The 252,922-nt window shown below is 47.5% G+C and overlaps 30 protein-coding genes and 1 pseudogene across 62 annotated transcripts; 14 read left to right on the top strand and 17 right to left on the bottom strand.

Moving 5' to 3' along the window:
* Nucleotides 1-3,406: 3,406 nt before the first annotated feature.
* Nucleotides 3,407-7,169, top strand: LOC120653806 (F-box protein FBW2-like). 3 transcript variants are annotated; one of them, XM_039931475.1, is made up of 4 exons: nucleotides 3,407-3,977; nucleotides 4,083-4,178; nucleotides 4,601-4,942; nucleotides 6,222-7,169. In XM_039931475.1, the coding sequence occupies exons 3-4, from the start codon at nucleotides 4,623-4,625 to the stop codon at nucleotides 6,883-6,885; spliced, it is 984 nt and encodes a 327-aa protein (XP_039787409.1). In that variant the 5' UTR covers nucleotides 3,407-3,977; nucleotides 4,083-4,178; nucleotides 4,601-4,622; the 3' UTR covers nucleotides 6,886-7,169. The 3 variants fall into 3 exon arrangements, with proteins under 3 accessions (XP_039787409.1, XP_039787410.1, XP_039787411.1); XM_039931476.1 differs by having other exon boundaries at nucleotides 3,407-3,678; XM_039931477.1 differs by lacking the exon at nucleotides 4,083-4,178 and having other exon boundaries at nucleotides 3,407-3,678.
* Nucleotides 7,170-10,024: 2,855 nt separating this feature from the next.
* Nucleotides 10,025-14,572, bottom strand: LOC120653808 (polyadenylate-binding protein 2-like). Its single transcript, XM_039931480.1, has 6 exons — nucleotides 14,312-14,572; nucleotides 14,128-14,227; nucleotides 12,807-12,877; nucleotides 10,673-10,864; nucleotides 10,447-10,568; nucleotides 10,025-10,374 (listed from the first exon to the last, which is right to left on the bottom strand). The coding sequence occupies exons 1-6, from the start codon at nucleotides 14,414-14,416 to the stop codon at nucleotides 10,326-10,328; spliced, it is 639 nt and encodes a 212-aa protein (XP_039787414.1). The 5' UTR covers nucleotides 14,417-14,572; the 3' UTR covers nucleotides 10,025-10,325.
* Nucleotides 14,573-15,869: 1,297 nt separating this feature from the next.
* LOC120653807 (24.1 kDa heat shock protein, mitochondrial-like) lies at nucleotides 15,870-16,964 on the top strand. 2 transcript variants are annotated; one of them, XM_039931478.1, is made up of 2 exons: nucleotides 15,870-16,223; nucleotides 16,328-16,964. In XM_039931478.1, the coding sequence occupies exons 1-2, from the start codon at nucleotides 15,983-15,985 to the stop codon at nucleotides 16,738-16,740; spliced, it is 654 nt and encodes a 217-aa protein (XP_039787412.1). In that variant the 5' UTR covers nucleotides 15,870-15,982; the 3' UTR covers nucleotides 16,741-16,964. The 2 variants fall into 2 exon arrangements, with proteins under 2 accessions (XP_039787412.1, XP_039787413.1); XM_039931479.1 differs by having other exon boundaries at nucleotides 15,882-16,220.
* A 410-nt stretch (nucleotides 16,965-17,374) lies between these two features.
* LOC120653810 lies at nucleotides 17,375-21,694 on the top strand. Of its 13 annotated transcripts, XM_039931482.1 has the most exons (7): nucleotides 17,375-18,523; nucleotides 18,618-18,672; nucleotides 19,305-19,424; nucleotides 19,532-19,579; nucleotides 20,221-20,538; nucleotides 20,712-20,816; nucleotides 21,041-21,498. In XM_039931482.1, exons 3-7 carry the CDS (start codon nucleotides 19,394-19,396, stop codon nucleotides 21,274-21,276), a joined length of 738 nt encoding a protein of 245 aa, XP_039787416.1. In that variant the 5' UTR covers nucleotides 17,375-18,523; nucleotides 18,618-18,672; nucleotides 19,305-19,393; the 3' UTR covers nucleotides 21,277-21,498. The 13 variants fall into 13 exon arrangements, 2 of the variants coding, with proteins under 2 accessions (XP_039787416.1, XP_039787415.1); XM_039931481.1 differs by having other exon boundaries at nucleotides 17,379-18,523; nucleotides 18,618-19,424; XR_005666857.1 differs by having other exon boundaries at nucleotides 17,384-18,523; nucleotides 18,618-19,579; nucleotides 20,221-20,336; nucleotides 20,450-20,816.
* A 4,939-nt stretch (nucleotides 21,695-26,633) lies between these two features.
* LOC120653811 lies at nucleotides 26,634-28,987 on the bottom strand. Of its 4 annotated transcripts, none has more exons than XM_039931487.1 (2): nucleotides 27,304-28,987; nucleotides 26,634-26,840 (listed from the first exon to the last, which is right to left on the bottom strand). In XM_039931487.1, exon 1 carries the CDS (start codon nucleotides 28,902-28,904, stop codon nucleotides 27,783-27,785), a length of 1,122 nt encoding a protein of 373 aa, XP_039787421.1. In that variant the 5' UTR covers nucleotides 28,905-28,987; the 3' UTR covers nucleotides 26,634-26,840; nucleotides 27,304-27,782. The 4 variants fall into 4 exon arrangements, with proteins under 4 accessions (XP_039787421.1, XP_039787420.1, XP_039787419.1 ...); XM_039931486.1 differs by having other exon boundaries at nucleotides 26,634-26,882; XM_039931485.1 differs by having other exon boundaries at nucleotides 26,634-26,888.
* A 1,589-nt stretch (nucleotides 28,988-30,576) lies between these two features.
* LOC120653812 (LMBR1 domain-containing protein 2 homolog A-like) lies at nucleotides 30,577-37,912 on the top strand. The gene is made up of 14 exons (XM_039931488.1): nucleotides 30,577-31,004; nucleotides 31,770-31,846; nucleotides 32,348-32,506; nucleotides 32,893-33,106; nucleotides 33,183-33,269; nucleotides 33,351-33,490; nucleotides 33,670-33,750; nucleotides 34,351-34,415; nucleotides 34,558-34,730; nucleotides 35,093-35,223; nucleotides 35,319-35,406; nucleotides 35,600-35,813; nucleotides 36,145-36,251; nucleotides 36,951-37,912. The coding sequence occupies exons 1-14, from the start codon at nucleotides 30,837-30,839 to the stop codon at nucleotides 37,431-37,433; spliced, it is 2,187 nt and encodes a 728-aa protein (XP_039787422.1). The 5' UTR covers nucleotides 30,577-30,836; the 3' UTR covers nucleotides 37,434-37,912.
* A 1,291-nt stretch (nucleotides 37,913-39,203) lies between these two features.
* LOC120653815 lies at nucleotides 39,204-40,156 on the bottom strand. The gene has a single exon (XM_039931490.1). It carries the CDS (start codon nucleotides 40,080-40,082, stop codon nucleotides 39,555-39,557), a length of 528 nt encoding a protein of 175 aa, XP_039787424.1. The 5' UTR covers nucleotides 40,083-40,156; the 3' UTR covers nucleotides 39,204-39,554.
* Nucleotides 40,157-52,441: 12,285 nt separating this feature from the next.
* LOC120653813 (blue copper protein-like) lies at nucleotides 52,442-53,525 on the bottom strand. Its single transcript, XM_039931489.1, has 2 exons — nucleotides 53,209-53,525; nucleotides 52,442-53,110 (listed from the first exon to the last, which is right to left on the bottom strand). Exons 1-2 carry the CDS (start codon nucleotides 53,375-53,377, stop codon nucleotides 52,620-52,622), a joined length of 660 nt encoding a protein of 219 aa, XP_039787423.1. The 5' UTR covers nucleotides 53,378-53,525; the 3' UTR covers nucleotides 52,442-52,619.
* Nucleotides 53,526-61,293: 7,768 nt separating this feature from the next.
* Nucleotides 61,294-63,270, bottom strand: LOC120653816 (transcription factor bHLH94-like). Its single transcript, XM_039931491.1, has 3 exons — nucleotides 62,508-63,270; nucleotides 61,681-62,115; nucleotides 61,294-61,598 (listed from the first exon to the last, which is right to left on the bottom strand). The coding sequence occupies exons 1-3, from the start codon at nucleotides 63,000-63,002 to the stop codon at nucleotides 61,491-61,493; spliced, it is 1,038 nt and encodes a 345-aa protein (XP_039787425.1). The 5' UTR covers nucleotides 63,003-63,270; the 3' UTR covers nucleotides 61,294-61,490.
* Nucleotides 63,271-70,142: 6,872 nt separating this feature from the next.
* LOC120653817 (E3 ubiquitin-protein ligase ATL31-like) lies at nucleotides 70,143-71,912 on the top strand. The gene has a single exon (XM_039931492.1). The coding sequence runs from the start codon at nucleotides 70,302-70,304 to the stop codon at nucleotides 71,580-71,582; it is 1,281 nt and encodes a 426-aa protein (XP_039787426.1). The 5' UTR covers nucleotides 70,143-70,301; the 3' UTR covers nucleotides 71,583-71,912.
* Nucleotides 71,913-73,493: 1,581 nt separating this feature from the next.
* LOC120653818 (pentatricopeptide repeat-containing protein At1g73400, mitochondrial-like) lies at nucleotides 73,494-78,650 on the top strand. Of its 5 annotated transcripts, none has more exons than XM_039931495.1 (4): nucleotides 73,494-75,425; nucleotides 76,289-76,423; nucleotides 76,507-78,042; nucleotides 78,127-78,650. In XM_039931495.1, the coding sequence occupies exon 1, from the start codon at nucleotides 73,711-73,713 to the stop codon at nucleotides 75,361-75,363; it is 1,653 nt and encodes a 550-aa protein (XP_039787429.1). In that variant the 5' UTR covers nucleotides 73,494-73,710; the 3' UTR covers nucleotides 75,364-75,425; nucleotides 76,289-76,423; nucleotides 76,507-78,042; nucleotides 78,127-78,650. The 5 variants fall into 5 exon arrangements, with proteins under 5 accessions (XP_039787429.1, XP_039787431.1, XP_039787428.1 ...); XM_039931497.1 differs by having other exon boundaries at nucleotides 77,942-78,042; XM_039931494.1 differs by having other exon boundaries at nucleotides 76,507-78,650.
* Nucleotides 78,651-81,087: 2,437 nt separating this feature from the next.
* LOC120653819 (transport inhibitor response 1-like protein) lies at nucleotides 81,088-84,569 on the top strand. Its single transcript, XM_039931499.1, has 3 exons — nucleotides 81,088-81,896; nucleotides 82,535-83,045; nucleotides 83,143-84,569. Exons 1-3 carry the CDS (start codon nucleotides 81,181-81,183, stop codon nucleotides 83,902-83,904), a joined length of 1,989 nt encoding a protein of 662 aa, XP_039787433.1. The 5' UTR covers nucleotides 81,088-81,180; the 3' UTR covers nucleotides 83,905-84,569.
* A 9,399-nt stretch (nucleotides 84,570-93,968) lies between these two features.
* On the bottom strand, nucleotides 93,969-97,327 carry LOC120653820 (SNW/SKI-interacting protein A-like). 6 transcript variants are annotated; one of them, XR_005666860.1, is made up of 4 exons: nucleotides 95,233-97,327; nucleotides 94,992-95,119; nucleotides 94,358-94,585; nucleotides 93,969-94,264 (listed from the first exon to the last, which is right to left on the bottom strand). XR_005666860.1 is itself a non-coding variant. In XM_039931500.1 (2 exons), the coding sequence occupies exon 1, from the start codon at nucleotides 97,199-97,201 to the stop codon at nucleotides 95,381-95,383; it is 1,821 nt and encodes a 606-aa protein (XP_039787434.1). In that variant the 5' UTR covers nucleotides 97,202-97,327; the 3' UTR covers nucleotides 94,293-94,585; nucleotide 95,380. The 6 variants fall into 6 exon arrangements, 1 of the variants encoding a protein (XP_039787434.1); XR_005666863.1 differs by lacking the exon at nucleotides 93,969-94,264 and having other exon boundaries at nucleotides 94,293-94,585; nucleotides 95,380-97,327; XR_005666862.1 differs by lacking the exon at nucleotides 93,969-94,264 and having other exon boundaries at nucleotides 94,293-94,585; nucleotides 95,259-97,327.
* A 3,227-nt stretch (nucleotides 97,328-100,554) lies between these two features.
* LOC120653822 (cyclin-D3-1-like) lies at nucleotides 100,555-103,057 on the bottom strand. Its single transcript, XM_039931501.1, has 6 exons — nucleotides 102,389-103,057; nucleotides 102,107-102,193; nucleotides 101,923-102,021; nucleotides 101,626-101,827; nucleotides 101,391-101,512; nucleotides 100,555-101,266 (listed from the first exon to the last, which is right to left on the bottom strand). Exons 1-6 carry the CDS (start codon nucleotides 102,716-102,718, stop codon nucleotides 101,033-101,035), a joined length of 1,074 nt encoding a protein of 357 aa, XP_039787435.1. The 5' UTR covers nucleotides 102,719-103,057; the 3' UTR covers nucleotides 100,555-101,032.
* Nucleotides 103,058-119,843: 16,786 nt separating this feature from the next.
* Nucleotides 119,844-122,208, top strand: LOC120653823 (protein CURVATURE THYLAKOID 1A, chloroplastic-like). Its single transcript, XM_039931502.1, has 5 exons — nucleotides 119,844-120,147; nucleotides 120,270-120,502; nucleotides 121,506-121,610; nucleotides 121,696-121,767; nucleotides 121,875-122,208. Exons 1-5 carry the CDS (start codon nucleotides 120,039-120,041, stop codon nucleotides 121,929-121,931), a joined length of 576 nt encoding a protein of 191 aa, XP_039787436.1. The 5' UTR covers nucleotides 119,844-120,038; the 3' UTR covers nucleotides 121,932-122,208.
* A 206-nt stretch (nucleotides 122,209-122,414) lies between these two features.
* Nucleotides 122,415-125,120, bottom strand: LOC120653824 (chaperone protein DnaJ-like). The gene is made up of 5 exons (XM_039931503.1): nucleotides 124,792-125,120; nucleotides 124,501-124,578; nucleotides 124,210-124,285; nucleotides 123,112-123,185; nucleotides 122,415-122,772 (listed from the first exon to the last, which is right to left on the bottom strand). The coding sequence occupies exons 1-5, from the start codon at nucleotides 124,888-124,890 to the stop codon at nucleotides 122,701-122,703; spliced, it is 399 nt and encodes a 132-aa protein (XP_039787437.1). The 5' UTR covers nucleotides 124,891-125,120; the 3' UTR covers nucleotides 122,415-122,700.
* Nucleotides 125,121-127,381: 2,261 nt separating this feature from the next.
* Nucleotides 127,382-144,185, top strand: LOC120653825. Its single transcript, XM_039931504.1, has 23 exons — nucleotides 127,382-127,576; nucleotides 127,755-127,824; nucleotides 127,939-128,664; nucleotides 129,517-129,698; nucleotides 129,803-129,877; nucleotides 129,960-130,094; nucleotides 130,687-130,805; nucleotides 131,001-131,297; nucleotides 131,370-131,457; nucleotides 131,610-131,715; nucleotides 132,178-132,288; nucleotides 138,560-138,723; nucleotides 139,005-139,125; nucleotides 139,293-139,517; nucleotides 139,602-139,792; nucleotides 139,987-140,154; nucleotides 140,240-140,345; nucleotides 140,737-140,874; nucleotides 140,980-141,144; nucleotides 141,216-141,419; nucleotides 143,077-143,271; nucleotides 143,341-143,412; nucleotides 143,535-144,185. The coding sequence occupies exons 2-23, from the start codon at nucleotides 127,777-127,779 to the stop codon at nucleotides 143,685-143,687; spliced, it is 3,789 nt and encodes a 1,262-aa protein (XP_039787438.1). The 5' UTR covers nucleotides 127,382-127,576; nucleotides 127,755-127,776; the 3' UTR covers nucleotides 143,688-144,185.
* A 258-nt stretch (nucleotides 144,186-144,443) lies between these two features.
* LOC120653826 (peptidyl-prolyl cis-trans isomerase FKBP12-like) lies at nucleotides 144,444-148,286 on the bottom strand. Its single transcript, XM_039931505.1, has 5 exons — nucleotides 148,045-148,286; nucleotides 147,663-147,696; nucleotides 147,410-147,471; nucleotides 145,034-145,086; nucleotides 144,444-144,750 (listed from the first exon to the last, which is right to left on the bottom strand). Exons 1-5 carry the CDS (start codon nucleotides 148,130-148,132, stop codon nucleotides 144,649-144,651), a joined length of 339 nt encoding a protein of 112 aa, XP_039787439.1. The 5' UTR covers nucleotides 148,133-148,286; the 3' UTR covers nucleotides 144,444-144,648.
* Nucleotides 148,287-155,111: 6,825 nt separating this feature from the next.
* Nucleotides 155,112-156,622, top strand: LOC120653827. The gene has a single exon (XM_039931506.1). The coding sequence runs from the start codon at nucleotides 155,523-155,525 to the stop codon at nucleotides 156,276-156,278; it is 756 nt and encodes a 251-aa protein (XP_039787440.1). The 5' UTR covers nucleotides 155,112-155,522; the 3' UTR covers nucleotides 156,279-156,622.
* Nucleotides 156,623-159,705: 3,083 nt separating this feature from the next.
* LOC120653830 (universal stress protein PHOS34-like) lies at nucleotides 159,706-162,017 on the bottom strand. Its single transcript, XM_039931507.1, has 4 exons — nucleotides 161,491-162,017; nucleotides 161,273-161,376; nucleotides 161,077-161,195; nucleotides 159,706-160,091 (listed from the first exon to the last, which is right to left on the bottom strand). Exons 1-4 carry the CDS (start codon nucleotides 161,684-161,686, stop codon nucleotides 160,016-160,018), a joined length of 495 nt encoding a protein of 164 aa, XP_039787441.1. The 5' UTR covers nucleotides 161,687-162,017; the 3' UTR covers nucleotides 159,706-160,015.
* Nucleotides 162,018-170,429: 8,412 nt separating this feature from the next.
* On the top strand, nucleotides 170,430-176,220 carry LOC120653833 (MADS-box transcription factor 22). Its single transcript, XM_039931511.1, has 8 exons — nucleotides 170,430-170,830; nucleotides 172,890-172,968; nucleotides 173,686-173,747; nucleotides 173,834-173,933; nucleotides 174,015-174,056; nucleotides 175,071-175,112; nucleotides 175,199-175,353; nucleotides 175,898-176,220. Exons 1-8 carry the CDS (start codon nucleotides 170,649-170,651, stop codon nucleotides 175,920-175,922), a joined length of 687 nt encoding a protein of 228 aa, XP_039787445.1. The 5' UTR covers nucleotides 170,430-170,648; the 3' UTR covers nucleotides 175,923-176,220.
* Nucleotides 176,221-177,278: 1,058 nt separating this feature from the next.
* On the top strand, nucleotides 177,279-182,108 carry LOC120653832 (peptidyl-prolyl cis-trans isomerase CYP40-like). 3 transcript variants are annotated; one of them, XM_039931508.1, is made up of 10 exons: nucleotides 177,312-177,671; nucleotides 179,449-179,949; nucleotides 180,277-180,364; nucleotides 180,475-180,527; nucleotides 180,718-180,822; nucleotides 181,186-181,261; nucleotides 181,344-181,381; nucleotides 181,465-181,545; nucleotides 181,677-181,742; nucleotides 181,839-182,108. In XM_039931508.1, exons 1-9 carry the CDS (start codon nucleotides 177,447-177,449, stop codon nucleotides 181,686-181,688), a joined length of 1,179 nt encoding a protein of 392 aa, XP_039787442.1. In that variant the 5' UTR covers nucleotides 177,312-177,446; the 3' UTR covers nucleotides 181,689-181,742; nucleotides 181,839-182,108. The 3 variants fall into 3 exon arrangements, with proteins under 3 accessions (XP_039787444.1, XP_039787442.1, XP_039787443.1); XM_039931509.1 differs by having other exon boundaries at nucleotides 177,447-177,671; nucleotides 181,836-182,108; XM_039931510.1 differs by lacking the exon at nucleotides 181,839-182,108 and having other exon boundaries at nucleotides 177,279-177,671; nucleotides 181,453-181,545; nucleotides 181,677-181,695.
* Nucleotides 182,109-182,296: 188 nt separating this feature from the next.
* LOC120653831 lies at nucleotides 182,297-192,396 on the bottom strand (annotated as a pseudogene). The gene is made up of 8 exons (XR_005666865.1): nucleotides 192,187-192,396; nucleotides 191,806-192,107; nucleotides 190,874-191,158; nucleotides 183,749-183,877; nucleotides 183,345-183,467; nucleotides 183,142-183,249; nucleotides 182,881-183,056; nucleotides 182,297-182,690 (listed from the first exon to the last, which is right to left on the bottom strand). The product of XR_005666865.1 is annotated as an armadillo repeat-containing protein 6-like (transcript).
* Nucleotides 192,397-196,274: 3,878 nt separating this feature from the next.
* LOC120653747 lies at nucleotides 196,275-196,964 on the bottom strand. Its single transcript, XM_039931425.1, has one exon. The coding sequence runs from the start codon at nucleotides 196,962-196,964 to the stop codon at nucleotides 196,275-196,277; it is 690 nt and encodes a 229-aa protein (XP_039787359.1).
* An 11,145-nt stretch (nucleotides 196,965-208,109) lies between these two features.
* LOC120653834 (presequence protease 1, chloroplastic/mitochondrial-like) lies at nucleotides 208,110-216,837 on the top strand. Its single transcript, XM_039931512.1, has 19 exons — nucleotides 208,110-208,513; nucleotides 208,900-209,080; nucleotides 209,259-209,433; nucleotides 209,525-209,657; nucleotides 209,765-209,835; nucleotides 210,346-210,429; nucleotides 210,774-210,864; nucleotides 210,999-211,519; nucleotides 211,612-211,776; nucleotides 211,863-212,081; nucleotides 213,443-213,570; nucleotides 213,671-213,860; nucleotides 214,029-214,112; nucleotides 214,192-214,289; nucleotides 214,956-215,220; nucleotides 215,325-215,487; nucleotides 215,666-215,846; nucleotides 216,150-216,221; nucleotides 216,337-216,837. The coding sequence occupies exons 1-19, from the start codon at nucleotides 208,264-208,266 to the stop codon at nucleotides 216,476-216,478; spliced, it is 3,213 nt and encodes a 1,070-aa protein (XP_039787446.1). The 5' UTR covers nucleotides 208,110-208,263; the 3' UTR covers nucleotides 216,479-216,837.
* Nucleotides 216,838-218,125: 1,288 nt separating this feature from the next.
* On the bottom strand, nucleotides 218,126-219,007 carry LOC120653835. Its single transcript, XM_039931513.1, has one exon. The coding sequence runs from the start codon at nucleotides 218,876-218,878 to the stop codon at nucleotides 218,450-218,452; it is 429 nt and encodes a 142-aa protein (XP_039787447.1). The 5' UTR covers nucleotides 218,879-219,007; the 3' UTR covers nucleotides 218,126-218,449.
* Nucleotides 219,008-220,684: 1,677 nt separating this feature from the next.
* LOC120653748 (translation initiation factor IF-2-like) lies at nucleotides 220,685-221,380 on the bottom strand. The gene has a single exon (XM_039931426.1). The coding sequence runs from the start codon at nucleotides 221,378-221,380 to the stop codon at nucleotides 220,685-220,687; it is 696 nt and encodes a 231-aa protein (XP_039787360.1).
* A 798-nt stretch (nucleotides 221,381-222,178) lies between these two features.
* Nucleotides 222,179-225,832, bottom strand: LOC120653838. 2 transcript variants are annotated; one of them, XM_039931517.1, is made up of 7 exons: nucleotides 225,425-225,832; nucleotides 225,244-225,338; nucleotides 225,006-225,147; nucleotides 224,540-224,632; nucleotides 224,337-224,456; nucleotides 223,917-224,179; nucleotides 222,179-222,543 (listed from the first exon to the last, which is right to left on the bottom strand). In XM_039931517.1, the coding sequence occupies exons 1-7, from the start codon at nucleotides 225,591-225,593 to the stop codon at nucleotides 222,433-222,435; spliced, it is 993 nt and encodes a 330-aa protein (XP_039787451.1). In that variant the 5' UTR covers nucleotides 225,594-225,832; the 3' UTR covers nucleotides 222,179-222,432. The 2 variants fall into 2 exon arrangements, with proteins under 2 accessions (XP_039787451.1, XP_039787450.1); XM_039931516.1 differs by having other exon boundaries at nucleotides 224,540-224,635; nucleotides 225,425-225,829.
* Nucleotides 225,833-227,042: 1,210 nt separating this feature from the next.
* On the bottom strand, nucleotides 227,043-231,227 carry LOC120653837 (methionine aminopeptidase 1D, chloroplastic/mitochondrial-like). Its single transcript, XM_039931515.1, has 10 exons — nucleotides 231,048-231,227; nucleotides 230,873-230,942; nucleotides 229,972-230,200; nucleotides 229,468-229,629; nucleotides 229,350-229,391; nucleotides 228,972-229,043; nucleotides 228,642-228,721; nucleotides 227,918-228,015; nucleotides 227,738-227,785; nucleotides 227,043-227,359 (listed from the first exon to the last, which is right to left on the bottom strand). The coding sequence occupies exons 1-10, from the start codon at nucleotides 231,142-231,144 to the stop codon at nucleotides 227,214-227,216; spliced, it is 1,044 nt and encodes a 347-aa protein (XP_039787449.1). The 5' UTR covers nucleotides 231,145-231,227; the 3' UTR covers nucleotides 227,043-227,213.
* Nucleotides 231,228-231,436: 209 nt separating this feature from the next.
* Nucleotides 231,437-235,544, top strand: LOC120653836 (phenylalanine--tRNA ligase alpha subunit, cytoplasmic-like). Its single transcript, XM_039931514.1, has 18 exons — nucleotides 231,437-231,689; nucleotides 231,780-231,902; nucleotides 231,993-232,091; nucleotides 232,523-232,579; nucleotides 232,832-232,887; nucleotides 232,981-233,073; nucleotides 233,288-233,378; nucleotides 233,462-233,499; nucleotides 233,582-233,620; nucleotides 233,780-233,856; nucleotides 233,929-234,013; nucleotides 234,084-234,183; nucleotides 234,315-234,411; nucleotides 234,559-234,630; nucleotides 234,716-234,782; nucleotides 234,864-234,989; nucleotides 235,151-235,205; nucleotides 235,276-235,544. Exons 1-18 carry the CDS (start codon nucleotides 231,519-231,521, stop codon nucleotides 235,324-235,326), a joined length of 1,497 nt encoding a protein of 498 aa, XP_039787448.1. The 5' UTR covers nucleotides 231,437-231,518; the 3' UTR covers nucleotides 235,327-235,544.
* Nucleotides 235,545-236,359: 815 nt separating this feature from the next.
* On the bottom strand, nucleotides 236,360-239,705 carry LOC120653840 (cytoplasmic tRNA 2-thiolation protein 1-like). 2 transcript variants are annotated; one of them, XM_039931518.1, is made up of 10 exons: nucleotides 239,493-239,705; nucleotides 239,012-239,126; nucleotides 238,402-238,544; nucleotides 238,161-238,280; nucleotides 237,960-238,072; nucleotides 237,782-237,874; nucleotides 237,654-237,694; nucleotides 237,302-237,368; nucleotides 237,111-237,222; nucleotides 236,360-236,744 (listed from the first exon to the last, which is right to left on the bottom strand). In XM_039931518.1, exons 1-10 carry the CDS (start codon nucleotides 239,607-239,609, stop codon nucleotides 236,574-236,576), a joined length of 1,092 nt encoding a protein of 363 aa, XP_039787452.1. In that variant the 5' UTR covers nucleotides 239,610-239,705; the 3' UTR covers nucleotides 236,360-236,573. The 2 variants fall into 2 exon arrangements, with proteins under 2 accessions (XP_039787452.1, XP_039787453.1); XM_039931519.1 differs by having other exon boundaries at nucleotides 239,012-239,118; nucleotides 239,493-239,652.
* Nucleotides 239,706-252,922: the final 13,217 nt, after the last annotated feature.

The raw sequence follows: 252,922 nt of genomic DNA on the forward strand, positions 1-252,922 counted from the left end.
TGAACAAGGTCTGAACAAAACAAAACCGAGAGAAAAAAGATACAAAAAAAAAATCCCTAGCTGGTAGCTACAAGAAATGTTAAAGAACAGTACTAGTACTATCTATTATCTAAGATGTCCCGAATGAAGCTGCCCAATTTGTTATTTAGGTGTTCAGACTCAATGGCCCGTTTGGTTCCGTTCTAGGAATCTTAGAACGGGTATTCTAGTGCACGCATAACGGATTAAATAAAGTCCATTTGCAAAATCTTTTCAAAAATGAGTGTAACTTTTCGCGATAAATCTAATGACTATAATTAATTGATGATTAGCTACAGAGACGCTACAATAATCATCCTCTAATCGCGCGGTCAAAGGTCTCATTAGATTCTTCAAGGTTCCTAGTGCGGGGTTCAGGATTTGGTTTTGTAAACTTGCTTTATTTTACACCATAATTTACTGTCAAAATCTGTTCTAGGGACTTCTAGAGAGGAATCAAAATCCGTTCTGCAAGTAGAGTAGGTCAAAGTCAGTCTTGCGTTTAGTGTTTGCTTAAAAAAAAGTCTTGCGTTTAGGCTCTGTTTAGATTACAATCCGTAAACCTCGTAAACGGAAAAAAACATCACATCAAATATTTCGACACATGCATGGAGTATTAAATGAAGTATATTTATAAAACTTTTTGCATAGATGAGTTGTAAATCGCGAGACGAATCTAATGAGCCTACTTAATCCATTATTTACAACAGTGATGCTACAGTAACCATCCGAGAATTATGGATTAATCATGAATTAGTTAGCATCATTAGATTCATCGCGTGATTTACAACCCATCTGTCCAAAAAAAATTTATAAATAGACTTCATTTAGTATTTCAAATTAACAAGATTCTATCGTAAAATTTTTTTGCGTTCAATCTAAACACGGCCTTAGTGTGATGGCAGCAAGCTGCTTGCTCTCCACGGGAGGAGGAGGAAATCATCAGCATTGGCCGCACGTTGCGTCGCCGGCGTCGCGTCGCCGGAGGTGCCAACTCTCCACGGACAGAGGCATCAACTGTTGGGACACAGTGCTCGCCACGCAACGAAACGCCTGAAATGGGAATCCGGCGGATGCCAAGGCATTGGTTGGCCCATTGCACACTGACGTGACCTTGCCCCCCGGTGTCTTTCAGAGTCGTAGGATTGTTTGGTTTTGTTATTGTTTAATTCCCATGGACTCGCAGATCCTAATGATCAGCACTTCCAGCCGGTTCCATGTCCCAGTTTTTACTGCGAGTAGTATCAATAATCTACCTAACGCTATCGCCTACTTCAACAAGGGTGGGTTTAGTTAGTGAAAAAGTTTGAGTTTTGGTACTATAGCATATTTCATTATTACTTAATAAATAATGTCTAATTATAAACTAATTAGTCTTAAAAAATTCAGCTCGTGGTAATCAATTAGACTTTGTAATTACTTATTTTTTTCAACTGCATTTAATATTCCATACATGTGTCTGCAGATTCGATGTGATGGATAGTGTGAGAAACTTTTTAGGGACTAAACGGGGCCTAATTTCTTCAACTTCGCCATGCTGAAGCGTCGAATCAGGGATAAAATCAGATGATGGATGGACAGAAAACGACTTCAGCAAGCATCTACCCTTCCGTCTCTGATGAAGTCAACATGTCACACCCTTTTGATTCTTCTCGTTTTTACTTTTACCTCCTATTATTAATTCCACTCTCGCCATTACGTCTCGGACTGAAGGAATAGTAATTAACTAGGCGTATCGTCCTTACTAGGCATATCGCCCGTGCATTTGCGCGGTTAGTATTGAAAATTAAAAAAATTGCATGTCATTTTATCCTTACTTAAATATTATACTATTTTTTTATCATACATCACCCTGTTCATTATCGTAAATTATGTCTTATTGTTGATTAAAACAATTCAAATATGATCTACTTATAATAACAATTCGATTTGTTGAGCTTTAATAATATTATGCATATTATTATTATTTTTGTTTTATTTTGATGGATTGTTGTTATCCTTACTCAAAAATTATAATATTTTTTTACCATACATCATCACCATATTCATTATTATAAATTATGTCTTATTGTTGGTTAAAACAATTCAAATATGATCTATCTATAATAACAATTTGATTTATTGAGCTTTAATAATATTATGTATATAATTATTCTTATTTTTGTTTTATTTTGATTGATTGTTGTTAGCTTTAGTTTTTATTAACAGTATATATATATATATTTAATTTTTCAAAATGGCATTGGTTGGTGATTTTTATTAGAGAAAATTGGATCTTTACCATTAAAAGATTTCAAAGTTAGATATATACCATCGTTATCTCACTAACATGTGGGGTTCACATGGGTCAATAACACATGGGTCAGGATGATATATATCAAATTTTGGGATCTTTTAATGGTACAGATCCAATTTTTCCCTTTTTAATTAGACACAGGGGTATTTTAGGCTAATTTTTATCATAATGGCAGTGGTGGATAATTTTTAATTAGGCACATGTGTATTTTAGGCTAATTTTTATCATAATGACAGTGGTGGGTAATTTTTATTTTTCTATTTTTCTCCGATTAACGTAAGAATTTCTAAGTCTTGACATGTCATTTTATCCTTACTTAAAGATTATACTATTTTTTTACCATACATCACCATGTTCATTATCTTAAATTATATCTTATTGTTGATTAAAACAATTTAAATATGATCTACCTATAATAACAATTCGATTTGTTGAGCTTTAATAATATTATGCATATTATTATTATTATTTGTTTTATTTTGATGGATTATTGTTTTTCTTACTCAAAGATTATACTATGTTTTATCATACATCATCACCATGTTCATTATCATAAATTATGTCTTATTGTTGGTTAAAACAATTCAAATATGATCTATCCATAAATGAGAATTTGATTTGTTGAGCTTTAATAATATTATGCATATAATTATTTTTATTTTTATTTTATTTTGATTGATTGTTGTTAGCTTTAGTTTTTATTAACAGTATATATATATTTAATTTTTCATAATGGCATTGGTGGGTAATTTTTAATTAGGCATAGGAGTATTTTAGGTTAATTTTTATCATAATAACAGTGGTGGGTAATTTTTAATTAGGCACATGGGTATTTTAGGCTAATTTTTATCATAATAGCAGTGATGAGTAATTTTTATTTTTCTATTTTCCTTCGATTAACTTGGGAATTTCTAGACCTTGAGAGCGAACGTGGAGCCTCCGTTTGTTGGTCAAATAATAAGATAATAGATTACCACTTCACATTTGTTACTGTCATTACTATCGGCTCGTGAATTCTCTTTCTGATTTCTGTGGAAACAAAAAAAAAGGACAACACGGGCAAGATAAAGAAATTCCACATGCTGTGCAATATCGGCAGGGGGCAGCTGCATCCACAGTGCGCCGCGCGGGCCTCGTTTTTTCTCCTTCTCGAGAACACACGCACACACGGAGGAAGCTAGCTCCCAGTCCCCAGCCTTCTTCAGTCTCCTCCTTGTACCGGCGGCCATTCTCCCTTGCAGTGTCGCCCTCTCTCTCTCTCGATTCTCTCTCCAGTCCAGCCGGGGCAGTCCCCCCTCCATCAGGTGTTGCCTCCTGCAGATCCAAATTGGAATTTGGGCCTTCGTCTCCACATCACCAATCCGGTAAATACGGGCAATAAATCGCTTCCCCCCCCGGATCCTGACGCTGTTTCTTGCTGTTTTCTCTCGCAAATTATTATGGGAAGGGAAAGATTATATTCTTCTTCCCCTTTTGCTTTGCTGAGCCCAAAAGGCTAAAGCTTTTGCGTTCTTCCCCACAAATATCTGGAGCCATGCCTTTTGTTCGGTTTGGCCATGGGGTGAAATAGTATGTGGGATGGCCACCAATTGGCATGCTGCCCTTTTTTCATCCCTGCAACTGCAAGAGGCCTTCTTTTTAGATCTGTGCCTTCCTCTTCCTGGTACGCAGTGATTGGAGTCAGGTTTAGTGTTTAATGAAGCTCTTTTTCTTGCCAACTTTTGGATGACGCTTACATCTTATCACCCCTCGCTTGCTTCATGGATAGGCTGCCTTCTTTGGGTTTGCCCGCAGCAAACACAAGCCATTTTACTGCTTGGAGGCTGCCACTTTTAGTATCTCTGGCTCTTGAGTGATCTCCAAGGTAAGCAGCCCCCACTCCCTAGGAAGAAATGGAAATAAAAAAGTTTTGGTTCTTGGTTGGACCGTTGGAGCAAGGAATTATGTCCTCTGCACTCCTCCATGGTTTCCCAAGTTCTGATTAGCAAATATATGAGATTGCTGGGCAAATGAAAATCGTCCTTCCTTCTATCTGGTCTTTCAAATTGTTTGGTTCTCTCTGGTTGGTTCAGTCTGCTTGCAAGATCTGTCTTCAGTTGACTTGGTTGGTTCTTCTCAGTTTCTTCTTTGATGGGAGATGGCGTACGAAATGAAGTAGTTTTGCCAGCTCTGTTCCCCGACTTCCATTTTTAATCTTAGCTGCGGCAGTTCATCTTGGTAGTTGAAGCATTCATTCGTCAATCATAATGGGATAACTTGTAAAGCCGGTCCTTTCACTTGCTGCAGGGGAGGGAGGGGGAGGGGAGTGATGGGGGAGTGCGAGGACGCAGAGGAGTACAGGTGCTGGGAGGAGCTTCTCCCGGACGCGCTGGGTCTCATCTTCCGCAACCTACCGCTCCAGGAGGTGCTCACCGTCCTGCCGCGGGTGTGCAAGTCCTGGGGCCGGGTGGTCGCCGGCCCCTACTGCTGGCAGGAGATCGACATCGAGGAGTGGAGCCAGCAGCAGAGCAAGCCGGAGCAGATCGGCCGCATGGTCGAGCTGCTCGTCAGCCGCAGCGGCGGCTCGTGCCGCCGCATCAGCGTCTCCGGGCTGCCCTGCGACCCGCTCCTCTCGTTCATAGGAGACCAGTAAGTGCGAATTCTGGCGATGCTGTCTGCTACTTTCCGTTTCCATTTTCTTCTCATATTGGTTCTGTCGCGATTACCGTGGGTAGTGAACATTTCTGCAAAATTATTGTGAAATTACTGCTTTCCCCAACGGACCATTTAGATTAGAAATCCGTGCTCTTCGTAATGCAACCCGAATTTTAGAATGTACATTTGAGATAGATTCAGCTCAGTAGGTATCCGTATCTCCATTGGTCAGTTATCAGCCGCGTGAGCTGCGATTGGACGCTTGATTGGCCCTGTTTGGTTTTTTCTAGAATGGGCTAGAACGTAATTTGACTGCTAATTACGGTGTCAAATAAAATCAGTTTACAAAACCAACTTCAGAACCCCGCACTGGGAACCCTGAAGATTCTAATGTGGCCTTTGACCGCCGCGTGATTTGAGGATGGTTACTATAGCATCACTATAGCTAATCATCGATTAATTACCGTCATTAGATTCGTCACGAAAAGTTACATCCATCTCTGAAAAAGTTTTGTAAATAGACTTCATTTAGTATTTCATACACGTGAGATTCTTCTCTTGGGAAACATGCGCGCTAGGAACTCTAGAATGGCCACGCCGAACCAAACACAGGGCCATTGCAGAGAATAGGCAGATCACTCTGTCAAATACTCAAATTTAAATTTCTGGTCTGCAATTCAGGTCTTATTTATAAAAGTCTAGGCTGGCTTGATCAATGTAGTTAGTTGATTACTACATCGGGCGAGTAGTTCACCTTGTCGAACTTTGCCATCCCTTTGAAATATAGGAGCAAATAAAGGGTCCCCAGATAAAGTCAGCTCTCAGTCACAGAGAGTATGTATAGTAACAGTGTAGCATCTAATTCAAACCACTGTTTTCAGTTCGCTTCATGGATGGGTTTTGTACATGAAAATGTTGATACAGAGTTTGCAGCACCTGATGTGTAGTGTTCTGAAATGCCTGCACGGCGAACTAGGATTAGATCTGTTGTTCTGAATTGAGCTAAAATGTTCGTGGGCAATACAAATTATTGGATTCTCAAGTACACACACAACTACTGGCATGCACATGCGTACAGTCATACACTGAGGCTCTCACCATTACGCGTCCTATTGCCTGCCTAGTGGCTGGTCACAAGCTTGGGTTCATCAGTTGGTCCACATACTGTAACTGTCATAGTTGTTTGTCATCAGAGTTACAGTGTAGACTTTCAGAAAAAGGATTACTCTGACCCTGCTTGCATTGCATTTCCCTCAATCTTTTGGTTCACTAGCGCACGAGCTCTTCGCGCCCTGGAGATTCCGCGGAGTGAGATCAGCGACTCCATCGTGGAAACTGTGGCTCCCCGGCTATCCAACGTCACTTTCCTAGACATCAGCAGCTGCACCAAGATCGGGGCTCGCGCCCTGGAGGCTTTCGGCAAGCACTGCAAGTCCCTGGTCGGGCTCCGGCGGGTGATGCACCCGATCGACCTGGCGGACAAGGAGTGCCAGCACGACGAGGCCCACGCCATCGCGTGCAGCATGCCCAAGCTCCGGCACCTGGAGATGGGGTACATGCTGATCACGACGGAGGCAGTGGCGGAGATCCTGGGGCAGTGCCGCGAGCTCAAGTTCCTGGACCTGCGCGGCTGCTGGGCCGTGGACGACAAGTCCCTGCGGGAGCGCCACCCGGGGCTGCGCGTGCTGGGCCCGCGCGTGGAGGACTGCTACGAGAACAGCTACTGGGAGGAGTGCTCCGACTACTCGGACGACGTCTCGTCCATCTACTCGTGGGAGTTCATGGACGACGTCGACGGCTACTACGCCGTCGGCAGCGACGACGAGGCCATCTGGGACGACGGGCAGGGCCTCGACCTCGAGAACCTCGAGGTCAGGTTCTACGGCGGCGGCTTCAGCGAGAGCTTCGCCGGCTTCGACTGGCCACCGTCGCCGTGAGATCACTGCAGCAGTTAGTTCTTGCTTGCTTTCTTTCTACTCTGTGTGCGGCTGTGCGCGTGTGCGTGTGTTGTTCCTGAGCTGAGCTTGCAGACATGTTGCTGTACCGAGTCTGCGACATCACTACTCCCTCTCCCTCTAGCTTGCAGATATGTTAAGTGGACTGCTAATAGTAGTACAATCTAGATGTAAACTCTGGTGTTTACATGAAGCAAATCAACATGCGACGGTGAGATTTCACCGTGCCATTCTAGAGAGGAAAAAAAAAACTCAACTCTGTCTCATGACGATCCTTGTATTGTATCTCCTGGGTCAATCCATGTGAGCCAGTACATCACGATTGCAAAGATTGCGTGGCCTCTGCAACTGGACAGGATCGATGTGCAGTGCCGCAGTCGTGGCCCGCCACGCAAGCGACGCAGCACGGCAGCAGCGGAGGAAGAGTTGTGAGATGCCGCAGCACATGCCATGCCAATGCAGTGGCAGCGGCAGGCCAGGCCAGGCCAGGCAGCCGGGCGCACGCAAGCAGCTAAAAGCTACTCCGCTTTTAGGCCGGGCCGGAGCCGGCCGGACCACGGCTCCTGGCCGCCTGATTGATCCATCCCAAAGATTTCGCCCCGAAACCATGTGAGGAAGCGGGGATCTTTCCTCAGGATCGGTGGGGGGTGGGCGCCCTGCCCAGCCGATTGTCTCTTGCAAGGCAAGCTAGCCCCGGCCTCTGCCTATCGCTGGAGAGAGCGCCTGCCGCCGCCTGCGAGGCTCTTGGCGCTGCGCGCTAGATTCTGACGGGGTTTTCCCAATTCCCATGCGAGCAGGAGGCAGGTGCGGCCTATTTTATCTAACTTGAGGTAAGGGTGGGAACGTGCAAATAGTTATCCGAATTTTTTGCATTTATATTCGTATCCGCACCTAATATGAATATCCGTATCTGTATTTGATTGTAATGTGGTATTAAAGTGGATATATCCGAATTCGTTTTTCCTCATTTTTCTCTATCCGATTCTATATCCGTATTCGACAATATCCGCAACATCCGTATTCGAATAAGAATAAACACATAGGAAACTATTAATAAAAAATTATATATATAACTAATGACTAGTGATATATTAATTTTAGTATTAATAATAATGTATTTAGTGGAACTATTTAAGAGTGATCATGAATAAATGACATGTGCTACTAGGTTTAATATTACTAATGATATATAGAGATTAAGTTTAATTAATTTCAATTTAATTAACTATATCTTGATATGGATAATCGTATTGATTTTAATTTACTTTGGTTTACCACTTATTGATAAAATTATAAATATACTTTATTCCATTTATTCTTTATAACTATTGATATTTCTATTAATATATTTATTCATTTGCATTTTATATCTTTATATTATTAACTATTTAAATATTTATGGATAAATATGTTTTGATGAGATGTTTTTTTAACTACAACGGTTACATACTTTAATCTTTATTGTATAATGACTTAGCCATACATTCGAAATATGTTTATAATGAATAAAACAAACGAATATAACTATGTTCCAAATCAAGTAAATATCCGAATCCCGTATCTAAATTCGAGACATCCGTTTTGCATCGTATCCGACAATATCCGAATCCGTATCTATATCCGAGTTAAAATGTGGTAAAAAGTGCTATCCGAATCCGATTCCATGCGTATCCGATCCGATTCATGTTTATAATGAATAAAACAAACGAATATAACAAACGGATGGATGCCTGTGGCAAAGATGTTTTGATGCGTTGTGGGCATGATCTGTGCTAGTAGCACTAATCTTTGGGAGAGATCATTGGGCCAGGATTTGCCTACTTGACATCACGCTGCTGCTGCTATGCATGTGTCCTGTGCCGAGGAACAAGTGTATCAGCAATGATTCTTCTGAATTTTGGCTATAGTGCGTTGTGTTTTTTTTTCTTGCCCTTGATATTATCACTCTAATATCCAGACAAACAAATGGTGAAAAGGGGTTATCTATACTAAACTTGAGCTGGAGACTTTCTTTCTTTTTAGTGTTTGGGTTGAAGAGCTAGAGCAAGGAAAACAGAAAAACAAAGGACTAAGGGCTGAGATAAAAAAGTACACATGGCTCTGGGCCTACTGTACTGTTCTGTCCTACTCCAGCGTACACATTTTTGGCAAATACTCGTACGGCACTACACTTTGCTGCATGCCAGTGGCTCAGATCTTTCTTGATCAGTGTGGTCTCAAAAGGATAGGGAAAGGATTAAATTTTTTGGAAATCCGCAATTGACACCGGCATCAGGATTGTTAATGGGGGATTTCTGAATAGGATGTCTGTACTCTTTGCGACCCCAAGCCTCGCCCTTTTCACTTTTGTTTTTATGTTTTCCATGCGCCCTCACCTCACCTGCCACGCCTTTGTCCCCTAGCTTTATTAACTTTGCAAGATTCCCTGTTGGAACTTGTGGTTGACAATAGCATGGAGGAGTAGGGCTGCCGGCTAAGCCTTATCAGGTTGTTGCTGTTCATGTAACCATCGCTGCGCTGTGCTATGATCCTGTGAGGCTGTGACCCTCTCTTTGGCATCAGCAGCATCATGAGAGCAATCAGAGGCAGTCTGCAATATTCTTTCTGTGTTGGAATGATGGGCAAAAGAGGGAGGAAAAGTGATACTAGTAGTATGTTACAGAGACTTTATGTCGGCGCTGCGGTAACCACGGATCAGCTTTGCCCGCGGTAAACAGCCTGGTATATGGGAGGCTGATTATTAGTTGAGGCTTTCGATTTGCAGGTTTACTGTCTGGTAAAAGGGCACTGGTTAGTTAAGGCTTGAGGCCCAGCAGCACTAGTCGATGTGCTGGGAACTTGGAATCGGAGATGACAGTGGATGCTCCATAGAGTAATCAGAGCATTGGACGCTGACACTGTTGTAGTGTTACAGCAATTGCGTGAGAAACACCAATGAAACCGAACTTAGATAGCCACCTGCAAACAAGTACGATATAGAAAGCAAACAACTATAACAGATGTGATACAATCACACAAACAGGCCTGAGAGATGATAGTTGTGAACTGGTGATAGTGACTACGGCTGCTTGGCTTCATTTGGATTTAACTCACCATTTTTTGGTTTCAGTTGGATTTGTACTGACGGCTCATGCTCAGCTGTATCCATATCACTGTTAATTCTTCAAATGTGCATACTGAAATGACTCCGGGAAAAGCGCACGAATCAGTATCACAGTGCTGTTTGTTACTACGTCTTGTATCACAGCAGGCCGATATTACAAGTCGCACATGGCGGCACTTAAACAGAGGTCACAAAAGACAACTGGGGCAGGAGCATTCAGGCCGCAACAGTGACTACTATGAAACAGTGCAAATGAAATAGCAGCAGGTAGAGTGGAGTAGAATTATTCCCGGGACTGTCTATGGATGACCACCGTACTTCAGAAGTAAGGCCTGTAGCGCATTGGCCGGCGGAATCTTGGAGCCCTCCTGCAAAGGCATAAATGAATATGTTAGAAATGAAAACTAGAAATCCACATAATAAAAGACCACAAAACTTACCCATAACCATATGGGGGGAAGTATGGTGCTCCGTATGATCTATATGGGTAGCCATGGTACGGGTTATACCCGCGTGGTGGACGCTGCTTCATCCCAGGGACATTAGTCCTCTTCGGTGCAACCTGTTGAGCACAAAGCAAAGAGTGTATGATAGAGCATCGTTCATAAACGGTTTTGAACTTGACTTCTTGAGATCACATTGAACCTCCACCAAATATTTTTGTACCTTAATTTGGCGACCATGCAACTCTGATTCATTCAAATTAAGAGCCTCCTGGACAGCTTCTTGTTCCAGAAATTCAACATAAGCAAAACCTTTTGGCTGCCCAAACTTGTCGGTCAAGATTGTCACCCGATTGACAGTTCCACAAGCTTGGAAGTGCTGCTGTACTTCTTCTGGTGTACACGCATAATCAACCTACGGTATATGATTGTATCAGTAAAAATGATGATAACTGAGTGCCGAGTCAAATGGAGATGTAAGACCACAGAATATGAGTTAAGTATAATAACTCACAGTACTAAACAAAGCACGAAACAGGTGAAACGGTCCACAATAAAAAAAAATACTGAGTGGAGCGGTCCATATTTGATGCCATAGCCATATAAAAATAAAGAAAACCATCACTTAAGCAGTGTGCAAAACAGTTGATAGTTGATGTTAAACCTTACAGTGCTTAACTCCCTAAAAAGATAACCCTTTCATTATCAAAATAAGCTTGGTAGAATCCTAGAACGTTTCATTTTAAAGGTACACTTAGTATTCTTTGAAGGCATATGTATGGCAAATATGTGAATATGTTGAGGTGACAAACAATATGTGAATATTTTAATTGGTAATGAAGCTTAGGTCAGGGTGCCACTTTAGAAGAAAACTGAGATAACAATTTTTACAGGTAAATACAATGTACTATGACAAACATCAGCCCAAGGGATATATTGAAGAAAACTGATATGTCAAGTTAACTAATATGTAAGACACACAAGATAAAAGGGGATATATTGGAGATATCTGAGTCGATAGTAAATAGGAAAAAGAAGTAATACCTTACCAAGATCCTAAGACTTAACATTGCAAGAAAACAATTTCAAACCATTTGTTTTCAATTACCAGCTAACACAAGAATGCAAAGGAAAGAAGTATGCACAGTCAGAATTTTTTTTCCTTGTAGCACCTGGAACTGCTATCATCTAAATTGAACATGCCAGTATGCCACACCATCGAGAAGGTGCAACTCCATTTTCTTCAACACTGTTGTTAATTTCTAAATTGAGAATATGCCTTCTGCATGTCACTTATATACACCTAAATATCAGCAAGCATTTGTTCTCATGTTAGTAAGAAAAGAAGTCCTCACTCACCACAATATGATCCAATAAAATACAATTGTTAGGTGAGACGAGGATTAAAAGGGAAAAGGTGGGAAGATAGGTAGAGCACAAGTTCACAAACAGCAAAGAATAGTGTCAATATTAAGGTGTCCTATTGTTACACTTACATGCCATACCTATGCACCACTCAGGTGATATAATTGGACCAGCAGCTACGATCGTCACTGCATCAGATGCCGGCTCCAGTCAAAAAGGCCATCCCAAGTGTACACATCAGCTCTGTGGTGACTTCCTTTGCTTCGTCAGGGAGGTCTTCTAACCTATAATATCTATAGTATACTTTTTTACTCTTTCTTTTTTTTTTCTTTTCCTTTTTCCATGCACTTCTTTTATATTTTTTCAGAGATCTTTCTATCTTTTCTTTTCTTTTTTCACACTAAGCTAACTCTAAATATGGGCCAGGTGCCCATTAGTCAATTTGAAAGGCTTGTCAAGCACACAACCCTGCGACCATCACTGTTACTTAATTAATGCACAAAAAGCAGCAAAATAAGTCACCATAAAGACAAAACAAAGGACTATTGATGTGTACTGATAGCAAAAGATGATGATAAAGCGCAAATAAGACACTTCACAACAGCAGCACATTGCATTCTAAATAACGGAATAAGGCATCAGGGCAAGGAGGCAATACTGAAATGTGAAACAAGCTATCCAGCACTGAATCGTTATTTCAGTAGGCAACCATTGAATTTCAGAACGAGGGAATTAGGCTGTGGGGTTTTTTGCGGGAAACATTTCTTAATTATGTGAGAACTGCCAATTAAATTTCCAGTTAGCAACTACGCAATATGTGTGTACTATTTCATAACACAGACATCCATATTTTCTCCTCTATCTTTAATATCACGTAGAAAACTATATAGAAATTTAACAGCAAGAAAACATACTCATGCAAATATGCAACAAAACACAGGCACATACACCAAGAGTAGGGAAAGAGAGAAAGAGAGCTTATAAAATCTTACATTTCCAACATACACAGAGCGGGCATCCACCTGCTCCTTCGCCTCAGCTGTAGATGCACTAGGGTCACCTCCTGCAAAACAAAGAGTGATTCTGTAAGGAGAACTTGCACCCTGTACTGGACTAGCAAGCGAAAATTAAAGTAAACCCACGATCACACTAAAACATGATAGACCAGCATGTCCATGAGAAGACACACAAAAAAAATTTTGAAGGCTCATCAAGACAGACATTTAAATTTTCTTTTGATATATGGCACGTTGAAACATGGGACATGGACCATATGCACACAAATAATTGATACCTATTTAAAACATCGACCATCAATAACTTTTAAAATATTTGTTTAGAAGCATGAAACTCCTACATGTAGATTAGCCTTAGTATATATTCATAATCTCGTAGTCTTAAAAAAATCAAACATGGCAGAAAACAAAGACCCAAGGTACCAATTTGGATTAACATAATTATACCAGAAGGAATCCCAATTCACAAGAGGTAGCAACCTATATTCTGTCCAGAATAAGTTTTCATTTGAAAACCATCAAACAGTGAGGCACAACAAAGTGAACCCATGGAATCAAGTATGCCACTACACAGAAGAATGAATTCGCCACTTCAGTGAAAGAACTACTTCCATAGCATATACATAAATCCATGATTACTGGTATGGTTTAGAGTATGCAGTAAGCAATAGATGAAACATATAGATTGCCGATTTGCATAATTAGGGACCTGTGAATACGATATATTTGATAATAGGCAGAGGAACACAGAAGATTAAAGGATCTAAAAAGTGGTAGAAGAATGGTAGAAAACAGAGATCAAGGGACAAGTATCACGAGGGGGAGGTGTGTGTGGCAAATATAACTTTCGACACGGAAGCTTTTCAGCGCGTTCACGGTCATAAGTGACCAAGGAAATAATCTGAAAGGATAGCTAGACTCCATGTCAGATTGGATTCTAACCACCGTGAGATCATAACACAGAAATACAAGTTACACGCACAACATGTAAGCAATGGAAATCTGGAATCCAATTGTGTAGAAAATATCAATGGCATGATTGCATACTTCAGGTTAAAAAGCATGCAAACTAAAATGATGCAGGATTAGTCACTAGCTCATAATTTTACGGAGTACCAAATCCGGTCATATTTACAGGCACTGATCTTAACTGGATCGAACAGCCTTATAGCTCCATCTATGCACAGATCGTCAAAACTATTTAGCGAAGAATATCTAATAGTTTTTGTAGCCTAAATACACCGCAAAAGTACAAGCATCGAAAAGGCGAGGTTGGCGAGCACATTGGGAAGACAACCTTGCATCTCCTTGGCGACCTTGGCCTGCATATCGCGGAGGGCGGCAGCCTCCTCCTCCATCTCCTTCAGCCTGCGCTTCATCTCGTCGAGCTCCTGCAGCTGGAAGAACCCCAACGGAGTCAGCTATCCCTACGGGCCTAGGGTTAGGGTTTAGCGTAAGAGACACGGATCCAGGGATGGCACCTTCGCCGCGTCGTCCCCGCCGGCGGCCATATCGACGTCGGCGCCGTCCATGTCGCCGTCCTCCGGGATCTCCTGGCCGTACACCTCGTGCTCCTCCTCGTCCATCGCGGCGTGAGCTCCTTCGGCCTTCGACTCCCAGAGTCCCCCCGATGGCCCGATCTGACCCGATTCGGCAGGTGCTACCGTGCTTTTTTTTTTTTTTGATAAGAGGTGCTACCGTGCTGGTTCGGTGAGCAAAGAGATCCGTCGCCTCGGACGGGACGGTCCAGGTGGGTGGGCTTGGGCTGTGAGTTTAAGGATGGGCCTTGTGGTGGCGGTTTTTTATTTTTTTATTTTCATTTTTTACAAAAATATTTTTTCGTTTTCGAAATTTACAAAAATATACCCCGGCCGCCCAGCTGCCGAGCGGCCGGCACCTGGTCGCCCCGCTGCCGGGCGGCAGAGGCTTATCTGTAAAAAATTTTGTAAAAAAATTGCGTTCCGGTCCCTAAAGGACCGGTCGCCCGGCAGCGGGGCGGCCGGCCCCTCAGGCCGCCCGGCAGCTGGGCGGCCGGTCCAGGCTAGCTGGTTCTTCAATATTTTTAGAGGACGGAAATAGCTCGTGTTTCATCTGCCTTCTGGTCTGATCGTGACAGGCTCACTGCTCTCTCTCCACCGAGTAAATCAGCACATGCTCTCCTTTTTCCACGCCAAGCACAGCAGAGCAATCAATTAGCAGCAGCTCTCTCTCTTCTCTCTCATACATGCACACTCAGCAGCTCTCTCTCTCTTCTCTCTCATACATGCACACTCACGCACTGGCAAAAACTCTCTCTTCTCTCTCACACATGCACACTCTCTCTTCTCTCCCGTCCAGGAAGAGGTCGTGTTTCATCTGCCTGCTGGTCTGATCGTGACAATGAGGAACAGAGGTGGAGGCGGCTTGAGAGGAGGCACATGGCGCGAGGAGCAAGAGCCCAGGCTGCTGGCGGTGGTGTGGTTGGGGGAAAAGAAATAACTAGGACATTAAAGAGGAGCTCTGGCTGCTGCTTGAGAGAGCAGTGAGCCTGTCACAATCAGACCAGCAGGCAGATGAAACACGAGCTCTTTCCATCCTCTGAAAATATTGAAGAATCAGCTAGCCTGGACCGGCCGCCCGGCTGCCGGGCGACCGGTCCTTCAGGGACCGGAACGCAATTTTTTTACGAAAATTTTATAGATAAGTCCCTGCCACCCGACAGCGGGGCGACCAGGTGCCGGCCGCCCGGCAGCTGGGCGGCCGGGATATATTTCTGTAAATTTCGAAAATGAAAATATATTTTTGTAAAAAACGAAAATAAAAAAATAAAAAAACCGCCCTTGTGGTGTTCAGGTCATGATGGATTCGGCCTGTTGTTTGTGGCCCAGTTCGTCTTGTTAACGTGTCTCCCGCCTGGTAGGTGGGTCCGCTCGAACGAGCGGACCAACGCGCGGCGGGCGGGTGCGGCACTCCCGCCTTTTCTGGAATGTTCCGCCGCCGCAGGTTCCTCCGGAACCTTCTGAATTCTTCTTCTTCTTCCTCCCCAAGCTGCGCCGCTATATAAAGTTCCTCCACTTTCCTACGGAATTTACACCGCAAGGCAAGAAGGAATTCACGAACATAGCCGCGAGAGAGCAAGCAGATCAATCTAGTAGAGAGGAAGAGGGAGTGTCATGGCTTCCACTGTGGCTTCCAGGAGGGTCGTTCCGCTGGAGAAGCTCCTGGCCGCGTCGCCCGCACCCTGCGCTGGCTCCTCTCTCAGGCCGGTGGCAGTCGCCGGCGGCCTCCGCGGGTACAACACCGGCGCTCCGCTCCGGCGTTACGAGGGGACCGAGTCGGAGGACGACAGCGTCCGCGAGTACGAGGGCCGTCGCGGCGGCCGGGACTACGCTATGCCCAGCCTGTTCTCAGGTAGTCGTCATCCTCGCGCCATGCCCGCCTCATTTGCTTCGTTCTCTCGACTGGGACAATAGAGTTCGATGATGGCCGGTGCTGACTCTATTTTTATCCCCACCCAGATGTTTTCCGTGATCCGTTCAGTGCGCCGCAGAGCCTCGGCCGCCTGCTGAGCCTGATGGACGACATCGCGACGGCGGCGCCGGGCCGCGCCGGTGGGGTGCGCCGTGGCTGGAACGCGAGGGAGGACGATGAGGCGCTGCACCTGCGGGTGGACATGCCGGGCCTGGGCAAGGAGCACGTCAAGGTGTGGGCGGAGCAGAACAGCCTGGTGATCAAGGGCGAGGGCGAGAAGGAGGCCGGCGAGGACGAGGCCGCCCCGCCGCCGAGGTACACCGGCCGCATCGAGCTGTCGCCGGAGGTTTACAGGATGGACAAGATCAAGGCCGAGATGATGAACGGCGTGCTCAGGGTGGTCGTGCCCAAGGTGAAGGAGGAGCAGCGCAAGGACGTCTTCCAAGTCAACGTTGAGTGAAGTCAAAATTCCGAGTCGGAGCGGCTACTTTAGCTAGAATTTCTCTCTTTTTTAATCTTGATCTTAATAGGCTCTCTTTCGTCATCTTGTGCAATAAGCAAATGTTTTCAGGAACGGTTTTGCTTTTCGGTGTCAGATCCAGCGGGTTTGCAGTGTGTATGGTGTATTGGTGTCCATGCTTTGCCCTCTTCTAATCGAAGGTGTTTTGTGTTCTTTTCCAAGCATCAAATGCGTAAGCGCCCGAATCAAACGTGAACAGTTTGGTCATATGAGTACAGGAACGGAGAGGACCCGACACGACAGATACAGTTTGTGCAAACTTTTGACAGCTAATTATATGTATACATGTAAAACTAATTTCGTTACTTCGCGAGACGAATCTAATGAGATGTTTAATTATATAATTAAAAGATTGTTACTGTATGATTAAAGGATTTCATCAGCATTCATCTGTAAAAAAAAATTAGCAAATAAATTTCGTTTAGTTCTCCGTACATGCAAAAAAAAAATTTACAATGCGAGTAGCGTTGTCAAAGTCCCAGCTGATCTTACCTAACGAATCCTAGCCAATTCCCTGGCCTGGGAGCAGGCCACGTCGCCGGCAAATCCCGGCCGTCGGATCGGCCGAGCGAACGGCCTAAATCTTTATTTTCCGGTCATTTTGCACAAAAGTACTCAAACTTTCTATAAATACAACCCGTCGTCCACTCTCCTCTCTCAAAAACATTTTTGAATAAACCCCTAAAGTTTTCTGAAATCAACCTGCAGTCCACCACACCTCCTCGCATCGCCCCGCCCCGCGCCGCCGCTGCCCCACAGGCGCGCGCCCTGGGCCGGGGAACGGCAGGGGCGACTCCTCCGTGAAGGTGAGTAGGTGACCGTGCGGGCAAGGACGAGGCAGCTGCTGCCGACCGCGACGATGGGGTGAGCAATGGAGCCGGCGAACCGGCGAATGTGGCAGAGGGGCGCGCGCCACCGTCCGCCACGCCGGGCAACCACGCCGAGCCGCTGCGCCGCAGGGCGTCCCGCCAGGCCACCGCCCGCCGCCGCGCCGCCACGAGCACCGCGCCGAGATGGCCGCCGAGCCGCGGAGGAGGAGAACGGAAGAGGAGAAGGCGCCACGGAAGAACCGCCGCGTCTAGCTGGCCTCTGCGTAGCCGCGTCGAGCCGGCGGGCCTCTCTCGGCCGCGCGACCCGGCGTGGCGCCTCCGCCTCGCGTGGCCTGGGTCGCGCAAGAGCGCCGCCGGCGACTGCCGCGCCTGGCCGCGGCTCACCCTCCACCTGCCCGCCGGCCAAGCCCTGGCCTGGCACCACGGCCGCAAGGGGCGCAGCGCTGCGCAGCTCTACGCGGCTAGCCGGCCGGCTCCCACGCGGCTGAGGCTTTCACATTTCATTTTTGAATCCATCATTTTAATTAGGCACATGTCGGTATTAAAAAAAGAGGAAAGAACACCTTAAATTAGCCAATTGATCCAAATGTGCAACAATCATATCCTTGCTTATGAGTTGTTATCCTTGTTAGTAATAATTTGTTACTGGTGCTCCCATGTCCTAAGAAATAAGGATATCTGAATTGTTTCAGTTGTGCAAGGGAATCTATAGAATGCATTTCCATCTCCCTTTCCTCAGTTCTATCTAATTTTGGTTATGTACTGACACATATCTCCACTAGAAAGCACGGAAGGCCCTTTGGCTTCTTTTCCTGGAACTGAACAGTTTTCAGGTCTACAGATCAGTTGAAGGAGATGGCCTGGCAAGGGAAAGATCCATCTACAGATTTCAGGTCTTTCCTCCGTTCATAACAATGTGTGCACTTTACCAAGCCATTCATTTGTTAAATTTCAAATGTGTGACCATATGTTCTGTTGAATTTACAGAGGTGGTGGTTTTATATCTTTGGAGAATTTACTGTACTTCTCTAAGAACTTTCCAGTGAGTAAAAAATCACTTTTACTGTTACATTTGTATAGGGATGAAATCTTACAGAGCTGATGTAGTTTAGGCTTTTATCCCGAAAGGCCTTTCAGGCTGATAGTCTGACTGAACCGAATAGTTGGTGGTTGTCAACATAGCTATATTCTTACAAATTTAGAGGACTTCAGTGAGCCCAACTGACTTGCATGTTTTCTTAGAAACTCACTGCAGCTAGCTAGGGCCAGTTAATTTTTTTGCAATTACCTTCAGTAAGGGTACAACACATTCATCTCAACATTTCTGCAATGTCAGGCTATGCGTCCCGTGGCTTTAAATGTTATTTATTGAGCTTGAGCTCAAAAGGATCTAAAGGATTCGCATAGTTTACATGTTTCTTGGAATTTCACTGAAACTCTGCCTTCTTCCTACTGTGGCAATTGAACAGGCAATGATCCATTCATGATTTCATTAAATGAAGAAAGGATCGATAATTTATCTTTTAGATGCTGTAAAGATGTTATATTTGTCCAGCTATGCTGCATTATGTAATTAGAAAAGAACAACAGGAAATCCAGTTACCACCACTATGTTGAACTACGTCCTTTTAAATTGGGCCCCAAATTCAACACAGTGAGTCCCTTTCTCTGCAGAAATCCTTCCAGGAACTCTTTGTAAGAAGAATGGTGATAGAGAGTTGTGGGAATATCCCTTTGCTGTAGCTGGTGTAAATATTACATTCATGCTAATTCAGTTGCTTGATCTTGAAGCAGGTTTGTTTGTCAAACTTTTCAGCATTTCTTATTATGTTGATCCGAACTGTGAAAGTAGTTTGGCAATCTTCATGAACAACTGTAATCTGAAGTTGGTGTTGCTACAGCTAAGCCAAAGTCATTGATTGGAGCAGTGTTCCTAAATCTACTTAAAGGTATGTCATTCTTTTACTGTTACATTTGTGTAGGGATGAAATCTTACAGGGCTGATGTAGTTTAGGCTTTTATCCCGAAAGGCCTTTCAGGCTGACAGTCTGACTGAATCGAATAGTTGGTGGTTGTCAACATAGCTATATTCTTACAAATTTGGAGGAATTCAGTGAGCCCAACAGACTTGCATGTTTTCTTAGAAACGCACTGCAGCTAGCTAGGGCCAGTTAATTATTTTGCAATTACTTTCATTAAGGGTACAGAAATCCATACAGCATTATAGGCGTAATGTTTAACACCTGTGTGAGGCCCTCTAGAGATATACATATATTATTAGCTTTTAATAGAAGCTGGGTAAGAGCAATCATGTTTTCACAATTACCTCCAGGTAGGACCATCTGACCTTTTTTCCAGAAAATGATCGAGCATTTGACATTTTTTACTGCATAACTTTCAAATTATAAATGATCAGAAATGGCTGGACATGCACGCCAGTTACATGGATTTACTATAATAGATGCTTTGCAATTTACACAATGTCAAATTATTTCTGAACCGCCCCAAACCAAAAAATTAGTTATACTTGTGGTCAAAACAAGACATAGCAAGTTAACACTCTTAGGTACATATAATATCATGGTAGCAGGCAAATTCTCCATGGATGGCAACAAGGAACACACAGGCAAGTGCCTGCATATAGGCAAGGAAGGGGTTGGCGTCCACACTCGTGAGCATTATCCATATGGTGCCAAGTGTTCTTCTGTAATAACTAAATCAAAAAGCTTCTTTAAACTACTGTCAGCTGTGTATTGTTTGCTTCTAATTGTCATGTATTCTCATGCATACCATTTGCTTATTGAAATGGATTACTGCAGGTTACATTGGCAGATGAACTATACATCTACAAAAAGTACCATTATTCATAATATGATGATGAGTAAATTGCATGGAATGGCTGACGACGGTAGTTTTACATGCAATTATTTTCAATCACCTCATTTTCTCAGTTATACAGCCTTTTAAATTTGCAAAACACAGACTCACAAACTTTTAATCCTAATTCTATGGCCTGCCCACTGGCCATACGCGGCAACGCCGCGTCCATTTCTAGTGATTCTTATTTCCCTATTCTCTTAGTAGGAGAAGAGCGAAATAAACGAGGCCGGAAACGACCACGGTCCGGCGCCGGTGGTGGAGCAGAACAGAGCAAGCAGCCAGAGGCGGGCCCAAGTGAAAGCAAGGGTATTCACTTGAATACTCATTATTTTTTTCCAATTTTTTTGTAGATATTGTATTTCTCAAGTGTATAAATAAAAAATGAAAAACAATCACCACAACAGCATGATAGGCTCGGAAATTAGTGTTAATTGGTGCATGACAGTCAACGCCGTGACGGCATAAAACGGGGATATGTGCGGAAGATATGACTTCAAGTGATCTTTATATCACGTCGTCTGCCTTTCCAGGTGCTGTCGTCTGGCTGTCGCGCGACGTCGTGATGGTTGTCTGCCACCTGTTGTCGTCGCTTACCGCTGCTGCCGCTTTGCCGACTTCGAGCGCGAGTCGTGATTGTGTGAAGATGAATAGGCAACAGCTAACACTCAAACTCAAGGACAACAGGGAAAACAACTTACATTTGGATCGGCTAAGAGCAACTCCGGCAGTAGCAGCCCTTAAATCAAACCCTCCAAGTGCCAAATGAGGATGCCTCTATTTTTTAGAGGCCTCTAAATTTACTCAACTCCAACAATAGCTCTCAATTCTAACTTGTGATAGAGGGCTCCTTAGAGACCCACTAGGAATGGATGAAGGATGAGGAAATTTGGAGGCATTCTTGAAATAGAGGGTCTAGTAGAGAGTCTGCTAGAGTATATCTTTTTAGTTTTATTTTCTAAATTTGAGATATGAGTCTGTTTAAAAGATCTGCTGGAATTGTTTTTAAAAACAAGACATAACCTAGTTAATAATTATTAAGCTAATAAGATTAATTGTGGTGGATTGCAGACAAATTTTGGAGCCCTCAGAAAATAGGGCCCTGTGCGACCGCACGACCTTTCCACCCAGCCCTGATGACAATATTTCCTTACTTTCACGGTCGCCGGCGGCTGCCCAGCGATGAGGCTCTCCGCACTCGTCGTTCTCTAAATTCACTCTCTAAACAGAATATTTTTGTCTGGTCATCGAGATTCTCTTCTCTATATCCAGTTTCGCTGCATCCGTTCACTCTCTATATCTCTACTCTATAACAACTACCAGCACGGGACCCACTTGGCAGGATTATTTTTTTTCCTTTCCCCTTCTTCCTCCCTCTCTCTCCCCTTCCGTCCCTCCACTCCCCGTCTCTCTCTCTCCCGCAGCCTCTCTCTCTCCCTGCTCCCTCCCCGCGCCACGGCCATGGGTGCGCCCCTCCTCCCTCCCCCTGCTCCCTCCCCACGCCGGCCATGGGCGCCCCCTCCTCCCTCGTACGGTCGCGCCGGGCGCGGCGGAGCTCGAACTCCCTCGCGCTGCCGCGGCGGAGCTCGCGAGTGGGGGCCAGCCCGGCGCATCCCCTGCTCCCCGGCCCCTCCACCGCAGTGGCGGTCCTCCCCTGCTCCCCTGCTCTGCCGGGCGGAGGCCGCGGCGGCCGGGCGCGCCGTGCACCGGGGGCGGCGTCGAGGCCGGCCCCCGGCGTCGGGTCGGGGCGCGCACGGCGGCCACCGCCCCGGCTCCCTCCGCTCACGTCGGCACCTCCTCCCGGCCACTCCTCCCCGACCTCCTCATTCCCCCTCCTCCCAGATCCCAGCGGCGGCGGCGGAGGCCGTGGCCGCGAGCACCGCAGGGGCGCATGGCCCTACCCCCCGGCGAGCGGCCCGGCCTCCCTCGCCGAGCGGCCACGGCGAGGCGGGGCCATCGCCGGCGCTCCTCCTCCCCCTCCCGCTCCGGCGACCAGATCCAGGCGCCGCCGGTGGAGGGGCCGCGGCGGGCGGAATGGCCGCGGCGTGCACGAGCTGCGGCGGCCGGCGAGCCGAGCGAGACGGCTGCGCGCGCGGCAAGGCGGGCCTGCTCGAGCTCGTAGGCCATGGCGGGCCTTGAGCTCGGGCCGCGGCGGCGCCCTCGAGCTGCGGCGGCGCGCGCGAGGAACGGCCCTGGCGGGGACCAGGGGCACGACGCCGTGGAGGAGCAGCTGGGGTGGTTGGAAGGAATGGCGCGAGGTGCCGGGGCCCACGCCACGTCGGTGCGTTGCGAACGAGCGCTACCTGCGCTCGATTTGGCGAGCGGAGTCTCGCCCGCAACGACACAGAGTGTTTTAGCGCGCCCCACTGCAGCTCCTTTCTCTGTAAATTGGTACTTCACAGTGGTGGAGTACCGCATACAGAGCCCCGCTACGGGCAGCCTGAGCGCACCAGCATGTGTGCTGGCACGCGATAACAGAGGCATCAGGGTTTGCCCTTCTTCCTTCTTTTCAAATTTGTCGGTGTTCTGAAATTTAATTATGGGCTTGTTTAGTTGTTTACATGTAAAATTTTTGCGATAGAATCTTGCTAATTTGAAGTACTAAATGAAATCTATTTATAAAAATTTTAACACATATGGGTTGTAAATCGCGAGACGAATCTAATGATGCTAATTAATCCATATTCAGCGGATGGTTACTGTAGTATTACTGTTGCAAATCATGGATTAAGTAAGTTCATTAGATTCGTCTCGCAATTTACAGTCCATCCATGCAAAAAGTTTTGTAAATAGACTTCATTTAATACTCTATGCATGTGTCAAAATATTCGATGTGACGTTTTTTTTACGTTTACGGGTTTACAGACAAAGATCTAAACAGGGGCTATGCTTTTCACTTGTATGTCCATCTAATTGCATAAAATTTGTTAAATATAATTGGCAGTACTGCTGCATAGTATATGATTAGTGTTAATTGATGCTATAATCAATTAGACATGTTAAAAATTAAATTTTTGGTGCAAAAAAATTATTCTTTAAAATTTTGAATACCCACTATTGAAATTCTGAGCCCACCCCTGCAAGCAGCCATGGCGCATCAGCCGGAGTGGTACCCAGTGGGAGACATCCATGACCGTTCGGCGTATGATTGTCAGCAGAGGAGCGTCGTTTAGCCTCCTCGCTGACTTCGGCGACGGTGCAATCACCGACGCCCAGCACGGCAGCACGGCATGGCCGGTGCGGAAGAGCTCCTCCAGGGCCACCCTCGCCTCGTCGCCGTGTTCTACGGCTTGGTCGACCCTGCACATCAAGCTGTGCAGGGCTCCCATGGAGGAGCTCCCACCCCAGGCCCGAGCAGGGTTTTTTTTTTCCCGACCGGTTGACCCAAACCGCCGGCCACCGGTTCCGGTTTACCGGACCGGTTGGACCGGTAACTGGTTTATACCGGTCAAACGCAAATTCGAATTCAAAATTCCCCGTTGAAACCGTTCTAACCGGTATACCGGCCGGTTAGACCGGTTTATCGGCCGGTTTTGCCGATATACCGGTGACATGGACGGTCCGGTTAATAATCGGCATACCGGCCGATTATTCCGGTTTACCGACCGTTTTGGCCGGCGAGCAGTTTTCCGACCCTTAAAAAATGAATCCTCGGTGTGAAATAAAAGAAAATTTCGGCATTACCTATGCACGTTTTAATGTAAATGACCTTACCAAAGCAATAATTTATAATCATGCATACAAATACAATAGTAATAAGCGTGCATACAAATACGGAGTCATACACATATACACATGAAATAAAAGTTCAACGTAGGAATGGGAAGACCCCCATTTGGGACGCGGTTTGGTATTCGGCGGTGGACATCAAAGCGATACCTCGCACTCTAAGCAGCTCAGCCTTGTAGTGTTGCCAAGTTTGGCCCGTCCACGCCGATGTTGTCTGCCATTCCTGAACTAACATAGTATAAAAATGGGGGTCTTCCCATTCGTACACCCATCTCGTCGGTGGCTGCATGCTGATGTCAGGAATGGGGTAGTGAAAAGATTGCCTGGAATCCACCTGTTCTCATCTGCGAGTGCAGTACTCCATGGTCGGTGTCCTGAGTAGCATGTGTGAACTGAGTCTCCTCTGCAATCAACCAAATGTCATAATTAGTAGTCAATACTCATAGTCAGAAATATGTGTTTATTTATATGTGCAATGTATACCTGTGAAACGAACACCACGAGCACGACCACTACCAGCAGCAGCAGCATGAGCACCACTACCACCACCTCCAGCATCAGGATCAGCACCGTCACCATCATCACCATCATCGGCCGAGCTGCTATCCTCGGACTCCTGATACGGAGGACTACGCTCACATTCGCCATCATCAGTCTCGGTGTCGCTGCTCACTGGTTTTGCTGTTTCTTTGCCTTTTCGACGCTTCGGATCACCCTTCTTAGGCCCCTTCTGCAACTTTCTCTTCACTAGGTGAGTGTCACCTATATTTTGACGTGCCCAATCGCTGATGGAATCATTCCCCGTAGCCTCACGTAGATCTGACACGTTTATTTGATCTCTGACAATATGAGACGGGAGAGGGATGTCGCCGTCATCATCATCCTCGTCCAGAACTGGAGCCCGGTTAGATCTACCATATTCCATCCATTCCCGCACCAGATTTTTCTCATCATAGAAAAAAAGATGGGCTAGCTGGTCAATGAAATCACCTTCTTCACGCATCAGTGGGCCGGAGACCTCCTCAAGTCGGAGACGACAGTTGTAGTTGACATAGACAAGCTTATTAAGTTTCTTGTGCGACAACCGATTGCGAACCTTTGTATGCAGCAAGGCAAAAGTACTCCAGTTCCGCTCGCATCCACTGGACGAACAACATTGTGAAACAAGCCTCATGGCGACACCGACCGGTAAACCGCTCCGCCCGGCCACCGACCGGTAAACCGCTCCGCCCGGCCGGTAAGCCGGCCACGCGCACCGGTATGCTCCGGATCCGGGGGGCGCCGGTAAGCCGGCCAAACCGGGCGGCCAACCGAGCGCGGAGCACGGCTAACCATTCGCCGGCGCGCGGCCGCCTCCTGGGGGACGGTGGGGTGGCAGACAGATAGCGGCTTCGGGCAGATAGGGAGCGAGTGTGCTGCGCGACCCCCCGTGACACCGAACCCTATCTAAGCATACAGACCACAATGGGCCTTAATGGGCCTTCGTGTTTTTTCTTTTTCTTTTTTGAATTTACTTCAAAATTCCTCAAACTAGGCTAAATGAACGAATTTTTGAGAAAGTTTTACATCATTAGATTTTTTGCACCATGTAGTATTTTTAGGAATTTTCTGAGATTTTTTTTTTCATTTTTTTGAATTCAAATTTGAATTTTGAATTATGGCCGGTTTGATACCGGCCGGTTCACAAACCGAGCCGGTCCGGTTTGACCGGTAACCGGTCAAACCGGACCGGTTCCCGACGGTTTCGCAAACCCTGGGCCCGAGAGCCGGGGCCGCCGTGAACCGCGCACGTCGCGGGCGGGGGACTTCCTAAAATTCACCGACCACATGATCAACACTTGAACCATCGACGCTGACCCGAGCAACCACGGCGGTTCTGATCTGCCTCACGCCGGAGTGATCGGGGACAAGATTACAGATCAACCGGCAGAGACTAGCGACTGCGCAAAGTAATCTGGCACGCATGAACTTTTCATGGCCTGATTAGATCAGTATCCGTATCCCGTTGATTTCAACCAAGGGATTTGTAACAAGATCACAATGTTACAACTTTTAACCAATTTCAATATATATATCTCCATTGTAAAATGACAGTTTGAAATGATTGTTTGACACCCAAAATGGTATACAACTACGATAAATGCGGTTTTGTGAGCCTTGGTGGTTGGATTGTTGGATATTCTCATGATTCATGTTTTTCATTCAACAAAGCCAGACATGAGTATACCAAAGGAGGGTAGCAAAAAGACAGATGCACACAGTCAAATTCTTCATGTTTCTCATTCGGCACTCAGTTCTTGTTTATTCTAAGTGACCAGAAATTAAATTCGACACCCAAGCAAGGAAAATGTTTCTAGCTTTTATACAATAATAATAGCACTGCAGAAATTATTGTACTTAGTAATGGAGAATCAGTTCGTAGATCAAGCAGCAAATCCATTACATGTGATCTGATGATAAAGTTGAGTCTTTGGTACGCTTTCATATCATCAAGCAAACTAAAAGAAGACATAAAAAAAACAAGTCCTCTAAGGATAAATTGCATCTTCCACTTGAAGGAGTGGAATAAGGGACTTCATCAAGCAGGAACTCAAAGGGCGTAAGCTGACATAAAAGGTGTCCCCAGGTTATATGCCAAACTGAGAGCTGTATCTACCAAAACAGCAAACGAAACTCGAGCTGACAGAAGTGGAGCATTGGAATCAATAAGCTAAAATGCTACTGAATTTATGTTACACTTTTTTAAAAAAAAAAAGGAATCAGCTAACAGCATCCTCGGATAACTTTAGCTGGCAAACAAGATAGTAGATAACTCCAGAAACATAGCACAACAAGAGTGATGTTCAGTGCTGGTAGCAAATTTTAAGCAACTCTTGAACAATTAAAAGTCAGGAATATCGTTTATAATATTGAGCTGAGAGTTATACTGTAGATTGAAATATTTGATAAATCGAGAAATTAGCACATGAAACTATGAAAGTAAAACTTAAGTACTTCTAGACCTGAAACAAATAGTGAACAGAGCAAAGGATAACATATCAATCTGTGAGAATGATGGAAAGCTCACCTAAAATGATGGGTCACATAAATGGTCTTGAAGCAGAAGTAAATTCACTTCAGCACACAAAGGTGGACATTACTACATCAGTCGTACACATTAGTGTTCTCCAAGGAACCTAGATCCATTAGTTCATCAAAAGGTAGCTCAGAGTACAGGCAGAGCACCATTACCATCGATTCACCTTTCATTGTTTCTCATGCACCAGCAACATGTCTAGTTGTCTTCATTATTCATTGACAAATTAGACTTGACAATGGCATTGCAGTCTAGCAGCCAAAATTGTTTCAGGTAGCAAACCATAATAATCAACTTCATTTTACCGCCAGCTGGCATAGATAGATGCATAAAGAACGCAGGGAGATTAACAGTAGTCAAGTGGAAAATTGATTCTCTCTCTGTAGATGAAAATCAATTGCCTATGCCTTAACATCCATATGCTGGGTCCTGGGAGGCAGGATGGACTTCAGTATCTCTACTTGTAGCTATTACATTTTGATGTAATGAGGTATTTTCCCTGCACAAGCACTAGCATAAGCATCTGCAAGCCCTGGAATTGTCTCCCTGTGAGCATCAATAAACTTCTGGAAAAAATTATTCTCGGACATACAAACAGCACTGTAAAAGTCGATGTTTTCCTTCGCAAGCCCCTTCGCCTTCAGAATGTTGATGAAATAATGCCGGGGAATAAGCCGCCTCTGCATGCTATAGCCTAGTATTGGTGGCCTAAGCAAGATGTACTGAAGGTTCAACCCAACATCCACCTTCAGGAACTTCAATGTGCGACTTAGCTTACCTTCAGACATCCTCAGAAGTTGTGGTGCCCTGCGCACTGCAAGGGCTAGCTCTGCCTCTGAGCATCCAAGGGTCGCCTTCAGGAGATCCATTTTTGCACCGATGGAATCATGACCCACGCAATAGACAGCCCACAGGGCGCCCTTGAACGTCCCTGTATTGGGCGCCACACCAAGCTTCTCAGCACATGCCACTATTTCCTTGACACGCTCTGGCTTCGACGTTAGCAGCTTTGAGAATAAAGCAAGATCAGAGGCTGTTAGGCCGCACTGCAGCAGAAGCGCCATGTTGGGCTTGAACACCTCAAGTTTCTGACCGAGGAGGTACGGGGCCCTCTTAAGGGCGGAGTGCAGGACGTCGAAGGTGCCAAGCAAGGAGAGATAGATCTGGAGGCGGGAAATCATGGATGGTGCGACGAAGATGTTGGGAACGATGCTAATGATGCGGGAGATTTGGGCAGGGGATAGCCCGATGCTGAGGATCTGGGCGAAGCGCGGGGTTAGGGTTTTGTCCACCTTACAGCAGAGGAGCTGCGGGTGCCTGGCGATTCCGGCTGCAATGTCCTCTTTGGCGAGGCCGGCGCCCGCGAGGAAGGAGAGGACGGCGTCGGGCTTGGCGGGGGACTTGAGGTGGGCGAGCCCCTTGGAGGCCTTCGCCGCTTGCGCTGGGGTGAGCCCGCAGGTGGCGACGAGGTATTCCTCTGCGGCGAATCGGGCGGGAGAAGTGGCGGGGGTGGTGGTGGAGAAGGGATGGTGGTGGGGAGGAGGGAAGGCTGCGCGGACGCCGGAGAAGAGATGGTTCCGGAGGCGCAGCATTGCGACGGGGAAACGCCGCACAGGGGGGATGCGGCGATGTGCGCGGACGGCTCTGAATTTTGGCCTTTTGCGGCTTTGCCCTGCAGTTGGCCGCCGGCGGTTTGGGCTTCCACTCCGTAAATATGTAAACACGAAAAAAACGTCACATCGAATATTGCGAGTACTAAATGAAGTCTATTTATAAATTTTTTTATAAATAAATTGTAAATCGCGAGACGAATCTAATGAACCTACTTAATCTATGATTTGGAACAGTGATGCTACAGTAATCATCCGCTAATTATTAATTAATCCATAGCATCATTAGATTCGTCTCGCGATTTACAACTCATCTGTGCAAAAAGTTTTATAAATAGATTTCATTTAGTACTTTAAATTAGCAAAATTCCATCGCAAAATTTTTTTGCAAAACATTTAAACACGACCTTGGTAAGGTTGGCAACGGGATGGGTTGGGCTCTGAATTTGTTCGGTGGAATAAGAGTAAATGGAACCATACTTTGGCAAACTCTCCTCGATACCCACTATTGAAATTCTGAGCCCACCCCTGCAAGCAGCCATGGCGCATCAGCCGGAGTGGTACCCAGTGGGAGACATCCATGACCGTTCGGCGTATGATTGTCAGCAGAGGAGTGTCGTTTAGCCTCCTCACTGACTTCGGCGACGGTGCAATCACCGACGCCCAGCACGGCAGCACGGCATGGCCGGCGCGGAAGAGCTCCTCCAGGGCCACCCTCGCCTCGTCGCCGTGTTCTACGGCTTGGTCGACCCTGCACATCAAGCTGTGCAGGGCTCCCATGGAGGAGCTCCCCCCAGGCCCGAGAGCCGGGGCCGCCGTGAACCGCGCGCGTCGCGGGCGGGGAACTTCCTAAAATTCATCGACCACATGATCAACACTTGAACCATCGACGCTGACCCGAGCAACCACGGCGGTTCTGATCTGCCTCACGCCGGAGTGATCGGGGACAAGATTACAGATCAACCGGCAGAGGCCTTCGCCGCTTGCGCTGGGGTGAGCCCGCAGGTGGCGACGAGGTATTCCTCTGCGGCGAATCGGGCGGGAGAAGTGGCGGGGGTGGTGGTGGAGAAGGGATGGTGGTGGGGAGGAGGGAAGGCTGCGCGGACGCCGGAGAAGAGATGGTTCCGGAGGCGCAGCATTGCAACGGGAAACGCCGCACAGGGGGGATGCGGCGATGTGCGCGGACGGCTCTGAATTTTGCCCCTTTTGCGGCTTTGCCCTGCAGGTGGCTGCCGGCGGTTTGGTAAGGTTGGCAACGGAATGGGTTGGGCTCTGAATTTGTTCGGTGGGATAAGAGTAAATGGAACCATACTTTGGCAAACTCTCCTTGATACATTCACATAAAAACATATAATTGCTATAAGAAAATTAAAACTAATTGCATCTAATCGCTGCTTGTACGTAAGATTGAGCCAGATGAATTAAACCTAGACTAGATGCAAGACGACGAGGAATCTATCTAAAGTAAGTGGAATATCTTTTTGTAAACAAATAGTATCATACGAATTTCACAAATCTTCTTTCAAACGTGAAATAGCAGAATTTAGAAAGAGATTACGCATCCTGGCCTAATTTCTAATGAAGTTCAAATGACCCACCAAACTTGATTCTTTTTTGTCCAGTATATTTGACGAATGAATCGTATCTTTGCGTGCGTGCGAGTACTCCCCTCGGATCGACATTTCCATACTCCACCGAACGCTCCCTGTTCGGCCCACCATCACCTTCCTCGTCTTCGTTCCCCCGCCGTGCGCCCACTCCCCGGAGACAAAAGAGCCCCGCGATCTCCCGGGCCCCACCTCACCACCCGCGCGCCTCGATACGAAGAAGCTTCTGGTCCACCGCCACCGTCTTCTCCTCTTCCCCCTCCTCCGGCCGTCGGCGCGGCGGGGCGGACGGCGCCCGGGCGGCGCGATGTGGGTGTTCTACCTGATATCGCTGCCCCTGACGCTGGGCATGGTCGTCGTCACGCTCCGCTACTTCGCCGGCCCCGCCGTGCCGCGCTACGTCGTCGCCACCGTCGGATACGCATGGTTCTGCTCCCTCTCCATCATCATCCTCGTCCCCGCCGACATCTGGACGGTCAGATCCCTCACCGCATCTCTCCCCCACTGGCCACCTCCTCATCCACTGCCCCCGGTTCCGTTCATCGCTCAGCTCCGGCTCCGCTGGTTTGGCTGTTAATGCTGTTAGATCCACCGGGTTGAGCTCGTTGCGTGTTTTAGCTTTGTGGCAATTAGGACATATGTACGAATTGAAACAGCAATTTACCTGGGAAGCGCGTCAGGCCTTGGAGCACGCTTTTGAATTGACGCGTATTGCTGCGGAATGAGATCTGCGAAGCTAGCTTTACCCCTGTTGCCTATCGGAGAGGCTACAGATCATTGCATAGCTCTTACAAAATGCAGTGGAAACCTTGTACCCGCTACCTGGAGCAAAGTGATTGGTACCCTAGGAGAATTGCATAGCCTGACAGCAAGTTACTCTTAGAGAATTCTGGTTCCACACTATTATAGTCTTCACAGCTGATTGCCATTCGACCCTCTATAGTCCTACTCCTGATGGTACTTTTTGAAAACATCTTCTATTATTTGTTGGGATTCACCATTTTGTTAGGTTCAGGCAATTTGACACTCTTGAGTAGTTCCACTTGCCATACAGACCAGATGCAGTGGAATTGTTTGGCTAATGATAGTCCCAAGTAGCTAAGGTAGCATGTCTTTGGTATCCATTTAACTGGTGTACTTAGTAACTTAGGTCTGATGAAGTGTCAATTGTTGATATACTGGGCTGGAAAATTCTATTTTTGTACTCCTTGGTTTAAACCCTTGTAGCATCTCCTTGCAGACATTAACTGGCAGTGCAAAGGGTGGCATTGGATTCTTTTGGAGCTGGTCTTATTGGAGCACATTTATCCTAACATGGTATGCTATAAACATGTCTTCCATAGTTTCCCCTCCACTGTTGAAAGTTCCTGATTCTTAGTGGCAGCTACAAAGAAAAAGGAAGAAAACAAATCTATTTGATGAGAATTATAACCAAGGTTTCAATAATATTTTCAAATGTGAAATTTCTTTCTTTTGTACTGCTTCATCATTTGGGCACCAATGCAGCTCCTTTTGCTTTATCAAAACTATGCTGGTACTTGGGAAAACACTGGGCATGCATTGTATCATTTGTAGAAGGATAGGTTAGAATTTGAAGGTATATAATCATAATTTTGTGCTGGATGGATGGTTGCTAGCTTTCTCATTTTCTAGTAGGACTGGTTCATGTAATCTTTGGGTATCAATTCTGGTGTACAATCATAGTTATGATTTACTTGGATCTTTAGTCTTAATTTTTATTGGATGTACTAGTTCTTCATATCATCTGCATTGGTGTTGATATTTCTAAATGAAGCTTGTGTTTATATATTCAAACAGGGCTGTAGTTCCTACTATCCAGGGCTATGAAGATGCAGGAGACTTCACCGTTAAAGAAAGGCTGAAAACTAGCATTCATATGAACCTGCTTTTTTATTCAATTGTGGGAGCCATTGGCCTTATTGGCCTCATCCTACTCCTAATCATGCATAGAGCTTGGTATGTTTCAATCTTCACTTGAGCTAAATTATGCACTACAAAACTGATGTCTGAACATCACCTTGCATTGTCACTACAATTCTTCACACCGTTTTTCCCTTGTCATTTTCATGGTATTTGTGATGTTGCCAAGTGAGTGGTGAAACGTTGCTGAAATATCTATATGAGACTCAACACTAAGGCAATTCGAACATTATGTTTAGTGCGAATGTTAGAGTCGCATAGTAACTTTTGATTCATAAGAGGAATAATATATAATCAATGGTACCATCACAGTACTGCTGTCATTCCGAATGAATGATGCTCTTGCTGTGATCCATTGAGAACATAGTTCTTCCAAAACTAGCTGTAATAGAATGTTGACCTGGAATAAATTTTCTTGACAGGGACGGTGGTATTGTAGGATTTGCAATGGCATGCTCAAATACCTTTGGATTGGTGACTGGTGCTTTTCTTCTTGGTTTTGGATTGAGCGAAATCCCAAGAAACATTTGGAAAAATGCAGACTGGTCTCACCGCCAAAAAGTACTTTCTCATAGAGTTGCCAAGATGGCTGTAAAGCTTGACGGTGCTCATCAAGAATATTCAAATGCAATTGTCGTAAGTGCATTTCATAAATTTTTAAGCAATAATATGCAGCTTCTTGCATATTGTTGAAGTTACTGTTCCATTTCAGGTTGCTCAAGCCACTTCAAATCAAATGTCAAAGCGTGACCTTTTGAGGCCTTACATGGATATTATTGACAACATGGTAGCTCAAATGGTACTTGCTGTACTCTGCGAATGACTTGAATTTCACTATTGCTATTATTCAAAATATCTTATGATTTTATGTCCATTGCAGCTGCGGGAGGATCCTTCCTTTAAACCTTCTGGTGGTAGATTTGGTGAGAATGATATGGACTATGATACTGATGATAAATCGATGGCCACACTTCGGCGGCAACTCAGGAGGGCTCATGAGGAGTATTATAGGTGCAAAAGGTATTATAGGATAAGCCACTAGATATATTTCATTTAGTAATATGGAGTTGTGGATTGTCATATGACACATGCAAGTTTATGAAAAGCTAGTAAGTAGTAAATAAGTATAGAACAAATTAAAATGTGACTGCATTTGCACTGTTTAGCCACTAAGTTTCAAGTGTGCTGCCATTTTGCAGTGAGTATATGACTTGTGTCATGGAAGCCCTCAAACTAGAAGACACAATAAAAAATTATGAATGCCGTGATGCGAATGGATGGTGAGTTTATTGATTTTATATTTGCAGAAACTTCTTGTAGTCTCGTTGATGTAATTATTGTGTAGGAGCATTTCAATTTTATAGGAATTGAGATGTGTCCTTTTGTCCCATTCGATTATATTTACATGATAATGTATTTTGGTGGATTCTCCCCCTTCTGTATCCTAATAAGTAATAATGCTGCACAGTGTGGGTGCAACTTGATAATTCCACTAAGCAAGTTATGCCTAGTGATATATGATAAGCATGACGAATGATTTAATGTGTAAATTTCTGAAAGTAACAAACTGTGTACTGCTAGTATTCTTAACAGTTTCAGAGAAAGTTTTAGCTGGAGCAGTCCATTGGCTGTAACATATAGAAAGTAACAATACTGACCAAGAATACTTGATTAGTGATCTGAATATTCCAATTGCTAACAAATATAGATGCTTGTTCTTTTTAATATGAGGATCATTGAAGACTTGATCATTGTTTTTCCCCCTATTCATATTAATTGCTTGGAAAACTTTGGGCAATATGTACTGCAAACCAGTTGTGCTCATTTGTTTCTGAAAGATGTAACTACTAATATTGATCTCTTTTTTATGAAAAAAACAGGAAATATGTGTCGAGTTTTAGAGAAAGTCGTTCTGGCACACTTGGATCACTTTTGGACACTATTGGTATTCTGCTTACCTATACTGCAGCTTTTTTTGGTTTTCATAATTTCGTACAACTAACATCTCAATTAGGTTAGGTTCTTACTTAGTGAACTCGTATTATTCTTACAACTGGTTACTCTTTTTTTTTTTTTTGCCTTTCCAGAGTTCATTTGGCGCTGTATACTGAGAAAGCAGCTTCAAAAAGCATTTGCTGTTGTCCTTGGCTGCATGTCAGCTGCTATACTGTTGGCTGAAGCTACTTTGCTTCCAAGTGTCGATTTATCTCTTTTTTCCATTCTTATTAAAGCTGTAGGAAAGCAAGAGGTTTTAGTTCAGGTAAGGAACTGGACACTTCATTTAAATTACTTACAATCAGTTTTCTACCCTGTGTCCATGTTACCAGAAAGTTCTGTTACTTGTGGGACTCACTATTCTCTGCACATTTACGATCTTATCTTATTATTAGTGATAAGTTAGGTAGTTTATTTGCATAGGCTGCAACAATTATGTACATTTGTCACCTACTCGTTATCTAAATTTTCAACACATGTAGCAGGGGACACTCGGGACATGCTGACTATATTTTAGAATTGTTATATTAGAAATGAAAAACTCGCTCTTTTGTTTCACTCTGTTGTGACATCATAAAACTTCAGTTTTTTTCTTTGCCATATTTACAAACTTCTGTTTATACACAGGTTGCTGCATTTGTCCCCTTGATGTATATGTGCATTTGCACATATTATTCATTATTCAAGATTGGTATGTTGATGTTTTACTCCCTGACACCAAGACAAACCAGCTCTGTCAGCTTGCTTATGATCTGTTCGTAAGTTTTCAATGCTTTATGTTTTATGCTAGGATGTTTCCATTTCCAAAGCCACTCAACTCATTTTAGGCTGAGCAAGAAATTCGGTTTTGCAGAATGGTTGCAAGATATGCACCTCCTATTTCATATAACTTTCTGAATCTCATCCGCCTTGGTGGTAATGCTAAAACTACTTTTGAGAAGGTAAAATAATTGTGATTTTTATTCTTCTGGGTTGTTTGTTGTACATATATATCAATTGTGTACATGAAAATGTATTAATACTTGGCACCTGGAAGGAAAATTTTTATAGCTTGTCCCTTTCATTTATTGAGTATATTTGCTGTTTGCCCAATAGAATATTCATACCTAACGCCGAACAAACTATCTGTTGTAGAGAATGGGGAACATTGATGATGCAGTTCCTTTCTTTGGGAGAGGCTTCAACAGGATCTACCCACTGATTATGGTTGTTTATACGCTATTGGTTGCTAGTAATTTCTTTGGCCGTGTGATTGACTTTTTTGGAAGCTGGAAAAGGTTCAAGTTACAGCGTGAGGAAGAGAATATAGATGGTTTAGATCCGTCTGGAATGATTATTCTCCAAAAAGGTGACGACTCAACAGATTGTGTGTCTGAGTTTTTTTTTTGGGGGGTCCGGGGGGGGGGGGGGGTCTTGTAATTATTTACGTTTCAATAGGGATTCCAGTTTCCTTGTTTTTCTTTGCAAATGAAATTAAAATAGGACCTTGAATTATGATTGCCAATGACTTTGCTGGCTTTAATTGGGAATGATGCTTTATCTGACCAGTCAATGCAATTAAAATATTTGTGTAACTGCTGTGGAATTGTTGCTGCAAACAGGGGCATTTTGTTCTTCCAAGTGCAAACACATCATTTGTTGTACTAATTGATTGCCTTTATTTTCTTTTTTTTCTACAGAGAGATCTTGGATTGAACAAGGATACAAAGTGGGTGAGCAGGTTATTCCATTGGCAAGGAATTTCAATGGTGTGAGCACAGATATTGAATCACAAAATGTGCCATTGGTGCGTTTCCATTTACATTGAGTCTACAGTCTTATATGTCTGCCATTCTCTTTTAATATGTTTGGAACAAGTACTCTTCGAACACCTCGCCCCCTTTTCTGGAACTCCTTTTTGGGTTCAGAATCCCCTGAAATCGTGTGTCTGATCATTTTACATCTACTGGAAACTGGTAAGGTACAAATCACAAGCCTTGGCCCAAAACCAGTTGGAGGATGTGCCTTCTTGAGCACAAGTTCACATTATGAGGTTGCATCCTGCTCAGACGTTTAAAAATATATATAAGAATCTTATACCCTTATGTCCGACAGTGGGGGCTTACTCTGCCTCTTTTAGGGTTACTTGCTAATTTATGTAATACTGCTCTGACTAGGTCAGTTTTCATAGTTGCAGTTTGTTGGATTCGATTTCTTCGTTAGGCTTTGGTTGTCTCCAGCAGAGGCGGAGCTTCGTGAGGGCCAAAGGGGGCCATGGCCCCCCTTGGCTTTTTCAATTTTACGCTAGACGAACAGTGCTTTTGACACTGTTCATCACTGTAGCAAGGGTGGCCCCCCTCATTCTTCCGATTTCTTCGATCAAGCTCCGCCAGTGGTCTCCAGCCTTTGGTCTTTTCTTTGGGTTTTGGTTGTCTCCAGCTGAATTTGAGCTTATTTGGTTACTTAGTACTTCTGGTTTCTGTTTTCTTTCTCAACTGTGTTACAGGTTGAAAATACAGTGGAGATGAAAGCAGGAGCAACTTCTTCCAGAATTGACGGGAGGGCTGGTCATTCGAAATATGCTAACAACAGGGAAAATATTGCCAGCAAGTACACTTCTGTTAGAGAACAGAATCGGCAGGCAGGGAAGGCAGTGAAAAAGGAGATTTCATCGAACTCTGTGTCTTTGCTTGAAGAAAGAAATTCTGAGCAGCGGCCCGACACTGGTGTTCCACCAACTGGAGTGTCCGCAACATGGGCATCAATGAAGATTGGTTTTCAGAACTTCAAAGCAAACATGGGTTCCAAAAAGTTCATTCCTTTGCGCCAAGATCCAGGATTTGTTCCAAATTCGAATGTCTCTTCACCTGAATCTCTTGATGACATATTCCAAAGGTTGAAACGGCGGCCTGCAAACATGCCTGTTGATTACCTTGACGACGATGACGACAACACAGGAGACATGGATCTGCATTTCCAGGATCAATGAGATAGGCTGTTACATTCTTTTAGGATTAGAATATGCATACCCAAATGTTAAAAGAATTTGTAGAATTAGATGGAGAAAAGAAGATATAGGGTGTATAGATTTGATGATGGTTCCGTGTGCTTCCAGGAAGCTCATGACGCCTGCCCATCTGGAAAACTGCAAAATGAAAGGGCGATATGTTGACAGGCTTAGCAGAAAGGCAAGGGATTTTCCCACAATGGACTTTGGGACTCTGCTTTACTATGCAGGTGACGTTGTTGACTTGCTGATTCTCTTACCTTGTTGAATCTGTATTGGAGATGCTGATTTGTTATCAAAGCGAAAGAATGTAAAGGTGTACCTACGATTCTATGTGAAGGGTAACGTGCTTTTGAGAGTTGTAACAAGTGTACAATCAAATGCATACATGATCGGGGAAATGCCCCCGAACTGTTTTCGTGTGGCAAATCATCATATTTGATGCTGTAACTTGTCGGCAATTTCTGTCTGCTGGTTGACTGAAAAAACCGCCCATTTCTACTGAACATTACTAACTGGTTCTTTTTTTATTGGATACGCTGCATATCTTTGTGTTAATAGGTACTCCGTAGAAGAAAAAGCTTCACATCTTTGTATTAATTGGTACTCCGTAAAAGAATAAGCTTTACAACGTGGGACCGTGAGGGAAAGGTGAAAAGAACCCCAGTGGGAGTATTAGAATGTGCGCTGATTTGAGTGCTTAACTTCCTATTACCGAAAGGAAGCAACCCAAAAGAAAAGGACACTGCTAAAAGCTATTACTCGCTGAACAAACAAATTTGCTTCTTTGCCCTTGCTATGGATGCAAGTAATATATATTTTGGATCACCCAAAAAGTTGATAAAATGAACTAAGATAACATTCTGCATAAATAATTTGGAAGAAGAAATTAACTAAAGTGTCAGCTATTGTAATTAATTAGTTGATCTAAAAACACACTTGCATCCTTACCTAGTAATACATAGAGCTCAGCTTCGAACTACAACAGCTCACATTTTGTTGAAAGGGTATGTAGCCTAGTGTTTACAAGAGCCTCGTTAGCATCTCCAGTCCAGAGTTCGACTTCCAGCGGTAGTGAATATTCTAGAATTCAATGTCGTCGTGCTTTCAGTGGTAGGCAACGTTTCCGTCGACAATGAGACGCTTGTGGTGACTTCGCCAATCTCGAGAATTTGCCGGTCCAGTCTTTGAAGATGTTTATAGAAATAGGGTTTGCATATGTACGTCGTAGAGGCGTGAGTGTGCGTACGTTGTGAGTATGAGTTGTACTTTGTAATAAAAAAACAGCTCACATGGTACGCTAGGGGCAGAATGGTAGATACAATCAGAGGGCACCTCACGATTGCACGAATAAGAATCACTGCGGGCATATTGGTAAATATAACTTGATAATTTTAGAGTGTGGGATGATATCACATGGAGAAGACTCGCCTTATAAATAATCAGCGCAAATTAATCGTGTATTAAAAAAGAAATGGTGATAGAATGAACATTTCCCTGTTACCTGTCAAAAACCGTTCTAAATACCTTGATTTTTTTTCCCCAAACCTTAATTTGTCGAAAATCTATATGCGAAATTCTGCGCCCTAAATGATGCCTAAATTTGTATTCCAAGTTAGTAGTATAACTGGAAGAATGGGTCGTAGTCTTAGCGTGCTGAAGGATGCCTTGTTCAGCTCTTGAAGTTTGAATCCAAGCAAAAGTCAGTGACTCAGGTTGAACAACTCAAGTCAACACAGAGGGAATTATGAATGCCAATATGCCACACAGGTGCTGCCGTTCAGTTGCATATACTCGATCCGTATATATAGTTAGATTAACAACAACAAAAAACTGAGATGGCTGAAAGTTAAAACCAATCAAAGAATATCGATCAACGGATCACGTACAGGTTGTGTGCTTTAGATCTGTACAAAGCATGGAATCATGGATCATCATGGCTAGGCTAAGCTGCATGCCCCTTCGACACCCAGGCGAAAACCATCAACAAAATGCACCCAAAGAATAGGAAAAAAAAATGTCCACCAAGCCACTAGAAGCATTCATCGACGAACTAAAGAGCACCGGAATTAATGCATGCATGGCCAGATCAGACGGGCCCGATCAGAAGAGGACCCACTTAGCCGTGGCGCCCCTCTCCTGGAGCGTCTCGGCGCGCGCCGCCAGCGAGCACGCCGCCTCCTTCTTCCCTCCTCCTCCGCCCCGCGTGGCGTGCAGCAGCTTGGCCCAGAAGCTGGTGGCCGTCCTCCTCCTCTGCTCCCTCCTCGCCTGCAGGAACGCGGCGACGGCGTCGGCGTCCCCGACGACGCGCTCGTGGCGCATGAGCAGCGACACCCGCGGCGCGCGCCTCATCTCGTCGTGGAACGCCGGCTCGGCCGCCGGGCTGGCGCGCCCGGACGACGCGGCGCTGGAGCCCTCGGAGGAGTAGGCCGTGGACGCCTCCGAGCAGGACGACGCCCCTTCCTCGTAGAACCCATCGTCCTCCGCGTCGCCGCGCACGACGGAGGGCAGCGACGCCGAGAGGGACAGGTGGGCGAGGCGGTCCCGCAGGCAGGACGCGCAGACGCCCGCCCCCTGCTGCCGGCACCGCGCCCCCTCCGCCTTGCCCGACCTCGCCTTGCCCATCGCCATGCCGATCAAGAAATCAAACCGCCGGGCAACCCGCCGAACGATCACCTGTCTCGTTTAAGAAGAAGAAAGCAAGCAGCCATCGTGTGTGGGTGTTGTGCGCGTATAAATACGGAGCGGGCGGGACGGGGGGAGCTTCGCGGATGGTGGGAGGGGGAGCTGCGAAGCGGTTGGACTTTTGCCTGGCTGGCCATGCGTAGGCAGCGGAGCCTGGCTGGGTCCGGGTTGGCGGCGTGTGCGCGTCGCGTGCGGTACGGACCACGGAGCGGCGGAGTACTTGGCACGCACGGCGTCTGATGAGCAAGTAGGTCATTAAATTCGTCTCGTGATTTACAGCCTATTCAAATAAAAAAATTTATAAAAAAATTCCATTTAGTACTCTATATATGTGTCTAAATATTCGATGTGACGTTTTTTAATGTTTACGGGATTTAGGGGCTGTTTAGTTCCCAAAAAATTTCACCTCCTCTTTAAACACATGTATGAAACACTAAATATAATTAAATAACAAAACTAATTACACAGTTTGGATGTACATGACGAGACGAATCTTTTAAACCTAATTATTACATAATTAGCCATAAGTGCTACAGTAACCCACATGTGCTAATGACGCGGTCAAAGGCCTCAAAAGATTCGTCTCGTGGTTTCCAAGTGAGTTCTGAAATTAGTCTTTTTAATTAGTGCCCGAAAAACCCTCCCGACATCTGGTCAAACAATCGATGTGACCTTTGATCCAAAAATTTTCACTAACTAAACACCCCCTTATAATTGGGATCTAAACAGGTGTTGGTGCGCCTGCCGGCAGGAAGCCTAGCCGGGGACTGTTGATGAGGTGACGGAGACAGAGCTTTGCTGATGGGACACACACTCCTTTCGAAGAAATGGACAAAAATGATGGTGGCCAACCCTATTTTTTCTATTTTCTCCTAATTTGTTTATGTATATATATAGTAGCTGGGAGCTCTCTTGCTGGATCGCTAAACAAAGAAAGCGAGGGTAATCAACAAAGATATATATGTTAATGGCCATTTTTGCCCCTTTTAAAGTAAGCTATACATTCTCTCTTTTAACATTCATCTTTTTTGAAAAACCTCTAACCTACACTTTTTATCTCGCTCTTTGGCGGTAAGAAACCAGTCGTTGTATACAGAGCACAAGCGGCCACGCATCTAACGTCAGTGCAAACACACAGAGATCCCATCTCCGTCAGGCACGGCCGCACAGGCTGACAGCGGAGGAGGTCGCGAAGCAGCCGCGAAGACGGCAGGAATGAGTCCGGTCGTGCTCACGTGAGTGAAGGCCCAAGAGGGGGCTCTGATGTTTTCTGTGAAATCCTTCTGAACCAGGTCAGTGGAACCACTTGGCTCCGTTTGGTTTGAAGTAGCACAAAAATTTTAACCAATAATTAGGGGTACTAAATAAAAGCAATTTATAAAACTAACTCCACAACCCTGCGCTACTTCGCGAGACGAACCTAATGAGGCCTTTGACCGCGCGTTTGGAGGATGGTTACTGTAGCATCACTGTAGCCAATCGTTGATTAATTACTGTCATTAGATTCGTCGTGAAAAATTACACTCATCCGTAAAAAGATTTTACAAATAAACTTCATTTATTACTCCATGCATGTGAGATTTTTTTTCTCAGAAATTGTGTGTGATAGTTGTACCGAGATGTACTGATGAGTTGTTGACGGCTTCCTGGTTCCACGGCGGTGGAAAATGAGGCCCTCGGCTCGGTCTGCGCCAGACCGAGTCCGAGAGCTCCGCGGCCGGTCTGAATATTCTCTGTCTCTGTTTTTAAAACCTCCCGGCTAATGTCAGGGAAAGTTCATAGACTATAGACCAAGGCTGGTCCGATGCCGGAGAGATGGATGAAACTTCCTGGCATGGTTTCGCCGGCGAGCAAGCATGCGCGGTGGACAATGCTACCTTCGCCACGATTTCCATGAAACTTTGTTCGAACTTTCAGATCGAGCAGGGCAGATACAATTTCGACACTAGGCGCGGGCGCGCCGTTCCGCGCCACGAACCTGGCAGTTCGCGCGGAGGTCGGCGCCAGCCGACGCGATTTCGAATAGTTTTGGGGTTCCGGCCAGCGGGATCCGCGAGAACAAGCCGCGCACGCGACGCGCGCAACCGGCCGCCGCCCGCGCGCGGGGCGCGCCCGAGACCGAGAGGAGCTCAGGAGCAGCGCGGGGTGCGAGGGCGGGGCACGTGCCCGGTGCGCGGTCCCCGAGCCCTGGGGCGCGGCTGGCGTACGGCGCTTCACTCCGCCCGTCGTGCTTGCGCGCATCGGCACCGCACATGGGTGACGCCGCCGCCTCGTCGGTCGAGACGTGTGGACGCGCCTCAAGTCCGAGACCGCCACCGCCGGCCGGGGTCCCCTCTCGACGGTGGCGGGTTTTGCTTTGCTCTGCTCTGCTTTTTATCTCGGGTGACGGCGAAGCCGCGTCGGTGCGGCCGTGGCCGCGGCGCGATCTGATTTGGCACCGCGCTGGTGATTCTCGTACGGCGTCGCGAACGCGCTGCCAGAATCTAGTTGGTTGTTTACATGGGACTCTCGCAAACAATGCGCCCGACTCGCACCGCCGGGCTGCGTAGGTTTGAGACTTTCAGTCGAGCGACTCGAGCGTTCAGATAGAAAAGCGGGCCTTCCGACAGAACACGGAGTCACCGCCAAGAAATCAGATGCAGCTGCAACTTGGCAAATGGCAAAGCTCCTGTCTGAGGGCTTGTTTGGTTTGTAGCGTGCTAGCGAATAGTGATATTTTGACCGTTAATTACAGTGTCAAATAAAGCCAGTTTACAAAACCAACTTTAGAACCCCGCGCTAGTGACCCTGAAGAATCTAATGAAGTCTTTGCCCGTGCGATTAGAAAATGGTTACGGTAGTATCACTGTAGCAAATCATCAATTAATTACCGTCATTAGATTCGTCGCGAAAAATTACACTCATCTCTAAAAAAAAGTTTTACAAATTGACTTCATTTACTACTTCATAGAAGATTCTCTTGTAGAAATCTGAGAGCAGGGCAGGTAACTCCGTAACTGGTTGGTGCGAACAGGGAAGGAAGGACATGCGAACAGAAAGCAGTTGCTGCCCAGTTTGCTGTTCACCAATGGAATGAGTTGACCGACTGAGAGCGCATCCTTGCGAATTGGAAGCCTGATTGGTAGGCTACCAATTTTTGCCGTGCCAAAATCAAAGCAAACTAATATGTTGGCTTGCCAAAATTATAGCATGCCAAATTGTTGGCAAGGAATTTAGGTATTCATTTGGTTTAGTGCTAACTAATATTTTTTTCTCTTGTAAAACTTGCCATGATTTTGGTTAAAGTGGCTAAATTTTAGACACAAACTAATTGATAGCCAAATCTTATTGGCATACTTTTGATTTTGGTATTGCAAAATTTAGTCGCAAACCAATCAGGCTCTGGGAAAAAAAATGAAAAGAACACTGACGCAGACTTGAAAAGGAAGACTAACATCACGAAAGAGCCCAGATGGCCAGATAGGCTCAAATAAGCAGGCGACATTCTACAAGGTTTGGCCCATTTATGCCCATTGCAAATCCAACATTGTGGTTTTGCTGGCTCTGTGGAGGTGAGCTTATGTTGTGTGTCTTGTGTGCTGTTCACATTGTAGATCATGGGAGTGTGCACAACGGGCGCCGGTGATTGATTGCCTCTAGACGGTGTCAAGATCATTGAGCTCGTGTATCTTCACCTGCCTGTTCTGGAAGCAACACGTTCAGCAACCTCAGTAGTATCTTTGGAGGGTCAGATGATTTTCTCCTAGCATCAGTTGGTCTCGCACCATGAATCATCTCCCTAGCGTCTTCATCATCCCAGAAGATGCTCTTCCTTGGAGCTGAGGGACCTCTCCACCAGTGTCTCCGTTACACTGCTGTTCGATTTGGGCCGATAGGTGATAGCTCACCTACTTGGCGGTTTTTGTATTTTTATATTTTTTATTTTCGTTTTTTTACAAAAATATATTTTCGACTTGGAAATTTACAGAAATATACCCCGGCCGCCCCGCTGCCGGACGGCTGGGACCTGGCCGCCCGGCAGCCGGGCGGCAGGGGCTTATCCGCAAAAAAAAAGACGATAAAAAATTGCAGACAGGTCCCTAGGGACCGGTCGCCCGGCAGCTGGGCGGCCGGCCCCCAGGCCGCCCGGCTGCGGGGCGGCCGGCCCCCCACCCCTATATAAGGTGTTGGCTGCCCCTCACCCCCTCATTTGCCTTACTAAAAATCCAGAAAAAAAAAGAAAAGAGAGGGAGGGAGGGAGAGGAGGGGTGAGGGAGAGGCAAAGTGGCGAAGCCCTGTCGATTTTTCAAGCCAGTGACTTTAGGTAACTAAAATTTTCTACATTTTATAAATAGATTATGTTGCAATTATTTTTTTGAAACAGTAGATTAGCAATCAATTCAATTATTGTTAGGAGTGATTAGTGGTATATTTAGATGCAGTTACTTGTAGTGATTAGCGTTGATATAGTACATTTAGTGTTAGATTTAGTATTAGAAAATACTAGAAAATTGTTAGAGAAGTATTAGAAAATAAAAAAAATGCAAGATAATATTAGAAAATTGTAGAAAATATTAGAAAATTGTAGAAAATTATAGAAAAATTGTAGAGAATGTTAGAAAATTGTAGAAAATGTTAGAAAATTGTAGAAAATTATAGGACTGATTAGTGGTACATTTAGGTGTAGTTACTTGTAGTGATTAGCGTTGATATAGTACATTAGCAATCTAATTAATTAATCTTAAAAATTGCAAGATAATATTAGAAAATTTATAAAATGTTAGAAAATATTAGAAATTATTATTAATGGTTAGAAAATCTTAGAAATTTTTTAGGAAATATAAGGAAGTATTAGAAATATTTAGATGTGTGTGATTGTATTATATTGTTTTGATCTTACGTGGTAGGTATGGCCGGGGTTACTCCTACGTTGCTGGATCCAACAATAGACTCGGGTCACCGGTCCTTCCTTGCGAAGGTTCAGCACCAAGAACTAAACGTGTTGCATCCACGTCCACCTACAGAGTTGGTTGCTGTAGACCTAAACCAATTGATTCAATTCAGGAGTTCATCGAGTACCTCCAGATAAAGATCTTTGATCTGGAATGCAAGGTAAACCATTACGAGGAATTGAGCGAGGGTAACAAAGACGACGAAGATGATGATACCAGCAATGCTGCCGCTTCACAGGATGAACCATGCATTATTCCTTACTGCAACTGCCCTTGTCACAAGAAGAAGGGCCCTGCCCCTCTGGCACCACCGCCTGCACCACCTGCAATGGGTGGATACTGCGGAGAAGGCTCAACGCAGTTTGCTACGTGGGGGTACGGCTACTAGGACTATCTAGTGCTAGTCACATGCTGCATCGTTGTGTTTGTTGTGTTTTTCTAAATTACCTAAGGCATGTTAGCTTAGTTCAGAATCTATTTACCGTAGTTGCAACGGGTTCTGTCATGCCACTGCATGTCTGATGTGTGTTTCATTAACATTGTATTATGATGTAATTCCTATGGTTTATATTGTGTAATGCAATTTTTAGTTCTTAATTATTACCGTTATATTTGATGTGTGATTCACATTATTCTAGTCTCCTGAAAATGTCCGAAAATATTAAAGGCAAGTTCGAATATTCACTAGATTGCTTGTGCGTGCGTGGCACCCCGGCGCCGTGATCTGTGACGCCAAGACGTGTTATCTCAGCGCCATATATTACAGCGCCGACCCCTAGGGTCTATTTCTACAAAAAGTTATAAAAAAGTACATATCTGAAATTATTTTGCGAAAAGGGCTAAATTACAAAAAATAAGGCCGGCCACCCCACTGCTGGGAGGCCTGGGGGCCGGCCGCCCAGCTGCCGGGCGACCGGTCCCTAGGGACCTGTCTATAATTTTTTGTCGTCTTTTTTTTGCGGATAAGCCCCTGCTGCCGGGCGGCCAGGTCCCGGCCGCCCGGCAGCGGGGCGTCCGGGGTATATTTCTGTAAATTTCCAAATCGAAATATATTTTTTGTAAAAAACGGAAATAAAAAATAAAAAAACCGCCACCTACTTGGGGTCGATATGGGCTATTCAACATCACGACACGTTTTTTTTCTTTGGCAAAGCCTTTTGGCCCAACTAAATAGCAAGCTGGGTCGTCTCCATTCTGAAGTATTTCTAAAAAAAAGTTTCCATTCTGAAGTATTTCTCAAAAAATAAAGAGTTAAATACGCTAGCAGCCCTTGAACTTGTCTCCAGGTGCCACTTGGGTCCATGAACTTGCAAAATCGAAATTTGACACCCTGAACTTGTTAAGTTGTGCCACTTAGGTCCATACCCCTTCAAGGGGCATGGATATTTGCAAAACAATACTTACGTTTTATTATCTTCTACCTTGCATCCTCGAGAGAGATAGTGAGGAGGCAGGGCTGCCACACACGCCGCGCGCCGACCTCCACGGCCGCCCCAGCAGCGCACAACACGGCGCGGCGGCGAGGGTGGTCAGGGCACGGCGCGGAGGGCAGGGCACGGCACGGCGACCCCTGCGGCACGAGGACGAGGCACGGTGCCGCAGCCACCGTCGCGGTTCGGAGCCGCGGAGGCGGGGCCCGCATAGCGGCACGGAGCTGCGGAGCTCGAGGTGTTGAGGGACGGCATGGAGCTCGAGCAGGGAGGAGCCTCGGCGGCAGGGTCCATCTCCGCGACGCCTACGAGCACGTGGACAAGGCCCGCCCGCGGTACCGCACCATCTACGTCGACGGCGTGGTGGCGGAGTCCATCTCCGTGAAGACGGCGGCGCCGGCCGAGGACTGGCGGCGCCCGTTCAGGGCGCGCACTGGGGCCGCGGCGTGGTGACGCGCGCGGTGCCGGCAGCGGCCGGGGCGCGACCGCAGCCTGCGGAGCTGCGGGGCTGCGGCGGGGCCCGACCATCGCCGGCGGAGCTCGACGAGGGCGACCGCAGCGGCGAGCTCGTGGGCGTGGCGGGGCGCGACCGTGGCTGGCGGAGCTCAACGAGGCTGACGGAACCATGCGCGGCGGCAGGGCGCGGCCGCGGCATGCGGAGCCGCGCACGACGGCGACGCGGCGGTCGTGCGTGCGCGGCAGCTCGCCTGCAACACGGCGGTCGTGCATGTGACCGCTCGCCGGGGACGCGTGTCGCTGCCCGGCCACCGCCGCAGAGCATAGCAGAGCCGAGCCGCGAGGTCTAGCCTCGTGCTGGCCGCCGAGACGGAGCGCGTGAGCGAGACGAGCCCGTACGCGCCCAAGTTGCACTCGGCGCTCACCTGGTGGAGCAGCTTGCGGACGGAGACCTTCCACGTCCAGTAGGCCTTCTTGAACAGGAAGAGCGACGCCTCCGCGAGCGCCACGGCGTAGAAGAGCAGGAGCGCCGCCCCTTCCCGAGCTGCCGTGCCCGCAGTCGCTGCCCGGCGTCTGCTCGCACCACGGCTCGAAGAAGGACGCCGACCCGCCGCCTCCAGTGCCGAGCCCGCCGGCGCCAGGGTGCTCCACGATGTCTAGCTGGATGCGCCGCCGCCACAAGTTATTCCCGCTGCGCCGACGGGGCGGGGCCCTGCTCCGTCGTGCCACCGGCTCGAGACCGAGCAGAGGAAGCGGCTAGCCAGGGGCGGCGGCCACGAGCTCCAGGGGGCGGCGGCGGCCGCGGCGGCCGCGAGCTCCAGTGGAAGGCGACGAGGCAGGGGGCGGCGGCGAGCTCCACACACTGGCGGAGGAAGCAGGGGAGGTGTCGGGAGAGAGGATGAGACAGAACGGGAGAAAGGGGGTGAAGGTAGAAGATAGCAATTTTGGAGGTTTTTTTTTGCATATATTCATGCCACGTGGCGTCATGTCAAGAGGTATGGACCTAAGTGGCACAACTTAACAAGTTCAAGGTCCCAGATTTCGATTTTGCAAGTTTGTGGACCTAAGTGGCACCTCAGGACAAGTTCGAGGGCCGCCGGTGTATTTAACTCAAAAATAAAAGTCTCCATTCTGAAGTACTGCTGGCTCTGAGCTTTGTCTTCTTCTTCTCCTCTTCTTCTTCTTTGCTTTGACCTGAATTTTTCTGAAGATGGCTGGTACGCACATTTCTGCTGTGTGGTATTCACGTTTTGCACTTCGAAATACAGCTATCAAGGCCCCAAAAGCTGAATCGTGATTAGTACCATGCCATTTCCCTTACCAAGCTGAATCGTGATTAGGCCTCAAAATGCATTAATGATTAATCCTATCCAGAACACGTACTGAGTTTTTTTTAACGAAACAGGAGGGTAGACCCCTACTGGTTATATATTAAAAAAAACACATAATACAGTTAAGGCCGTGCTTCCCACTCCGATCGATTCCAGCTTTCCTGCAACTGTTTTCTGCAGCAAAACAGTTGTGGGCTTCGTTGCTTTCTCTTCGTTTCCGAGCACTACAAATTTCACCCCTCGCCACCCTCGAACCCTGCAGTGAAGGCGGCAAGCAAAGCTCAAGGCACAAAACAGCGGCGCCAACTCTGCCAGCCGCTCCTCCGCTCGTCGCAGAGACCGGCACCTCTCGCGGCGACAATGTCAACCTCACGCTCCGCTCTCTCTGCCATCCTCTTCGCCGTCCTGGCAGTGGTCGCCTTCGCCGCCACGGCGCCGGCGTCCAGCCCCCACGGCGCCCCCGCCCCGGCGCCAGCGAACCCGCTACCCAAGGCTGCCCCGGCCATGGCTCCCACCCCCGCCAAGGCGCCCGCGCCCGCGCCGGCCAAGGTGGCCCCGGCCCCCGCGCCGGCGAAGCATGCTGCCGCCCCCAAGGCCAGCGCCCCGTCTCCGCACCACCACGCCAGCTCGCCGGCGTCAGGGTCCCCGGTCGGCGAGCCTGCTACCGCGCCCAGACCGAGCGTGCCGCCAAAGAGCGCCGCGGCACCTGCTGCCGGCTCCGCAGGCCTCGTGGCCCTGGCAGCGGCTTTCGCTGCCGTCGCGGTGCGCGCCTTCTAATTTGAGAGGGTGACGGACAGGCGGAGCATTTGGATCGGTGTTGCTGCTATTTGATGCGCTCTTGATTTGTTTGTTGTTTGCAATAAGAGTGTCCATCTTTGTTTTGGACGTCTCGTTTGATTTTGGTGAGTCTGATCACGTTGTAAGCAGATTTGTTCCGTGTTCATGCGTGCAGCGTGCGTGCATGTTCCTTTTTTTCTGATGGAGCATTGAAAAATTTCAGGTTGTAAGCAGATTTCTGTTGTCCCCGGCTTTATCTCTTCTGGTCGGTACCGCTACCAGTTAGACCGAGTCTACCATGGACTGATGGACCGCTGGCTGTTAGTTGCGACAGCCATCAGCTCGGCTTGTCTACTCGGCTCGCCCGCGGCGCCGTGGCCGACTGGCCGTGCCCGGTGCCCCTTCGTTCGGTTTAGTTAAATCTTGGCTCAACGAGCAGCTGAAACTCAGCTCATCTTGGCTCTGTTCGAGCTCGGCTTCAGCTACAAAACAAGCCGAGCTCGAATAGCTAGCACAAGAGTTAGCTCTATTTGTGTCACGGCCCATCAGAGCTAGCCCTAGACCAAGAGTCTTTTTTGAAAAGACTAGCCGAAGAGTCCTTTGAAACGTAGCCCGAGAGTCTTGAATTGAGTGGACATACAGCAGTTTAAAGCGTTTACATCCTCCTTGACTTCTGCGTTTACTAGTTTTCTGCTAAGGGCCTGTTTAGTTCGTTTTACCTGTAAACGTAAAAAAAATTTGCGTGGGAATCTTACTAATTTGAAGTACTAAATGAAGTCTATTTACAAAACTTTTTGCACAGATGGATTGTAAATCGCGAGACGAATCTAATAATGCTAATTAATCTATGATTAAGCAATAATTAGCGAATGGTTAGTGTAGCATCACTGTTGCAAATCATGGATTGAGTAGGCTCATTAGATTCGTCTCGCGATTTACAGCCCAACCATGCAAAAAGTTTTGTAAATAGACTTCATTTAGTACTTCAAATTAGCAAGATTCCTTTTTACTTTAATGCGTTTACGACTTTTTTGCATTTACGGGGTGGGAACTAAACAGGGCCTAAGACTGGTGCCGCATACGGTACTTTAATTGCAAGGTAGAGCGCCACTGCAAATTAGCACCAAGCTTTTTAACGACAGGAACAGAAGAACCTTTTTGGACCTAGGACTTCAGAATTGGGATTATGGAGAAGAAGAGGAAGCTGAAGGAAGAAGGATGGAGTTTTACGAGATCTTAAATTGGAACGAGGGGAAAAAAAGAGGAAAACTGGACGACAAACTGAACCTGCAGAGCTCAGGCTGGTTATGCGCGCTTGTTGTTTTTTCTTTGATGGAGCATGAGAAATGCAGATTGTAAGTAGGCTGCAGGCAGTAGCTGAGGGTTAAGCTCTCACTATTTCTTTTGTCACCAACTTCTCTTTTAATCAGCACTGTCTTGTAACTTTAGGTCAATCTCAGTGCACAGTTTCATGGTACAGTTAGCTAGACTGAAAACTAGATAACTATCAGCCTGTTCGGATGCCTATTTTTGGCTGGGCTGGAGCAAGATTGGCTGATCAGCCCAGCCGTTCAGCTGCACAGGCTCCAGTCCAGCTAGTTACAAGCAACAGGCTGCATGCTATCACCAACAACCTCACTGTCAGTCTAGCCTGCCACATTCAGCGGCTGCACCAGCGGCTGATCAGCCTAGCTAGTTACAAGCAACCGAACAGGCTGTATGGATTTTATGGTGATAAAACTCTCATCACATCTCATGAAACTCCATCATTCTCTCTCCTTGACATGACAATAAAATTAATTATATTTAATACCATAAAACCTCCAGCGGGACTAGCCTTAGTCACCATTTAAACAAACCGGCAAGCACCGTCTTCTAGCCTAGTCGCCGTTTAAATAAATATCGGCCTGCGGCACTAGCGCTAGTGCACTACGAGCTCACAACGCTGCCAACACGTGCGCGCAGGCGCGCTCGCGCTTGATCGGAGCACACCTCCAATCAGATCAAGCGCGAGAGGTCCATCCAAACAGTATTTATTGAATCTGTTCGGTGATTCCAGTTGCTAATTGTTGCTTTTGGCTTTTGCTTTCTCATTCGATTGCCACAGCAGCAGACGAATCGAAGATTGTCTATCTTGTAATCAAAGAGATGATTTTTTTATGTGTCTTCGAATTTTGGATTATTGCTATGTTTCGCAAAAAAAAAAAGATTGCTAAGACTAAATTTCTTGTTTCCTGATACTTGTTCCCCATGAATAAATAAGCTTATGTCCTATATTGTCAAACCAGGCGAGTTCCAAGCATGGTGAAGGGACCACCCCCGAGGTATCCCTATCCAAACGCCACTACATAGGAAACGGCGGGGGCTCAGACGGCTGCCTAACGGAAGCAGCTGGCCCTGCGGCGGGAAGTGACGGAGGCTCGGAGCCGTCGTCGGCTCGGCTCGATTACAGGTCTCGGCTGCGCGCGCCCTGCCGTGAGGCTCGGTCGAAGCGTATGTGGGCCTCCACCTGTGTGTTATGCGATGGGCTACATGTATCGGCCTAGTGCTATATGTGGGCCTTAATCGGCCTTTTTATTCATATGCAGATCGAGTATTTTTTTTGGAGATTTGGACCCCACAGAAATCGGGCCCAAATATTTCGATGGGTTAGTTAAGTCCTCATTTACATTTGCTCAAAATAAAAGTCCTCAATTACAATGGGCTAAATTGTCCTCACATGTGGGCTTCTCTGTTCCAAATACAACTTCGAATAAAATGCACTTTCGGGCTCTCAAACTTTCAAAATGCATATTAGATTCTCAAACTTACTAATTGTGTCATGTAAAATTTAAATCACCATTTTTATATTATAAAGTGAGTATTTCTGCTGATGTGGTACTTGTGGATCCAACTTTTATGTTTGAATTTTTATGCTAAACTCTTATATTTTCGAAATTTTCTCCAAAATATTTCAAAAATTTATGGCCGAATAATTTTTTCAATGTTTCTTATTTATGATATAATATTTTTAATTTTTAATATTTTTGTGTCAGATGAGTTTTATTTTCCTACAATTTTTTTATACTGATCTATCTATTGTATTTAAACATATTTGTAGAAGTAATTTTGTTGTGATCTTTTTGTGTATATATTTTGTATATAATTTTGCATCGACCAAATCATATAATTTCCTATTTAACCGGAACAACTATAATTTTGATCTTATGTGATACATTAGCAAGTTTAAGAATATGAATGTGTATTTTAAAAGTTTTGGAATTTGGATGACATCCCGAACCATGTTTGAAGTCCGGTAGTATATTACTCTTCGTTCTTCTCCACCGCTGGCCTTTTCCAACGGCCGTAGACACGCTGTTCGTTTTGCAGGACAATTCGACTGGCTAAGGAAAGTGACACGCAGCGATTCAGAGCAGAGCCGAAACATCAGTTTCCCAGGGAACACCAGCTCGATGCGTAACAAAGAACAAACACATCAGTAGCACGTTGCAGGAGACATGACCCAGGTATATAAGAGCACTGCCTCCATCCTGGTCGATCAATCAATGGCCCTTGTGTCTAGAGCAGCACTAGCTGGACGATCAGAAACCAAACCAGGCCTAAGCCGGCCAGCGCCGCCGGCCCGAGGCCGGCTGCGCTGGGGTACGCCATGAACGGCGTCGTGCCGGGGGTTGTCGTGGTGCCTCCACCTCCGGAGCACGTCGGGGTCGTCGGCGTCGTGTACGGCGTGGTGGTGGTCGGCGTCGTGTACGGCGTGGTGGTCGGAGTCGCCGGCGTCGTGTAGGGCGTGGTGGGGGTTGGGGACGTCCTTGGAGTCGTCGGCGTCGGCGTGGCGGGGGAGGAGGAGCCGCCGACGGTCACGGCGAGCTTCATCCCGGCGGCGCAGTGGCCCGTGATGCTGCAGACGAAGTAGTGGGTGCCGGGCGTCTTGAGGGGCACCGTGGTCGCGCCGCTGCTGTCGGAGCCCAGCGGGCTGGCCGCCGTGCATGCCATGTACTCGGCCGCGCTCACCTCCACCACCGTGTGCAGACCTTTCGCGTAGTTGAACACTGCGACGACGGTCGACGACCAATAATCAAACAGACTCGTGAGTCTGAAGCCTCTCTCTGATGCGTGCAAGTGCGAGAGAGCTAGCGCGTACACATACCGAGATTGTCGCCGACCTTGAAGTTTTTTGAGGCGGCCCACGAGGTGTAGTCGACGCCGGTGGTCCAGCCGGAGCCGTCGCCGACGGTGTAGGTGCTGGCGGCAGCCGTGGAGGAGCAGGCCACGAGCAGCAGCACTGCCAGAGGCAAGCGAGACGCCAAGGAAGCCATTGAATTGAGCACCACTGATCAAGATTTTCCGGAAGCGGGGTAGCTTTACTCCGGATGGCGTTGCGCCGCACTATGAGCAATTGGGAACTGACGCAGCGAGACGCCGGGAATATGACCCCTATATAACGGCGCCTATCGCCACGCGGAGTTGGTGGCCAATGGGCTTTCACCGCCTGTGTGGGAAGGAATAATATTTCGAGCCGCTTTACCTATGAGGAAATGATACGTACGCTTTCGATGCATGAACAGAGAACGGCGATTATTGTTCAGGCCCTGCCGCTCTGTCGGCTCTACTATCTTGTTGCCACCAACCAATGACAAGATTTCATCATGATTGAGTTTTGAGGACAAGTTTTCCATCATAAGCAACAGGACTTTGCATTGGGTCAGCATGACATCTTGTCATCTGTTCATCGAGCAGGGAGTTCAAGTTCGTAGATTTCGTTGTATGATCTCCGACATCCATTTCTCTGCTGCTTGACTGAATGCTTTGAGTAAATCTTACTCCACTAGGTCTGGAACATCGGATCTTAAACGGGTGGCTCAGATGAAACTCCACCTATTTTATTTACAGATTCCCGGGCTGAGGGAGATATGCATCAAAGACACCTTTATTGCTTTGAGGCTATTTGGTTGGTCTTTTAGGTGCGATATCTTTTCATATGATAATCGGCCAAAGCGAAGTGAATCTGATTGTGTCCGGTGCCGGCGGTGTGGCATCTGATTTTCCCCTTCACATGGAGATCGGCCGGGTTAAGCTACCTAACCTTTTCAAAATGACTCCACACTTGCATTGCATGTCGATCGAGGACGTTTCAGCCTTCAGGATGGCAGGACAATACATATTTTCCATGTTCATGCCAAGGACGTGCATGAGGAATGCTTGAATTTAAACCTACACCAATCAATGAGCGGTTAACATCAGATACTAGGAAGCAGTGTGTGTATATGCTTTCCATCATTGATCAGAGTGACCTGACCTAAACATCGCTTGATCGTTAGGTGAAGGGCAACGAGATTAGACCCTGATTAGGCCACGTGCAGTCGGCGGTTCCGAACGGGAATTCTTCCCGTTCCCGCAACGTTGGATTGCTGAAGCACTCTCCTGGAGTTGATTCAAGCAGATGCTGGGTGTTGGTGGGCGCTGCCTCGACAGCTGCTGCGGCTGAGGCTATCTGCTTCGAACTATTACGGTGCAGGGAGGAGCAGGTCACCCGGCTACAGGATCCGATGCAGCTGGAAGCCACCTTGTCTCCGCCAAGTTACTCCGGTGCCGCGCTCCAACCTGACCCGGGCCTAGGTGCTGGGCCGACGGTGTCTGCGCCTCCTACCGAGGGAGCACCAGTTAGGCCGCAAACGCTGGAGCCTTGCCCAGTCTACGACTTGGAGGACGACACAATAGTGGCAGTGAACCCAACACAGGGCATTGCCCAACCCTGTGCTGATCTTCAGATGGAGACCATGCCATGCGCCTAGGAACCGTGGACGCCCATCGCGTCTAGCTGCGTCGCAGCGGAGGAAGCTGCGAGCCATGAGCGTCGGCTCAAGACTTTCACCGAGGAGGTTAGGCGTCCTATCCGCTCACCTCTCGCACAGAGGCCGGTCAAGACCCGGAAGGATCCCTTCCCTCCTCCACATGGCCATCCCGGGTTGCCGAAGCGCAGCGAGCGCTTGGCAAACCATCCTTTGGCCAGCGTACCTTCCTCCAAGTGTGCGGGGGTGATGCTGATGCGCCACTTCAATGTCATCTCGGAGGTGGCTGCGCCAAACTCAGACTCCAAGAAGGCCTACTCAGAGCTGTACAAGGAGAAGTTCGATGACGACCATTTCGAGGCTGTGAGAGACCTCCTACCGGCGCTTCGCAACTCCTCGACCATGGGCTTCACTCTTGAGTGATGTGCCCGTGATCACCACTTGGGTTGTATTAAGCGTGAGTAGTTTGTTGAGAGTTGGCCCTATAGGGCTTTGTTTGCTTCTTAGCACTAGGTTAGTGCCTAATGTGTTCTGTGAGCTTTTTGCTTCCCGGGTTGTAAATCAACTTTTATTCTCTTCTTAATACAATGATATGCAGTTCTCCTACGTATTCGAGAAAAAAAAAGAACGGAAAATTTGCTGCAGCCGCAGTGATGGGTCGTTCCAGGGTTTTTATTTTTTAAACGTCTATCAAACAGGGTAATGATGCAATCTCGTCTGGTTGCCGGACATGGACTGATTAGTTTGGTTGTACTATGGTCGCCAAAGAAGATAAACCATGACAGCACCTCGTACTCTTTAAAATAGCAACAAATTCTATGTTATATTCCGGATCACACGATCGATCTAGCTACCGGCGTGTTACAGGCCCAGAAACAAACAAAAAAAAGATTTTGCATTTCAGCACACAACTCGTAAGTTCTGTTTCTTCAGTTCAAACTTTCCGTTCTCACTTTCTTTTCTATCGCTTTTTGAGTGGTTTCATCTGTTCAGAATGGAGAGAGCTAGAACGGGGAGCAGCTGAATTTAAGGGTTCTGCTTCCTTCGTTGGATCAGTCAACCCCCAAAGGTGCGTAAAGTTTGTTCCTGATTTTCTGTCGGTTGCTTTTGTGCGGCGGCGCGCCGAATTACTATTAGATATTCAGAACGAATCGCTCGGTTCAGCTTATAGCTCTGAATTGACTATTGCATGTTCGTGTAAGCTATGCTCACTCTTGTTTGGCTTCCCTGCTTTCCGCTGCGGAAAGCATACCTCGCGAGTACTCCTCGGCTCCACGAAGAGTGCTCGATTTTCTAGTCACTGCGATTCCTTTCTGGTTTTATGGTTAAAGGAAGGCACCGAAGCCCAAACTTTGGCCACTACTGCCAAGCAACTTTGAAAACTGAATCCGGGTAAGCTGTGACCCTGTTGGTCTAATGCCTACTATAGAGTACTACTCTCTCTCTACTAGTGTGGTGATCTCACTAGCCAAACGACCTGTGCCCGTGGCCCGTGGGCTGTGCCCGCGTGTCCCCCGCGTCGATGAGCGGCCCATGGCCGGCCCTGCGGCGGCAGGACTCCTGGGTCCGTCTAGTCAAGTCTGACCCACCTAGAGGTTTTCAGTCCGGCCCGGCTGGTTCGCTGTTCGCCTGTTCCGTTCTCTTGTCTTCAGATAAATACAAGATTTGAACTCTTCATTCTGAATGCACATGAGTTAATTGTGGCAGTGCAAAAAGTCCAGCAGTACCAGTTAAAGCATCGAGTTCATTTCCTCACTTCCTTCTACTCTGCCATGATTTTTTGCATGCCATTCAGTCACTGTCCGTTCTAGCTAGAACGAGCCGCGGTTACTGCGTCCTCAGAGATTCAGAGTTACGCATCCGCTCCATCCAACAATTCCATCCGGAGGCTCCGATCCCAGTGCCGCACCGCTTCAGTGAGCAACAGTTGCTCGTCACTTTACGAGCTGAATTTGCTCTCACTTTCTCGTCGCCACTGTTCGCACGAGCCTGCCGCCCACACACTGAGAATGCGATGATATTCTCCCTCGCGCAGGCTGACAGGCGCAGTCGCGCAGTACACACCAACGCTTTGTTCGTTGCAGAATTCAGAGCAGGCAGGCATGCCCTCTCACCCTGAATGGTCCTCCTCTAACCTCTTAAGACTGTTGCCGGGGAACCCATGCACAAGCGCCAACTGCTTTCTTCGCGCTCGAACCCTTTTGCTGTTTTGCAGCCACAGTCCCTCCCCACTGTCGTTAGTTAATTCTGCAATGATTTTTCATAAGATGGGGCGACGCAGTGAAGCACAGGAATCGGTTGAAGGGACCAGTGTAGCTTTATCCCTGGCAATCCCCTGACAAAGTCTTTGATGCCGCGCGCAGCAGCATCAGATGGACTGTTTGCCTTGCCCTACCTGTCGATCGACGATGCATCGCCGTCCAGTAGCACACTACAGACAGGCGATAGCACGCTAGACTGACAGGCCTGTTGAGCAAAATAATACATGTAGCTGGATGCCTGGATGATCCATCTCTTGGTATCGGATGGTATGGTAGGTAAGGCGTAGTATCTGAAGTGTGTTTAACTGTTTATAGTATACTTTTTTTTTAAAGATTTGCAGGAGCACTGCTATGTCATTTAAGATAGGAGAAAAAGTTTGGAATCCTTAAAGTTGCGATATTACATAAAGAGTAAATTACACCCACCATACAACAACTTGTCAGGTGGGTGCAAATTGGTCCAACAACTTGTAAAATACTCAATTTAGTGCAATAACTTGTAATGTGAGTGCAGATCGGTCCAACAACTTGCAAAATGCCCAACTTAATGCAATAACTTGGCAAATAGGTGCATTCACACTCCAAATATTACACAGCAATGTAACTAACGCAAAGTCTCAATAAAGAGTATATTCATGTTAGGACAAATTATTAAGTATTATTTGACCATTGATTTTTGTGCTGTGCCGGCGTGGCAATGTATTTGGCCAGGATAAAAACCCTCACTGTTTAGAAATTAATGTTATGTCTTTACATTAATTATTTTTGTATAGTGATTTAATTTTAATTAAATCTATTTAATTTGATATTCAATACTGAAAAATTCACACTCACTGTTTCCGATATGTTTGATTATATGCACTCTTAAACTAAAAAAGTCAATATGTCGATACAAACTATTAATAACTTTTAGGAGGTTGGTTCATATATTTTTAAAGCCTCATATATTCATTAGAAAGGAAAAATGAGCTAAATCAACAAAAACAAACATGAGCATTGTTGAATACATGAGCAGAATCGCAGAAGAAACCTAAGGTTTCAGAGTCTCTCTTATCGACTTCAGTGTTTGAGTGATGCTAATAGTGTAATTCTAAAATTTGTTTGCATTTGAACTAATAAAAAATTGTGCATAGTTGAAAAGCAACAACCGGATCACTATAAATAATTTCCATTTATAAAATTTAAGAATTTTTTGACGTTCATCTACTTTGCTTAATATGTTGTTGTTGTAATGGTGGTTAAATAATATAATATTTTTAATAAAACAATAATTAATTTATTTTGAGAATAAAACTATTGGTGTCCATTGCGACCCAAAAATCTACCGTCAATAATACGTTCCGACGTGAATATACTCTTTATTGTGACTTGACGTTAGCAAATATATTGTCATGTAATGTTTGGACTGTGAATGCATCAATTTACCAAGTTATTACACTAAAATAAGCATTTTCTAAGTTGTTGGATCAATCTGCACCCAGCTATCAAGTTATTGTACTAAATTGAGCACTTTACAAGTTGTTGGACCAATTTGCACCCACCCGCCAAGTTGTTGTATGATGGGTGCAATTTACTCTTACATAAATAAGATAGAACTCGTACTCTGAACAAAGAAACTTAGACATTTAAACTAAAAGGTAACTCCGGCTTGCCACAGGCCATCCTTCGTTCATTGATCTCTGCTTTGATATCTTGCAAGACATCAGTTGGCGACCCCGCTTTGTGCTCAAAGACACGTCGATTTCGTTCCTTCCAGATGTTCCACGTAGTGTAGATCATTAGCGCTGTTTTAGTCTTCCTTGTTTTCTTCGGCAGTCTGCATACTTGTATGATGTACCAGTCTGCATATGCATTATAGTTTTCCAAAAGAAAAAAAAATCGTTTACTAAAACTGGTTGTGATACATGCTGCCAGCAGCATGAAGATAAGCCTGTATAGTGTTTGGCCACTATTCTGCTTAATACGTGAAACTGAGCCTGATGAGTGCTCAGATTGCTTAATTTCCTAAGCTCAATTATTGTGGCATACGTATCTAACAGCAAAGGCTGCCCACCGGGACACGTACGCTGCCCCCGTCTGAATTTTTATACGGTGTCTTCCAGCCCCAGCCACCGTGGACCTGATGCCGGAAATCCTTGTCATGGTAGCGTGCCATTGGCATGTTCCTCGACTGGAAACGCCATGGCCCATGGGCCACTTAAGAACTAACGATCCCTTTCAGGCGTCGCAAGTGTGCTAATCCTGGGGAACCTAATCTCTGATGTTACTGAGTTCAGCCACGCCCAGAATTCCAGCACGCAGCGGCATGCATGGGCTTCCTCCTATTCTTTACCATCTTGCCTGCCCCTATGCAAGGAGGGAATGTATAATGGAGTAGCCGGTTCAGGACAAGATCCAGGAGTGCAGACCTTGTCTTGCTCTGCGACTTTCTTCAGGCCGGTCCATATCGTTAGGGCCAGGGCCTAGAATTTTCTGCGAGCGAATGATTCCTTGCCCTACTGGGAATATACAGCAGGACTTTATGCGGTAGCTTCGGGGAATCGTTAATGACTTTCAGCGAAGATTTTTTTCTTCTTCTTCCCTTCGAAGGCGACGCATCTCGATGTCTGATTTTAGAAGTAAGAAGATGGAAAATGCCTTGATTGGGTGGCCTGGAAAAAGCCTAATTCTAAAATCTGTGGGGGCCGGTCACATGACCCTTTTGTGGATTTGCGTTGGTAGCCGAGTTCTCAGTGGTCATGCCCTATGTCATACTACAGTTGCTTGATGTGCATGCTAGCTTGTCACTAGTCATCAGTCGTCACTCTAGAATTATTAGCAAGAAAGATAGTAGCTGGACAGAACAGTAATGTAAAGATCATAGCATTTCAAGAACTCAATAATAATCAAGTTTCAGTGAGGGCATAGACATGCAGTTTTCTTTGCCACTCTAATTCCCAACAAAATTCCACTAAAATAAAAAGAAAAGTGTAGTTCAAGGACATGCACAGCACAGACTTTCCACAGTTGCATACTGTTCTTCTGCTTCTAAGGGTGTGTTTAGTTGGTGAAAAAGTTTGAATTTTGGTATTGTAGCACATTTCGTTGTTATTTGACAAATAATATACAATTATAGATTAATTAGGTTTAAAAGATTCAGCTCGTGATAATCAGTTAGACTATGTAATTAGTTATTTTTCAACTACATTTAATGCTTTATGTATGTGTCCAAAAATTCGATGTGACGGATACTGTAGAAATTTTTTTGGGAACTAAACACCCCCTGATCTGAATATATATGTAGCCAGGTTTTGTTTGCCCCGCAAGTGTCAGGCTACAAATCGAAGGAACAGGGGGGTAGGGTAGGACGTGAAACAAAGCTACGCCCTGTAGCAGGGAGAGGTAGCTGGTGCAGCAAAACGCAAAGGCTGGCATATGCATGCTTGAAAGACTTTGGTGTCAGGTGCACCAGTTCGTAGGCATGCACGTCCTAGTAACATTCTTTTCAGTCACAGTAGCCACACTACCACAGTACCGTCGCCCATTGGCTTGTTTGTTTTTACCTCCACTCTTTTAACGGATTCCTTGTCCCTACATGGAAAACAATAGCTTAAATTGTTGTTATACAATTCACCTGTCAGATCCTTGCAACAAGGGCTGTTCATACTTCATCTCCCAATGGCATGATTCCGAAACTGATGCTCTTAACACCAATCAGGGAATTAAAGACCCTATCTCTTGATCATTCACGTCCAAGAAACGACACTTACGGCTGGGAAAAGGACTCTAATCCTACGTGTTCTTGCCCCGATCAGTGCCGGCAGAATGATGTGAGCGAAGGCTCTACTACAGGTTCATCCACACACCAACTTGCATTGCAGACTTCTCTAGAGTAAACGAACCTGACACACGTACGCAAGATCCTTGCGATGATCGATCGTAACATGAGATGATTGCAGCCGGCCACTTTCTATCACCAGAAAAGATTGGAGCTGGCGTGGCCAACTAGTCTGAATAATCCATGCTAACTCTTATCCGGTGAAAGCTAGCATGCTGACCCGTCAGAGGAAAACATTTTTCAGAAGCAAAACTCGTCAGACAAAAGATGGTCCACCAGTTCATCGATCGATCTGAATCTGATCCCCCGTGTGCACACGCAGGAGTCTCGACTGATTGGTGCTGCGAGATGACTGGTTCTGGATACACACAACTTGAGATGCAAAAATATAACTAATAAGCTGGTCCAATCGATACATGTTTACTTGCACGCAAACATGGAACCCGACTAGTACATGCCTGACAACGGCGCGAATTGCCACTTGCCTCAGTTATCCATGTACTAGGACTAGGATCAAATTGTTGTTACAATACATGACACTAGCAGCTTAATACTGCTCCAGCTACTCAGCTAACTGACTGATGATGACCTCGTCGGAGACCGTCGCGACGATCTCGTTCACCGCGGCGGCGATGTTGTCGACCGACGATAGCCGGCATTCATCCTCCATCTGCAACAGAAGCGACGAGATGTTCAAGAATGGCATGGCCGATCGGCTCATCATTTTGCAGCGGCGATGTATAGTTTGCTACCTTGAGGCTGAAGGAGTAGAAGGCCAGGTGGTCGGCGGTGGTGGTCACGTTGAGGTGGAGCACGGTGAGGCCGAGGCACTGCAGCGCCACCACCATCCTCAGCAGCTGCCTGGGCCGCCGCGGCGCGAGCACCTTCACGTTGGCGTGGCTGTCCGCCACGGCCACCTCGATGTCGGCCACGCCGCGGCGCGCCCCCGCGCAGCCGCCGCCGCCCTGATCGCCGCCCGCAGAGCAGTCAGAACTATCGCTCGCGCCGACAGCACCGGTCGCGCCGGTCGAGTACTGAGGGAACGTGAAGAAGCCGGCGAACGGCGGCGCCGGCGGCGTTCGCTCGGTGCAGCCCGCGCGCCGCTTCTGCGCCTCCAGCGACTGCAGCAGCTGCTCCAGCTCCTTGACGAAGTTGATGGCGCCCGCCACGATCGACGCCTGGTCACCCTGCACGCCGTGGCGACTCATCAACAAACGTTACGTTGCAAAGGGTACGTGCCATCCGGTCGCGACCAAGAGCTTGGCGCACAAGAAGGTGCGGCTTTTGATGCGGGGGAGCAGTAGCGCGGTACGCGATCGCTAGAGATTCCGTGACAGATGCAACCAAAGCGGCATGGCGCGGCGAGGCTGCAGCAGATGGCCAGGGGGCAACAAGATTTGACGTCCGTTACAGTAAAAGTTGGGGGGGACAGCAGCAATCAACAATGCGGGGAATGCCAAGCCGTTCGTGCACATGCATGGTGACATGACCCGCAAAGCTCGTGCAGCTAGGACGATGCTTGCCGGAGCCCGGAGAGAGCGCGCATGGCTGGAGCCATGGGGATCGTAGTAGTACGTACCCGCTGCGCGTAGGAAGGCGGCATGACGGAGCGGAGCACGGCGAGGTACTCGTTCATCTGCCGCCGCCGGTTGCGCTCCACGGCAATGTGGTTGCGGCGCTGGCTCTCCATCTCCTCCGTGTTCTTCACCGCCTTCGGGCGCCGTCGCCGCCTCCGCGCCGCCGACGCGACCGCCTTGCCGCGCCCCCCCTGCGCCGCTACCGCGGGCACCGGCGGCGGCGACACGGAGAGGTGGCGCTGCACGTCCCAGCAGCACTCCTCCCCGCCAGCGCTAGGAGCGACGGAGCACGGGCAGAGCGCCGCGTCCCATGCGGTGACCGCACCGGCACCGAGCGGCAGCGCGCCGGCGGCCTCTACCTGCAGAACCACGCCGCCCTTCTCCTCGAGGTCATCAATGTCGAAACCGCATCCCAGCGACGCCGAGTGCGCGGCCACGCCCACCTTGCCCGTGCACGCGAGGTGCTCCTTCGGGAACACCACGGCTTCGAGCGCCATGGCCTGGCCTTCCTCCTACCTAGCAAAGAGTGCAAGACCAGCCTCCTATCTACCTAGTAGGCACGAGCTACGACGAGCGCTCAGCTGGGCTGCCGCCCTCGCCGCCATGACCACGCCACGGACATGGAGCAAGGAGGAGGAGGGGCGACGAGGTGGTCCCTATAAAGGGGGGCGTGGTGGAATAACATGGATGTGCAATGGCGACAACGACCCGGTCTGCCACGGGGCACGGGGCATGGGCCATGGAATGCCGAGGACGGGGAGGAGAGCGTGAGGGTCAGGGCAGAGCCAAAGCCGAGAGGGGACACGTCTCCGCGCATGTCCGCCCTGGCGCTCTGGAAGCACTCACGTTTAGTATGGTTGGTGGCGTGCCCAGGCTCGAGATTAACAAAAGTGTGTCGGCCTCTGCCGTGTCCTCCCCTTGATTATCTGGTGTACGGATGGGGCATTTTTCAAGTAGTGCTAGCTTGATTCTTTTTCGCTTAGGGGTTGATGATGCAACGGTGGAACATTACCATACTCCAGTCTGACTATTCAGTCGATTTTTGTTTTTTTATTTAAATGATGTGATTGCCGATGGGGTGTAAAGAACCAACAGTTAGGCCGCGGCGTGCAGCTGCAAGTCTGCAAGGGAACTGAACAAGAACAGGGGCAGGCGCCCCATCCATCCGTAGCCCCCGTTGCGTGCCCCGCGACGCTGAAAGCTGCACGCGTTTGCACAGACAGAGCACAGTGACATGCTCACAGAGAGAGCGCTGGCGTCGCAGCCGGCAACCACGAGCGCGAGGCGTCTTGCCTCTGCCCCCTGCAAGAGTTCTCCGGTTGAGAAAGCCCGGCACGCGCACCTGCCATCGGCGACGAGCAACCGAAAGCTCGCAAGGAACTGAGCCGGTCTCGTGGCAATCCCGGTCTCCAAGGCTTTTCGGCCCTGAGTTCAGGAGACGATCGACGGGATTCCATGCTCGCTTAGCAGCCGATTGACGCCAATGACGAGCTCCTCCGCTCTCTTGGACGGACACTCATCAAGTCATCAACTTGGCCGAGTACAAACAGTCGCCCTGTTGACTAACTGCCCGTTGCCATGCCATCGTCGCCACCGCGAAAGGAACCGGTCGGCAGGAGCCTCCGTTCGCCTCGAGGGCTCTCGAACGCCCAAGTCTGCCGCGCCTGCCGTAACCGACGGCGCCCAGCCTTGTCCGGACACACCACTCGAGGAACGCGCCGCCGTCACATCGCGAAGCCCCCGGGCCCGGGGGACAGCGACGGCACCGCCGACGGGAGAGAACGAGCGCGGGGCTGGGCGCTGGGCGGCTGGCTCGTGGCTCCGTTCCGTGCAAAGGGAGCCGCGCGAGGAGGTCGCCGGGGTGGCCCCTGCCCGCCCTCCTGGAGGCAAAGGGAGCCGGCGAGCGGGCGTGGGCGGCGTGCCGGCCGGCCCACGCCGGGGCCGGGGGCGTGGCGGAATCTGGAAAGCCCCCTGGTGCCCCGCGGGGGTCGCTCGCGGCTGTTGGATGGCACTGTTGGCGGATGGCCCGACGGTGCATCGGCGCGGGGCTGGTGGCAGCGGCACTGCCGGGAAGCCATGGTGCCTTGGTGGCGCGGGCGCAGTCGGGATCTCACAGGACGCGCGGCCACTGTGCGTGGTGGTGCAGTGCAGGTGGTTACCAGTTACCAGTAGCAGGACTTGCCCGCTGCTTGCTGGTACACGTACACACGTACGTATCGAGTTGCCGGGAGTAGCTGACTGGAGATAGGAATTGACGACGGTAGGGGATCAAAACAAATCGCGACCGCGGGCGGGCTCAATCTTGATCGTGGTTCCTAGAGGCCCACTTTACGGCCCAAATGGACCGGCCCATCCTGCTCCTATCATGGGGAACCACGGCGTTGGAGATGGCGAACGTTTTTTTTTTTGACACAGCGAAACATACCTGTATTAACGATTAAGAACCGTACAAGACATGTAGAAATACAGGTACAAACCAACAGGAATCAGAGGACAGCTGTTTCGACCAAATTGCACAAAAGCCCTTCAAAAACAAAAAAGTTACAGCTAGACCTCTGGACTCAGTGCCAGCCGAATCCTCCAGAAATCGAAGCCGCCGACCACCGCCGGAAGCCGTCACCGCCGTCCGTGGATCAAACGAAACCCCACCGCCAAAGCTTTGAAGAGAGCCGCATGAGACACTCGCCCCAATGGACGAGATGATGCCACCGCTGTTCGCCCATCGGCCGGGGACGCACCCCGAACTTCGAAGATCCTGGAAACAAGCTCGTCGCCGGTGACAACAGCCACCACAGGACAGTCGAGCTTGCTCCACTCTCCCACCATCCACGAAATCCCAAGCTGCACCTCCTTCCTTAAGACTAAAAGCCAGTAGACTCACCTCTCATCCGGGCCGATGAGCCGCCGGCAGGCTACTCCTAAATAGAGCCTCCACACCGGGAGGACCACCTCCACGGGCTCGCCGTTGATGCCGGAGAGAAACACCAACGGGGCGAGGAAGAGTCCGAGAGGACTTATTCCGACGCGCCGCCGCCGCCGTCGCCTCGCCGACGCCGCCTGGACACCGAACCCTAGACGAGCTAGGACCTAAGCTACGCTGTACACCACCCGCCGGCAAGAACCCGTTGATCTCCGCCACCTCCCGACAGCCCCGGGGCCATCGGAGGCGGAGAAGACCGGCGGCCCTGCCGGCGGCGACCTTTTCCGCCCCTCTCAACTGTAGCAGGCGCGAGAGCTTTCGAGAGAGGGCCAAATGCTCCTTTGGAGATGGCGAACGTTGCCGGACAAAGGAACGATGATGCCTCTCCCTTTTGGGCTGTTGGGCTCATTGGTTTTCGGCTTGTCTCGGGTTATTTCTTCTCATATAATACTATTTATTCTATCAGCCGAATACTATTTATTCTACCAACCAAACAGTTTTTTTTGTCTCTGAACAACAATGATGGATGCCTAATTCATGGACGCGATGGCGATGGCAGCGACGCGCTGCCAAATTCAGGGAGAGACCAAACACTGGCAGTGCTGGAGGAAACCAGAAGTCCAGAACATGAAATGGAAGATGAGCACTAACCATGCAAGACTGAAGAGTGAAGAATGAGTCCCGCTGGGCACCTTTTCTTCCCCTCTTCCCCGGTGGTTTTGGCACGATCACCCACCCAATCCAGCCGCGCGACGACGGAAACTAACTTGCAAAATAACGCGCCGAACGACGCTGGACTTCCAGAGTTACGTGCCCGCGAAGCTCGCCGTCCTCGTCCTGCCTGTTTTTTTTTTTGGAAATAAACTGCCTGCCTGTTGTACCCTGCCGTGCAGTACTGCAACGGAACAGCCTGGCCGGCCCTGTGGTTGGTCGTCGTCAACCCTAGCCCTAGGTTCATTTAATCATGCCATCAGTCACAGCCAACCCGCTCATGGCTGAGTTAGCATAGGCTAAGGCCATGTTTGGATGGCTTTGAAAAAAATTTCATGAAAATTTTCCGACCCTTTGACTACTAATTAGAGATATTAAATAAAATTTAATTCCGAAACTACCTTCACAGCTATGGTACTGTAGCAGTTGTTGTAGCTAATGAGGAATTTGACCGTACGATCCGAGGATGATTAGGCACAGTTACGGTAGCATCACTGTAGCCAATTATAATGGAACTTGTCTCATTAGATTTGTCTTGAAAAATTACACCCATCCGTAAAAAGATTTCGCAAATAAATTTCGTTTAGTACTTGATGCATGCATTCGTCTTTTTTGAAAAATTTTACAGGATATGAACCAAACACGGCCTAAACTTCAACGAGAGAACGGCGTCGGAGAGTTCGTCGCGATCCGTTAACCAAGAACCGCCCAAAAACTCTCCGCCGATCGAGCAGGTAAGCTGAGCCTCCCGTATCCTCTGGAACTCTCCAGAAACGCAGAATCTGACGAGGAAACCAGGACACGGGACACGGGACACGGGACACGGGAGTGTGTTTGATTCGCACCAGAAGTGCAGGACACGATCGCGACGATCCTCCATACAGTAAGTCACTGATCTCCAAGCCAGGGTCCCTCGACACGTAGGCCTCGTCGCTCTTCCGGGGACTGTTCGCCTGTTTGTCGCTTGCGCCGCCCGGTGCCGGAGCCTTGCACTCCTCAAACTGTCCAACAGGCGCGCGCCTGTCACCGGCCGCGTGTTGATGGGGGCGCGCCACGGCGTCCCCGGATGAAGCCGCCGGTCGGAGAGCCGCCGCGCGCCTCTCATCCCCGGTCCCGTCGTGCGTCCCTCTCGCTCCGTGGCCCCGACGTGTCGACGACGACCAGGTCGCGCGCGGAAGTGCGTGGTCCTTGCTTGCCGTCTCGGTCGGTGTCGGCCGGGCACGCGCGCGGCCGCGTGTTGATGGGGGCGCCCCACTAGCGAGCGAGCGAGCGGCGGCAGGCTGGCATGCGCAGCTGGACAGCGCGTAGGGCTGGGACGTCGTTACACGGCCGGGCCGACGCCGGGCCCCTGTCTGTACGTGCGTCTCCTTCGTCTCTGTTGCAAGGGGGCCGGCCTGGTGAGATGGGATCTGAGCCCTAGTTCGTGTGATCGGCGGTTCGTTCCTGCCGAGCCTGTCGCGTCAATTGGTTTGGAGCTTGACGTCCACGCCGGGATCCAAAAACTTCGCCCGGTTGATCCATCGCCGGGTTGTATTGGTTTTACACGCGGTTAATTTCACCGCTATAGCTGGGTCTTCAGTCCAGAGCTCACGCGCTACCTATTGCTGCCCACAGCGCACTGGAAAGTGGAAACTCAATTTTCTGCATCTACTCCATTTCTTACAATCGTATCCGTTGATGTTGAGCGTCATAACGAGAAAAATGTATGCAAGGATTGACCTCATAAGAGTTCGGGGCACAGCAATTTTCTTCACTTTTCGGTTGGAATTGGCATGTGATTGAGAAAAAAAACTGTCATTAATTGTTCTTGTTGGACTACATGCTCGATATTCTTACACGGATGATCCTGAGTATGGGTCAGCCAACTCATTGACGAGGATGCAAGATGCTGGAAGGAGGACGTCCTGCATCATTACTGCCATACTCATCACGTGGAGGAAAAAAGAAGATCAGGATCCCCTGGAGATCCTCGGATGACGTTGTGGCATGGCATTGGGAGAAGTCCGGCTGCTTCTCAGTCCGGAGTGCTTATAAGCTGGCTGTGGATACCCGGGATTTAAACTCGCTTCAGGGTGCATCGAGCAGTCACCCGGATGGCCACCGCCTAGTATGGAAGAAATTTTGGGCACTACCAATCCCACACAAGGTACGCGTCTTTGGCAGATCAAATAAGAAGCGAAGGAATCTGGAACGGGAGGATACCCGTGCTATTTGTGGTGCAGGCCCGGAGACAGCGTTTAATTTCATGCTGCTGTGGGTTGTAGGCATGCAAAAACTTTACGTGAAAATATGAGGAAGGCCTGGACACTACCTGCAGAAAGTTTGCTCTATGATTCCGGCCCGGAGTGGCTCCTGCACATCGTAGGCACGGCAGACGTGGAGGAGGTAGCCAGACTTATGCTCATCCTATGGAGGGCTTGCATTGGTTTGTTCGTAACGAATGGGTTCATGCAGAACGTTGGATTCGGGGTGACGTCTCGGTAAACTTCCTAGTTGCCTACTGGGAGTCCCTGTCCTTGAACTCCCCTCCTGGGATGGCTGAGGACAAGGGCAAACAAGCAGTGTCACCGCAAAGCTTGCTGAGGGTTGGCGCAGGCACTCGGGCCATGAAACCATGGGAACCCCCAGAGGAAGATTGGATTAAGGTGAATGTAGATGGTGCATTTGTGGAACAGACAGGAAAGACGGGTGTTGGTGTGGCCATTAGATATCATAAAGGGACGGTGCTCCTTTCGGCATGGATGGTGGTTCATGATGCTAGATTGGCGGAGGAGGTTGAAGCACAAGCGTGCAGCGAGGGGTAGATGTTGGCTGCGGAATGGAACTCTTGCCCGACGATCCTAGAATCGGACTGCTCCACGGTCATCAAGTATCTGGACAGGCCAACGTCCCAGGGAACGGCCTACGGCTTCATCGTCAGTGAAGCGGTGGAGGCGTCTCGGAGGCTACCTAGGGTCATTTTTCAGCATGTAGGGAGAGAGTCTAATGTTTTAGCACATGAACTTGCTCAGCTCGCTGTGCGATTGAATCATAGCGCGGTCTGGAGCGGTCGCTTTCCTGTTTGTGTCGAGCGCTGTGTCGCTCAGGATGTAAACGCTCAAGTCATTGAATTAATCTCCCCCTTTTCGCAAAAAAAAAAAAAGATTACTATGGTTCAAAGGCACGAGTTACCTTTAGCTTCATCCTGTGCGTCCATTCCACATCCAACATACCATAGCGATTCAAAGGAAAAACAGCTATGACTTCATCGTTTCCCAGCCCAGGCAAGCAATATCCTTCGGAGCCCAGGTGCCACGCCGACGCGCCGTGAGGGTCCGCTGTCCACACAGCTCGGATGAGAGAGAAAGAGGAGGGCCGGGCTACCGCTGGAATCCCATGGAGGAGGGGGCCGGCATCATCTTCGTCGCATTGCTCGCGAGCACATAAACCCCATTAATGGCGTGCTGCGGGAGCTCGCGGACCAATCATGCCTCATCAGGCCTATAAACGGCGATGTCGAGGAGCTTCGTTCTCTATGCTTGCGTCAATCCAGCAAGATCGCCAAGACAACCCATTGCTCTAGCAAGCAATCCAATTTCTTCATTTTTATCCCCAAAATCTGCCCTATCCAGTCCTTGCGTTGCTGGCTTGAGCTCAATTGTGCGGCCATGGCGGATGGGAGCGGTTCGGTTACTTATGCTAGACTGAACGATGAAGTCCTAGCTATTTTTCATTGGATTGCCATGGGTCGTTGGATGTAGGATGAATGCATGGGATGAAGCTAAAGGTAAGGCCTGGGAGGAATCTAGGTCCTGCTGATATGAGCAGTCTCACTCTTGGTTGGTTCCTGATAAGCAGAGTTCTACACGCGGTTGAATTCAGATTCAAGCTGGCAGCTGCAACGGCCGTGCAGTCGCGGCTTCTCAACACCCGGGTGGACGGCCAGTCAAAAGTCAAAACTGCCGAACAAAGCGCACACCTGACCGGCGGGCGGGCGGGCGGCGGCTTCCTCCCGCCATACCCGCCGCGCGCCGCGGGATGGCGACCTTTTTGGCGGCTCAACTCCGTCCGTGTCCGTCGCCTCTATATAGCCCGGCTCCACACTGCATGCTGCGCAGACACGCTAGTCAACCCGCCCACGTCTCCCGGTCCCCACCGCCTCTGCCGCGGCGCGCGCAGGGAAAGGATGCCCACGCCTCGCCACGGCCGCGCGCTGCTCGCCGCGCTGCTCGCGTCAGCGCTCGCCGCGGCCAGCCCGCAACCCTCGCCGCCCGGCATCTACGATGACTACATGTCCGGCCAGGTGCACGTCAGCAAGGCCATGATCGCGCTCCTCGCCGCCGTCGTCGCGGTGTTCGTCTTCATCGCCTTCTTCACCGTCTACCTCCGCCACTGCTCCGGCGGCTACGCGCTCAGGCGCGACGACGACCGCGGCGCCGCCCCCAATTTCGACGCCTTCATCTCGCGCTCGCGGAGGCAGCGGCGCCCCCACGGGCTCGACGCCGAGGTGGTCGAGGCGTTCCCCACCATGAAGTACGCCGAGGCCAGGGCGCTGCAGGTCGGGAAGGGCGGCGCGCTCGAGTGCGCTGTCTGCCTCAGCGAGTTCGAGGACGAGGAGCGGCTCAGGCTGCTGCCCAAGTGCAGCCACGCCTTCCACCCGGAGTGCATCGGCGAGTGGCTCGCCAGCCACGTGACCTGCCCCGTCTGCCGCTGCAACCTCGACCCTAACAAGGATACGAGTAGCGACGAAGACGCGAGCTTCCCGTCGATTCCTGTAGCGAGCAGCATCTCCAGCGAAACAGCGGTTGAACGGATGGGTGATGGTCCGCTACCAGTGGCCGGGGTGATCGATGTGGTAACCGAGGAGGAGGAAGAGGAGCGGAGGCAGGAGGCGCTGGAGCTGCAGCAGATAGGGACCCAGCGGCGAGCCATGCGGTCGCGGTCGGGCCGCCGGCCGGCGCCGACGCAGCTCGCCCGATCGCACTCTACGGGCCACTCCCTCGCCGTCCGGCTCGACCGCGACATGGAGCGGTTCACGCTGCGGCTGCCGGAGCACGTGCGCAGGGAGATCGTCGCCGCCGGCGAGCACAGCTCGCAGTTGCGACGCGGGCGAAGAGCCGGGGAAGGAAGCAGCCGCGGCGGCCGCAGCGCCCCCCTCGGCCGGGCGGGCAGATGGCAATCGCTTCTTGCGAGGACGTTCTCCGGGAAGCTCTCGTTCTTTTCGGCGTCCAGGATGACGGTTAGCTCCGACAGGGGAGAAGTGTCTTCCACGTCGTCCACGAGGCTTAGAGGGAAGCGCGTAGCCGCCGTCGATGCCGCCGACGTTCCTACTAAGGCGAGCGTCCGCCTTGACCGCATTGGAGGCAGCGTGTCCGGTGCAAAAGCTGGCGCTGCGTCCGGCGAGGCGGCGGCGAAGGCGGCGGAGGCGGACAAGGAGAAGGCGGTTACGCAGCAGCTTCCGACGTAGAACGGGAACAGCAGATTTGAACGTAGAAACTTGAAAGTTAGTCTTCTTTCACACGCGAAAGAAAATGGGGTTCTTTCGGTCTTATGGGCAACAGGGTGCTGATTTCCTGCTGTAATCGTCCTACTGCTCGAAATGAACTTGAGAATTGAGATGTTCAAAATGTAATTATAATTTTGTACAGCAGCAGAACCATAAGGCAAAAGCCTTAGACATGGCTGAACAAATGTTTGGATTTTCTTCTCTGTTTATGTGTCGTCTGAGTTCTGAAGTTGTGTACTTGTGCTTTACTTTGTACCCCGGATCCGTTCCGTTGCTATGCACTTAAGCAGACTTCTCATGCGTTTTTGTTCATAAGTAGGTACTATGGTATAAGTTCAGATAGGACTCGACATCGCAGTTATCTTTATCTTGCTCTGAATCTTAGTAGTATGGTGTGTATCCGATGAAGTGAATTCACAGACTTCACCTCAAACTATTTGCAATCAATCGAAATAGGTACTATGGTATAAGTTCAGATAGCATTTCGTACCATCGTAAGAAAGAGCTGCTACAACCATTGTATACCAGAAATTGGGAGCGAAATGGTTCAATGGCTAAACAATGTGTAAGTGAAGAAATGCTACAACTGTTGTATTCCAGAAATTGTGTGCTCATGGTTCAGAACCAAGCTGCTGCAGCTTTGTTCACACTTCTTTTCTTTTCTTTTATGGGAGCGTTGCTCACTATTTAAACTTTTGCCTGAAATTTAACACTGTAAAAATCAGTTAATGCTTAAAATATGCATTCCTATCTTTAATTTGTTCCTCTTTTTTCGCGAAGTTGCCTGGGCAAGCATCTTTAATCTGTCCATCAAAACAATTCAACGTACCCCTAAGCAGCAGAGAAGTCAAATGTGAAAACTTAATATCAATTAATCAATTATCTTGTTATCAATCATCGATCTGACTTCCTTCTAGATGGAAAGCGACGGAGGCCGGACAAAATGACAGCAGTTTCATCGATGCGACTCGAGAGGTCGGCTGGAGGAAACGATGACGTTTTTACTTGACTTTTTACGTGCACGCCGTGAAGAAAAAGGGAATCAACAATCAACTACGCAGACTCGGAAGTGCACGCACTCTAGATGGAAAACAGAAAGGCAGCGATTTGGTTAAGCTGTTTGTAACAACAGAGATTTCTTCAGTTTGATCACTAATTTCCGCGCAACTGTGATATTTCACAATATTCATTGGAAGTTTATACACAAATTTGATTCTCTGCCCAGTCGTTCTGAATTTTGAAAACATTTTATATTTACGAATGTTGTCGACAAAAACATGTCTTTGCAAAGCGAGCGGCGGCAAAAACATGAGGCTCAAACAAACCCATGGGCCGTGCGCGCGCTCGTGGGCTGCGTGGCCGAGTGGGCTTCGGTTTTGTCCCAAGCGACCGCAAATGGGCTGTGCACTCGAGCGAGCAAGCTGTCGGCCCACCCGCTCAGGGATGGCCCCCGCGAATTCGGGTGCGTTTGCGGCGAAAATCCACCCGCAGCGAAACCCACGGGCCAGGAGAAACTCGCCCGCGACAAATTCGCGAGTGGATTTTTACACCCGCATCCGCACCTGCTAGGTTTTGGGCGGGTTTTGGGTGCCCACTAATTTGGCAAGATATACTATAAAAATAGACAGCTTCATAATTTGAATAGACAAACAATTGATTTCAGCTAGCAACAAAGCAATAATCTATAAGTTCGAAAGTCTCTGCTACAACAAATCATAATTCAACAACACAACAATTAGAATGAACTAGAGTTTCCATATATTTATATGATAAATAGTGTTGAATTGAATTATATTTATAGATATGGTGCAGATGTAATTTAGACCCGCATCCGCACCCGTCAGGTCTAAAATCCGCGAGTGCAATTGCCATCCCTACCACTCTCCTGCGCTTCGGCTTTGTCGCTGGTGAAATCCCCATCCCCATTTTGCCACCAGCGAGCGCAGACATCGCCGGGCGCACCTCCGGCCGCCGCGCAGCGGTGGTAATCGCAATTCCCAATTCTCCAGACGCTCCTACGCAAGCCATCATCCACTCCGACCTCCAAATCCACCACCATCCTGCCTGGCCCCCGCTCCCAGACCCCGTGATGAACCTTCCTTCCCGGGTCCGCCATCTCCGCCGCTTACTCGCGGCCGCGCCCTTGCCAACCCTTGGCGCCACACACTCCTCCAATCCATCCTCCTTCCGACCGCCGCACCCCACCAGAATCCTGCCGCTGCGGTTCCGTCCACCAATCCTCCCAACGCGCCGGCTCTTCTCCGAGCACGCCATCCTCCCCACTCACCTCCAGGACGAGCGCTTCGCCGCGCTTTCGGATAGGATCTATGATGCCGTCATTAAGACGGAGGCGGAATCCAGCGAGGGCACGGAGGCCGCTCTCGACGCGTTGGGCGCCGAGCTGACTACCCCGCTCGTCGCCGACGTGCTGCACCGCCTCCGCTACGAGGAGAAGCTGGCGTTCCGGTTCTTCGCCTGGGCGTCCCACCAGGATGGGTACAGCCACGAACCGGCCACTTACAACGACATCATCGACATCCTCTCCGGCACGCGGTACAAGAGCCGACAGTTCGGTGTCCTCTGCGACGTGCTCGACCACATGAAGCGCCACGGCACGAGGTCGGTGCCGGTTGAGGAACTGCTGGCGATCCTGCGCGCCTATACGGAGAAGCACCTCACGCACATGAGGAAGCTGGCCAAGAAGCGGCGGGTTCGGATGCGTACGCCGCCAGAGACCGACGCGCTCAACGCGCTGCTGGACGCGTTCTGCAAGTGTGGGATGGTCAAGGAGGCAGAGGCGGTGTTCGGCCGCGTGAAGAGGAGGTTGCTGGGTAATGCCGAGACATACAGTATCCTGTTCTTTGGGTGGTGCCGAGCGAGGGACCCCAAGAAGGCCATGAAGGTGCTCGAGGAAATGATTCAAATGAAGTACACCCCGGAGAGTTTCACCTACATTGCAGCCATCGATTCATTTTGCAGCGCTGGATTGGTGTCAGAGGCAAGGGAGTTGTTTGAGTTCATGAGGACTGAGGGATCGACGATATCATCACCCACAGCCAAGGCGTATTCGATTATGATTGTTGCGCTAGCAAAGGCTGATCGGATGGAGGAGTGTTTTGAGCTGATTTCAGATATGAGAAGTAGTGGGTGTATGCCTGATGTATTGACTTACAAAGATTTGATTGAAGGGATGTGCTTGGTGCATAAACTGGATGCTGCCTATCGTGTGTTGGAGGAGATGGGAAAGGCTGGATTTCCTCCTGACATTGTCACCTACAATTGCTTTCTTAAGGTTCTCTGCAGTCTTCGAAAGGCTGATGATGCACTTGAACTTTGTGAGACAATGATAGAGGCGCATTGCGAGCCCAGTGTTCATAGCTATAACATGCTGATGGTGATGTTCTTTGAGATGGGAGAGGCGCATAGAGCTTTAGATATCTGGCATGAGATGGACAGAAGGGGATGTAGACGTGCTATTGATACCTACGAAATAATGATTGATGGTCTGTTTGACTGCGGAAGAACAGAAGATGCAAGTGCTCTTCTAGATGAGGTTATAAAGCGTGACATGAAACTTTCATACAAGAAGTTTGATGCTATAATGCTGCGTTTATCAGCTGTAGGCAACCTTGGCGCGATACATCGATTGTCTGAGCATATGAGGAGATTTTACAATGTTGCGATGTCAAGACGATTTGCAATCACTCAGAAGAAGAAGAGCATAGGCCTGAGAAGGAAATGAGTGCCATTACTATTGATGCTGTGGTTTTTTGTTACTGTGGATAATCAGGAACTTATTCAAAGGTAAGTGATGCTGTGGTTTCTCTGATTCTATTATCAGCTATTGGTGGTCAATATAATAAAAATGTCTGTGGCTTGTTGTTTATACATGGTGTTTAAGTTTGTTCATGCAATCAGCAGTACATCTAAAGTGGCAAAAAAAAAAGCGAATTTCAATCAAGTTCTTTTCTTATGGTATATATATCCCACACTTGATGCCATACTGGTGAACTTGTTTGGTACCACGACCTCTCCTCACCCCAAAAATTAGTGCAAGGCCTGTTAGAACTGTAATGAAATCTATGTATATATAGAAATTTAATATGAAGTAGGATATTTGTCTTTCGTTACGCGGAATACTAATCTGGATATGCCATTATGTGATATCCTTATCCAATTGCCCAATATTTGCATGCTGAATATGAATATTCCTTTGTTTTTTCAATGTACTAAGGATCATTTAGGGTTAATTTACTGGATGAATTATATTGGCTTAGTATATTCTTTTTTCAAGACCCAGACACCCAGTGTTTTGAAAATGTGTTTACTTGACTAATCGCAAGTAGTTGGGGACTCAATGAGTTCCTGTCACTGATTTTAAGACCTAATCTTTACTGAAAGATAGGTAGGAAACTGAGCTTATTTACTTTGTCATTCTAGAGCCAACATTACCAACTGAACTGTCATTCTGGAGCTAACACCACCAATTGAGCACAACTACTTGTCATTGCTCCATGATAGTTCAGTTGGTGATGTTAGCAACTACTATGCACAATAGAAAAAATTGACCATCCAGATCATTAGTAGCTTGGCTACCTAAGACATTCCAAGCACGCTATAAGCCAGATAGGAGTTATCTTTATCCTAAACATGATTCTATTGTGCAGGATGGTTGATGTATGCCAGCACATATTGTTATAGTAATCTGGAGTTCAAGAAGCACACTGCATGGACTCATTCATTTGTTGAACTGAACCAGGACTGTGAATATCATTGCATTTAATTTACATAACATGTACAAGGTACACCCCCCCCCCCCCAAACCCCACCATTGCCTCAAGAAGTATTATCTGCAGCCTTATTTTCTTTTAATCCTGTGAAGCAGGTCTCTTTTATGGCGTCCTTGTTCATGTGTGAAAGCAGATATGGCTTGGGAAATTTGTGATTGATTAACCATGGTACAAGGGTGTACAATATATAGGCAAGGAGATCCTAGGGTTTATGGAAATGGCACCCAATCAAGGAGATCCTTGCCTAATACAGATATACAACAACAACAACAACAGTAGCATAGCCTTTTATCCCAAGCGTGTTGGGGTAGGCTAGAGTTGAAACCCAAAAGACACAAAGGTCACGGTTCAGGCACGTTGATAGCTAGTCTACAAGTGCTCTTATCCAAAGCTACCTCCTCAGGGATATCTTAATCTTTAAGGTCTCTTTTAACCGACTCGTCCCAAGTCAGTTTAGGTCTACCTCTACCCCTCTTTACCTTATCGACACGCTTTAGCACCCTACTACACACCGGCGCCTCAAGAGGCCTCCGTTGGACATGTCCAAACCATCTCAACCGATGTTGGGTAAGTTTCTCCACAATTGGTGCCACCCCTACCCTTTCCCGAATAATTTCGTTCCGGACTCTATTCCTCCTTGTGTGCCCGCAAAACCACCGCGACATCCGCATCTCTGCTGCACTCAGTTGCTGGACATGTCGCCTTTTTTAGGCCAACATTCAGCACCGTATAACATCGCTGGGCGAATCGCTGTCATATAGAATTTACCTTTTTAGTTTTTGTGGCACTCTCCTGACACAGAGGACACCAGAAGATTGACGTCATTTCAACCAGCCATATGAGATTCTATACCTAACATCTTCATCAATGTCGCCATCCTTTTGTAGCATCGAACCTAAATACCGAAAAGTGACCTTCTGGGCCACCATTGCCTAATACAGATATCACCTACCATGAACCCAAGAGGCTGCTGGGCTGCTAAGCCCATGCGCCTGGCCCTACTAGGCCTGCTGCAAATACTGTCTAACAATGTGGGTTCCTTATGCTCAAACAAAACATGTACTCCTGTGTAAGCCTAAAACTAAATTTCCTTCCGTTAAACATGCGACCTACACCACATTCGTCAACTCTCTACATATTTCTGAATATCGATTTATGGGTTATTTCAAAACTCAGCTGCTCAAGGAAACATTTTACTGATAGCTTGTTACAAGTTCGTTTTCCCTAAAATGGGATGGAGTTGCACCCTTACCTTTATTGCTACTGTGTTTGTATGTAGTGGGTGACAATGACTGGAATTTGGTTGTTTTGTCTAGTGTCCAAAGTTGAAACCTAACTTCAGTATATTTAGTGTGTGCACCACAGCTGCACCAAACTTGTGGTGCTAATTGTGGCTACAGATGCTAACTAGTGAATAGAAATATGCACTCTAGCAATCACAAAAGATTAGAGTGAAACAAACAGATGACTTGCTAGTGAGTGGTGACCAAGAAATTTGGTAGACCTCTAATTTGGTATAACTGAACCAAGATTCGATCACTGGAGCGAGTAGATAGATGGACATGGACATGGACTATAGTCGTTTGGTACTTGCCCGCTTGCTGCATGGACGTAGGAGTATCAGCTATCGGGTAACTTTCAGGTCTTCAATGATCCTAGCATTAAGCTTCATCAGGCTTTAACTAATGTTCAGTCTTGTACCTCCGTACTTGCAGGTAACGGCTACTGGTTATCAACAACATGACCAGCGTGTCACTCTGGATCTTGTGCAGTTGCTGTACCAAGCAATCAACAGCAATGAACTAAAGGCTCCTGCGAGCTAGACTTAGGACGGCCATAGCTGCACGGCCTTTCTCCAGCTGAGCCTGAGAACCTGGAACACACCGTGACAATAAACCCTTGAATTGATAACTGTCCATTCGGGTTTTTTCACAGAAGAACCGTCCATCCATCGGATTCCTTCAACAAGCGAGCGCTGAGCGCAGATGAAGTTCTCTGAAGTCGAGACCTTGCGGGGGCCCGGCCGCCCGGGCGAGTGCTTCGGGTGTCGCGATGTTCAGGAGTCCCGAGGTAAAATATGGCTGTGGCCTGTGGGCTGTGGCTCTGACAAAAAATATCAGCCCTGTTTAGATTTTTACCCGAAAATCCGTAAACATGAAAAAAAAGTCACATCTAATGTTGGGATTCATGCATGAGTATTAAATGAAGTCTATTTATAAATTTTTTTGCATGGATGAGCTGTAAATCGCGAGACGAATCTAATGAGCCTATTTAATCTATGATTTATAATAATAATGCTATAGTAACTATCCGTTAATTATGGATTAATCATAAATTAATTAGCATTATTAGATTCGTATCGCAATTTACAACACATCTATGAAAAAACTTTGTAAATAGATTTTATTTAGTACTTCAAATTAGTAAGATTCTAACGCAAAATTTTTACATGTAAAGAACTAAACAAACACAGCCAATGGCTATGCGTGATTTCTCCGGGTTCCCATCGGTGCGTGATTCTTCGAGGCAAGCAGCTGTCGGACGCTTCAGTCTGTGAAATCTGCATCTCTTTTATTTTTCTTTTTGGCTACTCTATTCTCGCGGAGGAATCTGTATGCAGTAACCACATGTGGAAAGAAAAGGAATCAAAACATGCCGTGTGTGTTTTTCCTGGAACGTTAAAATTCCCTATCCTTCATGTACCACGTTTTAGACCAAGGGAGCGTTTAATTTCCAAAAAAGTTTGCCCAGTATCTGTCACATCGAATTTTCGGACACATGTATAGAATATTAAATGCAGTTAAAAAATAACTAATTTACACAATGTAACTGATTATGATGAATTTTTAAGTCTAATTAATTTATGATTTGACATTAATTATCAAATAACAACGAAATGTGCTACAGTATCCAAATCCAAATTTTTCACCAACTAAACACCCCCAACTTCAAGAGATTTTCTATATCTCTACTTATTGTTAGAAATAGAAATTTTGATGAAAAATTAACCTCCAACGGATTCTCTAAGAGCATCTTCAAGAACTCTTATATCTTGGGTAAGTTTTCAAAAAAAGGAAGACAAAAAATTCAATCTAACAGAAAACTCTATATGTCTCGTCTTCTATCCTCGTTTTCTATCCAAGGGTGCCGCTGGGCATCTTTGCCTAGTGCTGAGCGCTAGCCATTTTTTTTTTGGATTTTGGAGAAGCTGTTGGATTTCATTCCTTTTTCGCTAGCTATTTCGTTTTACATAATAGCTATATCAGAATTTTAGCTATTCATAAATACAAGAGCTCTTGGAGATGCTTTAAGTGGTTATCCAAATGTGATCATTTTCCATTTCACGTTTCTAGCAAGCTAAAGATAGATAATAAAAATGAATAAAAATGAGTGTACAAAGGATATAGAAAAATTGTTGGAGCGTGAAAACATATAGAAAACAATTTTTATGCCTGAAGCTCTTCAAATAATAATTTAAAGAGTCAAATTTAGAAAAAAAAACTCCTCTTATGATTTACTTCACTCTACTATGCTGCAAACATTCATCACCAGCCTGAACTGAAGAGATTCATCATTTGGGAGAACATGAACACATGCCGCCCGACCGTGCGATTTAAGCGGTGCTGAAGTTGAACCACAAAAGTGAGAGAACAAGAACTGAACTCGACCAGAATCCTATCTTCCCTTTCGGTAGCAGTGTGGTGTCTGTCGACGTGGTGCGGCGAGCACCTGCTCCGCTCTGCTCTGCTCTCAATCAGACGCCGAGCCGCCCCGGGCGGAGAGCACGGCGAGGCGACCGGGCTCGGCCGGCTCGTGGGCTGCACGGACACATCACACATCGGTGCGCGCGGCACAGGAGTAAAGCGAGCAAAGACCTCGCCTTGTAGCCGAACAGTGGGCGGCCCGGGCCCCGGGTGTTGTGCATGATTGAGCACTCAACAGTATCGCCCTGCGTGACAGGAGGAGCAGCCATGCCTCGCAGCAGTGCCTCACCTGTCACTGTAGCTTTCAACAGCTCGCGTACGAGTCAAGGCTCGAGACCCAGCTCGAATACGTAGCTGGTCCGGTCTGTACTGTATTGAACTACCTCATGATTCTCTGAACTCCCAAACGCCCTGAAAGTTGGGTGCTAAGACATTCCTTGCCATTTCTAGTGCCGAAACACAGTAGTACATGAGAGAAGCAGAAGCAGGAGTGGAGGTTTGAGTGTTCTAGATGAGGTAAGTGAGGTGGTTAGTGCTAGTTAAAGCGGGACCTAACTAAACCTGTGCGTGCGTGTTACCATCATTGAGGATTCGAGGTACTAGTAGTAGAGTAGCGAGGAAAAGGCTAGCAGTCCTCTACGGTTGCTGCCGAGACGGCCGCATGGGCGTAGTAAGTGACAAGAGCACTGGAAGCCTACGACTACGAGCTTTCGCCGAGAGGAGAAATGAAGGAACAAGCCCCATGCTTGCTAATGCTATGCTCCCGGTGCGTAGCGAGTAGCGGAATGGTGTATGTGTATCGCCCTGTTGCTTTCTCCGTCGTCGCCGGCCGCCGTTGGCATCCGATCTGATCTCCTTCTCCGTTGGCTTGGCTTGGCTTTCCGAACCCAAACCGGAAGCAGCCAAACGGAGGGGAGGGCGAGCCGGCGAGGGAGGGAATAAAAAGGCTTTGGCTTGGCTTTGGATCGCTGCCTGCGCTGCGCTGCGTCCTCCCAGTCCCAGTCCACCTCGCTCGCTCTCCGCTCTCAGATCTAATCATTATTTAATCCTTTTTTCCAGTCTCCCATGAGCACTCCCCACTCGTCCTCCACCTCCTCCGCACCCCACCGCGCCACCCCTCCCCAGATCCCCCAATCCCTAACCCTAGCAGCGCCCACGGCGTCCTCCGCCTCGCCCTCGTCCTCCTCCGCGTCCGGCATGCGCGATGCGGCGGAGGACGGCTCCGACTCGCCGCCCTCGCAGATGTCGGAGGACGACCCCGGCGGGGGAGGGGGAGGCGGCGACAGGTGGGAGCCGGATCTGAGGGGCGGCAACGGCCGGTGGGCGCCGCCGGACCAGGTGCTGGAGAACGTGCTCGAGAGCGTGCTCGAGTTCCTCACCGCCGCGCGGGACCGCAACGCCGCCTCGCTCGTCTGCCGCTCCTGGTACCGCGCCGAGGCGCAGACGCGCCGCGAGCTCTTCATCGGCAACTGCTACGCCGTCTCGCCGCTCCGCGCCGTCGAGCGCTTCGGGGGCCTGCGCTCCGTCGTGCTCAAGGGCAAGCCGCGCTTCGCGGACTTCAGCCTCGTGCCCTACGGCTGGGGCGCCTACGTCTCGCCCTGGGTGGCTGCGCTCGGGCCCGCGTACCCGCGACTCGAGCGCATCTGCCTCAAGCGGATGACAGTCTCCGACGACGACCTCGCGCTCGTCGCCAAGTCCTTCCCGCTCTTCAGGGAGCTCGCGCTCGTGTGCTGCGACGGCTTCAGCACGCTCGGCCTCGCCGTCATCGCCGAGCGCTGCCGGTACGTCGCGCTAGCACTCAACTTTTCTATTCTTCCACACGAGCTGAATCTAGGCGGGCTTGCGGTATCCGGAGGAGTATTTTACCAGCTTTCCTCGCTTTGGGAAGGTATCATACTATGCCATTCGTGCATTTGTTCAATCCTAGCAGCACCACGCAATTCCGCCTTATTTAATGTGAACGCCTAGCCCTTTACGCTTTTCAGTTTTATTGGTCCGACCGCGCCATGGATCAGAATCTGATCTCGCCGAGCTTTTATGGCCGTATTGGTTTCTGATCGCTACTCGTCTTCCTGTCAAAATTACCAGCAATTCTTTATTTATTTTTCTTGATGTTCTATTCCCCGAGCTTGTGACATCGGGTACTGTCACAGCAGAATCTTGCCGTGGAAAGCCTTCTGATTTCTACTGGTGAAGTTTAAAATTGATCTTTTCCATTTACCCCTAGGTCCATTGGCAAAAATACTCCCTAGGTCCATTGCCAAAATACTCCCGCTAATTAAATTGGTTACACCCAGAGTTGGGGTACTTCCAGTTGCAGCTGTCTGCTTTCCATTATTGGGGAATAGGAGCACTAATAGCAGCATTTAAGCGTAGCACGGGTATCTCACAGTCACTGTTGGTGCTTTTGATTTTGTAGGCATCTTCGAATGCTGGATCTCATTGAAGATTACGTCGAGGATGAGGACGACGAGCTGGTGGATTGGATCTCCAAGTTCCCAGAGTCCAACACCTCTCTGGAGTCACTTGTCTTCGATTGTGTTAGCGTCCCATTCAACTTTGAGGCCCTGGAGGCACTGGTCGCACGGTCACCAGCTCTGCGTCGGTTGCGTGTGAATCACCATGTGTCAGTAGAGCAGCTGCGACGTCTGATGGCAAGAGCGCCCCAGCTCACGCACTTTGGAACTGGTGCATTCCGATCTGAGGCTGCCCCTGGTGGGGGTTTGTCTGTGACTGAGCTTGCTACATCTTTTGCTGCATCCAAGTCTATCATTTGTCTATCAGGCTTCCGGGATGTTAATCCAGAATACCTCCCAGCAATCTACCCAGTTTGTGCCAAGCTCACTTCTCTGAACTTCAGCTTTGCAAGCCTAACCACTGAGGAACTCAAACCAGTTATTCGCAACTGCATCAATCTTCGCACTCTCTGGGTAAGCTGCCTTCCAAATTCACATTGATGCATATACTGGTGTTTATGTTAACTGGCAGTTGAGAGTTAGGCACTGATGTTTCGATTTCTTACTCTAGGTTCTTGATACGGTGGGCGATGAAGGCCTTCGGGCTGTGGCTGATACATGCTCAGATCTCCGTGAGCTGCGAGTTTTTCCTTTGGATGCCTCTGAAGATTCTGAGGGCTCAGTCTCAGATGTTGGTCTTCAGGCAATCTCAGAAGGCTGCCGGAAGCTAGAATCGATCCTCTACTTTTGCCAGCGGATGACTAATGCAGCAGTAATTGCTATGTCCAAGAACTGTCCTGATCTTGTGGTGTTCCGCCTCTGCATTATGGGCCGCCACCGCCCTGATTGGATCACCGGGGAGCCCATGGATGATGGTTTTGGTGCAATTGTGATGAATTGCAAGAAGCTCACCAGACTTTCAGTCTCTGGCCTGCTTACTGATAAAGCTTTCGCATACATTGGGAAATATGGGAAGCTAATAAAGACTCTGTCTGTTGCCTTTGCTGGGAATAGTGACATGTCCCTCCAATATATATTTGAGGGATGCACCAAGTTGCAGAAGCTTGAGGTCAGAGATAGCCCTTTTAGTGACAAGGGATTGCTCTCAGGAATGAACTACTTCTACAACATGAGGTTCTTATGGATGAACTCATGCAGGTTGACTATGCGTGGCTGTAAAGATGTAGCTCAGCAAATGCAAAATTTGGTGGTTGAAGTAATCAAGGACCACTCTGATGATGAAGGAGAGGCTGAGATTGTTGACAAGTTGTACTTGTATCGGTCACTGGCAGGACCGAGGAATGATGCTCCGCCATTTGTTACCCTCCTGTAGTAGTCCTATTGGAAGAACAGTTCTGCTGTACCCACAACATGTTTGTTCAATTATTCCTCATCAAGTTTTTCAGAGCCAGCTAGGGAATGCGGATGATCTTCAAGTTGCCGCAGGAAAACTCATGTAAATCAAGTAAGAAGCTGCTGGCTGTTCTTTTCACTCGATCTTCATTGATCGTTGGACTGGCAGGGTGGCATTCCAAGCTGGGGGCAGTTGAAGAGTACATACAGAGCAAGGCATCGGAGCGCTGGTGCTGGTCTTACAGTATAGCAATGATGAGTAGGGACTGATTGCACAGGGACTGACTGCACACTGACTCCAGTCAGCAGGCTTCGGATGGTTCTTCGGCACTCAAGTCTTCGAGCTACTTGTATGATTGTATCTTGCCATCTTCCATTTCATTTTCTGCTCAGACCATGGAATGGCACTGCTGGCTATGTCCGAAGCATCTATATGTTCCATCAGCCCATTATGTTTTAGATGATCCAAAACTCGGCTACCCTATTTTTTGCTCCCCCTTTTTTCTACGTTTTTAGAACTCATGAGTTATTTTTGTAGACCTGTAGACCATTATCCCTTTTCTTGGTCTCCACCATCTGCTATTTTTAATCAAGAAGCTATTGGAGGAATTTGAAATTTCACTGGCATTGTTTGGTTTGCCTTTACGCTCGATGCTTGTAGTTGTCATCACTGTTCCATTGCTTGCGATGATCATGTATATATTACTACCTCGACTGTGACAGCTCTTTCGCTATAATAAACGCCCGTAGCCTGTGTATTGAACTGTCATCATAACAATAGGCCCTACCAATGATTTGCTCTGATAGTCGTCGTCCTTGCTTCATGTAGAGTCTCATGACATCAACTGCCCTGATGGCCGTCTGTTTTTATTCTGCTGCTTTTTCCTCTGCGCCTTTCAGGATCCTGGAGGGGTCGTCATGGCAGCTCGGCTCTGCCTCCAACTGGCAAAAGTAACATCAGTTTTCTAACTGCTGCTGGTGGTGGTGGAGTTGCATTGGCTGCGTATTGAACGCCCTGTTGTGCGTGCTAACCACCATACTCCGAAACCCTAACTCCGCGAATAGTTAACTGGATGTGTTGTCTCTTTATCATGGATCAACGCATTCTTTAGGCCCCTGCTGTGCCATCCCGGCTGAGAGGCTGGCAAGCATGTGGTTTGTTTCCTGGGGTCACTGCACCTCGCAATTTTTTCTCTCTCCAGGATCCAGTTTGATCTGCCCGTTTCTTTATATCATGAGCTGCTGCGCCTGGGGGCGATCGGCCGCCTCGATCTGGATGGTTTTTCCTCTGAGGATTTGAGATCCCTGGGCTTTTTAGATCTCAGGTTCTTTTAGGGTTTTCTGGTATGATACCACGCCTTGTTTATGGCGCTCCTCGTGTCCGTCATTAAGAGATTGTCGGGTTGTTTAGGACCCCGATTAGCCTGGTTTGGTTTCGCTTGTGGGTGCTCGAGGAGAGGCATCTGGCTTGGGAGAATCAGGCTGCCGGAGATACCCTTTCTGCTTGCCGTGCTGGTACACGAACTTGCCTAGAAACGCTGTTGCCTAACCGGAAGGTGGCGGGCCAGGGCAAGTTTGGTACTTTGGATACTGTTAGCCTGTTGCAGAAAAAGAAAATAAAGCCGGTTTGGTAGTTTCTTGCCACGAGCAAACTCCTCCTGAGATGTTTTGCTTTTGGCAGCTTGGCCGGCCGGCTAGATCGCCAAAGTGGTGCAACGTGCTCTGGCAGGCCAGCTTCGGTGCCATTTTGTCGCTGCCGCCGTGCTTCGGCCTCGGATTTCCATTGACGTCGGCGAAAGCAGCTTGGGCAAATGCCCAGCATCATCATATTTGACTTGAGCACGCCAGGATTTTACAGCCTTAAACTGGATTATTCAAACAGGACCTGAAACTTAACTTTTCAGTCATTGAGCTAGTGCAGGAATTTTATTAATGAACTTAAAAATTAGGTCTTTTAGACCGGTACGGCGTTAGTGCATGAAATCTTCGAGTCAGTGTTGCCATGGGTTGGTGTAAAGAGCTCATGTGTGTATGACTCACCAGGTCAGTCAAGACCGACGGCTCCCAGTTCCGACGAAGAAGAACACTAGCGGTTGGTTGGGCCTTGTTGTAATTTCGTGTTTCATCAGGATCCTTTCCACAAGAAAGAGGTGTACGATGCTTACTTTCATATAATACATGGATGCATCCTTTTTCGCCAAAAAAAAAAGATTACCCACAGGACATGGTTGGTTGTGTACGAACAACGGGGGAATCGGAGGGGAGGGACCCCAACGCTGGTGATCGCAACGCACGACGTCACCGATTCACCGCAGGAGCCACCGCGCACCAGTGCCTGCCGTCCCGCGGGCTTGGTTTCCTGTGCCACGGTAGCAATCAGCAGTGCTCCGGTCTCCACCCCTCTCACGAGATGCCAATCGGCGCGATTATCTCGTAGTGAGGACCAATTGGATTTCAGATAGAGATGGAATATATCTCTTTAAAAAAAGAAATAAAACTCTCCCATCTCCTTGCGAGAGTAAAATTCTAGGGAAGCCCGTGATCCTTTGGAAGAAGAATTCAAATGTTCAATTTGCTTGGCTCTGGAGCAGCAGCAGAAGAAGTATACTCCATTCTCCAACACTCTACTACGCTAGAATTTGATGCAGATCTGTGCCAATCCATACAAGTCATCTAGAGACCTTCAACTTTTCCAAGCATCGGTTCGTCTGAACTCAGCGGTCATCTCGTTGGTCCTGTCAACTGCTCAACTATATCCTATCTCAGATATATAAAATCGTCTTACAGTCAGCCCTGCGATGTAACCTGAAGATTACATAAACACAAACAACCTTTTTCTCGTCCATGTGAAATGAAACCCTCATCCAATATTCTCTCCCAGCTACTTTTCACTCTCAAATCAATCCCTGATGAGCCGGTCAATCAGACAGCAGGGAAAACAGTGTAGCCGCGATCATTTTGCTGGTAAACCCTTTCAGGTCTACCTCGTTCCGAGCCAAAAAATCACCTCGGCTGCGCCCTTGTTCGGCGCCTTATCTCTGTCAAATCCGCACCCCGTTGGCTCGTAAACTCGACACCTCGCAAGAGAGGCCGTGACTCACACGCTGCGCCGCTGAGTTCTTGAAGCCTGAAAAACATGGCGGGTCGCTGTCCTCCGTTAGCATCTACCGAGAAAGATGACGGGGAAAAATGATCTTGGAATGGGACAAGCAGCCTAACCATGACAGAGGCCCACGCCACAAGCGACCTGAATTAAGAAGCTGCCCAGATATCGATCATAATTGCTCGCCAACGACAAAAAAAACCTGCGCCCAGGTCTCGCAAGATCTCAGTGGCTTCTGACGACCCAATCGGGACAGCTCCGCGGTGCCTGAGGTTGATTTGTGGCTTTCAGAATCGCGCGGCCGGCTACAGATCCTTTGATATCTCCGGCGATCGCAGCGTCGGATCCCGCCAGCGAGGCGACGGGCTTAACGTTGGATCGGCGCTTGTCGTCTTCGGATCAGGACCACGATTTCGGCAGGAGAAAAATGTCCTTTTTTTTGGCTGTTCATGTAGTTAAGTGGTGATGCTGTAACCGGTCAGCGTCTGCTGCTGTTGGCGATCCTATGCAAATTCCCTGTCCACTCCTTCGGAAAAGGTAGCTTGAAAGTGGCAGCATGAGCATGAACGGTGAGTCGGTGAGATACGTAGCTGGGCTCTGATTGGTGCCACCTTTAGAGGTCGGGATCAGGGGATCCCTGGAATGGACCATGTGATGGATTTTGCTAAATATCTCGTCGTGCCATGGGAAACCGGAGATGGACAACTCTTGTTGGAAGGGGAAAAAAACAGGTTCATTGTGTAATTATTACAAAGAAAAATCACGGTGGATGATGTACTCACATGCTCTTGAAGAATTTGCATCGGTGGTTGTTGGGCAACATGTAAATGAAGAGAAGCTTCCTTCCTTGGTCGCAAAAGGTAGGGATGGAAACTGGCGGTGGAATTAGGTACCTCCCCGTCCTAATTCCTCACATGGGCGGTAGAACTTGTAACATGCCGGATCGACCACGTCCACGGGCAGATCAGGACAAAACGAAGCAGCAGTGGCGTTTGATGGCACGAGGCCGACGGGCAGCTGTCTGTCTTTTGACCCTTGGGAAAGCGGCAGGCAGGCATGGAGGCAATCGGTCGCGCGCACCGATCCCTCTCCCCCTCCCCCTCCGCCACGGCACGTTCCACACGTACGCCCGCGCCGCAGCGGGGCGCGGCGCCGCGCACGTTGCGCTTGCGCGATCGTGACCGAGGCCACCGGCCCGCCGCGAAACCGAGCGGTTCGCTGCTCGGGCCTGTGTCCTCGTGCGCGCGCGAGCCGGCGGCCGGGATGCTGGGGTTGCGGCGGCGGCCAAGCGATCGCCGAATCGGGGCACGATCTCCGGACGTGCCCGGCGCCTGGTTCGTCCGTCCGTGCCGTCCTTTTTTTTTCTGCACCGCCCTTCTTTAATGTCCACGGCACTTTGCTTGCTTGACCGACCTCCCGCAATAACGTAGTAGATCCTCGCGCAGTCTCATCGATGGGGACCCGGCAGGATACGAGCGTACGAGTAGCTTTCGACCAGTCTCATCTCATGATACACACACACACCCCACAAAATTGACGACAAGGACAGCGTACGGCGGAACCGGCGTACGCACGCAATCCGTAACGGAATCGTACACTTGTATGCACGTAGTAGGATTTCATTGTACAGCGAAGCCTGAATTTTTTTCCCACTTCGACAATGAAGTTCGAAAGCGAAGGAGCTGGGGCGACTGACTGACTGATCGGCCGTGCTGAACTCGGCTGTCCTCAGATCACAAACAGTGCCGCACAGTTTAAAGATAGCGTTTCGCATTAACGGATCAATGCGGCCAAAAGCGACGGGGCGGTGGGGGATCGAAGGCGTCGTCCCTCGTGATCGGTGGCGAGATCGTTGGCATCAGAATCGTCGCGAGATGGACGGCGCGGGGGCCGAGCGGAGGAAACTGGCGCCGGACAAGGTGGCGGAGCTCTGTGGCCGCCCTGCTTCCATACAAAATCCTTGCCGATTATACGCTGGAAACCAACTTGCTCGTGAGATCGTAATGCTATAGCGAAACAAAATATTCTTTGTGTGTGTGTGTGTGAAATGAAACAAAATATTCGCCCCACTCTTTTCCGTTTCTTTTGGGTGGTGGCCGCAACTGAGATGTCACGCTCGGTTCACAGGAAACTAGATTCCTGTGCAAAATAAATGTTCCTGTGCAAGGAGAAACAACGGATTCCACCCACCTGTGCAACAAACAGAATTACAGACACCAAGTGGCAGGAAAATCTTTAATGGGCCTCGAACTACGTTTTTTGAGCATAGCAGGCCAGAATTTCTGGCCTATGCGAGTCGTAATTGATGCTGGCCCATCCCAGCATCGCGGTTTTTTCTTTTTTATATTTAAAAAAAATTAAAATTTCAAAAGTATATGTCGGTTTTGGAAAATTTCAAAAATATATCCCGGTCGCCCTATGGGGGGCGACAGGGCTCAAATATAATTTTTTTTTCTTCAAATTTGCAACGAAGTCCCTGGAGAAAAAAAAGAGGGGGGCCTGTCGTGCGTTGGGGGGGCGACAGGCCCCTGTCGCCCGTTGGGGGGGCGACAGGGTCCTGTGTGGCCAACAAAGCCTATTGAATTTCATAAAATTCCTCCAGCGTCCGAAGATTTATTGTGATATATTTGCAGAAGGATTTGGAAATCGAGTTCGAATTATCATGAAATTTACGGAAGGTGTCGATGTCAATTTTGGTGGGCGATGCGGCCTCTAAAGGATGACACTAGAGAAACTACTTTTCATGTGATTTTGAACTATAAACTTTTTTGTCAGCGCAGATGTCTGGTAGATGCAGATTTCACAAACCTATAATGATTAGAAACTAAAAACGAGATCTCGAAGCAATTCGGACGATTTCGATTATCATTTATTTGTACTTATTAGTTACTTCTACCAATAGAGCTTAGAAGTTCGAAGTAATAATTTCTTGGTTGATTTTATCCTTAATCATTTCTTTTTTTTTTGACACGAGGAACTCAACATGAATCCACTAATTGCTGCTACTTCCGTTATTGCTTAAACCCTGGCCACCATTCGCCGCCATTCCCTTTGTCATTTGAGACTAAAAATTCAGAAAAAAAAAGAGGGGTGACGAGAAGTAATAATGTGAACCACCAAATTTTACATCATAATACAACGATAATGAAACACACATCACACATGCAGTGGCATGTCAGAACCCGTTGCAAACTACGGTAAACAGATTCCGGACTAACCTAACATGCCTTAGGTAATTTAAAAAAAAACAGAATAAACACAATGATGCAGCATGTCACTAGCACTAGGGTAGTCCTAGTAGCCGTACCCCCACGTAGCAAACTGTGTTGATCCTTCTCCGCAGTATCCACCCATTGCAGGTGGTGCAGGCGGTGGTGCCGGAGGCGCATGGCCCTTCTTCTTGTGACAAGGGCAGTTGCAGTAAGGAATAGTGCATGGTTCATCCTGTGAACCGGCTGCATTGCTGGTATCATCAACTTCGTCGTCTTTGTTAACCTCGCTCACTTCCTCATAATGGTTCACCTTACATTCCAGATCAAAGATCTTTATCTGGAGGTACTCGATGAACTCCTGAACAGAATCAATTCCAGGTAAGGTGTCTCCTTGAAGATAAAGAAATGAAACAACCAAGTATTACCCATGCGTGTGGACATTTAAAGAAACGCCGACCGCCATCCATCCCGTCGGTGCACATCTGCACTAAGCAGTCCTCACCATATCTGCATTTTGGCCACGGTTCTCTACGGTTATCGTATTGTCGAAGAGGAGTTTCATTGGTAAATTCACTCTTGTGCTGTGGCGGAAACTCAAACACTGGTTCCGGAAAGGAATCAGGTCCAAGAGGCCCCTCCCATATTATGGGGTCTCCCTTTCTTCCCCCTTTTTCTTTCCCAAAACCATAGTAATTCTTCCCGCTATACCCACCTCCAGACATTGGGTATACAATAAGCTTTGGTGTTTGAGTGGTGCTGGGAGTTCACAAACTGGTGAGTATTTATAGGCGCACAAAGGTCTGATAACCGGAGTGTGGAGTGTAAATGAACATGAAAAGCCTATAGTATTCGCACGCTCCACAGCGCTCACTCGTACCACTTTAAACACGGACACGACCTCTCGTTGCTCTTGATTTGTACCCTCGCACGCTCAACACCGCTCACTCCTCCCACTTTAAACAACGACACGACGTCTCACTGCTCATGACTTCAGCACTTGCACGCTCTACAGCGCTCACTCGTGATTATTGCACTGCCCCGACATATCCCATCGCCCGGAACACTGTAGGGCACCGGCCTAATCGTCATAATTTCACTACTCGATGCATCTCTGTGCATGCAGACTCACAGCACTGCATTACTGCCGCTCGGTCGATCGCGCCTAGATGCCGCCTTCCCCACTACACGCCACAGACCTTCGCTGTAGAATGACAGGTCCGTCGTCCTCGCCAGAGAGAATGCTTTGAAGGTGAGCTGGTGTGGTTGCCGTGTTGTCACATCTTTTTGAAATATTGGAAGAGCACTGCTATTAGGTTGTCGTCTTTTGTCACGTATGTCTAGGCAAACAATGCGACATTTGGGAAACCTGTGATCGCCGTGCTGAGCTTTTTAGCAGCAGACCCTGATGTATTTCTTAGTTCTTAATTTTTATCGTTATATTAATGTGTGTTTTTTAGTATTCTAGTGACATGAAAAGCTCCGAAAATATTAAGGAAAAGTTCAAAGATTTCATAGACTCCCGGCTACAACTGCAAATTAATGGTAAAGGCTACAACACACAGAGTTAAGCTCTTAACTTAAAACATAAACAACTAATTGCAGTGGCATGTGCACGCGACAAGATAATTTCTTGTTGCATCTAAACCTACCATGCCTTATGGAATGTAAAATGCCGGGATTACATGGTACTACTCTACTGAGTGCACCTAGGATATTTGCCCTTCCTAATTGCTTCGGGCCCGGGTTCCTTCGCACGGCATGCCCTCTCTCGCTTTCTATCCCTGTCAGCTTCACGTTCGGCCGCCGCCTTACGATCCACCTCCTCCATCCTCTTGCGGATCTCTTCTTGCTCTTTGTTGCGCTTCTCCTCTTGCTGCTCCTCGTGCTTCATTCGACGCCAACGTTCTGCAGCCCATCTTGCTTTTTGTTCCACAATGTCCTTTGCCTGCTGCGACTGCACGGTGTCGAACCACTGCATAAAATCACAAAGAGGCGGAGGAGACTTTGTCCAACACAAGTTAGAATCATAATTCAATGTTAGGTCATATAGAAAAATAGCGTATGTTATCCTGCTACCTTGGCCCGGTCTTTGCCATATCGCTTAGGTGGATCATATTCGTAGTTCTCACACATAAAGAACCTCATGCCGTAGTCATCTCCTAAAACCTCAGATTGCATGAACTTGCATAACGAACCGCAGAAGCACATTGGCACATTAATTCCTTTGGGTACGGTGGCTTTACACTTGCTCCACGGAATGTAGGTTGATCCTGACGAAGACATTGGCGCTATAGTGTGGTGCGCCAAATAACAAACCATAATTTAAGCAATGCACATATCGTATACCAAATCGATGCGTGAAAATATAGGTACTGTTATAATTCTATTGTCTTATACTGCAATATCAATAAGGTACTATCATAATTCTATTCTAATGTATAATTATTTTATTTGAAAAAGTCTGTAATAGTACTCAAATTGTAATACTAAACCAGTGTTCTAAAGCACCAAATCTAATTCAGCTAATCTGCTAATTAAATTAAATTGTTATACAATATCAACGAATTTATACGAAAGTTACCGGTAGATCACAAGTGCGGAATTCGGCAGAGCTTCGCCGCTTCCCTTCTTCTCACCCCTCTCTTTTTTCTGGATTTTTTTGGATTTTTTGAGGTCAAATGAGAGGAGGGAATGAGGGGAGGGAATGAGGGGGCCTTATATGGGAGGCTGACCCGGTCGCCCGTGGGGGGGGGGGGCGACAGGCCCCCCTGTCGCCCGCAGGAGGGGCGACCGGCCCCCCTGGCGGGCCCACTGGCCTGTCGCCCCTGGGGTGGGCGACAGGGGCCTGTCGCCCCCCCAACGGGCGACAGGCCCCCCTCTTTTTTTTTCTCCAGGGACTTTGTTGCAAATTTGAAGAAAAAAAAATTACATTTGAGCCCTGTCGCCCCCCCATAGGGCGACCGGGGTATATTTTTGAAATTTTCCAAAACCGACATATATTTTTGAAATTTTAAATTTTTTTTAAATATAAAAAAGAAAAAACCGCCCCAGCATCAGCGTTTCTATTACTCTGTATTTGTAAAGAAAGTCGTTTAAAACAGTGACACGGTCTTCAAAACACAATTTTGACTTTTTATTTTAAAAAAAATATTTATAGAAAAGTGATATACGTAAACCTTTATGCAAGTATTTTCCAAAACAAATCTATTTATATAATTTTCGCATTTATAAACTCAATCACTTAAGAATTATTGATAATTTATATTCCTAATGTTTGACCCAAACCTTGTCCAAAACGATTTTCTTTACCAATACGGAAGAAGTACTCCCGAACAATCGACTGATTTCTCATTTTGTCTCCCTTAATTTTCAATCCAGTGAAGTGAAGCCACGTATAATTGACCCGGATAAAAAGTTGGGTGACTAAACAACCCAAAATCAGTCGATTTTGTAACATAGGGGGTGTTTAGTTGGTGAAAAAATTTAGATTTGGTACTGTAGCACATGTCGTTGTTATTTGACAATTAATATTCAATCATGAATTAATTAGCATCATTAGATTCATCTCGTAGGAATCAATTAGACTATATAATTAGTTAATTTTTTTCAACTACATTTAATACTCCATACATGTGTCCGAAAATTCGGGTACTGCACAAACTTTTTTTGGAAACTAAACGCACTCATAGACTCATAGAGGCAATACAAAAACTCAAGTGAAAACTGTCGTCGAATCAACCCAAAAACCACATGCAAACAATGTCGTCGAATCAACCCAAAAACCACATGCAAACTGGCACAAGTGACACTTGGATTGCAATGGGAATCCACATAGGATTTAGATTTACAAGAGAAGTTTCCAGGTATTCCAACTAGCAAGATCCTTTTGAAAGTCAGCTGTAGCAATCACCAAATCAGCAAGGGGTGCAGGACCAGCAGGAGGGCAAGCAACAAGAAAAGCACGTAGTCAATTTGACTGCTCCACACTATGTATGGCGGCAGCTAAATTTGGGAGGTCAACAGAACTGTGGAACCAAGTCAACAGAACTGTGGAACCAAAGAAACAGAAAGATAGGTACTGAAGAGCTTAGAAGGTGTACAACAGGCTATAACATTACAGCTGATTGGTACTGAAGCTTGGATGAGATCACGTATCTTGGAAGTATGTGCTGATTATGAATATCAATATCAGTAAAAATTTCATTGCGCAGATTGCTGCATAATGATTTCATCTTCTGGTAAGGCGTGGTAACCACTACCAAATCCACCCAGATGGCTTCTGAATTTCCTGTTACATACTCATCAGTCTCAAGCATGTGCTGCCTCGATCGCTTTCTGGCAGCTGCCTGGACATGAATTAAAACATAAGTTCGAAGTAGAGAGCATAATGTACAGTTTATTTATTGAACATTTGACTAATGACCTGGAAGTAACCACACAATCTTAGTTGTTCTCACTAACGGTACATTAACAAACGGGCTCAACCAAGAACCGATTTTTGCAGAAACAGGTACAAATGTGTTGTTCTCTACTTAGAACTTATGTCCCAGTACATTTGCAGAAACTGGTACATTAACAAACGGGTACATTTGTGTTGTTCTTATTAACGGTACATTTGTCAACAAATGACTCAATGATTGCAGATGACCAAAAGATCCCAGGATGAAATCCTATTCAGTACATTTATGAACCATTCTATCACCCTCAAACTAACGTTAAGACAGTCTTTTCACAGCATCAGACGGAACTCACCGAGCCAGAGCAACAAATCTGTACTTTGAGTTCATCCATATCCCAGGGGCCACAGGCAGTGTAATTCATGTATTAAAATTCTTACAGTTTGGCAGGATTCATGTATTTAAAATTCTTGCCGCTCAAAACTGCAAGTAGAAGACCACATAACATGTATAAATAAAGATGATAGATTCCATCATTAACTGATACACAGATACAGGGGCATAGGATCTAAATAGTACACTTTTTAAACACAAACCATTGCAAGTAGGGCAGGGACATGACCTGCTGTAGCTTAGACATCAAGCCCTTTCTTATCAAAGAGTTTGCTTCTTATATGGCACCATGCTAGATAAAATTTGATACAGCATCGAAAACCAGCAAAGATATCTTGAAGAGCAAATACCTCAACGCCCCCTTTCAAAATTAATGCGGGACCTCCCAGATCCTCCATCATAATCATCCCTCATTGAGGACCCACCACTCGCCTTCATGGTGCCTCCGCCTCCGATCTTCTCCACAGCTTTCTTTCCCTTCTTCACCTCAGTCAAGAACTGATCCAGACCGAAGGGATCGTTCTCCTCCTGCTTATCAAACTCCACAGGCCGGTCGCGCTTGCCAGTCCTCTCGGAAGCACCAGTAAAAGCCTTGTCAGGCTTGAACCTCTCAGTCTTCATAACCTTCTCCAACTGTTCATCCGCATCACCATACACATCAGAATCACCATCCTTCTTAGGTCTATACAACGTAGACATCGTAGACTGCGCTGTGAAGAGCCCCTTGGAGTAGATGTTGTACTGATCATCCGTGGCAAACCCAGAGTCCATCCCCTTGTCCTGGTTGAATAGACGCTGGTCATACATGACCTCGCCACCTTTGGCACCACCAGTGCTTGCCATACCCAGAGCAATCTTCTCACTGATGTCACGATCCCTGTCTCTCGTGATCTTACTCTTCTTGCCCATTGCAGCATCCTTGGCTTCCAGCCTCCTCTCTCTCTCCCTCTCCCGTCTGCGCTCCTCACGGATTCTATCACGCTCAATCCTTGCTTCCCTCTCTTCTCTACTCTCCCTGCGCTGCTCACGCGGTTCACGTGGTTGCTCCATATCCATGTCTTTATCGATAGCATCAACTGTTCCCCTGCCACCACCAGCAGGCAAAGCTGATGGTGCGGGTGGGCCACCAGTCCTCTCCATGCGAGCCTTCTGTGCAAGAGCCCTCAGCTCTTGCTCCTTTCTCTCCTTCTCCTTAAGCATCAGTTCCCTCTGCACCTTGGAGCGCATTTGTACTGCCTCCCTCGCCTTCTGTTCTGCCACATACAATGCTTCAGAAAGCTTTGCAAAGTTGTCATTAATTTGCACCTCCTGTAGCCCTCTTCCATCAGCCGCCAGCCTCTTATCAAGTGGAATCGTGTAACCCTTCGGATTTTTCCAGTTAGAAATGCATGGTGGGATCTTCCAATCCTGCTGATCCTTCACTGTAACTGGCCGCGGTGGCGAGTGCATCACCGGCACAGGTGGTGACCCAGACGCCCGGGGCACACGCTTGTGCTTGAACTTTGGCGGCTCAAGAGGATCCACCGCCATCTCCGACATCCGAATGATCCTCTCCTTGGCACCTGAATTGAAGGCCGCTGATTGCTGAGACGGCTTATACTTGATAAACTTGGACTCAGAATCATGTGTCGGCACATTCTTGGGCTGAGCAGCTGAGAGGCGGACGTTGACAACCTTCTCCAAGGCAGCCTTCGTCCGCTCTGTGGTCTCCTCGATCTGCTTCTGCTCCTCCTCCTCCTCGTCCGGCGCCTGCGAATCGGACGTGGCGATCTTCGGCACGAGGTCGCTGTGCTTGGAGTAGACGATCTTGCCGGCGTTCTCGCCCTGCTTGACGACGGCGTCGAAGGCGACGCTCCCGTGCGCGTCGACGGTGAGCGCGAGGATCTTGGACCCGCCCTTGTCGTCGCGGCGGCCCATGCCGAGTGGATACTGCGCGACATGGATCTCCGGGAAGGCGCCGCCATCCCCAAAGTCCTCCGGCCGGCGCGGCACGAACCCCGCCCGCTTCCCGTACGGAGGGATGGTTCTGGCGGCGCCCGCGGGCCTCGCCGCGGCCGACGCCTGCGCCGAGTCCCCGCCGTACCGCTCCTTGAACCAGGGGTCGCTGCTGTGGTCGTAGAAGGTGGACGCCGACGTCTTGGGCGCCGGGAGGAGATCCTTGAGGGTCGCCATGGCGGTGGCGCGGTGTATCTAGGGCTAGCTAGGGTTCCGGCGGTCGCCTGCTGGGGATCGGGGGGAATCGAAGAGGGAGGAGGACGAACTAGGGTTCGATTCTAATTTTGGGGAAAGTGATAAGGTTGACTAGGACGGAGAAGGTCGGTTGTGGCGTGGCGGCGGCGACTGGGTGGGCTGGGCCTTTTGCGAAGACGGAAAGGCCCAGCTCAGAAGAAGATACAGATATAGATAGGTAGGGCCTGAGGCCCTGAGACGATTCGGGAAGGCCTGGGTGTGCCATCGCGGAGTCCGAAACGAAGGCGATTTTCCTAGTCCGTGAACAGGACGCAGCCACGCAGGTGAGCTGAGCTAATTCCCTAAAAAAACAGGTGAGCTGAGCTAGTATGCTCAAGATCAACAGTCAACAGGTTATGAGTAAAAAAACAGTCAGCAGGTTAAACTTTGCATGAACGCGATCAGCCAATGGCAGAAAACTAAGCCCGAAAAGAAAATGCAACAGAACCTAGAATTTCCAGAGGCTTGTATTCGATTTGTGCTACGGAGAACAAACAAACCACCAGGCCCTGTAGCTGCCTGATCCCAGCCTTCCCGCCAACGCCAAGTCGCCCGCTGTTTCCCTCGCAGAAACCCGCGCGAATCCGCCGGCGCAGATCCCAGATTTCAAACGGAGCAGCAGCACGGGCACGGCGGATCAGATCGTCGTGGCCACGCCGGGTCCGCGGCGATAGCGCGCGCGCGCATCATCTCGTCACGCGGACACGTACGGGCACGGGGAAGGAAATGGGCGACCTTTCCAGCCCGGTTTCTAGCTCGGTACGGTGGTGTACAGGACTACTGGTGCGTGGTGGGCTGGGGCCGTGGCTGCGCTCCGTCGTCTGCCTCCTCCTCCCCGAACACGAGCTCCAGATCTGTCTCTTCCGATGATTGATCGGCAGCTGCAGAGATCTAGCTAGGCCTTCCCTTCCCTTCCTGTTCCGCTCGTCGCTGGCTCGCCCGCCTCTTCCCCGTGGAGCCTTATCGTTGGAGGCTCCTTTTGCATCTTACCAGGAGCAAGGCAACCCGTGCTGAGAAAACACGGGCCAATCCTACCGTATCATACTAGTCCATGGATTGTAGCTGCACGTGCTGACCTGCAGAACTTTACCTAATTACCCTCGCAGGTGAAGTTGAAAAAGTCACTGCATGGCCGGAGTTGCAGCCATGGGGAGGACCAGCGCACGGAGATCACATCTGCTGAACCCGTGAGACCTGGCAGCATTTCAGAAGGGCGCGGACACCGGCACCGGCAGCCTACGCGGCCGCTTGTGAGGCAGCGCAGAGTTTGTGCCCGGAAGAAGCTGGGGCCATGCCCGTGCATACGCCGGCCAAAAGCGCCATTGAATTCCCGCTGGCCTCATGTATGGGTCATGGGTGTCGCCCTGCAGCCTGGACCTGGCAATGGCTGTGGTCACCACTGGCACTGACCAGCAGCAAGCTCACTCCGTAGACAAACCGTCCGCGGCGACCCACGATTCACGCACGCTGCGGGGAGACAGGAGAGACGCCAGAACGGCAGGACGTAACGTCTACACCGAACTGAACTCGCTGCTCATCCGACGATGCCAAGAGCGCCACTAGCACAGTGAATCAGCAGCACATGCCTCTGCAGCTGGAGCTCTGCTCCTCCTCTCTGCAGGTCTTGCCCACACATAGTTTATTCCACGCACGCACTGCGTCGCCATTTAAATCCACGCTTCACCTCTGAACTTGCTGCCTGGAATCGATCTCTGAAGGTGCCGTTTTGCCTCTAAATCAATCTCTGAAGGTTGCCTTTAAACCGATCTCTGAAATTCGATGTCTGAAGGGTCTGTTAACGAGTCAAAAGCCGCACTAGGGCCGAGCGGTGCATGACAACGAGGAGCGGGGGCAGCATGATCAAGCTGCTGGGCAGGCAGGGTGCGAGGCGATCGATCGATCGAGATCCAGGGCGACAGGTTAATGTGCAGCGCTCGATTGGTAGGTGCGATGCGACAAGGGAATGCAGGTGGTAGGAACCAGGCATGGAGAGCGCCCAATGAGGAGGCCCAGGCACGGAGGCACTGCCCTCCCTGGGACGCAAGGTCCACGACCACGAGCCGGGCACGAGGCTGGGGAGCCATGATGCGCTCCATTGAGTCGATGACGGAATCATGATGAGCTACTCCAGTCAAGTCGTGGAGCAGATCTCATCAGAATGTGCCTTCGATTGATAAATGATCATGGCTCGCAGCTCCTAGTGAATGGAGGCAGGAGGACTGGCATGGACTCTCAGCGAGTATTTTTCCTTCTTTTTTCCTCTTTGATGCATAATTGCAAAGATCATGTGGAGAGCTTCTGAATTTCGTTGGGTTTTGCCATTGTCCAGCAAGCGTCAAGCAGGAGCTTGTCGGCGTGGCCGGGCCAGAGTGTTGGGTGATTGGATCTATGGCGATAGCTGTAAGCTGGTCCGGACATTTGGTTGGGACTGTCGCTGAGATCACAAACCCGCAGGCAGTAGTCAGTGCTGGGGCACGAATAGTGCTCAGCACCAGCAAACTGTACACGGCAACACACGGTATCTCTGAAGCAAGCAATGAATGGAGCTATCAAGTGTAGAAAGATGAAAAGAAAAGCGTATGCTAATTCTTGACAACAGGTAGCATCCACGCAAATGCTGAGGAACATTTTGTACGACACAAAGAATTCCCTTTTGGCGCATTAGCTCATCGAACATGCCGATTTATTACCGCTGTTTAAACTGATAGTAGATCAAAAGACAGATCCATTTGACCAATGCCAGAGGCACGCCATACAGTACACTACACTGTACACTAGTAGAATGTAACTACAGCCCATTGTAGTGCGGGTAGAGCTTCAAGCAACAATTGTACTTGGCACCATTGCTACGTAATGGTGGCCAACCACGACCTGGCTATGCTAATGGTGCAACAGTGATAAGGTCGAATGCATATGCAGTTGCTAGAGAAAGAAATTGAAGTGGCAATAAAAGAAAAGAGATTCTGAGCCATGAGGATTCTTCTAGGGGTTTTGCAAGCTGATCTAAGGTTTATTGGCACTACTAGTGTTAGCTTTCACCAGCATCAATTGAACAAAATATTCCCAACCAGATGTCATTTTGAAGTAACAAGATCCCTTTATTTAAGCTCCCCAATTCGATTAGATAAATTAGTGACCTAGCCAATTAATGTGTCTTTTAAACCCATGAATTTTTTGAAGGTCCTTATATGTTCCAGATTAATAAATTGAATGGAGAGGACAGGCAGGGTAGCAATCAAAGTACAGACTTACAGTGGGCATGATCAACCAAGGAAACAAAACAGAACACCTACTACTGTCAACAAACTGATAACTCATGATTAACAAAAGAAAACATATCTTTAGTTTCATGAAATATATCAAATTGTTCTATTCCGCTGCTGATCCCTTTTTGGATTCTTCTCGCTCATCACAAGTTCAATGCCCAAGGCAAACCTTGCCTAAAGTTCAATGCAAATTGAAGGAGCATAAGTACAAAATGGTAAGAGGGAGCTCTCATCTCTACAACACATGCGAATTCCTTGTTCCCTCTATACCTACACCAGCATCCCAGGACCCCCAAGGGTTTTGTATCCCCCTTGCGGATGCCAATTGCATTAACTGGCTCACGGCACGCAGCTTGTTATTTGTTCTATATGGATCAAGTAGTGTGCCTGCTTTGTTGTTCCTTTCAGCAACTACTTGGCTATACCATAATTCTTGAGTGACCAAACAAAATTAAGATGATTGAACCAACCAAAAACTCCTAAGCGGTGAGGAGCACACCTGAAGCAATCAGAGTAGTCTTCTAGTAATCCTTCTCCTCTTGCTTGTGGAAGAACTATGGTAACATGTTGCAGGAGATCCAACAGTAGCATCATCGCTTTGTTGACTCAGACAGGCAGCAGCATCCAATACACCAATGGGACTTTGTGGCACAGAGGAAATTGATGATCCAGCAGATTTTAGGATAATGCTTCCCATAGTAATCTTCTCTTGAATCATTTCATGGCATCTTAAAACTCGCTCCTAAAAAACATTAATGATGTTTAGACTAATTTGGAAAGAATTTGAGCAAGCATTGCATTCAGAGGCTACCATCCAAAGATAAGTGCCAAATGGTTTAGCAGGAGATTGAGATGTGAAATATTACCTTGTCCAAATACTTGCAACTAGTAGCAGCTCTTTCAATTACAGAACTTCTGCATTCACCAATCGCAGCAAGAGCAACACTGACAGCAATCTCTGAGGGTCTGAACATCACGAATTCAGCATCTGCAGACCCAATTGTCAAACTTAACGAATTGATTTCTGTCGAATTGACAAATTATATATGCTGCGATCAAAGAAGACCAGGAATCACATCTGATTAAGTCCTAAAATTGTACCTTTCACAGTGCTCAAGATAAGGTCAGCAGAGCGAGAGCGTGCGAGCAAGGAGGGTGCACCAAGATCACTCAATTTGTGAAGAAAGTATTCGATATATGAGCAAGCAGTAACAGCATGAATCCTCCAGTTTAAGGTGCTAAACACCAGAAGCTCCATCCTTTTTATGGTCCTTCCCTCAAAAGCAAACTTTGACTCAACAACCTACCAGGCAAAGAGTCATCAAATACTCTCTGGAGAAATAAAAACTTTCACAATGTATCTGCAGGCCAGTTATGAGATGCATTGTACTGACTCACCTGCAAGTCCAAGGGGAGTGGCGCAAAAGTCTCCTCTATTTTCATAGCCAGTGACAAGCATGCCACTGTCAAGAGCTGCGGCATCCAAGGTTTGCCTTCCTGCCATGATTAGGATCTTCCTCCAATCAACACTATGTAATTTGAGTACGATTGCTTGCAGTGATACTAAAATTGCAAGACTTACAGGAAACTCATACGTGGAGAGGAATCTATCGAGGTAGTTCACAGATAAAACTGTAGTCAACGGTGCGAAATGGTAATGCTCAGTGACCTATCCAGCAAAAAGATGCGGATTCAGTGAGCTGTGAAGGCAATATACGTCGAGGACGACACCGGTGAGCAGCAATCAAGTCAAGAACCGCGATGAACTCTATAAAGGAGACACCTTTACGCAAATCCGGCGAGTCACATCTCAGCATCTCACTAATAACGCAAAGAAAGGATCCCATCGATTCGCACAACTCACCTTCCAAATCCAATCGACGGCGCCCCTCCGGATGGCGGCCAAATCCAGGCCCCCATGCCGGCGTTGCAGCTTCTGGGGGTACCCCTCCGCGGGCATGTGCCCCGTCTCCCTCTCCACGAGCGCCGCAACGTACTCATCTGACTGCAGGGGGAGCTCCGTCGAGAATTCCTCCACGGCGATCCCGCTGCCGCCGCCGCCGGCGACGGTATCGCGTGGCGGCGTAGCGCCCGCCCAAGAGGACTCCTCCCCCTCCTCATCAAGGCCGAGAATAGCGGCGTTGTCCTCCGCGCAGAGCAGCACGGAGGCGGCGCAGTCATAGCCCGGCACCATGCTTGCCACGCCACCTACTTGCCAAAAACTGCTGCCGCAGGAATGCAGGACTGGAACAGCGAGCAATCAATTCACCAACGCAGCTCTCACTATCCTCTCCTCGCGAGCTGATTGCTAGCCTCTCTGAATCTGGATTGCTACTCTTCTCCCCCTCCCTGCCCTCTCTCCCTCTTCCTCTTCTTGATTTTATTCGGATAGATATAAAAAGGTAAATGTTTTTTTTTTGCCTTTTTTCTATTGTGTTCTTCTCAAGTGGAGAGGACAGAGGGGCGAGAGGGAGGGAGGGGGAGGGGGAGGGGGAGGAGGACGCTGGACACTGTAGTGTGGAAACAGGAGGAGAGCGCAGGGAGAGAGCAGGGTTTATAACTTTATATAGGGCGGCCGGGCGCTGAGTCTAGTGAAGGTGGAAGGGGAGAAGCTTGAGATTTCGGAGCGGAGCGAGGGGTTCGGCGTAAAACATGCCAACGACTTCTTTGTGGGTTGTTTTGTTTTGGCATTTTCCAATGCGAGTTTTTGGAGCGCGGATCCTTTGCGCGCACGACAGTGGGGTCGTGTTTTGCGTGAAGCCTGTCGCGGGCAGGTTTCATTTCCCAACCGGTCGGACCTAACCGCCGGCGTCCGATTCCGGTTTACCGGCCGGTTTGATCGGTTACCGGTAGAAACCGGTCAAATTCAAATTTAAATTCAAAAAACTCAGTTCAACCGGTTCGCACCGGTATACCGACCGGTTAGACCGGTTTACCGATCGGTTTGACCGGTTTCCCGGCCGGTTTGACCAGTTTGCATTCAAATCTAAATTTAAAATTGCATGTGTAACCGGTATACCGGCCGGTTAGACCGATTTACCGGCCGGTTTATCAAGTGGGCTTTAATGGGCCGTCTCATTTTTTCTTTTTCTTTTTCTTTTTTATTTTAACTTTAAATGCCCGAAAAGTATGTTAAACGAACGAATTTTTGAGAAAATTTGGCACCATTAGATTCGTCGCAACTTGAAGTATTTTTAGGATTTTTTTGGGAATTTTTCATTTTTTGAATTCAAATTTAAATTTTGAATTTGGACCGGTTTCATACCGGACCAAACCGGACCGGTTACCGACGGTTTGGTGAACCTTCGTCGCGGGAGGAGTTTCCGTTAACTCTATATTGATGTAGGTTAGCGAAATCGATGCACGACGCTTGAATGGCCTGGTCTTTCTAGTGAAGTCCTCCATTTTTACCGTTAACGAACGAATTAGATGAAGGGATTCACCAAGAAAAATCCAATTTGACACTCCAATTAGATGTTGGAGCAGTAGTTCATTAACTGTTGCAATCACAGTTATTGACATTTTCACATTTAAGAAGTGTACTTTTATTGGTGGTAGTTCAGGATGTTCCGCTGCATAAATGAGGATTGCCATCGCATCTGGTTTTGGTGAATTTTAATTATGTTCCGTCAAGTTATGCTGTGTAGCTATTTTCCTTTGAAAGATTTTTTTTTGAATTTATGGTACAGTTTGAAAGATTTTTTTTGAATTTATGGCACAGTACTTATATATTGTGGATAAATTTTGCCGCCAATTCATCGCACTGTTATCCATACCGAACCTTCAAAACGACATCAACCACAAGATAATGGTGATTCCTGCCGAATCCTATTTATCATGAATTGTTTTAGAATTTTCCTGCAACAGGATGCGCGTAAGAGCATGTACAATAACGGGCGTTAAGCCGGTTGTGCTCTGATTTGTCAGACGAAAAGGATGAGAGAGAGGGTTGGTAGTCGTTGGGTTCGGCGCCCGGCGCTTGGACTGTTTGTCATCCCGCAGAGTCTCTCTCTCATCTCTGCATGTGTACCGAGGGAAGATCAGCTACTGTGGATAAATAAAGAACTAAGAGAGAGGAATCGGTTATTGTTCTAGCTTAGCTATATGACAAGTTTTATTGGGCTTGCTCTAAGTTAGCAAGTGGCTGCGGTAGCAGTGCAAATCTACGCACCACAACGGAAACAAGAAACTTGCATAACCTGGATCCACAATTCCAAAAACTGGTAAGCCCATCCGCGCAAGAACGTCGGAGCACACGTAAAAACCCGCTACGGTGGGACATCTCGTCCCATCCCCATCCTGGATCCACAATTTTGAATAACTAATCCGTGTATAAGAAAAGTTGCAGAAACCTAAATGTAATTTTGAAGAACCGTAAGCGCATCTTGCAAAAATGCCATTAACCAGTACACGTAGGAACGGGCCTCGGTGGCACCATTCGTCCAGCCGCCAGGTGGCAACCACTCACCAGATGGCACGTGGGAATGACCAAACTACCCTTCTATATAAAAAGTGTTTCTCAAAGGGACTAAAATGAGAAAGCGCCACGCCGCACGTCCGTATCAAGCTGTGCACCCGGTCCACAACGAAGACACGTGTGGTGTGGGCTCAGGATATGGGTCCGAATGGGTAGCCCGGACCCGTGTACCCAACCAATTCTGGCCCAACAAGCCGGGTTTTATCGAGCCGATGAGGTCATTCGCTTCCGGCTCCTGCGAAGCGAGACTGGGGCCCTGTTCTGTTTTTGGTTGTGAGTCACACAAGTAGCACAAAAATTTTGACTAATAATTAGGAGTATTAAATAAAGTTAATTTATAAAACTAAATCCACAGCCTTGCGCTATTTCGCGAGACGAACATAATGAGGTCTTTGACCGCACGATTAGAGGTCGGTTACTGTAGTATTACTGTAGTCAATCATCGATTAATTACCGTTATTAGATTCGTCTCGAAAAATTACACACATCCGTGAAAATTTTTTGCAAATAAATTTCGTTTAGTAATTAAATTTTTTTTCTCGAAAAACGTGCGTTGTAGCTGTGCTGCACAACCAAACAGGGCCGGGAGGTCACCGAGCACGCTGCTTTCTGGCAGTCAAAGCAGCGAGTAACTTCACACCGATATGTGTGAAAAGACGGTTGTGAAAGGAACGTTCCTTTCTTCGAGGGGCGCTGCCGGTGAAAGCTCAGTCGTTTCATCGTTGGCTGGCCGGGACCAGGCTAGCATGGTGTGGTTTGCTCTTCGTGGAGAACTGTGAACGGCACCTTCTTTTTCACCTTTCGTTTGTGTGTGGTTGGCTGATTGGCTCTCCTCATGTTTAACCATGCAAATTGTTGTCTATATTAATGCGACTTTTCGTTCAAGGTGTAGAATTATAGAAAGGATTATCTATTCAGATGAAATGGCATGTCACCAATCTCAATAGGAGTTTTATAACACAGTTACGTAAACTGAAAAACTCCTCCTCATATATGATGAAACTCCTCTTTATCTCTTCTCATAAATACCGTATCAAGTCATCAAAATTGGTGATACGGCATAGAAATTAATGCTTACAAAACTCTTCATAAAACTCCCATTGACATTGACCTAAGTTTGAAAGGTTCAATTTATGCATATACTAGTACTTGATCTAGGTTCAATTTATCATTTATGCATATACTATTACTTGATCTCATGGGAAAATCGTACTCACGTTCTATACCCTTAAAAATTCTAAGCAAATAGGCATGACGACAAACATAGTTACAAAAAAATGATTTCGTGAAGGTAAATAAAAGTATATAATTTCATTCATCTAATAAAAAACATCATCATATATGAGTGTTTTTCTTTGTTTGTTTCACCTCATGAACTGTTGTTCAAGTTTGATTTTGTGGAATGATCGAGGGTAATGTAATCTTTTTTCAGAATTTTCCATCATTATCTGCATTGAAGTTTATGACTCAGGGAGCATATAAGCAGTGAATGTTTTCCCAAATACTCCATAATCCGAAGGGCCATTTATGATGTACTGATATTTTTTATACTTTTTCTCACTCTTTTTCTTATGTACAGTTTGTAGTAGGTTTCACCATTTGATAAAAAGACAGTTGTAAAATTATCTTAACATCGTAATTGTCATTGACCAAGCATATGTGCTGGTAAGGAGTCAATAGGCCTTGTTGTTTCCCCCTGTAAAATAATTTTGTTTTGGAGGTGATTTTTTGTGGTATAATAGCATAGTATATGCCATCCATTATCTTGGGGAAATTTTTTGTCATTGTTTATGTGGTATTGGCTCGTCACATGGGAGCATGCAAGCAATTGATTTCCCCCACTTTGATCTCAACTTCTCAAGTGTCTTTTAGGCAATACATTCCTATTCCTTTTACTGTTAACACTTTTAGGCAGGTTCGAGAAAATGCTGCAAATAAAAAAAGGCTACAAAATAAGGTTAGTGTGAGACCGACTCCCAGACAAAAAGCCAAATAAATCTCTCAAATGCGCCACAACAGCTTAAGTGCGATTAAACCAAACAACTAACAAGAGCCACTAGGCCTATAAATCTTGACAAATTTCCAGATGAATTTCTCAGAAAAGGACACCCAAAAGGTGCTAGCAGGTGCATCGCAGTGGGGAATCAGATGCCCGCAAAAGGCAGGTGGTAGACAAAGCTTCTCGCACTGGCGTCGATCAAAAACAGTGACTTTCAAAGTGTTGGACAAAAAAAGAAGAAGGAGAAATCGTTTTCCCCCTCCCTTCCTCGTGTTATTCTGTAAATAGCCCTGGACCATAGGGGAGTGACACATTGGCACTGCCAGCCTTGCCTGCGAGGAGAGCACGACGGCAGCACAGCAATTTCGCCGCTGGAGAAAACTGGACGACCCATGAATGTTTTCGCACGTAGCCCTTGCTAGGACGCCGAATTCTCCTTTTTTTTTTGAGAAGGAACGAACCCCGATCCACGATGATCCTGCCCGATCTTTTGTCCCGGGTACACTCTGTCTACACTGCTCTGACGCGGCAAAGGATGAAATGGGGAGGATCCGTTTACCTTTCCATTTAACAGATGCGTAGTACACGCGGCCAAGGATGAAAGGGATCAAGGAAGGTCACGGAGGCACCCATTTAACCCTTTTATTTTCCATTGAAAAATCGTTCAGAGCCCATCCCTGCCATCCCATCATGGCATCATCTCCCCCTGCTCCACGACTAATCAATTGTTTTTTCGGCTAATTTCTTCCCTGATTGGTACGTTCCCTTCGATCGTGACCAGCTGCGTGCCCCTTATATAAATATATATATATAATTTGGCAGCGGCAGTAGCAGTAGCAGCAGCAGGCCACGCCAGTGCTGGCCGTGTCGCCCATGGCGTGCGAAATCCGGCGCGGAGAGCCCTCGCGGCGATCCAAGAAAAGAAAAATCGGTGCGGCGCGCCGCGGAGACGGAGCCCTCGCAGGCGATCCAAGAAAAATCCCGCGGGTTTCCAGCGCCGCGGCCACGAAAGCCTCGCGGCCCGGCGGGTGCCTCGGAGCGGGGCTCGTGTCGATCTCGATCACGACGGGCGGAGGAGATGGTCCGATGGATGGCCCTCGTCGTCGTCGAGACAGCGGCACGGGGAGTTGCAGCTCTGCCCGCGCAGTTCTGGAAAGGCCTTCCTCTGGAGGAGTCGGTGACGATCAGGCACCGTCCGATCGGCTCACCTCCGTCGGATCATGCGGCTAAAAAGGAGAGGACACGCCTGGTCACCCTGCTCGCTCGATTCGTAGATGGCAAATGTGAGCTCCGACAAGAGTTTGATGGGCGGGTGGCTGGCTGCTAGCTTTGATCGATCCATCGTCCCGTTCGAGGCAACAGTGTGCCTGGCAACTTGGCGACCTCGCGCCGCGCGGGGCTCTTCGATCCGCGACGTTCCCTCCCGCGCGGCTGCAAAGTGGAGGGCATGCACGCCTCCGCCCTGTTCGTGCCGTGGCGTGCCGTGCGGTGCGAGCCGAGGAGAGCGCTGCTCGGCGGCACTAGGCTGTAGCATGATAGCGTCGGCCATGGCCGCTGGATCATTGAACGCCACGGAATGGAGGGAGCTCTTGCGACCGGCGCTGATGGCCACTCCCGTCATTGCTCACCCCGCCCCGGTTTGGTGGACGTCTCTCTCTGCCCCGCTGTGCGCCCTGCCTGGCTGTAAGCCTGTAAACATCCGAGTACCAGTGCCTGCAAGCCTCCGTGTACTAAAGAACAAGATGCGGCACAACTGCGCTCGGCTCCACTCTAGTGACCGGTGGCATGCATGATGATCATTCGTGGCCTGCTGATCTAGTTTATCCTTAATACCTTTCACGGCCTGTACGTCTAGAAGATTTAGATTTTTTTTCTTTCCAGGGTGATGAAAAAAAGGGCGCCAAGGCGGGGAGCTGGTGTAATTCCCTTGGCGCCAAACCGACACATGATTATTCCAGCAGAGTGGAATTCCAGGGCATGAGTCAATTCCCATGAGGATCGTGGTGTCGCGTGATACCGACGGCGTTTTCCAGAATTCCAGTTCGCCAACGCTGCGATCGATCCGTCTATTCCCCTGAAGGATCGCTATCAACAGGATTCTTAGTTTCTCGTTGGGTTTTTTAGGAACATTTCCATTAAGTAATTTATATGATCTGGAAAAAAAAAACTCCGATCCCTGGATCGCGCGCGGATTCTCGCAGCGTTTTTCATCCCAGGTGGTGTGGTGTGCCCCCACCCGGATCTCACCGATCCATCCGTGTGTTCTTGACCTCCCTGCCCTCCCTCGGATCCCACCCATCCGGTTGACTAGCTAGCGCGCGCCGAGTATCCCATGTTGTTGTCCCCGTCCGCCACCGAACGTTCCGATCGGGCTCCCTGCCCGATCCTATCATATCCAATAATGGATCGAGGGACACGCACCACGCGCGCTCGAGCAGAAGTAATCATCGATCCACCTCAGCATCCGATCCAGTCCAACGGCGATCCCCGGCCTGCACGTACGGCCACGTCGGCCGGCCGGAGCAGAGCACGTAGGGGTATGGTATAGGGTGATCCGTCCGGCTCGCAGTAGTATTCTGCGGGGCGGCGGCTTGGCGATCGCTCTCGGCACGGCCGGCCACTGGCCTCCTGCTCCGTACGATCACGAGCCACGTAAAAAGGCTTTTTCACTCCCTGGAGTGGAATCAAAGCAAGATTTAGGGGCGGCACATTGGATCGAGTTCAAAGGCTACTAGCGTGCAGAGGAGATGGTCCTTATCATAACTCTTCGTGCTTCTTCTTTTTTTTCCTCTCTCTCTCTCTCTCTTTTCTGAGATGGGAGTAAAGATCGATCGATCGATCGATCGATCTAGTACTCCGTAAGCACTATCATTTCCCCCACACTGCCGGTTCAGTAGATCTGCATCTACCACGATGCAGCAAGACGATCGCCTCAACGGCCAATGGCAATGGGATCAGGGGTCGTCTACAGTGCAGATCGATCGATCCGACATCCGAGTACAATAAGTTGTGGAGCGTCGGTGTCGATCTTCTTCTTCTTCCCCGAACAAAAATAGAAACTTGGGATCTCCTGGCAGTAGGGCAGCAGTCCCTGCGCGCAGATCTGAAGCTGGCAGGGCCTTGAACATGCCGCGCGCCGCGTGCCGCCCTGACCGACCGATCTGCCTCCTCCCCCTCCCTGTCCACGCCGCGCACACATGCGCGCCTTTTGTTTTGTTATCGCCGGCATCCGGAGAAGCGGACGCATGCAGCAGCAGCAGCGGATGCTTCGAATCTGATCCACCCCCTCAGAACGTGCCGCCACAGTAACTTCGATCATGCGCCGGGGGGCCGCGAGCTGTTTGCTTGCTTACAGGTTAAGAACCGATCGAAAACCTTGTCCCTGTCAAAAGGGGGTTGAAATCCAGGCCAGGCCAGGCCTTCAAAAGCTCTGGATGAGTAAACTATGGCCGGGGAGAGGACAGCGGCAACATGCATGGTGTCCCCCCGGCCCCCCCAGATTTGCAGAGTCAGATCTCCACTCCGCCACCACCAGCCCAGGCGATCGATCGGCCAGGCCGGACGCATGATGAGGACGGCGTCGTTGTGCTGGTGGTGGTGGTGGAGGACTGGTGGTAGGAGGAGTATATAAAGAAGCGTATCCCACCGACGAACGAATGGTGGCGAGCAGGAGAGGCCACGGAGGAATCGGCCGCCGCGCCGGGCCGGGACCTGCGTCTCTCTGCTGGGTTCCTGCTCCTCTTGCTGCAGCCTGCAGGGTCCATGCGTCCTTCCCCGGCGCCCAGGTTGTTCCGAGTCAGACTGCCTGAACGCTTGGAGACGAGGACCACACGGCCTGCCGTTGCCGTGCCCGTGCGTCGGCGGCGTACGTGCGTGGCTGGCTCCGGTGCTGAGCCCGGCGCGAGAATACATTAGCTTATCCGCCATCCCATGCCATTGTTGGGAGGTCGGTAACAAACGAGCCTTATTTTACGTGTAAATTGACAGCGGTGGAGTAACTTTTGTGGCTAGGAGATCGAGCAAGGCGCGACAAACCGAGGCTCGTGTTCGCGCGAACCACGGCGAGCGGTCGCGCGCCCTGCTAGCTGCCGCGAGCGCCGGTTATCCGGCAGCCCGGCTTTGAATGCGCGCGGGCGCGGCCATGGCGCGGACCGACGGCGCCGCCGCCTTGATTGCCACCGCCTCGCCGCGCCCCGATGGGTTCGGTACACACGCCTCGCTCTCCATGCATGCGCGCGCGGTGGCGCGGACGCGCGTTGCCACGCTCCCGGGGCCGGACCATCCTACGACCCATTCCTCTTGCCTCGACACGCCTACTCGCCCTCCGCCGCCGCGACGACGCGTGCGCCGCAGGGGCGCGTCGTACGTGCGCCCACGATCGGCGAGGGAAATACGCGGCGGCTACGGAGAGAAAAAGAATGTGCCGCACGGGGGATGCCACGTGTTGAACTCGTGATCCAATCAAGGGAGGCAGCCGTCTCCGGAGGCCGTGTTGCGCCCGTCGCGAACGACCTCCGCGAGGCACAAAGCAACTCCAGCATCACCAGGCGAGAAACATTGCTGTTAACCTTGGACTTGGACATACATCCACGGTGAATTGTAGATTACAGTATTATCTACTCGATCAACCCACCAGGCTGGTGTGACGGGTATGAGCGTCGGCGTCGCCGTTAATCGGTCAGGCGGCAGGTCCGCCTCGGGGCGCGAGTAAACAAAGGTTTCGACCGCCCCACGCCGGACCAGGCCGATCGCAGCAGCCATGGGCTAGAGAACAGCCAGTACCGTCGCGGCCGGCCCAGGCAGGCGTGCCCTGCCGTCGCGCGCGAGAGAGAAAGGAAATATAGATGTACATGTACCAGCGGGGGTGGCCATTTGTGGGGAGAAAAATGGAGTCGTGCACGGGCATGCCGTGATCGTGAGCTCGTGGCTGGCTGGATAATGCATAAATGGGAATCTGGACTTAAGGGGGGCGTCTATTCATACCTCTCTGCGATTAGAACCCATCTATCGCAGAATCGAGCGCCCCCGCCTGCCCCTAGCTCCAGCGCCTCCGTTCCTGCCCAGCTTATCGGATGTCAAGCCGCTTGCCTAGACCGGTGGCGGCTCCGCATCTCGCCACCGCCGCCGGTATTCACTTCCACACCCTTCCCCGGCCGCCGGTGACCACCGGCATCCCGACAACCCCTCTTCCCTAACTCGGCAGCCATCATCATCGTGATGCCGAGAGGAAGAAGAAGAATAGTGTGGCATGAGGTCACCTGCAGCGACTGTATCCCTCTTCTGCAACACCCCGGCCTCCACTCACATAAGCAAAAATAGATTTTCCAGGACTTGAATGCTTATGTGGACTCTGACACATGATTTCATCGGTCTCTCTGTTTTCTTACAACTTTTGCTCACGCGCGCCTTCCCCAACTCCATCGAGCTTCATAGAGACTAGAGTTCAAGGAAAACAGAGTTCTTCGGAAGTTTAGGGTGTGGGAATTTGGAACTAGGGTTTCACATGTATCCGAGCATAGAAGAAGATTTGGAACAGAACGGGTTGTTTTGTTCTAGCCATGGAGCTAACCAAAGTAGAAAAATGGTCATGATTATTTGATTAATTCAAATAAAGTATTTTGACCCCTCAAACCCCTCTAGCGTCATGCAGACAGCCCCAACTTAACATTTCAAACGGAATGTGTGGTGTCATCTTCGGTACCTGGCCAACTAAACGGAAGAAGATCGAGGCAGTGCAAACGTAATTCACCCAATTTGGACGGCGCCACTCAACTGGGCCATTTTTTCACGTGGACTGTGAGCTTACTTGTTTTTAGGAAGCCCAGTGCTCAGGAAGAAGCTGGGCTCAATACATGGGCCTAGAATTCGCCAAGTCATCTGGGCCTATGAAATCAAAAGAAGTGCTCCAACAAGATGTTGCCGACTGTGTGTCAAAAAACGAGTGTGTGGTTCACGATCCCCCCCCCCCTGAGGAACTGGTTCACGATCTTCGATGTTTGAATCGCGAAAATGCTGGTAAAGGAACATAAATTTGTGGGGGTGGAACTGGACAAATGGCCATCATTTCATTCTTTTATACCTTGTGTTTGTTAGAAATCTAGGCAATTTTCGGTATATTTAAATTCCAAAATTAAATGTATAAACTAGTAATATTTCTATGACTTTAAGGAGTAAAATAAAACATGTGAACATGTTTATACTTATCACACATATAAGCATAAACAATATAAATAACCAAAGTTTCAGGGAGTACCCTAAAGCGGGGCCGTTGCCGGAGGCATTGGCTGTGCTGTTACCAACTGGAGTAGACATCTACTCGGTTGGCCTCAGTCGAAGTAGTCGAACTAAATCGGTGCAGGAAGAAGTTCGCAGTGCAGTCCCACGAACGGTCACCAAGATGTAGTCGACGTAGTCGTTCGGCCACCAGAATGTAGTCGACGTAGTCGTTCGGCTCATCCACCAGGAAGTAGTCGTACAATCGGGCAAAGCCTTAGTATTTTTGAGCAGTCACGCTAAAGCGTTACCCAAAAACCTGATTGCCCGCCTATCCCGTGCAGGATCTCAAGGCGAGCAAGGTTTCGGAGGCATGCTCACGCTAATTCTGTGCGCGCAGAAATTAGCGTTGGGGAACTCAGTTGTTGCAACTGGAGAGGGAGAAGAGAGGAGCCGAGTTGCCTCAGTGCTCTGGTGCAGGATGGATGAGGGGAATGTCACTCCTTATATAGTGACTCAGGTGCTCAGGATCGTTGAACCTGGACACCATCAGAGTCATTTAGGTGATGCGGTTATGGCCATTAATTACAGATTTAATTGCACGTTTAATCGCACGATTAATTGCTGTCAACGGCAAAATAGCCATCACATCGCGGCGGCCACGGCCACGGCCACGGCCACGGCCACGGCCACGGCCACGGCCACGGCCCGGCCCGGCCCGGCCCGGCGAGGCGAGCGAGCGCGCGCGCGCGTGTGGTTCACCGTCCTCCTCTTACCGGCTTCACAAGTGGTGTACAAGAAGTCCACCTTTTAAGTCGGTTGAGATCCTCCTCAATTCCCGGTACGGAATTAAACATTGATTCCCTAGCATTAATAGTGGGCTTTAAATTCTTTTAATGCTTTAGAATAAATGGGCCAAGCCCATTACTCCAACAATCCTCACCAAGAAATTCAAGCCACACTAGAAATACCCTCATTCTCTCATTGATATACCAGTATTCGACAGAGACTGTTAAGTTGAACTTCCATCTAGGACAAAGGCTACACTTATTCACAACTGTGCAATGGACTATGCCTTGAATTGCCAGTTTTGTACAAACAAGTTTGACCAGAGCCCTACACTGGTACTAGGCTGCAAAAGCATCCCCGCGGTTTGGAGCTTATAAGTCATACTCCAGGCCCTTCATGAGTTTCTAGAGAATACCCAATTCTCATAGACCATGACCAGTGGTCAAACTCATATAGGTGTGTTCCTTTCAGATGTTCTGTAGGACAACATCTTTGTTTCAAGAAAACAACTCATTTGTTTAAAAGAAACCACCTGGCACACATTAAGGTATAGACCAACCTGCCATACAGATTAGAAGAGAAATGCACCTTATACACGGAATGAGCCCTTTTCACAAAGGTTCTCTTCTCACAGTCAGACTTTAGTTTGTTTCACCATCCTAATTCACGGGATCTCCGATCACATAGGACAGGTTTCCACTATAGAATGACTCACGTGGGTCTCAAGCCCAATTCCATAGATGCATTGTCTATCACATTTCGTGAAAGACCCTTTGTAAACTGATCTGCCAGATTTTTAGCCGTCTGAACATAGTCCAGGGCTATAACTCCGGAGTTTCTCAATTTTCTGACAGATTTCAACCGCCTTTTCACATGTCTAGATGACTTCATGTTATCCTTTGAACTATTCACCTTGACAATTACCGTTTGATTGTCACAGTTCATTAGGATTGCCGGTAACGGTTTTTCAACTATCGGCAAGTCCATAAGGAGCTCACGAAGCCACTCAGCCTCAACAGTGGCGGTATCTAATGCTGTGAGTTCTGCTTCCATAGTTGACCTCGTTAAGATGGTCTGCTTGCAAGACTTCCAGGAAACAGCTCCACCACCAAGTGTAAACACATATCCACTTGTGGCCTTTATCTCATCAGCATCAGAAATCCAATTTGAATCACTATACCCTTCTAGTACCCTTGGGTACCCGGTGTAGTGAATTCCATAGTTCATTGTCCCCTTCAGATAGCGCATTACTCTTTCAAGACCCTTCCAATGATCATCTCCCGGGTTTGAAACAAACCGGCTCAGTTTGCTTACAGCAAACGAGATGTCAGGTCTTGTAGCGCTCGCTAAATACATTAATGAACAAATGATCTGAGAATATCTCAGCTGATCTCGCATTATCCTTTTGTTCTTTCTAAGAATTTAAACTGGCATCATATGGTGTTGAGACAGGTTTATAGTCGCTATAACCAAAGCGACTTAACACCTTCTCCACATAGTGAGACTGTGTAAGAATCACCCCACCATTGATCTCTTTTACCAGCTTTATATTAAGGATAACATCAGCTTCTCCCAGATCCTTCATCTCAAAATTTTGAGATAAAAACTCTTTGACTTCCTTAATCACATTAAGGCTAGTGCCAAAGATCAGTATGTCATCCACATACAAGCACAAAATCACTCCTTCAGCCCCACCATAGCGATAATACACACATCTGTCAGCTTCGTTCACAACAAAGCCGGCAGAGGTCAAAGTTCTATCAAACTTTTCATGCCACTGCTTAGGCGCTTGCTTGAGACCATATAAAGATTTTAATAACTTACAAACCATTCCTTCTTGACCCTTTGATACAAACCCATCCGGCTGATCCATATAGATCTCCTCTTCTAACTCTCCATTGAGGAAAGCCGTCTTAACGTCCATCTGATGAACGAGAAGACCATAAGAGGCTGCCAAGGAAAGTAACACTCGAATTGTGGTCAATCGGGCAACTGGTGAATAAGTGTCAAAGAAATCTTCTCCTTCTTTTTGTGTATAACCCTTGGCCACAAGTCTAGCCTTGTACTTTTCAATAGTACCATCTGGCCTAAGCTTTTTCTTGAACACCCACTTGCATCCAACCGGTTTACATCCATAAGGACGTTCAACGACCTCCCAGGTTCCATTAGACATAATAGAATCCATCTCACTCCTTACTGCTTCCTTCCAATAGTCAGCATCAGGAGATGAATATGCCTCTTCAATGGTTCTGGGTGTATCATCTATGAGGTATACAATGAAATCATCACCAAAAGACTTTACAGTCCTTTGTCTCTTGCTCTTTCTCGGAGCATCATTGTTATCCTCCTCAGGATTTTCTACAAGTGTATGTTCATTGTGTTCTATCGGCTCAGCAGAGCCATCATCCTTGATGAACTCTTGCCTAGATGAACTTGTTTCATCTCTCATGGGAAAAATGTTTTCAAAAAATGTAGCATCTCTGGACTCCATTATAGTACCAACATGCATGTCAGGTACTCCAGATTTCACTATTAAAAATTTATATCCAACGCTGTGAATAGCATAACCTAGAAAGATACAATCCACAGTTTTAGGTCCAAGCTTACGTTTCTTGGTTATTGGCACACTCACTTTTGCCAAACAACCCCATGTACGTAAGTATGACAGTGTTGGCCTTTTCTTCTCCCATTCCTCGAAAGGAGTTATCTCTTTATTCTTTGTAGGAACACGGTTTAGGACATGACATGCAGTCAATATAGCCTCACCCCACCATTTCTTGGAAAGTCCCGCTGTATCTAACATGGCGTTAACCAAATCCGTTAGAGTGCGGTTCTTTCTTTCGGCAACCCCATTTGACTGAGGTGAATAGGGAGGCGTCCTCTCATGAATAATACCATGTTCCTCGCAGAATAAAATAAATAAATTTGAGAAATACTCGCCACCACGATCTGACCTAGCTCTTTTGATCTTTCTCTCAAGTTGGTTTTCTACTTCCGCTTTATAGATTTTAAAGTAGTGTAAAGCTTCATCTTTTGACTTCAACAAATAGATGTAACAAAATCTAGTACTATCATCAATCAAAGTCATGAAATATTTTTTACCACCTTTTGTCAACACTCCATTCATTTCGCACAAATCGGAATGAATTAATTCTAAGGGTGCCAAGCTCCTTGCCTCCGCGGACTTATGAGGCTTACGAGTTTGTTTTGATTCAACACATACATGACACTTAGAATTTTTGACAAAAGTGAACTTTGGAATTAAGCTCAAATTAGCTAAGCGCATCATACAACCAAAATTAACGTGACAAAGCCTCGAATGCCAAACATTTGTTTCATCAACGTTAATAACATTGTATGCAATTTTATTACAAACATCTGACAAAGAAAGACGGAACAAACCTCCGCTTTCATAACCTTTTCCAACAAAATTACCAAACTTAGACAAGATACATTTATTGGACTCAAAGACTAATTTGAAACCATCTCTACACAGTAGAGAGCCGCTGACTAAATTCTTCTTGATGGTGGGGACATGCTGCACGTTCTTCAGCTGCACGGTCTTCCCCGAAGTAAACTTCAGATTTACCGTACCAACACCAAGAACACGCGCATGTGATCCGTTCCCCATCAGCAAGGAGGAAGTCCCGCCGGTCTGGTAAGAAGAGAACAAAGAAGCATCAGCACAAACATGAATATTAGCACCAGTGTCAACCCACCACTCGGGTGAACCAAAGACTGAAAGAACAGTAGGTAATAAATTACCGTACCCCGAAGTTCCTCCAGGCTCGCTAATAACCATGTTGGCGGAGTCGTTGCCTTTGCGGTTCGGACACTTTGCAGCAAAGTGATCCGTACTGGCACACACATAGCAAGCTCCCGTCTTCTTCTTCTTAAAAGTGGTTGTCTTCTTAGTCTTTGGTTGGTTCTGCGGTGGCTTTTTCTTGTTCTTATGGGAGTTGTTCTTCTGAACAAGATTGGCACTTGAAGCACCAACAACTCCTTTCCCACGTATGTCCTTTGCTCTCGCCTTCTCCTCAACATCAAGAGTCCCTATGAGTCCATCTATTGTGAACTCCTGTCTCTTATGTTTTAGAGAAGTAGCAAAGTCCCTCCAAGAAGGTGGCAGCTTAGAGATTATACCTCCAGCCACAAACTTATTGGGTAACACACATGGGGACTCTTTGCTGCAATTTTTGAGATCTTTTGCCAGAGTATGTATTTCATGAGCCTGTTCCACTACAGAACGGTCTTCGACCATCCTGTACTCAAGAAACTGCTCCATGATATACAACTCACTCCCGGCGTCAGATACTCCATATTGAGCCTCAAGAGCATCCCACAAAGCTTTGCCAGTTGGCAGCCGGATATAAGAATCCACCAGGTTATCACCGAGAACACTAATGATCAAGCCTCGAAAGAGGATATCAGCCTCATCGAACGCACTCCCTTCCTCTGGAGAGAATTGTTCAGCCTTACCCTCTTTCACATGGATCACTCTCGATAGTGTTAACCACAGTATAAGCCGCTCTTGCCAACGTTTGTAATTTGAACCATCAAAAGGTGATGGTTTGATTGATGCAGCAAAGCTAGATACCGAAAGCCTATTAACATAATCAGGTTTTTGGATTGTTAGAAATCTAGGCAATTTTCGGTATATTTAAATTCCAAAATTAAATGTATAAACTAGTAATATTTCTATGACTTTAAGGAGTAAAATAAAACATGTGAACATGTTTATACTTATCACACATATAAGCATAAACAATATAAATAACCAAAGTTTCAGGGAGTACCCTAAAGCGGGGCCGTTGCCGGAGGCATTGGCTGCGCTGTTACCAACTGGAGTAGACATCTACTCGGTTGGCCTCAGTCGAAGTAGTCGAACTAAATCGGTGCAGGAAGAAGTTCGCAGTGCAGTCCCACGAACGGTCACCAAGATGTAGTCGACGTAGTCGTTCGGCCACCAGAATGTAGTCGACGTAGTCGTTCGGCTCGTCCACCAGGAAGTAGTCGTACAATCGGGCAAAGCCTTAGTATTTTTGAGCAGTCACGCTAAAGCGTTACCCAAAAACCTGATTGCCCGCCTATCCCGTGCAGGATTCAGTTGTTGCAACTGGAGAGGGAGAAGAGAGGAGCCGAGTTGCCTCAGTGCTCTGGTGCAGGATGGATGAGGGGAATGGCACTCCTTATATAGACTCAGGTGCTCAGGATCGTTGAACCTGGACACCATCAGAGTCATTTAGGTGATGCGGTTATGACCATTAATTACAGATTTAATTGCACGTTTAATCGCACGATTAATTGCTGTCAACGGCAAAATAGCCATCACACCGCGCCGCGGCCCGGCCCGGCCCGGCCCGGCGAGGCGAGCGAGCGCGCGCGCGTGTGGTTCACCGTCCTCCTCCTACCGGCTTCACAAGTGGTGTACAAGAAGTCCACCTTTTAAGTCGGTTGAGATCCTCCTCAATTTCCGGTACGGAATTAAACATTATTCCCTAGCATTAATAGTGGGCTTTAAATTCTTTTAATGCTTTAGAATAAATGGGCCAAGCCCATTACTCCAACAGTGTTGCATATGAGCCGCACAGTTGCTCAGCGGAAAAATAGACAGAGAGTCGCCCACCTTCTCCTTTTTCCTTTTTGCTCTTTTGTAAAATGCAAAAATGCAGGCCACACAGGACATGAGGGCCCTGGAACAAGAGATGAGCAAAAAGCGAAAGCGAAAGCACCACCTGTCCTCCAACCAAAGCACCCACGAAGATTCGGTCCCAGAAAGCACAGCGCAGCGCAGCGAAGGCGCAGCCATCGGCATGTCACAGAAGCCGCCGAGCCGGAGCAGAGGAGCAGCAGGGCGAACACGTCACTCGTTACAGCGCCAGGGAGCCACCAGCCCAGCAGGCAGCAGCATCACCCCCTACCTCTCATCCTCCTCGCCCTCGCGGCTCTCAGAAACCTCAAAACCCAACCAGGTCGACCTCCACAGAAAGAGAGGAGAGGAGAGGAAAAGGAAAACCCCGAAACAGAGGAGAGAGCATGGAGCTCTGCGTCTCCACCACCGCCTCCGCCGCGCCCTTCGCGCCCCTCCGCAGCGGCGCGTGCCCCGTCACCGCCGTCCCGCTCCGCCGGCGCCTCCAAGCTCGAGGTCTCAGCTATCCCCACCTCTCTCTCTTTGTCTGCTTCTCTCTCGCACTCGCTCTGTACCAGTCGCTCGCTCGTATTCGCTTCCTCACAGCGCTTTGTTTGCTGATTTTTTTTTCGCTTCAGGCTGGCGCTGCGCCAGTGCGGCTGTGCCTGATCCAGTGCCGTCCGAAGAGCCCGCCTCCGCCTCCTCCACCGCCGTCGTCGTCACGGACAAGCCCGATTCGCCTGCCGACGAGAAGGTTGAGGAGGTTAGCGCCGCGTCCAGTGGCTCCGCGGAGGCGCCTGTTGGAGAGCTGGTGTCGTCGGAGGCGTCGCCGTCCCCAGATGATATCAACCTGGATGAAATACTGAGCAAGGTATCTTTGCCACTCCGTTGCTGTCTACTAGTAACCGCTATTCCGCTAATGTTCATGCAATGCTTGTTAAAATAACATGAGACGTAATTGAGGGAAATCTCAGTAACAAGCATTAGAACTGAACCACTTTCCGGGTACCACCTTGGCATATCTCAACGCTCCATTTATTGACTCTTAAGTGGGAACTAAACCAAACTGAAATGGAGTTCATGTGAGGTGAAAGGACCGATAACACATAACAGTTGTGCAAACTGCAAAATAGCAACAGGTGTCCTTGCTGCATTCAATACATTGTTCTTAGACAGTCTACAAAACGAAAAGAATCAACTTTGCTCAAAAAAAAAAGAGAGGAAAGAATCAACTAGGACAGTATATCATGCATTTTCTCTCTATTATTGTCCAATGTTGAGCTCTATCGCCATGTTACCTGTAAAACGTATGAATCAGTGACCCGAGGGATTAGGCTCTAGTTTAACATCTGCTGACCCCTGGAGCACCAAATGCTAAACATGTTATGAAATTACAAACCTTTATCTTTATCAGTTGCCCAACCAGACAAATAACTCAAGCCTTGTTGCTCTGAACTGACCCACTATGAATCACCGATACTTCACTAACCCAGCCGTACTCGTATCCGATACTTGCGTATCCGATACTTTGATACTCCGATACTCTCTCTATACTACCTCTATGTCGTTTTTTAAACTCACGTATCGCCGTATCACCGTACCCGTATCGCCATACCCGTATCCGTATCGGCGATACATAGCTGACCCAGCTTTTTCATGTCATCACGTATCAGTCTGTACGTATTTCATTGATTATTCTCAGAATAGAAAAGCTACTGCATGTATTATCTTAATCTCTTGATTCAATATCAGTTGTCATTCGTCAAGATAATTGACTTTTCAGATATAAACTTTGTGTCAATATATGCATTTTTTGGTGTTCTTGGATGCCTTTTGTATCTTGGATGAGTTCTTCATTGCTGTCTATTTTTCAGTTGAACATTGAAGTAACTCCCACTTTAATCCTCACTGGAGCTGGTGCCTTTGTTGCTTTATTGGTTCTATCTTCCATTGTTTCTGCAATTGATTCAGTTCCCCTGGTACGTAGTTCCGGCATCGATAATGAAATCTTTACTTCATTCTAAGAGCAAAAATGCATTAACCTCCTTGGCTTATTCATCACAGCTTCCAAAAATTCTGGAACTCGTCGGAACTGGCTACTCAATATGGTTCATTGCACGGTATCTCATTTACAAGGTACATTTGAACTCTCAATCACCCTACAAAACCAGCCTCGACTGTATCCTGTTGTGTGCTTAGTAACCTGAAGATCGGATTTCCTTTTTAAAATTTTTGATATGCAGGAAAGCAGAGACAACCTGTTTGGGAAGTTTGAAGATCTCAAACAGAGGATTATTTGAGATGCCAATGAATGATCTTCGGGCACACGTTTAGGCTTTACAACCCACTTATCATTAGGTTTTCTACTTCTCTTTTCAAATATTACTGAAATGGCAAAGAAGGTCGTGTATCTAAAGTTATGTTTCTCCTCTTGGGGCATTGGTCAGACTTCTGAAGCTTGGCTGTGTGCTTGTGAAGTCTTTGTTGTTTTCTACTTGATCCCATGTGTATACTGTGAGTAAAGTCTAAAAAAATCACTCATGCAGTTTTAAAGTCCTTTGTGCTCCTATCCAGTAATCATCAATTCCAGTTCAGTAGGGAAAAAAATGTCAAACCCAAATGCTGAGCTCGAAGACAAGGAGTTTTCTGTAACAGCTGATGCTATTTTTATATATATGTTTCCTTTTGAAATCATCTTTATTCTGTACCAAGTTGCATCTCTTTATAAGAGATTATTCCTTTGTACATCGGATCATGTACAGACGCAGAATACCCTTGAAAGATAACGGAAGTATGAACACCGCAAACGTGGGTATCATAAAATGACAGTGTCTTACATACAAGGAGCAACAGGATTACATGAACATATCTGCCCTTGCAAGTTGCAACCAACAACAGCTGATCAACAAATAAAATCAACTTTGTTGTAAGATGAACTCAAGCTGTCCATCTCTAGCTCCCCAAAAATGGTACTGCCGTACCATATTCTTTTTTACTAGACAGTATCTTACAATTAGACACCCATCCAAGATTGCAGGCGGATGCAGACTGTGGCGTCTCTGAACATGCTCACCATACCGAGTACCTTATGCCAAGGCCATTGCAGGTGAGTATTAAACCCTTGTTCCGGTTCAGGTAGTCCTGAAATTGTTGGCAAACAACATAATGTGTGAGAATATCCGGGTAACAAGATAACTACTCCCTCCATACTTGAAAAGAAAGTCATTTTGGACAGCGACACAGTCTCAAAGCTTAACTTTGACTTCTTATTTTTATAAAAATATTTATCACAAAGTGATATATTTATATTTTTATGAAAGTATTTTTCAAGAACAATCTATTCATATGGTTTTTGTATTTTGAAATTCAACAACTTAAAAGGTATTTATGATTTATATTCCCAATGTTTGACCCAAACCTTGTCCAAAACGACTTTCTTTTCGAGTAGGGAGGGAGTATAGAATAAAAATAGTTGCTCACCACTACATTCTGATCTTGAACATATAGAATGCCTTTCTTGTCGTACTCTTGCCTTTTTGCAGGATTACTCAGAACTGTTAAAAGAAATGTTGGGGCATCAGAAACAATAAAACAAGATGTGTCATAATAGCCCAGGATTTGTCTTTCTTGAATGGAAAGTAAAGGACACAGTGAGAGAATATTTCTTTAGGAAAAAAGAGATAGTCTTATCATCACAGTTAGCTTTCTCAAGAGCTAGAGTGGTGATGGATACAGCCTAAAAGTTCAGAATGTTCAACAGATATGGCTCAACTGCTCAAGCATGACATTTGCCTCAAATCTAACACAGTTTTATGCCAGTCAAATATATTATCAAATAATAGTTTGGAAGAAGCAACAAAAAGTTTCTCCTAAACGAACAAAGAAGAGTTTAGAGACTTGCCAAGCTATTCAACGCAGCAAGACATTCCTACAGGCCACTAAAACAATAAAAGTAATAGGGCATCTTTAGAATTGTGGTAGCCATTCCATCATTCTCTTGTACAAGGGCATATTCTTAGTCTTGGATCAGTTAGGTAGCATCTACGACAGGGACAGTAATTGATCAGTAGCTGAGGAACACAGACAAATGTTATGAATGTATGCCAACCTGATTGCCTGCTCCTTAACATCTCGAGCATTCATATCTGAATATTTTGCTACTTCTTAACAAATATGATGGCTTTACTAAGTTTTAGGGTGTATACACACTCCCAGTCTTGTGGAACTGTGGTAACGCTCCCCCTAAAGCTACTAAAAGTTCTGCAAAATTTGTAAGAAATTTAGCATAATCTGTGGCAGGTATGGCTGGGGAAACATAGCCACCATAAGTAGGTATTGTATACACTGATATCCGACTTGGTATGATACCTTCTTCTTAACAGCATTCATGGTTATAGAAGCAAACACAATAGACAAGCAGTAGTACAGCAAAAGATGCTGCTTAGACAACATCATTTAGGAGGCATTAAGCATGAATTATGCAAAAAGTACATGATACAGTTTATGTATGCCACTTTTCTCATGAGGAGAAGCTTCGATGCTGAACAAGTGAGCAACCAATGAACCAATCAAGCTGACCTTGATATGCCTCGTTAATCTCCTGAAATCTGGAGGTTGCATTTTCTTCACCCTGCTTCTTATCAGGGTGCCATTTCTGCAGCCAAAATGTAATGGAAAGGATATACATTACCATCATGGCATCAACTATCAGAGAGCAATGGAAAGGATGTCAATTAATTTAGCAAGCAAAGAGTATCCTCAATGAGATTATTTTAGGGAATATGCCCCTTGAAGCAACCATTTTGCTCAAGAAAACTGAACTATATGATTAAATTACAAGACTTCATTGGTAGTGGGATAGATACCAACCAGCGCAAGCCGGATATAGCTGGACCTGATTGTCTCCTCCGACGCATGGTAATCAACTTCCAATATCTTGTAGTAATCCTGCAGGCACCACACAGTTCCGCCGTTCAGCACGAGCCAGTAAGCTTCGTAGAAATGCGAAGCACGCGAAAGGGGCAAACTAGCAAAGGGAATAAAATTCAACACGATCTGGCCTCTAAATTCCAAAGGGCCCAATTGGCCCTACCGCCGCAACCCAAAATCGGGCGGCAGAATCGGAAGAAGAACAGGGGAGGGGTAACGTTTGCGCCTCACCTTGGGCTTGGCGAGGAGGGAAATGAAGTCGAAGTCGACGGGTGTCTCCTCCCGCGCCCGCGCCGTCTCCTCCCCGCCGTCCTCCCATTCCCACCACATCTCGCACCCTCCCCTCGACGTGGGATTGGCTCCCTCGCTCCGCCGCCGCCGGCTGCCGCAGCGCCGATTCCTTTCCCAGGGGTTCCTTCCCGGAGATGGCAGTGGCGCGTGGGGTGCCGCCGGGACACTGGGACTGGGCTAGTCTCCAGTATGCCAGCGGCGTCGACAGAAAAACAATGCATGTTTGCACGTCATGATTCGCAAATTGCCGTCATGACAATACACGATCGTGGTCGGAGGGAGCATCCGAGTTCGAATTAAAGCTATGTTAGCGCTACACTCGCCCCAGGCACCACCGTGCATTTCACTAAAATATTATACTAGTACTCACTAAAAGTACCACGGCAAAAGGACTCGTGATCTTGAACACCGGCTTTCCCACTAATCTAAAAGTAGGCACACTATAACTAGCCAAGTCCACTGGATGCAGGATGCTATGCTCTGCCAAATTGGTTCCAGGAGACGCTCCACTGGTTCCAGTAATCCTACAGCTTTCCAATCGCCTCTCCGCATTCGGATCATCAAAGGGGGCCCGTCCCCGGAACCTGCCGTGTTACCTGGGCGAGCTCTGCTTTGCATCCCCCACTTGCTACTGCTGTAGTACTAAACAAAACAGTGCAGACGACCACGGTGCCATTAGCGGCATCGACTAGCCAGGGAAGAATCCAAACACAGGCCCCCCAGCCTGACATTCCGTAGTGCCGAAGGAAGCAGATCTTGCGAGGAAAATGCCTCACATGCGCGTGCAAGTTCACACTGCGCAGCGAACGAGGTCAGTCAAGAGAAACCACTGCGCACCACTGTTCTGTTCAGCAGGTCAAAGCACCAGAACCGTTTGCACTTCTGGCTAAAAAAAAAAACGCTTCACAGTTTCCAGCTTTGCCCCCTAGGAGCTGGAGCGAGAGGAGCTCGACCCGGGCGGCAACCTTTCCGTGGGTGCAGGTCGCGCTCGCAAGTGCGTTTCATGTGAGCGCCGAGTACGTGAGATACGATGCGCATGTTGGCGGGCGCCAGCAGTCCAGCACCACCCACCGGAGTACCCCCGCCGGTTTCTCGTCTAATCCGACCAAACCGCGCGCCTTTTTTCCGCCGGAGGAAAAAGCTCAGCTCGCTCCGTGGTTCACTCAAACGAAAATGCGTCTGGTTGTTTTTCGAAAGGAAGAAAAAAAAAGCGCTTAGTGAAACTTGGAAGGCACGACCAAGATGGAAGATGGAACTCTGGACAACCTTGTGGCCTTTATCGCCACAGTAAAAATGTTCATGAAGACTAATCTTCAAAAGAAATGTTCATGAAAACAGGGACGTGCTAACCGATAGTAGGTGTTTTTGATTTACCCTCCAAATGAAATGATATTCCGTGACCAAAAGCATAGGCACAAATGAGAATCCTATAACATGGGCACGCACCGTGGACGGTTAGCACTTTTGGCCTTTTCTCCACACAACCCTTCGCCTCGGGCCCACACACACGCCATTCCAGCACAGTATCATATTACCGAAAGCTCGAAGCGCCGCTCTGTCAGTGGCAGGAGCGCTATGCCACTGCAATTCCCACAAAACACCAGGGGCAGAACGTCTTTCGACTACACGTAAAAGAACAGACTGATTAGAGGCTCATGACTCCGACCACGCCGTTTGAAAAAGGATCCCGACACGCGGGGCCCGCGGCCATGAGACCCTCTCCCACGCAGCTCCCCATGCGCCGCCCCATCTCCCCGACCCGAGAGGCCCCACACGCCGTCCCGTCCTCGATGTCCGGCACGTGTCCCACGGCGGATCCGACGGCAGCCGCTGCGTCGCACGGCGAGCGCAGGCGGCCCAGGCGCGCAGCTGGAGCCTGGAGGGGAGGCCCGGAGGGCGGGGAGCGCGTTCCCACCGGTCGCCGGTCCACACTCCGCACCCCACTACGGGCACGTCCGGCCCCCAGCCCACCACTAACGTTTCGACCGTTACGGGGGGGGGGGCCCGTTCCCCGACGTTGCCGCGCGCGCCCTGACGTCGTCAACGACGCCCGGGTCGGTGAGCGGAGCGCAGGCGCAGCTGCGTCCTCCTCCCGTTGTGGCTTACGGGGAGGATTAACGGAAAGAAAGGAAACGGACGACCAAAGGAGGGCCCAGCAAGAGGATGGCGTTTTCCGCGTGGGTCCTCGCGTTATAAGTGGATAGAAGATGCGACTATTAGTTTGCAGTAACTTAAGGAGCTCACGGCACCGTAATAAGAAAGTTAATTAACGATGCTGCATGCTAAATAGGAAATTTTATTATCGAATCAATTGTTTCCTTTTTGCGCCGATAGTGTGCGTCAGTTTTAGTAGCACCTCATTAAAAAGCTTTATTTCAAGTGTAGGATCGGTCTTTTTTTTCTTTTAAATTTATGGAAGGGTCGACCTCGTTCCAATATTACCGGAATAACCGAGGACTGACCTACAAAATCAGCCGTCCCCTTCCCGTAGGCACTGTGGGTTTAGTAATTTTGCCAGTACGGCCACAGGCTTTGTCCCTTTCCTCCTACTCGGCTCCCCTTTCCTCTTCCGCCCCTCGCCACCGTTTCTCGCTCCCGTCTCTATCCCCCAGCGCGCGGCTCGCAGAATTCCTCGCGTCATTCGTTGGAAGGAATTCAAATCCGGGCGTTCGCGTCACTACACCAGCGGCAAATCCGCGCGCCGACCCGGCTCCTAGGTAACTAGGTGAGCATTGCGCCCCCCTGCACGATTCAGCTCCCATTCCCTCGAATTCGCACTGTGTTTTTTAAAATCTGCGGGTGAGTTTTTTTTCCCGAATTTTCTCAGTGTGGGAATCACTCGCATTTAGTGCGGTCGGCTCGGGATTTTTCTGATTTTTGCTTGATTTGTTCGCCCGTTTCAGTTGGAATCCGCATGCGCTCACCATGTTCACGGAGGGGCTAGATCGCGACGCGCTCAAGTGGGTGCGAGAGGTGAGTGAGCTCGCCGCGCCGCCGAACCCTAGCTGATTTGAGTTGCTGCGGCCTCGGGTCTCTGACGCGTGTTTTCTGTGCCTGTGGTGTTGGATTGTGCCAATGCGGCGGCAGGGCCAGGGAGCGGCGGCGCTACACAGTCACGACCGCATGGACGTGCTCCGCGCCGTGCGCGGCGCGGCCGGCCGCGGGGGCCTCGGCATGCCGCCGCCGGAGAAGTTCCGGAGCGGGCACATGACGCGCGGCACGGCTGTGCCGCTCACACGCTCCTCGCTGCGCAGCGACGACGGCAGCGCCGCCTCGGGATCTGACATGGACGAGTCGTCGGACAACGATGAGATTGAGGTCTGCAGCGGCAGGGACTCGGTGGACTCGTCGCCCCGCCGCGACGACGTGACCCGACGAACTGCCGTGCCGCTCTACCGCTACGCCACCATGCCTGGTCAACAACACTACTACTCCACTGATGATGGTTACTCGGACTTGAGCTCTTCGCGAGACACAGCACTGCCAAGAGCTAAGGCGCAGCCGTTGCGACGGCCGCAGGCCAGTGTTGTTGGGTATGTTAACGAGGAGTACTCAGACTCTGCAGGCAGCTCTGAATTTTCTAGCCAGGTGGAAGGGCAGAGCAATGGTGTGACCTCCAAAGGTGGGTATGCATCAGAGTACTCCCATACTGGCCCAGCCCGAAGAGAGGTGAAGAATGTGGTTCAGAAGACTCGTGCAGCAGCTGCAGAGAATTACAGCCGCAATAAGCCTCTAAATTCGAAAGCCTACCAGCCAGACAGCTATTCTTCTCATGTCCCTGCTCGAGAGGATGTGAAACCAACACATAAATTGGTTAGTTTTCTTTGTTTATCTGCAAGATGGTCCAGATTGGAGTTTCCATAGTTTGCATACGAATGTGGTTTGCATAGCATACGTTGCCTATCTCCAAAGCATTTCCATTCATCTACCTTGTTTCTCTATGTGATGCACCGTCTGTTAGTTCCATTTTGTTTCAAGTCGGGGTTGCATTTAAAAGTGTTTGAACTGGGAATATGTTAATTATCTCAACAAATAATATACCTGTTAAATATGACAATTGACAGAACATCACATAATTAGAATGTAGATTTTTCATATTTACCTAGAAATAGTTTTTCAAGTCAAATTGTTCAGTACATAGTTATTTACATGATTCTGAGAAACTACATATTAAACTTTGAAAATTCTTTATCAAATATTCTAGTTATTGATCAACTGATTCTCTGGACACTACCACTATTTTCTGTAAACGTCACTATAGGTTTCCATGGCTAACTGGCTATGTCGGAGTAATTCCATTCCCATTCCGTGTGTAAGCCATCCCATGGCACTATTGAAGGCTAACAACCTTATGCATTTACTAGAAACCATCCTGTGGCACTATTGAACGCCTTGGGGGCATATCTTGATTCTCAACACTTATTCTTGCTGGGGTTTGATGTCCTCCAAAGTCCAAACAAAAAGGCTAAATCAGCTGGGGCTGGGGTCTGATGTTTCTTGCTTTGTCCTTCACCATTTACATTATCCATCATCTTTGAAAATAAACTTCTAGTTACAGCACTAAATGGTTCTTGGTTCATACAAAATCCTATGTGTTGATGGCACTAATTTCTTGATGTGATTTTCTTAAAGATTTTCAAGTTTGATCATATGTTTTATGTGCAGGATGGGTTGTCTGATGTCCCTAGTGCACCTCCAATACACGATTATGAACAGGATCATCGTCCAGTTACTCGCAATGATACCAGATCTTGTGCTAACGCGAATTCCACTGATGACTTATCTGCCAAAATTGAAGAACACCAAGAAGTTAATGGGGGAGCTAACCTAGCTGACAAAAATGACAGGTAGCCTTAGCCTCTACAACATGTCATAAAAATCATTTTTTTAATGGAATGAAATGTTTCGTTCTGTTTACTCATCCTTCTAATTGTTTTTTCCTGCTATGCAGGGGCACTTTGAATGGAGGACACACAAGCAAGCCATCTAGTTCAATTCCTCTTCGAGTCCCAACATTTCATGCTAGGTATTTTTTTATTAAAGAACAAGTGTTCAAATAAATATGTAGTGGAATCACTTTAACACATTTCTTGAACTTTTTTTTATAGTCTGCAAGGTCCCTGGTATTCTGTACTTGCTTATGATGCTTGTGTCCGCCTGTGCCTTCATGCATGGGCTAGAGGCTGTATGGAAGCTCCAGTTTTTCTGGAAAATGAATGCACACTCTTGAGAAATACATTCAGGTGAGTTAACTGTTCCACATAATTGAAGATGACTCACCAAAACCAAACAGGCTATAATCATCATTAGATATTGTTACTGCCTCTTGCAACTGTCAGTTCTGTGGATGTCCATTGCTGTGTTTTGTATTTTTAGGGACAGCTGTGCGCAAGCACCAAAACATTTTACGGAGAACAATGCATTAGTTTTAAGTTCTATTCTGGAAGCAAAATACTGCCGCCAGAACTAAGTTAGTTCGGTTTGAAAAATGCAACCTCAACTTGCTATTGCAGATTATAAAGAATAGAAGATACCGAATGGCTTGAAGTATCTTCTTTCAGTGTCTGCATTAATCTACATATGCTCTTTAAACCAACATAGTGTGATTATATCAGGAATAGCAAGTTTCAGCTAGGCCCCCAGATATTATATTACTTAAAAATTCTATTTTTGGCTACCACATTGAACATGTATTTCACCAACTTATTAGTTATTCATTGTTCATCTTATCATAGTGCAATATTCTAGCTTATGCCGGTTGTTCTACATGTCTTTTGTTGTACTCCTAAATGTAACACTTGAGGAAGCTCTGACATTCTTGAATGTTTCATTTAGTTTGCAAAATGTTTTGTTACAATCAGAAGAGGAGCTTATGTCGAAGCGTGCATCAGAACTAGTTAGTGAAGGAGCTGCATCAAAGCCCAAGAAAACAATAGGCAAAATGAAGGTTCAAGGTACAAAATCAATATATTCTTTCCATTTGCATACCCTATCTGCTAGGTATTTTTGGTTTATTATTCATGAAGACCTCTAGGAAATTAGCACATCCTATCAATTGTTAATTTGTTAGACTGTTGCTTGTGACCAGTTTAGACTAATACATAAAATGCCGAGGCATTAACGCTAACTTAATATCATTCTTATTGCAGTTCGCAAAGTTCGGATGTCTGTAGATATGCCTTCTGGTTGCAACTTTTCGTCATTGCCAATGCTGAAATTGGATTCTGTCCGGTACCGTTTATCCAATGTACAATCCACGCTTTCATCAGGATGGGAGTCTGTACGAAGAGTTCGAGTTTTACCACAGCTTCCTGCTAATAGTTCGTTCTCGAAACATAGCTTAGCATACATGCAAGCAAGTGCTCAGTATATCAAGCAGGTGTCTGGTCTGTTAAAGGTTGGTGTGACTACTCTGCGGAGCAGTTCATCCTATGAAGTGCCACAAGGTTAATATGCTTTACTTCTCCCGTAGACTTCAGCCTCTTGAATTAGTCTCATGATGTTTTTTCTTGCCTCAGAGACATACTCCTGCCAATTGAGGCTTAAAAGTTCACCTGAAGATGATGTGGTACCTATGCAGCCAGGATCTGGTGAAACTCATGTCTTGTATGTGCAAGAGAAGTTCCTATAATAGCTGTGTCACCATTCATTCATTTGCTCTGCATGCTACTCGGCTTGTTATGTATTTGTCAAAACCTACTCTTGTAGGAACAAAATTAGTCAAGCTGACCAAGTGACCATTTATGTTGATATTTCAGCTTTCCTGATAGCCTTGGAGATGATTTGATCATCGATGTGTCTGATTCAAAGGGAAAGCCCTGTGGTCGTGTTGTTGCTCAAGTTGCTACAATGGCTGAGGATCCTGTAAGACTTTACGAACCATTTTGCTACTTGTTGCCAAAATTGTTTATCAAAAATGGCTCCTGTTAGGACATGAGCGATAGCTAAGTGGAGTGTTAGAAACCCATCGGTCCTGAGTTTGATTGGATTGACACAGGGGCTGGTTCCCTAAAATAAAATTGTTGCCTCTCGCATGTGAATCTACAACGGGAATATGATGTACCCATCACCTTTGGGGCCTTGGATGCTTCTGTAGATTTTACTTAGTGTAGTTGTAGGTCTGGTGTGCACACGGAGTGTCAGGGAGAGGGAGGGAGGGGGGGGGGCACATGTTGCCATGTTCAAATAGTACTACTGTACCCAGTAGATTTATAAAAAAATGTCTCTTGTTTGGGTTCATACCCTGTTGTTCTCAATGCATCATGTAACTTTTGTGCCTCAATAAAACTAATTCTCCTCTAAAACCATCAAAATTTCTTTGTGCAGGCTGACAAGCTGCGATGGTGGCCAATATATCGGGAACCTGAGCATGAACTTGTGGGTCGCATACAACTATATATACACTATACCACTGCTGCTGATGAGAACAACATGAAGGTACAGATGCTGCCAATTCAGCTCTCTGAATATGTTACACATTTATCTAATGTAAAATTTGTTGGCCTTAGTCCATGATAGATTGTAACCAGCTCACATGCCATTACTATATTCGTTTAATTGGTGGTTAATTTACTAGAGATGTAAATGTCACAGTAGTTGAAGGCTCGCAAGCTGTTTTGATTCTCATTAACCTGATAATAACAGTATCTGGATCAGCTTATCTCTGGCTTGATGGTATATGATAGTTTTTTTATCGGAAAGGTTATATCAAGTTTATCTTAGATTTTCTCAAATGGCTTGTTGTCAGACATGTTGCTCATTCCGATCACAAATATAAGCAGTTATGTATATATATATTATAAAAACATTTCTAATGATGAATCTAGTAGCGTCAACCTTATGCTGAAGAACTATTTGTATTTTTAGCTATTGATGGTCAAAGCTAAACAAGTTTGACTTTGGACAAACAGAACTGAATTTGGCACTATCTATAGTTCTGAGTTCTGACATACTAAGAGCACCTTCAATGCGAAATCATATTACTCTATACTATTAATTTATTAAATATCTAGCATAAACAGTGGACCTAGAGAGTCTGCAAACTTTGTTGGATTTAATACAACAGACAAGGTGCCCCTTTTCAAAATATAAATCATTTAAGACGTGAATTAATTATCTTTTCACAACTGTTTGCTAGTTTGGCAATAGCATTTTGAAAGCAGTATGGCTCGGAAAGATTGATTGATTAGGATGTGAGGCATGAGTTACATATATATAGGCAAGGATGACCTAGGGTTTATAGAAACACCCAACAACCAGGAGATCCTTGCCTAATCAGACGCACACCTATCCTAATACCACCAGGGCCGGCGCATGGTGTACAGGCCCATGCGGCCAGACGAGACTAGAGCCCATGAGTACAAAACCCCTTGCTAACACGCCCCCGCAGTCTGATCGTCAGTGGATCGAACGTTCAGACTGGACCTGAATTCCGTGAAGACAGAAGACGGCAGTCCCTTGGTGAAGATGTCGGCGTACTGTGAAGACGTAGGAACGTGGAGCACGAGAAGATCACCAACTGCAACACGCTCCCGCACAAAGTGAAGATCGATCTCGATGTGCTTGGTACGTTGATGCTGAACTAGGTTGGAGGTCATGTAGACTGCGCTGATATTGTCACAATACACCAATGTGGCACGGCGCAGGGGAGAATGTAACTCACTGAGAAGCTGGCGCAGCCAGGAAGCCTCGGCAACAGCATTGGCGACGGCGCGATATTCTGCCTCGGCACTGGAGCGAGAGACCGTGTTTTGACGCTTGGACGACCAGGAGATAAGATTATCCCCGAGGAACACTGCATAGCCTGAGGTAGACTTGCGTGTGTCCGGGCAGCCGGCCCAGTCAGCATCAGAATACACCACCAGATCCTCCTGTTGACAAGGACGCAGAACCAGCCCCAAGTGTAGGGTACCTCGAACGTAGCGAAGAATGCGCTTCAGCGCAGCCAAGTGAGTTTCCCGAGGATCATGCATATGGAGACAGACCTGCTGAACCGCATACGCGATGTCGGGGCGAGTGAACGTCAGGTACTGCAATGCACCAGCCAGACTCCGAAAATCTGATGGATCCTGAACAGGCGCTCCAGTAGCGGCAGACATCTTCGGATTGGTGTCGACGGGGGTGGAACAAGGCTTGCACTGGGCCATGCCAGCCCGATCCAAGATGTCCAGCATGTACTGGTGCTGAGACAGAAGCAGGCAGCCATCACGCCGCTGAACACGCATTCCCAGGAAGTGATGTAACTCGCCAAGGTCCTTCATGGAGAACTCACGCTGAAGGGCAGAGATGGTGCGCTGGAGCACAGCCGTAGATGAAGCCGTGAGAACAATATCATCCACGTACAGAAGCAGGTAGATGGTGTCGCCGCCACGGTGGTACACAAACAGCGAGGTGTCGGTCTTGGCGTTGACGAAGCCAAGAGAAACCAGGTAGGAGGCGAAGCGACTGTACCATGCCTGAGGTGCCTGCTTGAGACCGTAGAGGGACTTGTTGAGGCGGCAAACAAAGTCCGGATGTGCGGAGTCCTCAAACCCGGCAGTGGGAAGCGTAGACGGTCTCGGTCAAGGTGCCGTGGAGGAAGGCGTTCTTCACATCGAGTTGGTGAACAGCCCACCCACGGGACAGTGCAATCGAGAGCACTGTACGGACCGTGGCGGGCTTCACCACCGGGCTGAAGGTCTCGTCGAAGTCGATGCCCGGACGCTGAGTGAAGCCACGAAGCACCCATCGTGCCTTGTAACGCTCGAGAGTTCCATCAGCATGGAACTTGTGCTTGTAAATCCACTTGCCGGAGACGATGTTCGCACGAGGTGGGCGCGGTACGAGTTCCCAGGTGTTGTTCTCCAGAAGGGCCGAGTGTTCCGCTTCCATAGCAGCCCGCCAATTGGGATCGGCGAGGGCGCTACGGAACGTCCGAGGAACTGGAGACAGGGGCGCCGCCTGGTATGCAGACGGGAAGCGAAGCCCGGACTTGGCGCGAGTCTGCATCCCATGGTCGTTGACGACCGGAGGGACGGGAACAGCACCCTTGGGGAGGGCCGGTGCGCTGGTCGGCGCAGGAACCACCTTAGAGGCGCGGCGCGAGTAGACGTGAAGTGGGGCCGCGCGTGGCGCAGGTGTCGAGGATGGCGCCGCGTATGGCGCGGGCGAAGACGGGGCGGCGCGTGGCGCGGGTGAGGACGGTGCCGCGCGTGGCGCTGGCGCGGAGGATGTCGTCGAAGTCGGAGCCGCGCGTGGCGCGGGTGAGGACGGTGCCGTGCGTGGCGCTGGCGCAGGCGACGCCGCGCGTGGCACGACCTGAGCGGCGGGCGGCGATCCAGTCCCCAGCTGGAGGAAGGGACCTGCGCCAGCAGTGGTGCTGGGCGCAGGAACGACGCGGGCCGGCGCGCAAGGGGCGACGGGAAGACCTGCAGGAAACAGAGGTGACGAGCCAATGGGGCTGGGCACCGAGTTAGTGAAATCCTCCAAGAAACCATAGTCCGCTACAGGTTGGGTTTGTTCGGCAAAGGGAAAGGTGAACTCGTCGAAGATGACGTGGCGCGAGATCAAAATCCTGTTGGACTGAAGATCAAGGCAACGGTATCCCTTGTGGTGATCGGAATACCCCAGAAAAACACAACGGGATGAGCGTGGTGCAAGTTTGTGGGGGGCTGTAGCGGAGAGGTTTGGATAGCAAAGACAACCGAAGACGCGCAAATGGGCATATGATGGGTCGGTGCCGAGAAGGGCATGGTGAGGGGTGCCGAAGTGCAGCGTCTTGGTAGGGAGGATGTTGAACAGGAGGGTCGCTGTATGCAGCGCTTCGACCCAGTAGGACGGTTTAAGCGAGGCCTGGATTAACAAGGAGCGAATCACATTGTTAATAGAACGAATGGTGCGCTCGGCTTTACCGTTCTGCGGGGATGTATAAGGACAGGACATCCGGAGGTGAATGCCGTGGGTGAGGAAGAACGTGCGGGCGCTGGAATTGTCGAATTCGCGGCCGTTGTCGCACTGAACTGCCTTGATCGTGTCGCCGAACTGAGTTTTCACATAAGCGAAAAAGTGAGACAGTGTAGAGAAAGTGTCAGATTTGAGCCGCAGGGGAAACGTCCAAAGATAGTGTGAATAATCGTCAAGAGCGACCAAATAGTATTTAAAACCCGAGACACTAGCAACAGGTGATGTCCAGAGGTCACAATGTATGAGGTCGAACTTATGTGAAGCACGAGACGAAGACACACGAAACGGAAGACGCACATGCCGGCCTAACTGACATGCATGACACAACGAGGAGCTAGTAGTTCTAGTACACCCAGGAAGCGCTAGCTTGGAGAGAGCCTCGTGACCAGGGTGCCCGAGGCGTCGATGCCAAAGCGTCGGCGTGGAAACGGCGACAAGAGACTGAGCTGCAGGGAGCTGGAGAGGATACAACGGCCCGGAGCTATTGCACCTGATGATCACGTTCCTGGACTTGAGATCCTTCACAGAACAGCCAGAGGGGTCAAATTCAACTGAACAATTATTATCAATGGTAAACTGGCGAACAGAAATAAGGTTCTTGATGAGTTTAGGTGAAACAAGAACATTATTAAGATGTAAAGGCCCAGGAAAGTGGGCGCCGCCAGAGGAAGTGACAGGAATAAGAGAACCGTCACCGACAATAATTGAAGCAGGAAGAGATGACGTAGGGTAGCTGGTATGTGAAAGAGTATGAGGATCGGGAGTCATATGCGAGGAGGCACCTGTGTCGAAGAACCACTCATTATTTTGCGGCTGGTTCAGCGTCATAGTGCTGAACGTGGAGGCGAGTGATTGTTGATCCCACGACGGCGTGCCGGAGAGGGGACTGTACTGGGTCTGCGGAGGAGTGGCAGCCCAGGTGGCGCCCTGGGGAACCTGGGCCGCGGGGTAGCCGAAGAAACCCGGTGGCAGCCCAAGTGGAGCGAAGGCCGGCTGGGCCACGAAGGCTTGCTGCGGCCCAGGACGCACGGGCTGCTGAGGCGCCACGGGAGGCCGCGGGCCGGGATACATCTGTATCGTCCCGGCCCACGGATTATACAGCGAAGGCCAGGGAGCCCCGCCGGGCGTTCCGCTGGCGCCGGGTCCGCCGGTGCCGGAGGAGCTGCCGCCGTTGGCGGCGCTGGTACCGGTTGGAGGGGTGGTCTTCTGCTGGGCGCGGCCCCCGCGCCTGCCGCGGCCGCCCTTCTTCTCCTTGGAGGGCTTGCCGGAGCCCGCGCCCCCGGAGCTCGAGCCCCCGCCAGGGGGTGTCCGCGGTGCGCCGCCGGAGGAGGAAGTAGAGCCGCTCGCGTGCTGGCCAGCGGTCGAGGCGACGAGTGCGGTGGACGAGGTGGAGGAGCGGTTCGCGAGGTTGAGCTCCTCCATGAGGAGGTCCGCGCACACGTCGTCGAAGGTGGGGAAGGGCCGAGCGCGCCGGAGATGCAGGCCGAGGGCGGTGTAGCGGTCGTTGAGGCCACGGATCACGTTCAGGACGAGAATCCTGTCGGTGACATGTTCGCCCAGATCCCGTAGCTTGGCCACCATCTGCTTGAACGTCCTGCAGTAATCGACGATGGAGAGGTCACCTTGCACGAACTGCCGGAATTGGGCGTCGAGGTACAGGACCCGTGTCTCCCGGTTGCCGAGAAACTGGGTCTCGAGGGCAAGCCAGGCGGCACGGGCAGTGGTGTCGCGCTCCATGGCGGTGTCGGCAAGGTCGTTGGAGACGGTGCCGTAGATCCAAGACTTGACTACGCAATCCATGCGTGTCTAGTCCGGGAAAACGCACGCCGGCGGGTCACGGAGGACGTGATCCTCCAAGGAGAACTTGCCGGCGGTGAGGAGGAACTGATCGCGCCACCGCGCGTAGTTCCCGGCGTTGAGGTCGAGGAGGATGGGGATGAGGCTGCGGATGTTTTGGACGGCCACCGCCTGAGCATGGAGATTCAAGACGGTGGCGGCCTCGTGCATCAGCATGGCCTGGTGGAGATCGGAGCCGTGGACGACCTTGGCATCCTTGGCGTCCGCGTCATCCTCGGCTTCATCATCGGAGGAGGGGGCGTCGGCGACGGCGCGCGCGTCGGCCGCGCGCTTGAGGGCGTCGCGGGCACGGGTGGCAGCGGCATTGCGTTCCTTGGAGGCGGCGGCGGCTTCGAGCTCAGCGGCCTGGGCGAGTTCCAGGGCGGCGGCGCGTGCGGCTGCGCGTTCCACGGCGCGATCAGCGCGTCGCTGTTCCTCAGCAGCGAGGTGATCGGCGTCGGGGGAGCCATCGACGGCGTCTTGGGGTGGGGTGGATCCGGCCATCTGGGTGGACGCAACAATGGCGGGAGGCCGGTGCGGAGCGCAGCCAAGGGACGGCGCGCTAGGGCAGCGGAAAGGGAATCGGGGTAAAGACCCGGACTCGTGATACCATGAAAGCAGTATGGCTCGGAAAGATTGATTGATTAGGATGTGAGGCATGAGTTACATATATATAGGCAAGGATGACCTAGGGTTTATAGAAACACCCAACAACCAGAAGATCCTTGCCTAATCAGACGCACACCTATCCAAATACCACCAGGGCCGGCGCATGGTGTACAGGCCCATGCGGCCAGACGAGACTAGAGCCCATGAGTACAAAACCCCTTGCTAACAGTTAATATATACTGATTGAAGGAATACTGCTCTGTTTTCACTTGCTGGACAATAATGATTGTCTCTTTATTAATAGCCATTCTTTGCTCTGTAGTACGGTTCTGTTGCAGAAACTGTGGCATATGATATCGTTTTGGAGGTTGCAATGAAAGCGCAGCACATTCAACAACGGAACCTAGTCGTGCATGGCTCTTGGAAGTGGTTGTTGACAGAATTTGCATTGTATTATGGGGTTTCAGATGCCTACACGAAGTTGAGGTACCTCCCTATTTACTGGGCCCCAGTCTTTTCTATCTTCTACTTTACCTTGAGAACCGTGGGATGCTTTATTCGGATCTAATGTCCTTAGGCAAAGCACATGTCATTTTTTTATGTGTCCTCTTGCACTTGATATAGCAAAATGAGGGCATTGCTCAAAAGGGTTATGTGCTAGTTGCTTAGATTTTAGAATGAATTAAATTACTGTAACCCCCTCCTCATTTCTTTTCTCGTCCTCAGCTAAGTCAATTAAGAGATTGCTGCCTGCTATACTTGTATAGGTATCTCTCTTATATCATGGATGTTGCAACCCCTACTGCTGATTGGCTCAATCTAGTTCACGAGCTTTTGTTACCTATACTTATGAAGAACCACACTACTGCTACATTGAGCCACCAAGAGGTATATTTCTCTCACCCTGTTTTCGGGCATGGCAACACATTTCCTAGGTTTACTGTCAATGTTAGATTGTTTGATCGAATTAATTGACTTTTGTATTGTTATTATCTGTCTGAAATGCTGCTGTGGCAAACATCTCACTATTGATTGACTGGTATTTCTTCACACAGAACCGAATACTGGGGGAAGTTGAGGAGCAAATTGAACAAACTCTAGCAATGGTTTTTGAGAATTACAAGTCGCTAGATGAGTCTATACCATCGGGTTTGGTGGAAGATTTTAGACCTCCAACTGGATTGGCTGCTGCTGCACTGGAACCAGCTATTAAGCTGTACAGTCTTCTACATGACGTTCTATCCCCGGAGGCTCAACTAAGACTGTGTGGTTACTTCCAGGTCAGTACTCAACTAGTCAGTAAATAAACGGTTCATTATGTTCTCTACTTGGAACTTATGTTTTATGTTTTAATTCATGTTCAGGCAGCTGCCAGGAAGCGATCGAGGCGACACATGCTTGAGACTGATGAGTATGTAACAGGAAATTCAGAAGGCATCAGGGTGGATTTGGTAACGGTTACCACGGCTTACCAGAAGATGAAATCATTATGCAACAACCTGCGCAATGAAATTTTTACCGATATTGATATTCATAATCAGCACATACTTCCGAGGTACGTGATCTCATCCAAGCTTCAGTACCAATCAGCTGTAATGTTATAGCCTGTTGTACACCTTCTAAGCACAGAACATTATGTGCAGTCTACAGGAAATACGCGTTATGTGTAATGTATATGTTGCTTGTTCTTTCTTTCTGCTCTTTTGTTTTGACATGTTTTCGTTTATATTTGTTTCTTTGGTTCCACAGTTTTGTTGACCTCCCAAATTTAGCTGCCGCCATATATAGTGTGGAGCTGTCAAATAGACTACGTGCTTTTCTCGTTGCATGCCCTCCTGCTGGTCCTGCATCACCTGTTGCTGATTTGGTGATTGCTACAGCTGACTTTCAGAAGGACCTTGCTAGCTGGAATATCTGGTAACTTTCTTCAGTTGTAAATCTAAATCAAGTCTTATTATTGTATTTGCGTTATGCCTTATATATATGTTTGAATTTTGCACAGCCCTATAAAAGCAGGTGTTGATGCAAAAGAGTTGTTCCATTTATACATTGTATTATGGATTGAAGACAAGCGCAGGATGTTACTGGAAAATTGCAGACTGGATAAGGTAGGTGCTAAGTTTTTATTTGCAGAACACAGATTCCTAACATGATGAAATTTAAAGGTGGATAATGGTCAATCTGCTTCCATGGATTCCATAATGTTGGTTGTGCTTTTTTTCCTACCTGGCAGCACATTGGGCATGCTTCCATGTGAGCACATGCAGAAATGTGTTTTGTAGTTATAAATTAGACAGTCTTGGTAATGTTTACTTAATATTACTTGTAGTGCCATTAGGAACAGGGCAGATAAAATGCGTATAAACTTATCCATAATTTATTTTCAAAAGATTTCAGTTCGTTCAAAACAATTATTGTGGCATATGTATAGAGTGCTGTCAGATTTTAATTATTTTACTCTTCTGGATCTCATTGCCCACTACCTTTGCCAATTATCAGGTCAAATGGTCAGGAGTTAGGACTCAGCATATGACAACACCTTTTGTGGATGAGATGTATGATTTATTGAGGAATACATTGACTGAGTATGAAGTTATCATTTGCCGATGGCCAGAATACATATTCGTTCTTGAGAATGTATGTCAGAAACTCTGGATTCTCTTCCAGATTCTTTAATTACTATATTTGTATCAGAATGAAATCTGACTTACGATGAATTGTTCTTATTCCTTGAAACAAAAGGCCATTGCAGATGTTGAGAAAGCGGTGATTGAGTCTCTGGAAAAACAGTATGCGGATGTTTTAGCTCCACTCAAGGATTGTATTGCACCAAAGAAATTTGGCCTCAAAGTTGTCCAGAAACTCACAAAGCGCAATTCAACGGTGCCCTATACTGTATCGGAAGATGTAAGTTTTGCTAGTAATTCATGTTTATCAGAACTTTAATTATTAATATCTGACCCCCTATCTGGTTTTAGCTTGGCATTCTCTTGAATACATTGAAAAGACTACTTGATGTTTTGCGGCCTCGGATTGAGAGTCATCTGAAGTCGTGGAGTTCTTGTATACCTAATGGAGGAAATTCTGCAGCCATCGGAGAAAAACTTAGTGAAGTTACTGTGACATTGAGGGCTAAATTCCGAAATTACATGCAAGCAGTTGTTGAGAAGCTTTCAGAGAATGTGAGTGTGTTTCTGACCTGTTACTTTCTCCTGAACTCGGCTTGTTAGGAATTCTTGTGAATCTAATGAACTGGACACAAAACTTATCATGTCATAAACCAAGTCATGTTTCATCCATAGTTCTACCTGAAAAAGAAATTTCTTCTGAATTATCTATATCCATGGTGCAACTGCAAGTTCTGGCATGGGCTGCTGTTGCTGAATGTAAATTTATCATTATGATACTCAAAATGGTCTTCTGCTAAATAAATTTCTATTTGCTACAAGCTCCAGTGTGGATCTGCCAGTATGAGACCAGAACTATGAATTCTTTCCCATTGTTCGGTTAATCCCTCCCCTTGGGGATTGAGGGGGGATTGGAGGGGATTGAGAGGGATTTTGACTTGTTAGGGATGTAATCCCTCCCAAACACATTCAACCCCCTTCAAACCGAACAAGCCCTCATTTGATCTTGGCCTTGTTATTGTATTGAGGTTCAATGTAGGTACGATTTCATTATGCTTGCAAGCGGGGCGGTCGGCGGCTGTCCGCCCCGCGTCCGCATCGGCCGCAACAGTTTACGCGGGCACATGTGGCTGCCCGCATAGGACCGCCAGCGTTTTGCGGATTTTGCGGCAGCCCGCGTGGTGCTGCTGCGGCGCTGCGCATGTAGGAGTTCGACGGCCGCAGAGTCGCAGTGCGAGGACCTGGATCTGGACATGAACATGGCGCAGCTGGAGTGGCTGTCAGAGCTCTTCGACGACGCCTCCATCCCGCACAAGCCGGCATTCCCGGCGGCCAACTGCGCGGCCCCCATCAAGAGCTCCGTGGTGGCGGCCAACGCAGGCGTCGTGCTGCTGCCGCCGGACAAGACGGACGACGCGCTATACCGTAGCTCCAGCCCCATCTTGGTGCTCGAGCACAACAGCTTCAACACCAACAACAACGTGGGTTCCGCGTCCTCCTCGGCGTTGTCCTCATCGGAGTCCTCCGGGAGCGGTGGGCACGCGTGGTCGGCGCTCGTGTCGCCGGCTCACTGCGCCCCGGAGTCGCTGGTGCTCGTCATACCGGCGACGCCGACTACGAGTAAGGCAGCGAGCGCTCGCAGTCTCAGGGCGCCATTAGGGACGGGGCGCTTCTTCGAGCCGTCGAGGAATTGCAGCGCCGCGAGCCCGTCGTCGTAGGCCGTCGGAAAGATGATAACAGGGAGCGGCCGCGCCGCGCTCCCCGTCGGCGGCCGCCGCCGGGAGGAAGAGGCGCCCGATGGAGGCAGCCGGACGGGTGGACCGAGCAGCGAACAGCGGCAGCGGCACCCCCACTTTTTCTGCGTTTATCTGGATGCTAATTTCTTGCGGGCTCGCAGCGCCGCTGGGCCCCGTTTGCACGCCGCTTACCGCCGCTTCAACTGTGCGGGCGCAATTTGCGGCACTTCATGGGCTTGCGGGGCGGGTCTGCCCAACAGGCTTGCGGCAAAGTCCGCCCCACTTGCATCCCTAGATTTCATGATCATTTTCTAGCGACAAAAACTTTTCTCAAACCAAGTCCTGATTCCACATCAACTCTATACGCTAGCTATAGTCTTGTGGATAGGTGGTCTTACTGGCACTTTACAGTGTGATTGTGCAGTTACATTTGCTATAAACTCACAATATTCTTTCCATTTGATGTTTTTGTGCAGACCCGTATGCAAAATACCACAAAGCTCAAAAAGATTATTCAAGATTCAAAAGAGTTGGTGATTGAATCTGATATCCGCAGCAGGATGCAGGCATTGAAGGACCAACTAATTGAGGCAATAAATCATGTGCACAAAGTCTCTGAAGTACATGTTTTTGTAGCCATATGCCGAGGTTTTTGGGACAGGATGGGACAGGTATATGAAGTATCAATATTGACGGTCCATAATCTTATCACTTCTGTTACTAATTTGATCAAGTTTTAGGACGTGCTGAGTTTCCTGGAGAATCGCAAAGAAAATAAAGCCTGGTATAAAGGCGCACGAGTCGCAATCTCGGTAAGCTCAGTTCCACAGCAACCCCCCCAACCACCCACACCCACCCCCAATTATAATGTATTGCAATCTTTTTATTACCCTATATCTTGGCCATAGTCTAATAAAACCTGTTAATCTGACAGGTATTGGATGATACTTTTGCATCCCAGCTGCAACAGTTGCTCGGCAATACACTCCCACCAAAGGACCTAGAGCCACCCAGATCCATCATGGAAGTTCGCTCTATTCTCTGCAAAGATGCACCCCGCCAGAAGAGTTCTAGCTTCTACTATTGATCAGTTTTTCCCTGTACATACTAGTCATGCGCATTGGAATGCTCATGCAGCTTTTCTGGAAAATCGAAGGTGGTGTCATGGAGAGAAAAGGTCACAATGAGGATGCTGGGATCGTTATAAAGAGAAGTAGACCGCTGAAGCCTACCGGAGGCTCCGTGGTGTACATGAAGCTAACTCTGTCATGTTACACCATCAAAAAGTTTTGCTGATTAACCGGGGCTATGTTCCCATTGCCTGTGGGATGGTGGATGGTCTGTTGGTCTACATTCGCAAACTGGATTTCACTTTAGAGCGTAATTCAAGTAACAATGTAGCTTAGCGTCATTGATAGCACCTAGCTGAGGTTAAGCGGTTGCTCTGTTTTTTAACATGTCAACTGGTCGTTAGGAATTCTTTAAAAAATGTATGGACAAGGGCATAAAAACTTTCATGGTTACTGATGTCCCTGTATTGTATAGCAATAGTATTGAAAGAAGTGCATAAGCCTTTAAACTTAAATATAAACCGTCTTATCCAGCGTTTCAAGTATGATGGACGTACTACAATATAAAACCGTCGTATCCAGCGTTTCAAGTATGATTTGCTTGCTGCTTTCGCTGCAAGTTCAGTGTCACTGCCATAGCTGACAAGCTGCGTGTCCCATCCTCGAGCAGTCAGCCAAGTCTCCAAGCAAAGGAAATCTATCGTTGCAAGGCCAACATCGGAAGTAGGAACGTTGTGATTTTCCAGCACAGGTTTACTGTCAGGGACGAGAACTGACTGAGAGTCGTACCACAAGAAATTTCATAAACCCGATGTATCACGGCCACACTGTGTTAAAGTTTAACAGGATTTACTAAGAACAACAGTCTGCTGCATGTAGCATGAGGTGACAATGGATTTATTTCAGTACTCAAGAGGCAAAGGCTCCATCCAGATTTTTTTTTTTGAAAGATGGCTCCATCCAGAATTGCAACGCGAATTACTGGGCACTGAGGACCTCAATCTCGAATACCAGCACCGAGTTTGGTTGAATTCCCCAGGCTGGAAATCCGCTGGCTCCATAAGCATAGTCCGGGGTGCACTGAAACAAGAGTACTCAAGTATCAGGTGCCAGGATACAGCTAAGACAGATTATTTTGAACTAGAGAATACAAACAGCAATGTAGATTGACACTTTATAGGAAAAAAATGCATTGCAAAACGCCTAAAATCCACAATAAAAGTATTTTTTTAACAAGTTACTTCCAACAAGAGATAGAATTGCCATAGCAGCACTTCAAAGTTGCAGTACAGATGAAATGCAAACCGGAAGAGTTACAAACACATTCAGGCAATCAAGCTAATTTAACATCTCAGGAGCATACCTGGATACGAGCAACTTCACCCACTTGCATGGTCATAACTCCCTCATCCCATCCTGTAAGAAACAAAACAGTTAGCACAACGTTGATTGGAGGGCTTACTTGGCTAATAGACCATGACTTTTGCAGGCCTGTGAAGTTTTGGCTTGTGATGTGAAACTGGACTGGGAGTCTAGGACTGCCCATGAACAGTGACAGATCACTTCTGGGTGAAAAAGAACTAAAATGGCTCAAAGATGCCCAACAAGGCTTCAAGAGAGTTACTACTTCATCAAGGAAAACATGACTGACAACAATAGCTTAAAGAGGATATAAGAAGCACAGGCAAACAGTGCAAATTTGGAGCTCTATCACAAGTAAAACATCATCAGAAGGATCATGCTCCATTTATTAATAAATATCGAAAGTATAAGTTTGATAAAAGAATACAATATACAAGTCCAGAAGCAATCAGAGTGGTCAGACAACTGAACCCTTGACAAACCATAAACCTAAGTGATGGACCATTAGAGGTGATGGCAATAGAATTTGTTAGAGTATATTAGGCAACTCCGGATATGGTTAGTTTAGGATTGATTATAATCCTGGGATAACCTTCCTTATCTCTAGGAAAGGCTACTTGCCCTCCAAGCCATATACTCTATATATACCGCCCTAGGGGCTCAATGCAATACATCCCACGCATTATACGCATCCTACCTTCCTACATGGTATCACGAGTTAGGGTTTCGACCTAGGCTCCCGCTTCTGCTGCCGTCGCGCCGCCCCCGGGGAGATCGATCTCCACCGGGGGCAGCGCTCTCATAGGATCAGCGCGCAGATCCCTCTGATCCGCCGCGCCGTCAAGCAGCAGAAGGACCTACCCCTTCCCTGGCCGCCCCATGGCGGCGCCGCTCGACGTCCCCGTCGGGGTACCACATCGCCATGGGGGCGCCTCTGGGCCTGCGTGCCTCCGCGTCGTCGTCCCCTCGGCTCCGCATCCAGATCCGCCCGCCCCTCCTGCGCATCAGGCCAGGCGCCCTGCCTCCTACCAGCGCCGCCGCACCGCTTCCCCAAGCGCGCGTGCCCTGCACGGCTGCGGAGGACCACTGCGGGGATGCCAGGCCACTGCGCCATCGGGGCCAGTGGGCCGCCGCACCGCCAATCGACGTCAACGCCGGGCTACAGCGCTGCCACCGCCCTCCACCATCGGCCCTCTCCAACGCGCCGCCGCGGGCCTGCTTCCCCTCCTCCCTCCGCCGCCGCAAGGTCGCGGCTGCGGGGGTGGCCTCTGGGGGGTCGTCAGGCTGCTGCACACGGCCGAAGCAGAGGAGCCGCTCGAGTTGCACCTCCCCCCGTCGAGCTCCCTCGCCGGCGGGCCCTTCCTCTTCTTTTTCTGTCCGTGGTTGACCACAATTGGGAAAGGATAAGGGAGGGGAGGGACATTTGATAGGTGCACTCGAGATTGGACCCTATGGTTCGTCTGCTGCTGCTGTTTTTTTCTTTTCCGATCTAAGATCGGTTTGCGTCGCCCTGCCGTTCGTCGCCGTTCATCGTCGACACTCCCAAAGGACGAGGTTGTTGCTGCGCCCTCCAGGCTGCAGCAACGACGTTCGTGATCAAGCCACCCTACCGGTGTCGTCGCCTTTTCAGGCGGTGGCGCCACTCGCCGCCGGTCTTCATCAAGCAGGCGCTCAATCCGCCTCCGCGCTTCCAGCCGTTCTCGCGCGGACATCGCCGCCGATGTTCCTGAAGGAAGACGTCGTCGCCACCCCTAATCTGAGTGTGACACTTGCTGCAACCTGCGCCGTCGCCACCCCTGTCCTGAGCGTGACCTAAGTCGCAAACCGCGCCGTCTACCATCGTCATCCGCTGCACCGTCCTGCTGCTGTATTCGGCAAGAAGCTGCTAAGTTTGTGTACTCGAGCACCTCGACAACGCTTCGACCAGCGCCCCCTCCACGGCTTCGACCACATCCACCTCGACTTCGGCTACTACGGCACTAAAGGGCTATCATCTGCATGAGTCTCCAGTCAAAGCTTTCGCACCGGCGTTCCGACAGCAGGGGGATACGTCTCCATTGTTCTCCAATCTGACCGTTCGTGTTGCTACCGCTACGACTGCGGGGGGATGTTAGAGTATATTAGGCAACTCCGGATATGGTTAGTTTAGGATTGATTATAATCCTGGGATAACCTTATCTCTAGGAGAGGCTACTTGCCCTCCAAGCCATGTACTCTATCTATACCGCCCTAGGGGCTCAATGCAATACATCCCACGCATTATACGCATCCTACTTTCCTACAGAACTAAACTATAGCAAATAGGAATATGTGTGAAGATAATTAACAGATAGTGGTTATGTAATATTTGAACTGAATAGCAACGTGACATGATTACCTTTGATCACTGAACCCAGACCAATGTTGAAACTGAATGGTTGCTGACCAGGGTCCTTGGTGCTGAAAGGAACAACAGCAGAATATGAACATAGAATTACTCACATATATAATAACTTGACGAAATCTGAAACACCCCACCCCCAAAAAACAGGAATCTACGAGAACAGAAAATATCCCCATCATTGTACACATGCTTACAGCACTGATGCTACAGTTGGATGTAAAAACAAAGAAATAGATTTATCCTTTACCTCCAAAATTTCTTGGATAGATCACGATCCTTCCCTACATAAAAACAATAAACAAGGGTTAGCGAACAATTACTGCAGAGTAGATTGCTGGTCATAGAATAGACGATTGTGTCGTTGGTTATAGAAACGAGAAAGAGAAACAAATTATGGCGGCCAAAAAAGGTTCGCTTGCAACTCTGAATCAGATCGATCTCAATCCTACGACTGAACGTTGCATCCTAAGCATCCACGCCGAGGGGGAAAGCCGCCGCTTATTCATCAAGGCTACTCTTATGATCAGCATGAGATGGATCTGGAAGCAGTTGAACCTAAACCCAAAAGCGACGCGGATCCAAGAACAACAGATGAGCAGAGGTTTATGGGATGAAGGGAAGGGGCGAACCGTAGCCGGTGCAGTGGACGGTGACCTTCTGGCCCTTTGTCGGCTTGGGGCCGGTGCCGGCTCTCAGGATCTCCTTCTCGAAACCCATCCTTCTCTTCTCCTCCGACTGTCTCCTGGACTCGACGGCTTTTCTGTGGGCGGCGGCGTTTCTGCTGTGAATTGCGACCGGAGGTAGTGGGGCGGTATTAATCTCCAGATGCGTTTATCAGTTTATCACCTCGGGATGCAAAGTGCATTTGTCTTTATCCCTAGCGACTTTTTTCTCCCCCGTTGGGTGAATATTTGTCTCCTCTCGTTAAGTGATTTATATATTACATTTCCGTCCGTAAGTTATCTATTTGATTGAATAACACTAGACACAAAAATTAGATAAAAAACAACTAAATAAAGAGAAAAAAAGTTGACTAGGCAATACTGGATAAAAAATAACTAAACAAGACACCCAATAGGTGCACTAGATAGAGAGCACAGGCTCGATTGGACAAAAAACAAATTAACATGGGAAGAGAGGCTGACTGTACAACATTGGTGATTTACACAAATACAAGATCTAAGTCACCTTAAAGAAGTAAATCTGTTTTTTTAAAGGTACTATTTGGAGCTAACAGGGACTAGGTGAGTGCTAAATTTTTTTAAAAAAATGTCTAATTATGTGCGGACAGATTTTTTATCATATATGTCGGTACCCTACAACTGGGGTACCCACTCCTACTGTGCCAAGACTCGCGTAGTTATCCGTAACTACGCCCTAAGGAGCTGAGCAGCCGGACTCCTGGGTTCCGACTCCATCTCACCGGACCAACGGTCCCGGACCCGCTTCCCGTTCGGGGACGGGTCCGGTGTCACCACGTGTCCCAGAGGTGGAAATGCTCAGCACCTGTGGCCGCGGACCCGGATCCCCGCAGGTGGGTCCGGGACCTCCACGTGCCATCCGGACTCCCGCAGGTGGGTCCGGGACCTCCACGTGCCATCCGGACTCCCGCAGGTGGGTCCGGGACCTCCACGTGCCATCCGGACCCCCCGTGAGCTCTCGGCTCAGCTAGCTACTCGGGAGGGGTCCGGAGCCACCACGTGTCGCGCAGACGCGGGCGCGGGCGCAAGCCTTCCGCTGGAAGCTCCCTCACCCACCCGCATTAAGTGCGAGTGGTTGAGGCAGGCTCTGCTGCCGCTGGGCACGGGGCAGCTTTTGTCAGTCCACACTGTGGATCGCCAGTTACCGAGGCGGCTCGTCAGTTACCAATGCAAGCACTAAAGACGCAGCGCCGCGCCCATGGGCGACGAGTCATGATGACCAGCTACTGACTGGAGCAACAGTGCACGCTGCTACAGTGGACTGAGTCAGTAGTTCGGCGCTTCATCATGACCTCGACGCGCGGCTGCAGAGGCTGGACTCTACTCTGACAGGACAGCTCAAGACCATCCCTGGTCAGAAGCTACGCACGGAGGCCGACGACAAGATCTCCGGATCTGAGGCATTGAAGGCCAAAATGTAGTTTATAATACATCGCCGGGTCCACATGTCGGGGCCCCGCTCAGTGTACGTGCTCCCCTTGGACATATAAAAGGGAGAGCACGCCCGCTAGACCGTGGAGAGGGAGACAGATCCAGACAGACTCAAGCTCTCGCACCTTCTCACTCTCGTGGGAAGGCAATACAACACACAGTGGACGTAGGGTATTACGCTCCGGCGGCCCGAACCACTCTAAATTTTGCTGTGTTCATCGTGTTCTTGAGTGAGATCGATCTAAGACTAGCTAACCCCCGAGTACACACCCTCTGGGCTAGGGCGGGTGCCTTCCGCCACCCGGCTGTGGTTTGCAGCACCACGACATTTGGCGCGCCAGGTAGGGGCTTCTAGCTAGTCGCAGTTCGTCTCTTGCCCATCTCCATGGCTCGGGTGGTTGAGCACTCCCACCACCACGACGACGTGGAGATGACGGAGGGTGTGGCGTCATCCGCGCCACACGCCTCGCCTTCCTGCGCCAGGGGCAGCCGTGCCCGTGGAGCAGCCACCGTTGGCAGCGGCGCGCGCTGCACGTCGGCAAGAGTCAGGGCGCCCGTCAAGGGCCCCCTCACAAGCTGCGAGCGGCGGAGCGACAAATCCCAGCTCGCAGCATACCTCACTCATGTGAGGAAGCCCGCTCCGGCGGAAAGCCGACTCCGGTCGCACCAAGCCCGCTCCGGCGGAAAGCCGACTCCGGTCGCACGAAGCCCGCTCCGGCGGGAAGCCGACTCCGGTCGCACCAAGCCCGCTCCGGCGGAAAGCCGACTCCGGTCGCACGAAGCCCGCTCCGGCGAAAAGCCCACTCCGGTCGCGCTAAGCCGACTCTGGTGGCTCTCCGGCGGAAAGCCGACTCCGGTCGCACCCCCGACTCTACATCTCTGTAAGTCCTACCCTTAGAGGCCCAGCAGGGAATAAAGCCTTTTCCTTTGTAACTAGGTAGTACTTCCGTGTGGTCCAGTCCGGTGAGCCTCCCTCGTGGAGGGGTCCGGACCTCTGCGAACCAGGTTCAGGGAAGCGTACTCACCCTCCGGGGAGGTCCGGAGCCGTGTAGCCGCTTAGCCTGGTTCCGTACCCTAAGCCTGCATGCTCTACCTCCCCAGGGCGAGTACCGTAGTACCTAAGACTGGGGGCCCGGAGGTCCGGACAGCTCCGGCCTCATAAACCTGTGTTCTGGCTTACATCGCACATCTCATGTACATCTAGTTATAAAGGAAAAAGTTTATTCTCAGTTCGCCTCTAAGGATGTTACATTCCAATTTCAATTTACGCATTCTGTTTGCGCTAACCCCCACGTGGCTTCTTACTCTTGTGCGGTGATTGTGGTCCGAATTGAGTTGGCTAGTTAGTGACTTAGCTCGAGACCCCTCATGGAAGAGAGGGGTTCGGACCCCTGGGAACCTGCAGGTTCAGGGAAGCGCACTCATTCTCCGGGGAGGTCCGGAGCCGTGTAGCCGCTTAGCCTGGTTCCGTACCCTAAGCCTGCACGCACCACCTCCTGTGAATGAGTGCCGTAGTACCTAGGACTGGGAACCTGGAGGTCCGGACTTTCTCTTAACCTAAAGGCCGGCCCCTTGAGCTCCGTTCACTGAACTTAGCTGTCTATCTCAAAGGATTACAGCCAACAGGATTTGGGACCCGTGGGCACGGTACTAAGCATCTACCTTGAGTCATGTGCAGGTCCAAACGTGATGATGCAGCAGGTGACCCAAAGGATGGACGATGCAGGGCAAGACCCTTGCGGCGCGCACCGCTGGGCGCTAGAAGCAGCCAAGTTGCTCACAGTAGTGGCCCCACCTGCGGGTTCGTTGCCTCTCCCGAGGCGGGCCCGGGGGCCTCTGTCGGTACCCTACAACTGGGGTACCCACTCCTACTGTGCCAAGACTCGCGTAGTTATCCGTAACTACGCCCTAAGGAGCTGAGCAGCCGGACTCCTGGGTTCCGACTCCATCTCACCGGACCAACGGTCCCGGACCCGCTTCCCGTTCGGGGACGGGTCCGGTGTCACCACGTGTCCCAGAGGTGGAAATGCTCAGCACCTGTGGCCGCGGACCCGGATCCCCGCAGGTGGGTCCGGGACCTCCACGTGCCATCCGGACTCCCGCAGGTGGGTCCGGGACCTCCACGTGCCATCCGGACTCCCGCAGGTGGGTCCGGGACCTCCACGTGCCATCCGGACCCCCCGTGAGCTCTCGGCTCAGCTAGCTACTCGGGAGGGGTCCGGAGCCACCACGTGTCGCGCAGACGCGGGCGCGGGCGCAAGCCTTCCGCTGGAAGCTCCCTCACCCACCCGCATTAAGTGCGAGTGGTTGAGGCAGGCTCTGCTGCCGCTGGGCACGGGGCAGCTTTTGTCAGTCCACACTGTGGATCGCCAGTTACCGAGGCGGCTCGTCAGTTACCAATGCAAGCACTAAAGACGCAGCGCCGCGCCCATGGGCGACGAGTCATGATGACCAGCTACTGACTGGAGCAACAGTGCACGCTGCTACAGTGGACTGAGTCAGTAGTTCGGCGCTTCATCATGACCTCGACGCGCGGCTGCAGAGGCTGGACTCTACTCTGACAGGACAGCTCAAGACCATCCCTGGTCAGAAGCTACGCACGGAGGCCGACGACAAGATCTCCGGATCTGAGGCATTGAAGGCCAAAATGTAGTTTATAATACATCGCCGGGTCCACATGTCGGGGCCCCGCTCAGTGTACGTGCTCCCCTTGGACATATAAAAGGGAGAGCACGCCCGCTAGACCGTGGAGAGGGAGACAGATCCAGACAGACTCAAGCTCTCGCACCTTCTCACTCTCGTGGGAAGGCAATACAACACACAGTGGACGTAGGGTATTACGCTCCGGCGGCCCGAACCACTCTAAATTTTGCTGTGTTCATCGTGTTCTTGAGTGAGATCGATCTAAGACTAGCTAACCCCCGAGTACACACCCTCTGGGCTAGGGCGGGTGCCTTCCGCCACCCGGCTGTGGTTTGCAGCACCACGACAATATAATCTGTTAGTTTTTTATATAGTAGTGGAGATACGTGCTACAAGTACGTATTTAATTTTTCTTCCATAAAAAATGATGTCATTTATTTATCGACAAAAAATAATAGATGTTTTTTCATCCATAAAACAATGATTTTAATTATTATCCTTCAAAAAAATGATGCAAGTTATGGGTGAATGCATGTGCAAAAGAAAGTAAATTTGTGCCAAAGAAAGTATACATGGGTACAAGAGGTTAGTATAGAATATTGCTAGTGCAAATTTCGGTAAAATTATTTTCCTTCTATCAAAAAATAGGTCACCATCCCATTTCGTCAAACCTCCGAATCTTATTAAGTGGAACCTTCGTGGAGATACGACAGGTCTAATCTTAGTGTGAAAGAGTTTCAATTGTTTCAATAGATATAGATACAATCTAGTAGATAGTTATAGCGGAAATTCTAAAGCACAATCAAACGAATCGGAATTTGACAAATTTGGTACTAAAGAAATCTATCAACACATAAATAGCAAAAATCCATATTTTAATACATATTAATACTAAAGAAATCTGTCAACACTAAATATAAAAAATCTGGAGTTTGTTTTAATATCCATGCTGACGAGATGTTGTGCATGCTCTTGATGCATTCTTTTGCCTATGCTTCTGTACGACATCTAAGATCTAGAGATCGACGAGAAATGATGGATCTAAATAAGTTGAATAATTTTTTGAAAAATTCAATATCTTTTTGCCAACCCATGGTGTAATAGTACGATCCATAATTTTATTTAGTATGGATAAGATCTTCCAGCTGCTTTAAAAAGGAAACCAAATGAATTGAACTAGTGCCGAATTAGCTGCTGTGAAGGGATAACAAAGCCATATGACGATTTGACATTACAGGATATTTGAAGTCCACTTGTTTCCAACTAATTTGATGTTATTCTTCTATTTGTATATGCAGATTTGGGCAGAAACCCACTCAAAGAGAGGAGGAGACGAGCAACCCAACCAGAATTCCGGTCCCACGTACCAGAATTCACAGCATCCATCACAGGGTTCAAAATTTCGGTGAAATTTCGGTATTTTTTTTGTTTTCGGTAGTTACCGGGAAGTGGAATTTCGGTAAATTTCGGTAAATTTCGTTTCAAAATTCAAAAAAAATTGTAAAAAAATATGTAAAAATATGATAAAAAACTAGGTGTTTTTCTAAGCAAATAGGACTAGAACACACTCAAATCTAAGATCATTTGCTAGGCTAAAATTAACATTTGAAACCGTAATTTGAATGACTCGTCATTTCATGTGCAAAAATTTGTTTTCTCCCCTCGACTTCAACTAGACTTTGGTTTATCATGATATTGGTGAGGTACCTATTCAATTTCATATGCATACCTACAACTAGGATGATGATCCATCGGCCGGCCCGGGTGGACTATACTCTCATCAGTAGACTAGTAGATCTGGTTTCCTCGTGCTGTCCAATTAGGCTCGTCGTCAATCTTGCTTCGCTTTTGCCTTTTGCATCTGCTTTTATATTATCATCTAGCAGCTCTTTTCTTTTGTATGTAGCGGTGAGATCGAATGAGATGGCAGCTAAAGCCCTCTGTCTGCTGTAGTCTATTATTCTTAACCAGGCCCTCGATCTGGCTCTTCTTCTAGCTTTGTAGCCGGTAACTGTGGAGACTTGGGAGTCTTTTTTTTTTGAAGTTGTGGCCATTGCTGATACGTGTTAAATTCCATTGGCAATTCTTCTCCATTGGCAACTGCAGATTAAGTCAGTTGTGGCCTTTGATCTGCCCCCACTTCGTGGAAGAAAGCTTTGCATTGCAATAGTAGGTCGGTGACTGTAACCTTGATTCCAGTGAATTTCCTCCGACGCCATTCCAGTCCCGAGGATAAGAAGAGAAGGTCAAATTCTTGCATCCACAGCATGCATGTGACCAAAATCTTAGGCCACAAGAGAATTGTCACCATCTATAGAGCAGGGAAAAACTTTCCGTTGGAAAACTGCCGGAAAACACACCTTTCAGAATGCTTTAACAATTCTCTATACAAATTGAATCAAACAAAAAATTCAAACACTGTCACATGAATCGATAACCAATTCAAATCATGTTTGTCCTGGATTTAAAACAACTTTCAATTGGATCAACTAATGTCCCTAAAAATTTATAGGAATATCTGCCATAACAAGAATAATAAAAGTCCAGTTGAGGCCTAAGAGAGAAAATGAAAGTTGTCACATGAAATGACAAGACTTTTAATTGGTAGTTTTTGAAATAATTAAATAACTTTCAAACCATTGCTCAAATGAAAAAGTTCCTGAAACAAAAGTTGTAGATCTCGAAAAACTGAACAAAGTTGGTATTCAAAAGTTTTTCATTTGACCTCGGGAACAGTACGAAAATCACAACGGACATCATTTTCCGGTCGAAATCACCGAAATTTCGGTCGGAATTCACCGAAATTTCGTTTTTTGAATTTGAATTCTCTTTCCGTTCGGAATTAGCGAAATTCGGCGAAATTTCATTTCCGGCAAACGGCGGGATTCGGAAAAAAAACGAAAAGGTAAACCCTGATCCATCACCACCGTCCGTACAAGCGAAACCATTCCCAAACCATCCTGTTCGGCCCCCATAAACACCCGACGCACCGCCGCTCGCCGCCGTTCTCCATCCCGAATCCCCACGCGAACCCTCCAATTCCGCACCAGACATCCCACCGGCGGCCACCGCCGATGGAGACCTAACAGCAGAGTCGCCCCCTCCCCAGCCCAGCCGGGCAGATCCACCTCCATGGAGACCGAGCGGATCCGGGAGCTCGTCCTCCTCACGCTGCGCGCGCCGCACGCCCACCTCGCCCTCGTGGGTGGCAACCACACCGCCGCCCGCTTCTGCACCCGCTAAGCTCGCCTCCCTCCCTCCGCGCCGGCCTTCTCTTCGTCGCCGTCTCAAACGGTAAAAGCAAACGCTCCTGCTCAACCCACGCGCCCACCATGCCGGGCGACACTGTCGTGATCCGGCTCCCCGGCCCGCGCGCCCTCCGCGTGCTCGCGCGCTCCGTGCTCTTCGCCGCCGCGCTGCTCTTCCTGCCATGGCTCCGCGCTGCCGAGGCTCCGGCCCGGAGCCACACTGTCGACGCCTGCGGCGCTGCCGCGGCCCAGGCGGAGCTCCTGCTCCGCGACTTGCGCCGCGAGGGCCTGCTCGCCCCCGGCGCCCGCACCGTCGTCCTCGGCTCCGATGGCGACTGCGACGCGCCCGGCCCGAAACAGGACCAGGACAGCGTCCTGCGACCCGCCTCGCTGCGGCGGATGCTGATGTTAGAGGACTCGTCAGTAGACTTTCTGATGGATTTCGGTTACTTCGAGGAGGTCGGCGACAGGTTCGCCTTCGCCGATCGGGTGCTCAAGCTTGGCGGCATCCTTGCCGCCCCAATTGAGTCGTTGAGCGTGCTCAGCTTGCCCCAGAACTACTGCGTCATCTACATACGTCGGTCAGCTGAGGTTTTTGTTGGGGTCAAGAAGATTGCGCCCGCCGGCGACAATGGCAATGCCGGCACAAGAATGGATCTGTCATCACTAATAACTTCCTTGAAGGAAGGAGTTGTTTCCAGTGAGCCACCTGAGACTACCACCCTTGAACTCAAGAACATGGGGCGGAAGCTCCTACTGTCTGATATCAGTGGAACTCGAGCAGCACACGATCGTAGAGGATCGTTCCAGATGCTCCAGCAGGATCAGATTCAGAGTTGATTCAGCAGCTTTATGAAATGTGAAGAAGCTAAAGCCTGCAGCATCGTCTGGCTTGCAATTGCAGCATAAGCTTCCAGCCTTCCAGGAGCGCAGAGCAGGCGGCAGCAGCACATCTGCACATGAGTTGGCTTGAGACTCGATGTTGAATTGCGTTTGGTATTTGTTCTGTTTGTCGCTGTGCTTTCGTTCTCTGTGTCCGTCGTTTGAGTTTCCACTTCGCCTGATAATAAAGTTTCTCATGTATCATCTGAGCTCAGCTTTGATTCTTTTTTCTTTCCTTTCCTTTTTGCCAATTATGTTGTTCTAGATCAATGAAATCCATGAGTGGCTGAGGCAGAGGCAAACTTGAGGGCCTGAACACAAGCTTGGACTTTTCTGCTAATAGGCAATGTAACAACCACCACGCGGACAGTCCGCGAGGTGACGGCGGACAGTCCGCGAGGCGTCGCCCAGATATTTATCTGGATGGGCGTGGGACCCACTCGTCAATCCTCTATTCTTCCTCTTTCCTTCCAGAGCCGAGCGGAGCTCGAGCTCCCGCGCCATCGTCGCCCCTTGCTTCGATCTCCCTCCTCCGTCCACCAGACCTCGATTCCTCGCGCAGGAACCTTCCTCGTCACCTCCTCCACCTTCCCAAACCCCTAAACCGGCTTATCCCCGGCTGAAATCTTTCCACCACCGCCGGACACCATTGGGGGTGTTTGAAGCTTGCTCCACCGCCGATCCGCCTCTCCGGTCGCCCTCCACTCGAACCGACTGCGGGAATGGATTCGTGGTGAGTTTCTTATGCTTCCCAGCCTTTTTTCCCCTTCCATGGCGTGTCGCCGGCGCCGGAGCACGGCCTCCGCCGTCGCCGCCGCCCTTGCTGCCGCCTAGGGCGAGGGTCAGGAATTAGTTATCGCGGACGGTCCGCCTGGGGGGCGCGGACGGTCCGCAGGTCAGGTTAGTTTTGTCCAGAGACGATGTTGCCTCTGGTTGTTTTTGCAAGATTGACTGCGGACAGTCCGCTATCGGGGAGCGGACGGTCCGCCATTGAGGCTCAAATTTGTTCCAGAGACGATGTCGTCTCTGGAGGTTCGCAGGGGTGAACTGCGGACGGTCCGCTACTAGGGCGCGGACAGTCCGCAGTAGAGTCTAGGAAATTGTCCAGAGACGTTTTCGTCTCTGGTGGGTTGAGTACTTGAACTGCGGACGGTCCGCCAGGGGTGGCCGGACAGTCCGCAGGTAAAATGGGAAAAAGTTCCAGAGACGTTGTTGCCTCTGCTGGGTTGGTAGGATAGTGCGGCGGACAGTCCGCCACTCGGGCGCGGACAGTCCGCAGGGTATTTCAGTTAAAGTAAACTAGTTACAATTCTTGGGCTGCACTCATTTAATACCTATGCATACGTGTAGCATCCGCATCTGAGGGAGCCGTCTTTGAGGCGATCGCGGCACCACAAGAGCAAACGACGCAAGCCCAAGAGGAGAGGTGTGAGCACCCGGCCCAAGGCCCGTCTGGCCCCAGTGTTGAGCAGCAGGCGCAAGGCAAGCCCCGGTGCACATCCTAGTATTTTAAATTAAGACACCTATGTATGTTTCTACTACTTGTGCATTAAGTTCAGGAATTGTTTGGAACCCTAGTTGCATGATTCATAGGATTCCCGGAGTTATACTAGCATGTATAGGACGATAGTTGTGCTAAGCTTAGCGTTACCAGTAGAAGACGAGTGGTCTCCTGCACTCGCGAGATGTAGAATGTTAGGAGTCGAGTAATTTCCGGTTACTCGCGAGATACGTTATTATCTTTATATGATTCAGTATGTGAGATTGGTTTTGAAATGAACATGGAAATGTGAGACCGGGCGGGGATGATGGATAGGTATGGCAGCAGGACAGGGTTCCTGGGTGTCTTAGCCCCGTCTGTGTCGATTAAGGACCGGTGGATGTGGCAGTGCTGATCGGGGATTGAACTGTACTAACCGCATGCCGGGAGTAGGAGGTAGTCGAAACCGGTAAGCCGAGTACTGCCTTGCTTCGAAAGTACAGGAACCCGCACCCAACTCCTGGGGCGAGTCGAGTAGTCGCGGAGAATTGGGATGCATGTGTTTACTTTTGGTGGTCTCACGTTGAGCTCGGCTGACCATATGTCGTTGGGCTGGTTCCTGTAGTTCGAGGCGGGGAGGGGAATGGTTGGTATGTATAGTCCGACGGGGCAAATACGTGCCGTGTTGGTTAGGTCCACCTTGCAAGGTTAAATCGGATCGATTCGCCGTGTCTCGCGGTTATGAGGGCCTTGGTCTCTTTGTCACACCGTAGCAAAAATGTAGAATATGAGTTAGGAATGTTTATATAAAATATTGAGCTCACCAAATTATTTTGCTTGCATCACCATGATTGCTATAGTAGGTCTTCGCGAATATGAGATGAGAGTTAATTTTTATAGAATCTGAAGCTAAAATAATGAAAGTAAGGAATTACTTTAGTTGCTTTTTCTGCAAAATAACCACCAGCCAAAAGCCTTGCATGTCTAGCTATGTGGGCTAAGTTATACCCACTGGTCGGGTAAGCCTTGCTGAGTATTAGAATACTCAGGGTTTGTTGCCAACATTATTTCAGGGCACGCAGACGTAGACTTCTGTCCCTGCTGCGCCAAGTTCATCCGCCGGGATGCAGAGGGATGGGTGGTCGTGGAGCCGGACGTCTAGTTAGGGATCTCTCTAGGGCTCACTTTTGGTAGCTGTAGGCCCCGTTCCTCTAGACGAACCAGGATTTCAGTATTGAAAGTTTGTGAATTATGTATTTATTCAAACTCGGTTTGTAAAACTTAAGGTCAAGTTCTATGTATTTTTGTTGTATATTCAATTATGTGTCGTGCTTGTACCATCTGCGCCCACCTTCGCGTGGGACTATCGGTGATGTTTCGATCGGGACGTGGGTTGCGAAAGGATCGACAAATTAAGCCATTAAGCTAATGAGCCTGATGTGTTCAAATGACGGCCATTACGCTTAATTAGAGTTTTAATTTGGCGGTTCCGTCACAGGCAATTTATACAATTTGTACATTCTGTTGGTTACCAGCAGCAGCTCCGACGAACTGGGCGAGATGATCTCCGATAATGAAACCCCGTCCTGCTTTCTTGGATCCTGTCTAAAATTGCTTCTCAGCTTTGATCTTAGAATGCTGCAACTGAGAGTTATCTACTACTCTATACTATTGGTCATTGAAATGGATGTGCGATACAAAAAAATGAAAATAGTCTGCTGAACTCAGGACATCAACTATGGCAAACTGGGATTCTGGCAATTTTGAGATGTTCAGAGTTCAGGCAGCACAGCGTATATCACCAACAAATACAAGAATATACAGAACAACTTGCTACATGGTAGGCTTATTTCCACGATTACAGAAGCTGAAAATAGTCTGGTGAACTCAGGACATCAACTATGTCAAGACAACATACAAAAACCGGGATTCTGGCAATTTTGAGATGTTCAGAGTTCAGGCAGCACAATGTATATCCCCGACAAATACAAGAATATACAGAACAATGTGTCACATGGCAGGCTTATTTCCACGATTACAGAAGCAAAACACATTTTTCTTTACAAACGGAGACCACATAGCAACCCTCATCCCTCAGCACCAAACTGACAAATATGATGCATGGTCTGTACAGGATTAAAAGGGCACAATAGCAACCAGAAAACACTTGAATTGAAATGCACCAAAGAATGTTGATCGAGGGTAGCTCAAGGCCTCAAGTCCCCTTGATCACAACAACAGGGCAACCCACATGGTTGATGCAGTAATTGCTCACACTGCCCAAGAACATCCTGTACAAAGGAATCAATTTAGAGTTCAGCTTTATATAGAAATGGGACAACAGAAAGAAATATAAGTCAAAGAAATGTGAGGAGGCAATAGTAACCAGAGACTTGAATGATTATCATAAAGGGTTTATAGATACGTGACTGACAAACTTGATCAAAAAAGAAATGCCAATGCAGCTCAATGGATGCACCCAGTGCTAAATGCTAACTGCAACACACAGCGATAACCGGTAGGTTTTCAGTCCGACATCCTAGCAGATAGCTGCACCATTGCACAAAACAGGAGGGTGCTTCACTCTCCTTGATGTTATGTTTACATGATATACGCGGAAGCATGCTAAGCATAAATATTACCCGCTGAACATGAGAAACATATCTTCTACTTTATAAATTAAATGTTTCATAATAAAATGAAATATTATGTTCCAGCATCAACATCAGTCATGAAAGGCATACCAACAAATTTTCTACAGTTGAACTTGGATAAACAGTCCGACATTTTCATCTACTCATGAGGAAATCAAATTAAACAAGAATTTCCTTGCAGTTCACATTGTGTGCCTTGAAGCCTTGTATCATTAGCAACAGATCTCAGCAGGCTTGATCAGATCAACAGAAAAAAAGGGTCAAATATAAAAACTTGCTAACTTACCAGCGAATCGTCAGGAAGCTACCAGTTCATTCAAATCACTATGGAACTTGAAATGATTTATCTCTGCTCTCCTTTTCTAATTGTCATTTGGATGCCCACAAACATTTTCCTCAGCAGGCTATCTAGCCAATTCTTTATTCAATGTTGTTGCTTAAGGACTTAAGGTGACAGATATCATGTCAATGCTGCTTTCTGATGCATCTATATATATTAAGATCTCCAATTGACTAAAAACTAGTTAGTCTGTTCCCACTTCCAAAGGCAGGACAGCATCGAAATCAGAAGCAGTTTTAGCTAGCTAAGCAAAGCACAAGACACCCCATGATCTATTTCTACCTCTTGAGCGGCCCAATGGCACGGCACCCCATGACGAGCAGATCGGCATTGCGGTTGGCCGTCACCTCGCAGATCTTCTCCTTGGGATCACCCACGATCACCTCCGTCTTCACCTCCACCTTCAAGAGACGATCCCAATCAGCAACACGAGCATTCAAAATTACTGCCACGGAACTTGTTAGTGCCGTCCCCTTACATGTTTCTCGGAGCAAATCTTGAGGGCGTGCTCCAAGATGGCCTGTGTGATCCGCCGTTGGTGCGCCTCGATGGCCTGCGTGAACGCCGGCACCTCCAACCCAACTGATCAATCCACCCGCCCAGGAACACCAGTCAAACACTGACCAGACGGGCAGGCAGACAAGAGCTACCGCAACGAGCACGAGCGTTGAGCGAGATGAGATTCGGCTTGCTTACTGGGTCCACCGAAGGGGATGGGCGCCGGGTTGAGCCCGGCGGCGATGTTGGGCGGCGGCTGGACGTGGAGCACGACGAACTCGCCGTCGGGGCGGGGGCGGAGGCGGAGGTTGTCGAGCGCCCACCGCAGCGCGTTCATGCTCTCCTCGCTGCCGTCCACCGACACCACCACGCTGGCCAGGTTGCCGGTCGCCATGGAGATCGAGCTCTCGCTCGCGGGCCTTCTCGCTTCTCTCGGACTCCCCCCGCTTCTTGGATCGGCGAGAGGTCAGGTCAGGAGCGATGGATTTGGCTCAAAGTTGCGTGCCGCCGCCGCCTTCCCCTTCCTTGCAGACCCTGCTGCTCGCTGGCTTGGCTTAGCTGTGGATTTGACGGAACTCGCTGTCCTGGTCTGCGACGATCCAAGCGGGGTCGAGTGTCATCGTGTGGATCTCGCGAGGCACATGGAGCGACTTGGCAGTTCGGTAGGAAGCTCGTGCGGTTCTGATCGAGCAGAGCTATTGGTCGAGCACTGGCAAGCAACACAAGTTCAGCGACCAACGTGACACAAGTTTATTTGCCATCCTTCTAGAACTAGTTTTAGCTTAGCTGTTTTTGTTCTCGAAAGTCGAAACTAATAATCCTGAGTCCTACCTGCACGGTTCAAGTTGACCTGCCACGCAATCAGCCAATCATCATCAGAGACGACATGCTGTTTCAGTGTTTTGTAGTGGCAAGCTGTAGGAGCCTCCCAGCTCAAGAAAAAGAAACCCTGAAGATTTCAGAGACAGCGTTGCGAAAGGAGTTCATTGCAGAAGTTGGCCGGATGAATGCATCAAGAGGAATTCCCTGTCGACGCCGATCCGATCAGATGTTCCTCCCGGCAAGCCTTTGCGCGCTGCAATTTTTTTTTTGTCAGCGCCTAAGACTATGCTGATACTATCGCTCTCCGTCATGAAGTGGGGGGCCGGGGCTGCGTTGTTTGTCGCCTGATGGTTTCCCCTTCGTCAGAGAGCGACTGGTCAACTGAACTGCACGAGCAGTGGATGACATCCGCGGACCAGCCAGCGAGAACAGAGATAGGAGTACGAGTACTCCTGTCGTCGCAACGTTTGACAATTCCACGCCAGGTTGTCTGTCGTGCTATATGATTCCGTCAACCGAGAAACAGCCGTAATTTTTGTGCATTGGTTGATGATGAATTGACGATCTTGCTGTCGTGTATTGTTGGAGCCGCAGATAAATAAACCTTGGCAGTTCCCGCACAAAAAAAAAACTTGGCAGAGCGTGGCCTCGCCACTCCCACGAGCCCGCAACCCGGCGCAGCGGCGTCCATGGCGTGGCCCGCGTATGGCCCATAGCCCATTGCGGCGGCGGCCTTCGTTGTCGTGATCACATGGCATTTTACCTGTGGCCATCACCATCTTCCAGGTCACAGTTCCATTTCCATCCAAAGACGCAAAAATGTAATCGTTCTCAGGAAACAACTGTTCTTGAGCAGTTCTACCGATTAAATCCTCCTTTCAGGAAAGAGCCTGCGTGTCGACCGGCAGCGCACGTCGTACCCCTCGAACGTTGGACGCCGCTGTGCTCCGGCTCCGGGCGGCGGGGCCTTTCCCGCTCACGTTGGTGGGTGGTCACCTATCACCAGCCAGCCAGGCACCCCGTGTGGCGCGGTGCACTGAATGAACCCAGGAAACGCGACAGGCACATGCGAATCTCGGCCGTGGTTGGAGCACGGTTCCGCGCTGCGCTGCCAAAGAGAGAGAATCCGCGGGCGCGCAGGCACAGCGCGGCTGTAGCTCGGCGGTGGCGCAGGAGATCCGCCGACCCCTTCCCTCCTGCCTCCTGGTCTCCTCGAAAGCCACCGTGTCCTTTTGCGGGGACTGGGTGGGTGGGAGAAAAGGCGCCCCGGGCACAGGACGAAAGTAGTAGCAGCTATAAATCAAATAACAAGAGTCAAACTATACAATAATTAGATTCTTAATTATATGGTTTTATTCTCTTTTCTATTGTCCTCGTATAGATTTTTATTGGGACCCACTATTACTTATGCATCCGTGCCCAGTTTAATGTTTAATTAGGAGCCAAGTTCTTTTTTTCCTCCTCCCTTCTTCCTTTCACATCATCAAAATTACTGAGTAACTTGGCTATAAAGCCATTATACCTCACGTACGAGGCGAGCGATGGCCGCCGGGTACCCTCGCCCCACCGCCGGCCCAATCGCGGGCTCGCCGCTGCCCCGCTGTCCCTGTGGATCACTGCTCTGCCCGTGAGGCTGCGGCGCCCAGTACTCCACGTTATACGCTTGAGCGAGCGAGGGGATCGGATCGCGACGGCCGCGCCCCGATCGAGAGCCGGACGGCCAGGGATTGGACGGCTCGGCAGCCTTGTTCTACGGAGTGGGTGCGCCGCTCGTCGTCGTCGTCGTCGTCGGTGCCGGGCGGCCGGGCAGCCGGAGCCGGGGCAGCGTACGCGTGCCTCGCGGGCCGTAATGACTGCGTCCGACGTCCCGTGGCGCGCGTGAAAGGTACTGCCCGTAGCCTTTCAGCCTGCCGAGGCCTAGTGTTTCTACTTGTGGTAGCCTACTCCTATGTAGTCTAGGTCTAGTACTATACGGAGTACCACTAGAGTGCGCACTGTTCACGCTAGTACTTCGTCAACAGTGGAATCCCATACTCCCAAAGGAACTCCTCTTGGGCGGTACCAGAAGAAGGCAGTACATGTTCTTACGAATTCACGCCTCTGCTATCTTCCAAACTTGCCAAGGCTGATAAAAGCGAGCAGAGTGAATGGGGATTCGTCCAAACTTGCTAAGGGTGTTTGGTGAAAAAATTTGAATTTTGGTACTATAATATATTTCGTTGTTACTTGACAAATAATATCTAATTATAAATTAATTAGATTTAAAAAATTCAGTTCGTTCTAATCATTTAGACTGTGTAATTAGTTATTTTTTCAACTATATTTAATACATTTAAAAATTTAATGGGACGGATACTGTTAAAAAAATTTGGAACTAAAAAAGAGAGGCTACCGGTAGTGAGTGGTGATCCTCATCGCCAACACACATTAATAGCCTCGAGGACGCCCGGGCCCGGCCGTACGAGTCCACCACGACGAGGCGACAGAAAGGCTGCGCCCGGCAGAGGAACTGGACTGTCGCGGCTTTGACCGCGGGTGCTCAAACTAGTCCGCCGTACAAAAGAGCGTGTGGACGGCGGGGGACGCCGGCGTGCGCGCAGACATTGCTTGCCCCGGGTTAGGCTGGTGCGGCCGTTGGCTCAAAAGAAACGATTCCTTTTACCGCTTCCATCAACCACTCCATAGCAGCGGGTGAATACACTGCTAGGCAGGTAAGAGGTGGGAAGAGAAAGAGAAGAGGAGACCGAGAAAAAGTGGACTATTAGCTTACAGCTAATTTCGATATAAGAATCAACACAATTTGTGAGATAGATAAATGGATTATGTATTAATGGTACTCCTAGAAAACTAAACTACTATAATATTAATAAATTGAGAAATGAACTGCAAAGGTTCTTGCAGCTAATAACAGACTAAATTATTAGCCTTGTTAAATGCCCAAAGCTGAAGAAATAAAGTAAGGGCACGGACAATGCGCCGTCGGTTGCCGTCGCCATGCAAGGAATTTTTGCAGAAGGAAATAGAAGGAAATATAGAGAAAAAAGAAAAAAAAAGAAGTGGAATTTTTTTTTAAAAAAAGAGAAAGATAACATCGTCCGTGTTCGGCTGGTGCTGTAGCCTCCAGCTCTACAGTATTTCTCTCTCACATCGCTTTAGCACGAGCCTCCAGCCACCAGCCAGGTAACAGTATTTTTCTCTCACACCATTCCAGTTCCAGCCTCTGGCTCCAGCCTGCCGAACACAGTGCATGTATGCAACAAAATAGTTACAAAGATCAAATATGCATTAGATCACCATAATTTGTGTCAAAGGATAAATTAAAATATCCTGCAGACAGCCAATTATACCAGCTGTCTATTTAATCTATCTATTTGTACCAAAAGGACAGCCGCCGTCTACACGGTTGTACTTGCACTAAACTACTAAGGCCCAATAGTTCCACCCCGTAAACGCAAAATTTTACAAAGGAATCTTTGTAAGCATCTAGGCCCTCAAGGTATGTTTCGGTGATTAATGACAACCATTATTGTGACTAATGAGTTTGTGCAGCTTAAAAGATCATTATCGCTCATTTGGTCATATGTCAAAAGAGGCCCCTCAAATTTCATTATTCAAAAAGGCGATCTCGGTATTCAACTCAATTTTATGTCAAGGCTAAGGATCTTTCTAGTCCTAAGTGTCACAAGGTTGAGAAGGACACTTAGGTTAGTATAGGTTTTATAGTTTTGTAGTGATCGCACTATTAAGAGGGGTTAAAGCTTAGTAACTTGAGCATGGACATGGTCATTTGAAAATGGATGCACACTATGGTCACTCAGGTTTCTAGAAGTTCAAATAAGTGGTTCTCAAACTATATCTCAAGAATATTTGGATTTCATTCAAGACTCAAATCAGAAAAGACAAAATCAGAAAAAGTCTATACACCGGTTTAACCGACGCTCTCAATTTTCCATACGTCGGTTAAACGAAGTCAGCAGATTCTGGACAAATTCAATACACCGGTTAAACCGACGTGTTTGAATTTAACGTCGGTGCATTGGTCCAGAGTTGGTTTTTCCAGGGAAATTCAAGTTCTATTCACCGGATTAACCGACGCTGTTTGAATCAAGACGTCGGTGCAATTGACCAGTGAGATGGTTTTTTCAGAGGAATTCAAAAGTTGTACTCACCGGTTAAACCGACGATAGGTTTGAGTTAACGTCGGTGCAGTTGTCCAGAGACTTGATTTTTCAGTGGTTCAGTGGACAACTACACTCACCGGTTAAACCGATGCTACGTCGGTTAATCTGCCCCAGTTGTAACGGCTAGTTTTCAGAAGAGGCAGTTTACATTCACCGGTTAAACCGACGATGACAATGGGGGGTACGTCGGATTAACCGGTGCTACGCAGTTTTCTGGCAGCTTTTCTCCAACGGCTCTATTTGTGTGAGCTGCCTATATATACCCCTCCAATGGGTCATTTCGCCTACTCTTGACACTAGGCAACATCCAAACACTCATACCATAGTCAAGAGCCACCTTGAGCTTCATCATTCACATACTTGTGCTTTCAATCAATCAAGAAGCAAGATTAAGGACTTGAGTAGAGAAAAGCTAGTGTGCATCCGTTCTTGGTGATCGGTTCTTGCTCAAGTGAAGGCCTTAGCTTGTTACTCTTGGTGATTGGCATCACCTAGGCGATCTTGGTGATCGGGGTGTTTCTCGCGGAGCTTGCCAAGAATTGTGGGAGCCCGGAGAAGAAGATTGTACGTGGCTTGAGCTCAACCACGCCGGGATGGTGAACGGAGACTCTTAGTGAGCGCCCAAGTCTCGGTGACATGGGAGGTGACAAGACTCTTAGTGAGTGTCACAACGTGGACTAGGGGTGTGTGCCAACACATCGACACCACGGGAAAAATCCGGTCGTCTCTTGTCCACTCTCTTTATTCAAGCATTTTCTTTCATGCAATTTACTTATGAGCTTGACTTAGAGATCATAACTTAGCTCTACCTTGCTAGGCTTTACTTTGTTTTTATCTCTTTTAGCTTGTGTAGGTAGCTTAGTTATCCGGTTGGTGAATTGGTGCCCTACTAGTATTGCATAGGTTAAGGTTGCTTTACCTTGCTTTAGAATTTGAAAAAGGCCCAATTCACCCCCCTCTTGGTCCATCGATCCTTACAATCTTGCTAATTTGAAGTACTAAATGAAGTCTATTTACAAAACTTTTTGCATGGATGAGCTGTAAATCGCGAGACGAATCTAATGAGCCTACTTAATCCATGATTTGCAACATGATGCTACAGTAACCAACCGCTAATTATTGATTAATCATGGATTAATTAGCATTATTAGATTCGTCTCGCGATTTACAACCCATCCATGCAAAAAAATTTATAAATAAACTTCATTTACTACTTCAAATTGGGAAAATTCCTACGCAAATTTTTTTTTGCCTTTACAGACCTCACGAACTAAACGCGGCCTGATTCGGCATATCGGGCTGTAGCACGTCCCTGCCGGCTGCCGGGTGAAGCTCGAGATGCGATCGGGTATCGCGCTTGGTTGTGATTGGACCTGACAGAGATCAATATAGCCGGGCTAATTAATTTGGTTACTAGCCGGAGATTAGGCTCGGGATACTCGCCAGTTTGGGGAATGGTTCTGTGGTCCTGTTTACACTCGTACTGACATGGCACAAGGATTGTAGGGCCCTCCAAGAGCGTTGCGCGCGCTTGCCGCTTGGTGGCCAGGGATGTATTTCACCTAATCACCTCTGTCACAGAAAAGTGTCCCTGTACGCTGTACTTGTGCAATTTCTCCTCTACAACACTTTGGTAAGACGTGCCATTTCTGAACATTTCATGATCATGCTCACAAAATGAGAAGGCATACTATCGCCTTGCCCGCATCAGCCCCTTTTGTTCATGTGTTTTCCCTTATTTATAGCCTCATCATATCTTTGTTATTGGCTTGTTTGAAGTTTTTTTTCCACTTTGTTGACATTGTTCCTAAGGTTGCAACATCTCATCATATGGCTAAAGATCATGATTATCGGGTATAAATATTACAGATATCCAAAGACTTGGGAACGGCCATCTGCACAAGGGATCACACTCTATCGACCCATCACACACTAGACATTCGGACCAGTTCAGTGGGACGACTTAGTTTGCTCTACACTCACACACATGACTTGGGAGGTTCCTTCCTCTCTCGCCTATTTGTATCCTCTACTGCAAATAAGTGCAAAATACACGAGCAGCACGAACTTTTTGTGCAATCATACGCCCCTAAACGTGCAATCCACGAAAATCACTAGTCGGTGGTAAAAAACAGTGACAATGATGATGTCTATTCTCCTTTATTTTTCACTCCTTTCTCTCGCCTGAAAGCATCATAGGATTTTTTTATGAAACACGAAGGATGATTCCCTACTGATTATATATAATAAAAAATAAGAAAAAGTTTCACAAGGCGAGTTCAGAAAAAAGGGAAAGAAATCTAAACAATTACACAAGAACTTCCAGATATTTAGACATATGTGTTTTCTATCATGCTTTTGCTCTTAATATGACGGTAAGTTATTTCTTGAAGTTACGATATAAGGCTTCTGGACGAGGTTAAACTCTTTTGAAGATAAGATTATTCCTTTTGCATCTAAATGCTCCAACGAAATGACAGTATCCATTATATCTCTTATCAAATTAACATCACTTATTCTATGCCATTTCATATATCAAATGTTATATAGAACTTAATTGGTAAAATCATGATAAATATATTAAGTTGGAGACGATCCGATAGAGACAAAAGTGTTTAATATTGTTGTCTAACTCTTAAATAAATTACTTAAACATTTTAGCAACTTCAAATAAAAAACTCAAAATTACAAAGTTGTAGATCTCATTTAGAGCTACAATTTTCACATAAAACTCATCTTCATCTGAGTTCGTATGAAAAATACAAGATTTTTCTATGATCAGACCTGTTGTGCCAACGAGGATGGTCTGACAGAAGTATATCGTCATGCAGGTGGTATTGTTACACCGGTGGGAGTGGCGTGACAAGTTTAACACGTGAAATATACACCCACAGACCTCTTCCGCACGCTAAAACATAGCACACCTTGTCATGCCAGACTGTTCGGATGGCTGGGCTGGTAGGAACAGTACCACCTAGTAGTCATTGTTCCAGCTGCAAAAGGACGGTGCTTTTCGCCGGCCATTCCCAACCCAGGCAGCGCTTTTCACCCAGCCCAATGAGGCATATGGCTGGAGTTTGTTTTTGTCGTGTCAAGTGGGCTGGCGAGACAAAAATGTTAATATCTGGAAAAAAATTTCAAATAAATTATTTTTAAATGAAACTTTAAATAAAATAGGTAAAAAATAAAAATTCCCGTCCGGAGGCAAATCAGCTCGAGAATCCGGGACGGGAAAAGCCATATCCCACCGCTACCGCGCGTGAACGAGGGGCGACGCCGACGCGGAAATGGCGCGGCACACCGGGGCGCCACAGGGTCGCGGCCGGAACAGCGAATCCGGGCAGCTGGTTCAGTACGCGGCCGTGCCGTGCGGCCAATCCGAGCCACCCCCAATCCTCCACGCGCAGGCGCAGCATCTCCTTTCTCTTCCTTCCCTTCCTCCTCCATCGGCTTTCTCCTTGATTTCCACACGACGCGCAGCGGCCTGCGCGCAGGCTGCGGCCACGGCAGGCCGCTGGAGCAGAGTAGCACCGTCACCGCGCACGCGGCCGCCTGCTACAGGCTGTACTGTTCTGCTCCGGCCATGCGCCACCACTCCCCACTCCCCTTTCCTTTTCAGGAATCCGCCCCCTCGCCCCCCTTGGCCCCTTCGACCCATTCCTACGCTACGCCGCCCCCCTCCTCTAGCCCGGCTCTCTCTCTCTCTCCCTGCGTGGGCGGGCCCGCCGTGGCGGCGAGGCATAAACAATGACTGGGCCGGCCGGCCCCGTAGGCCGTAGCCCCGCCCCATTTCGCTCGCCCAGTTTTATGCTTTGTTTAATCCCGGAAGTCATGGGTAATTTGCGTGGGCTGCGCCTGGTTTATTTTTCGATCCAACTTCTCTGGCTTCATGAAGCGAAGTAACCAATAGGAACAGTATTCTGAGTCTGTATGAACAGTACTTCCTACCGTGAATCACTGTAGCAGATGCTGTTCTCAGAACACTGTATCAGGTAATGTTCACGGGATATTGTAGCGATCGGCCATATCCATCCATCTCAGATCGGACAGCCCACGCATGCTCAAAAAGTCACGGGAACAGTGTTACTTGTGGGTTTATTTATGCCGACCTGCCAATAGGAGCAAGTTCCCCGTCTCGAGAGTCGAGACCCCAACTCGCCCCCCTCCTTCCCTCCCCTTTCCTCTCTCTCCCCTCCTCTCCTTTCGCATCCCATCGCAGACCCCACCGCCGGCTGGCTTGCTTCTGCTCCGGCCTCTTCCCCCTCCGCCTCGCGTGAGGTCGTCCTCCGGTGCTCGGCTCTCGGCCGCCGGGGGGGTGTCTGCGTCGGCGGCGGAGAGGGATCGGCGGGGACGATGGTCAGGGAGCGCCGGGAGATAAAGAGGATAGAGAGCGCGGCGGCGCGGCAGGTCACGTTCTCCAAGCGCCGCCGCGGACTCTTCAAGAAGGCCGAGGAGCTCTCCGTGCTCTGCGATGCCGACGTCGCGCTCATCGTCTTCTCCTCCACGGGGAAGCTCTCCCAGTTCGCCAGCTCCAGGTGTGTCGACGCGTGCTCCGCGTCCGTCCGTCTACCCCTCCTCACTCCCGCCCGGCGCCGCCGTGTTTCGGTTGATCTACCTGCGTATCCTCTCCTCGCGCTGTCCGAGCTGTAAGATCCGGCCTGGTTAGGTTCCCGCCGCGTGATACTACTTCTGCTGCGTATATTTTCAACATCCTCTGATGTTGATCGCTTTGAATCGCTGCTTTCACAAGCGTATGAAACTCACGCCTTGCATTGTAATGATGTTCTGGTTGGTTTTAGGTTCGAGGGCACCCGCGTTGGTGCGTCCAATCTCCGGAGAAATGGGGATTTTTAATCCAGTTTACTGTACTACTGCTAGTTGTTTCGGGGACTTTTCTTTTTCCCGTTTGGGGTGTCGACGGAGTAGGCATCTCCGCTGCTGCTAGTACTGTGACCCTCTGTTATTTGTTGTGCGTATGCATGTGTAAACTGTAGAGTGAATCGAGGTGTGCGTCTTCCCAGTTCCGTGGTGGGGGTAAAGTCACGCCTGCTAATTTCGTACGATCGTCCTTGTGATTTTATGTGGTGCTAGGTGACATTACATTACCCAGAGATCAAAAGAGGGGTCTCGTGCTTTGTGCGTTGCTGCCACATGCTGCAACCATGGCCTGTCGTTGGTTACTGTTGTGGAACTTTGTTTTTGTTGTTAAATCGTGTGGTACTGTTACAATTTTTTTTAGATCATGTGCTACTCTACTGTTTATTTGATATGAATTTGTCTCGTTTGTTAAAACATGTGCTGCTCTTTCACCTCTAGTTCGTCATCCATTCCTTTGGCGTGTGCTGAAAGCGATCCTTCCTCAAAGCAATCATTTATGTGGCGCGTAGATATGTTATGCGCCGTATATGCTTGTTTATGATACTACTACTATACTTTCCCAGGTTGCATTCGCATTGGTAGAATGTGTGATTGTTGGGAATACCTTTGGAGTTTAGTCTAGATTCTAACCCAGAATAACTTTGGAGTTTCATATCTTTATGTTCGATATACCTCCTTTTCTTATCAAACATCAACTAAGAATGATGCCTATTGGTTCTTTAAGACTTTAACTTATAACTTATATGTACTGAATTGACTAGTGTGCTTGTTTTCATTTTGGAGGAATCTCAATCTTGTAGATGCACTAGTTTTTCCCCACTAGGTGATGCATCTATACATATTAGAGTGAAAAGTTTTTCTCAACAAGACAAGTGACATGCCTTGATAGTCTTTAATTTGTCAACACAATTTCATCTTCATGTTATTTATTCTACTTACAATCTCCTTCCTTTCTTATTGATGCTATCATTGAAGGGTTTATTTTTAACATGCACAGAAAGTTCAGCTTTAAGAGTACAGTTTTATGTATCGGTGATGGATGGTTCAAGACACGTCTTTCAAATTTGTTTTCTTCAACGTGGATATATCCATACATACTTTGTTTTACTGAAGAGGGGCCTCCGGAATTTTAAAAAACCAATTATTTTTCTTGAATGATGTTAAGGCAGCAATACATGTTGAAGTGATACGATTTGTCTAAACAACAAATGATAATGTTGAAGAAGGTTTGATCTGCCCGTTTTAAATGCATTACATTGTGTAGGCTTACCTTAAGGAATCAGGTCCTATTATTGCTGAACAAAAGTCTTCATTAAGTATACTAGAGGGAGGGTGTCAGAAATCCTAGCTATGCAAACAGAAATTGTTCATATATGTAATATATCTACTTTATCTTCTTTTATCTTGCCAAGTTCAGTCGTCACTGAAGGGAATGATCATATTGACGTATACTTAAGCTATTTGTGACCAACCGATTCTAGCATTGGGTTTCATTGACACCTTGAATATGAAACTATCGCTGACTCTTGTTTGACATATGCCTTGTTTTCCTATTTTGGCTTATGTGATCCCTACCATCAAAGCACCGATCTTCGTCCATTTCGCGTATATACCTAGGATTATGAACATGTTTTCATCTGTAATACTTAATTTCACATGCCGGTTTGTTGTGCAAGTTATGGTACTGAGTCTACTGACATTGTTTCCCTTGGACAGTATGAATGAGATCATTGCCAAGTACAACACACATTCTAAAAATCTGGGGAAAGAAGAACCGCCTTCACTTGACTTGAATGTATGTAATCATTCTTTTCTTTACTGTAATGCTAGGTAATACATGATACTTGGAAACCTAGGAAACAACAGAAGCAATATGACAAATGCTTCAAAGTGGATCATTTTATGTCAAGGGTCGGGGCTAGCTAAAGTCCTTGTTCAATATGAATCTTTATTTGGGTTAACAACATTGAAATTTTGTTCAACTGAAATGAACTTTTAAAGAAACTTCATTTGGTCCTTTTTATGTGCACCCTAGCTGTTGCTCCACGACCATGCTCAAGTGATGTGCCTTTTTGGTCTTTCATCATTTATGAAACACTCTACCTATTCTTTAATTCCTTGGTTTCTTTAATTTAATAGCTTGTTATAACACTCACCATACTAAGTGGACATGGCACAGTAGAGCATGATATTTTGTTTCATGAGTAAAAGTGTGAGGGGCTTATGCGCTAATTAGTTTTCTATTTACAAATAATAAGGTAGAAGCACATTAACTATATTAATTTCTGTGTACTTATTTTTTTTCAAATCTGGCAAGATTCTTAATTCATTCTTGAATTTCTCTGTATACTGTTCAGAGGTAAAATACTTTTGAACACATGCATGTAGTTGCAAAGCTGATCTGGTTCGTTGTTATTATTTTTTATTTTGCTTTTCTAAATGATATAGACCTGTGACATACTGGCATGTCCACTTTGTTGCTGATATTGACAGTCCTGCCTTTTCTTTTCAGTTGGAACATAGCAAATATGCAAATTTGAATGAGCAACTTGCGGAAGCAAGCCTTCGACTCAGGTGTCCTATTGATTGTTTTTACATGATCAATTGAAAAAAAATGCCTGTAACAGTTAGGCTTATGATGCTTCATTTCTTATTTATAGGCAGATGAGAGGCGAGGAGCTTGAGGGATTGAGTGTTGAAGAACTACAGCAGTTGGAGAAGAACCTTGAAGCTGGTCTTCACAGGGTGCTTCAAACAAAGGTATGGCGATTAAGCGTGATCCTACTTCTATCGGGCTTTCATTTGATGAGCAACAGTTTCATAGGATTTATGATTGTGCAGGATCAACAATTCTTGGAACAGATAAGCGAGCTCCAACGAAAGGTATGGATTCACCTGTTCATTGTAACATGATCCTGTATTGGTCAGTTTCTAAAGGTGGCACTCAAATTAATGAATGTGGATTTTTAAATTTACCAATACCATTCACCCCTTAAGCCCCATTATATTGGTTGTTTGTTGAAAGCTAGCTTGCTGTTTGTAATTTATGTCAAGACCTTCAGATATCTGCCACCTTTGCTAAAAGTTAGTATTGTTGATATTCTTATAGCTATTGGATTGTGATAGATAATGTTGACTCGATATAGTTTATAACTAGGGGTGGTAATGGATCATGGCCCTAATACCTCCTTCACAATCCAACTCAGCCCCTAATCATCCTTATCTCAAAAATATATAAAATATGAGCCCAGCCCTTTTTAGTCTGATTCTTTAAATTTCTAGGCCCTTTACCACCCCTATTTACAAATTACAACTGAGGTTGTTCAACCATTAGAAGTTTGAAGAATGCGTGAAATACATAAATGGATTCGTAGTTCCTTTTCTCTCTCTAAATTTTTGGGAGCCAGCCTAACAGCAGGGACAAGTAAAACTTTTTTTCTAAAAACGATTTTCCTTAACCTAGACAGAAGATTAAGGTCCACTTTGTTAATTTAAAAGAAAAACTGGTTGCAAACTACATTTACTACAATTCACTGTCTGTTGCAACTTCAATGGAAAGATGCTCAGCTTTTGTTTTCGGACAGTTATCTCAAAGTGAAACACTATTGTCTCAGCTCTGAGTTAAGAATCTAAAAGTTTTCATTATGGTACTAAAAACTTTTCAGGTATTGCATTAGCAGACAGAACCTTTTATAGGGAAGGGCACTACTCCTTAGTTTAGAAATACATATAAAAACTTACTCCTAACATTATTACCTGACTTTTGGTTTGTTGTCCCATTGTCAGTTGATTAGCAAGATGAATTTAATGGCCAATATATATTCAGTAGGTTCCTCTCCTACTGTTCTAAAGGAATTGTTCTGAGTTATACATTGTTTTTTCCATGCTGTACTGCAGAGTTCACAGCTGGCAGAGGAGAACACGCAACTGAGGAATCAAGTAGTAACTGCACTTCTTTAGCTAGCCATCACTTGTTTGAAGGATCCATCTGAATACATATTTCATCTCAATTTTTATCTGGACAGGTATCCCAGATATCCCCATCTGGGAAGCAAGCGGTTGCTGATACTGAAAATGTTATTGTTGAAGACGGGCAATCCTCTGAATCTGTGATGACTGCGCTGCACTCTGGAAGTTCACAGGATAATGATGATGGTTCGGATGTATCCCTGAAATTAGGGTGAGTGGGTAGTTGCTTTGTCTTTTATGATGGCCAAGTTTCACCGAAAACAGAACATTTAAATTATGTACTTTTACCTGCTTAGATTCAGATTTGGCTAAGATATGATAACCTAGCTAATCAACTGATGGAAAGCGCATCGTGTTGTCTGTTCTTATCATACCATCTTCATTCTTCTATGTTGGCCTCACCTTGATTAGTGTTGGCTTGTGATCAGTTATGGTTTTAGAGGTCTCAGTTATGGCTTTACCTTCTATGTTGGTTTCAGTTATGATAACCTTAATTTGGATTACCTGAATCAGTTATGGTTTTAGAGGCAAACCAGTGGAATTAGATCTACCGCTCCTATCCGCAACCGGCCGCTTCCTTTTCATTCTTAGGCCCAAACATAAGAGCTTTTAAGTAGTGCTAAGCTACGTATAAGTTTCAGATAGGAGGTAAATTTCTTGGCATGTTCAATGGAGGATTGCTTAGACAGCTAAATTTTATGTTTTGATGTTATCTTGTGTTTTGTACCTTTTTAACTGAAGTCACAATTGTGCAGGTTGCCGTGCGTTGCATGGAAATAAGAGCATAAAAGCATCCGTGCGGATCTGAGTGGAGCTGCGGCCTCAGCGGATAGGCGCACTTGTGCTATGGACAAACCCAGACTGCAATAATCCTTGCATTTGGAAGCGAGATCAGTTAATCTGATTTGTCATCCTTGTGGCTTCATGATGCGATGTTCCACTTTTGTACCGTACCGTCTGCTAGGATGTTAACTAAGGTTTCAGAATCATGTCTACTTTTGTTCTTGTCACTGTACCGCTATGTACCTGACGCTATCATAAGTTATAACCTATGACTTGGCAGCTGGCCTATGTACTATACTGTCTTGTTGCAATCAACAGCAACGGGAATGGCGCATAAAGCTGTGCTCGAACATCCGTGCTCACCTGCGACGATAGTTCTCTAGTTTCCGTGGGAGTACTCAACAGTAGATTGACCTCAACTGCTGAGTGGTCAACTGGTCAGCCTGCAGCCACAACAAGAGTCTCTCGCCTCTCGCTTATGGTAACTCGGTATGTCGGTTGAGTAGGAGCCTTTGCGATACACAGCACATCTGGCCTCCGTCCAAGGTGGTCCCCAGTGCCCATAATAAACCCAAATTTCGTCTGTCATCCTGAAGAGTGAAGATCATGGGAATGTTTTGGCCGATTGCCAATTTGCCATGTGGGTGAGACTGAGACCTGCCACCAGGAGGCACGAAACATTTTGGATTTTGTGAAAAACAAACGGAAAACTTCACGTCATCTAGGCCCAAGCCCAACAAAAAAGGCCCCAGCTCTCAGGCCGCAACAAACTCCGCCAACCAACAACGCACACGCTTCACGCGGCGGAGGTCCCTGTCCGGCTGCGGTGCCCTCCTCGCGTCGTCGTCCCTGTCCTGTCCTGGGTTAACACCGGTGGGAACCGGTCCGGCCCGATTTCGGTTTGGACCGGTATCAAACTAGTTTAAATTCAAAATTTAAATTTAAATTTAAACAAAAAATAAAAAAATTTCTAAAAATACTTCAAGGTGCGACAAATATAATAGTGTCAAACTTTCTCAAAAATTCGTTCATTTAACATATTTTTCGGGCATTTAAAGTTAAACCAAAAAAGAAATTGGAAAAAAATTGGACGACCCATTAAAGCCCATTTGGTAAATCGGTCAAACCGACCGATAAACCAGTCATACCGGCCGATAAACCGGTCAAACCGGTCGGTAAACCGATTAAAACCGGTAGCACTAGAACTTTTGAATTCAAATTTAAATCCAACCAATTAGGACTAATTTCCGATCAAACCGATCTGATATACTGAAACCGGAGCCCGCCGGTTTGACCGGACCGGTCGGATTTGTAAACCCTCGTCCTGCCACTCCGCCGCCCCCTCCCTTATTTGAACTTCTACCACGCCGCCCAACGCTGCTCTGCGAGCCTGCAACACACACAGCTTCCGATCCTCCGAGGCGACGTGGAGGCGCCTCGCTCACGCCGCCGGCACCGAGACGCCCCCAGAACTCCCTCCGTCGCTAGGGCTTGCTCCCGCGTCCCCCACTTGGCGCGGCGATGGATGACGGCGGCGAGGGTCCCGCTGCTCCTGCTGCTGAGGCGGCCGTAGCGGTGAGGAACCCTCGGTGCTACCTCGACGTCAGCATCGGCGGGGAGCTGGAGGGGCGGATCGTGGTGGAGCTCTACGCCTCCGTGGCGCCGCGCACGGCGGAGAACTTCCGCGCCCTCTGCACCGGCGAGAAGGGCGTCGGCGCCGACAACGGCGTGCCCCTCCACTACAAGGTTTACCCCGGTTTGGTCCCAGTGCATTTTGGCGTTCTCGCCTTCTCGGTTGCAGTAGTTTGGGGGTTTGCCGCGGTGCCTGTTCTTATTGGGGTTTTGTGCGGTAGTGTAACCATTTCGAGTTGGGGGTTCTTGTGATTTTGGTCGTTCAATTGGAAGTCGACCTTTCTACTAGTGCGATTTCGGATATTATCAGTTAGGTTTGGAATTTGGTTGGGTGCAAACAGAGAGGTTTGCGCGACATCAATAAGTTTCTTAATTAACGAGTGCCTATCGTTAACTCGGACAAATTTTTAGCTGTAACTTTGTCAGGCTGTGGTTCACGAATTAGTACAATTATTTGGCGCTGACGATTGCATCTGGTTGCTGCTCATGTGTTTTATTCTGCCAGTTAAAGTACCCTAGGAGCCTGCTGTGATGCAACGTGAAGGGTAGAAACGTACAGTAATCGATTTAGGCATTGGGGACAACATAGCTCAGTTTATCTGATGGATTTTTTCCAATCTAACTACATTTATAGGCGCACTTAACTTGTGATTGCAGCTGTAATCTGTATATATTGTTTTGATTGATTGCAAGGTTATATTCCCAAGGCCTTGCTGGTTTCTGCTCTTTTGCTTGGATTTCGAAGAGTTGTTTTTGGGATCCTTGTATAGACTGCTTGCTTTTGTCAGAGAATATATTTATCCGTTAATGTAGTTTGCTTTTTAATTTTTGTAAACTCTAAATTATACACTGCCTGCTACTAGTGCTGGTACAGGTAAACATGCCCCTACTTTCATTTTTTACCTCATCACACTGTTCTTTTCTGGAGGTTTGAAGTACTGTTGAAAGGCCACAATGTATCATAATTCCTTTCAAATTTTAGTGATTTTTCCTTACACACCAATTATTGTTGGGATGGCAAGAATAACCCTATGAAATATGAAATGTGCAGTCAAGATTGGTCTAAGAAAAGTCACGGTTGAGCACCGTATGGTCATCATTATGTAGAAACAACCTTGGGCTGGCTTTAACCCAAATGTGTTTTTAAGATTCAGAACTGGATATGACATGCACAGTTTCTGGTATCTTTTGTGTGCACACTATTTCAGCTGTAGATTTAACACCTACAGACAACATTTGTGATTATGATGTTCAGTTAGCAGTTTGTAGTGTCATAGGAGTTTAAGACATCATTGGTCTTGTATGGTTGGCATTTTGAGTGAGGTGTGGTATTTAACAGCAGAGATTCTTCAAATCATGAGTTGGGACGGCGATGCATGAGAAATACTTATGCACATAATTGAAGCAGTAGTGATAATCTTTTCCAGTCAACTGTTGGGAATTACGTGTAATCATGTATGCAGTTGTACAATGAGTATTATGTGCTAGCCTACCCCAAGTTGCTTGGGAAAAAGGCTATGTTGTTGTTGTTGCATGTATGCAGTTGTACAATGAGTATAATGAGACTTCTATGCTTTGTACTTTGTAGTGGTGGTGACTTGTACATATTGTGGAAGTTTCTTTTCCATTTCTTAGTAAGAGATTGCCGGTGGCTATGATGTCACTTGGAGTGCTGGACATAGTTACCATGATCGTAGCCCTCAAGACTTTATAAGATCATTCTTATGTTGCTGAAAGCCTTTGTTATGTAGACCAGAATGCGTTGGTTCTTTGTGAACTGTAAACTTTTGACCTCTGCCAATTACTGTCAATATTTCCACCTTGACATATTCTCAAAGATTTTTCTTCTGACAACTTACAAGTACTTTCTCAACAAAAATGTTACTTTCAGGGCTCATGTTTCCATCGCATAGTCAAAGGTTTTATGGTACAAGGTGGAGATATAACTGCTGGTGATGGAACTGGTGGACAATCAATATATGGATTGAATTTTGAGGATGAGAATTTTGTCTTGAAGCATGAGAGGAAAGGGATGTTATCAATGGCAAATGCTGGACCCAACACAAATGGATCTCAGTTTTTCATCACTACCACCCGAACACCTCACCTCGATGGAAAACATGTTGTTTTTGGAAGGGCTATAAAAGGAATGGGGGTGGTTCGTGCAATGGAGCATATTCCTGTTGATGAAGCTGAACGCCCGACTGATGACGTTGTTATTGTTGATTGTGGAGAGATACCAGAAGGTGCCAGTGATGGAGTTGTTAACTTTTTCAATGATGGTGACACGTATCCTGATTGGCCAAATGATCTTGATGAAAAGCCTGCAGAAGTTTCTTGGTGGATTGATGCTGTGGAGTCTGCAAAAGCTTTGGGAAATGAAAGTTTCAAGGTTCCTTCTCTTTTCTTAAATGCAGCTTATACTGCATGTTGATAAATACTATTTTTAAGTGATATGTACCATTTCAACTGCGGCAGACTGTTACCATTAAGTTATTCAGATTGATGCAAAATAGAAGCTATACAATGCAAGTAGCTAAATGAACTTCATGTCAAATGCAAAACAAGGTATTTTTTGTGAAAACGTTGGTGGTGCCCCACTATATCTTAAGTCTTGGAAATAAAACCCACCGAATTGTTTGCTAAACCTAAATGCAAAATAGGTATCCAGTGTGACTCCTTGTTGTACCTTACTACTTATGTTACTGCTTCTTTACAGAAACAGGATTACAAGATGGCTCTCAGAAAATACAGAAAAGCCATGCGGTACTTAGATCTTTGCTGGGAGAAAGAAGACATTGATGAAGGTAGGCTTTTTTCACCTTTTCTCATCACTTCTTGGTTATGTTTATTCTACATTTTGGTACTTAAAGATCAACACACATTTTTCATTTCCTAACATTCTATTTATGCCCAGAGAGGAGCACAACGCTGCGAAAAACAAAGTCAATTATATTCACAAATAGCTCTGTAAGTTCCATTCCAGCCTTTTGTTCATACCTAAATCTCTGATGTTCTGTAGTGTAATGTAACATTTTGAAAGGTTCTATTGCTGCATTATTAGTGTTTCCTCAACTGCATCCACAGTTGAGTAGTCTGTTATCTTTGTAAACATTATTATCTCTTGCTAGTATAATGGTGCCAGTTATTACTTCTTTAGGCTTGCAAACTGAAGTTGGGAGATTTGGAGGGTGCTTTGTTAGATGCAGATTTTGCACTGCGTGAAAGGGAGGACAATGCAAAAGCTTTTTTCCGACAAGGACAGGTTAGTGTCTGCCTTTCGTGTTAAATTGTGGAAATTTGCATTTGTGGCAGCATATCACACAATGATACGATGTATGTGTAATAAGCAGGGTTTCACCAAAACTGCAATTAATGATGTGTTCTTTCTTTTCCCATGATGTTTGCTCTAATGCTCTGTACGTCTTCTTTTTGGGTTCCAGATCTACTTATGTGTTGCATTCCTGTCATATTTTCATTGTATATAAGTATTGTTCTTGCTATTGCTGATACCGTATTACTCATAGTCCTTGTTGTCATGGTGTTGATTGGACTTACTTTTAGTGCCTTTTCAGTTGATTCATACCATGTAGACATGCCAGGATTTCATATGGTACTACATTTGCAGGTATGCATGGCGCTAAACCTTATCGATGCTGCAGTGGAGAGCTTCAAGCAGGCACTGGAATTAGAACCAAATGATGGTTTGTCTCCCTGTCTTCATCACTTATTGTTACTCTTTTGTTCACACCTGAGACCACTGGATTTTGTTTTGACATTCTTCAGGAGGAATTAAGCGTGAACTTGCTGCTGCAAAGAAGAAGGTTGGTTTGTTACCTCTATGGATATTAGGAGTAATGGATGTTCATGTCAGCTTTTTCTGACTTTTCACCAGCAATTCTGACAGATTTCTGACAAACAAGATCAGGAGAGGAAGGCGTTTTCGAGGTTGTTCCAACCTTCAGGAGGATCAGAGAAGAGTGACAACGTACTTTTCTACTACCACATTCTGCCATTCACTCAAATGAAATTTTTAGCCTGGATCTTTGGATATGACGAGTCATTGCCTGCTGATACAATTGAGCTAAAGCATCGATAATTTGTTTTGTTCTCTTGTAGGAGAATAGTTGATCCTGCTAGCTTAACCATTCATAGTTATTCTGTTGTTGCAAGTCAAATGTTCAGGTAAGCGCTAGTCAGATCTACCACTAATATATCGGCAGCTTTTGTGAATTGCTTTTGCTTGCACATTCTGAGTTCATGTTTTATTTGTTCAAGTAGGAGGGAGCTCGCACGACAGGAAAACCTCCCATCAGACAACCCGAAATAGTGCAGTGACAGTGACGCTAGAGCCTTTTGTTTCCAGCATGGAAGGAACCATGGATCTATATTGTCGTAGAAATGTAATCCCTGGCGTTGACTTAGCAGGCAGATTCTCAGGAACGCCTGCTAATAGACTGATTCGGTCAATGAACCACCATTAACGTAATGATGACTGATACTGACGTGTGTGGTTTGCGTATTTCGCCTTTTGTTACCGCAGTGGAGTTATTTTGTGCATTTAGAGAATGTTTGGTTTGATTAATTGGGCAATCCACCATCTTCTCGCCCCCACACATTTTTCTTTGGTTTGGGGATGGAATGGGCTGCACCACCTCTAGGTCAATTCTCTTCTCATATTAGTATACACCGAACCACAAAGTTCAAGATCTTTCAAAAGAAAAATGGATTGCACCACCTCATCCCACAAGCACCAAATTTCATACGTTGACTTCATGATGGACCATTCCATTCTTGGCGAGGTGATTCTTTAAACAAAACACCTCTGCTAGCTAGTAGTATCATGCAGCCCTGCAGTTGGGCTCACACAAAACTGGGGCCTAGTTACAGATGCAAGCACGGTAGAACAATTCTACAAACTCATTCCATCGTGTCACCATAACTTAACACAATTCTACAAAACATTCTACCATGGCCAAACTTAACACAACGTATACTTCGTATGGTGTCTATGCGTTGTACTTGTCCAAGCCCAGGTCCCTCAAGGCTGACGAGGCAGCATCTTTGCAGCCTCCATGCATCACCTTGGCCTTTCTAATAAGCTTCTCTGCACCATCGTTAAGTAGGATGGTCCTGCAATGGCAACACCAAGTGTCAGATGTAGAAGCATCTATCGGTACATTGGAAAATGGATGTAAAAATGTGCTGGAGACGACACTGGCTAATGGCATTGGAATGTCATCCAGAGATCTCTATGCTAGCCAGACTGATTCTGCATAGGTTATCACGCCAAAAAGAAAGATGCGTAAATTCCACAGCATACCTGTTCTCAGGGTTTCGGACAAGATTACGAATCATAAGGCAAGCTTGCTTCTGAGTCTGGCCGGAGGAGGGGAACCTTTGCAATGCCTGGATCGCCAGAGTTCCATAGCCTACTTCCATTGCACGTGCTGCATTTTCCGGCGATCTCAATGTAAGAACCGTTACCATGGACATCACCTGAACAGTGCACACTCATGCTTAGGCAAGTATCCAAAAATATTAAAATAGAGATTTTTCAGTCTTTCCTATCTGTATGTAGTACCTCTTGTATTATAGAAGGATCTTCAGAAAATCTGGAAGTCAGCTGTAAGAATCTGTCAAAACCACCTCGCTGGATGATAACAGACTTGTTTGCATCACTCGCAGCCAGCTTAGAAACAGAAAGAATGTCATATAAGTTTAATTTGATGAAAGTGAGGTGTTCTCAAGCACACGAATGTTACATGCTGTACCACACCACCACACCTTTGACAACAGAGAACAGCAAGATCTTGCAATAACTTTGTTCTTCTGTTGACCAGCCTCATCAATGCATTGAAGCAGCACATTGATTCCACCATTTTCAGATATTGAATGACATATTTCATCCTGTGGTAACACAGAACAGAAGATGGTGAAGTTCTGCAATGGCAGCTTACAATTGTATAGGTTACTGTGCAATAGCTAGTGTTGCTTTATAAACATTAAATTATGACAAATGGCTAGGGTAAGATGGTGGCTGTCAGCCGCTTTAAAGAGTTTTATATCTTTCAAATTTGAATTAAATCCCAAACTTGCCAGTGTGAATCCCCACAGAAGTTATTTATTCCTAGTAAAATGAAGATGGTCATTTTTTTTTTAAAAAAAAAGTAAATTGTGGCAAAGCTTACATTGACAGCGATTGACTTTAAAGCAGCACAAGCAGATAGCAAGCTGGAAGGAGCAACTTGTTCACGAAGTGCACTGACAAGAACTTCTGCCATCCCAATTTCTGCAAATCTCCGGGAGTATCCATATACCTATCAAGCAATGTTAGCCTAAATGTTAAACGGTGAACGGTCGGTCACCCACCGTTTAGTAAATAGTCGGAATACACGGCTGTTTAAACGGTCGAACAGTTTTACACGGCTTTACATGGCTAATCGGCCTACACGGCTTTACATGGCTAATCAGCCTACACGGCTACCCATCGAGTAGCGTTTACACGCCGCGTAAACGGTGTAAACGGCCGTGTAGGCGAACAGTTCTATCAAGTTTATCCATTTTAGTCCATATTTCAAACTCAAGGTAAAATAAAATAAAATGATATGCATCAGGTGATAAAAAAAAACTCCACCTGCGTGAAAAACCCAGCCACTCATATTGAGATGAAACCCAAGAAGAAAATGTTGTTATAATGCATCATGTGATAAACAGATCGACACGATTTGGAAATCAAATTAGCAATTATGGTACACATGTTCTGATGACATTGAGAAACCAAAATGGCCATATACAAGGGAAAAAACAGTGGGCATAACGTCTCCAAATATAGAAGTCAACACCTAGTACTTCCATATTATTTCTGTTAACATGCTACCTGTAGAAGATTAGAATTTGGGGCAATTGGCCACACCTCAATGGGAGGGGGCGCCTTCTATTATATAGGGCCGGCTAGCCTTGCTTTACAAGGCAAGGGTAATTCCCTTGATTTACATCTGCTAACTATAGCAACTAATCCCTGATTTACAGCTGCTATCCCTGATTTACATCTGCTAATTATAGCTATGATATGCCGCAGCATATGGTAAGGAGCTGCGGCATATTCTATTGCCTAACACCCGCCCGCAGCCGAAGCGGGAAGCTCCCGGACGCAAAGGCTAGATCGAAATTCTCGAAAGAGTGCTGTCGGAAGCCCTTTAGTCATGATGTCGGCGAACTGGTGAGAGGAGGGCACATGGAGAACCCGAATCTCACCAAGGGCCACCTTTTCGCGGACGAAGTGAATGTCGATCTCGATGTGCTTCGTTCGCTTGTGGTGGACGGGGTTGGCCGTCATGTAGACGGCACTGACGTTGCCGCAGAAGACAACGGTGGCGGAGGGCAGCTGGATGTGGAGCTCCTGAAGTAACTGTCGAAGCCAGCAGCACTCGGCCACAACGTGAGCCACGGCCCGATATTCTGCCTCGGCGCTGGAGCGAGACACCGTGGTCTGGCGCTTGGAGGACCAGGAAACCAGATTGTCGCCGAGATAGACGCAGAAGCCGGAGGTGGATCATCGAGAGTCTGGACAGCCTGCCCAGTCAGCGTCAGAGTAGGCAGTCAGCATGTCGACAGAGCCGGTGCCAATGTGAAGACCCGAGGAGAGTATCCCCTGGACGAAGCGTAGGATGCGCTTGATAAGCGCACGGTGAGGCTCGCGCGGGGAGTGCATGAAGAGGCACACCTGCTGAACAGCATTGGCCAGATCAGGACGAGTCAGCGTCAGGTACTGGAGAGCCCCCGCCAGGCTCCTGTACTCAGATGCGTCCTTCTCTGACAGTAGAACCCCGTCGGTCGCGGATAGCTTGGCGTGAGTGTCAACAGGTGTCGGTGTCGGATGACACTCAGCCATGCCCGCGCGCTGAAGAAGCTCGACAGCGTACTGTCGTTGGGAGAGGAAGAGGCCATCTGAGGAGCGTGTGACAGCGATGCCGAGGAAGTGGTGGAGGGCGCCAAGATCCGTCATGGCGAACTCGGAGCTCAGCCGAGTCATAATGCGCTGAAGGAGGGCCGAGGACGAGGCGGTGAGAACGATGTCGTCGACGTACAGCAGTAGGTAGGCGAGGCTCGTCCCCTCTCGTAAAATGAAAAGGGACGTGTCGGAGGTGGAGGCGACGAAGCCGAGCTGCCGGATGAAGGTGGCGAAGCGCTGGTACCAGGCCCGCGGAGCTTGCTTCAGTCCATACAAGGACTTCTGCAGACGACAGACGTGGTCTGGGGCACCAGGGTCGACGAATCCTGGCGGCTGCTGACAGTAGACGGTCTCCTCGAGGTGGCCGTGAAGAAAGGCGTTCTTCACGTCCAGCTGGTGAATCGGCCAGGTGCGGGACGCGGCGATGCTGAGTACAGACCGTATGGTGGCCGGTTTGACAACCGGGCTGAAGGTCTCGTCGTAGTCGACGCCCTCGCGCTGGGAGAAGCCTCGGACAACCCAGCGAGCCTTGTGGCGAGCGAGGGACCCATCGGCATGGAACTTGTGCCGGAAGATCCACTTCCCCGTCACGATGTTGGCGCCGGGGGGGGGGGGGGCAGAACGAGCTGCCAGGTGTTGTTGTCGACTAGGGCCTGGTACTCATCCATCATCGCGGCACGCCAGTTGGCGTCGGCCAGCGCGCTGCGGTAGTTCGTCGGAATCGGCGATGGTGAGGAAGATGTAGTGGCCGCCAGCCCTTTATAGCTGACGCGAGGGATGGCACCCGTCACGGTGCGGGTGGTACGGGGCGGCAGTGGCGGTGGTGGCGGAGCAGGCGATGCCGCCGGTGCCGGTGAGGGCGCCGTCGGTGGTGGCGGGGCGTCAGGAGGGGCTGCCGGGGCTGCCGCCGCTCCGGACGGCTCGGGGCGGGGGCGGCGGACGTAGACCCGTGGAAAAGGGACCACGCTGGGTCCAGGCGGGGGCACGTGACCATGCCCGCCTGGTGTCGAAGGAGGCGATCCATGTGATGTCGCAACGTCGGGTGGTGGCTGCTCAACATCCGAGGGGGATGGAGTGACCACGGGCGTCGAGGAGGAAGTCCCACCTGCAACAACAGTAGAGCAAAGCACCGAAACCATATCGTCGTCGAGGAGAAAGTCGTGGGAGGCGGGGGAGGAGGCGTCTGAGGTGGCTACAAAGGGGAAAGCGGTCTCGTCGAATATGACATGGCGAGAGATGATGATGCGACGTGTCGATAGGTCGAGGCAGTGGTAACCTTTGTGCGAGGGGGGATATCCGAGGAAGACGCATGCCGTGGAGCGAGGGGCGAGCTTATGTTTGGAGGTTGCTTGCATGTTGGGGTAACAGAGGCACCCAAAAACACGCATATGGTTATAGGTTGGCGGCTGATTATGCAGACGAGTGTATGGAATGTCATGCTGAATGGAGGAGGATGGGCGCCTATTATGGAGGTAGCAGGCCGTCAGGAGTCCCCCGGCCCAATATGCGGGAGGTAGGGAGGCATGGAGGAGCATGGTACGAATGGAATTGTTGAGTGTGCGGATGATGCGTTCGGCTTTGCCATTTTGGGGTGATGTGTAGGGACAGGAGGAGCGGAGGTGAGTGCCTTGAGCAGCAAGGAATTTGGTGGTGGCAGTGTTGATGAATTCAGTCCCGTTGTCAGCCTGAAAACATTTTATGGGAGAGCTGAATTGTGTTTTGGCGAGCGCAGCAAGCTCAACTAAGTGTTGGTGGACCTCTGATTTTTTCCGGAGCGGAAAAACCCAACAGTAGTGGCTATAATCATCCAAACATACCAAGTAATATGAAAAACCAGACAGACTGTTGATGGGGGAAGTCCAAACATCACAGTGAACCAGTTCGAAAGGGGCATGAGTTATGGACTGCGAAGAACTGAAAGGTAGACGCGTATGCTTGCCTATCTGACATGAGTGACATAGGGAGCGGTCTACTTTATTACAGGAAACAGCATGCAGTTTATTAAGGCGTTCTAGAGTAGCGGGTGCAGGGTGGCTGAGACGTTGATGCCACAGAGTGGACGAAACAGCCAGGAGAGCATGAGGTGGAGCGGCAGCTGTGGAGGCAGGCATGGTGTATAGGTCCCCGTCGCAGTTACAGCGGAGAATCACGCGTCCCGTCCTGAGATCCTTAACAGAAAAACCATGTGCGTCAAATTCAAAGGAACAACTATTGTCGCGAGTGAATTGACGGACGGACAGCAGGTTGCGGACTATGGATGGTGCGACAAAAATATTATTAAGAGCGAAATTTGTGGTAGGTGTAGGAAGGACGGAATGACCTCTAGACGTAACAGGAATGCTGGTGCCATTACCTACTGTTATTGAGGAGATGTAGGGGGGAGGCGTTGGGTAAGCATACCAGCCGAGGATGTCATGTGCGTGGAGGCGCCGGAGTCAACTATCCCGTCGCCCTGCAGTTGCATGTTCTGCAGGGCAGCGATGAGGCCGGCTGTATCCCAGGTGCTGGTGGAGGTGTTGGAGCCGCTGGAGGAGGTCTGGAGCGGAGCGAAGGCAGTATTGGCCTGCGGGGAAGGCCCTAGTATGCTCGGGTTGCGCCCAGCCTGGGCACCAGGACCTCCAGGGGCGCCAGAACCGCCCTGACGGCGCTGTCCAGGAGGGGTGACGCGCTCTCCAGGGGCCACACGTTCGCCGGTCCAGGGATTGAAGCCCCAGGGAACGCGTTTGTTGGTGCTGGTGCTGCTGGAGGTGCCGCCGGAGGAGTTTGGGAAGGGCTGCTGGCCACCCTTCTTGGTGTTAGGGCGCCGGCCGCCCTGCAGCTGCTGCTGTTGGTGACCGCCAAGAGAGGAGGCAGCAGCCAGGAGGGCGGTGGTGGCGCGCACTTTTTCCTCGTTTTGCAGGCGCAGCTCTTTGAGGAGTTGGTGCCGGGCGGCAGCGAGGGTGAGGGGCTGCGTCCCGGCGATGTTGTCGGCGACGTTGGAGTAGACCTCGTTGAGCCCTCGCAGCAGGTTGAGGACGAGGTTGGGTTCAGAGACGGGCTGCCCAACGTCGCGCAGTTCGTCGGCCTTCTCCTTCATGCGAACGCAGTAGGCGTCAATGGACAGATCCCCTTGAGTCATCGAGTGGAACTCGTGATTCAAGAAGATGGCGCGAGGAGCTTTGTTCGCCTGGAACACCGCGCCGATGGCCGCCCAAAGGGCGCTCGCCGTCTGCTTGTCGTCGGTCATGGCGAGGTTGAGGACGGCGTCGGAGACGGTGCTGTACATCCATCCGCGGACGCAGAAGTCAGCCTGCAGCCAGGTCTCGTCGGAGTTCGAGGTGGAGGTGGTGGCGAGATGATGTAGCAGCCCGAATTTCCCACAGGTGGCCTGGAACGCCGTCGACCACTTGGTGAAGTTAGAGGGCTTCAACTCAAGGGTCATGGGGACGTGGAGCTTGATATTGATGGTGGTGAAGGGGCAGATCACGGGGGCAGCATCGCTTTTGAGAGCGCCGCTGGTGGTAGAAGAGAGGTCTGAATCGGTTCCCATGGGGAGGGGAGGGGGCTGAGGGGAGAGATCACGAGATTAGATCGGGATCGGGACCTGAACTCGTGATACCATGTAGAAGATTAGAATTTGGGGCAATTGGCCACACCTCAATGGGAGGGGGCGCCTTCTATTATATAGGGACGGCTGGCCTTGCTTTACAAGGCAAGGGTAATTCCCTTGATTTACATCTGCTAACTATAGCAACTAATCCCTGATTTACAGCTGCTATCCCTGATTTACATCTGCTAATTATAGCTATGATATGCCGCAGCATATGGTAAGGAGCTGCGGCATATTCTATTGCCTAACACTACCTCAATAACCAATCATTGCTAAAAGTCTATTTAGTACTAAATAGCAAGTGTCAAATTTGATTCCAGTCAGGTTTTTACGGAAATGCTGCATTCTAGTTCTTGTAGCATCCCAGTTGAAATGAAATCACCAAGTTACAGTTTTAACAATGACATATAGACTCATCGGAAACACACAGCTAGATATATATATATGTCGTGGTGCTGCAAACCACGGCCGGGTGGCGGAAGGCACCCGCCCTAGCCCAGAGGGTGTGTACTCGGGGGTTAGCTAGTCCTAGTTAGATCTCCCTCACGAACACGATGAACACAGCGGGATTAGAGTGGTTCGGGCCGCCGGAGCGTAATACCCTACGTCCACTGTGTGTTGTATTACCTTCTCGAGAGAGAGTTCGCGAGAGCTTGTGTGTCTGGAGAGCTTGTAGTGCACAGCGAGCGCCTCCCTTTCATATCTCAAGGGAGGCGCGTACATGGCTGTTGGGTCCCCAACAGGTGGGACCAACGATGTAGTATAAAATAATGTATTGTTCATACATTATGGCATCGCAGGCAAAGGAGATCTCTCTCCTGGATTCCCTTGCCTGCTCCTGGAGTCCCTCGCTCATCATGTCCAGGTGTTGTCTTGTCGGGACGATGCCAGACGTAGCTAGTGGTGTCGCCTGCCACGTAGCTAAACGGGCTGTGTAGCTTGCGGCGTAGGCGGCATGATGGAAAAGTGCCATGCCGTCGTATCCATTTAATGCTGCAGACGGGCTCTGCGCGGGTGCGGCACAGGCGGCTGCACTGTGCACCTTGGTAATACGCGGTGCACAGTGAGGCCTGACAAAGGCCGTCCCGCGTGCCGCGGCGACAGAGCACGCCTCAACCATCCGCATTAAATGTGGTGGGTGGGAGAGTCTCCCAGCGGAAGACTCGCGCACGAGCCCGCGCCTCCGGGACACGTGGCGGCTTCGGACCCCCACGCGGTAAGAGGGGTCCGGACGGACGCAGGAGGTCCCGGACCCCTATGGGGGGTCCGAAGCCTCGGCTGTCAGCCCGGAGCTTCCCTTCCTTAGAGACACGTGGCGTCTCCGGACCCATCCCCAGGCGGGGAACGGGTCCGGGGCCGTTGGCCTGGTGAGGGAAGAGCCTGACCCGTGGGGCCTGGCTTCTCCGTCCTTTCCGCGCAGTTACGGATAACTACGCGGGTCCTGCCTTGCCCCAGTAAGAGTGGGTATCCCTGCTACAGGGTACCGACAATATATATATATATATATATATATGAGCAAGCTATTTGCCATGTCACACTCTATTTCTATAATGTCTAGTTGCGCAGACTAAACTCTGACATGTATTTGCTAAAATGCCACTACCAAATACTTGCACAGACTAGCATATTTGCATACAACTGGTGATACACTAAAACTGTGAAACAGCAAGTCTTCACACAATCCTGCAAGCATATGGACTATTACTGTTTCAACAATCATGCAAGCATATATTGTCCAGATAAAAAAAATTGCTGCAAGCATATAGAGCATACTTGAGAAGCCACCACTCGGTTGTCATCAGGCGTCAACAGAACACGTATGGCATCATACAAGCTCTGCACATTAGTTTTTTATTTCTCCCTCATAACATGTAGAATGAGTTCATCAACCTTTAAGTCCATAAAGGATTCTTTCACAACTTCATTGCCAGCAGAACCTGCTGCCACAACACTAAATCCAGCATCCAGTAAATCTGAACTTTCTGAGCATCCTTTCAAGATATCCATGACAATTTTGGGCCCCTCACTTTGTCTGAACTTTTCGGTGCTTCCAACATCTACAGATTGAATATTGCAGACATATCCTATTATCAGTTTGCATTGCGGAATCAAGCAAAAATAGACTAATAATTACAATAAGTAACTAAATACACATGACACCACAACTGCAATGTGCCAGGGCATCGCAGAACAGGTCATTTTATAGCTGTATGCAATATGTGAAACTACATACAGAATGGAAGCTGTTTATACTAAACCCGAAAACGTCATTTGAATGAAGCGATTTCGTTGTGATTTTATCAGCACAACTATTTCAATTTCTGAAAATGATGAACACCCTAGTTTCTTGCACTAGGTTCCTTTGTGAATTTAACACATCTCCGAAATGCCACTGCTTTCAGGTGCTTTTTACAACATCCAAGAATGTAAGCAAGCTACTATGTTAGTTTAACTCTCCGTTTCTTTTATGCTATCCTGTGAGCTGGAATCCCCAGCAGAATGTACGAAAACACCTTATTGCTTTCTATAAAATGCAGGATGAGTTCTTGATAAAAAAAAACTATGCTAGTTTAAGAAAATCTCAAAATTCTACTGGGAAGTCATGGATACAAGCTTAAGTTGTGAATAGAAGAATGTTGTAAATTGCCAAACACATTGCCGCATCTTAGAAGACCCGCAGGGACACCAGTGTCATACCACGGAGCACGGAGCACGGAGCTCAGAGCCTTTAAGGCCGACACAAGCAGCCTCTCCTGGGCAACTCGAGCCGACCCGCACAGGGCGACGAGCGCCTCGACACCGCCATTCCGCACCGCAACCGCTGCATTCTCCGATCCCTCTCCGGAGCTGCACAGGCCGCGCAACTCATCGATAAGAGAGACCAACCCGTCGAGATCCTGCCCCGACCCGCCACTGGCGCTGTGAGAGGCCTTCAGTTCGTCCAGCAGCCGCACCACAGGGCTCACCTCCGCTGCGGCGGCCTCTCCAGGCACGCGCTCGATGATCCCTGCACGAAGACGCGATGGGTTTAGGTGAAGAGTGTAGAGAACGGGAAGGTGCGGATCTGATGAGGAGTTGGTGGTTACCGGACAGATCATCGCCCTGGAGAGTGAGGGCTTCGACGGCGTCGGCAAGAGCCTCATCGGCGTCCATGCCGAGGTCCTCCATGTTCTCCCGGACCATGGCGTCGAAGGCCTCCTGCGAGATCGCGATCGCCATTTCCTTGCTCTGTGTGTGGGTTTGGGTGCTGCCGAGGCGGCCAGTGCTGAATAGAACGAAGGGTTTGCTACTTTGCTGGGGTTTTCCCTTCGGCCCTTCCCAAAGCCAGACGGGCAGTTTTGAATTTTGAATTGGTTTCCGTTTTTTTTTCTATTTCCTAGCTGGCAATAAGTTGAGATATGAACGAATTATTTTGCAAACTAAGATGTGAATAGAACAAGTTATTTTTTATTTTATTTTTCCTAACTGAAAAATTATATTTCTCTTTCCTTTGAATCTAACTGTTTTAGGGACTCGGCGAGAAAGAAACTTCTTCAATCTTGGTGTTTAGGTAGAAGGTTAGAAGATTAATTCAGCAATTGATGGGTCAAATAGAAGCACCCGATTGATAGAGGATGATTATTGGGGAGAGTTGGAACAGGTGTATCAATTAACCATTTTCCTAATAAAGATCGATTGTAGTGGTGGGAAGAGGAGGGATACCCCTAAAGGAAATGCGATTGATAGAGTATGAGAATAAGATGGAACATCATGATCAGAAAAAACAATAAGTGGACCGGGAAGAGAGAAGCCAAAAAGAGAAGATAGGAAAAGATAACCTAGTGATCTTGAACATTAATTTGAGCATCGAAAAAATGGGTGTAAGAGGGAAAAGACCCCAAGCATTATATAGATAGCCGCTATTGGAATATACTCCTGAGTCTTCTTAAATAAGTACATGCTTGTTCTTAGAAAAGAAGTCAGTTCCTCACCAAACCCAAAATATCCTTGAAAAAAATACGCATGCTTGTTTTTCCCGATGTAGTTTGACTTTTAAAGAATTTTATTTTCTTAAAAATTTAAAAATATGTTTCTTGGTTTTAGAGGGATATGAATTGGTGTGGTGTCCAACCTTTTTTTAGTAAAACACTCCGTTCGGCTAGTTTGGTTGTGGCTGATTTCGACTAGTTTTGGCTGGTTCAATAGTATTATGTGAGAGGAAAAGAAGCTGAAAGAAGCTGAAAAAAGCCGAAAGAAAAGAAGCGAACAGAGTCAAAGACTGTGGGGGGAATTCCCACAGAGAGAATTTTATAAAATAAGAGAAAGAACGTTACTTACAGAGAAGGAAAAGAAAGAACACAGGGAAGAATATACAGGGAGGTGGTTACAATATCGACTCTAGCCATTGAGTAACAAAAAGACGCTGATCTTCTCTAACTCTCACGAGTTGGAGATGCACCTGATCCCTAAATCTTCTAGTCCAAAGTTGCACTGTTGGAGAGCCGTGATAAAATTTTTTGGAATTAGACAGGTCCAAATTTCCCAAGCGGCTATGATGAAAATCTCCAAGAAAAAGAAAATGCCAGAAGTCGCCAAGTTGTTCAAAACCAGGTCTGAAATATTATCAGACAGAGACCACTGAATACCAAGCAGACCCCAGCATGCTGTAGCAAAGGGACAGCTGAAGAAAAGGTGATGAATATCTTCTTCAGTGTTTGTTGTACAAAGAACACACCAGTATTTGGTGTCCAACCTTTACCGATAGATAATTATAATATTTATTTCTCAAAGATCTAGTTGACCTTTAGCATTTCTATGTTTTCTAATTTTCTTAATAATAAGATGATCTATTCGCACGAGGTGGTATACAAGCAAAAAACAATTGTTTTGTTAAATTGTGGTAACTAGATTTTGAACTCGACAACTCTATCCTTGATGGTTTATTGAGTTCAGTTTAGTCCAAAGCTGTTTCGCGGAAAATTGAAGCATTCACTTTATATTATAAATATAAAATAATATGCATATTGCTCTATGCCCATCGTTAATGAGCTAATCAAGGGTTAATGGACTCTAATAACTAATCAGCCGTTATTTGTGTAATTAGATCAACAGTTAGCTCAATTAGCTTATGTTTGGTTCTACTACTTGGTATGCAGATAAGTAGGCCTAAGTTTAATTCTACTAATTTGGTTTAGCAGACGAGCACTTCTTGCTTGTCGTTTCCGAGACATGCCCGACTGCTCGTGACCGCGACATTGCATCGTGCAAGATTCATCCGAACCAAAATCCCTCCTCTGTGTGCTGACTTCTTCCAGAAGATGCGTCGCACGTTTACACGGAAAGAAAAAGGGTTTGGTGGTTGCCCGGGCAGGGGAACATCTGTTCGTGGCTTGGATCGGGGTGACACCGTCACGTTGTGTTTGACCCAGGCAAAGAGGAATGGAATGTTAGGGTAGTCAAATAATTCCGAGAATCTGATTCAGGTGGTCACACTGCGGCATCATTAGCGGTTAAGACGTGCGATCTGTGAAGTGCTATATGCATGATATGTGTGGTAGTGATGCAGACGTGACACGAAGTTCAGAACATGACTAGCACTCCATCGAGAAGTTTAGGCTTGACACAATATTGTGTTTAGCATGGGGAGAAAAGAACATTGTTAGAGCAGGTCTGTTTGGATGGATAAAAATTTAGTAATAAATTTTAGCATCTATTAGTACTCATAGTTTGACTAAAGTTTTTTGAATCTTTGCTAAAGTTTAGTACATTTTTATTAGCACTTCTGTTTCGATGGACAAAGTACTGAACTTTAGCACTTGGATGGATCCAAACACTCAATTTGGATCTTAATGACAGACACGTATGATTAGCAACGGCCGATGTAGCACCGGTCAAATCACAAGACGCGGACCAACAATATAGACCCTGTTTGGATTCTAGAGACTTAAACGTAGAATCATAGATTTTTGATAAAACTCATTCCATAACCTCTAGGCTTATTTGCGAGACAAATCTACGAGCTTAATTAATTCATAATTTGCTACAGTAATTATCCAAACGAGTAAGATTCGTCTTGCGAATTAGCATAGAGGTTCTGCAAGTAGTTTTATAAATAGACTTTATTAAATACTTCTAACTAGTAAGATTCTATAGTGCTTATTTTAAACCTCTTTGATCCAAACGAGCCCGTAGTTTACAGCGATGCTTGCCCAATGAAAGTTACGGTAATTGGATGCCTGGTTCATTGCATGATCGACAACGCCAATTTGCTCGACTTCTGTCGGCAAGAACAATTTTTCTCGCATCTTTCTTGTGTTCAGACCATAGTCACAGGATTCGGGGTCGATGCCTCGTCCCTCGACCCGGAATCGTCGTTCCGATTCGAGAGTCGGGGTCGAAGAGGGTCAGTGTCCCATTCAAAGTTGAATCGTGTTCCGGTTTGAAAGGGATCGCAACCCCATTGCTAGCAGATTTAATTGGGATAAGGAGGTAAAGGACAGTGGATTGGTGTGGTTTTTGTTAGACAATGAGCTGAGTACGTGTAGCATGGTCTAAATGTACTCTTTTATATGTTTTTTATATGCTTGTGCAGATTAGTTTCTTCATTAGTAGCACATATATAGTTTTTGTCTTTATCGACCCGAAGATATCGACCCCGATGAATCAGGGTCGCGTCCCACATAATAATTTATCGTTCCATAGATGTATATCCCCTTCGTACCACAATTTTATAAAATGACGACTCTCGACCCTCGACCCCATTCCTCGACCCGGTCGACCCAGGAACTTTGTGACTATGGTTCAGACCATGTCAGAGTATCATCTAACAACGACATTATGCCACGGAGTGGGAGACGGGGGGCCCTTGCGCCGGCGACCTCACCGCGCTTCGGCTAGCCGCCGCGTTCTGCAAGTTCGGCCGCCGCTGGGTGTTCCTGATAATACAGAGAATATGTTCTTAAGCAACGCAAGTAAAAACAATGGTGGAAGCATTGGCTAATTAACAACCTGTTATTGGATATAATCTCCTCTATCATCATCATCATACATCGGGGTATATAGTAGTACACCAAAAGGGCAAACAAAATGAAGAAAGATGAATCGAATTGTACAGTACACTATCTCACGGAATTGCGAAGGAAATAGCGAAATGCTGCAACGTAAAAACGTTCGCCATTCTTCTTCCAAGAAACGTTTACCCTTTCATGGCCGACCTGGAGGTGCCGCGGCCGCCGAGGTGCGCCGAGTGGCCGTGGAACCCTTTGGCCAGCCGGTGCAGGCCGGGGTGCAGCCGGACGCACCCTGTCATGCTCTGTCTATGCGGCAGCGGCATGGCGCCCTCTGGTGGCGCCTTCTTGCTCTGCTTCTTGCGCTTGCTCGATGAGACCTCGCCTTCGGCTGCCGCGGGGCCTGCGCTCGCCGTCTTCACCGGCGTGCCAAGCTGCTGCACCGGCGCGTATTTGAACACCGGGTCCCTGCTAATGTTGCCGGCGTCGTGGCCTTTGCCTGACACCCTCCGGAACAGGAGCAGGTCGCTGAGCCGCCACTTCTTCCTCCCGCCATTGGCCGTGGTCGGGGGAGTGGAGATCGCCGTCGTGGCAGGGTCTGCTGGGTTCTCGGGCGACGAGGCTGGCTCGACGCCGCTCATGTCGTCATTGCTGCCGGCTCCAAGAGGGGAGGGGGCGTTGGCTGCCTTCGCCAGAGCGGCAGCGAATGGGTCGAAGTCGGCGCCACCGGGTCGGACAAGGCTCCGCCGTAGCCGGGGAGTCCACATCACGGACCTCGCCGATCGTGGCGACGATCCGACGCTGCCGCCTTCGAGCAAGCGCGGCGGCGGCTTCAGAGGGCGTATCTTTCCCTCGTCGAAGAGCTCGTCGGCCGTCATCAGTTCTGTAACACCCGGATACTCCGGCCATTGGCCCGGAGACTCCGGGCATGGAGTTACTACTTTCATAATTTGGTCATCTGGACCCACAACCATTTAAATAGAATATATCACTCTCTCTCTCACTCACTCTCACTCTCTCCCGCGACCTCTCTCTCTCCCTCACCTCCCTCACGGGCTCTCCCTCTTCTCCCTCTCCCCTAAGCTCTAGATTCCAAAATCTTCCATTTCAACTTGACTCCAAGGTCAAGGGAGCTTCACTCGGCGTGGGGAATCATCTTCTACAAGTATTCCACCTTGGGGCGACATCGTTTTCGAGTTTTTCTTGCAAGAGGAGCTAGCTCAAGGTACTATAAGCTAGGGCTCGCCGATTTGGTTGTTTTAGGATGTTCTAGGTGATTTCCTTTGGTCAATCCTCTCTATATGCATCCTTCAACTAGGATTCAAGAGGGTTTCAAATTTGGTGAGTTGGTTTTGTCACAATCAAAATTTCAGTTTTTGGGGCGAAAATGCTGTCAAGCCCGGAGACTCCGGGTATAGGCCCGGAAACTCCGGGTTTTGAAAACTCCGGGCGAAACTCCGGGTATAGGCCCGGAAACTCCGGGCTTGGGGTTCCAGATACTCCGGGTATTAGTCCGGATACTCCGGATTTTTGGGGATTGTTATGGGCCAGGGAGTGCAAATTTTGTGTAAATTATTTGTGGTTGCATCTAGCCATTGGTTGTTTTAAGATTTGCAACCCATGCAAGCATTCTCATATCATTATGCATACGTGTAGTAGCCGCGGCGGAGGGGGTCGTATTCGAGGTGGTTGCGGAGCCACAGGGGCCCCAGGGGCAAGCCCCACAGCAGGAGGTTCGCGAGGAGCCGGCCCAAGGCCCGGCTAACCCCAGTACTGAGCAGCAGGCACAAGGCAAGCCCCGGTGCACATCCCTCTATTTTAAATTATGACGCCTATGTATATGTTCTATTACTTGTGCATTAGGTGTAGGAATTGTTTGGAACCTTAGTTGCATGATTCCCTAGGATTCCCTGAGTTATACTAGTAAGTTTAGGACGATAGAAGTGCTATGCTTAATAGTCGCGATAGAAGTCGAGTGACTCTTGTCACTCGTGAGATATAGGAAAGCTTTAGAAGCCGAGTAATTGCCGGTTACTCGCGAGATACATTATTATATTTGTACTTCAGTATTTGACTTGGATTGGAATGGATATGGAAATGTGAGACCGGGCGGGGATAATGATGTTAGGTGGCAGCAGGACAGGGTTTCTGGGTGCCTTAGCCCCGTCTGTGTCGTTTAAGGACCGGTCGTTGTGGCAGTGCTGATCGGGGATTGAATTGTACTAACCGCATGCCGGGAGTAGGAGGTAGTCGAAACCGGTAAGCCTAGTACTGCTTTGCTTCGAAAGTACAGGACTTCAACTCACCTCCTGGGGTAGTCGAGTAGTCGCGGAGAAACGGGGTTGTATGTTTACTTTTGGTGGTCTCACGTTGAGCTCGGCTGACCATATGATGGTGGGGCGGTCCTGTAGTTCGAGGTGGGGAGGGGAAGGGTTGGCATGTATAGCCCGACGGGGCAAATACGTGCCGTGTTGGTTAGGTCCACCTTGCAAGGTTAAATCGGATCGATTCGCCGTGTCTCGCGGTTATGAGGGCCTTGGTCTCTTTGTCACACCGTAGCAAATGAGATAGAATATTAGAAACATAGAAATGGATACTATTCTGAATCTTAATTGTATGCCTCAACTTGGGTGTTTAGATAGGCAAACATTAGTAAAAGTCCATCTATCAAAAATTTGTGGCTAAAACATGGAAAGTAAGGATACACCTCTAGTTGCTTTTTATGCAAAACAACCCACCATCCAAAGGCCGTGCATGTCTAGATAAGTGGGCTAAGTTATACCCACTGGTCGGGTAAGCCTTGCTGAGTATTAGAATACTCAGGGTTTGTTGCCACCATTATTATTTCAGGACCCCAGGACGTCGACTTCTGCCCCTGTTGCATCAAGTTCATCCGCCGGGATGCAGAGGGGTGGCAGGTCGTGGAGCAAGACCCTTAGGTTAGGGGTTTGTCAGGTTGCACACTCGAGGGCGGAGTGTTCAGCCTATCTATTTTGTCGGGACCGGTCTGACCGGTCTGGTGGACCGGTCTGACCGGTGTTGTTAGGCTGAGAGTGGGCAGCAGTGTAGGGTAGTTTGTTCTAGTGTAATTTCTTTCAAGTTTTAACTTTAGTCCTCCAGTCGTAAATTTGTGAGGGTTCCATCTTATATAAATTAACCTTGTAATTTGAAACTTGGTTTGTAAACTTAAAGTTCTATCGCATCATTGTATAATTTCAAGTATTTTGTGTCGTGCTTGTACCATCTGTGCCCACCTTCGCGTGGGACTACCGGTATTGTTTCGATCGGGCCGTGGGTTGAGAAAGGATCGCCAAATTAAGCCGTTAAGCTAATGCGCCCGATGTGTTCAAATGACGGCCATTATGCTTAATTAGAGTTTTAATTTGGCGGTTCTGTCACAGCTGGTATCAGAGCCGAAACGCATCGGGGGTGGTACGAGCATGACTAATTTTAAGATATTACAAACTAAAAATGGAAATTCTGACTTAGGATGAATGTAGTTTACTATTATGGGTGGGAGTAGTCGTAGTAAGCCCTATATAGCTATGTTTGAGGAGTAGCTAGATGTTTAGTTTGTGTTGAGAGGGTACCGTAGGACTATCGTGCATTTTGCCTCATGTCATTCATTGTTTTAAAAATTTCTGCATCTCAAGTTTTGGGGGTGTTGTAAACACGACATGAGAATCCGGATATTCCGGATATAGTTCCGGATATTCCGGGTAGGGGGTGTCCGGATATTCCGGATATTATTCCGGATACTCCGGATTTGGTTGCAAAAGTTTTCCGGCTTTTTGATTTAATTTATGCTTTCTGCCTTCTTCCATGGTTGATTAATTTGGGTAAGCCAGATATTGTGACTAAATAAAACATGGTTGAATGCAGAATGGCAGCACCTCCAAACCCTCCTGAGTTGGCTCAGGCCATTGCGGCCATGCTCACTGGGCGCGATGAGCAGACGGCACTCCTCCGTGAGCTTGTGGCGCAGGGTAGAGCGCCGCAGCCTGAGCATCACCACCAGCCACCTATTCCGGGATACGAGCAATTTCTGAGCACCCAACCGCCGTTATTTCACGAAGCCGATGAGCCGCTGGAAGCCGACAGTTGGCTCCGGACCATAGAGTCCAAGTTCACCCTGCACCCGTACCAGGATGGGGACAAGGCGGGATTTGCAGCCCAGCAGCTCAGGGGCCCCGCACGCACGTGGTGGGACAATCACGTAGCCATGTTTCCTGAGGGCACTCGTTTCACTTGGGCACAATTTAAGGAGGCTTTCAGAGCGCACCATATTCCAGCAGGAGTGATCAGAAGGAAGCTCACAGAGTTCTTGGCCCTGAAGCAGGGCAATAATAGTGTGTTACAGTATTCCCAGGCCTTCAACACCCTGTCCCAGTATGCGGGATACCACGTGGACACCGATGAGAAGAAGCAGGTCTGTTTCCGGCAGGGGCTTAGTAGCAAACTCCAAGATCGCCTGGCCATGATCAAGTTTGACACTTTCAGTGAGCTAGTCAATGGGGCTATCATTCAGGAGGACGCCCATCTAGCTCACAAGGCAGAAAAGAAGAGAAAGGCGCCGGCAGCGGGATCTTCTAGCAGTGCTCCTCAGAGGTTTCGCTTGGTGCAGTCGAGCCCACAGCAAGCCCCCTTTCAGCACCAGCCACAGCAGCAGTGGGGATACAGGCCCCCACAGTACACTCAGCCACTGGGGACAATCAAGCCTCCTGCTCCTCAGCAAAATGAGCAGAAGGTCTGGGTGCAGCAGCCGGGGGTACGCCCCAATTTGTTTCCGTGCTACAACTGCGGGCAGCCGGGACACTTTGCACGGAGTTGTCCAATGCCACCCAAGCAAGGCCAGCAATCGAGCCAGCAGAGTCAGAAGCAGCAAGTGGCTCACTTCAAGCCAGGACATGTGCACTACACCACCCTCGAGGGTATTCCTGAGGGAGCTCCAGTGATGACGGGTACGTTTTCAGTAAATGATCACCCCGTTAAAGTACTATTTGATTCGGGCGCATCTCACACATTCATTAGTAAGGAGTGTGCTCTTAAACTCGGGCTGGAGATGGAAGGCCTGAAAAGTCCTTATCATATTCATTCACCTGGGGGTCAAATGATTACAAATTTGATAGTCAGGCAAGTGCCCCTACTAGTGCAAGGGAAAATTTATCCCACCTGTTTCATTGTTTTGCCCACCCAGGAGGTAGATATTATATTGGGCATGAATTGGATGGAAAAACAAGGGGTTCTCTTGGACACTCTATCACAGACGGTGCACATCAAATCTGCCCTTCATGGCTCTGTGACCGTGTATCTTAGGAATTGTACTTCTTTAGCCCAAACATTGAATCAGGTCGAGGGCAAAAATGTGGTTGATATACCAGTGGTACGTGAATACCCGGATGTTTTTCCGGATGATCTGCCTGGAATGCCGCCGGATCGTGACGTGGAGTTTACCATTGAATTGCAACCGGGTACGGCACCGATTTCTAGGAGGCCTTACCGGATGCCACCTAATGAGCTGGCGGAGTTAAAGAAACAATTGCAGGAGTTGCTTGATAAGGGCTATATCCGTCCTAGCAAGTCACCTTGGGGCTGTCCTGCACTCTTTGTGAAAAAGAAAGATGAAAGCCTCAGGTTGTGTGTGGACTATAGACTTCTGAATGCCGTCACAATCAAAAATAAATATCCCCTTCCCCGGATTGATATTCTGTTTGATCAGCTCTTCGGGGCCAAAGTATTTTCCAAGATTGATCTCCGTTCTGGCTATTATCAGATAAAGATTAGAGCTGAGGATATTCCCAAGACGGCTTTTTCCACCAGATACGAACTTTTTGAATATCTGGTCATGTCTTTCGGGCTAACGAATGCCCCTGCTCATTTCATGTATCTCATGAACTCGGTATTCATGCCTGAGCTAGATAAGTTCGTCGTGATTTTCATTGACGACATCCTGATATTTTCCAAGAATGAAGAAGAGCATGCAGAGCATCTCCGCATTGTGCTTCAGCGCCTGCGGGAGCATAAGCTGTATGCCAAATTTAGCAAATGTGATTTCTGGCTCAAGGAAGTCCAGTTCTTGGGCCACATCATCTCAGACAAGGGGATTTCTGTTGATCCTAGCAAGATTCAGGATGTCCTAAATTGGAAGACTCCAGAGTCTGTTTCAGAGATCCGGAGTTTCCTTGGATTAGCAGGATATTATCGCCGGTTTGTACCGGAGTTCTCTAAAATTGCTAGGCCCATGACTGAGCTACTCAAGAAAGGGGTGAGATTTAGTTGGGACAATAAATGTGAGCAGGCCTTTCAGACCTTGAGAAGGCTTCTGACGTCTGCCCCTGTCCTCGCTCAGCCAGATATCACCCGGCCTTTTGATGTGTATTGTGATGCATCAGGTACGGGCTTAGGCTGCGTCCTTATGCAGGACCAGCGAGTGATTGCTTATGCCTCCAGAGCCCTCAGACGGCATGAAGAGAATTATGCTACTCATGATCTGGAGCTGGCAGCGGTCGTGCATGCATTAAAGATATGGCGCCATTATCTTCTGGGTAATCCTGTTCACATATACTCAGACCACAAGAGTCTTAAGTATATTTTCACCCAGAGCGAGTTGAATTTGCGCCAGAGACGGTGGTTAGAATTGATTAAGGATTATGACCTGGAGATTCATTATCACCCGGGCAAGGCAAATGTCGTTGCTGATGCATTGAGTCGCAAGGCAAGTTGCAACTGCGTCTCAGCTACAGTTTTGCATGAAACCTTGTGTCAAGAAATGGAGAAGATGAATTTGGCTATTGTAGCTGAGGGTACTCTTGCTAACATTATTCTTACTCCAACCCTTCGAGATCAAGTTATTGCGGCTCAGAAAGACAATATTGGCATAGAAAAGATTAGACAAAGGCTCGGAGAAAATGACCCTCGGGTGGCATGTTTCCTTCTAGATGACGAGGGTGTTCTATGGTTTAAGGACCGACTAGTGGTGCCTAAAGATATGGAGCTGCGAAAGCAGATTCTTGATGAGGCTCATCTCTCTAGGTATTCTATTCATCCGGGTAGCAACAAGATGTATCAGGATCTAAAACAGCGATTTTGGTGGACAAGGATGAAGCGGGAAATCGCTAGGTATGTGTCAGAATGTGACACCTGTCGGAGGGTTAAGGCAAGCCACTTGCGACCAGCCGGCCCTTTGCAGCCCCTGAGTATTCCCTCCTGGAAGTGGGAGGACATCAGTATGGATTTCATTGTCGGCTTACCCAAAACCTCCAAGGGGTATGATTCGATATGGGTTATTGTGGACCGTCTTACTAAGACCACGCATTTTCTGCCGGTATAGACCACACATACGGCAAAACAATATGCTCAACTGTATATGGACCGTATTGTGAGTCTTCATGGAATTCCAAAGACAATCATTTCAGACCGGGGCGCTCAGTTCATTGCCCGGTTCTGGGAGCATTTTCACGCCGCCCTCGGCACTCAGCTCCTCCGCAGTTCGGCTTATCATCCCCAGACTGACGGCCAGACAGAAAGGATAAATCAAATCTTAGAAGACATGCTTCGAGCATGTGTGCTCACCTATAGTCAAAAATGGGATGAGTGCTTGCCATTGGCCGAGTTTGCTTATAACAATAGTTATCAAGAAAGTATCAAGATGGCTCCATTTGAGGCCTTATATGGACGGAAATGCAGAACCCCATTGAATTGGTCAGAAGCGGGGGAGAGAACTTTCTTTGGGCCCGATATGGTAAATGAAGCAGAAGAGCTGGTTCGGGTTATTCAGGAAAATTTGAAGATTGCCCAATCCCGACAAAAGAGTTACGCCGACAAGAAGCGTCAATCTATCCTGTTTCAAGTGGGGGATCATGTCTATCTGCGGGTATCTCCAATGAAAGGGGTTCAACGATTCGGGGTGAAGGGAAAGCTTGCACCTCGCTATGTTGGGCCTTTTCTTATTAGTGAGCAGTGTGGACCAGTGGCATACCGCCTAGAGCTTCCTACTCACTTATCCGCGGTTCATAATATTTTCCATGTCTCCCAGCTCCGGAAGTGCCTCCGTGTTCCAGAAAAGATGGTTGACATCGAGAAATTGCAACTAGAGCCCGATCTTGTCTATCCGGAGCAACCAATAAAAATTGTTGATTTCAAGACTCGGGTTACTCGGAATCAAACCAGCAAATTTTATAAGGTTCAGTGGAGTAATCACTCCGAGCGAGAGGCTACTTGGGAGACGGAGGACTTCGTTCAGTCTAAATGTCCGAAATTGTTACAAATGTATCAAGGTACTCACCAAGTTCCATTTTCCTCAATTTAGCACATCCATTAAATCTCGGGACGAGATTTCTTTTAGGGGGAAGGATTGTAACACCCGGATACTCCGGCCATTGGCCCAGAGACTCCGGGCATGGAGTTACTACTTTCATAATTTGGTCATCTGGACCCACAACCATTTAAATAGAATATATCACTCTCTCTCTCTCACTCACTCTCACTCTCTCCCGCGACCTCTCTCTCTCCCTCACCTCCCTCACGGGCTCTCCCTCTTCTCCCTCTCCCCTAAGCTCTAGATTCCAAAATCTTCCATTTCAACTTGACTCCAAGGTCAAGGGAGCTTCACTCGGCGTGGGGAATCATCTTCTACAAGTATTCCACCTTGGGGCGACATCGTTTTCGAGTTTTTCTTGCAAGAGGAGCTAGCTCAAGGTACTATAAGCTAGGGCTCGCCGATTTGGTTGTTTTAGGATGTTCTAGGTGATTTCCTTTGGTCAATCCTCTCTATATGCATCCTTCAACTAGGATTCAAGAGGGTTTCAAATTTGGTGGGTTGGTTTTGTCACAATCAAAATTTCAGTTTTTGGGGCGAAAATGCTGTCAAGCCCGGAGACTCCGGGTATAGGCCCGGAAACTCCGGGTTTTGAAAACTCCGGGCGAAACTCCGGGTATAGGCCCGGAAACTCCGGGCTTGGGGTTCCAGATACTCCGGGTATTAGTCCGGATACTCCGGATTTTTGGGGATTGTTATGGGCCAGGGAGTGCAAATTTTGTGTAAATTATTTGTGGTTGCATCTAGCCATTGGTTGTTTTAAGATTTGCAACCCATGCAAGCATTCTCATATCATTATGCATACGTGTAGTAGCCGCGGCGGAGGGGGTCGTATTCGAGGTGGTTGCGGAGCCACAGGGGCCCCAGGGGCAAGCCCCACAGCAGGAGGTTCGCGAGGAGCCGGCCCAAGGCCCGGCTAACCCCAGTACTGAGCAGCAGGCACAAGGCAAGCCCCGGTGCACATCCCTCTATTTTAAATTATGACGCCTATGTATATGTTCTATTACTTGTGCATTAGGTGTAGGAATTGTTTGGAACCTTAGTTGCATGATTCCCTAGGATTCCCTGAGTTATACTAGTAAGTTTAGGACGATAGAAGTGCTATGCTTAATAGTCGCGATAGAAGTCGAGTGACTCTTGTCACTCGTGAGATATAGGAAAGCTTTAGAAGCCGAGTAATTGCCGGTTACTCGCGAGATACATTATTATATTTGTACTTCAGTATTTGACTTGGATTGGAATGGATATGGAAATGTGAGACCGGGCGGGGATAATGATGTTAGGTGGCAGCAGGACAGGGTTTCTGGGTGCCTTAGCCCCGTCTGTGTCGTTTAAGGACCGGTCGTTGTGGCAGTGCTGATCGGGGATTGAATTGTACTAACCGCATGCCGGGAGTAGGAGGTAGTCGAAACCGGTAAGCCTAGTACTGCTTTGCTTCGAAAGTACAGGACTTCAACTCACCTCCTGGGGTAGTCGAGTAGTCGCGGAGAAACGGGGTTGTATGTTTACTTTTGGTGGTCTCACGTTGAGCTCGGCTGACCATATGATGGTGGGGCGGTCCTGTAGTTCGAGGTGGGGAGGGGAAGGGTTGGCATGTATAGCCCGACGGGGCAAATACGTGCCGTGTTGGTTAGGTCCACCTTGCAAGGTTAAATCGGATCGATTCGCCGTGTCTCGCGGTTATGAGGGCCTTGGTCTCTTTGTCACACCGTAGCAAATGAGATAGAATATTAGAAACATAGAAATGGATACTATTCTGAATCTTAATTGTATGCCTCAACTTGGGTGTTTAGATAGGCAAACATTAGTAAAAGTCCATCTATCAAAAATTTGTGGCTAAAACATGGAAAGTAAGGATACACCTCTAGTTGCTTTTTATGCAAAACAACCCACCATCCAAAGGCCGTGCATGTCTAGATAAGTGGGCTAAGTTATACCCACTGGTCGGGTAAGCCTTGCTGAGTATTAGAATACTCAGGGTTTGTTGCCACCATTATTATTTCAGGACCCCAGGACGTCGACTTCTGCCCCTGTTGCGTCAAGTTCATCCGCCGGGATGCAGAGGGGTGGCAGGTCGTGGAGCAAGACCTTTAGGTTAGGGGTTTGTCGGGTTGCACACTCGAGGGCGGAGTGTTCAGCCTATCTATTTTGTCGGGACCGGTCTGACCGGTCTGGTGCACCGGTCTGACCGGTGTTGTTAGGCTGAGAGTGGGCAGCAGTGTAGGGTAGTTTGTTCTAGTGTAATTTCTTTCAAGTTTTAACTTTAGTCCTCCAGTCGTAAATTTGTGAGGGTTCCATCTTATATAAATTAACCTTGTAATTTGAAACTTGGTTTGTAAACTTAAAGTTCTATCGCATCATTGTATAATTTCAAGTATTTTGTGTCGTGCTTGTACCATCTGTGCCCACCTTCGCGTGGGACTACCGGTATTGTTTCGATCGGGCCGTGGGTTGAGAAAGGATCGCCAAATTAAGCCGTTAAGCTAATGCGCCCGATGTGTTCAAATGACGGCCATTATGCTTAATTAGAGTTTTAATTTGGCGGTTCTGTCACAAGTTCCTGCGCCTGCGCGGCCTTGTCGAGGAGGACGCCGAAGTCGAAGTCCGTGTCGTCCACCTCGCCTCCCTCCACCGTCGCGGCGGCCACGCTGGCGAACTCGGGCTTGGGCTTCCCCGGCTTCTCTTCCCAGTTGAACGGCACGGTGGAGGCCACCGTGGAGTAGGACACGCGGGGCTGGAACCCCGCGTCGTCATCGACCTTGCCGGCGCTCTCCACGCTGTCGAACTGCGCGTATATGGCGGCGGCCCGCGCCGGGCTGGCGGGGGCGCTGGTGAAGTGCTGGAAGAGGTCGAAGGGGTCGGCGTCGGAGGCGCCGGGCGGGAGGTGCTCGAACGGGTTGGGCGACGGGGGCGCGGTCACCGCCGTGGCCAGGAAAGGGTTGCCCGCCGCCACGTCGTGGCCGGAGGCGAACGGGTTCATGATCGCGGGCTTTGGGGTGTAGGCGCCGGCGGATGCGCTGCCGACCAGGAATTCTTGCGGCGGCGGCGTGATGAGCTCCATCGCGACGTTGGCCTCGCCTCTGGAAATGCGCGTCGGGCGAGGAGATTTTGAGAGGGAAGCCACAAAGGAAAGCGGAGCGAGCCGTGGATATGAACGTGGCGGAGACTAATGGAGAGGAGCCAATTGGGTGGGGTTGGTTTCGTTTTTCTAGTCAACTTTTTTTTTCAGAGAGTTTTTTCTAGTCAACTAAACAGAACGAGAGAGAAATTCGGCGGCCAATGGGCCAGCTACTCAGAATGGGCTAACTGCATGTGGGTGTAAAAAGCCCAACTCATATTTTTTTTAAGAAAAAATTACAGAGTCCAGATAGATAGTGTGTCCAGCTTGTTGGTTGAAACTGACATGTCTATACATACATTCAAACGAAAGGATTACAGAACGCCCAAGACAGACTTGCAAAACTCTACCACACCTCTCCAATAGTCCAATGTCCATGCTGAAGACACGTCCATATACACCAAAATTTGCAACACGCTTTGCGTGTACCACAATTCGCACCAACTCACCATCAACCACACGAAATTCCACCAAACAATCCCAGCCATCCAAAAATCCACTATAAAAACTCAAAAGGGTCCGACAAAAATCGAAGATTTTTTTTTAAATTCTCTCTTCGTCAGCCTTCACCTTCTTTAAGCCCAAGCAAAACCTTGCGACCGGAAAAGCCCAGGAACCGAAAGCCTAATCACAAGAAGCTACGCCCGCCAGGTCGCCGCCCCCACCCAAGCCCTCTCCCCACCAACACTCTAATCCAGACTTCCTTCCTAGAGGCAACACCGGCAAGCTGGACACCTGCGGCATGGAGCGGGTGGCGCTGCTCCGCACCTCAGGCCGCCGCCTCCTACACCGCTGCCGCGGGGGCAGGCCCGCCGTCGTCCCCGCAGCCGCCGCCTCGTCCTTGGCGCGCCGGCCGTTGCCGTCCTCATTCCCGGCGCGCGGCTACTCGTCGCTGCCACGCCACGGGCGGTACTGGCCGGCCGCCACGCCACGGCTCGCGCGAAGGCTGTCCGCGCCCGCCGTCTCTACCTCGCCCTCTCCTGTGCCCTATGGTGCGAACATAACTGCTTCTGCTCGACCTTATCAGTAGTGGAAAGGGTAGTGAGGTGTGCTGTTTTACTTGCAATTGCCGAAGCAAGAGGAAGCAATGTATTGTTCATTTGGAATATAGATGTAAAAGTTGCAATTTGATGGCTAGTGTATGCCGGGATTTCCTTTTATGTACCATTTAGGTCTCAGGATTATTTTTTACCATACAAACTGCACATTTGCTATGTTGTTTGGCTCATAGTTTTGACATGAGGCAGCTGAATCTGATAATAAACTACGGAGTACTTGTAAAGGGAGCCGTCATTGAAACTACATACTTCTGTTATTTGAAAAATCAAGGCTATATTATTTTGTCAAGAGTTTGACCTCATTCTTCTGACATAAGCAGATACAGATGATGTGCATGAGTATGCTGCAAAGCTCGGATTTGAAAAGGTCTCTGAACAGATTATAGATGAGTGCAAATCAACTGCTGTTCTTTACAAGCACAAGAAGACGGGTGCTGAAGTGATGTCTGTGTCAAACGACGATGAGAATAAAGTGTTTGGCATTGTTTTCCGAACCCCTCCGTAAGTGAATCTAGTCCTTGTTTTCTTTCTTTTGTTGATGGTACGTTAGTATGCTGTCTTCATTTTGCACAGGATTTGTCCATAAATGAGCTAGGCAGTCCTACACATAGATAAAAGTAAAGAATCATTGCATGTAAGCTTACTGTTGTGTTTTAATGAAGTATCTTTTTATTACCAGGAAAAACTCGACTGGCATACCCCACATCCTTGAACATAGTGTTCTCTGTGGATCAAGAAAATACCCTTTGAAAGAACCATTTGTTGAACTCCTAAAAGGAAGCTTACACACATTCCTGAATGCATTCACATATCCTGATCGGACATGTTATCCAGTTGCATCAACAAACACTAAGGTAATACCTAATGGCCACAAATATGCTTCAGTCATTTGTCCTAGCTAACTCTTTTTTTAACATCGTCATCGCACATTTGATTGCTTTCCAGGATTTCTACAACCTGGTAGATGTATACCTTGATGCTGTCTTTTTCCCTAAATGTGTGGAGGACTTCCAAACATTTCAACAAGAAGGTTGGCACTATGAGCTTGACAACCCTGATGAAGAGATAACGTACAAAGGTTTGGTTATTCCTTAATTCTAACCCTATAGAGAAAGCGCATTTATATGTGAGGTTACTTGTCCTTCAAAAAGTATTTGGATATAATCATTCAATTTGCCACTTTAGGTGTTGTCTTCAATGAGATGAAAGGAGTTTACTCTCAACCCGATAACATAATGGGGCGTGTGTCCCAGCAGGTAAATTAATGGTTCTGTTTCACTTGTTCAATCTCGTTGCCTCTTATTTTACTTTGCGTGATATTGCCCTGAGATCTCCTTGTGGAGGGCCCAACATGATCTGGCCCTTTTTAACAATCTACATTTATTGCTGAGTTTAAACTTTGACCCTATAGATTAGTTCAATGTTTTTGTTAATTTCATCCCTGTGTCATTATTTTCAACCAGATCCGGACTTGTGGATTATCGCTTCCTTCCTTGGGTCCAGGGATGTTGCATTTTCCTGATGTTCATTTTGCTTCTTGTTTCAGCTGGGTTTATTTTAAACTTTAGTACATTAGGGAGCAGTAACTTTATTTTTAGTGTATGCCTCATTGACGGATTCTTTCCTGGTTTATTCGTTTGTGCTAATAGGTCTGGATACCCGCTTTTGCCATTCTTTTGAGATCCCCAAGGCATTTTTTCATAGTCATGATCGTGTTTTACCAGTTGGTAGAAGTAGAATTCTTAACTTTTTGGAACCTTCTGCAGGCACTTTCCCCTGAGAACACGTATGGCGTCGATAGTGGCGGGGACCCAAATGAAATCCCAAAGCTTACTTTTGAAGAATTCAAGGTCTGATCTTAATCTGGATCCAAATTTGGGATTTTCTTTATTGATTACTTTGCATTTGTTATTATACGCTCTGTGCCAGCAATGGTGCTTCATGGTGTCTTTTGAGCTGTTAGCTATTGCTTGGGCCAGCAAGGGCCTTTTACTCTTTTATAATTAGGGGTTTTGATAATTGGTATTTTTTTGCTAAAATTATAAAGATCAAGTGCTAGATCAGGGCACCTGATTTCATTATAGCTCCACCAGAAAAAAATGTTTCTATATTATGGAGTAGCATTAAGCTAATTTTGATTCTTAGTTTGTTGTTGATTTAGTTTTCACTTTTTTTTCGTATGCCTTGTGCCCAGGAGTTCCACAGTAAGTATTATCATCCAAGCAATGCGAGGATCTGGTTCTATGGTGATGATGACCCAAAAGAGCGGCTGCGCGTTCTAAGTGGTAAGTTGCAAATCTAAGAGGCTCATCTTATCACATGGTTGTTTTCCTTGAACCACCTTTTCATGATGTTCCAAGTTTTCCTTTTTCTTACCCTTTTAAAACTTCTGTCCTTTTCCTACCCCTTTCTTCTGTAGAATACCTTGACCAATTTGAAGCCAGCACTGCTCCTAATGAATCAAAGATTTGGCCACAGAGGCTATTCAAAGAACCAGTGAGGGTCATAGAGAAGTTCCCTGCTGGTGAAGAAGGCGATTTAAGAAAGAAATATATGGTGTGCATTAATTGGCTGTTATCAGAGGAGCCACTAGATGTAGAAACTGAGCTTACACTTGGTTTCCTGGATCATCTATTGCTGGGGACTCCTGCTTCACCTCTTAGACGGATTCTTCTTGAAAGTGGTTTAGGAGATGCTATAGTGGGTGGTGGTGTTGAGGATGAGCTCCTTCAACCACAATTTAGTATTGGCCTGAAAGGTGTATCAGAGGATAATATTCAAAAAGTTGAAGAGTTGGTTATGCAAACTTTGAAGAATTTGGCAGAAGAAGGTTTTGCATCAGATGCAGTGGAGGCTTCTATGAACACAATCGAATTTGCTCTCAGAGAGAACAACACAGGATCATTCCCTCGAGGCTTATCACTCATGCTTCGCTCGATTGTACGAATAACTATCTCATGCCTTTCATTTTAAGAACAGGCATATGTTTCAACATATCCATGTAATATCTTCAACTTCACAAAAAATTGCAGGCCAAATGGATATATGATATGGACCCTTTTGAGCCTCTGAAATATGAACAGCCATTGCAGCAATTGAAAGCACGCATTGCACAGGAGGGATCAAAAGCTGTGTTCTCACCACTCATTGAAAAATTTATTTTGAAGAATACACATCGTGTCACAGTTGAAATGCAGGTCAGTAGATGACTTCTCACTTCAGATTCGTGATAGAGTTTTCTTTATGCTTCAGATATACTTTAAATTTAACCTTTAATATGCAGCCTGATCCGGAGAAAGCATCACGTGATGAAGCAGCTGAGAAGGAAATTCTAAAACAAGTGAAAGCTAGCATGACTCAGGAGGATCTTGCAGAGTTGGCACATGCTACAAAGGAGCTAAAGGAAAAACAGGAAACACCAGATCCTCCAGAGGCTCTCAAGGCTGTCCCTAGTTTATCATTGCAAGATATCCCGAAAAAGCCTATTCATATACCAATAGAGGTATTTCCTTGTCTTGCAACTACATATTTGGCCCAATATTCTGGATTTATTTTCTCTCAGTTGGAGCTCTGATGCCTAACGGAAAGCTCCGGCTCCATCAGAGCTTCAGCAAAAGTCGTGAAAGCCTAATGATACGTTTGAATTGTCCCTAGTGAAGCTCTCCAAGTAGTTATGAAATCAGCAGTCTCGCCAACTTAGTGCAATAAGTTGAATGCAAACTTTTTATGAAAAATTTAGTCTTAACCAGAGTTGCATATACTGGACAGAACTTGTTACCGCATCTTGTAACAAGAAAATTTATCTAGGATATGAATCTTCATGGTTCCCCACTTCTCAAAACTTTCACCTTGAAGAGTTAATTTGACTATGTGGTGAAGATGTGAAATTAGGAGTGTCCTGTTCTCAGGTAGGCCAAATTTTCTCATAGTCACAAAGTTCCTGGGTCGACCGGGTCGAGGAACGGGGTCGAGGGTCGAGGGTCGTCATTTTATAAAATTGTGGTACGAAGGGAGTATACATCTATGGAACGATAAATTATTATGTGGGACGCGACCCTAATTCATTGGGGTCGATATCTTCGGGTCGATAAAGACAAAAACTATATATGTGCTACTAATGAAGAAACTAATCTGCACAAGCATATAAGAAACATATAAAAGAGTACATTTAGACCATGCTACATGTACTCAGCTCATTGTCTAACAAAATCCACACCAATCCACTGTCCTTAACCTCCTTATCCCAATTAAATCTGCTAGCAATGGGGTTGCGACCCCTTTCAAACCAGGACACGATCCAACCTTGAATGGGACACTGACCCTCTTCGACCCCGACCCTCGAATCGGAACGACGTTCCCGGGTCGAGGGACGAGGCATTTTTCTAGGAAAAAAAAATTTACCAGCCAAAGTTCTACATATCAAATAGCCTCCTTGTGCATGGTAAGACTAATTGCTTTGCTGGGGAAGGGAAGAGATATCCATCTAGGCAGCTCCTAACTTGTCCCTCAAATTGGTGTGGGCTGAATGCTACTCTATTTACTGGCAAAATGTTTTTCCTCAGAATACGTATCAGATGGTTGATGATGTTTGAGCTACGAATGGTTAAATAGTTAGTACCGCTGCCTTTGTTTTTCCTTATTTGGTCTAAGCATAAAGGAAGGTCCCAGCCCGCACTCGCTTGGGTAACGGTGCCCCTATGTAAGGGTGGGGCACGGGTTCGGGGGTTTGCGTGAGGGGGCTTTTCTTATTCAATGCTTGGTCCCCCCCCCCCTCCGCGCGCTGGTTATTTTTGTTGGTCATATAGAACCTTTCTTCCTTCTATTGTTTTAGTTATACTAGAAAAATGACATGCATTTATGCAGGTTGGAGAGATAAATGGTGTCAAGGTTTTGCAACACGATCTCTTCACCAATGACGTTGTCTACTCTGAAGTTGTATTTGACATGGGTTCAATCAAGAAAGAGCACCTACAGTTGTTACCATTGTTCTGGTGAGCTGGTGGATTGATCTTGCTGTTGATTTATCATGAAGATTTTCTGTATAGTATGTGTGGCATTTGAATTTGAACTAACTATGAGAATGTGTGCCAGCCAATCCTTGCTGGAGATGGGCACAAAAGATATGGACTTTGTGCAACTTAATCAATTAATTGGAAGAAAAACTGGAGGCATATCAGTTTACCCGTTCACATCGTCAGTTAGGGGTAAAGAAGATCCTCTTACTCGCATCATTGTTCGGGGAAAGGCAATGGCACCACGAGTAGAAGATTTGTTTAATCTGGTATGCTTTTGCTAATGTTCTATATAGTTTATAATGGCAAAGGGAATGCCAGGATGCAGAATACATGCTTGTTGCTCAATCTGTTAACTTGCATGATAACTGATCTTGTCATGAAATCGCTGCTCGCATATTGGCATAAGGGAGCTAAACAATTTTCTCTTATTTCAGATGTACACCATTCTTCAAGATGTTCAGTTCACAGAACAACAGAGGTTCAAGCAGTTTGTTTCTCAAAGTAAAGCAAGAATGGAGGTACTAAACTATCATCGTTGTGTTTAAATTGCCATAAACATGCCGTTGATGTGGTCACGTAACGATCTATCCAATACAGAATCGCTTGAGGGGCAGTGGCCATGGCATAGCAGCTGCTAGAATGGATGCTAAGTTAAATGCAGCTGGATGGATCGGTGAACAACTGGGTGGTGTTAGGTAAGATTCTTAGTGGTATATGCATATATGTACAGATTGTCAAGTCAGCTGGCTCCCTCAATGGAATTTATAACTACTGCCTCGTAGGCATATTGCATTACTCTGCAGTAGCCTATTGTAGGTTACCACTATGATATGATTTCTTGGTTTATTCTTCCTTTTTCTTTCTTTTGCGTGAAGGACTTGGCTTTCAGTTCTTTGATAAGCCATTTGTAAGAAAGTAGCCTTAGACCCTCCACAACGTGTGTCCAGAGTGGTGCTTGAAGAGGAGAGAGAGAATTATAGCATCGCTTCTCACATTGCAGCTAGCGATGCCAATTCCAAGCGATGCCTACAAAATCGGGAGCGAAGCAAGAACAAGCTTCGGTGCTCGTTCAGTAAAAAAATATTTAAGCTCACCTGCTGCTCCTTCTACGGGCTCCCGCTCACCTGGATGAGAGCAAAAAGTAGTAATAGTTTATTTCATGTGGACCCATAGATTTATAAAGCACCGATGCCTAAACTTTTGCACACTGCAGCTCTCATAGCACCGATGCCTATTTGGTCACTGTGGAGCCCATATTTTCTTGGCATCGCTACAACACTGCGGAGGGCCTTATGTTTTTTTTTCTTCTCAACATGCTACTGTGTCGAGATATTTATTTATTTGTATGCTGCTATTGGCAGTTATCTTTTGTATCTGCGGGACCTGGAAACTAAGATTGATCAAGACTGGGATAGCATATCATCTTCACTTGAGGAGATGAGAAAATCACTCTTTTCCAAGAATGGTTGCTTGATCAACCTAACAAGTGACTGGAAAAATCTTGAAAAATCAAACCAACATATTGCCAAGTTTCTTGATTCACTACCAAGTAGCCCATCCCTTGGAAGTGATCCATGGCTTTCTCGACTACCGTCTGTTAATGAAGCCATTGTTGTCCCAACTCAGGTAAGGCTATTAGTCTGAATGGCTTACAGCAATAATTGAGAGATTATTCCTCAATGGAATTTGGCACAGTTAATTTTCAATATAATTTTTTCTGTTGTTTTAAGGTAAATTATGTTGGAAAAGCTGGCAACCTTTACCAAAGCGGATACCAGCTCAATGGAAGTGCCTATGTCATCTCAAAGCACATAAGCAATACATGGTTATGGGACCGTGTTCGAGTTAGTGGTGGCGCATATGGAGGTTTTTGTGATTTTGACACCCATTCAGGTACTTCTATTCTGTTTCTTGACCTGTTGTTGACTTGTTTCAACTTTTCCCAAATAACTGCTAAAACAGTAGAAAAGTGTATGCCCCATTGCCCTTTTCTATTTATTGTATTTATTAAGCATCACACTTTATCCAGGGTAAATTATTCACATAATACTAATACTGTTTACTGTTGCAGGAGTGTTCTCTTATTTGTCATATCGGGATCCAAACTTGCTGAAAACACTAGATGTCTATGATGAGACAGCAAAATTCCTTAGAGAGCTAGAAATGGATGATGATGCGCTCGCAAAAGCTATTATTGGAACCATAGGTGATGTTGACGCCTACCAGCTACCTGATGCTAAAGGTTACAGCAGGTATGTAAACCTCTATTTGTGCTGCATACTCTTGTACAGCACAAATCAGCCAATAATTGATGATATGCCTTATTGGTGGTACTGTAAACCCAGCCTTCACTGCAGTAGGTCCAAGCTTGAAAATGTGAATTAAATTAGAAAAAATGAATTTTCTTGGGGGATATGGATCCTGGTATTGGTGCACCCTGGTCTTTGGAAACTTTATGGAAATACGATGAACAAGCTAAAGTTTTTTATTTAATTTGGTTTCATAGCACAAAAATGTGTGGTTTTACTAAACGTGCATGCCACCTTTTTTTTCAGTCTATTGCGATATTTGCTGGGTATCACCGACGAGGAACGCCAGCAAAGACGTGAAGAGATACTATCCACAAGGTAAGCAAGTCCATGATACAGGCATCATAGACATCTTTTTTTTCTGCTTGTCCGATTCTCAAGCGTGATGTTTGCTTCACAATAAACATTGATTGTGTTATTTTTCTGGTGGCAGCCTGAAGGATTTCAAGGAGTTTGCTGATGCAGTCGAAAGCATCAAGGACAATGGGGTGGTTGTTGCTGTAGCATCACCTGATGATGTCGAAGCTGCAAATAAGGAAAAATCTGTATTCCCAGAAGTAAAGAAGTGCCTGTGAGGTCCTTTTGCAGGATTAGTCGTGAGGTTTTTTTTTTTTTGGAAATTTCCAGTTCAGGCCTTCATCAGACACCAATGACTGCCAAACCTGACAATGTATCAATGTAACACATAGAGAGAGCACCATCTCGTCAACCATGGCTGTAACTGAATTCTGGCTTCTCCTTTCCCATGCAATTTTTGGGGGCAATAATTAGTTGAAAGCCAGGAGCGCAGCACATTGGTATATGGTAGATTTCTCACGTTTAGCGATGCTGCGTTTCCCCATGTCAGCTCAGAGCTCAAACAAGTCGGATGTACTTTTGTACACAATTTCAGAGTTTCAGACAGAATAGAAAGAGGAGATGTGATCTGCTCCAATTGTTTATGGTTTTCCATACCCATCACGCAATTTTTGCGTCGAATGGTTAGGAAACTATCACACCGAGTTTGCTATCTGTGATCTCTGTCGTCCCGACCAAGCCAAACAAACAGGAAACATGAATCTGTCCAAGGTACAATTAGCGATTTTCCCAGGTCCCAGCAGAGGAATTACAGCAGTGATGAGTTTGGCTTTCTGCTCTCTCGGTGGTGCTACTAAGCGACGGCCACGGCTCCGGCTTCCCCGGCGAGAAGCTTACCAGCGCCAACCATGGACGCCGCTCGGTTCGCCTCATCAGCAACCGGCGACCCTCGCGGCTGGCGGAACCCTCAGGCGTGAAATTGTGCTGGGATCACCTAGTTGGATAACATGATCAGACTTATATCTGTTGCCAAAGGCTCAAACTTTGGCCCTGTAAACTAGCTGAATCTTGGTCAATTCCAGGCCCGTCGATGGCCACGGGCCAGCTGGGCGACGGCACAGGCCCCCCAAGTAGTTGGGCCAAGGCGCCTCCAATTAGTTGGTCAAGACGTAGCTCGGCAGCACTAATCATCATCAGCGAAATAGAATACGAATCGTCGTCCAATCGCTGTCACTACCTTGCTGCTACCTAGGGGCGGGCTGCGTGCCTGCACGCGTGCATCCTGCATCCGCCGGCCGCGACGGCAACCACAGCGGCCACTGGAAGCCTGCCGGCTACCCGCTGGAAGCTGGCCCCTGGGAGGGCAACAAGCCAACAACAGTGCCCGGCGCCCTGCTGCCCTGGGACACCAGGCTCCACTCCACGGCAGATTTGGTGTTTTCATTTTTCAATCTCTTCTTTTCTTTGTTGATTAGTTATGAAGTATGGTTTAAATTTGATTTACTTTTATTTATTTCTATTAAAAATAGGAATTGCATATATAATTGTATGAAAAAACATATTATTTATATTTGACATATTATTCTTATATATTTTAGGACCCCATTTTGCATTTCGCTCTAGAGCCTCGAATTCCTGGAGACAGGCCTGGTCAATTCCTTGGCTGTCATTGTGAGCCGAGACCAGACCACATGCTTATCGATTGGCATATTGTTCTCCATTTTTTTGATGGATTTATTGTTACCTACAGAACATCATTCAGCTTTCCTTTATACGCATACAGAATTATCTGACATGATATTGGTTTTTTCAACCTTTGCCCGCCGCGGATGAATGCCACATTCTGTCGATTTAACATCAACTTACACGGCTACAGCACCCTCTCCATCACAGCAGCAGAATGAATACTTGCACATACCTCAGAATGATGCGCGGCACAATAGTGTGTGATAGATTGCTAGTTCTCATGTGCTTCCTCATGTTAGCTTTTTAGCTCAGCAGTCAGTAAAAACAACGTAATTCTGACACAATATGCACAAGAGACTATCTAGATTGTGGGCAATAACTAGCTCAGAGACTATCTAGATTGGCAGCAGATCGCAGTCGGATACACAGCAAGTTCCCCTTCTATAATTTGCTGCCGGAGCAATTAGAACAGAACGCATTTAACTTGAAACATCAATGCATCTAATCATGTCTCGACGAGATCTAATCGCATCTGCAGCCCGCAGCGAGGGCGAAGCAGCGCCTCACTTCCTGCTCAGCTGCGCCTGGTGCTGCTGCTTGTGCAGCTGGGCGGACGCGATGGCCAGCATGGACCTCACCTTGGCGACGGCCGCGGTCTTCTCCGGCGGGCAGCTCGCCAGCGCCACCCGCAGCGACCGCACGGCGGCGTCCGGCCGCCCCGCCCCCAGCGCCGCGCACGCCGCACGGTACGCCTCGTCCGCGACCTTCTCGTCATAGCAGGCCGGAGGGGAGGCCGCGGCCCCCTCGCCGGGCGTGGGCTGCGGCTGCGAGGAGGCGGAGGCGGGGTCGGGGTCGAGGAGGGCGCAGGCGCGAGCGTACTCCGTGGAGGCGATGGCCGCGTCGATCTGCGACATGAGCGACTCGGGCGTCGACGGGAAGCTGCGGATCGCGTCGAACGGGCTCCATCCTCGCCGCCCGCCGCCGCCTGACATTGCTGGTGGCTCTGGCTGCCACGATCCGTAGCGTAGGCGATGAGGAAGAGCCGAGGAGACGCGAGGTAGTTGGGCCTTCTGGATCTGGATTTTTTACCAAAGAATGCCATTTAGAGCATTAAATAAAGTCTACTTCCCTCCGTCCCTAAATAACTGTCGTTTTCGCTTCCCAAAAAATAATTTTGATTAATTCTATATAAAAAATATTAATATTTATGATATATAATTAATATCATTAGATAGATTTTTTAATCTAGTTTTTTAACAAATTTATTTAAAGATACAAATGTTGCATGTCTTTTCTACAAATCGAGTCAAACTTGTGGCATGCACACTAATAACGACATTTAAAAAGGGATAGAGAGAGTAATCATAAAACTAATGGCAGAATTCTAGGGCTACTTTACGAGACGATTCTAACGAGGTATATTAATTTATGATTGGTGGATGGTTATTGTTGCGTCAATGTAGTAAATTATAGTTTAGTTAGACTCATTAGATTTGTCGCACTAAATTACACTTATCTGTGAAAAATTTTGTAAATAAATTTTATTTAATACTTCTAAATGACAAGATTCCACGTTCTAGAATTTTGGATCCGAAGAAACAAACATGACCTTGGTCTAGCAAACGAACCGAACCGAACACAACTCACCGCCAAGTGTGGCGCGCCAAGTCCTAAGGCTATTCGCACTCGTCGTACTCTAAATTCATCCTCTAAAAGAAATATACTGTCCTGATCATCAAGATTCTCTACTCTACATTCAGTTTTGCTGCACCCGTTCATCCTCTGTATCCTACACTATACTAACTACCAAGAGATAGGACCCACATGTCAGTTCCTTTTACCTCTCCTACCCGACGCCCTCCCTCACACCTCTCTCTCCCCCCGCGCCCTTCTCCCCTGTTCCGCCCCGCCGCCGGCAGCCCTCTCCTCCCTGGCTCGCCGCCCGTGGTCGGCTCGTCCCTACGCCCCGCCGCAGCTGCCCCACTCCCGCCTCGCCCTCGCCGTGGGTACTGGGTAGCGCGCGCCGCGGCGGGCATGGACGCGGCGGCGGAGATCCAGAAGGTGGCGAGCATGCGCCTGGACAGCGGCGGTCGCGACCGCGAGGCCGGCGGCGGAGGGGCGGAGCCGAGCCGCGCGGGCCGCGACGCGCGACCGCGACGCTGGCGGCGGCGGAGCTCAGGGGCTCGCGGCGGACGGCGACCTCGACCTCCCAGGGGCCAGCTCCTCTCCGGCGACCCTCGCGGGCGGCGGCAGTCTTTCCAGCCGGCGTGCGGGCGGGCGGGCGCGCCGGCCGCGGCGGAGGCTGGCCCCGGCGACGAGCGGTGGCGGAGGCGTACGTAGTGCTCGGTGACCGGTGATGGGCGCGACAGTGGGAGGCAGGCCCCGCGCCATGGTGGCCGGTAGTGCGCGTCCCGTATCGCACTAGATTTGGCGAGTCCGGGACGGTAGCGGGAGCTTTCCCGTCCCCCGCTGCAACATCGTTTTCCTCTAACGTTTACTGAAGGACCTATTCAGTGTCCCGCTGCAGACAGCCTAAGGCTGTCTGCACCGGTATCTGTAAATGGATCTGTAAACAACATAGAGTACAAACATAGAGATTTTTTTGCTGCAGCGGCCACTCCAGATGGCTCTGTATCTTTGCGGACGGGGCGGAAGCACACGATTTCCAGCACGGTATGGGAGGAACGCAATACTCTGTGCGCGGGCCCCCTTCGTCCTTCGCGTCCGTCCCCAACCGCCCAGCTCAGCGCCGCACACCCGCCCGCCACGGCTCGCCCTGCTCCGCCCCGCCTTGTGCTCTAGCGCCGCTCGTCGCCGACGCCCCTGCCTCCCGCCCTGCTCCCCGCCGCACGCCCGCCCGCCACCGCGGCCTCTACTCCGGTCGAGCTCGGCGCGCCACCGCGGGAGGAGGGAGGGCGATCGCCGGGAGCCATCCGCGGCCGGCGCGTGCGCCTGAGCTCGAGCTCCGCCGCCCGTCCGGCGCGCGAGCCGCGCCTCCGCCCCGCATTGCGGCCGCCATGGCCCCCAAGGGAGGGAGCAGGAAGGAGGGAAGAGGAACTCCGCTGCCGCCTCCCCTCGCTCTGCTTTGCGGAGTCGCCTCCGCCGCCCCGCTGCCCACCGCCGCCACGGGCCGGCTTGCCCGCGCGTGCACGGACGCGGCGAGGACGCGCGGCAGGGGGGCCACGGCGAGGCCCTGCGCGGAGGGAAGAGGGAGGTGGAGCTCCGCCGCCGCCTCCCCTCGCCCTGCAACCCCGCAGCGCGCGGATCCAGCCGGCCGGCGGGCTTGAGGACGGAGCTGGAGCCGCCGCACCCCGCCGTCGCGAGGCCTGCTGCGCGCACCCGCCCCCTGCTCCGCCCGCCCGCGGCCCCGCGGGCTGCTCCGGCCGCGCGTGCTCCGCGGGAGCTCCTTCCTCCCGCTGCGGCTGGAGCATGGAGCTGTTGCCGCCGCCCGCGCGAGGCTCCGCGCCGCGCGCTTGAGGGACGCCGAGGGCCATGGCCGCCGCGGCGCCGGGCCACCGAGCTCGATGGATGGAGGAGAGAGGGGGGGTTGGACGCCGCGGCAGGGGAGCGCCGAGGTCGAGTGCCGCCGGGATTGGCCACGGACTGCCGGAGCGTGGGATGGCCGGAGCTCCGGGGAGGGCTGCGCCGGCGAGGGAGGCCGGAGGAGGGCCGCCACCTGGGGCAGAGGGAGAGGGGCTCGCACAGGCCCACCGCCGTCACCACCATGGTCCCACGCAGGCCTCCGCCTGGATTCGACGAGGGAGAGAGGGTGGAGGAGCCGCCGCCCCAGATCCGGCCGAGCTCGACGCTGCCGACGGCGAGGCCGGCGGAGCTCGCGGCGGAGGGAGGAGTTTAGGAGTGCCGGTGAGGGAGAAGAAGGGGGCGGCGTGTTGAGGGAGGAGGGAGGGGCCTGCGGGGAAGAAGCTGGGGGCGGCGTGAGATGGAGGTGGCGTCGGTGGTGGGGTCGTGGGGTATAAAAAATTCTGATATGCGGATCTCGCGGATGGTAGTTGATATAGAGGAGATATAGAGAATGAATGAGCGCGGAGAAACTTGATGACCAAAACAGAATATTCCTTTTAGAGAGTGAATTTAAAGTACCACGAGTGCGGATAGCCTAAGAGGTCTGAGCCCGATTCGTGCGTATCGCTGCCGTGCTCCACACGTGTTGGAGCACTGTCGAAATCGCACCACACAACGTGCATCAGGGGCTTATGGGAGCTTATTCAGGGGGAGCTCGAGATCACAAATGGGCACCGCATGAACTCATGATCACAAAAACATCGACCAGGTTCAAGAGTAAAGTTGGAAGATAACTCGTATATGAATCAAGTTCACTACCAATTCCAACTGTACTTCAACATCATCCCTGAAAAACTTTTGCTTCCGAGTCAACTAAGCTAAGTTTTACATCGTATATGCCAGGTCATAAAGGAGAAGAAAAACAAGGCAGTATAGTGAAGAAAAAGGAAAAAAATGTATGGCTGTGTCGAAGTTGCATTTGCATCAGCACGAATCTCAATTGAGCTGCTGGGAGACTGTTAGCTCATGCACTGATGACACCAGACATCCATGGCACGACAACAGGAGCGGTGGGATGAGCATCTCTGTAAGACTCTGAATACTTGTCTTTGAAGTTCAGTTTAGGGTGGTTGGCCTGCAACGGGTAGCATAAACCATCGTGAGCGAGATATATTTGCCAGGGAAAAATAAATGACCTTTTTCAAGCGCTCACACATGACAAATTCAATAAACTGTGGGCAGATGTTTGAACAGCTATTTGTCCTGTAGGGCAAAAAAGTCCTGACATGAAAGGAACCTTACACTTTCTCGTACTGTGATACGGCCAATCGATCCTAAAACAGAGTTATGCATGATAAAGCATAACAGAACCATTTATTTACATCTAATATAATAAGAGGAAAATTGATTGTTACCTTGACTAATGATCATTACAAAGAATACGTAAAATAAAGCAAGCAGCCAAGCACAGCTAAATGGTTCATCAATCATCATAAAGCTATGTAAAACAATATGCGACTAAATTGACTGTGCATCATCCTAGCTTTATGAGTGCACAAGCTTCAATGAGTTGCAAGCTTGTGGAAAAATCAGATTACTCCAGGAAGAAGTCTATATCACCCCCTCAACTTTTGGGGATGGACTACATAACCCCCCCAACCTATGAAACGGTCTATATCACCTCCTGAACTTTCCAAAACCGATCAAATTATCTCCTAAATCAGTTTTAAAAAATCATAGTAAATCACAGAAAAATCATAAAATGAAAAATCCAATTGTGTTGGACTCCAAATGAGTAGAGCTACACAGTGAACATATAATATGGTATGCTTCAGTACATTTTTTTACAGCTATGAAGAAAAGCATAGATCTAAAGCTACAGCAAAAAAATACTAAAGCATATCATATTATATGTTCACTGTGTAGATCTACTCATTTGGAGTCTAACACAATTGGATTTTCCATTTTATGATTTTTTTGTGATTTACTATGATTTTTCAAAACTGCTTTAGGGGGTAATTTGACCGGTTTTGAAAAGTTCAGAGGGTGATATAGACCGTTTTATAGGTTGGGGGGTTATGTAGTCCACACCCCATAGTTGAGGGGGTGATATAGACTTTTTCCGATTACTCCACAATCAAAGCCGAAAACAGGAGTAGTAACTACATGTTACATGTTCTGCACCACGTTTTGTTTTGCTTCTGCTACTTGAGTCACTTGCAACTAGTTAGCAAACTACAGCGCTCTTCAGCTTGGGAAGGAATACAAAAGTATCTCCTTAATTCCATGCAGTCAATAGTCCAATTTAAAATATGACTTGAACTAATTAGCTTGTCCTACAGAGGGAATAACAACTAAGATGTGTGATATACACAAGATGCATAAAACACAGGAAGAACCAGATAATGCTAATAGCCCCCTAGACCCCTACAGCTAAAAATGGTAAGATGAAAAGATCAAAGGGCTGCAATAATAATTGCAAAAATACAGATCAAGCAAACATGATACCTGTTTCAACCAGCACTCCTGATGTTTATGTTCATATTTGTCTGGCGAGTAGCATCCAAATTCTGATGGGCAATAAACCCATATATTGCACTTCAATTCCCCTGGCTTTGCAATCTTAGCTTGATCGAGACAAGCTTGACAACAATCAGCAGCAGATTCTTTGTGGTGTGTTAAGCCCCATCTAACAGCAGCACCATCGTAATCAGTATGTAGCTCAGCATTACATTGTGGAGACAAAGGTGGACCTGCTATTATCTCTTCTTCTGCAACAATAGAGAATATCGGGAATCATAATTCAAATCCTTCTTTGGGCAATTCAAAACTCAATAAGTAAAGAACACAACAGGGTCCAACTTTACACCTTGCTCTAAACATGATAAGTTAATTTGCACTCATCGCATGGCAATGTAAGGAACTAACCTTCTGGTTCATTTTCAGGTTTGTCATCATGCAAAGTATGCGTGACTTCCTCTGGTATCCAAAGGCCAATATCCTCCATAAGCATATGCCAGTTGAACTCCAGGGCTCGTTTTAACATTCCTATAGGGAAAGATCAAATTCAAATTTTACAGTTGAGAAAGAAAAGTATGTAACCAAATTATTAGACAGCAGCGATCACATACTAGTTTCCTCACTGGATAGGTCCAAATTTGTCTGATTTTGAGTAGATGCACTTTTGAGGTCTTTTAACTTCTCAGCATGCCATGATTCAACAGCTTCTGTCATATATATTGAGTAAAAGAGATATAAATACGTGAATCATCTGTAGATTACTAGAAGATTTGTTTTACTCACAAACTTGCATGCTGCAAAAGTAAAGAGCAAGCAGGCATAGCACAAAGCCAAGAAGAAAAAAAAAGAGGGTCACTTTTAGCAATAATTTTGAAAGTAACATAGAACATAGTAGAAACAGTTTTTTCAGCTATCTACTGAATGCGTCAACAGCGTGCTTAAAAATGGACCCTTAGCTCAAATGGATGCCAAGTGAGCAATGAAGAACAGGATAAGATACGCATTTAAGGCTAAGTTCGTGTAGTATAGAAAATTCCCTATCTCTAGAACATAAAATGGTAGTACTAAGCAGAATACCTCTTTGCTGTGCAAGGCTGCCATTATCCCCCAAGTCCTGCAGCCGCTGTACAATATCATACGAGATCTTCTGCTTCAGCTCCAGTGGCAGCTCCTTCCGCCGCTTCTCCTCTCGTGTGAAAACCTTCTGCAGCCTCTTCACCTTTGGCATCCAAAATTTCAGTGGATTAGATTGCAGTACTGAGAATTGGTCAACCAAAAATTTATCAAATATACAAGGATTGTTCACTACTAGTACCGCTCGCACGAGCTCGACAGGCTCCGCCTCGTGGCGGATTCGGATCGACTCCTCCACCCTTTTAATCTGCTCCTCCGTGTACTGCACCACGTCGGCTGAAGTTAAGATCAAAATAATATTCAATCAGATCAGAGGAGAAAAAAAAACCAAAGATGCAAGCATGGCGATGGATTCCACTCACGGTTGGGAGGGGTTGGAGCGAAGGAGGCGGGGGCGGTGAGGGAGCGGAGCACGAGCAGCGCGGCGACGAGGTTGCCGAGGCAGACTGCCACGGTGACGCGACGGTAGGAGCACCACCCTGCGGTCGACCGGCCCCCGAACGACACCGCCCGCGCTATGCCCCTCGCCATGGCGCTGCCGCCGCCATCCCTACCGACGCAGCATTGCTCTGCCTCGATCTCGCACGAGCGCCGCACCGCGCGACCGACACCAATGACCAATACGCTCGATCGACGCCGACGCGGCGATGCAAGGAACTTCTGGAATCAGGCCGCGGCACCGGATTTTGCTGCTCCTCTTGCCGCAGGGGGAATGGGGGAAATTCGGGGCCGGCGGTAAAAGCAAGTAGGAATACGAAGCAATCCCTTCCCCTTCTTGCTGGACTTTCGGCTAGCAGTCGCAAAAAAAAAAAAATACTTTCGGCTAGCATGTTGGGCCCATTTGTCAGGTTATTTGTGAGGAGGTTTTCGTTTTTTTGGTTGGCTGTGGCGTATAGTTGGTGCTAATTTATTATAAAAAAATATTGTTGACTGTTGTTAGTTGGTTAGTTGACAAATCAGCTGAACAGAGTGTTTGTCATCCAGGTGTTTGTGAATCGTCGGTGAGAACGAGACAGAAGCGATACAGGGACGGGAGTGTGGGACTAGTACACTGGATTTATTAGTTAGTGAGGGCTAAGTTGAATGCGATCATTAGCAACTGTGATTATAGCACATATATAATCAACTAAGCTCTCGTTTAGATGCATGTGTAAACTTTTTGAAAGGGATTTTTTTTTACATTTGAAGTATTAAACATAAACTAATCACATAATTAATTGCAGAACTCGTCTATAAACTACGAGACGAATTTATTAAAACCAATTAGTGTCATTAGCATATGTTTACTGTAGCAGTTACTGTATCAATTTAGTATCTAATCATGATCTAATTAGACTCATTAGATTCGTCTCATAATTTACAAGCAAACTATGCAATTAGTTTTTAATTCCGTCTAGGTTTAATACTCCATGCATCTAAAATTCTCATTCGATGTGATACATCTAAAATTCTCATTCGATGTGATAGTTTTGAAATTTTGAATTTTGCATCTAAACAAAAGGTAATTTGTGAGGTTCAGATTCTCTATTGCAAATTGCTGCATTGTTTAATGTTGGAAGCTTCAGATAACTTGTCTCGAAGGTAATATAATTTCGTATACAGGGTTGTCATTCCTTTACAGTCATACAGAACAGAATTAATTGAGCATACAGCCAACAGCAACAACCAACCCGACCTCTGTCATTTGTTGAGTGATTGGGGGAACAGCTGGTCAATCACTCGCGCAAAAGTGTGAATCAAGCAAAGGTTCGTGCACGGCCGGCGAGATATGCCTTTCGGAAGCCCTCCCGACCAACAAACTCAAATCAAAACTGTCAGACCTACTTGCAACCACCCGGGCGCCCGATGACATCGTACCTAGGGATGTAAAGGATCTTGAATTTTAGCCTAAATATTTTTTAAAAAAAACAGGACACTAAAACGGTGAAGCTCTAATCTTATTCAATTTTGAGCTAAAAATATTAAGAGCTAAATTGGATTGTGAAGAGAGCATTAGAATAACACACAAATTTAACGTCAAAACAGGACAATTTCAAATGAGATTAATTATACGTGAATATGCCATTTTGCATGAGTTTAGATTGGACCAATTAGTCCACAAAATGCAGGATCTCGCCAGCCGACTATCAATTGTTCTTCTTCCGCCTTCCATTAACACTGTGTTAATATTTCCGGGCCATCCTCGGTAATCAGTATCGTGTGTTCGAATTGTGCTGACAAGCTGCCGTCTTCCGTCACAGCTGTCCAGTCATCGGACCACATGACAGGATTTATGCTCCCCAAGGTTAGCATGGGCTCTGTTGACATGAAGTGAGTTAGCTTCATATGCTTTATCCTGTTGCTTAAATATAAGTTAAAACTAAGAGTTCTGTTCCACCTTTATATGCTTTCTAGCATCAAAACAACTAGATGCAAGTAATGCCATGAATATGCTCAAGAGTAAAAAAGGAAAAAGAAGAAATGGTAGTATACTTATGTGCAGAAAGAGCGCAGTGACCAAATGCAGTGATCTATGATCATGCCTGAAAGAAATGCAACTGACATACCTGTTTTTTTCTAAAACATGTTAGCTCTAGGTTCGATGGTAGAATACAAAATATTAATCACGAGTCGATGGAACCAGGGCAATGATTTTAGTTACAGGTGAAACAAGGGCAAATTGTGGAAACATGTACCTATAGTAAATGTTTGATTCAACATCATACGACCCCATTCATTGTTTCCTGCAAATTCCAAAGTCATTAGTCCACAACTCTGATATGATAGCGCAACATAAAAGCAATGCAACTAGAAGCTCAAGATTGTTGAGACACAAGACAGCATTTAAAAGATGTTTGTTAAAGTGGGAAACTCACTGAAATGAGGCACAACAGGCTCAGCATGAAACACTTTTCCTACCCCATGGCCAACAAAGTGTCGAACAACACCAAACTTGAATTTATCTGCATGATCCCTTCAAAGATTGAGTGTCGTAAGTACACTAGTTGTCAGTTTGAAATCATGATTAAAAAACAACCTGCTGATGAATCAATGACTAGAAGTCTACACAAGGAATACGAGTTTATTTTGATTATCAGGACTGTTAAAGAAAAACTACACTCCAATATCAAATATCATACAGTCTGCAACAAGAAGTGTACTGGAATCAATTACTCAGAAATTGGTACATTAAATACAATAATAAAGCTTATGACAATACAGTTAACAGATAGTTTGTATATGGTTTTTTTATCATAATATAATAAAAATGCTCCGTGCATCTGTTAAAGAGCATTGGATTATAGAAATAAACAAGCATTCCCGTGTTCATTTGAATTTCATCACTAGCCCAACTTGCTTAGGACTAAAAGGTTTTGTTGCTGCTGATGCTGTTCATTATTATACAATTCAAGTCAGGTTCTGTGATAGATGTGCCATAACCAAAAAGTGATGATTTATAGATTTTCGTTGCAGGAAGTTTCCAAAAATTATTCAGAGTTTAACAAAAAATTCAAAAATAAGCACTGTGAAAAAAAAATAGAGATGGAAAAGATACAAGCACATATGTAAATACAGTGATACAGCTTCTCATTTACATACTGTATGGTTCTGCCAATTCGTTTGATCTCCACCCCAGGGGCACAGATTGATATAGCCTTGTCAAGGCATTCTTTTGTCACCTGGACAAAAGGTTACATAAAACTCTGAATCAATCATCATAATAGTAAATAAATTTCTCTTGTATAAGAGAAACTTCTGCGAGAATATTGCCTTGTAACCAAGGAACTGTACAATGAATTAAGGAAAACCAAAGGACCTTGGTCTAACATTCTATCGTCAATTGGACCTTTTAAATACATGACATAAATTCAACTTTTACCAAATCCTGTCGTACTTGATTACTTAAAACTGACCACCAGTTGAGATCACCTGAACTAATTTCTTAGCTTCGTCATCAACATCACCACAGAGGAACGTAGCGGATGTATCACCATGGTAACCCTGGAATAGAATATACAAGTATTATACAATTGCAATGGAACATTTCAGAAATGGACATTAGCATAACTGCGCATGCATTAGAAAATCAAAATTGCAGCGATCCATATCAATAATAGATTGGAACCCAAAAAATAAAAAGTTTCTACCCTATGTGTAGATTTTGTCTACTGTGAAAACAGAAGGATGTGCATGACCATGCAAGGAATCAGACGATATCTCTTGAGAAAATCATTACAAACGTTGTAAAGCACTGATGACTAAGCAAAAAACATGTCAGCTGGTATAGATAAGTTTTGAGCGACTTACATTGAGGTAGACAGTAACATCAATATTGATGATATCGCCATCCTGCCACAAAGAAGATTAAGTGTAACTGTTTTCTATGTGCTCAAACTTTGTTACCTATGGATTTTGGATAGCTTACCTCAAGTGGACGAGAATCTGGTATCCCATGGCAGATGCATTCATTCACTGAAGTGCAGACACTCTTTGGGTATCCGCAGTAACCAAGAGGTGAAGGATACGCTCCATTATCGACTATCATTTGGTGCACTGCTTTATCAATCTCATCAGTGGTTATGCCTGGCTGTCAATAAGATAAGATCATTCTCTTGCGCTTAAATCTTAGACACCCATCATTTTGAAAGCAAACCAACTGTCTTGCTTCCTTATATGCTACCTATTTCTATATTCCAGATTTAGACCACACCAAGAAACAGACGTTGAGACAAGAGTTATTGCCCATATCAGAGAAAATGATACTGATAATGAAGGAACCTATCCTTGAGAAAATAAGTTATAGGTATCTAGCATGTAGATTCAGTTATGGCATGTGCTTTGAAATTTCTGAAAGCAATGAGGTTTATCTAGTACAATAATGGTTTTCTGACTGAAACGAACAATCAAGCTTTTGTAGCAACACGATTACCTTTACAAGAGTTCCAGCAAACTTTAAAACCTGCGCAGCAAGCTTTCCAGAAGCTCTCATGCACTCAATCCCTTTCTCATCATGTATTTCAGGTCCATTAGTCACGCCAGGTCTCTGACGAGAATTGACATACGGAGGCAATTGTATATGATTGGGAACACTTAGGCGTGGAGATACTTTCCCAGGACGTAAGCGTCTAGGGTTGTTTTCTGGTGCGTCATCCTGACTCCTGAGAAATTTTTGTCACAGTAAGTGCATCTAATTGTGGATCCGCATGTGGAATTCCCCGATAAATGATACTTGCCGACAGTACTATGCAATGCAGGCCATAATACCTGCTATATTCCTAAAAAATGCAGGCCATAATGTACACCAAAATCTTTACAATAATAACTTGTATAATTATATAAGCATAGCAAAGTTAGGCAGAAGATTTAAGACATGGTCCACATCCCACAAGGTAAGTAGTTCTTTGAAATTTCATACCAAACTAATCTCAATCACTTCAAGTACTGTGTATCTAATTCTACTGCAACTGACCAACTGTGTAATCATTAAATCACTCCTTAGCCCCTTTTTGCCCATGTAAATTGAAAACAACACAACAATATCGTAGACTAAACAGTCAGTCACATTGGATTACCAAAAGATGACATCTCCTTTTCTTAATTCTTAATATCATGACTTGGTCGCCTGTTCAACCTTCAGTAGCAAAATAAGTCCATAAACCATAATTTATGTACTGCGAAATGCGAACGGCAAGTAAAGCTAGGAGAAAAATTATGATCCCGTATACCCAGAAGGACCTTTCAGAGCAGCTCAGCTGCTCAGATGCTGTACTAGTTATCCAACAAACCGGGAGCAGGAAAGATGACGCTTGTGAGGGGGAATGAAAGCTCACCTCCTGTTGAAGAGGATATCCACCAAGTTGCATAGCGTCCTCGTCGCCTGATACGCCATCCGCCTGCTTCCTGCAAGAAGGGGAGAGAGCCAGCTCAGCGAGAACCGCTGCCCTGGGCCAACGCGCTGAAACACGGGTGCAGACACGGAGTGGCAGCGCGGGAGGTGGCAGGTACCTGGGGCAGCGGAGCGGAGGATTAGCGGCCTGGAGGAGAGCAAGAGGCGGTCGCCGAGGAAGGAGGAGAGGAGGCGCGGCGGCGGCGGTCTGGCCATGGGGACGGGGGAGACGAGCGGAACCACCGCGAGAGTTGTAGGTGTGTGGCCTGCGGGCGTGCGGCTTGTGTGGTTTGGCCTCAACTTGGGAAGGCGAGGTGCTCCTGGCGGGCGCCTCGGCGGCGTCGCTGCGCCGGCCTGCGCTTCGCCACTGGCATAGTGGGCCGTGGGCTTAGGCCGGAAGGCAGGAAACGCTACCAGGCCTTCGAAATAATTCCTGGGCTGGGCGGAAACTTGGCTGCCAAGTTAGCCCACCACTAAAATGAAAATTAGGGCCTAAACCCCCAACTTCCCAAGACGACGACCCCCCTTGCCCTTCTGTCATCCGACTCTCGGGAGCCTCGCCGCCGCCGCCGCTGCCGCCTCCTTGCGCCATGGCGGAGAAGTCACCGGCGGCCGACGTGGAGGCCGGACTCCTCGCCCACCTCAACTCCACGGGCGAGGTCCCCGACTCCCGCTCCTTCGCCTCTTCCCTCGGCGTATCTCACCTCGAGCTTGAGGGCGTCATCAAGAGTCTCTCAGCTTTCCGCATCGTCGACACCACCGTACGCTCCTCCTCCTCTTTCCATCCCCCAAACACCTGGATTTATCCTCCAACCCAGAGGACTGACGGGCTCTTGCTTGCTATCCCGCAGGACATCATCAAGGAAACATGGGTGCTCACCGACGAGGCCAAGGGCTATGCCGCCAGGGGATCCCCCGAGGCGCAGCTCGTCGCCGCCATCCCACCGGAGGGCGCCTCCAAGGATGCACTCAAAGTGAGTTTTTGTTTGCATGGTTCTATTTTCCGACTTCACTGGAGGGTTTTGCTTTTGCCGAATGTTGATGTGTAGATTCATGTGTATTAGGCGAAATTGGGGGATGCCTTCGATGTCAGCATGAAGGCAGCTGCGCGGAACAAATGGATAGGGTTTGAGAAGGGCAACAAGGATTTGGTCCTCAGGAAGGTATGGATTCGAACTCTCGTTATGCAATGTGGGTATGTGTAACGCTGCTTCGAGCAGCTTCGTATTTAGATTTATGGTTTGACATAGCGATGTTTCCAGAAATTATCTAACTATTTCTCTACTGGAACCTATTAGTATCAATCTGTAGAATTTTGCTATGCAAAGTTTACCATTATGTTGCTGGCTGATGGCCAAAATGCCATCCAAAGTCACATGTCAGACACTGTCAAAGACCCAAATGTCAGACACAGCTGAGCCTGGTGCTATTTGGCAATGTTAAAGCTTTGGGTGGTATTTTGGCAACTAGATTTCAACTTGATGGTATGATGACGCATAATTATGCCTTTTCTCAAGTGACTTTGTGGGCTGTGCTGGTTCAGTTTCGATCTCAAGATGTTGCATATAATACTTGCACTCCCATCTTTATTCAGGTTGACAACGTCAAGGATGAGTTGCAAGAGCAGCTTAAAAAGCTAGAGAAAGGGGAGGTTTGTATACTTGTGGCTCCGCATTTGACTCCTATCGTTTGCATTTTTCATCAGAATCATTTGCGGACATTGTTTTGGTGCTCACTGTCTTATCAACTTTAGCGCATTTGAGCCATTCCCTTCTGCTGAGCTCAGTATTCTGTAAAAAATAAAAATATTACTCTGGATATTGTAATAAAACATTGCTAGCTACCTTGTCCCTGTATTCTCTGTGGATTCTTCTCTTTATGAAAAAAAAACATTTTGATGTAGGTTGTTCCTGATAAAGTGATTGATGATTTGAAGAGAAGGAAGCTTATTACGAAAGAGTAAGTACATCTGATCTGAAGAGATGAGCTCTTTTTTGTAGTATGTACTATTGTGATCATACAAATTTGTTCATCTACCTTGATGCTTAACAGGAAATCAATTTGGTACTCACTAAAGAAAGGGCCTGAGTTTGTTGTAAAGAGAAAAACTTTGGCAACTGATGTGACAACAGAACACCTTAGGAGGTAATTTTATGTCATTTCTCTCGAATTAGTTTTGAAAACAGAGCAGGATTTATCATGTTAAATTTGGCACTTTTAACTAATGTACGCAAGTATATTTATCAATGCATACAATATCATAAATGATCTGTTTGTCAAGGTTTTTCTTTATGTATATGGAACATTTGATACATTTTTATTTTTATTTTCATTTTGGAATTAATTTTCTGCTCTTTAGTGGTGACTGGAAGGACCTTGAATTCAAAGACTACAATTATGGAGCTCAGGGACAACCTATAGCCAAAGGTTATGTGCAGCCTTTGATGGAGGTATCCTATAGTTCCTGCAATTTAACATAGCCTTTTTTCTGATAAATTTAGTAAATCCCAACTAATAACTTGTGTTGCTTCAGGTTCGTGAGGCAATCGAGAACATCTTTATTATGATGGGGTAAATAAGACAATATGTTTGTTATGTTTCTAAGCAAGGTGTTTTCAGAAAATGTGTTAATTCATTGTATTTATTGGTGTAGATTCACAGAGATGCCAACCAACAATTTTGTTGAAAGCAGGTGTGTGTGGTCTAATATTTGCACCCAACCAGAAACAACCATAGCTTTCTACGAGATGATGTTGTGCTCTAAAAAAAGAAATGCAGCTCAATACGAGCCCCATTTTATCAGTAATTGTGTTCCTTAATGCTGCATGTAATCGCTGCTTTTTTGCTATAGCTTCTGGAATTTCGATGCACTGTTCCAGCCACAACAGCATCCTTCTCGGGATTCACATGACACCTTTTTCCTGAAAGGTTTTTTTTTAGATATTGTACAGTCTCATAATCAAAGTTTGCGTATATTAATGGTCCATCAAATTTTTGCAGCCCCTGCAGCAACGAGTCACTTGCCTGAGGACTATCTAGAGAAAGTAAAGCAAGTTCATCAGTTTGGTGGTTATGGCTCTAAAGGGTATACTTCTGATATTTGTGTAGCATCTTAGCTCCAAAGTTTTCAATCATGTAAGATTCTTTGTCTGCAGATATGGTTATGACTGGAAGCGGGATGAAGCAGAGAAAAATCTTCTTCGTACTCATACAACTGCTGTTTCCACGAGAATGTTATACAAGCTTGCTCAAGAGGTAAGTGCTGTACTACATTGCAGTTGCTAATATTGCAACTTTTCCAATCTATAGTTTGTTCAATGCCGCAATGAAATTCGCATGTCTCTTTGAATGGTTCGTGATTTTTGTGATTGCCATTGACTTTTCAGAAACCTTTTGCCCCCAAGAGATATTACTCCATTGATCGAGTTTTCCGTAATGAAGCTGTTGACCGGACTCATCTTGCTGAATTCCACCAGATAGAAGGTAGCTGTTTGCTGTCTTATGTATATAGTTGTTTATTTGATGTCCCAGGACAAAAGTGGAAGTTTTTGTTTAATATAGCATTCATGTCCTATTGCAATTCTATATAAATCTCTTAGATTATGTTCATGTAATATTTGTTTTTTTCAGGTCTTATCTGTGATTATGGTTTGACGCTAGGTGATCTCATTGGTGTATTGGAGGATTTCTTCTCGAGCCTAGGTTGCTAAACCATCTGCTTTATCATATGATACATCATTCACAGATCGTGTCCCTAATTATTGTCATCTTTTCTCGTGATTCTTAGGTATGTCAAAGCTGCGTTTCAAGCCTGCCTATAATCCATATACTGAACCGAGCATGGAAATTTTCAGGTCAGAAACAATTCCTTTTGCTTTGTTCTTAGTTTCATGATTCTTGTTGTTCATGAATAATTTTTGCTGTTCTGTTTTCAGTTACCATGACGGTTTAAAGAAATGGGTGGAAGTTGGTAATTCAGGCATGTTTAGGCCTGAGATGTTGCTTCCCATGGGATTGCCAGAAGGTGTTAATGTTATTGCATGGGGTCTTTCACTTGAAAGGTATGATATTGCTTGCACACTGTGAGGTTTTCTTTGTTTATACATTTAACAAGTTTGGACCTAGCGTGATTTTTCAAACTTTTCTCCCTTGTTTGCTGAGACCATAAATTATCTAGCTAGTTGCAAGAAATCTACTTACTGGATTCTGTTTCTTCATTCAGGCCAACAATGATTCTATATGGAATTGACAACATTAGGGACCTCTTTGGACCAAAGGTATTGTGCCATACTGAAAGTTTCTCCTGTTATCATGAGCCCTTCGTTATTCATGTCATGTTCTTTCCAGGTTGATTTCAACCTCATCAAGAGCAACCCACTATGCCGGTTGGGTATCTAGTGCGCTGGGCGCTGGCGATCCTGAGGACCCCCCCCCCCCCTCTTTTTTTGTTGTACTGTGTACTGTTAAGTTTTGACAGGTGGCCCAAATTGCAAAATGTAACAAATTCGATTGTATGAAATTGTTGAAGGAAGAAGATGGTTATGTCGAAAATCTATAGTTGTGCATTGCAATTCTGAATGATATTGCTAGCAAAAGAGATGTTGGTTTATGTTCAATCTTTTGCTGATTGTTCTTATTACGTGTTTCCCTGTTTACTTACTGGACATATGCAAAATCGTGGTGGTAAAGGTGCTTGACTGAGCAGTTTTTCCTTCTCTGTTCACTTATTAAACTCTGGAAATTAAAATGTTAGAAATTGTTATACAAAACAAGAGGAAGCTAAACGCAATAGAGATGGGATTATTATCTGTTCCTGCACTGTTTGTGTACTGTTTGTGTACACGGCCGTTTAGCCTCTGTTCATGTACACGGCCGTTTAGCCTGTGACTTACTGTATCTGTTTAATCAATCATTTATCCTGTTTAATTATCATCTAGTCTATATACTATAAAAGTTGAAACTATTGAAACTATTTTTCACCAAAATTAGGCTCATCATACCTCTCGCGGAGGTTCCACTTGTCAGGTCAAAGTTAAATTCGAAAGATAATAATTGACATCATTGTTTTATAAAAGGAAAAGAAAAATATGTATTATTTTTGGAAGAAAAATAAATAACATCATTGTTTGATGGAAGGAAAATTAAATACATGCCTATAGCATGTACATCTTCACTAGTCCATTGAAATATCCGTTCAGCCTAAAATAAATAGCAAAACGGCAGGTGACTGTTTAATCTGTTTAAACGTTTAAGGTAGACCACTATAGGAAACTGCTATTTTGAGGTGGTGTATGTTTTTTTTCCTCACAAATGCGCCTTTCACAGATGTGAGAAAAAAAATAACAAATTTTATCTTATTCTAAATTTATCATTTTGTATCTTACAAACAAAGTTCAGTTCTTTTAGAACTTCACTTTCCAGTGAACGTGCATAATTTCCAAAAAACCTGTAATTTGTTAAACCTGATAAGTGATATATACCTGTTCACGGCTGTATTTATATACAGTCATGATTCCTGAACAGCCACCTACAACAATCGAAATGATCAAATGACCAGTACCAAGTACTACAACAATGATACAAAATTACAGACTACATAAAATTTTATTACAGTATCTCTTTTTTAGCAGAACTGCAAGTGAGATCTAGAAGTCGAAGTTCCCATGTTTCCCTTGTAAGCTCGATGTATTCCTCTCTGAATGTTTGGCGCGTTCCTTACTGTCGCCAGCTCCAGAACCAGCATTGGTCCTTCCAATGCCTAGTTTCGGCAAGCCTCGATTCAATCCGTCCAACAAAACACACGCTTTGCATAATCTCTGTCCCAACAGAAGTTCATCAGATTTTCAGTTACTTCCATAGAAAAAACGTTTAAGAATTTCCAAGATAAATAACGAGGGCAAATTCATGCAGTTCGTATTATTGGTAAACAGTGTGCATGCCTCGAGTACAAAGCAAAGGACCCTTGGCAGTTGGCACATCGCCCATGTTTCAAATAGGTTAGGGAGCCAACAAGGTGGATTGAGCTGAGCCACTGTATGCATGTGTAAGCTGTTCCAATGGACTTAATCATCACTTTGTAAGGTACTAATTGCTTGTTTTAAGTGTCTTAGCAGAAGCAAAACGTTCAGTTATCCATATTTCATATGCACCGTAAGGATTCATATTTGATGTAATGATCCTACCTGACTAGAAATGTAGCCACAGCGTTCACACTTTCCTTGCTCTGGCATCTTTGTTGTTGTGGAGATTCTGAAATTTTCTCCAGATTTTATGATGTCCAATATAGCTCTAGGCCTGCAACGATGATTATCTACTGAGCCAAGGGTAAGAACATGCAGAGACCTGCATTATATAGGGAAAAATGCATCTTTACCTCATTCTTTCTAAATCTTTAATAAATTCACGAGCAAAACCACGGTATGCATTTGGTGAATAGATGCCTGGATCACAATACAGCAAAATTAAGTCATTTTCTATTCTTTCAGAATTGTGGCACAGAGCAGTCAACAAAATTAAGAGATTTGTGTTATATATTGCATCGATTTTGGAGAAATGAAGTTAAGCAAACTCATATGTAAGTGTATGGTATTAGTGGAAGAAAACGCAGTGATGATTGAAATCTATTTTTTTTATTGAAGTACCATTCTAGCATCTTCGGATATTGGAATGAACTATTATTTTTCAATGTGAAAAAAAGGATTGCACAGTAAAGAACCAGGGATTACATTCTGTGGAGAAGTAGTCCAGCTTTTTGAAGTAAGCGTACGTGTCATTCAGTCAAGGATTTAAAATATACTTAAATAAAGCAAACAAGTAACATATGAAAATATGATATATTTCATTGAAAGGATATATGACAATCTCCTTCTCGTAGGTGTATTTGAAAGGCTTGCATCTTGGGATTGGCCCATCTTCACCAGTAGTTATAAAGGTACATCTACTTAACCTATAAAGGAGCAACACAACATCAAACCAAAAGTATTAAAAAGGAAACTTAGGAAAAACAGCATAATCCCACAACCAGCATATACCTTGCAATATCACCACGCAGAATATTCAGCAAGACAGTTTCTGCAATGTCATCTGCATTATGCCCAGTTACAATCTTATCAGCCTTTAGGAGAGCAGCACCTCGATCTAATGCCTACAAAGAAAAGGATTATCAGTGAAGACACACTCTAGTTAAAGATAAGAAAAGAAATCTCTGTGCAAGTTTTGCAGGTAGGGACTACCTGACGTCGAAAAACTCCACAGAAAGTACAATTATTTTTCAGACCAATTGCTTTAACAATATCATCCATTGTCCAGCCATAGAGGTCTTTATAGGAAACAATCTTCAGTGGCAGACCATACTGCAACAAGGGAATGGTGAAACTTACTAAATTAAATGTCTGAATAGAACACACTATAATATTGACAGTTGAAGGTCCAGACAAACTGAGGGAGTGTGCCAGCGGTAGGGCAGGGGGGAACCTGTATTTCATTCCTTTTAACTGTTTCTAGTGAGTCATCTCTATAGCCTGTGATTCCTTCATCAACAGATAAAAGGAACAAATCGAGGCCATAGTTGTGACGACGGTTTAACTCCGATAGCACGTATGCAAGTACTGTTGAATCTGCATAACAGAAATAAAAATAATTGTTGGAACTTGCAGGAAGATCATGCATTTTAAACAAGAAGAAGCATGCGGTATGCAGCACCAGTGCGTAAATAACTTTCCTTTGTACTCTATGGCTAAACGCAAACCTGATACTAACACTGATCCGTGGTTTAAAATACTCGTGGCAGAATGGCACTTAACCTACTGCTATGAAACCTAAACTGTATAGATCAATGAAATGCAGACATAAGGCTCCCAACAAGAAGAAATAATCGCCTTCCGTGTTGGTCATGCAGTTATTTTCACTTTTCAGAACAGAATATAATAGCATCACCAATACGTAGACGGGTATTACAAAGCATGTCTGTATATATTCAATCATTTATGCAGAAAACTAAAAAGGTGCACATGTTGCCATAAAAAATATATAATGCAGCTACAACTTCTTTACCTACTGATGGCACATACAAGTCTGGACATACCTTTTCCACCAGAAGCACCGATTGCCACACGCTCACCACCTTTAAACAGAGAATTGTCGACAATAGTTTGATGAATTTCGTCCTCAAAGACGATGTAGAAGCATTCCCTGCAGATCTAAAAGACGAAATCTAAGCACTCTTTTATGGATGTCAGATGAACGAAGCTCACGATATTCACGAACATCCATAAAACAATAGCTCAACGCGAAGATAGAATGTAAACGTTCAAAGAAATACAAATATACATGAATAACATAAGTTGTGTAAACATCATAAACAAACAAAATTCTTCACGAAACTTCACAAGTCACAACTACACCAGAGGACATCTCTTCTTCGCCCAACTTAGCAAAATTAAAGAAAAAGCCCTGTGATCCCACCTAAAATTCTTACAGTTAAGTCGTTGGCTACCCCAGCTATAGAAATTTCCTAAAACATCACAACAAATTACAAAAGAAAGCGTGGGGAGGGCGAGGCGCACCTGCTCTAGGGTTTTGGGTCGCTTCAGTGCGGCCTTCCTCTCGCCACACAGCACGCAGAGCCGACTCCCTGCCCTTGATGGCTGTAGCTTAGCGCCGTCAGCTACGGAGCTGCCCATGGCGGAAGAAGCGACAGCGGAGAAGTGGCGGCGCGCCGGGAGGGAGGGGAGGCGGTCCGTCGGCGCTCGGAGGTTTGGGGAAAGGCGCGAATAGTCAAGTGGGCTCCGAATTCTGGGCTTTCAACAGGATTCCGGCGGCATGTCCTGACGGGCCTTCATGGGCTGGATTCCGATGACACCTTCAATTCCGCCGAATTCCTACCCATCTCCCTTCGGTTGTGCCGATCTGAGTCGAATCACGTTCTGAGCGGATGTTTGTTTGAGGTTCGCATTCTCGGAGTGAAAAACTAGAAGTTCAAATTAATTGTGAATTTCTAATGCAGCTTCTGAAAATCTAGAAAAACTGAGTTTATATGAAAATCTGGAAAGCTCGGTTTTATAAGTTTTTTGTAGCTTTTTAAACTCAGAAAGCTAAATATATCTTCTAAAAATTAGTGTTGGATTTTCAGAACCAAAAACCAGCCGCAGTTTTTTAGAAAAGCTCAAAAGCAGCCGTTCAAACAAAACATACCCTCAGAGTCCATCCTCTTCATTCACAGCTGCTGCTCCCAAAGCTACAATCGTGGCAAATAAGTATAGTTTATAGGGAACCCGCCTCTCTGTATCTTATACTGCTGACATTTTTTCTTCGCATGGTTTTGGTAGTGCCACTACAGCTGTGCTGTGGTTTTGATTTTGATAGAACTGACAGACACTATAGTTATTCTATTACAGGAAACGCAACCCAGAAAGACACCAGATCGTGAAAGTCCTAGGGGCTGTTTGGATTGCGGCTAAGCCAAGCCACGCGAGCCCTAGCGTGACCACTGGAGCTGTGGAGAGCGAATGGCCGCCACAGCTTGGCGAGAGTCACAACGTGAAAAAGGCTGTGGCAGACAAAAACTAATAGTCAACCAAACAGCAGCCTTGGTAGGTGTGGCCGCCAAACTTGTGGCGCGGGGAGTTCTGGCTACAATCCAAACAGCCCCCCTAGTCTATTTGGTGTGAAGATCAGTGGCAGAGGCCCCAGGAGCCCCAACCCCCAGGGCCCTGGTGGTTCGAAAGAATTGCTCCAGTACGTCCAGGACCAGGAGCAGCGAAGAGATCGTAGAAGTAGCCACACACTATAATAGCCTATAGGTGACCGACGCCCTGTTTCTTGGCATAGAAAGTGATGCAACGCTGTTGCCGGGTGCACGTGCACTGGGCAGTTCGGCTAGCTGGAAATTCTTCGGCTGTTGGTGTGTTTGCAGATGACATACTTGTTCAGTGCATCAGCGCCTATACGTTTACTGAACTTAAGGCAATCGATGTATAAGGTCTTTCCTCTCACGATAAATCTGTCTGTTGCCATGGCATTTCAGTAGGAGGGGGCAAAGGAAAAGAGGCTTTAATCTTTACTGAACGTTGATTTCTTTTGCCACTCTGTCTTTTCTTTCTCCGGTTGCAGTATACCGTTGCGATTTGCACATGGGGAGGTGCTCGATCGATCGCCAAGCCGATGATTAGTATAACAGCTTTACGCTAATCGTGGAAAGGAGGGCGCTTTTATCCTCGCATCTTTATTTCGGACACACGTAGTGGCTTTCTCCTATCACCGGGGGGCCAAAAAGGAGGGAATATTTCGTTGCTCATTCACCCCCTATCATGCACGAAATCATGACACATGACGCTTTTACGCCATCCATCGCCGTCCCCCGCGCTACTAATCAAACTCCCTTGAGCACCTTTTTTTTCCCTTCCTTTTGCCCGTCTCTCTCTATCTCTCATCATCATCATCACAAAGCTGTAGCTACTGATTTTAGCGGTCACCTCAGCATCTCACCATCCATCCATGCGTTTGATCCAGCGCGTCCAATAGAAGATCGCCAAAACTTTTAGCCTACGGCGTGTCGAAAATTAGAGGAGGAACGAGGTGGCCGGTAAAAGTGGGAGTCAAAGTATCCAATTGTACTGGATGATAAAACAAATTCAGCCGCAGAAAAAAAAATGGTGTGGGCAACGGCATTACGTTGTGTGATCGATGAGCACGGCCCGGTCCGATTCGACGGCTGGTGCGTGAGGCCATTTACGCTTGGAACCCAGCCGCCTCGTCCACCGCCGGCCAGGCCCCGTGCGCATGAGGGCCATGAATGCCCCCAGCGGAGCGGCGGCGGCGGCGGCTTCCATGATTCCTGGCCTCCGCCTCCGTGAGCGATCGAGCAGCCATGGTCACACCCCGCTGGCATAAATGGCCGCCGTGAACGGATCACGAGGGAGCCCGTGCGGCGCGACGGCAACGGGATCACGCCTTCCGTTCCGTCCCACGCGCAAATTCATGGTGGTGGCCTAGGACGGACGGTGGGATCGAGTACCCCGTCGCGCTAGCTGGTCCCGTAACTAACAACTAACCGCATTACCGGAGGCGCTGTAACTGACAGCTTCACAGCTAGCTCCCACGCACGCACGCGTGCTCGGGGCCTCCTCCCCTGCACGGCCGCTCTGTGTCTCCTCGTCGATGGATTGAGTTTCTGCAGCAGTTCAGTCTGGAGTCCGGACCCTGTTGAGATAGATGCCGGTGATTTGGATAGTTCCGAGCGGTACAAATGGGAGCAAAGCAAACTGGCAGGTGAGCGAGACCACCAGGGGAGGGGATGATGGCTCGATCTCGCCCGGCGGCAGCAGAAGCCAGAGAGCAACGCAACAGCGGCGCAGCAAGTACCCCTTGGAAAGGATGCCGTTGATTCCCACGGCCGCGGGGCCGCACCCACGCGCGCCGCCTTGTGCATGCCAGTGCCCCTGCCCTCCATGACTGACACCGACCGCCGTGTTTCCGCGTCCGGGGTCCACCCCGCTGCCGACGTCGCCTGCAAGCAAGCGAGAGCGACCCCCATACCCTTTTTCATTTTCTGATCAAGTGGCACGAGCTGTTCTTGTGAGCCACCCGTTTCGAGATAAGATGGGTGTCGGTGATATGCCCAAGAGCCCATCATCACAATATGGTTTAAAGGCCCAAGTGGATATTGATCCAAGAGGGATTAGGGTTACTAATGGGCCTATGAGATAGAAGCCCATTAGTACGCCCTATATATATGAGGGAGGGGCTAGGGGGGCGATGACCTGAGCTGCGCCACCTCCCTAGCCGCCGCCCCTCCCTCTCTCTCGGCCGCCGCCCTTGCCGTACGTGCGGTGCTAGCACACCGACGCCCGGCGTTTCATCCCCGTACGTGTGGACTCCGTGGAGGCGCTGCTGCGACTGCTGCGCTGATCGGCTGCTGGGATCAAGTTCGAGGAGCTCGGTTCGTGGGACGTGATCGACTAATTCCTCTACATCGACGCGCGACTTCTTCCGCTGCGCTGCGCGTCTAGTGGTAACGATCTATGATCTTCTACTCGCAAGTATCTTGGGTTTATGCGGTAGTGATGCTAGCGTAGCCTACCCGTTTCCCTACAGTGGTACCAGAGCCATCTTGCGTAGTTTTTGGTCTGGATCTTTTGCATATAGGTGATATGTTGTTGTAGTAGATTGGATCTATTACTTTTGCACGGTTTGATTAGATCAATTGGTCATAAGGGGTTAAAACTGGAGCGAGTTGATTGCGCGGCATGTGACAAAAGATTAGTTTGTGTTCTTTCTCTGTTATGCATACGACATGTCCCTACCGGCTGGAATCACCATCGGGACTAACTGTGTGCATAGTCAGTAGATTGAATCAACAGATCAAGGTCATGTGTAGATGCAGTCTTCTCAAATGCAAAGTTTGCACGGTCAAGGTGATTGACCTAGTGAAAATTGAGGCATTATGAATGGCTCGGATTTGAGGTGATGCGATCACTTTGATGAGATTTTCATAGGGATTCCATAGATGCGATCTGTGTAATTTCGTGAGGTTTTCAGGGCGCTGCCCTGAGACCCGCAGGGGCGGCTTCCCCCTCGACCCCCCGCCCGCTGACCGGCCAGCGGGACCACCGTTGCTTTCTCGCTGTAGCGGCTTCCCAAGCGCTACTTTGGTAGAACACGTCGTACGCCTAACTTGTTTTTGCAGGGTGTGATGTGAATGGTATGGCCTCAATGTCATGTGATGATGTATGTGATGATTTGTGCGACCTGCGTGTCGCAAGTTAACACAACCGGGTTGAGGTTGCACCATTATTGTATAACGACCTGCGTGTCGACTTGTGATGTTTGAATCCTCATGTACTTATTTCACTAGCTATTAGATGTAGTAGCTTAGTATCTTTTCATGGAGGTTTCAATCATGATGGCGATGATGATCACCACAAGACAGGACGGATGGCAATGGAGGTCACCTTGGAGCCATGGCGATGGAGCCCATTGTGATGCAAGAGGCCATACTATTCACAATATAATATGATTATATGCCTGTGATGTTTATTTTCCTGTCATACTATTCTTTCATGCTTTTACATATGGTGGATGCTTTAATCATGATAGAATAGCTTCCCTCAGAAAAGTTTGAGTTTTTGATGCCTTTTACCAATAGCTGCACCTATAAATTTTGATCGTTGTGTGGTAGGTTTACCAAAGTAGAGTACCCTCAGCTATCACTTTTGTATAGGGTGGATGTCGGACATTCACAAGCATAGTATTGGTTTACTCAGCAAAGCTATCAAAACAGTTTTGGGCTTTAAGGCATAGGGTTGGGGCCGGGGCATTGGATGCCACCCAACAAACAAGAGTCGCATAGAGATGTGATTAGTAATTTGTTACTTACCTGTATCACTACTTTTCTAGCCGTGATGCTAAAGCTCACTAGAATTTTAGTGATTATGGATCTTGAACCACTATATGTCATTAGAGGGAAGATGACTTTGATATAGTAGGTTGTCTTTTGTTAAATCAGTTAATGAAAGTCTTTACATAAACTTAGTGCTGAAATCTTGCTTTACTTTAATGTTGTAGATCATTTCTGCCAGTAACAATTCCGCTTTCAATTTGCGTTCTGTTCTTGAGAAAGAAAAGTTGAATGGAACAAACTTTATTGATTGGTACCGCAACCTGAGAATTGTTCTCAGGCAAGAGAAAAAGGAGTATGTTCTTGAGCAGCCATATCCTGATGATCTCCCTGACAATGCAACTGATGCTGATCGCAGAGCTTATGAGAAGCACTGCAATGACTCACTTGATGTCAGCTGTCTGATGCTCGCCACCATGTCCCCTGATCTGCAGAAGCAGTATGAGCATGCGGATGCTCATACCATGATCGAGGGGCTGTGTGGGATGTTTCAGAACCAAGCCAGGACTGAGAGGTTCAATATCTCAAAATCCTTGTTTGCGTGCAAGCTGGCAGAAGGTAGCCCAGTCAGTCCTCATGTGATCAAAATGATTGATTACATTGAGACTTTGGATAGACTTGGTTCTGAACTTCACCAAGACTTGGCTACTGATGTTATTCTCCAGTCGCTCCCGGCGAGCTATGAGCCTTTTATCATGAACTTTCAGATGAATGGCTTGGATAAAACATTGAGTGAGTTGCATGGGATGCTAAAAACAGCAGAGGAGAGCATTAAGAAGAATCCCAATCATGTGATGATGATTCAGAAGGGGAACAAAAAGAGGAAGCGTTGGACGCCTCCTAATCCCAAAGGTAAAGGCAAGGAAAAGAGTTCCGGTGGTGAGTCCTCAGGCTCTAAGCTAAAGCCAGCACCTAAGGCCAAATCTAGCCCTACTTCTGAAGATGAATGCTTCCACTGTCATGAAAAGGGACATTGGTCTAGGAACTGCAAGAAGTACTTGGAAGAAAAGAAGAAGAAGAAGGGAAGTGAGACTTCCACTTCAGGTATAAATGTTATAGAAATAAATATTGCATTATCTTCTAGTGAATCATGGGTATTTGATACTGGATCGATGATTCACACTTGCAAATCGTTGCAGGGTCTAAGTGAGACTAGAAGATTTGCAAGAGGCGAGTTGGACGTTCGGGTCGGCAATGGCGCAAAGGTTGCGGTGTTGGCGGTCGGCACCTACCACTTGTCTCTACCCTCCGGATTAGTTTTGGAATTAAATAATTGTTATTGCATTCCTGCTTTGAGCAAGAACATTATTTCTTCTTCATGTTTGGAAGAAGTTGGTGATTTTAAGATTGTAATTGAGAACAAACGTTGTTCTATCTTTTGCAATGGTATTTTTTATGCTCATTGTCCATTGGTGAATGGATTATATGTTCTTGATCTTGAGGATAAATCTGTCTGTAACATTAATACTAAGAGGTTTAGACCAAATGATTTGAATCCCACTTTTATTTGGCATTGTCGCTTAGGTTATATAAATGAGAAGCGCATTGAACAACTCCATAAAGATGGATTGTTAAGCTCATTTGATTTTGAATCATTTGACACATGTGAGTCTTGTTTGCTTGGAAAGATGACCAAAGCGCCTTTCACTGGTCAGAGTGAGAGGGCGAGTGACTTGTTGGGACTTGTACATACCGATGTATGTGGACCAATGAGCTCAATAGCCAGAGGTGGTTTTCAGTACTTCATTACTTTCACTGATGACTTTAGTAGATATGGCTATATCTACTTAATGAGGCACAAGTCTGAATCGTTTGAAAAGTTCAAAGAATTTCAGAATGAAGTACAAAATCAATTAGGCAAGACAATTAAATTTCTGCGATCTGATCGTGGAGGAGAATATTTGAGCCTTGAATTTGGTGATCATTTGAAGCAATGTGGAATTATTCCGCAGCTAACTCCGCCCGGAACGCCTCAATGGAATGGGGTATCCGAACGGAGGAACCGAACTTTGTTGGACATGGTTAGGTCCATGATGAGCCAAGCTGATCTTCCATTGTCATTTTGGGGTTATGCTCTTGAAACTGCTGCGTTCACACTGAATAGGGTTCCAAGTAAGTCTGTTGAGAAGACACCATATGAGATATGGACTGGGAAGCGTCCCGGATTATCTTTTCTCAAAGTTTGGGGATGTGAGGCTTATGTCAAACGTTTGATGTCAGATAAGCTCACTCTAAAGTCAGACAAATGTTTCTTTGTGGGGTATCCTAGGGAAACCAAAGGATATTATTTTTACAATAAGGCGGAAGGCAAAGTGTTTGTCGCTCGCAATGGTGTTTTCTTAGAAAAGGAGTTTCTCTCAAAAGAATTTAGTGGGAGCAAGGTGCAACTTGAAGAAATTCAGGAAACACCCGAAACTGTTTCAGCACCCACTGAAGATCCACGGGATGTGCAAGATGTTGCACAACCCGTAGTTGAGGCACCAGCCCCACGAAGGTCTATAAGGGCACGTCGCGCTAATGATAAGCTCAACCTCCTTATTACGGAGGAGCGCCATGTATTATTGATGGAAAATGATGAGCCCTTGACCTACAAAGAAGCAATGCTGGGACCCGACTCCGACAAATGGCTTGAAGCCATGGAATCCGAGTTAAAATCCATGCATGATAATCAAGTTTGGAACTTGGTCGATCAGATTGACAGTGTAAGACCTGTCGACTGTAAGTGGATTTTTAAGAAAAAATTAGACATGGATGGAAATGTTCACATCTATAAGGCACGATTGGTGGCGAAAGGTTTCCGACAAATTCAAGGTGTTGACTATGAGGAAACTTTTTCGCCCGTCGCAATGCTAAAGTCTGTTCGGATTCTCCTAGCAATTGCCGCATATTATGACTATGAGATATGGCAAATGGATGTCAAAACCGCTTTTCTTAATGGACATCTAAGTGAGGATGTGTATATGACACAGCCTGAAGGTTTTGCGATCCTAAAAATGCTGGGAAAATATGTAAGCTTCAGAGGTCCATCTATGGATTGAAGCAAGCATCTCGGAGTTGGAATATTCGTTTTGATGAAGTAGTCAAAGGGTTTGGCTTCATCAAGAATGAAGATGAGCCTTGTGTTTACAAAAAGGCTAGTGGGAGCGCACTTGTGTTTCTGGTCCTATATGTGGATGACATATTACTGATCGGAAATGATATTCCAATGCTTGAAGCCGTTAAAACCTCATTGAAAAAGAATTTTTCGATGAAGGATTTAGGAGAGGCGGCTTATATTCTGGGTATTAGGATCTATAGAGATAGATCAAAAAGGCTAATTGGATTGAGCCAAGACACGTACATTGACAAGATATTGAATCGGTTCAATATGCAAGATTCCAAGAAAGGTTTCTTGCCAATGTCACATGGCATTACTCTAAGCAAGAGTCAGTGTGCTACGACACCTGATGAGCAAAAGAGAATGAGTACGATTCCTTATGCTTCAGCCATAGGGTCGATCATGTATGCTATGCTTTGCACGCGCCCAGATGTTTCCTTTGCTCTAAGTGTTACGAGCAGGTATCAGTCAGATTTCGGTGAACCTCACTGGACAATTGTAAAGAGTATCCTTAAGTACTTGAGAAGAACTAAGGATATGTTCCTAATATTTGGAGGCGAAGATGAGCTCCTTGTAAAGGGTTACACCGATGCTAGTTTTCAAACAGACAAAGATGACTCCAAATCGCAATCCGGTTTTGTTTTCTGCCTCAATGGTGGGGCAGTGAGCTGGAAGAGTTCCAAGCAAGATACGGTGGCTGATTTGACGACAGAGGCCGAGTATATTGCAGCTTCCGAAGCTGCAAAAGAAGCTGTTTGGATCAGAAAGTTTGTTTCTGACTTGGGTGTTGTTCCTAGTGCGTCCAGTCCAGTGGACCTCTATTGTGATAATAGTGGTGCCGTTGCACTAGCAAAGGAGCCTAGAACAACTAAGAAGTCCAGACATATACTGCGAAAGTATCACCTCATCCGTAACTTTGTTGAGAGAGGTGATGTGAAGGTTTGCAAGGTGCACACGGATTCAAACGTTGCTGATCCGTTGACGAAGCCTCTCCCACAACCAAAGCATAAGGCGCACATGAGATCTATGGGTATTAGATACTTACATCAGTGATTCTAGTGTGCGTGGGAGATTTTGTGTCATGAGTATGTTTATGTAATGATAAATAATTGTTATTTGTTCCATGGATGATTATTTTACATTGATTATCAAGTATGTGACTTGTTCATGAAACTCTTTGTTGAAAATGATATGATTCTAAATTATCCCTAGTTTATGTCGTTGTGTGGGACAACAACGACGTTGAGACTAGCACATGCATTAATTGATGATCATGTTTCACGGATCATGGATATGGAGATATCGGATTAATGATGTGGACACATGTTGGTGAACATGGTGTTGGATTGACCCACGCCAAGACAATGTTGGGATTGTTATTTTGTATGTGCCATCAGTTGTTCTTGAGTGTTATACCTACTGAATCCTTAGACCTGAGATCGCCATTGTTTCTCACTGTGTGTAGTGGTGTATCTTGGGGCTGCTAAACGCTACTCCGTGACTGGGTAGTTACAAAAGCAGCTTACAGGTGTGTCATGAAACATGGAATGGGATGTGAGCGGATCAAGATGGAATTTGCCCCTCCTAGATAACGGGAGAGATATCTCTGGGCCCCTCGAGATAGTTGGATTTGAAAGTGCATGGCCATGCCAAAGTGATTAAAGAGTTAATCATGATGACTAAAGGTTAGTTATGAATAGAATCCACTATTAGATCGAGAGAATGGTCGAGCTATCACAAAGGTGGCACGCATCTCGCTTTGAGCTTGACTGGCATCGTGTGGCAAAGGGATCGGTGTATGAGTATATCTATGGTTCGGCCGATATGATCTTTATGTGTATTTGTGAGTCACTATGCCCTGCTAGGTGCCGCTATTGACTTGTGATTCGGAAATGATTTCCGATCACGACCACCTACACATGAACCTAACGGGTCACACACTTAAGGGGTTTGGAATGTTGGAAAGCTTGCATGTATGATTGTCTCTAGTGCAAGTGGGAGATTGTCGGTGATATGCCCAAGAGCCCATCATCACAATACGGTTTAAAGACCCAAGTGGATATTGATCCAAGAGGGATTAGGGTTACTAATGGGCCTATGAGATAGAAGCACATTAGTACGCCCTATATATATGAGGGAGGGGCTAGGGGGGGCGATGACCTGAGCTGCGCCACCTCCCTAGCCGCCGCCCCTCCCTCTCTCTCGGCCGCCGCCCTTGCCGTACGTGCGGTGCTAGCACACCGACGCCCGGCGTTTCATCCCCGTACGTGTGGACTCCGTGGAGGCGCTGCTGCGACTGCTGCGCTGATCGGCTGCTGGGATCAAGTTCGAGGAGCTCGGTTAGTGGGACGTGATCGACTACTTCCTCTACATCGACGCGCGACTTCTTTCGCTGCGCTGCGCGTCTAGTAGTAACGATCTATGATCTTCTACTCGCAAGTATCTTGGGTTTATGCGGTAGTGATGCTAGCGTAGCCTACCCGTTTCCCTACAATGGGCTGATTTGAGGCCAACTTGCTGGTATCCACGTTGATCTTGCTCGTCTGCATCAGTCCAAGAAGATTGCAGCGAAGCGGATGGTTCTTCTACTGCTGCTGCTGCTGCTTCCTACTAACGGATAGCTAGCTAGCCAGTGCAAGCATCACGAGAGCATCGCATCGGATTCCTTGGGAAAACGGCAAGCGCGTCAATGGGAGGGCGCAGTACGGCGGCGAGCGATCCGGCATGGGGAGGACGGGAAAAGAACAAACCGCCCGAATAACTGTCAGGACCCCCCGTCCATGCCCCGCCCTCCGCTTTCACCAGCCCATGCCGATTCACTGTGCGCCGCTGCTCCGCCACTGTCACCGTCCTTCCATGCTCGTCTCGTCAGGCACACAACGCCGGGGACCATCTGGCGCAGGGAGGGGTGCCAAGGGGCCAAAAGAGAAGGTTCTTGCTGCAGAGAGCTCAGGCCGAGTTTTCATTGATGATGTTTACTCTGTAGGAGCCTGTAACATAACATCTCTGATCTTGTGCTCCCTACTGCTGTTTTCTGCCACCGGTGTAATTTTTGTCAGCTATAGGAATTACTGCCAAAAGAACATCATGAGCATCTAGCCACTCAACTTGCAGTTTTTTTTCATTTGTTATAATCCTACTTGCTGTTTGGGCTACAGGCATAGTCAATGCGGCTTTGTAGCAGTAGTGCTTCTGAGATTCCTGGATGCAGGATCCGGTATATGCTTTCCAGGTCTGGTATATTTCTTGGATGCAGTGTGTGCTCCTATCATTTGGATGCAGTGTGTGTGCTCCCTTGCATGTTCCATGCCCCCCAACAACCCGACTCTGTTGTTTACTTACTGTCAGTGTAGTTACTGTTTACTCGTCTGGTTACTTCCAGCAGGCGAGTAAATTACTCACGGTTCGGTCTTAATTTTGTCCAAAAATATTGATGTAGATTAAATCGGCTGCGCTAATCTGGAACCCTTCTACTACATCAGAATCTAATGTCACCCGCAACTCCTATTGATACTCCTTTTTGTTTTTTTTGTTTTTTTTGTTTTTGTCTCCGACGGGAGAAGCTCATCATCTCATAGGGTAAGGTTGCTCGATAATTTAAGTGCGATTCAGATCGAACCACTTGTCGCGGTTTGTGAGCCACATGCTACATCAGAACATGTTCGATTGGTCAGATCGAATCGAAGCCATGCATGTGATGTGACCAGGCCTTCTTTTTGCTCCCTACTCATTTTCTTCAGTTTTTCTTCATATCACGGCACGCCAGGCACCCATTCAAAACTATATACTACATACAGTATTTCAAAGTTGAGGCTGCAGGCTGCCCAATCTGAAATCTGTCTTTTTACCTTTTTTTTTTTGTTCTTTCGCTTCGTTTGTTTATTTAAACGGATCCCAATCTGTATCCTATGATGAGGTGTCTGTTCGTAACGTGGTAAGGCCGTAAAGGGCATCGGATCCATCTGGACTCGGAGCGGAAACGACGAAATACCATCTTATAAAAACACAACCAAGAGAGAGAATCCAAGGCCACACTGCACCAGAGGTTGGAGCATAACATTCTTTTTCTCGTCCACCTTGGAGGGGGAGTACAGTACAGGAGCAGGTAAGTCAGGTACTGTCACTGTCCATTGGTATGCCCGTCAACTCCTCCTCAAGCGTCAATCCTAAAAAAGAAAAAGAACTCGCCTTGCGTGCATACATGCATTGGGTGGTCAATGGATGACCTTTTATTTTGTTAGATGATTTTTCCCACTCTGAAAAAAGAAACTGATTTTGTAAAGGAGCGTTGGACCAAGAGACTAGAAGCAAGAATGCAAGCTACAGTAAAATAACATCGAAACAGAGTTTTTTTTTTTTTAAAAAGAAGAGGTTGAACAATCGCTCGGATGCCCATTTATCTAGAGTCTGGACCACGAATCCCAGCCAGAAACAATACCGACAATGCATTACACCGCGAAACCTGTGGAAAACGGCATGATCAGCTGCTGCGCCCTTCGATGGCCAAGATGAGCAAGACGGCGAGAGTGTACAAGCCGACGCGGCCAGCCCGAAGGAGCCCATGCCTGCATCGCCCGGCAGACCTCCGAGACCAGCGCCCGGGCATGATGGCAATTGGCACACGTGCACGCCCGCTGCCCATCGAAATGGCGCCCCGGCTCGGCACTGCGCCGCGGGGCCCGTCCACGACCACTCGGGGCGGGACAAGCAGTACCGCCTCTGCGCGCGCGCGTCGTCGATCCGTCGGGGACCTGCTCTGGCTATGCCAAAGACTGGTCGCTGCGTACTGCGATCGATCCGGCTGATGCTTCCGCCTGCTGGGACTGGGGCTACGAGGAGCACGGTCTGGTACAAGGAACGACACGGCCGCGTCCTGCGTGGATCTGTACGGGTGGCCGGTGGGCATCGGCCGCCCCTGTTTGACATTTACCAGTCTGCTGCTGGTGGGCATGCTCGGTTGCTCACTGCCCATCTGACGCAGTGTTCCCGACTTCCCGTTTGGCATGCCGCATGCATGCAATGCAAGCGGGGCCAGGCAACCTTCAAATTCGAAAACCTATTCTCAAGCGTCGTGTTTATCGGGCTAATTGGAGACGAATGCAGTTGCAGCAGCAGAGGTCTTTCGGCCGACAGGCTCTGGTCAGTCGCAGGCGGCGGATGGAACCTGATCGAACAGAGGCCAGCCTCCCGGGCTCCCGGCACTGTTCGCCGGACCGGGCCCGGACCTGACCTGCCCCCAATCCTGCTGCTGTGCCAAAGAGAGCACGCTTTTTCAGAGAGAACCTTTCGGGAGTTACTCCACTGCTGTACCTGTACTACTGTACTGCTCCGTCTGCCGCAGACCAGAAACCATGGCCGCCTAGCCCAAGTTTCTTTCGTGCTTCAGGTAAGGCTGCGCCGCACCAGAGCCCGCCCGTTACGTTTTCTTTTCCTTTCTTTGCCCTCACCCTGTTACATCTTACATGTACCCCCGCAACGTTTTCATCGACGGGAACAAAGCC

Source organism: Panicum virgatum, chromosome 1N (assembly GCF_016808335.1).
Source record: "Panicum virgatum strain AP13 chromosome 1N, P.virgatum_v5, whole genome shotgun sequence".
Taxonomy (NCBI): Eukaryota; Viridiplantae; Streptophyta; class Magnoliopsida; order Poales; family Poaceae; genus Panicum; species Panicum virgatum.

Bases quoted from the DNA above. Each gene is read 5' to 3' on its own strand.
- LOC120653818 (XM_039931494.1), top strand. From the start codon at position 73,711: ATGAACCTTCCTTCCCGGGTCCGCCATCTCCGCCGCTTACTCGCGGCC.
- LOC120653747 (XM_039931425.1), bottom strand. From the start codon at position 196,964: ATGACGGCCGACGAGCTCTTCGACGAGGGAAAGATACGCCCTCTGAAG.
- LOC120653813 (XM_039931489.1), bottom strand. From the start codon at position 53,377: ATGGCTTCCTTGGCGTCTCGCTTGCCTCTGGCAGTGCTGCTGCTCGTG. The intron at 53,111-53,208 runs GTATGTGTACGC...CCGTCGTCGCAG, and splicing joins CAAGGTCGGCGACAATCTCG to TGTTCAACTACGCGAAAGGT.
- LOC120653826 (XM_039931505.1), bottom strand. From the start codon at position 148,132: ATGGGTTTCGAGAAGGAGATCCTGAGAGCCGGCACCGGCCCCAAGCCG. The intron at 147,697-148,044 runs GTTCGCCCCTTC...GTTTTTATGTAG, and splicing joins CGTCCACTGCACCGGCTACG to GGAAGGATCGTGATCTATCC. The intron at 147,472-147,662 runs GTAAAGGATAAA...TGTTCCTTTCAG, and splicing joins CTATCCAAGAAATTTTGGAG to CACCAAGGACCCTGGTCAGC.
- LOC120653827 (XM_039931506.1), top strand. From the start codon at position 155,523: ATGCCGGGCGACACTGTCGTGATCCGGCTCCCCGGCCCGCGCGCCCTC.
- LOC120653830 (XM_039931507.1), bottom strand. From the start codon at position 161,686: ATGGCGACCGGCAACCTGGCCAGCGTGGTGGTGTCGGTGGACGGCAGC. The intron at 161,377-161,490 runs GTAAGCAAGCCG...TGGATTGATCAG, and splicing joins CATCCCCTTCGGTGGACCCA to TTGGGTTGGAGGTGCCGGCG. The intron at 161,196-161,272 runs GTAAGGGGACGG...CGTCTCTTGAAG, and splicing joins AGATTTGCTCCGAGAAACAT to GTGGAGGTGAAGACGGAGGT.
- LOC120653837 (XM_039931515.1), bottom strand. From the start codon at position 231,144: ATGGCCAGACCGCCGCCGCCGCGCCTCCTCTCCTCCTTCCTCGGCGAC. The intron at 230,201-230,872 runs GTGAGCTTTCAT...AAAATTTCTCAG, and splicing joins GATATCCTCTTCAACAGGAG to GAGTCAGGATGACGCACCAG. The intron at 227,786-227,917 runs GTGAGTTTCCCA...TGGAATTTGCAG, and splicing joins GCCTGTTGTGCCTCATTTCA to GAAACAATGAATGGGGTCGT.
- LOC120653838 (XM_039931516.1), bottom strand. From the start codon at position 225,593: ATGGCGAGGGGCATAGCGCGGGCGGTGTCGTTCGGGGGCCGGTCGACC. The intron at 225,339-225,424 runs GTGAGTGGAATC...TCTTAACTTCAG, and splicing joins CGCTCCAACCCCTCCCAACC to CCGACGTGGTGCAGTACACG. The intron at 222,544-223,916 runs GTATCATGTTTG...TACCCGTTGCAG, and splicing joins AGGAGTGCTGGTTGAAACAG to GCCAACCACCCTAAACTGAA.
- LOC120653825 (XM_039931504.1), top strand. From the start codon at position 127,777: ATGTTCACGGAGGGGCTAGATCGCGACGCGCTCAAGTGGGTGCGAGAG. The intron at 129,878-129,959 runs GTATTTTTTTAT...TTTTTTTTATAG, and splicing joins GTCCCAACATTTCATGCTAG to TCTGCAAGGTCCCTGGTATT. The intron at 132,289-138,559 runs GTACAGATGCTG...TTTGCTCTGTAG, and splicing joins CTGATGAGAACAACATGAAG to TACGGTTCTGTTGCAGAAAC.
- LOC120653808 (XM_039931480.1), bottom strand. From the start codon at position 14,416: ATGGACGAGGAGGAGCACGAGGTGTACGGCCAGGAGATCCCGGAGGAC. The intron at 12,878-14,127 runs GTTGTCTTCCCA...TTTGTTTTGCAG, and splicing joins GGTCGCCAAGGAGATGCAAG to GAGGTGACCCTAGTGCATCT. The intron at 10,569-10,672 runs GTACAAAAATAT...TGTGCTCAACAG, and splicing joins TGCATGGTCGCCAAATTAAG to GTTGCACCGAAGAGGACTAA.
- LOC120653820 (XM_039931500.1), bottom strand. From the start codon at position 97,201: ATGGCGACCCTCAAGGATCTCCTCCCGGCGCCCAAGACGTCGGCGTCC.
- LOC120653810 (XM_039931482.1), top strand. From the start codon at position 19,394: ATGCTAATTCAGTTGCTTGATCTTGAAGCAG. The intron at 19,425-19,531 runs GTTTGTTTGTCA...GTGTTGCTACAG, and splicing joins GTTGCTTGATCTTGAAGCAG to CTAAGCCAAAGTCATTGATT. The intron at 20,817-21,040 runs GTATTCACTTGA...CTGCCTTTCCAG, and splicing joins GGGCCCAAGTGAAAGCAAGG to GTGCTGTCGTCTGGCTGTCG.
- LOC120653816 (XM_039931491.1), bottom strand. From the start codon at position 63,002: ATGGCGCTCGAAGCCGTGGTGTTCCCGAAGGAGCACCTCGCGTGCACG. The intron at 62,116-62,507 runs GTACGTACTACT...CACGGCGTGCAG, and splicing joins CGCCTTCCTACGCGCAGCGG to GGTGACCAGGCGTCGATCGT. The intron at 61,599-61,680 runs GTAGCAAACTAT...CTTCTGTTGCAG, and splicing joins TCTACTCCTTCAGCCTCAAG to ATGGAGGATGAATGCCGGCT.
- LOC120653811 (XM_039931487.1), bottom strand. From the start codon at position 28,904: ATGCTGCGCCTCCGGAACCATCTCTTCTCCGGCGTCCGCGCAGCCTTC.
- LOC120653833 (XM_039931511.1), top strand. From the start codon at position 170,649: ATGGTCAGGGAGCGCCGGGAGATAAAGAGGATAGAGAGCGCGGCGGCG. The intron at 170,831-172,889 runs GTGTGTCGACGC...TCCCTTGGACAG, and splicing joins TCCCAGTTCGCCAGCTCCAG to TATGAATGAGATCATTGCCA. The intron at 172,969-173,685 runs GTATGTAATCAT...TTTTCTTTTCAG, and splicing joins CGCCTTCACTTGACTTGAAT to TTGGAACATAGCAAATATGC.
- LOC120653835 (XM_039931513.1), bottom strand. From the start codon at position 218,878: ATGTCAGGCGGCGGCGGGCGGCGAGGATGGAGCCCGTTCGACGCGATC.
- LOC120653834 (XM_039931512.1), top strand. From the start codon at position 208,264: ATGGAGCGGGTGGCGCTGCTCCGCACCTCAGGCCGCCGCCTCCTACAC. The intron at 209,081-209,258 runs GTAAGTGAATCT...TTTTATTACCAG, and splicing joins ATTGTTTTCCGAACCCCTCC to GAAAAACTCGACTGGCATAC. The intron at 210,865-210,998 runs GTAAGTTGCAAA...TTTCTTCTGTAG, and splicing joins GCGGCTGCGCGTTCTAAGTG to AATACCTTGACCAATTTGAA.
- LOC120653815 (XM_039931490.1), bottom strand. From the start codon at position 40,082: ATGGCGATGGGCAAGGCGAGGTCGGGCAAGGCGGAGGGGGCGCGGTGC.
- LOC120653807 (XM_039931478.1), top strand. From the start codon at position 15,983: ATGGCTTCCACTGTGGCTTCCAGGAGGGTCGTTCCGCTGGAGAAGCTC. The intron at 16,224-16,327 runs GTCGTCATCCTC...ATCCCCACCCAG, and splicing joins GCCCAGCCTGTTCTCAGGTA to ATGTTTTCCGTGATCCGTTC.
- LOC120653836 (XM_039931514.1), top strand. From the start codon at position 231,519: ATGGCGGAGAAGTCACCGGCGGCCGACGTGGAGGCCGGACTCCTCGCC. The intron at 233,379-233,461 runs GTATCCTATAGT...GTGTTGCTTCAG, and splicing joins ATGTGCAGCCTTTGATGGAG to GTTCGTGAGGCAATCGAGAA. The intron at 234,412-234,558 runs GTAGCTGTTTGC...TGTTTTTTTCAG, and splicing joins TGAATTCCACCAGATAGAAG to GTCTTATCTGTGATTATGGT.
- LOC120653817 (XM_039931492.1), top strand. From the start codon at position 70,302: ATGCCCACGCCTCGCCACGGCCGCGCGCTGCTCGCCGCGCTGCTCGCG.
- LOC120653812 (XM_039931488.1), top strand. From the start codon at position 30,837: ATGTGGGTGTTCTACCTGATATCGCTGCCCCTGACGCTGGGCATGGTC. The intron at 31,005-31,769 runs GTCAGATCCCTC...ATCTCCTTGCAG, and splicing joins TCCCCGCCGACATCTGGACG to ACATTAACTGGCAGTGCAAA. The intron at 33,491-33,669 runs GTATTATAGGAT...GCCATTTTGCAG, and splicing joins GAGTATTATAGGTGCAAAAG to TGAGTATATGACTTGTGTCA.
- LOC120653806 (XM_039931475.1), top strand. From the start codon at position 4,623: ATGGGGGAGTGCGAGGACGCAGAGGAGTACAGGTGCTGGGAGGAGCTT. The intron at 4,943-6,221 runs GTAAGTGCGAAT...TTGGTTCACTAG, and splicing joins CTCTCGTTCATAGGAGACCA to CGCACGAGCTCTTCGCGCCC.
- LOC120653840 (XM_039931518.1), bottom strand. From the start codon at position 239,609: ATGGGCAGCTCCGTAGCTGACGGCGCTAAGCTACAGCCATCAAGGGCA. The intron at 239,127-239,492 runs GTGCGCCTCGCC...TTCGTCTTTTAG, and splicing joins GACCCAAAACCCTAGAGCAG to ATCTGCAGGGAATGCTTCTA. The intron at 237,695-237,781 runs ATATCCTTTCAA...ACTGAATGACAC, and splicing joins TACGAGAAGGAGATTGTCAT to GTACGCTTACTTCAAAAAGC.
- LOC120653819 (XM_039931499.1), top strand. From the start codon at position 81,181: ATGAGCACTCCCCACTCGTCCTCCACCTCCTCCGCACCCCACCGCGCC. The intron at 81,897-82,534 runs GTACGTCGCGCT...TTGATTTTGTAG, and splicing joins GTCATCGCCGAGCGCTGCCG to GCATCTTCGAATGCTGGATC. The intron at 83,046-83,142 runs GTAAGCTGCCTT...TTCTTACTCTAG, and splicing joins TCAATCTTCGCACTCTCTGG to GTTCTTGATACGGTGGGCGA.
- LOC120653822 (XM_039931501.1), bottom strand. From the start codon at position 102,718: ATGGTGCCGGGCTATGACTGCGCCGCCTCCGTGCTGCTCTGCGCGGAG. The intron at 102,194-102,388 runs GTGAGTTGTGCG...TTTGCTGGATAG, and splicing joins CCGTCGATTGGATTTGGAAG to GTCACTGAGCATTACCATTT. The intron at 101,267-101,390 runs GTAATATTTCAC...AATGTTTTTTAG, and splicing joins GTTGCAAGTATTTGGACAAG to GAGCGAGTTTTAAGATGCCA.
- LOC120653748 (XM_039931426.1), bottom strand. From the start codon at position 221,380: ATGGCCCTCGGCGTCCCTCAAGCGCGCGGCGCGGAGCCTCGCGCGGGC.
- LOC120653824 (XM_039931503.1), bottom strand. From the start codon at position 124,890: ATGTGGTGGGAATGGGAGGACGGCGGGGAGGAGACGGCGCGGGCGCGG. The intron at 123,186-124,209 runs GTCAGCTTGATT...TTCTTTTAACAG, and splicing joins GATTAACGAGGCATATCAAG to TTCTGAGTAATCCTGCAAAA. The intron at 122,773-123,111 runs GTGAGCAACTAT...CAACAATTTCAG, and splicing joins TTCAAGATCAGAATGTAGTG to GACTACCTGAACCGGAACAA.
- LOC120653823 (XM_039931502.1), top strand. From the start codon at position 120,039: ATGGAGCTCTGCGTCTCCACCACCGCCTCCGCCGCGCCCTTCGCGCCC. The intron at 120,148-120,269 runs GTCTCAGCTATC...TTTTCGCTTCAG, and splicing joins CCGGCGCCTCCAAGCTCGAG to GCTGGCGCTGCGCCAGTGCG. The intron at 121,768-121,874 runs GTACATTTGAAC...TTTGATATGCAG, and splicing joins CACGGTATCTCATTTACAAG to GAAAGCAGAGACAACCTGTT.
- LOC120653832 (XM_039931508.1), top strand. From the start codon at position 177,447: ATGGATGACGGCGGCGAGGGTCCCGCTGCTCCTGCTGCTGAGGCGGCC. The intron at 177,672-179,448 runs GTTTACCCCGGT...TGTTACTTTCAG, and splicing joins GCGTGCCCCTCCACTACAAG to GGCTCATGTTTCCATCGCAT. The intron at 179,950-180,276 runs GTTCCTTCTCTT...GCTTCTTTACAG, and splicing joins TGGGAAATGAAAGTTTCAAG to AAACAGGATTACAAGATGGC.